This window comes from Uloborus diversus, chromosome 8, assembly GCF_026930045.1.
Source record: "Uloborus diversus isolate 005 chromosome 8, Udiv.v.3.1, whole genome shotgun sequence".
Classification (NCBI taxonomy): Eukaryota; Metazoa; Arthropoda; class Arachnida; order Araneae; family Uloboridae; genus Uloborus; species Uloborus diversus.
Genome location: NC_072738.1, coordinates 22814802 through 23103159, shown reverse-complemented (window position 1 = coordinate 23103159; position 288358 = coordinate 22814802). Strand labels below are relative to the sequence as shown.

At 34.4% G+C, this 288358-nt stretch overlaps 2 protein-coding genes across 2 annotated transcripts in view; both read right to left on the bottom strand.

The window, feature by feature from the left end:
- Positions 1-80242, bottom strand: part of LOC129227966 (delta and Notch-like epidermal growth factor-related receptor) — a 96584-nt gene extending 16342 nt beyond the window's left edge. Inside the window, exons 1-5 of the mRNA XM_054862591.1 lie at positions 80106-80242; positions 70240-70353; positions 37301-37414; positions 2409-2522; positions 1866-1979 (exon numbers count right to left, since the gene is read on the bottom strand). Of these exons, the coding sequence (XP_054718566.1) occupies positions 1866-1979; positions 2409-2522; positions 37301-37414; positions 70240-70353; positions 80106-80175 (526 nt within the window). The 5' untranslated portion in view covers positions 80176-80242. The remainder of the gene's footprint in view (positions 1-1865; positions 1980-2408; positions 2523-37300; positions 37415-70239; positions 70354-80105) is intronic.
- A 13478-nt stretch (positions 80243-93720) lies between these two features.
- Positions 93721-223475, bottom strand: LOC129227965 (dynamin-1-like). Its single transcript, XM_054862590.1, has 17 exons — positions 223403-223475; positions 219963-220116; positions 217634-217710; positions 215149-215295; positions 211384-211587; positions 207774-207872; positions 207472-207580; positions 199486-199680; positions 191852-191987; positions 187089-187147; positions 186837-186975; positions 182363-182517; positions 177463-177658; positions 175392-175529; positions 169586-169642; positions 145368-145455; positions 93721-93758 (listed from the first exon to the last, which is right to left on the bottom strand). Exons 1-17 carry the CDS (start codon positions 223473-223475, stop codon positions 93721-93723), a joined length of 2064 nt encoding a protein of 687 aa, XP_054718565.1.
- Positions 223476-288358: the final 64883 nt, after the last annotated feature.

Sequence of the window (288358 nt, the reverse complement as noted above, 5' to 3'; positions counted from 1 at the left end):
TTTTTATGTTTCCACAGTCACTTAAGGGCTCGTAGCATTAGAATTAATCAAAATTGTTCACTGAAATTCTGGCAACATATTCTTGAATAGTTTTGCTAACATTTCATGACGTAATAAAAGGGGATTTTTTGATTCGTCTAAACTAGTTTCTCCCGTTTAAGGCCACATTAAGGCAACTTAGTTGAATCAACTTCCGAACGGGCGGCTATCGGAATGTGTAACCAGGTAAAAAAGTGAAGGAATCGTCCGGCATCCTCAGAAATACTCCTTTAACATAATGGGTTACTGATTTGACCAATTTCCGCCAATAACATATCCTGCTTTTTTCCCGCTACATGTCAGTAACTTTTCTCAAATTATCCATGAAACTTCTTTTTTCTTTAACTCCCCCCTCCCCAGGGGGTAACCAGGTAAAAAAGTGAAGGAATCGCCCGGCATCCTCAGAAATGCTGCTGGAACATAATGGGTTGCTGATGTGACCAATTTCCGCCAGTAACATATCCTGCTTTTTTCCGCTGCATGTCAGTAACTTTTCTCAAATTATCCTTGAAATTTCTTTTTTCTTTCACACCACTCCCCAGTGGGTAACCAGGTAAAAAAGTGAAGGAATCGCCCGGCATCCTCAGAAATGCTGCTGGAACATAATGGGTTGCTGATGTGACCAATTTCCGCCAGTAACATATCCTGCTTTTTTCCGCTGCATGTCAGTAACTTTTCTCAAATTATCCTTGAAACTTCTTTTTTCTTTCTCTCCGCCCCCCCCCTTCAGTAAACGCCAGACATGTCTCGAAAATTTACCAGAAAATTAATGCAGGATTAATGTACTTGATTAAAATCTTCCTGATTTCTCTACAAAGCACCAGAGGCACTAATGCAACCACGGCAAAAGCTAAGACATAATTGCAAGTACGACCTAATCATCTCCCTTGCCGACAATTCTTGCCTTGCACAGCTATCTAGTGACTTATTCACTCTCATTGGTAACCGAGTCAATCTGGAATGGGACCGTAGTCACAACAGCTTAGTAAATATTTAAACTGATAGCTAAAAATATTTTTCACAACAATGAAAAATATGCATTTAGTGCAACTTATAGCAATTCAGGAAACTTTTTTCAAAGATACTTGGATTTACAGGAAATGGATGAAAACCTGTGACATCATGAAACCTTGCACTGAAACAATCAGCAAAGTTTTAAATTTGTTTTGAAGTGTATCTTTCTATTTCCGATCAGTTGAACCAACTTTTTACTTGATTAAGCCCATCGGGATATTACCAAGCGTTTGCTCTACTCATGAGTAAACTAGTTGAGTCAACTGGTTTAGTTTTTAATAGCATTGTGGAACAGCAGCTCGTGTTAATTCGGCTTATTAGAAGAATCGTCAACGATGGTTTTGGTTTTTGATGTAAGGGTACAGGGAGATATAGGCAATCTCTTCGGCGTCTAAAAATAAGGTATGTATGTGTGAGTGCGAAAAGTTGAATACTTACTTTTTTGTAAAGAAAAATATTTTTAATCAACGATTTTTAGTAGAAAATACAGTGAAAATTGTTAGACAAGTGATGCATAAAAATACAGTAAATGCTTATACTTAAAGAGACGTTTAATACAAAAATTAAACTGAACATATTTCAGGAGAAGTAAATCTCTCGGAAAAACAGTACTGGAACAATATTTTGAGATTTTGTTACTACCATTTAGTAATTTTATAAAAATAAAGGATAATTGCATGTCAGTTGAAGATTAGACGTATTAACCAAATTCATATATTAAGAGGTGCAGTTTTAAAATCCAAAATTAGCGCTTGTATTTCATTAGAACACTTCTACTCCCTGATTGACAGTAACTGAGTAAAGAACGTTACCGAATTGACATTTTGTGCCTGTCCATCCGTCTTTGCATGTGCATTTAGCAAATCCTGTCGTAGAATTCCAAGCGCATTCACCATATTTTCCGCAGTCTAGATGAGTACAAGGATCTGCAATGAAAATATAATTACTGGATGATCTTATTTATTTATTTAATTATTAATTCATTAATTAATTTATTTATTTATACATTTATTTATTTTGATTTATTTATTAGTTACGATTCGAGTTTGTTTAACAGGTATTATCTTCTTAGGAACCGCCTGATTCTCGGCCAGCTTGAATTAGCTTCGCTATCGTTTATCAAATTCGGTCACGTGACGAATTTGATAAGTGGTTGGTGAGTCGGATGTTGTTTTATCCACCTGAGTGGTTAAAAACGACAGGGGAAGAAGTTTGACTGGTAAACGAGCATGGGATATGTGTGTATTAAATCATATTTAAACTGATATGATTAACTGTGTAGTGTTTACTAATTACCATATGTAATAATTAATATATTTATATGTTAATAATTAATATATGTATGGGTACTCTACCCAGTTCGCAATTTTCTCCTGACCATCCATCTTGGCAAATGCAGATTGATGAATTAGTTTTTTCTTTCCATGCGCATTTTCCATGGGCACCGCAATCCGTATCAGTGCAAGGATCTGGAATATGAAAAAAATTCAAAACAATAAAGTTGTCTTGGCATTTATTGTATTGCTCACAAATTTAAATCAGGCAGAATGGGCCTAAGGGAAAACCATGTCGCGGAATGTGGGGAAAAGTGTTAAAGTTAAGATAACTTGCCTTTCTCAAAATCAAAAAATTAGGAAACATTAATAGGAAACAATGTGTCTTATAACAGAAGACTTGCATTGAAAATATTTGTTCCGTTTGGCAGTAAATTTCTTTCTTAAAAATGAAGCGGAAAAATCCTTTTTTTTTGTGTGGGGTAAAGTGCAAAATTAAATATTATTTTATTGATTTTTTTTAACGTGAGAAAAAAATATTTTATCAAATGAAAAAATAAATGAACGAGATTAGTCGTTTATTTTTTCATTATTTATTCATTCGTTCGTTTACTTTTTCATATGATAAAATAAATGAGCGAATTTAGTCGTTTACTGTTTCATTGTTTATTCATTCGTTCATTTATTTTTTCATATGATAAAGTAAATGAACGAATGAATAAACAATGAAACAATAAACGAGTAAATTTATTACTTTCAGAAAATGTATGACAAACATTAAATGAGTGAATAAAATAAAGAATGAATGAAAAAGCAAGTCAATGAATGATAAATGAGTGAATTAACAAGTACAGAAATGCAAATGAATTAATTACTAATGATTAAGTAAACTAAATGAACTATTTCTTCTTGCCCCATTCAGTTTACTCCGGATGCACTCGACAAATTGTATTGAACATTTTAAATCAAAACATGGCTAATAATCACTAAATAAGTACAGTAATGGATATCAGTAGATCTCCATAAATATTTTAAATGTTAATTACAGAAAATTTATCATTTTATAAAAAGTTAAACTATTTTTGGAAAACCACAAAATATTACAATACATGTATAAAATTTTGAAAATGACTTGTATCCTTATTTTCTTTAATCTTTGAAAATACTTAACTCTTACCCGAAATCAACTATACAGGCTGTAAATGAAATGCTTCAACAAACTTCAAGGCTAACAAAAGTGCATTGAAACATGGGGTAGCAAAAGACGTTGAAAAGGGGAAATTCCTCCTCGCAATACACTGTAAAAAAAACTCCGAAACATTACTGGTTATTTGCGTGGAACGTCTCGGGATTTCACACGTTTCCACCTATTTCCCCGTAGAAACAAGTATCTTTACAAAAAAGTTTCCTGAATCGACTTTTCACTGTTGTGGAAAATATTTTTAGCAACCAGTTTAAAGATTGAATGAGCGTGTTTAATAAGTGTATCGGCCAAAGGTTGCTTTCGGGCTGTCCATATAAACTAAGCTCCCAATGAGAGCGAAAAAAGTCAATGGATAGCTTCAGCTTTGCAAGCCAGGAATTGCAGGCAAGAGATATGCTTGGTTCCTTCTTGAGAGATATGCTTGGTTCCTTCTTGCATAGCTTTGGCCGTGGTCGCTCTATTTTTTTGTGGAGTCTTCTTGGTAAATCAGGAAGGTTCTAAGCTATTACACTAAACCTACTTAATTTACTTTGTAGGTTCTAGAGACATGACTGGCTTTAACAGGGGAGATTTCGCACTTCTTCAGAAAGTTCCAAGGTTATTTTCAGAAAGGTTACTGACTTTCAGCGGAAAACGTTCCTGGCTTTTCCAAGATATGTTACTGGAAGAAATTGGGCATATCAGCTGCCTATTATTTTCCAGGAACGTTTCTGAATCGTTTTTACAGTGTAGACTAACGGAGACAAGAAAGAAAGACTGCAGAAAGCTATTTATTGCTCAGAATAGGTAGAACACAGCTCCTGATATCCATAGAAAGAAATATTTCTCAGCAATTGCTCGAAGTGCGACCATGGACATTATTACAAAGAGTACATCGACGGAGGATCAACGTCATGGGACGGACTGTTCAACGACGGGCGGACATGCTTGAAGATTCCGGGAATTTCCTGGATTTCTGCTGCAGCGGTCACAAACAGTGCTACTAGTAACAATGAAATTTGTAATGTTATAATGTTCATAGTCACTTTTCCCTTTTCACTCCAGAGTCCCTCGTACCTACCACTATTTGTGGTTTAAACAGTTGGATGGGACCCTAGAGACAGCTCTGAGTTTTTGATCTAGATCAGAAACCGAGCAGTCCCTAGACCAGCACCCCCTGAGGTATCGTTTCACTTGGAGGACTTTGTGACCACGAACATATTTAACGAGATCATTTTCTCTTCGACTTCGAAACCCTACTTAGAACTAGAGTCCCTTGAAATGGACAAGCTGACTTATCCGACATTTTGGTTCCAAGACAGAATTGGATCCAACCTGTTTCTAGTATTTCTAAATACGTTATAATATTCGTTGGTCGCTATGTCGTAAAATCTATCTATACTAATATTATAAAGATAGAGGGCGGATTTTTGTGTGTTTATATGTTCGAGGTAATCTCCGGAACCACTGCACCTATTTGAAAAATTCCTTCACTATATGAAAGGTTCTTTCTTACTGAGTAACATAGGATATAATTCGAAAAAAATCCGATAAATAGTTCTTTTTTTATTCCAATTTAGGCCAAAATTTCACGTAAATTGCCTATTATTGGCCATTTTAAGGCTGAAAAACTACTTGCTCATATTATATATCGTTGAAAAGGGTAGAATTTTCCGCGTTCTAAACAATTTGTTTCAGTGCTCTAACTCAATTACGGCGGGAGTAACTTGCGTTTTTAGCTAGAACTTTTTTAGGCTTAGCTGAAATTTAGGCACTACTTTCTTCACTAAATCTATCAATAAAAAATGAAGGAATTGTCCCACAGTTTTCTTTTTGACACCATTGGAAAAAGCGACATATTTTACTCCAGATCTCTCTCGACCTATGGTCGAAAAAATTACCTTCAATCTTCAAACAAAAAAAAAAACTACAAGCGTTTTTAAATCAATTTCGAAGTATGTCATTTTGTTTTAAGTTGACAACCATTTTATTTTCGCGTATTTATAAATACGTTATAATATTCGTTGGTTGCTATGTCGTAAAACAATTGATGATAAGTTAAGTAAAATGTCACTTAAGGTTAAGTTAGAAAGATAACGCATTTCACAAATTCAATAAAATATATCGGGAAATGTTTACTGTAATAAACATCATTTTCACGCCTTTTTGTTCTCAATTTGTATTAATTAAATCGTCTTCATCTACAGAATACAATAATCAAACATCAATCAGGCAACAACATCAAAAGCTTCTTCACCAGTTTTCTTCAGTGAGGCTTTTCTACAAATAATATTTTTTTTCGCCCGACAATTTCGGAACCAAAATGTCAGATATGGTACCTCTCCTTATGCAGGAGCCTTACTTGGAACAAGCGCATAAAAATTTTAGAAACCAAAAGACTACAGAATTCCATCGATAGTTTTAAATAATTTTTCAAACACAAGCGCGAGACTTTTTTTTCACGCGTTTACTAATACGTGAAATGTTAAGCCGCATATATTGAGGCACTGAAAAGTCCTTTTGTATAAAATGAATGTGAGTGAAAACAGGTACAGTCATAGAAAAAAAAAACGAAACACTCGATCGTATTCAAAGACTATTGACACTAGAGACACGTGTAAGGTGTTATTGTTTCAGGAATAAAAAGTTCTACATAATTATGCTAAAAAATTGTTGTTAAGGGGTCGTCTTCATATTAAAACGAGCATCAACTTCAAATTTTTCAATGAGAACCTCCTTTTTTTATCAAATATTTGTGATCAGCATCCTTTTTTAACTTTGTATACAAAGTTTTGTTTAATTCGATCCAGCCGTTACTTCAGAATCGTGTTTTGAAAAATTCCTCTCGTAATGTTAAAACGTATTTTGATATTTTTACTCATAACACAAAAACTAGATTAGGCAATGCAAAGATAGTTTTTTTATATCAAAATATGAATCGACCCAATAATAAAAACATCATTTACAACACCCAAAATGTAATTTTAGCTTTTTTATGAATTATTTTAATATTTTTTGAAAAAAATATGATCTGAAACCACATTAAATTTTTACAGAAAAACAATCTAGAAGAGCTTTTTTGTGGGAATCCAAAATTTGAGCTCAAAATATTCAGTAGTTTTTGCGCTATGCTTAAAAATTCATTTTTTCCTACTTTAAGGGACCGTATACGTTTTTAAAACAGAAATTATGAAAGTTGGTTTCTTCGTAAAAAAAGAAAAAAAATTGTTCAATAAAATAAGCAAACCAATTATAACTGGGTTTTTCTGCATTAGAGTTACGTCTATGAATTTTTTAAATGCATAAATTAATTCGCTGTTTCTGCAGAAGAACATCACAATATTGCAACAGTCAGTTTTTTGTAGATATCGCTCAAACGTCAATGTCTAAATAATGCGGAACACTACTTCATTGTCTAATAAAAGAATATTTTATAGAACTTTCAAAATTAAAAACTTCACTTAAAATACTTCTGTTTTTATTTCTTTTTCTGCGTTTAGCCATTGCCTTTTGTAAAACAATAACTCAGAAAAAAAATTAACATGCATAACTTTTTCACAGAAACATACGATAAAACCTCATTGTGTTGCTAGTCATGTTGCAATAGACAGTGTAGAATTAATGGCTCTTCCCAATGATAATTTGCTAAAAGGAAAAATTATTGCCTTGTCTAAATCGGAAAAAGCACTCGAAAAATAGCGGACAGTGTGAAGTTTCGCCTTTAACAGTATACAGATGGGTCAATCTTTTTCTAATAATAAAGCTGATAGTCTCTCTGTCCGGAGGATGTTTGTAGGATGTCTGGATCTCTGTGACACGCATGACGCCTAGACCGTTCGGCCAATTTTCATGAAATTTCTCACAAAGTTAGTTTGTAGCAAGGGGATGTGCACCTCGAAGCGATTTTTCGAAAATTCGATGTGGTTCTTTTTCTATTCCAATTTTAAGAACAAGAATATTATAAGATGGACGAGTAAATTGCGAAATTATCATAACGTGGAACCGTAACATGGGTAAAAGCCAGTTGGCGAAAAAATTCATCTTACATTATTTGTAAATATACAGGCGAACCAAAAGGCCTTTTAATTTTTCCATAACGGGCAAAGCCGTGCGGGTACCACTAGTAGGTAATATTTGCTCTTAGATATGTTTACTGTTTTTTAGGAGCTAATTTTTTTTTTGCAAAGTGTTTGAATAATTTTCAATATGTTAAGATCTAGGAGAGGAAATGTCAGTCGCAATAGTGGGTCGCGTGCTTTGAGCCGTATTCTGTACGAAAGTAGTTGTTGTGGCTAATTGTGATCTTTTTTTTTTTTTTTCGACTTTGTCAAAGATTTAACAAAACAATAATTTGATTGTTAGATTAAGTTGAGTTTATGTCTATTCTTAATTATAATTTAAATACTTATTTTTCTATTTACTTTCTCGGTCCTTGTCCGTGCATTTCACATTAAAATCATTCTCGCAAAACAAAGATAAAATTTCAATTTTTTTTTTTTTTTTGAATAACACGAAAAAATATCGACAAAAAAAAAGAGTTATAATAAATTATTGTTATCAGCTACTAGATGCCTATCTTATATATATTAAATGCATGTTCTTCAGAATCCAATATCGGAATATTCGACTCCACCTTTACGACATTGGCACTCTAATTCTACTTTCTGACCTTACTCTATATCTAAACAAAGGGCTACATGGACCAACTTCAAGGGCTGAATGTGACCCGCGCCTTCACGGCGATGCAATTGCGGCTTGGTTACCCCATTCGATGGCTACTGTGGGGCCTATTAATGAGCACAACAGCCCTGAACTAGGCTTAAGCGAACAATGAAGCAGGTGTCATGTCATTGTCGCTGAAAGTGCCTAAAAACTGGTGGATGTAGAAATTTATCTTACCAGTGAGATGCCGTAAACAAACATCCAGCAGAAAAAATTTACTTTATCTACCAGTTTATTCGCACTCTCAGCTTCAATGAGGTGACTTCTGCATGCCGCACGTTTAGTTCCGATTCCAGTCTGCGAAATCCGCAGCGAAGACGAAATCGTAGCCTCTGGGTATGCTGCGTCTAGTATTGTTATAGGTGCGGCAAACTGATGCTATAGAAAATGTTCGTTTGCAGGTATATAGTATGCGAAACAGAATCAAATAATGTTAAGCTTTGGTTGCAAGTGCAAAGTTACAAAATCAGAGAAAGGACAAGAAGTCTGATTGCAGTTCACCTTAGTTTAAGCTAAAATAACTTTTCTCTTTTTAAATTACGGGTTGGACCATCTCGAATCTCCTTGCTAGAAACAGCATTGGGAAATAACTTTCCTAAATTGCTTTTAAGAGCCATTACATGTTTAACTAAAACCGCCAATTGTGTTATGCTTTTTTTAATACTACGCATTATGATCTTCCGCATCAAATTTGGATTTTAAACAAATCCTCTTTTTTTAATTACAGAAAAGTCGCTAGATCAATTACTGTGTTTGTCCACTGTGTTAATTTAAAAGTGAGTATGAACGGTTTGCTCATTAACGGGTATTTATATTCTCCTGTTTCTGTTTTATTTTTTAGATTGATACTTCGTTCATTTTATGTATTTAGAGCAAATTTTCACGGAATAAATGGACCTTGCTTCGCTCGTGTCTCCAATCTATTTAATGCGTTGTGCGGTATATCTTTATATTTTTTTCCGATGGCCCAAATTTCTGCCGATGTTATGCGAAATTAAAAACGCGCAATTCCATTTTACATCAAAAGACTTTCTATTCATTCCAAAACAAACCTGTAACATATATGCAACACATTTATCAAACATATTCACATCATGATTCTAGGTATAAGGTTGGATATTTACATTTCTATGAGGCTAATTTGCTGAAGGATTATATAAGCAATAAAATAAGTTCATATTAGAAAAGGCAAAAAGTTCCATTACTTTTAATTTGTCCTTATTCGATTTACTAAACAACGATCTATACGATGGACCAGCTAAACCCCATCCGTCTTTCTTAGGTTAATCCAGATAGACAAAAATCAGTAAATATTTTAACTTTTTTTTCAAAAAAAGAAATTTTCGACCGTAAATCGCTTTTTGGCACAAATTTATCGGCCAAAAAGTATCGAATTACGGAAAAAAAAGGTGAACTTAAAAAAATCATGAATTAAGCTGGATAATCTCGATCTTTTCTTTGTTTACATTCTTTTACTTGATAAGCCGCGACCTTGAAACAAGCGTTTTCAATGTGGTGACGGTCCCTAAAACGTTTTTCGTTCATAACTCCTGTTCTACTGCTCGGAATGCATTGAAATTTCGTACCCTGGCTGTATTTTGCGGTCTAAACATAATTATGTAGCAAAAAATAGGGGTTCCTATTTAAAAATCAAGAGTTGGTGCTCATTTTGCTTTATATATGGTCCCTTAGCAAAATTTTACCTACGTAATTTTAAAGAAGACTTTAAACCAAGTCGGATGGCACCTTTGTTTCCTTTCTAGCATGTATAATGGCCGAATAATTGAAAGTGTTTCGTTTTTTTTTTCTATGACTGTACATGCTAATGATTCAGTCGAATTTAGAATCGAATTTATTTGAAAATTAGATTTTTAGGCCTGATAACTGCTTTTAAGGTATCCGACTACGTTGAAAAGGCGATTTTCGACCAAAATTCACTTTTTCTCAAAATAGTTTTATTCAACAGCCCCATTCTTTAAGATTATGAAACATTTTGGTTTTATAATCTAAGCGAATTAGAACTCACGTTATAAGCATTTGAATACTAAGTGTCTGCAGTATAACGCGTGTTAAATCTAATCTTTACTTACGTTTTATGAAGAATGCAATTATTTCTCGATACTGGCTACGGAAAACATGATTTTGCAAATTCTAATCAGTATTCAAGCATGAAATTTGGCATGCCTGTCTTGTAAGTACTTGTGAGTGGAATAGACCACATAGTATGTAAATGATGAAATTTTTTTTTATTTATAGCTTTTTTACCGAAAAAAAGTGACAATTTTTTGAGAAATTTCTGGATAAAGTCACGTAATTTGTCATAAACCTTAAAATTCTTAAAATATTTCTTAACCTGCGGTCTGTTTCATGTGTAATATTTATACATGTGAAAAAATCTAAGCAATTGTTTGTGCTAGTTAATTTTTATTAATACAGTGTTTCTCCTAACTGGTAATTTTCAGTCATTTTTGCCAAAAAATCACCCATTTTAAAAAAGTTATTGATATTATGGTTTATTTTTAAACAAAATACATGTTTTAAGATCATTCTGCTTCTAGAAAAACATTAATTTTATTTCATAATAGTGTTTAAAAAAAAAACTGCTCCGAACCTAGTCGGATTTAATAACTGAATTTAAATGATAATGAATACGAGAAACGAAAACGTAATGAAAACCAAAGTACAAAATTGATAGAAACTAAAATGATAATTGCAGAAAATGAACACAAAAATACAAAAATGATTCAACAAACCGCTGATTCTTTGTCAAGTTTACATTAGTTATTAAAAAATAGCCTAATGGTTTGTTTGTGGAACGATGCAATCCATTTTCACGATCTGACTGGTTCAGTCTTACATTAGATTGCAATAGTTCTAATTATGTTTAACGTTCAGGTACGTGTGTAACGAAAAAATATTACCCTAATTTTGCATGAAATACACCACCAGCTCATTCATTACAGTCGATTACTGATGTTCCGGGCTTATTAGCACTCATCAGCCCATCTTAGGAAGTGACTGAGCTGGAGGCAGAAAACATCAGTTGAACCGAACCATTGCCTCGGTCAGAGTTGGGCAAATTTTAATTGCATTGACAATTAAAGATTAACAATTGATTAATTGGTAAACGTAACCACAACAACTAACAATTGATCAGTTTTAATTGTGGAAAATTACAATTAACAATTAATTAATTGTTAATTGTAGTTTACCACAGTTAACAATTAATTAATTGTCAGTTGTAGTTTACCACAGTTAACAATTAATTAATTGTTAATTGTAGTTTACTACAATTAACAATTGTCGATTGTTCTGTGAATGTTAATTAAAACTAACTCAAAAAAGATTACTGGTTTTGTACAATATATTCTACAGATGACAGGTCTACCTGGGACGCGAATGCTAAAGGGGTACCATATTAGTATCGAACTATTTAAATACACATGTTAGCAACAAATAAAATATCAGTAACGTTCAGTAAATTACCGCCCAAATAACCAGGGCTAAAGCAGAAATATATGAAATACTCGAGTTGAACCGAACCATTGCTTCGGTCACTCGTTTGTTCTGCGCTAATTCTATATTAGCTACCAGTTTGTTGAACACTCTTGGCTTCCTTAACACGTTTTCCATCTCCAGTTCCGTCACTTTTCTATGCCATACCGGGCTTATGCTTGCTAATAAGCACGAAACTGCAGTCCTCGGCTGGAAATGACTGAGCTTGGCGGTGTATTTCATGTATCAGTAACTTTATTACGCGCAATAAATTCTTTACTGCAACATATGACTCTTTTCAAAAAATCTTACGGCTCCAGCAAAATATCCCCAAAAAAGGTATATTTCAATAAAAAATTTCCGGACTAGTAAAAGTCCGAAGAACATCTGAGGGAAATTACAGAAATGCATCTCAATTACACGATTTAAAAAAAAAAAATTAAACAGAGCGGTCTCTGAGATCTTACGTCCCCTGTTATGGCCTTCTTTCTGATTTCTCCTGTTACAGATTAAACTATAAAACAAAGATTTGCACAATTTTAAAACACTTAATTAAAACACAAACATTTACGTGTGAAAAAAACTTGCCAAAACGAGAATAGTTCACGCGGCGAGCGAGCAATCAACATTGAACGAAAATACGAATTCGAATAATACTTTGAACTCTGTACGCTGCGCTCTACCTATTGATACCTTAAGTTAATTGTTAGTTTTAATTGTTTCATAAAACAATTTAAAAAATTAATTACAATTATTTTAATTGTGAAAAGCGATTAACGCACATTAATCAAATTAAATTAATTGCAAAGTACAATTAATAGTTTAATTGCAATTACTTTTTTAATCAATTAACAAGGCAATTGAAAAAATATTTGATTAATGTCCAACACTGGCCTCGGTCATTCGTCTGGTCTGTGCTAATTCTATATTAACTACCAGTTTGTTTGGCACTCTTGGCTCCCTTAAGATGTTTTCCGCCGGCAGCTCAATCATTTTGCTTCGCCAGGCTGTTAAGTGCTACTAAGCCCGAAACCGCAGTCCTCGGCTGGAATGTTTGAGCTGGCGGTGTATTTCTGCCTCAGCCCGGGCTATCATAATTTTGTTAGAGGTAGCGGTGCAATTGATATTGCTTTCAATGAGAAAACCCTAATTATGTATTCGTGAGACTGACAGCGAATTCAATTTAGTCCCCTCTGCTTAGTTGCTAGAGATCCATTAACAACGGTTTCCAAACTTTTTCGGCCACAGAACCCTTAGTAATTTGCTTTCATTTCAAGGAACCCCATTTTTGTTTATGACTAAAAAACAAAATGTTAATGGTCTAGGAGTCAACTGATAAAGATGAAAAATGATCAGCATTCGATTACTTTCTTCTGCATAGAAGAAACTATTGATTACTTGAGAATTTGAGTATTTTGACACATTAACACGTTTTAAGGTATCCGCAAAATACTATTTAACTCTGTACTGAAAACAACCATTCAAAAACTGATAAACAAAAAATAACATTCAATTTGAAATAAGACCTATCTATGAAAACATAATTTTCACATGAAATTGTAGCAACAGTTTCTTAACTGTCCTTGGAACAAATTACGTTAAAATGAATAATGAAATTAATTGATTGTGAAACGGATGGCTATAAACTTTTGCTTTGTGTCGGAATGTTGAGTATGTACAGCAGGAGAAGATTTAAAGAATTAAATTTGTGTTTTGGGTACGCATTGGCTGGAAAGCTTATTTTGCATTGATAAGTTGTTACGTGTGAAAGAAATTTTAAGATACAGGTTTGTTACCCGATAATGGTATTCATTTTCAACATCAAACCGAAATTTATTGAGTGAAACTGAATCAAAAAATTAGTCTACAGTAGATGAACTCTGAATTGCAATTGTGATTCATTCTAAGGCATGGACAATGTCATATGATTCTCAAACGAACAATAACGGTTTTAAATATCGCGAAATACAATCAACTCTTGATAACTCGAAGTCCCAAAGGACCGGTTAAAATCTTTGAGTAATCTGTAATTTGAGTTATCGGAAGTTTCTTTCCCAGTCTTCTAAAGAATTATTCTTATTTTCTTTTTTAGGAAAAGTGCATAATGGAGAAAACACTCATAGTTTTCATAAAATTAATTATTAGTACTACACAAAAATATCTTTACAGACAATAAATTTTATTATGACACTTCGAAAAAAGAATGTACTTTTGACTGCTTCAATTTTTTATCGCATCTTTAAACGTCATTAAGTTTATATGAGGTGGGCCCAATTTCTTTTCTCTTGATTGCTTTTCGACGTGTTTTTGTTTTAAAAGCAGATTATTAAGTTACTTTTGACTGCTTGCATTTTTTATTGCATCTTAAAACGTCATTAAGTTTATATGCAGAAGGACCAATTTATTTTATCTTGATTTTAGTTCATATTGCTTTTAAACTACTTTTTATCCTAAAAGAAGAGTATTTGAGTCATCCAGAAAATAAAGACAACTTGTTTCATTTTTTTCCAAAATTTTAAGTCTCTCAAAGATTAGCCAGCAATAAAACTTTAAGTCGTCAGCCACGAAAAAAAGTAGCCCAATCGGCTACTTTTCCCGTAATCTCGCAACATTGTGTGCATGAAAGAGCATTCTGGTAAATACGTTATTCTCCTCACATAAGCTGATAAGCAAAGCAATGTGTTAACGGAGAAAACAAAACTTTTTTTTTCTTATTTTTACTGCATTTTTATGCATAAAATGGAAACTAAATCCTCGCAAAACTTCGATTTAAAACTTAGTAAATTCGAGATACAGAGACAACTTTGTATAGAAAACAGAAAAGTATTTTGGGTCCACATAAAAACTTCTAGATAAAGAAATCTTGAAGTCGTAAGGTTTCGAGTTATCAAGAGCCGACTGTAGTTGCACTGCATTTTCTTCATAGAGATTGCTTCTGACGCAAATTCCCTTAAAGATTGCAGAACATTCTACGTTACTCTTTTTTGGACGGAAACACAAAAATTAAGCTTTTTTTTAACGCTGTTGTTTTGTCTATTACAATAATAACTGTTCCCTTTGAGCGAATATAGTCACTTCGTTCATGTCACCGAAAATGCCGACAAAATATTTATCAGGTTTCGTTTCTCATATAAAACATTGAAAACAGCTGAAAATATTGTTACAAATCCTGTAAATAGTAAATATTGTAGGAACGTAACCTGTAAATAGTTTCCCGTAATGAATATACAACCCCTTTTTCATTCGGCTAAAGTATACGACCCCTATTTTCTTTCTTTTCATTGATAACGGTCAACGCATTTCGAGAAGCGTGTGGAATATTTGAGAAAATTCTTTTCGGTGTATTTAAGCCGTTAGCGATGGATAAACAGTTAGTTTGGATTGATATTTCGAGCTGAGGGCATTTTGCTCTGTTTATAGCGAGGCATTTCGCTGTGTTGTTTTCGTATTTGGAAGTAAATACGTGTGTAAACGTTGAGTTTACGGTGTTGTGTGATAATTGATTTATTGCTGATGAATAATTTAGCAGTTGTTGGCGATCTTTCCTGTACATAGTGTAAATAAATTTCCTGTGTTTTTATCAAGAACTGTGTTTTCATTTCAAGAAAGTGGAAGTCGCACCGAATCCGTTACAATTTGGCGACCAACGTGGGGCTACTTCAGGACTTTCTTGCAGTAAGTGTGACTTTGGACATTTTTTCATAAAGACTTTTTAAATTTGGACTTTATTTTTATGGTGATTACTCGCGCAATGGATGAACAATTAAAACAACTGCTTGATGCAATCAACTCTGTGAAGAGTGATATGGCGGCTAATCAAGAACAATTAAAAAGTGATTTGACTGCAAGTTTTACTGCAAATCAAGAACAATTAAAAAATGATATGGCGGCTAATCAAGAACAATTAAAAAGTGATCTGACTGCAAGTATGTTGGCAAATCAAGACCAGTTAAAAAGCGATTTAACGGTGCTGAAAAAGGACTTAACGGTGCTGAAAAAGGACTTAACGTCTAACCAAGAAGAAATTAAAAATGACCTTATTTCGGTAAAGACTGTGATGGAAAATAAATTTAATGACATAGAGCATCGAGTTGATGCAATTGAAGAAAAATTTGATACCGTTGAAAGCCGATTCAATGCTGTAGAAAATAAATTTGAAGATGAAGATAGAAGATTTCATCTACTTAAAGAAGAGATCTTTAAGGACGTGGAAAGGAGATTGGCGACCGCGAAAAGCAGCTCTGTACAGTTTGGCGCTCCCACATCGGTTGCTCGACCGTCCATTAAACTTGCCACATTTGATGGGAAAACTTCGTGGCAGGTTTACAAAACTCAATTCATGATAGTGGCGGAAGCGAACGGATGGGACTCTGCTACCAAGGGATGTCATCTTGCAGCATCCCTGAGAGGTGACGCAGCGGACATTCTCCAGACCCTTCCGGACAGCCAGCGCCTGGATTTCGCCGCCCTCACATCTGCGTTGGAGCTTCGCTTCGGTGAGAAGTGCCAGAAAGATTTCAGCCGACTCCAGTTGAAATCCCGTTTCCAGAAAACCGGGGAAACCCTGCAAGAGCTAGCGGCGGACGTCGAGAGATTGTCTCATCTTGCTTTTTGTGACTGTCCTGCGGATGTTCGAGACAACCTGGCACTCAACTACTACATCGACGGGGTTCGAGATCCGGAAATCCAGAAAGCTTTACGGATGGCGGATGTCAAAGACCTGAATTCTGCTGTTGTGTATGCGATGAGATACGAGGCCGCCCAAGAAGCAACCCGTGTGGATCGCCATCTAATCCGGACTCAGGAAGCTGTTGAGTCTGATTCCAGGTCGTCCCACCTCGCTGAACTTGAGAGACAACTCGGTGACTTGACAAGACATCTGAGCAGCATAACAGCCCAAAAGAAACAAGAGCAGAAGTGCTGGAAATGCGGTAGTGAAGGACACCTGCGAAGGAGTTGTCCGGCTCGCCAAGCTACGCGAGGGAAGGAAATCACCACCACTAGAGCTCTGCAGATTTCCTCTTCTAGTAGTGGCAGTGATGGACTTTTCATTTACGCACATGTAAATGGGAACCCCTGCAGACTGATTGTCGACACTGGAGCCAATGTGACAATCATTAGGACAGATGTGGCTCGTGAAATTGGATTGAAACTGCTGTGGACATCGCCACGCGTAAGTCTCCAGACTGTGACAGGTGACAAAATTGAGATTGACGGTAAAGTGGACTTGGAAATAGTGTTTGGGAATGCCACTTACCATCATACGGCATTCGTCGCTAATATCACGGACCCCTTCATTCTCGGATTGGACTTTTTGAAGAAATATGACTTCACTCTCGACTTCAAGACTAATGAGCTGCACTCGATGAGTGAAGACATAGCCGTTTTCCCTGCAGAAAGTGATGTAAAATCCGCTCATCAAATAATAGCCCAAACAGATTTATCGATTCCCTCAAGGTCAGAATCATTAATACCTGGCTCCATTGAAGAAACCAATAGTTTTCGATTTGGACTCATTGAATACCCTAACCTAAGCAATAGCCTAAAAGGAGTGCTGGTAGCATCTACGCTTGTGGACCTTTCTAAGGATGTAATTCCTGTGAGAGTCGCCAACGTGAGTGAAAGGCCAAGGAATATCCGAAAAGGTGAAGTGTTAGCAACTTGTACTCCAGTAAACTGCATCATTAGAAGAATCAATTCCCCCGAGACTGTGTCTTCTGAGTCCTTGACATCGAAGTTAATTGGGAGTGCACCATTAACGAAAGACCAAAGAACTGCTGCGGAACAATTGGTGGATGACTTCAAGCATCTGTTTTCATCTACATCGGAGGATGTTGGCCGTACGAATTTAACGCAGCATAGGATCTACACTGGAGAACACCCCCCTATTAAACAGCATCCAAGACGACTACCGTTCGCCAAGAAGGAAGAGGTTGAGACCCTCCTGAAAGAGATGAAGGAGAATGATGTAATCGAACCGTCATCCAGTCCTTGGGCCTCTCCCATCGTCTTGGTCCGAAAGAAAGATGGCTCCACCAGATTTTGTGTCGATTACCGACGACTGAATGAAATCACCAAGAAAGACAGTTACCCTCTTCCACGGATAGACGACACCTTAGACACTCTTTCCGGACACAAGTGGTTTTCGACCCTGGACTTGAAGAGCGGCTACTGGCAGGTTGAGATACACCCTGATGACCGAGAGAAGACAGCGTTTACAACTGGACAAGGCTTATGGCAGTTTAAAGTGATGCCCTTCGGCCTCTGCAATGCACCAGCTACGTTCGAACGTCTTATGGAGACAGTGTTAAGAGGACTTTCCTACGAATCCTGTCTGGTCTACTTAGACGATATCATCATCGTGGGACGCAGCTTCGAAGAACATCTGGCAAATCTTAGGAAGGTGCTGCAAAAGCTTAAGGAAGCCAATCTGAAGTTAAGCCCGTCCAAATGTAATTTGTTCCGCCGGGAAGTGAACTACCTTGGTCACATCATCTCTTCTGAGGGTGTACAAACCGATCCAGAGAAGGTATCTGCGGTCAGGAGTTGGAGTCGTCCCGAAAACATCCATCAGCTGCGAAGTTTCCTGGGGCTCTGCACCTACTACAGGAAGTTTGTAAAGGGTTTTTCCAACATTGCACGACCTTTGCATAAGCTGACGGAGAGCAAGCAAAAGTTCGAATGGTCCAAAGAATGCGAAGATGCATTTCTACGACTGAAGGAGGCTTTAACATCAACGCCTATCCTCGCCTATCCTCAGCCTGAAAAATCCTTCATCCTGGACACTGATGCGAGCAACGAGGGCATCGGAGCTGTTTTATCCCAAGAAATTGACGGAAATGAACATGTCATCGCTTACTGGAGCAAATGCTTATCAAAGTCGGAGCGAAATTACTGCGTCACCAGAAAGGAGTTACTGGCCATAGTGAAAGCTGTAGAACACTTCCATCATTACCTCTACGGCCGAAAATTTCTGCTTCGGACAGATCATGCCTCATTAACTTGGCTTTTGAACTTCAAAAATCCGGAAGGCCAGATAGCCAGATGGATACAGCGGCTCCAGGAATATGACATGGAGATCAAGCATCGAAAAGGGTTATCTCACGGTAATGCTGACGCTTTATCAAGGAGACCCTGTCCTGAGAACTGCAATTATTGTTCCCGAATCGAGAAACAGTATGGAACGACTAGCCCTACCGCCTATCAGGTGACAGTGACTCCAATATCATCAGAACCTGATCCATGGAGTGACGACCAAGTTCGAAAAGATCAGCTTGAAGACCCCGACATAAAACCAATTTTGGAGTTCATGGAAAGTGACAGTCGGCGACCTAGCTGGCAGGACGTTTCCATCTTCAGTCCTGCAACAAAAAGATACTGGGCTTTATGGAACTCGCTCCATTTACGGAACGGCGTACTGTACCGGAAATGGGAATCTGACGACGGCAAAACATCTAGGTGGCAGTTACTACTTCCCCGATCAAGGATTTCAGATGTTCTGAAAGAAATACATAGTAGTGCGACTGGAGGACATTTTGGTGTCTTGAAAACCCTCAATAAAGTTCGGGAGCGCTTCTTCTGGAGCAAGGCGAAGGATGACGTGGAGAAGTGGTGCCATTCTTGTGACGCCTGTGCTGCTCGTAAAGGACCGAAGAAGAGAAGCAGAGGGAAGCTACATCTGTACAACGTTGGAGCTCCTTTCGAACGAATTGGGATTGACATCCTGGGTCCTCTACCAAGAACTGCTGATGGGAACAAATACATTCTTGTTTCCATCGACTACTTCACCAAATGGCCGGAAGCATATCCCATTCCAGATCAAGAGGCTACCACCGTAGCAGAGACTCTAGTCCAACATTGGATCTCGAGATACGGAACACCTTTGCAGATTCATTCCGATCAAGGGAGGAATTTCATCTCTGCTGTGTTTAAGGGCCTATGTCAAATTTTCGGAATTGAGAAAACTAGGACAACACCACTACACCCACAATCGGACGGCATGGTGGAGAGATTTAACCGCACAATCCTGAATAATCTCTCACTTATGGTATCCAGAAATCAACAGGATTGGGACAAGAAGCTACCTTTGTTCCTGCTGGCCTACCGCAGTGCTGTCCACGAGACTACCGGATATGCCCCATCTCAGATGCTCTTCGGACGAGAGCTTCGGCTACCTTGTGATCTCGTCTTCGGTCGTCCTCCGGATGCGCCTTCATCGCCTGAGGAGTACATCCAGGATCTCCAGGCCCGGTTGGAAGATGTTCATAACTTCGCACGAGAGCGAATCAACATCGCGGCGGAGAAGATGAAGACCCGATACGACACAAGGTCTACTGGACATGAATTCAACGAAGGCGACAAGGTTTGGTTATGGAATCCCATCCGACGGAAAGGTCGGATGGTCGGACGGAAAGGTCGGAAAGGTCGGAACCCAAATTGCAGTCGCATTGGGATGGACCCTACAAAGTCGTTAACCGACTGAATGACGTCGTAGTGAGGATCCAAAAATCACCTAATGCAAAACCTAGGGTTGTACATTATGATCGGTTAGCCCCATACTATGGCCATAGTTCATGAGTATTACGTAAACAACCATGGTTGATAACATAAAAGTTGTAGATAATTTTTGCTTTTAATGTTTAGTAATATTTCTTGTTATTATTGTGTTTTCTGGATCTGTTAGTTATTAATTAATGTGTATATTTGTAAACTTGTGATAGAAGTTTGGCACCCTTTCTGGGGATTGTACTGCCCGGGACGTGCAGTCCTTAGGAAGGGGGCAATGTTACAAATCCTGTAAATAGTAAATATTGTAGGAACGTAACCTGTAAATAGTTTCCCGTAATGAATATACAACCCCTTTTTCATTCGGCTAAAGTATACGACCCCTATTTTCTTTCTTTTCATTGATAACGGTCAACGCATTTCGAGAAGCGTGTGGAATATTTGAGAAAATTCTTTTCGGTGTATTTAAGCCGTTAGCGATGGATAAACAGTTAGTTTGGATTGATATTTCGAGCTGAGGGCATTTTGCTCTGTTTATAGCGAGGCATTTCGCTGTGTTGTTTTCGTATTTGGAAGTAAATACGTGTGTAAACGTTCAGTTTACGGTGTTGTGTGATAATTGATTTATTGCTGATGAATAATTTAGCAGTTGTTGGCGATCTTTCCTGTACATAGTGTAAATAAATTTCCTGTGTTTTTATCAAGAACTGTGTTTTCATTTCAAGAAAGTGGAAGTCGCACCGAATCCGTTACAATATTAATGCCTTTTGCTCCAGTTGAAAAGCCCTCATTTCATCTGGAAGTTCATACAACCCTTTAATGACTTTTTTTTTTTTTTTTTTTGATAGCCATAATATTTCATATGGAAAAGTAGTGATTTGTGCTGCCCATGTCTTCATTAACCTTGCTAAATAGTCTTGACGGGAGAAAACGAGATTTGAGAAAATAAACTGTTTTTGAATCTTTATCAAGAACTTTCTTCAAGTCACATGGTATTTATTTAATTATGTTGACATGGCGATGCCAAACACTGTGACGACTACTACTTCAATCTGGAGCGGCATTTCAAATGCTTGATATTGATTATTTGATTTTTCTTGTAACCAGTGTGTAATAAATTTATGAACGCTAACTCGCGGCGAAACCCTCCTTATACTTCGACGGAACCCAACGGTTTCGCGGAACACACTTTGGGAGACACTGCGTTAATGAAGGGAAAAAACAAAACAAAATGCAACCAACTCTCAATAACTCGAAGTCCCTAGGGGTACGCTAAAATCTTCAAGTAATCGGTAGTTCATGTTATCAGAAATTCCTTTCCCATATCCTTTTGAAGAATAATTTTTAATTTCCTTTTTCAGAATTAGTCAAAATGGATAGACTACAACACTAAAAATTTGAATAAAATTAATCATTAGTACTACGCAAAGATATCTTTACAGATAATAAATTTTATTAAGATAATTGGAAAAAAATTTACTTTTGATAATTTCAATTTTTTATCGCATCCTTGGATGTCGTTAAGTTTGAATGACACAGGTCCAATTTATTTTCTTTTGATTGTTTTTCGACGTCTTTTTGTTTTAAAAGCAGATTATTTGAGTCATCGAGAAAATAAAGGCTATTTTTTTCAATCTTCGCCAAAATTTTAAGTCTCAAACATTTGCCAGCAATAAAATTTTAGGTCGCCTGACACGGCAAAAAGTAGCCCAATCGGCTACTTCTCATTCTTGCAACACTGAGTGCATTTAGGAGCACTATTGTAAATAAAGTATTCCCCTCACACAAGCTAATAAGCAATGCAATGTACTTTAGGCGGAAAAAAACATTTTTCTTCTTACTCTAGCTGCATTTTTATGCATGAAACAGAAACGAAACCTTTGTAAAAAACGTCGAATTTTTAAAAGGAGTACATTCGAGATATAGAGACAAACTATGTATGAAAAATACTAAATTATTTTTGAACCGAATGAAAACTTCAAGATAAAGGAATATACGAGTAATAAGGCTTCGAGTTATCGATAGTTTATAATTTCGTCAGTTATACGCCTAAGGAAATAAAGTTGTCATCCGACATGGCTACGTCTTCTTTAAAACTGTAAATGAAATTCACACGGTAATTGATTGACGTCTTTTCATTTTACTTCGTTTAATTATATCATACAAGACATTTCTCGCCAAAAAAGCGACAAATAACATCGTCACTGTATTCAAGTTTTGAAGTGCAACGAAACGTTACATGTCAACTCAATAAACTATATTTGATGTTGGTGGTTAAAGTATCTCTACATAGTATAAAATGAAGTCCCCCAAAAAGCGTCTGTATGTTTGAACTCGCAAAACTCGAGAACTACCCTGCCGATTACGCTGAAATTTTTCCCAATTTGTTCCTTTAAGTCCTGAAAAGGTTTGCAGACCAGTTCGAATAAAATTCGATGAATAGTTCTTTTTTTATTCCAATTTACGTCCAATTTTCACATAAATTCTTAAATATGGGGGTGAAAAATTACTTGCACATATTAATATTACATATCGTTAGAAAGGGTAGAATTTTCCGCGTTCTACGCAATTAGTTTCAGTGAAGAAATTGTCCCCACAGCTTTCTTTCTGACGCCATTGGAAAAAGCGACCTTTTTTACTCCAGATCTAACTCGACCTATGGTCGAAAAAATAAGCTTTTATCTCAAGAGGAAAAAAGTTACAAACCTTTTTTAATCAAGTTTCAGAAATCTCGATTCCATTCAAATTGTGAACCATTTTCTTTCGCATTTTAATTCCTTAAACTTATTTTATTTTTGTGTTTCCATAGTTACGCATTTTAAATCTCCTCTTTCTGGATTTAATTTCTTAAAAGTATTTTGACATCTGTCGTCATTGTTTGGCAGGGAAATCGAGATGTTTTTTTATTTATTTTTTGCCTGATTGTTGAATGTACGTCACTTGACGCAATTTTTATTTTCAAGGTAGACCGGGCAAAGCCGGTCAACGCAGCTAGTCATCACTAAACTTTCACAACTGAGTCTCTGCTATAAAGGGCAGATACACACTCGAAGTGAAAACAGTTGTCTCCCAACGAACTGTACTTTGAAAAAGTCACGAAGTGAACTTTTTCTGAGACAGTACAGCCCTATGACTCTTTTCCCCTTATACTTCCTTAAGTTTACATGACAAAGAAACAGCAACGTAATTGCTATTGCATTCGTGTCTGAGTGCACGCACTTAGAACCAGAGCTGCGGAGTCGGAGTCATGGTTAGGCTGATTTTGGAGTGAATGATTTAGAGTCGAAATTAGAAAGTTTTAAAATTCCAAGTGTCAGAATCGTATGTGTAAAGGGTATGAAAGGTGATTCGGTAATTTTTTTCCGTGCCACAATTCTATCATGTATCCATAATCAGAAATGCAATCGTAAAATTCCTGGAGTCAGAGCTGATATAGACCACTGTCTCTCCCACTCCGCACCGCAGCTAAGAACAACGGTCGCTTAACAACTTTGAAAACCAATGGACTACAGTTTCCATCGTCAGTACCCAACAAAGTTTTCAAACGCATGTGGGGATCTATTATCCACGCTTGCGTGTTCAAGAGCCGATTATGACTTGCTACCAATTGACAACTAGCTACAGCTCTTTAGTTAAATATAAAAGTATTGCAAGTAAAAAAACTGGTAGATGCTATTTATTTTGTTTCAATTCATTTAAAAATTAGAGGTTTTTTATTTCTGGTCTGATGTCTGCTTTTAATAACTAAACTAAAATGATTATAAAAACGAAGACATAATTAAAAACTTAGCGCACTTGTTAATTCAAATTAAAATGATAACTTTTCGGTCTGCTCCAAGTTCAGGGTTCAGCACGCCTGAGCCGAACGCATACTGGATTACCTCAATTACAATGCATTTTGGGCTTTATTAATGAAAAAGAGAAGGAGTGATTACCAATCCGTAAACATTGCATAGGATGTGTGAAAAGGGGAAAAAATACATTGAAAAAAGTTTCTGGGTGAAACTTTCGACAGTGAAATGTGCCATAAATAGATACAGCGGAATTAAACGATGAAACACAATTTGCGCTTTATGTAAAAGGGTTTCCCGTGAAAATTGCGGAGAAAGTTTCTCTTGTTATAATTGAACATAAAAAGCTACCTAAAACATTTTAAAAATTATCAAAACCGTTTTACTTTCTAGGGATTTTTTAACCAATCTTTTCACTTTTTTTTTGGCATAAAACCAGATTAGAAGACACTGTTCGAAAAAAGTTTCACATTGTTATAAAAATAAATAAAAAATATTGGAGGCATCAGTGGCGTAGCAACAGTGTTTGCCGCCTAGGGCGGTTCCTCAATTTCCCGCCCTTTCGTTGTAAAATATCTAATACATTATACTGTCAAGGGTGCTTAATTAAAACTAGAAATTTAATTCCAGAAAAAAGGGACGTAATTAATTTCTATATGCTCGCAAAAGAAAAAAAAGAAGAGGGGGGGGGGAGAAGGGCCTTAAAAAAAACACTTGGAGAAAATTGGTAAATTTATGTTAAAAAAGGCATTTTTAGGCAATTTTTAGTAAAATAAGGGAAAAAGGCGGGATGGGTTTGCTCCCAATTTTTTTTTTAAACTCTTTTAGTGCTTCTTTGTTAACGTTAGGGGATCGGTGGGCACTGCAAGGGAGTTTTCCGAAATCTAAGTTTAAAATGCAGCTTAAGCTACTTTAGAAAGGTCAAGAAAATCGGAAATGGTCGGATACAAAATTCGAAAATTTTAAGCTCTGAACCATGATATTTAGCCGATCTTTGGCAACGCAATTGCATGTGTTATTTTAAACGCATTTGTAGGCGTTAGTGGGAGAGAGGGGCTCTGAGGTTTCTTACTGAAATATTTTAAAAATTGAAATCAATTTTAAGGGTATCTTTGGTGCTTTGGTGGATGAGGTAAAGTTCGGTTTCTTTCTTTGAAAATTGTTCGGTACCAAAGTCTCAGTAACGCAATTCTACCTGTAGGCTAGCTTCGGTGACGTTAAAGGGTTCCCTAACACCTAACGGCACCAAAAATGTTGTGAAGCGATGCGATTCTCTTATAGAAAATTTCCGTAATTGACGTCCGACTTTAGGTTTTATTTGATAATCTTAGGAGCTAGAGAGGGTAGAGTGAGGTTTCGCTCCCAAAAAAGCTGAAGTTCATTTTGGGTTATCTTTGAGAAGGAGGGATTAGCGTGGATGGGAGAACCCATGCTAATTTCTAAGAACAAAATTGTGGGCTATCTTTGTGGACGTTAGGAAAAGAGAAGAGTTCTTCGGAAAATTTTCAAAATTGAAGTTATCAAAACGTAGTTTCAATCTTTGGAGACGTTCTATGAGGGAGAGGGGGTTATTAAGGGATTTCTCCCGGAAAAATTCCGAAACTGAAGGATTAAAAATGTGACAATCTTTGATCACGTTTGGAGATCAAGGATAGTCAAGGTTCAAATGCTGTTTTCCGAAATAGATAGGGAAGTATCGAAGTTTTAAAAATCTAATTTTAGGCTATGCTACGCTGAGATTTCAAAAGAGCGGGTAGGAGTTTTAGTATTCAGGAAAGTATTCAGAAATTACAGGCCTAAATATGTACCTTTTGGTTCTATTTTCTACGTTAGAGGAAAAGACAGAGTTCGGGGCTCTGCCCAAAAAAATTTCATCATTGAGGTCTAAAACCGTATTTCTAAGCTATCTTTGATATCAGGAAAAGGGATGAAAGATTCCAGAGCTCTTCCTCCTAATAAACATTTTGAAGCTATACTTTCACGCTGTTAGACTACAGAGTGGAGGTGGGAGAGGTTTCCCAACCGGAATTATTTCCACCTGAATACGCTAAAAAGCAATTTCAGAATCCTGATATAGATTTAGAATCCAGCAATAGAAATCGAGTGTTAACTCTTTCAAAAAAGAAAATTGGAAAACTTCATTGTTTTCTTCCTCCTGGAGTTAACTTCTTCTTCAAGAATTAGGCATATAGCCTGTTCCGGCTTCTTGGTCGCCCCACCGCTTCCTGGGCCTACCACGGTCTCGTTTGATCCTTGGTCTGTAATAAAAGGCAGCTCTTGGAAGTCTCCCTCGTGCCATACGTCGAACATGGTTTTTTCCAATCGTTACGATATTCCGTAATTTTTTCATTGAGGCTGAATATCTGTAATTCCCTTCAAATAGATTTATTCTTTATTTTGACTAGGATAGTGCAGTTCTTCAGTGATCGCAAATACTTCATCTCTGCTGCTTGAATTCTACTAGTTTCTTGACTGTTTAAAGTTCATGCTTCAGAGTCGTATAGTAAGGTTGGCACCGCCATAACCTCATAGAACTTCAGTTGTGTTTCCTTTCTCGTTTTTCCCTTTAGGGTTCTTGTAAGGTTCCACATAAGTGTTGAAACCTATGTAGTTTGTTTTGGACATCATTGTCGTGGTCAAAGGTGATGTCACATTCCAGGTAGTTGAAGTGCTTCACCTGTTCAATAATTCTATTATCAATAACAATTTTACTTCTAATTGGCTCTTTACCCCTAAATGCCATTGTTTTAGTTTTCGGGATTGAGATCTTTATATAAATGAGTTTTTCCTTTGAAGCTTACGAGTGATTAACTTATTTGCATGAGTAGGTTACCGGCCTACTGCAAAAACCCCCAACCTGGAGGACTAGTTAACTTCTACAATAAAAAAAATTAAATAAATAAATAAATAAATAAACATTGTCCCCCCCCCCTAGAAAAAAAAAGGAATTGTACTGATATGCTATCAAGAAAACACTTTTGAAGGTTTTTTGAAAGAAAGAAGAAATTTTGTATCAAAGTGATTTTAATCTGGTAGGGATAAAAAATCTTACATATCGGACATTTTTCTTTTTACTGCAGTAACAGATTAAAACCATACTTTCCTTATTTGAAAAATACGTTTTTTTTTACACATCAAAAAAGTTAATTTGCGCGCCCTCAAAAAGTACCGCCCGGGGTGGACCCTCCCCCCCTCCCCACCCTAGCTTCGCCACTGGAAGCATCGTATTTTGCGTAGTCAAATAGCATCACAGTTCTTCAGAAAAGAACGTTTCCGTATTATTCAACTTACATTCACAGATATAATTCAAATTAAAATGAATTCAACATATCCTAGGCATTTAATGTTTATTAATGTTTTTGGGGATTCATAGCCTCCATTGTTTTTCACCATATCAAGAAGTGATAAAACGATGGAGCCGATGCATCATGTACATTAATGCTACTTAATAAGCATACCTAAGTTTATTTTTAATCATAATCTTATCTGGGAACTAAAACAATCAGATAGTTGAGCCAATCTTGAACGTTTTTGTTCAGCAACTGCCCCATTAGGAGTTTTTTCAATGTTGATTGAACCTCAGAAAATTATCACTGGGTTTGTCTGTGAATTCGTTTCTATATTTTGCAATTATTATGTTTGCTCTTGTTATGAACTTCTCTTTCAAACTAAAAGAATCTTCCTATATTTTATTGGGTGTGGCGGGGGGGGGGGGGAGCTTGTAACTTAATGCATAAGGGCTTCGCCAACTTTGATCAGAATTTTTTAAGGGGTTCGCAAGGGAAAAAAAGGTTGGGAACAGCAGCACTAAGGGATCTCAGTAGTGCTGACATTTAGTTAGTAATGCATCAACTAACTCCAAATGGTTAACTATCGTAGTGCTGACATCTAGGTTACATTGTGCCAACTAACTCCAAGCGTTCTTTTAAAGTAGTGCTGACATCTAGTTTGAAATGCTCCAACTAAATCCAAATGGATGACATAGAGTAGCGCTGCTATCAAAAATAGGGCACTAGAAGAAAGGGATCATACAAATTAGTTTTACGCTCACTATATTGAAAATTTCACAGCGGAAATATTAATGGTAGGAAAAATAGAGGACCCAGTGAGTTTAACAGTGTCAAGCGGGTTGGGCATAAAAGTGGAGTTTTTACAATAGACTTACTGCTTATTAATTACTGTACTATAATTATGTTTTTTCTTTAGTATGTCATTGATTAAGTTAGGGGATATCCACAACTGAATCCGATTTTGTTAAAAGGGAGAAGTAAACTTATCAAAAGTTTTTCTTATGCATTTATTTTGTATCATTTTCCTCGTCTCGGTTTGCTAACTCGGTTACATGAATTAAACCTTCATTTTGGACATTATCCACTATGGTAATAGTATTTGGTTTGATTAACAGCATTGCATATTACAAAAAAAAAACTGGTTACGAAAATATTCTATATGGATTAATTTAGGGAAATGACAGGACTCATTTGTGGAAATGATTCCCCGGATTAAGTTCAAACAAGATACAAATTATTAAGTTTTTTTTTTTTCTTTAAAACTTGTTTCAAACTGAAAAATTCTTTCTGAAAAAATTTGTCACTTTGCTGAAAAACGCAATGTAGGAACAAATTAATCAATGAACGTCATTTTCAGCGGGGAAACAATACTGATAATCGATTTCAATTTGAATGCTGAATTTTGTATGTGCAGTATCATAAGGGGCCATTCATTAATTACGTAAAGATGGTTTTCGCAATTATTACCCCCCCCCCCTCCCAAGCGCAAGAGTAAGTAAGATTTTTCAAAACCCTTCCCCTTTTTTACGGAAGATTCCATTTCATTTTTCAAAATAATTAAATAACGAATCTTACATCGCTGGAATCGTTATTAAATTCACTATTATTATTATTTTTTAAAAAAATTTTTGTGAAAACTAAACAGTTTGAATCTAGACTGAATGTTTATCGACATTTTTTTTTATATGATGCGATACTAATTTAAAATAAAGCATGCCATACATAGTGCAATTCTTTTGTTATATTTAAAACTATTCATTCTTTGTAAAACAAATAAAAAATAGCTCATCTTAATACGTTTTTTTACCTTCCAGATAAAATGAAATATGATTCCTGGGAAATCATTTTTGAATCTGGGAAATCATTCATGATTTCTAAAGTAAAATATCGACTTGGAAAATATTACGCAAGAATCGTTTCCCCCCCCCCCCACCCACTTCCTCCAAAAAAAGAAAGAAAGGGTATGTAGAGATTTTCCCAACCTCCCATCCCTTACACACTGTAAAAACGATTCAAAAACGTTTCTGGAAAAAAATGGGCAGCTGATGCAAAATATTACGATTTCTGCGAGTAACATATCTTGCAAAAACCAGGAACATTATTTGCTAAAAATCAGTAACCTTCCCGAAATTGGTCTTGAATCTCTCTGAAGAATTTGGAGATCTCACCGGTTGAAGCCAGTCTAGAGCCTTCAACGGAAATTCGGTAGTTATGATGCAGTTGATTAGAATATTCAAGACTTACTAAATTAGCTCAAGAAGCAATACTTTAACCATATCCAGAGCGCTAAACCTGCATTTCTTGTTTTGCAAACACTGTAGCTATCCAGAGATTTATTCACTCTCATTGAGAGCTTTATCATGCTGGACGGCCCGCAACCGAACTGAAGACGATACATTTATTAAATGCACTCAGTTAATCTTCAAACTGGTTGTTAAAAATATTTTTTACACCAGTAAGTAATCGGCATTCGTACAACTTGAAGCAATTCAGGAAGCTCTTTTGCAAAGATACTTAATTTTACGGAGAAATAGATGAAAACCCGTGAAATCATGCAACGTTTCATGGATATAATCAGTATCGTTTCGAAACTTTTTTTGCTGTGCATAATTTATGAATGGCCTCTTATCATCCGTTTCTGTATAATCAAAGGAAATAAATGTTAAAGGTGCTGCGAATTCAGCTTGAATGACACGGACATAGTTCTGTCAAGTGGCAAACAGTAATCTTTGCTTGTAGTACACATATTAAATAAATTTATCTGTAACTTGCTTTATTTCCAAAGTTGCTTCCTAATGGGACTTAAAATGAGTGGTAATCTCCTGTTAAATTTTCGCTACGTGAAATTGTAAATTGGGTAAATGTCACGCGATGTGATAGGGCCTTACTCAAGACATTTATAAATGTCATGAGATTGGTTACATTTTAGATTTTTACATCTAGTCAACATCAGAATTATTCACTGCATAAATTTTAATTTTAAGACAAATCTAATTTTAGGAAATGCGCATAATATTTATGGGTCATTCTTCAAAAAGTGAAACTTTTCTGTCACACACCTTTTACAGAAAAAACTTTAGGGAACAATTCATTTATCAATGCTTTTTAATTTTATCAAAAATATATCTATTTAAACCTGCCAACAATTTTGTAATAATAATTTTTATCTATATATATAAAAATCTCGTGTCACGATGTTTGTTCGGGGTAAACTCCGAAACTGCTGAACCGATTTTTATCAAATTTCATACGTATCTGTAATTTGGTCCAACTTAAAAGATAGGATAGTTTTTATAATTTTTTATTGCAAATTTCATATTAATTATGCAATAATAGTGTGAATTAATTGTTTAGTTCTAAAAATTCTTAATAGATGGCGGTGTAAGTTAATTAATCGATATAACTCTAACATCGTATGACTTACTGCTAAAAACACCATGATAAAAAAACTCAGAAATGTCGCTTAGAATTTCCATATAACGTTTCGGGATATTACAGGTTATTATTCACTTCCTGAGAAAATCAACAATATTTTTCAAAACGTTTCCTTGAATTGCTACAAATTGCAGATTTCACACCGTTGTGAAAAATATTTTTCTCCACCAGTATCAAGATTAACTAAACGTATAAAATAGGTGTATCGGTTTCGAAGCGACTACGGTTCGTCCAGATTGACTCAACGCCCAATGTGTGCGAAAAGACATCTGGATCACGAAGCTTTGCAAGAGTTGCATTCGAGATACTTGCTTGAGATCTGTCTTCGCGTTAGCAATGTGTTCATTAATGCTTTAAGAGCTTTCTTAGAAAAGCAGGAAGGTTCCAGGTTATTATATTAAATCTGCGTTAGACTTCTCTGAAGGTGATAGAATCATAACTTCCTTTAACTAAGAAGACTACTAAATTCTTCAAAAATATTCCAGGTTACTTTCAGGAAGTTTAATGAATTTAAGCGGAAAACAATTATTTTCTTTATTTTATTCCCCAAGAAACTTTTAATATCATTAATTCGTGCAAAGATACGTTCGCAACAGAAAATTGCAGTGACAATTGCATCGTCAGGCATTGCTGCAACTTTTTTTAGATGGTAGACGAACAGCACATTCAGCTTTAAAGTTTCCTATTAGATATTCATAACAAACAAAACGCAATGTGTAACATTTAAGAAAAAAAAAACGTGGAATGGCTGTAGTGTTGCAAGAGAGGAGTGAAATTAAAATTTCGTATAAGTGTACTATGGCTCATGAGTAAAAGCATTCATTCGAAGCACATCATAAGATTGTGCAAGATTTGAACGGCAACGATAAACTTTTAGGCGAAATTGTCTGAATACTGTCTGGGGACTTCCGGCAGACATTACCAGTTATTCCGATGAAATCAACGCATGTTTAAAACAATCGTTTTTATAGCGTAATGTCGAGATAATGCGATTGGCCATGAACATGCGAGTATAAACGCAAAATAATCTAATCCCTGAAGTATTTTCTAAGCAATTGCTGGGTATTGGAAACGGTGAAATTGAACTGTATCAAAATATACAGTACAACAAATAGACAGACATTTTCTACACTGCCGTTGAGACGAAAAGTGAACTAATTGAGAGTCTATTTCCAGATAAATTTAATTTTTTTAAAAACATAATTGCCTCTGTAATCGCGCTGGTTTTGTAGCAGTTTTGGTTTCGGTAAACATTTTCGAACAGACAGGAGTATTTGTGGATCGTCAATTGTAGACTGTCAAATACATATCCCTATGCATGTCACAAATTGTATTTATTGGTCGCACAAAGTCATTGGGAGTTGACACTTTCTAATGCAGGTTTGACGTAAGGAGAAACAGTATTCGTCAACTGTTTAAAACAGATTTGACGACATTCTATCCAACACAATCATCATTTTTTAAAGAGAAACTATATAACTTTCACGTTTGAAGACGTATTTCATAAAGTTTACCAAGCACACAAATATTAAAATCCAGATTTTACACCAGAGATAAATATGAAGTTTTAGTTTTAACTGAAGGTTTTTGCGTTTCAATTTCAAATTTGCCACTTAGTTATTATGATATGCCGTCACCTGACAGTTGGGCCACCGACTTAGTTAACACTGATTTTCAACGTATAACAACAGAGCAATGACGCTGTCTTAGCTACAATTATTGCGAATAATGAGCCATTACTGACGGCAGGAAAAAAAAGCTCCCCATTGATGCTGATTAAGTCTATAGAGTTGTCGATGAAAACAAAGCAGTAAACATTCCAACTGAATTTTTAAATTCCCTGGATACACCAGGAATGCGACTACACGATTTCCGGTTGAAAATTGGCTCAACAATTTATTCTTTTTCGCAATTTACCCCACCTAAATTTTGCAACGGTACACGTTTCTTCATCAAAATTCAACAATTTTGACGATAAAGTTTAAAGGAGAAATGTTTGTGTTGCCACGTAATCCATTAATAGCGCCATAATTTTCAAACACATTTGAAAGGCTTCAATTTTTAATTCGTTTAGCTTTTGCAAAGACCATAAATAGATCTCAAGAACAAACAATGTCTTCTTTCGGTTTGGACTTGAAACATAAATATTTCTCTCATGGGCAACCATATATCACCTACTCGCAAGTGGAAAGTTATCATACTTTTCGTATTAGCAAAAGACTGGTTAAGCAAGAACATTGTGCACAACTTAGTGCTTAGACAGTTTTCAGTTTCCAAATAATAGAAACAATAGTTCGAAGTCAATGTTATCTACTTTATTGAAAAAATTTAACTATTATGTTTTTAATTTAGTTAGTGTATTTTGTAAAGAAGTTATTGATTACAAACTATAGAGAAAGCAGACGTGAATAAAATGTTGTGTAGAATCTAAAAGCGTATGGTGGTTTACGCTTAGTTTCTACATTCGGTTATTTTACAATCAGTTTCGATATTTACTATCACTTTCAAGTTATTTTTGCTTTTTTTTTTTTTTTTTGGCCAAAGTCATATTTACAAATTTTACTAAGCGTAAGTATAGTGCTTTTTCCATAGAAAATTTAGTTAGTATTTACTGAATTCAATAAGTACTTTCTTCAGCCTGCACTGTAAAAAAAAAAAAAAATCCGAAACGTTACTGAGTAAAAATTTTCTATACTTGCTTGCAGTTCTGGCTAAGCTTTGGCTATGTTTGCATTACTGCTTATAGAAGTTCCTTAATAAATCAGAAAGGTGCTAAGCTTTTTTTTTATTCCTTCCTAAGTTTACACTAAAGTTCCAGAAACACGACTAACTTCAAACGGGAAGATCTTCGAATTTTTAAAGAGGTTTCCGAGATAATTTCAGGAAGGTTATTAACTTTTATCGGAAAACTTTCCGGGTTTTGGCATGACATGTTCCTGGCAAACATTGGCCAAATCAGCTGCCCATAATTTTATAGGAACATTTATGAATCGTTTGTACATTGAATCACGCCCATTATCAATCTCATATGTTTTAAAATCGGCTGTACTATTTTAAACTCTATTAAAAATATTTATTTGATTCTATCAAAATAATGAGTAAAATTTTATTTTAATCCAACTTCTTTGCCACAGCAATGCGTGGCTGGGTCAGCTAGTCTATATATATAAAAATCTCGTGTCACGATGTTTGTTCGGGGTAAACTCTGAAACTACTAAACCGATTTTTATCAAATTTCATACGTATCTGTAAATTGGTCCAACTTAAATAATATATATACTTTTTATAATTTTTTATTGCAAATAAAATGTTTATAATACGTTAATAATGTGCATTGATTGTTTGGTTTTGTATATTCTTACTAGATGGCTCTGTAAGTTAATTCATCCCCAAATATTTTATTCATATGTTGACTAAAATTTACAAATGATACTATGTTACGGATATTGATGGTAATTAACAATATCGTCGTAGAAATGAGGATCATAGAGGCCACACTTTTTAACCTAAATGTCAAACTCTACAAATCAAATTGAAATTGATAAGCAGCGGGTAATCCATACTCACCACTGCTTTTAAAAACGTATGAGGCTCATATAAATGTCGAGTGTTGCAGTTCCAAGAAACGCACTAAATGCTTAGTCAGAAGACTAAATGCAGAAAAACTTCAGGATAATTTTAGGAAGGTATCTGACTTTTACTGGGATACGTTCCTATCTTTTTACAAAATATGTTACTGGCAGAAATTTGGCGTATTCGCTGCCCATTATTTTTCAGAACGTTTCGTAATTGTTTTTACAGTGTTGAATAAATAAAAAAAAATCACGGAAGCCCCGCAAACAAAAAACACAACATTCATCAATCTCGAGCATAATTAAGACATAAAGCCAAGACATTGGGACCAAAACTCCATCCAAAACAAAACTGTGCATCCAAAACAAAGTGAATGTTGCTTTTGCATTTGTTTTCCTTTAACATTCCTGAACAGACGGGAATATTTGCAGACCGTTAATTGTCGAGTGTTTAATACATATATCACGATGCATTTCGCGAATTGTAAATATTGGTAGCACACAATAATTGGGAGTTGCATATTCTAAAGCTGGTTTTGCATAACGAGAAACAGTATTCGTCAACTGTTTAAGATAATTTTCACGACATAATATCCAGCACAATCATCATTTCTGTGGGGAAACTATATAAATTTTATGCTTGAAGATGTACTTCCATAGAGTTAAACAAACACACCGATGTCCAAATCTAGATTTTACACCAAACATGTATAATAAAGCTTTATTGTTGATTGAAGATTTATGCATTTCAATTTCTAATTTGGTTTTTAGTCATTATGGTGTGATAGCACCGGATCAGTTGATCACCTAAGTTGACGCTGATTTGCAACGAGAAAAAACCGTGAAATGACGGTTTCATAGCTACGATTATTGTAAATAATGAGCTATTACTGACAGCTGAAAAAAAAATCATCAGATTGTGCTGACCGTTTATGCTGAACAAGGCTATACAGTTGTTGATGAAAACAAAGCCGTGAACATTCCAACTGAATTTTTAAATTCTCTGGTAATACCAGGAATGCCACTAGACGATTTCCGATTGAAAATAGGTCCACCAATTATTCTTTTTCACAGGTTAAACCAACTAGATTATGCAACGGTACACGCTTCTTCATCAAAATTTCAACAATTTTGACGGAAAAGTTTAAAGGAAAAAATTTTGTGTTGCCACGTAAGCCATTAATAGCGTCAAAAATTTCAAACACATTTGGAAGGCTTCAATTTCCGATTTGTTTAGCTTTTGAAAAGACTATAAATAAATCTCAAGACCAAACAATGTCTACTTTTGGTTTGGACTTGAAACATGCATGTTTCTCTCATAGGGTAACTATCTATCGCTTACTCGCAAGTGGGAAAGTTATACCTATTCGTGTTAGCAAAATACAGATTAAGCAAAAACATTGTGCACAACTCAGTGCTTAGATAATTTTTAGTTTTCAAATAATAGAAACAATAGATCAAAGTCAATGTTACCTACCTCATTTATGAAATTTAGTTTTTATATGTTTTTAATTTAGTTAATGTATTTTGCAAAGAAGTTATTGATTACAAACTATAGAGAAATCTGAGGTAAATTAAACGTAAGAAACATTCTAAAAGGGTATGTTGGTTTATGCTTAATTTCTACGTTTCGATATTTTACAATCAGTTTCGATATTTACTATCACTTTCAACTTATTTTGCTTTTATTTTTGGCCGAAGTTATGCTTGCAAAATTTACTAAGGGTAAGTATAGTGCTTTTACCGTTGCAAATTTAGTAACTACTTACTCAATTCAATAAGTACTTAATTCAGTCGAACACGCCCATTATCAATCTCATATGTTTTAAAATTGGCTAGACTATTTTAAGCTTTACTAAAACTATTAATTAGATTCTATCAAAATATTAATTAAAAGAATATTTTAATCCAACTACGTTGCCACAGCAACGCGTGGCTGGGTCAGCTAGTTTTAGTATATTTTTGGTATACAACATGTGAATTCTCACTTCAGTGGCATGTCACGCACCTGGTGTGACTGTTTTTCTTGCTTAATAACTTATTTAATTAAAAGTATATATATACTAGCTGACCCAGCCACGCGTTGCTGTGGCAACGTAGTTGGATTAAAATATTCTTTTAATTAATATTTTGATAGACGTGTTAAATATCTCCCTTCTCTCTAAGTTACCTCATTTTTCTTAGAATTTTTTTTCATTTGTTTAAGTCTTTAAGCACATTTTTCGTTTTGATTTATAAATTTTTTCGTTATTTCTTCATTGGAAAAATTTTTGTTTATTATGTAATGATATTAATATCTTTTATTGCATGAATAAGTTTAACAAAAAAAAGCAAGTTATTTTAAATTTTTGTGCTTTTAGACGCATTGAATGGTGGTCTACGGCGCCCTATATCGAAGTGGTCCACTGCGCCTAATGTAAAAGCAAAGCAAATAAGGATTCTAAAATTATGTATAGACTATAAATTATGCGACTTATTTTTAGGAATTTAAAAACCGCAGTATTTTACATTTTAAAAACGACTATTCATTACTTACAATCAGTAGTTTAATCTTGATAAAATTAAAAAATACTGCAAGATTACTTTCAGAAGTTCAAATTATGAAATCCTCAGAAAATAATTACCTCAATTTTTCCTATGTGGTTTTGTTTATTAGTATTACTTGCTATTGTTATTACTTATTCATTTATTTTAATGCATACAATAAGAACGATGCTGTTATATTTGAGTGTCCATATGAGAAAAAAAAAGGTTTCTATAAGACGTAAATGGGGGTGGTCCATTGTGCCCCTATATTCCGAAGTAAAATGATGAAATGAAGCTTCAATGTATTGACGCTCAGTGAATTCATGTTAATAATCTGATTAAAAATCTGAAAAACTAAAAGTGTTTATTCGTAAATTTCGTTAGCTAAATTTCAAATATGCTAAATATCTATTGAAAATATTTACTTTTGAATGAAATAAAATCGTTAATTTACCGATTTCGCAGAACGATCCACTGTAGCCGAAATCACACACACATTCCACTTGTTTTATTCTTTCATTCCATCTACACACTCCATGCGAATGGCACTCCGTCTGATCACAAACATCTATAAAAGAGAATGGTATGTTTAAAATTACGCTGACAGATTTTTTTTCCAGCTGAAAAGACTAAAAAAATTTGAATTAAATAACGTTAAGAGAAATAAAATGGAACACGAATGGATTAAACATATACAAAACTCGAAATTACCTTTTACATCTGAATCCTATTTTTACTTATCAAAGCATTATTAGCAAAGCAAGTTTTTTTTTTCGTGATTCAAACATTTTAGAGGAATTAAAACTTTGCGTAAAATATCAGGATTTGTTTTTACATTAAAATTATTGGCTTAGTAAAATCTTTCGGTATTTCATCATGTATACACTCCATGCGAATGACACTACATCTGATCGCACACATCTAAAAGAGAATCGCTTTCTTAAATGCCGCTGACATATACGTTTTTTTCAGCTCAAAAGACTTAAAAGTTATGAATTAAATGTCATTGCAAGAAGTAAAATGCAACACGATTGGGTTAAACATATACAAAAGAATAAACTACATTTTACATCTGCATCATACATCTGTTTATGATAAGATTTACTAGCAAAGCAAGTTCGTTTTCAGTAATTTAAACATTTAAGAAGAACTAAATAAAACTCTTCATAAAACGAGAAGATTTGATTTGTATGTGAAAATATTGTCTTAGTAAAAACATAATGCAATGGTGAAAACAAAATTGTTATATGCTCCTAGCAAATGATGCGGTGGAAGACAAATTCCTAAAGAACTCCGAAACGTTACTAATTATTTCCGTGCAATGTTTCAGGTTTAACAGGTTTTTTATCCACAGACTGGGAAGTCAAGTATATCTGTCAAAAAGTTTCTGAATTGCTGCAGATTTCACACTGTTGTGGAAAATAGTCTTAGCTCTCAGTTTAAAGATTGACTGAGAGTATTTATTAAGTACAAGGGCTTCACTTTGATAACGGCCGTCCACACTGTAAAAACGATTCAGAAACGTTCCTGGAAAATAATAGACAGCTGATGTGCCCAATTTCTGCCAGTAACATATCTTGCAAAGTCCAGGAACGTTTTCCGCTAAAATTCAGTAACTTTCCTGATATTATTCTGGAATCTTCCTGAAAAATTCAGAAATCGTCAAGTTAATAGTCAGTCGCGTCTTTGGAAAATTACAGCAATCTTAGGAAAGTATAATATAATAGCTTGGCATCTCCCCGATTTATCATGGAAGTTCCAAGAGCATTACCGCAAACATAGCCGAAGCTAAGCCAGAACTGCAAATAAGTTGCGGGTATTTTACTCACCTGCAATTCTTGCGCAGCTACGTAGTCCATACTTATTTGTTCCCTTTCGGAACCTATTTAGCACTGACGGACCGTAGTTGAAATAAAGGCGACTCACATTATAGATACAATCAGTTAATATTTAAACTGGGAACTAAAAATATTTTTCACAACAGTGAAAAGTCTGCATTCGTGCAACTTGTAGCAATTCAAGAAACTTTTTGACAATGATACTTGATTTTTCCAGGAAGTGGATAAAAACCATTAAAATCCCGAAATGTAACACGGATATAATCAGTAACGTTTCTGATTTTCTTTACAGTGCAGAGTGATTAAGCTTCCAATTGGAGTAAATAAGTCACTGGATTCCATAGCCTTGACATGTGTTGCAGGCAAGACAGAGTCTTAATACCTACCTATATATCTATCTTAGCTTTGGCTATGTTTGCAACAATGTTTTTGGAGCTTTCTTGGTAGATCGGGAGGCGAACAAGCTGTTCTTTAAACCTACCTAAGTCTTCTCTGAAGATTCCAGAGACACGAATGGCTTTCACCGAAGAGATTTCTCAACTCTTCAGAGAAGGTTCCGGGATAATTTCAGTAGGGTTACTAAGTTTCAGTGTAAAGTATTGCTGCATTTTTCAAGACATGTTACGCACAGGAATTGAGGACATCAGCTGCCCATTGCTTCATAGGAACGTTTCTGAATTGTTTTTACAGTGTATGTTTAGGAAAGATGGTGAGAAAAATTTTGTTGAAGAATTTCTTCACAAGACGTGTTGAAGAAGGTAAAAAAATATTTCACGTCTTTTGTAGAATCACACGAGTCTGTGAAGACGGTTCACTTGCTTCTTTGTCGAGAAGGTACACACAAAACCCTACATAAAAATTTTCGGCATTCATGACACAGCTTCACTAACCGTTATCGAAACCGCGAAACTAAACTAATGACTCATGAGGGACTCTCCCACGAAATTTTGCGTAGTTAAAAGCCTCTATATAAAAACGTCTCAGAAACGTTCTTTGAAAAAAATGGGCTACTAACGTGCCCAATTTCTGCCAGTAACATATCTTACAAAATACAGGAACGTTTTCTGCTAAAATTCAGTAACCTTCCTGAAATTATCCTGGAAGTTTCCTGAAAAAATCAGAAATCTTTCCGTTTGAATCCAGTCATGTCTCTGGACCCTTCAGAATATAACTTCTTAGGTAGGTGTAATATAATAGCTTGTCACCTTCCTTATTATTCAAGAAATCCAAGAACAGTATTGCCAACACGGCCAAAGCTATGACAGAATTGCAATTAAGCATCGAGAACGCAACCCACCCGTAGTTCTTGCAAAGCTACGGAATCCAGAGACTTATTCGCTGTCTTTGGGAGCTTAATTAGTTTGGACAGACCGTAAAAATCGAATTTAACCTTATTTTTGAAGGTAACAAATATATCAAAATACTAAGCAATTCAAATTACTAAGCAGTGCAAAAAAAAAGCATATAAATACACGATTTCTTTAAATCATTGCTACTCAATGATTTTCTGAAAATATACTTTCGTCTAGAAATATTTTATACTTGATTCGCTGAACTTAATAATTAAATGTGTGAAAAAATAGATTTTTTTTTTCCTTTTGGCACAAAATTCTTGTTTACAAATGATTTCACCGTTGTCAGTCAGAAGCGTACTGGATCCATGGAAAAAGTGGAAAAATCCTCATGGGTCGCACATTAGTTGGCCCGTTTTCTAAACATGTAAGGAAAAAACCTTTTTTTTTTTTTTTTGATTTATGAATTTTCAAAAACACCATTGATAGATGAAGGGAACTTAATACCTGGATGTAATGTAGACAGGTTTATAAGGTTTTATCTAGGTCCGTTGCCAAAGCGATAGCATCCTTCTTCAGTCTTTCAGAAAGGAAATCGATTGTTTCATTTTAGTAAAAAAAAGTCGCCTGCCTTGTCTATTGGTCAGAGAAGGTCCGGGTTCGAATTCCATGCTAGCGCATGGACGTACTTTCTCTCTAATGTCCTCGTTCTTTCTTTGTGTGAATGTGTTGTTATGCTGTGAATAGTTGCCTACCCTATAAACGGGTCTTTATGGTATGCGTGTACTGTAGAAGTTGAACTTTGCACCAAATTACGGTACAGTTGGAAAAGTAAAGCAGCGCACCCCACATTGCCAGCTTAGCTTGCATTAGAGAACAACAACAACAACAAAAGGAAAGCCGAAATGTTAAGAGAAAAAAGGGAATGAGTAAATAAATGAAAATGACAAAACTAATTTGATAACTGAGAAACTGGCGATCGCAATTCATTGGCGTAAGATTTTTGGTGCCAATGCCTGAGGGTCATTCCATGTCAAATCATCCAGGGGTGAACACCCGAGGTTGTCACATCTTCATGAAACATTGTGAGGTTTTACTGTATGTGGATATCAGAATAAAGGGCAAATTTTATCTTAAAATGTCAACTACTTTTTGATTGGCGGCACTTCAAAGTTTTTCCAAAAACTTGTCGTTAAGCGAAAATCGCACATGCAGTAACCGTACGTACGTTTAGTTTTCAGTATATCAGATTTATTTATCGAGTCGTGCCGTAGCTTTTCTTTGATAATTTGTTTCACGTTGCAAGTTATAGTTTGGAATTTCTTACCCAGTGAACGAGTAACTGTTTTAGTGTTCTGAATAATCGAAGACCGAGCTCTTGAATGCAAGTGTTTTATTTATTTAATAAACTTAAATTGCAAATCACACTGGTTGCATATGACGAAAAACTTCTGATTTTGTTGTTAGCCAATATTTTGTTCCTGTCCCTCCAGCGCACGGAGGAAAATAAAATCTGTTTCATTTCATTTTTAATTTGTCTCCGATTGTCTGGTTGCGGTAAGGTACTTCGGAAAAATTTAAACCATAAATTTCATTCTAGCCGCATGCATTTACCTCATTTAAATTAATTCACTAAATGCAATACTATTTTTTTGAGGTAGATGGTGTTCAAATGTTAAGATTTACGTAACTTGTGATCTGGATATAGCCTGAATCGGAAGGGAAGGTGGGTAGCCTCCTTTTATTCGCTTGCGCGTTCAAAATGGCAGTTCGTGACGGTGTTCTGCGTAGAATTTTAGAAAAGCCTACAGTCCGCACTGTGTTGCAATACTAGAACGTTACTTAAAGTTCTTGCCGCTGATTTTCTGGACCCTGGGTACTAGAACCCCTTTAGGGGACAGGCCGACCTATCCGACATTTTGGTTCCTACCAGCTTTGGATTCAGCCTTGCTTCAAGTATTTGGAAATACGTTATTACTGTTGCTGGTTGCAATGGCGTAAAATAATTGATGATACGTAGAGTAAAACGTCACTGTAGGTAAATTTAGAAGGAACATTTTTTTTTCTAAAATTAAATGACAAGTTATCAGAAGATGCATTGGATTCCATTTTTAAACCTCCTTGTTTTTAAATGTTAATTAAAATATCTTCTCCATATTAAGACAATAAAATTGTCAAAAAGTTTTTTATAATTACATGTATAGGTTAGCAACCAGTTGTCTTCGGTGTGTTTTCTGTACACATAACAATGTTTTCACACGTAGGAACTTCGATCCAGAATGTCGGATAAGTCAGCTTACCTTGGTCCTAAGGCTCCTATATAAGGGGAGCTGACTTATCCGACATTTTGGTTCCAAAATTATCGGGGGAAAAAATAAACATTTGTACAAAAGCCTCATTGCAGAAAACTGGTGTCCAAACTTTAGGTGTGTTGCCCGATTGATGTTTGATTATTTTATTCTGTGGATGAATACAATTTAATTAATACAAATTAAAAACAAATAAGGTATGAAAATGAGGTTTATTACCGTAAACATTTCCCGATACATTTTAGCTGAATTTGTAAACGAAGTTATCTTTCAAAATTTACCTAAAGTGACATTTTACTCAACTTATCATGAATTATTTTACGACTTAGCAACCAGCGAGTATTATGACGTATTTATAAATACTAGAAACGAGGTTGGATCCAATTCTGTCTTGGAACCAAAATGTCGGATAAGTCAGCCTGTCTTTTTCAAGGGGCTCTACTTGGTCCAAAAGCAATATTTATTACTTTAAAAGGAGTTTGAATCCGAGTAATTTAAAGCCCATTGAAGGAGACAGACTGACGTATCCGAAAATTTGGTTCCATGTCAGAATTGGATCCAACTTCGTTTCTAGTATTTATAAATACGTCATAATATTCGCTGGTTGCTATGTCGTAAAATAATTGATGATAAGTTGAGTAAAATGTCCCTTAAGGTGAATCTAGAAAGATAACTTAGTTCTCAAATTCAACAGAAATGTAACGGGAAATATTTACTGTAATAAACCTCCTTTTCACACCTTGTTTCTAATTTCTATTAATTAAATCGTCTTCTTCTGCAGAATGAAATTATCAATCAATCAGGCAACACATGTAAAGTTTGGACACTAGTTTTCTGCAATGAGGGTTTTGTTCAAATATTATTTTTTCCTACCGACAACTTTGGAACTAAAATATCGGATAAGGGATAATCCCCTTATATAGGAGCCTTCGTAGAATTAGGATATATCACTTAGAGCTGACTCATTCGGCAGTTAGGTTCCGAAGTTCTCAGAAGCAAAATTAGTATTTGTACAAAAACCTCGTTGCAGAAAACTGGTGACCAAGCTTTAGATATGTTGCCTGATTGATGTTTGATTATTTTATTCTGTAAACAAAGAAGGTTTAATTAAACCAAATAAGGTGTGAAAATGAGGTTCATTACAGTAAACATATCCCAATACACTTTTGTTGAATTCGTAAGCTAACTTTCTAGATTTACCTTAAAAGTGACATTTTACTCAACTTATCATCAATTTTTTTTAAGACATAGTAACCGAATGTAATGTATTTAAAAATACTGGAGACAAGGTTGGATCCAAAGCTGTCTTGGAATCAAAATGTAGGATGAGTCGGCCTATCTTTTTATAATGATGACATGAATACCGGCATGGGAAATTTATAAATGTTTCTTTCCGTTCATATTTCTGTATTTAAGGATTCAATTTGTAATCACGAATGCTTACAAGTTTTATATCTGTAACAATAAACTCTAATTTTGTAGAGTGTCCGCATTTTTCACTACTCTCAAATCAATATAAGTTTTTCATCGATTTCACACAGAAGCTTTATCCATTTCTCGTTAACTATTTTATGCTAACAGTATACTTCATCACTCAATAGTGCCGTACTAACAATCAGAATCAAATAAGTAAAATTGACGATTTTGTGAGAGAAAGAAAGTTTCATGACTCCGAAATAAATATTTTCTTCATTTTTATTTCATTTTCTATCTTTGTATTTGTAAAACTAATCAACTGAATTTTACTTCGTTATTCAAGAGAAGTACTTTAAATACTTTGGTTCTGAGAAAATAATCATAGTGCATCTTGATTGACCACTATTTTGGTTTCTCTTAAACCACGTGGTGATTGTAATTTGGGAGGGCCAAACATATTGTTACTTAGGTCATGTTCCAAGGTGCAACATATGCATGGTTCTTAAAAGTTATGTTTAGGAATATTGAACAATGTTCTAATCTTAAGTAGTCTTTTAAACACATTAAATGCTAGATAATAATTCATTACTTCATTATTTATTAATTATAATTTAATTCATTTCTATGTTTTTTTTTTTTTTTTTTTTTTTTTTGTGCAAAATTGGTTCAAGTTTATGTCTGTTTCCTGAATCGTGAAGACTTTTCCATAGTACAACAAGATGTGTCTCAAGGTACAATAGGATGTTGTATCTTGGGACAGCTTGGAACTTTTACTTTGACTGGCTGGCAATATTTTACAGTAGTGTGAAAATTATTAGAAAAACTATGATTTTTTCCGTTTTTCTTGAAAAATTTTAAATATACTTGCAATAATTCATGAAGGAAAATTTGTTTTGTTATTCCAATCATTTTTTTACTCCTTTAGAGTAGCTTTAGGGACATTACTTTGATAAATGTTGGCATTTATAAAGTAGAAAAACATACGATGTAAAGTAATGAAATGTTCGCATTGCATAAAGAATGTGTTTGATTAACTATTGAATTTAAAACAAAATTTAAAAAATGACTGCATGCTGTGCTAGTATATTATATTCTTTTCTTGGGTTGACATCCGTATTATTTTATTCTTAAAGCAGTTCTTTTAGCAGCTTTAACTAGTTTATAATTGGCAGCTTTGTTTTTCTTTTGTTAAAGAACTATTGCGTGATCATAAGCAGGGGCGGCAAATAGGGGGTTCGAGACGGGGCAGTCGCGCCCCCAAATGTTTTGAGAGGAATGATAAAAAATGAGCAAATTCAATTTACATAAACTGCAAATCAATGTTTAAGAAAAACAATCTTGCTGGTTCTCCGTAATGGTTGATGAAACTCGACTCATTTCCAGACATGAGCAAGTGTTTTCCATTTTTTAATTAGTTAGAAATTCATCAAACCTTTATTAGCCTTTGCAGAACAGAAAAAAAAATGATGAAGAATCATGATTAATTTTAAAAAAAGACGTAATTTCCTCATATAGGCTAAATATCTCGTTCTTGTGTGCTCTGTATAACGATGGTTATGAGAGGCCCGTGCAGTGGTGTAACTGCATGATTTTCACAAGAAAATGCCTTGGTATTTTTAATTTATTTTGTTTTAAAGTGTCTATTTATCACTTTCTTCAGCTACATACAAATTTCAGCTGCTCAATGCATAATATACTTTCATAGATACTCTTCAAAAATACATACTATTTTATAAAAAATATCTCACATAAATAAATATCCTTTCTGGGGGCTTTTTAACCATGCAATCTCCCCCCTATACCATGATTACTTGAATACTTGCCGATATGTGTTTTGTTCCATCCTGAGGTATTTCAAAACTCGACGCCCCAAATGAAATGCTGAAACGCCGCCCCTGATCATAAGAGAAGCAAGTGATATTTGTCTCATAGAAGAAAAACCCTATACACAACAAGAAATCGCTAAAAGACTAAAACTTTTGCAAGCATCTGTGTGCAGAATAAAAAGATCTTCGAGATTCAATTGTAAATATACAAATTCCAGAGTAGGGAAGCGCTGTAGGAAAGTAAGTTTATTGTAAAAACACAAAAAAAGTAAATTCATTCATATTGCCAAAATTAACAGAAAAAAACAACTGATCATGAACTAAAAATCTCTTTATAAGCGTATGGAATAAATGTACGTGATTCTTTCATTCGTAGAAAGCTCATCCCAATTGAACTCGGTGCTCGTAGTCCTCGTAAAGAGGGCTAAAATCCCATTTGCTGTGGCAAAATGACTTGCTTGGTCAAAAATTGTGCATTATTTTTAAACTGTCTGAATAAAAAAAATAGTGACTTTTAGAATTTAAATTTGGTTTAAATAACTGACGTTAAAAATTAAAATATGTAAAGTGTCCCAAGGTACAACGCTCTCCCCTAATTGATTAAACGCCTTATAGAAATTTTATGATGAGAAACAAATCACTAAAGGAAATTGTATAGATGAAATCAAATGATCTAGTTAATTAGTAACTACACAGATGGATACTGCTTTGAAAAGAAAAGGTAGTTTCTGTTCTGCCATAGTTGATTAATTAATGGCGGTTTGGTACCAACTAGATTATTTGCTATGGTTATAAGAACTCCCGCCTAGAACTAAACGATCCTACTTTTTTGTGTTTAACACCGATTTTCGAGCATATGGTCAACATTTTCTCAATTAGCAAAATAAAGAAAATTATGTCAAGCATACTTTTTTATCATTTAAAACTGATTTCTTCAATTAAAAAAATCTTCTCTTAAGTAAAAAGATTTTCTAAAAACCTATCAATAATGTAGAATTTATATCAAATTCAGTTTTTCAAGCTGTTAAGCTTCATTTTTCACTACATTTCAGTTTTACAGTTGTAATAGCTTTCGATCAGAAAAGTATTCAACCGGAAATGTTTCTGTAATGGCCACATAAAATACAGCTATTTTGCCTAATGTTTAAGCTTACAATACTACGAAAGACACATTCAAAAACGAAACTATAAAAAATATTTTTCAAGCACACTATTTCAGACAAGGGAGTACCCAGCTTGAAAGGGAAGAGAGGGCAGACCCATCAATTGGGAAATTGAGGGATTCAATTCCACACCGCCCTTCTATTTTGAAAACAATGTAATCATGTAATTTGTTGTTTTTCCCTATAAAATGCATCGAGTATATACCCTCTGCTCCTCTAGAGAATTATATTGACATAATTGTAAAAAAAAGGATACTTTTTGCTTGAAGTTTGCAGAAAAAATAAATGTTTTTGTCGCAGCATTATCTCGCGTTTTTTGCATACAGGGGTGGAAACAAGGTGAGGGTCATGGAGTCATGACCCCCTCCTGGCCCCAATACTATACGTTCATATTGTGTTCAAACATTTTGTGAAAAAAAAATGTAAACTATTTCTGTTAGCTTTTCAATTAATTATTTTTTTGTTTTAAAGTAGACATTTGAAATGCTACTTCTTTGCATTGCTCATAAAATTTTAGCAACGTTTAAGTACTATAAAGTGACTTATTCATGGTCGATTTGTTTTTTGTTTTTTTTCTTTTTTGACACCCAAACAGTTTTCCAAATTTTTCGTATCCAAAACCGTGCGTGCGCGCTTTTGGGGGAGGATGTAATTCTTCAGCATGCCTCCTCCCCCAAAATGGTATCATAGCGATATTGCTAAATTAACCCAACTAAATACTAATAACATTCCCATTTCATTGTTATTTCAATGAGAAATATACTCTTTCAAAATCTGTCAAAAGAGAAACTGGAGCCGAAAACTCATATATATATTTAGATTTTGAAGCAGTCGTCCATCAATTATCTGATCAGTTAAAGAATTTTAGAGTTAACGCCAATTCCTCGCTCAGAACTCGAAAATTTGTGGCAGAAAGCAGATCAACTCATCACTTCATCTTCTCACCTCTTCTTCTAAAGACTTTAATCGCCTGATGAACACCTTTCTTTTTTCCTAACATATATTAGGGCCACTTAAGGGGAGCTGACTCGTCCGACATTTTGGTTCCGAAATTGTCGGGGGACAAAATTAGTATAACTACAAAAGCTTCGTTGCAGAAAGCTGGTTCTCAAGCTTAAGATATGTTGCCTGATTATTGTTTGATTATTTTATTCTGCAAATGAAGGAGATTTAATTCATACAAATTAAAAACAAACGCAGTGTGAAAGTGAGGTTCATTACAGTAAACATTTTCCGATACATTTTTGCAGAATTTGCGAACTAAGTTTTCGTTTTATATTTACCTTAAGTGACAATTTACATAACTTATTAATTGTTTTACGACATAGTAACTAGGCAACTAGCGAATATTATAGCGTAATTATAAATAATAGAAACAAGGTTGAATCTAAAGCCCTTTTCGAACCAAAATGTCGGATAAGTCGGCCTGTCCTTTTCATGAGGTTCTAACCAAAACAATCGTCAAGGAGTGACGTGTTCAGGGGAAGGTGTATCGATGTGTATTTTCTCTTAGCTACGGAGCAGTGTTGGGCATTAATCAATTATTTTTTCAATTGTCTTGTTAATTGATTAAAAAAGTAATTGCAATTAAACTATAAATTGTACTTTGCAATTAATTTAATTAGATTAATGTACTTTATCGCTTTTCACAATTAAAATAATTGCAATAAATTTTTTTAATTGTTTTATGAAGCAATTAAAACTAACAATTAACTTAATGTATCAATAGGTACAGCGCAGCGTACAGAGTTCAAAGTATTACTCGAATTCGTATTTTCGTTCAGTGTTGATTGCTCGCTCGTCGCGTGAACTATTCTCTTCTTGGCAAGTTTTTCCCGCAAGTAAATGCTAGTGTTTTAATTAAGTGTTTTAAAATTGTGCAAATCATTGTTTTATAGTTTAACCTGTAACAGGGGAAATCAGAAAGAAGAACATAACAGGAGACCTAAGATCTCAGAGACCGCTCTGTTTATTTTTTTTTAATCGTGTGATTAATATGCATTTCTGTAATTTCCCTCAGATGTTCTTCGAACTCTTACTAGCACGGAAAAAAAATTTTAATTGAAATATACCTTTTTGAGGATATTTGCTGGAGCCACAAGATTTTTTAAGAAAAGTCATATACTGCAGTTAATAATTTCTTTCTCGTAATAAAGTTACTGGTACAGTCATAGAAAAAAAAACGAAACACTTTTAATATTTCGGCCATTATACATGCCAGAAAGAAAAAAAAGGTGTCATCTGACTTGGTTTAAACTCTACTTCAAAACTACTTAGGTCAAATCTTGATAAGGGACCATATATAAAGCAAAATTAGCACCAACTCTTGATTTTCAAATGGGAACCCCTACTTTTTGCTACATAATTATGTTTAGACAGCAAAATGCAGCCAGGATACGAAATTTCATTGCATTCTGAGCAGTAGAACAGGAGTTATTATCGAAAAACGTTTTAGGGACCGTCACCACATTGAAAATGCATCTTTCAAGGTCACGACTTATAAAGTAACGGAATATAGCTCAACTCATGTTTTTTTTTTTTTTAAGTTCTCCTTTTTCCGTAATTCGACACTTTTTGGACGATAATGTTGCGCCACAAAGCGATTTACGGTCGAAAACGTATTTTTTTTTAAATTTTTTTTAAAGGGTTAAAATATTTAATGATTTTTGTCTATCTGGATTAACTTAAGAAAGACGGATGGGGTTTGGCTGGTCCATCGTATAGATCGTTGTTTACTAAATCGAGTAATGACAAATTAAAAGTAATCGAACTTTTTGACTTTTCCTAATATGAACCTATTTTATTGCTTATATATTCATTCAAGACTCATAGAAATAGAAATATCCAACCTTATACCTACAGTCATGATGTGAATATGATAAATGTATTGCATGTATGTTATAGGTTTATTTTGGACTGAATAGAAAGTCTTTGATGTAAAATGGAATTGCACGTTTTTAATTTCTTAGAACATTGGCAGAAGTTTGGGCCATCGCATACAAGAATATAAAAAATGTACCTCACAACGTGGGAAGACGCAGCATTAAATAGATTGGAGACTCGAGCGAAGCAAGGTCCATTTATTCCGTAAAAATTTGATCTAAATACATAAAATGAACGAAGTAACAATCTAAAAAATAAAAAAGAAACAGGAGAATATAAATACCCGTTAATGAGCAAACCGTTCATACTCGAACTTTATTTGGGAAAATTTTATTTATTTGAATTAACACAGTGAACAAACACAGTAATTGTTCCAGCGGTTTTTTTGTAATCAAAAAACGAGAATTTGTTTCAAATCCAAATTCGATGCGGAAGATCATAATGCGTGGTATTATTAAAAAAGCATAACACAATTGGCGGTTTTAGTTAAACATGTAATATTTCTTAAAAGCAATTTAGGAAAGTAATTTCCCCAATTCTGTTTCTAGCAACGAGATTTGAGACGGTCAAACCCGTAATGTAAAAAGACAAAAGTTATTTTAGCTTAAACCAAAGTGAACCGAAATCAAACTTCTTGTCATTTTTCTGATTTTGTACTTGCAAGCAAAGCATTATTTAATTTTGTTTCACGCATCAGATACTTGCAAACGAACATTTTCTGTAGTATCAGGCATTAGGCTATCACACCTGTAGTAAGACAGCACGCAGCATACCCTACAGGCGAGTTACTCGATCCAGAGGATACAATTTTGTCCTTGCTGCGGATTTCGCAGACTGGAATCGGAATTAATCGTGCTTGATGCAAAAGTCACCTCATTGAAGCTGAGAGTGCGAACAAACTGGTAGGTAAAGTAAATTTATCTGCTGTATGGTTTACGGCCTCTCACTGGTGAGATAAATTTTCTTCATCCACCAGTTTGTAGGCACTCTCAGCTTCAATGACATGACATCAGCTTCGTTGTTCGATTAAACCTAGTTCAGGGCTGGTGGTCTTTTTTTTCGAACCACCACCAGCAGCCTGTGAATATGGTAACCAAACCGCATTTATATTGCAGTGAAGACGCGAGCCACATTCAGCCCACGAAGCTGGTCTGTGTGGAACGTTACGTGCTAAAAGTATGAGATCAAAAAGCAGAATTAGTTGCAGTGGCATAAGTTGGAGCCTAATATTCAGATATTGGATTCTGCAAAATATGCATTTAATGAGATATGCGTTCAGTAGTTGATAACAATAATTTATTATAACTTTCTTTTTCGATATTTTTCCATGTTATTCAAAAAAGAAGAAAATAATTTGAAATTTTATCTTTGTCTTGCGAGAATGATTTTAATGTGAAATGCACGGACAATGACAGAGAAAGTAAGTAGAAAAATAGTATTTAAATTATAATTAGGAATAGACAAAAACTCAACTTAATCTAACACCCAAATTAATGTTCTGTTAAATCTTTGACGGAGTCAAAAAAAAAAAAAAAGCCACAACTACTACTTTCGTGCAGAATACGGGCTCAAAGCACGCGAATCACCACTGCGACTGACATTCTTCTCCTAGATCTTAACACATTGAAAATTATTCAAACACTTTACAAAAAAAAAAAAAAAAAAGATTCCTAAAAACAAGCAAACTTATCTAAGAGCAAATATCACCTATTGACCCATCTGGATACTGTTAAAGAGGAAATTTCACACTGTCGGCTATTTTTCAAGAGCTTTTTCCCGATTTAGACCTTTCAATAATTTTTCCTTTTAGCAAATTATCACCGGGAAGAGCCATTAATTCTACTGTCTACACTGCCTATTGCAATATGACTAGCAAGACAAAGAGATTTTATTGTATGTTTCTATGAAAAAGTTGTGCATGTTAATTTTTTTCAGAGTTATTGTTTTGCAAAAGGCAATGGCTAAACGCAGGGAAAAAAAAGAAAAAAAAAGAAAAAAAAAAGACAGAAGTATTTTAAGTGTAGCTTTTAATTTTAAAAGTTCTATAAAATATTCTTTTATTAGACAATGAAGTAGTGTTTCGCATTATTTATACATTGAAGTTTGAACAATATCCACAAATAAACTGACGGTTGCAATATTGTGTTGTTCATCTGCAGAGACAGCGAATACATTTTTACATTTAAAATATTCATAGAAGTAACTCTAATGTGGAAAAATCACGTTATAATTGGTTTGCTTATTTTGTTGAACATTTTTTTTCTTTTTTTACAAAGAAACTAACTTTCGTAATTTCTGTTTTAAAAAAGTATACGGTCCCCTAAAGTGAGAAAAATGAATTTTTAAGCATCGCTCAAAAACTACTGATTATTTTGAGCTCAAATTTTGGATTCCCTCATAATAGGTGTTCTAGATTGTTTCTCCGTTAAAATTTAATATGGTTTCAGATCATATTTTTTTCAAATAATATTATAATAATTCATAAAAAAATTAAATTTACATTTTTGGTGTTGTAAATGATGTTTTTATTATTGGGTCGATTCATATTTTGTTATAAAAAAACAATCTTTGCGGTGCCTAATCTAGTTTTTGTGTTATCAGCAAAAATATCAAAATACGTTTTAACATTACGAGAAGTATTTTTCAAAACTCGATTCTGAAGAAACGGCTGAATCGAATTCATCAAAATTTTGTATATGAAGTTAAAAAAGGATGCTGATTACAAATATGTAATAAAAAAGGGGGTTTCTCATTGAAAATTTTGAAGTTGATGCTCGTTTTAATATGAAGACGATGCCTTAACAAAATTTTTTTAACATAATTATGTAGAAGTTGTTATTCCTGAAACAATAACACCTTACACGTGTCTCTAGTGTAAATAGTCTTCGAATACGATCGAGTGTTTCGTTTTTTTTTTCTATGACTGTACATGAAATACACCGCCAGCTCAGTCATTTCCAGGTGAGTACTGTAGTTTCGTGCTTATTAGCACTTATCAGCCCGGTATAGGAAAGTGACTGATCTGGAGATAAAATACCTCTTAAGGAAGCCATGAGTGCCAAACAAACTGGTAGCTAATATAGAATTGGCGCAGACCAGACGAGTGACCGAAGCAATAGTTCGGTTCAACTCGAGTATTTCATATATTTCTGCTTTAGCTCTGGCTGTTGGGAAGTAATTTACTGAAAGTACTGATATTTTTTTGAGATTTTCTTTGTTGCTAACATGTGTATTTAAATAGTTAGATAGTAATATGGTACCTGTTTAGCGTTCACGTTCCAGGTATACCTGTCGTCTGTAGAAATATATTGTACAAAACCAGTATTTTTTTATGAGTTAGTTTTAATTAAAATTCACAGAACAATCGGCAATTGTTAATTGTAACAATTGTTAATTGTAGTAAACTACAATTAACAATTAATTAATTGTTAAATGTAGTAAACTAAAACTAACAATTAATTAATTGTTAACCGCAGTAAACAACAATTAACAATTAATTAATTGTTAATTGTAATTTTCCACAATTGCAATTGATCAATTGTTAGTTGTTGAGGTTACGTTTACCAATTAATCAATTGTTAATCTTTAATTGCCAACGCGATTAAAATTTGCCCAAATCTGCTACGGAGATATGCGTGGGTCGCACCGTCTATCACCCTCCATAAAGCATATGAAATTTCCAATTAAAAAAAAAAAAAAAAGACGGCGGTTGATACAATGACGGCGTGTATATTTTTACAACCTTCTGCCGTTCTCCTACAATAGTTAGCACTGCGATACACTTACCACATACGCATAAACTATTGCTTACGAATTCCGTCCCTCCATCACGGAGGAACGTACGGGATTAGGCTTTCTTATATCAAGCTCTCTCAGTTATGGAAGGATTGTTTCAAAAGAAATCATAAGTTGACTCATAAAACTTACTGGTAGTCACAAAAGCAAATTGCACTATTAATAATTACAGGAAAAAAAAGTTGGATCCAAAGCTGTCTTGGTAAAAAAATATCGGATAAATCGGCCATTCCTTTTCAGGAGGTTCTTTTTCTACAACTGCACTGTAGTATCCGGAGACCGTCAATCGCCCTCTTTTGGCACTTAGTCAACCCGAACGACCCGCTTAGGCACTGAAACTGAAACATTTAATGAAAACGTTGATTATATTTTGAAACTTGTATTTAAAAGAATTTCTCATAGCAGTGAGAAATCTGCACTCATGCAGCTTGCAGCAGTTGAGAAAACTTCTTCAAAGAGATACTTGAACATCACAGGAAACTGATCAAAACCCTACCCGAGAAACAATCTGAGACGTTTCAGAATTTTCTTACAATGTACGTGTTCTTAAAAATAAACAAAAACCAGAAAAATAAGTTTTGCCCCCCAGCAAATAAAAATGCATTTATTTAATCCGTTTTGAAAATTTATAGATAGAAGTGCTAATTTTAAGACAAAGTATGAGTGATTGCTCATTAACTAATATTTAGACACGACGAAGAAACTAAACGAGTCTATTTTTTTAATGTTCCACCTTCTGAGTTACGTTCGCCATACGTCTCATTTTGAATAAATATTTGTTTCTGTTACATTATAAACAAAAATGAGTATTATTCTGCATGAAAAATTAAGTTTAAGAATTTTAAAAAAAGCAATACATCTTTTTTTTAACAATACCTACCTTAACTTTAGAGAGATTGAGCGCTGAATTCCATATAAATATTCTAAGGTGCAAATATGTTACATTCGCCACAGAATAGTAATTTAGTTTCAAAAACTTATTTATGTAATTTATACTGTGTTTTCTTGCTTGAAGTATTACACAGAAGTTTTATTCTTTCACTAAATTCAGCAGAACTACACATTAATGAATATATTAAACGCTTAAAACTCTTGTGTTGCAACTTAACAGAGTCTTTGAATGTTAACCTTCGTCACGATGGAATGACCCAAGTACATTTTTTTAAAAATCGTATGCTAACCCTTTTCCAGAACGCAAATTTCGACTTACGCGAGGGGTCTTAGAACGAATCCCTCGTGTAAGTCCAGACGAGGGGTGGATACCAGGGGAGGGTCGTGAGGTTGTGCCCCCCTCCCTCATAAACTGTTGACAATATTACGATATTATCCATCCCACATTGTATTCAAACACTTAATGAATAAAATGTAAACGCTTTCAGTAATCATTTCACTTCATTAATTATTTTTGAAAGTAAATATTTGAAATACTTTTTCCTTTCAACTGCTTATGTGATTAATTAGTAACGTTTATGTCCTGGGCCATTCCACCGTTACGTGCGGGACAAAAATATGCTTAAATTTCATTAACATTTCGTCATATCTCTAAATATTTTAATAAAACAGGGGTAAGCAATATTTTTAATCTTTACGTTTGATACATAGATACTCCTGACACAATTATATTTTTATTACACAATTTTTTTATTTAAAATGAAATTTATTTACATGCGTCACAAGCGGGACATCCAAAGTCAACTTCTTGGAACTTGCTTTTGAATAACCTAATATTTTTGCTCTATTAATACAGCAATGACGAAACAAATTGTACATTTTGAAGGCTATGATTCCAACGTAAAGGAAACATATCTGCATAGTTTCGAAATAATTATTATATATATATATATATATATATATATATATATATATATATATATATATATATATATATATATATATATATATATATATGCCCATTCCATCATTCCATTGAAAATGGTCATTTTGTACCGCACGTAACGGTTCCACTATTTCATAAAAAAGAAATAATTCTTAAAGAAAGCTTTAGCTACAGAAGTCACACATGCACTATTTCTTAAACAACAAAATGTTTTTCATCATCCTTTTAAATTATTATTTTTTATGAATGATATGAAGCGTCACGTGCGGACAAAATTACCGTTTTCCGTGAAATGCCCTCCTGTTATGTGCCTTATTCCTGGCCAATTTGATGCTTTTTATTGATACCGAAGCAGTTTCAGAAATTTTTCGCACCCAAAACCGTAGGTTCATTCACATGGAGGGAGGGGTGGGGTCATTTTATGCATGACCCTCAGGGTCGTTCAAATTTAGTTGAACCACCATGCAAAAAAAAAAAAAAAAGAAAAAAGAAAAGAAAAGAAAAGCTTTTATATAACAGGGCACCTCTCAGTATTTTTAGACTTGTGGATAGTAATATACTGGAAGAATTTTAGTTTCTTATTTCAACTGAAAGAGGGTGCTCAACCCCCTCCCCCAAACTTCACAAATATGGGGAGGGGGTCAAAAAATATCATTGATCTGAAAAAACAATAGTACATATTATAATATACACTAGTACATGCATGTTTATTGCAATAAAGTAATTATTTACGAAAAACAGCTGGGGAAATTAAATGCTTCTACAGGCCGTAGCCGGGATTTTATGTTAATGCCCTTGCTGCTTTTTCGGCTCACACTTGGGGGATCATTTTGGTGTCGAATAAAAATAATTTAGCCAAATTTTCAGCTCTTTGTCTCAACCGACCGTCGACTTTTTCAAAAAAAACCTGTTTCTTCGATTTTAATTTCTTTTCATAGTAAAATTAAAAATGAATAAATAAAAAAAATTTTCCTTATTCTTAGGAATAAAATACATGAAAAATTATTATAGTCATATTTTTTTAACGAAAAGCCGATTTTTGGCAACGGAAATAATATATAAATATATTTTTTCACTGCCATTCTGAAAAGTGTCACTCACCAAATGTTGTCAGAAAGTGTCTTTTATACTCCACTACACTCAGGATTTTTTTAGAATTTTTTAAAGTAGTGGAACAATACAAAAAAAATTAAAAAGTGATTTTTTTCATAATTTTTCGTTAAACAAATTTAAGTATTTTTGATTGCCAAAAAAAAAATCATTTGAACTAAGTCAGTAAAAAATCTTCAGCTAAGTGAAAAAAAAATTTAAAAAAAAATACTTCGAAAATACTATTTTACCAGAATAAAAAACACCATAAAAAACTAAGACACATGAAGTTATTAGAAATATAAGAAAAAAATGATTGAAGGGATTTAAAATAAATATTATCCAATTCTAAATTGTATATAGAGAATGCTAAATTGTACAGTCATAGAAAAAAAAACGAAACACTCGATCGTATTCAAAGACTGTTAACACTAGAGACACGTGTAAGGTGTTGTTGTTTCAGGAATAAAGAGTTCTACATAATTACGTTAAAAAATTGTTGTTAAGGGGTCGTCTTTATATTAAAACGAACATCAACTTCAAATTTTTCAACGAGAACCCCCTTTTTTTATAACAAGTTTGTGATCAGCATCCCTTTTTAACTTTGTATACAAAATTTTGTTGAATTCTATCCAGCCGTTACTTCAGAATCGAGTTTTGAAAAATTCCTCTCGTAATGTTAAAACGTAATTTGATATTTTTGCTCATAACACAAAGACTAGATTGGGCACGGCGAAGATTGTATTTTATATCAAAATATGAATCGACCCAATAATGAAAACATCCTTTTCAACAACAAAAATGAAAATTTATTTTTTTATGAATTATTATAATATTTTTTGAAAAAAATATGATCTGAAACCATATTAAATTTTAACAGAGAAACAATCTAGAAGAGCTCTTATGAGGAAATCCAAAATTTGAGCTCAAAATATGCAATAGTTTTCGCGCTATGCTTAAAAACTCATTTTTTCCCACTTTAGGGGACCGTATACATTTTTAAAACAGAAATTATGAAAGTTAGTTTCTTCGTAAAAAATGAAAAAAATTGTTCAACAAAATAAGCAAACCAATTATAACGTGGTTTTTCTGCATTAGAGTTACGTCTATGATTTTTTTAAATGTATAAATGTATTCGCTGTCTCTGCAGAAGAACAACACAATATTGCAACCTTCATTTTTTTGTGGCTATCGTTCAAACGTCAATGTGTAAATAATGCGAAACACTACTTCATTGTCCAATAAAATAATATTTTATAGAACTTTTAAAATTAAAAGCTACACTTAAATTTTGTCTTTTTTTTTTTCTTTCTGCGTTTAGCCATGGCCTTTTGTAAAACATTAACTCAAAAAACAAAAATTAACATGCACCAACTTTTTCATAGAAACATACAATAAAACCTCATTTTCTTGCTAGTCATGTTGCAATAGGCAGTGTGGAATTAATGGCTCTTACCGGTGATAATTTGCTAAAAGGAAAAACTATTACCTCGTCTAAATCGGGAAAAAGCACTCGAAAAATAGCCGACCGTGTGAAATTTCCTCTTTAACAGTATCCAGATGGGTCAATAGGTAATATTTTCTTTTAGATAAGTTCGCTGGTTTTTAGGATTTTTTTTTTTTTTTTTTTGTAAAGTGTTTGAATAATTTTCAATGTGTTAAGATCTAGGAGAGGATATGTCAGTCGCAGTAGTGGGCCGCGTGCATTGAGCCCGTATTCTGCCCGAAAGTAGTAGTTATGGCTAATTGTGAACTTTTTTTTTTAATTCGTCAAATATTTAACAAAACATTAATATGGGTGTCAGATTAAGTTGAGTTTTTTTCTTTTCTTAATTATAATTTAAATATTTTTTTTTCTACTTTCTTTCTCTGTCATTGTCCGTGCATTTCATATTAAAATCATTCTCGCAAGACAAAGATAAAATTTCAAATTATTTTCTTCTTTTTTGAATAACATGGAAAAATATGGAAAAGAAAGAAAGTTATAATAAATTATTGTTATCAACTACTAAATGCCTATCTTATTAAATGCATGTTTTTCAGAATTCAACATCTGAATATTCGCCTCCAACGTTATGACACTGGAACTAATTCTACCTTCTGCTCTTATTCTTACAGCAACCAACGAGCCACATACACCAGCTTCGCGGGCTGGAATATGGCCCGCGTCTTCACTGCGATATAATTGCAATTTGGTTATCCCATTCGATGACGGCTGTGAATCCTAATAATGAGCACAACAGCCCTGAACCAAGCTGAACTAAACAATGAAGCAGGTTTCAGGTCATTAAAGTTGAGAGTGCCTAAAAACTGGTGGATGAAGAAAATTTATCTCACCAGTGAAATGCCGTAATCATACAGCAGATAAATTTACTTTACCTACCAGTTTATTCGCACTCTCAGCTTCAATGAGGTGACTTTTGCATCCATCCCGATTGATTCGATTCCGATTTGCAAAATCCACAGCAAGATGGAACTTGTAGTCTTTGGTTCGCTTAAATCGACTGTCGGGTACGCTGCGTGTAGTTTTGCTACAGGTACGACAGTCTGAGGCCCGATACTATGGAAAATGTTTGTTTACAAGTATATGGTGCGCGATACAGAATTAAATAATGATAAGTTTTGTTTGCAAGCGCAAAGTTACGAAATTAGAGAAATGACAAGAAGTCTAATTTTGGTTCACCTTGGTTTAAGATAAAATAACTTTTGTCTTTTTAAATTACGGGTTGGACCATCTCGAATCTCGTTGCTAATTTTTCGAGTATGAACGGTTTGCTCATTAACGGGTATTTATATTCTCCTGTTTCTGTTTTATTTTTTAGATTGTTACTTCGTTCATTTTATGTATTTCGAGAAAATTTTCATGGAATAAATGGACCTTGCTTCGCTCGTGTCTCCAATCTATTTAATGCTGCGTCTTCCCACGTTGTGCGGTATATTTTTTTATATTTTTGTGTGCGATGGCCCAAATTTCTGCCGATGTTCTGCGAAACTAAAAGCGCGCAACTCCATTTTACATCAAAGACTTTCTATTTATTCCAAAATAAACCAGTAACATAGGTGAAATACATTTATCAAACATATTCACATCATGACTCTAGGTATAAGGTTGGATATTTACATTTCTATGAGGTTTGAATGATTATATAAGCAATCTAATAGGTTCATATTAGTAAAAGTCAAAAAGTTCCATTACTTTTAATTTGTCATTACTCGATTTATTAAACAACGATCTATACGATGGACCAGCCAATCCCCATCCGTCTTTCTTAGGTTAATCCAGATAGACAAAAATCTATAAATATTTTAACTTGGTTTTTTTTTTTCAAAAAAAAAAAGTTTTCGATCGTAAATTGCTTTTTGGAGCTCATTATCGGCCAAAAAGTATCGAATTACGGAAAAAAAGAGAACTCAAAAAAATCAGGCATTGAGCTGGATAATCTCGAACTTTTTTTTGTTTACACTCCGTCACTTGATAAGCCGTGACCTTGAAAGAAGCGTTTTCAATGTGGTGACGGTCCCTAAAACGTTTTTCGTTTATAACTCCTGTTCTACTGCACAGAATTCAATGAAATTTCGTACATTGGCTGCATTTTGCTGTCTAAACATAATTATGTAGCAAAAAATAGGGGTTCCTATTTGAAAATCAAAAGTTGGTGCTAATTTTGCTTTGTATATGGTCCCTTATCAAAATTTTACCTAAGTAGTTTTAAAGAAGACTTTAAACCAAGACGGATGACACCTTTCTTTCCTTTCTAGCATGTATAATGGCCGAACAATTAAAAGTGTTTCGTTTTTTTTTCTATGACTGTACATACATATCGTCGCCTCAGAGCAACAGTAGGATATCTTTGCGTTATTTCTGGGATTAGATGTCTTAGTGTTACGTATAATTTGTCTCCGCTATTTTGAACAATTTTTCCGTCTGGATCCAATAAAGACAAAAATTTCAAACATTAAACTAACTTTTTTACACCATTTAACATAATGTATTTAAATAACTGACGTTTAATATGATAATTTTCAACAATTTATTATGATTTTTTATGTAAGATTAGTCTTTGTCACTGTCTTTATTCACAACGACATTGACTTTTTTATCAATCAACAGGCAACTCAATATTTCAGCAGGCTTTACTATTTTTGCCAAATATCGAGCATGAGGCAGAAAATGTATGATCACAGAAATGTGTGAGCTACACTGTAAAAAAATTCGGAAACGCTACTGAGTATTTCCGTGTAACGTGTCAGGATTTCAATGGTTTTTATCCACTTCCTGGGAAAATCAAGCATCAAAAAGTTTGCTGAATTGCTACAAGTTGCACGAATGCCCGCGTCTCACTGGTTTGAAAAATATTTTTAGCTCCCAGTTTAGAGATTAACTTAGCGTATTTATAAAGTGAATCGGCTTTATTTCAAATACGGTCGTCCATGCTGATTAAGTCAACAGAGGGAGCGAATAAGTATGGACTATGCTGCTTTGCAGGCGAGCAAAATTAACCATACTTGCTGGCAATTCCGGCTTAGCTATGGCCATGTTTGTAATACTGCTTATGGAATTTCCTTAATAAATCAGGGAGGGACCAAGCTGCTATGTTATACCTATCAAAGGTTATTCTAAAGTTCTATTGACGCGACGGGCTTCAAACGATAAGATTTCTGAATTGTTAAGGAGGCTTCCAAGATAATGTGTCAGGAAGTTTACTGAATATTACGGAAAACGTTCCTGGTTCTTGCAAGGTATATTACTGGTAGAAATTGGGCACATCAGCTGCCCATTATTCTCCAGGAACGTTTCTGAATCGTTTTTACAGTGTATGACAGTGCGCCTACCATTAGCACAGTCACAACAATATCTTGGAATCCAAGTGATGTCATTCTTATCTGACTCATAGTCAAGAAAGCAACGATATGTTTTTGACTTAATATGTCGCGATCTCACTTCAAGTTTTTTAATATTAGGTGAGATTTTGACATAATGGGGGGAGCCATCATCTTCATTCATCATCTCAGCTAAGTATGATATAGCTACACTGTAAAAAAATTCCGAAACGTTACTGATTATTTTCGTGTAACGTTTCGGGATTTCAGTTGCTTTCACCCACTACTTGGAAAAATCAAGTAACTTTGTCAAAAAGTTTCCTGAATTGCTACAAGTTGTACGAATGCGGATTGCTCATTGTTGTGAAAAATATTTTTAGCTCCCAGTTTAAAGATTAACTGAGAGTATTTATAAAGTGTATCTGCTTCAGTTCGGTTACGGCACGTCCAGACTGATTAGGCTCCCAAAGGGAGCGAATAAGTTCGCGGACAGCGTAGCTTTGCAGGAGAGTGAAAATTTCGGTACTTTCTTGCAATTCTATCGTAGCTCGGCCATGTTTTCAATACGGTTTTTGGAACTTTCTTGACATATCAGAAAGGTGCCAAGCTGTTATATTATACCTAGCAAAGTTTACTCTAAAGTTACAAAGACCGGACTGGCTTTAAACGGGAAGGTTTCTGAATATTTCAGGAGGCTTCCAGGAACTTCAGGAAGGTTACTGAATTTTAGCAGAAAACATTCCTGGCTTTTTCAAGATATGCTACTGGTAGAAATTGGCACATCAGTTGCCTATTATTTTCCAGGAACGATTCTGAATCGTTTTTACAGTGTAGAGACATTTGATTTTGACATATATTTTCTGTCTCATGCTCGATATTTGGCAAAAATACGTAGTAAAGCCTGCCGATATATTAGGTCGTTTGGTTCTATGGTTCACTGATGAAAAGGTCGCCGTTGTTGTGAATGAAGACAGTGACAAAGACTAACCTTACTTAAAAAATCATCATAAATTGTAGAAAATTATTATATTTAATGCATCGTAGCCAACCTTGGAGAAATAGTTTGAGGAGCACCTGTGGTGATTTTGAGGAGCATATCGGCGATTTGCATTAATTCAATAAAAACGTTTTTAAACCACTAAAATTGTTTTTGAGCTTTGATAATCATTCTAATCACAAGCATAAAAATAAAAAAGAAACAGCTTTAAGCACTTTGTCATGCTTGAAAACGCACGGCCGAGGAATGCGGAGCAAAATAATTTTTTGGGAGCTACGGAGTTTTGCTATTTTCGTGAAGCAACTTCGCAAAATGCGGAGCAGTTGGCAACCCTAATAATGTCAGTTATAATGTCAGTTAAAAAAACTATGTAAAATAGTGTAAAAAAGTCATTTTACGTTTTTGTCTTTATTGGACATAGATTGAAAAATTATTCAAAATAGCGTGAACAAATTATATAATCGTCTTTATGAACAACTAGCGGCCCGTCCCGCCCTTGTTCGGGTTAAAAAAAAAACTATCTATCATGAATAAATATTATGCAGTAACTTTAGAGTTTAAAATTTAATAATAAGCAATATTTTTTATTTTGTTTTTATGAGATTTGAAACAAATTCATTTACCTCATTTCCTGATCAAGAGAGGCCAATGTATAATCCCCTGTAAATAATACAATCTTCTCTTATGTAACGTTGTACTACATATCGTATAGTTGTACATTTGAACTTCAGGTTTGATGATGGTGATGGCATAAGAAATTTTCATTGGAAATTGTGATCACTTAAATTGGAAAATTAATTATGCAGGGACCATGAGGATACAACCTAAAGGAGCCAACTGATATGCTGCTGATGATGTAAGAACACTAATCTCATATTATTCCGTAGTGATTTTAATGATGGTCCAATTCCATTGCATTGATTATGCAAATTAAAGTTGCGCAATAAAATTTATTTTGCTATCGCCTTTAGTTTTAATAGTATGAAGAAAAGCCCTGAGGAGTTAAGAGAGATAAGGATCAAATCGTTTAGAGAGAATTTCCCAACTCATCTATTTTGATTAGATGTCCTGTACCATGTGTTTTCCGGGTACTTTTTTGCAGTAAATGACTCTAGTAATGTTTACATTATCTCTTAAACGGTCTCTTATAGTTTTTCTTAAGATACAGATATTGTAAAGAACTCCGAAGAGAATGCGACTTTAATCAGGCATGAAGTATATCTAGACGCGTTTCTCTAGGGCACCAGATGAAGAGTTTGATGAAAGACACCGTCAAATTTAAATGTGACACCTCTCATAATTTTGTCTGAATCTTTTTGACCTTTTTGGGTTCTGTACGCCTTCTATAACCAAACGGTGGTTCATCGAACATTTGTCCTATATTTTGAGACATCCTCTTATTAATAAAGTACTCTTAACTGCCCGTTTTTTCTTGTGGAACATGCGGAGGCTTCCAGGAGGAGACATTCAAAGTAGTTTAAATGTGGAACGGTCTGTTTTTCCACTTCCAAGTCCCGGCTGTTCCATAAAAAAAACATCGTAAAAGCCTGCTGATCGATATTTGACTACTGTTGCTTTTACTGAGTTTTCCAATTCCACCTGGTAGGCCGAGAAAAAGTAATTTGCGTTCCTGGTTTTCATGTACCAATCTTATTTTTATAGAATTGTTTTCGTTGATACTCTAAGGCAATGGTGAACAAAAGTCCCCCATTCAGTTTCCGCTTCATTGACAAATTTGAAATTAGACTTTCGTTTATACACTGTGAAAACAATTTATAAACGTTCCTGGCAAATAATTTTCAGTTGATGTCCCCAAATTCTGCAAGGAATGTATCTTGCAAAAAACAAAAATGTTTTCAGCTAAAATTACCTTCCTGAAATTATCCTGGATTATTTCTGAAGAATTCCGCAACCTTCCTAGTTAAAGCCAGTCGTGTTATATGGACTCTTAAGTAGTTGTAATATAACAGCTTCGTCAGAAAAGCTCCAAAAGCTTTTTTACAATCACGGCTACAGTAATGACAAAATTGAAAGCGAGTACCATGCACCTAACTCACTTGCAGAGCTACGACATACAGAGCCTTATTCGATTTTATTAGGTGTCATTCTGGACTGGCCCTAATCAAATTAATGCCGATATACTTATTAAGTACGTTCAATTAACTTTTATACTAGTAGCTATTTTTTTTTCACAACAGTGAGAAATATGCATTCATACAACTTGTAGAAATTCAGGACGCTTTTTTACAAAGATACTTGATTTTTCTCAGGAAGAGAATAAACTCCATGTGAAATCTCGAAACGTTCCACGGAAATAATCGGTAACGCTTCGGTTTTTTTTTTTTTTTTACGGAGAGTCATTTATCACAGAAAAGATAATCATAGTATTTCTGCTGACGTTCTCCTTGCAAAATGTCGTCACCAAGATCTTTTTGAAATGTTTGCCATATAGCAATAGGATCTAAAAATTGACATAGTTATAAACAATGCTCTGAGTTTAGGATCGAAGTAAGAAAGTTACATGTATCAAATAAAGTTAGTTTCCGAAGTTTGTCGTCTTCTATGAGACCAAGTTCTATACTTGCCCGCTTGATAGGTCGGCAGGAACTTTAACTGTCAAAAGACCTTGGAAATATGTTGGACCAAGAAAATATTCTAAGTGAATTCTTACGTGACGAAATTTTGTTCGGTTAATGGGATGAATGTTGTAATTCGACTAAAAGTTGAGTCTTTCTCAATCCCGAGAGGCCTTTCAACCTCTTGTACACGTTTTCTTCAGAAAACTTTCTTTTTTCACTTGCCACTACTTTTACTTTTTTTTTCAGCAATTTTTTTCCTTTTTTTTATATATTTGTGAGCATTATTCTTTAACTAAATTGTTTTAAATGCCTAAATGCGATCATGAAAAATATTTCTAAAAATAATTTTAATTATTATTCGTCTAAAGTTTAATTATTATTCCTCTTTGTCAATTTCTTTCCTATCGAATGCTCTTTGTTCGTCCTTGTTTTAACTCTTGACTTTGAATGTAGGGTAATTATGTATAATTACTCTTTAAGTTTAGAATTTGCTAAAGTACATGAACAAATGTGGATTCATTAGCGAGTGTTTTTCATTTCGATTTTAGTATGAACATAAGACCTTGAAGGATAGCCCGAAATGCATGTCAAAATCAAACCTTTAGAGGCACGGATTAATATCGTCTATCTGAACAACTTGAATTCAAAAACTAACTGCTCGAAGCGAATCTCGGTTAATATTCGTTTGGATACATTTTGAGACATTAGCATTGTGTGACTCTAATTGGTTTGCATTGTTTAATGATAAGAGTATGCTGTATACATTATCCAGTGGTGTTCCCATAGGGTATACTCCATATACGCCGTAAACTCTCAAACGTTTTTTAGACAAATAGCATATACCCTCAAGCTTCAAAAAATGTTCATATGACATAATATTATGTATATGATCGCATACACATATTGTGCAAAGCGGATTACTGGGAGTATACCCTCAGAAAATTTGATAGGAACATCCCCTTATCCTCTGCAGCCTCAAATCATGGATGTAGGAATTGCACAGGGGGAATTACTAGAAGCGATAATCGTAACCAGCCGCCATCTTGCGTGTATCGGAAAACTGTGTCTGCAATGTTTAAGATAGTGAAATTGTCGATCTTTTCTATCGAATTTCAAACGGATTTCGACTTTATGGCGTCTTATTTAGCCTTCAACTGCACTAATAATGCACGTAGGAAAGAGATTCCTAGCAGCCCCAAATACACGTTAAAGTTTTGGCGGTTCTCCGCTGGGATCATGATATTAACTTCTTTCACGTGTTCCCAACCCCCAGCATTCAGATCGTACAGACCGAATAGCCATACTGTCACTACACTATTAAAACTTTTCCAGAAAACTTACGGTAATTGTTACTGGCATCCATGTTGCCAGTAACTATTACCGTAAAAATCAAATGTTACAGTAAAATTTTACGGTTTCCTCGGTAGGCCACAGCAACCAATTGGAGCTGGGATCGCTTATTTCTCCGGTATAAATTACCGTAGCAATCAGCGATGCTGTAAGTCCCCACTTTTAACGTAACAATTACTAGACAATCTTTCTGAATTTTTAACGGTGTGCGGGGCAGTTTTGGTTTGTTTTTACATTTATAAGAAAAAACAGTACAAAGCAAAAACTGGTAGCGAAGACAAACTATTGGTTTAAAAAAATAGTATGAATACAAATATGCATAATTTATAGCCTATGTCACTCAGTAAGAATGCACCTTTTATGTAGTGAAAGAATTTTTCAAATAGATGCAGTGATTCCGGAGATTACCTCGAACATATAAACACACAAAAAGTCGCTCTCTCACTTTATTATATTAGTATAGATATAGATAGGTATTAAGAATCTTACTAGCCTGCAATTGCTGGATAAGCTACCTAGTCGAAAGACTTATTCGCTCCTTATGGGAGCTAAATCAGACTAGACACCCGTAATCGAGCCGAAGCCGATACGCTAAATAAATATGCTCAGTTAATCGCAGTTTTTCACAACAGTGAGAAGTCTGTATTCGTGCAACTTGTAGCAATTCAGGAAACTTTTTGACAGTGATGCTTGATTTTTGCAGTAAGTTGGGGGGGGGGATTAAAACCATTGAAATGCCGAAACGTTACACGAAATTACTCAGTACAGATTCGGAATTTTTTTAGTGCTAAAATGAAAGTTCTTGGCTGTCCGAAATTATGTTGAAGGCATTGAGCTCCGGAAGTAGCATTTTGAATTCTGCGTTTCAGACGAACTTGAAACTTTTTAAAAGCGGGGAGGGGGACGCTTAGAGAAAGAGGGTAGGAATGTAATCTGCTGACCAATAATCTGCAGCTTTTTCGTATCATAATTTGTTTTTCTCAACAATGCGGCTGCATCTGCTGGGATTCGAACTGCCCATAGGCTCTTAAGAGAATCTGAAGAAATGACAGATTTACCAGATCGTTTCTGTTTACCTGTGTTTCATGCATTGCATAAAAAGGGAGAAAATACAGTCGGACCTCCATATATCGAAGTAGCAAATTGCCGGAAAAAAATTCGATATATAGAAATTTCGATACATAGAAACAATCTTATTTTATCATAAAAATATCCTAAAACATTGAAATTAAAACTAATTTTCGTGCATGAAACTCAACTGCTAATTTAAACGCGCATCGGATTAAATGAAAGTTAATAATTAAAAAAATAACAGAAATTACATTTTTGCTCCTTCATACACCTTCATTCTTCGGAAATTCAACTTGAACCGCCACAGTAGGGGATTATCGTTTTAACAATGTAATCGAGAGAAAAGTAAAAAATCAATCTACTTAACTTGAATGATTTTTACTGAAGCTAAAACACTAGGAATGATAATCAATAGACAAAAGAGATAACTTGAACAAAACTAAGATTTGAAATAAACTTGAGGGAATGTAAAAACTCTAGAACGGAATAACGACCCTATCTACACACCCCTGAACCCCATATTCCTTATGAGTTTCGTAGCAACCTTTAGTGATTATAGTTTTCTCCGCTAACCTTCATTTTTCATAAGACAAAGAGTCTAAAGTGGAAAAAAAAAAACCTACGAATGTCTCGAAAAAAATTTCGATATGTAGAGACTTTTTCGATATATAGAAACAATTTTTCTATGTAATGAACATAGAAATTTGCTGGGATTTCGATATATAGAAAATTTCGATATGTGGAAGTTCGATATATGGAGGTCCGACTGTAAATACTGAGTTTTAATCATAATCATTTCTTTTACGTCTTATCTCCCCACCTGTACTAAAAATTTAAGGAGCGACATTACCTTCAAAACATTTTTTTTTTTTACAAATTAAGTGAATTGCTTTATTCTTTGAAACCTTAATATGCATACTTATTTACCAATCAATAATTTACTTTCAAAAATTAATAATATTGTTCAATGTTTTTAAAATTCAAAAAAATTTGGAAAAAAAATCAATTTTTTTAAATTTTATTAGGTTTTTTTGCTTTTGCACTTATTTTTAAAATGGTTTTTTCCAAACGATTACAATAATCATCCCAAAAAATCTGCATTCATTTGCTTAAATACTTTTTCGAAAACTTTCTGTGATTAATTACGCAAAAAATCAAAAGCATTTCTTAGCAAATTTTGTTTTTAATGGTATAACATGCTATAAAAATTTTATTAATTTATTAGATGCTTATCCAATGCATGATTTTGTTAAATAAATTACCCTGACTGCAAAAAGTATTAGGGTTGGTAGGGGTAAGTGGGGCCCCTTTTTAAAATAGTTCGTTTTCGATACCTTATACAAAAGTTTTGAAATGAAAAAATTAAGCATATTATCTCATTTATCTTGTACATTATTAATAAACAAAAGTTCATCATTATTTTCTAAAATAATGCTTTGGAAATTCTTAAGGATTATAGTTTTTGAAAAATCAGATGGGCGTCACTATTCCCCCCCCCCTTTCTTTTAAATTTAAATCAAGCATATCTAAAACAGGGGTAAGGGGGTTTTACTAGATAAAGTATGTACAGTTTTAGTTTGATTTTTTTTTTTGTAAATGCACCCATTAATGAGATATTTACTGTCTTTTAAATCTTTATCACGGGAAATTTTAAAACAAATACAAAACAATTTCATCTATGAAATTTGTTGAAAGCCTATAGGTATATATTTTACTTTTACATATAAAAGTGTGTTGAATAAACGTAACACCATTGATTTAAGACCAACTCTTGTAAATTTGCCAAAATTGTAAGTTGAAAAAGAAATTGGAAACACTAAATAGCTGCGTCTGTGTAAAGTTGGCTAAGAGGAAAAACCATTATCGCTTCATCCTCAGTATTTATTCCATCATCATCTGCACTATGCCAACAAAAAAAGTCACTATTTCTATTCGTTCTTGCAAATTCAACAGTATCTTTTTAATTTTAATCGATAACTTCCAACATCAGACTATACACGAAAGTTTAACTATCATAAAAAATAATAAAAACTAATCTAGAAACACTTCTTTAAAAAATGTTGCATAAACTCAGAAAAAAATATTTTTTCAGATTTTTTTTTTTTTTTTTTTTTGGATTAAGTTTTTCAACGTAGAAAAAAAATCCATGAAACCCAAATTTTTGCAAATCCAATCACTGTGGTGAAATATGACATGATCATGTGACCTATCCATATTTAAGATTTAGGGGGTTGACCCACTTACCCCAAACAATCCTAATTTAAAGCTGTATCTTTAAAAGAAAAAAAAATCTTTGGGATTCCAATATTATGAAAACACGAAAAAAAAACGATAATCGTGAAAAAGCAATTTAAAATTTTTCTTCTGCATAAGAACACATTGCGAGCAAAATATAAAACAGCTCATAACTTAAAAAATATTTGCCCCAAAGCAATGAAAATTTTCCCTTCTGTTTGGAATTATTTTTAGTTTTGAAAAATCACAATAAAAACAGTTTTGATCGTTTGGTCATTTTTGAGCTAATGTAACCCCTTAAATTATGAATCCTGATCTTTAGTTAAAAGTGAACGCTCTTTGATAATATGAAACTGTTTTAAATGGGTTTTGCACACTCCATGTTAACTAAGAAAAAAAAAACACTTCTTGACAATTCGGCTAATATATGTGCTCAGAAATAAAGAAAGATGTCATCTCCGACATGGTTTTAAAGACTTCTTCAAAACTATGTTAATGATATTTTGATAGTTACCGTATACAAAGTAAAACTAGCACTAACTCTGAATTTTCCAACAATAACCCTTTTTTTTTCCATCATAAATATGTTTCTGAGAAAAAAAGCAGCTGGGGTACAAAATTTCACGTTTTTAGTGCCAATAGTCTTCGAATACGAGCGAGCGTTTCATTTTTTTTTCTATCACTGTACCACTGTATTTATGTACAGAACTAAGAATAATGTTTTACTACTGTTTGTAATTATTCCATTGAACTCTGTAGGGATGGTTCCCCAAATCTCAACTGCATAGTATCATTTTATAATTAAACTTCAGATTAAGTATTATTAATTGAAAAAAAGTTTCCTTGAATTAGTATTTACTCACTATAAATAGTACTACACTAAAAAACTTACTAATTTCACATTTCGTTCCAGTATACCCAAGATCACAAATGCAAACGGCGGAGTTTTCTCGTTCGTTCAATCTGCATACTCCATGGTCACTGCAAAACTTTTCATCACAAGGGCCTAAAAAATAAAAATTTATGTACGCAGGTATAATTTCGAACAACATCTATAAAAAATGAAAGCAGTAAGCCGACACACAGTAGGGCGGAAACGGCAAAATGCGCTTAAACATGTTTCTTAAACCTCTTTCGCTTGTTTGTTTACACAGGCAGGTAATTAGCGATTATTTTCGATTTGTTTGCGCTCAGGGTCCAAAGTTTGCTGGTTTATGCAGCTAATTCCCTCTCAGGATCTTTCTGCACACTATTTATGACTAAATAATATTATTTTCAGCCGGTACATAAGAGTGTTAAAAAAATAAAATGAAAAAAACGCTTGAGTTCTCTAGTTTTTGGTGCTGATCAAAACCGATTTTCGGATTGAATATTCGATTATTCATTCTTTTCGCCTTATTACCATCGTTGGATACGAGAAAAATTAAATATACCCACCTTTAATAAGAAAAAAAATATATATATATATACGGCGTAAAAGCAATTTTAACAAAGAGGTCGTAACTAAACTGAAGGAAGCCTAATTTATTTTTACACTGGTAGTTGAAAATGTTTTTCACCGCAGAATAAAGTCTGTATTCGTGGAACTTGTTGCGATTCAGGAAACTTACAAAAAAACTTGTTTTTTGTCTAGAAACTGGTGTAAACCCTTGAAATCTCAATACGTTACCCGAAAGTAATCAGTAACATTTCGAAACTTTTTTACAGTGCAGTTTCAGAATATAGCCATGTATATATCTTTTCTATCTGTAATATTAATTTTTTTCACAGCGAAATAAACTTTTTTTTTTTTAACTTTTTTTCTTTTTTGAAACACCTGTCTAAATCCCCCATCTGCCTGCTCTGAGCCTGGAAGCAAACGCAAAAGCAAAACAAAAAAGAGAAAAAAAGTAAAAGCATGTTCCGTCAAAGATAACTCCCATAAGATAAGAATTATCTATTTCGAAGATTGAAAATGCTCTACATTTTACTTCGAGTACATTTTAGGGCTTTAAGTACTTACGTCTGACAATGTCAAGTGATTGAAAGGTGAGAACGAATGCACTAATACGCTGTTTTCTCTTCTTTCTATTTGCAACTCAAAAGCTTAAATTACGGAATTAGATAAAACATTCGATACCACGTTTTTCCTCCGTGGCGTCAGACAGTTTTTTGTGTAATGTTTCAAAAAACCGGAAAAGAAAAAGCACGATGAACAACAGCAATTACTGTCATTTACTAATTTTAAAAACAGGTTACACGTAACGGCATTTATTTCAACACTCCCCCCCCCCCTCCAGTGGCGTAGCTAAGGTGGGGCGGAGGGGGCGGTCCGCCCCGGGCGGCACTTTTTGGGGGCGGCAATTTGACACTTTTTCTGTGAAAAAAATTTACAAAAAAGGTATCATACTTTTGATCTGCTCCTGGAGGTTTCAGAAAATCGTTTCTGTCCCTTTGCCAAGTTATTGACGTAGCATAATCATTGTTACTCTAAAATGTTCCTACTGTTGTAAAGCAAAGGAATATTATTTTAAGCAATTTGAAACTATTTCCGGAGGAATTCCGGCTACGATTCTCGCCTAACTTGGCCAAACATAGTCCAAAATGGCGTTTTTTTGGGAGTTCATCTTCAAAAAATTTCCCTTAGTGTACCTCCCTCTTTAATTGTATACATCACCAAAGATAACTTTAAAATTTCGTGCTTGGAGTCGCAAAGTCAAAATTTTTCAAGTTAGAGGCCTCAGTCCAAACCATCCTCTTATATTGTCTATAACTGAATTTTTAGGTCTTCAATTTTGAAACATTTCCCAGGTAGAGCATCCGAGAGCTTCAATCCCCTCGTCCCTTTCTAGTGTCCCAATATATAGCTTAAACCGTATTTTCAGGATTATAAATTGGAACATTCTCCGGAGGAGATCTGCCTATGACTCACCCTTAAGTTGACCAAATTTAGCCCAAAATGGCGTGTTTCGCTAGTTCAATTTTCAAAAAAATCCCGGTAGAGAACCTCCTTTATCTAACGACACCAAAGATAACTTTAACATTTCGTTTTTGTAGCATCAATGCCGAAAGTTATCCGGTAACAGGCTTCGAACATTTCCCTCTCCTAATGTTACCAAACATTGCCTATTTATGTATTTTAGGTCTTTTGTCCGTCTTATAATTTCTGAGGAAGAGCACCCATCCTCTTCTCCAACGTCTTAACATTTAGACTAACTGAAATTAAGGTTTTAAAGCTTCAAGCGTCAGCAAATTTGTCGCTCTCAAAAAACGCGCTCAAACCGCCAATTTTTCTCATTACATGAACAAGTAATATAAAATGTATTTTTAGGACTTCAATTTTGAAAAATTTCCTCGCCATGCTGTTAAGATGCTGTTAAGAAAACTTTCTCTCTAACGTCACTTCCAAAGAACACCTGAAATGGCGTCTTCAAAAGCTCAATTCCGAAAATTTCCAGGTGGAGATCCCTAAATCTTCCCATCTGACCATTTCCAAAGATGACTTAATATTGCTTTTTAAAACTTAAATACTATTTCGGGTAGAGAGTACTCCCCCGCCCCCTCCCCGAAACCTCTTTTCCTAACGAATCCCTTTTCCTAACGTCATCACAGAGACAACTTATTGCGTCTTTTTTAGAAATTTCGATAGAACAACCTCTTTTGTCACCCCCTAACGTCACCAAATACATTTAAAGCTATTTCTTAAAGAAAAGGTGGCAAACTGAGGGACCGCCCCGGGCGGCAGAAACTATAGCTACGCCACTGCCCCCCCCCCTCTCATTCAGTCACCATTTGCAAGTAGATTTGCAACTCCTCCTATAGTTTAATCAAATTGACTTGTTTCCGAAATTTTAAAAGTTTTTTTTTCCTTTTTTTCAGAAAGAGCAAGCTAAAAAACAGACAATTAGACAATTTGAAAATAATTTGACAAGTTTAATATTTTTTAACAATTATTTTAATCGGCATGCAGATTCAATTTCACTTTTTACGCTTCTGCACATGACTTCATAAGTGACGAAATGTCATTCACTGATGCCATTAGCGCAGAGCGCAATATTTAATTCGTTTCCTCACTTACGTGAACTGGCAACGATATGGTTGATAGCAAGCGTAGAGCGCAATATTTAATACGCTTCTTGATTATCATGATCTGGAAATGCGGTAGACAGCAAGCGTAAGCAATCAGCGGGCCAAACTTCATCACTTGTAACGTCATAAAGACCACGCTTCATTTTCAAAATCAGTCATTTAAAAAAATCAATAAAAGACTAAACGATGGAAAAATGAAAAAAATTTCATACTCTCCATTTTTTCCCCCCCTTTGCTTATTCTATCAATTTCCTTGACTCAAGGTTGTACTTTTGCCTGAAGGAAACAATCCGATTCCGAATTGCACATGAGCAGGCCTCGTAATTCTCTGTGTCAATTTGTGTTTCAACGAATGGTGAGTACTCAACACATATTTTATCTTTTAATTTCACTTACTGCTCGCATAGGATTTGAATTTATTAGCAAGCTTCAAACTACGGCAATTGTTTTGTCCCTTCTTTATTTCACTTGTACATGATTTTTTTTTATCCCAACACCCTTCGTAGTTATTGATTTAGAATTAAACTATTCGTTTTTTCATGCTTTTTTTTTAATTTTCCTTGATTTATCTTTTGTCTATAAGAAATTAAATTCTATTATTTCGTATTCTTATTTTTCCAAGGTCCTTTCTTTATTTATTTATCCCCGTTCATACTCTGTTTTTCGTAGTTGCATGTTTAGAATTTTATTAATTACTAGTGGTAACCGCACGTCTTTGCCCGTAGTTGAATATTGAAAGGTCATTCGGTTCACCTGTATATTTACAAATAAGAGATGACGAATTTCTCGCCAATTGGCTATGTTCATTCGCTCTCCCATTCCATGTCATGATAATTTCGTAATTTACTCGTCCATCTTATGATAATTTTGCTCCGGAAAATGTTCTTAAAATTGAAATAGAAGAAGAACAAAATCGAATTTTCGAAAAATCGCTTCAAGGTGCACACCCCCATGCTACAAACTAACTTTTGTGCCAAATTTCATGAAAATCGGCCGAACGGTCTCGGCGCTATGCGCGTCACAGAGATTCTGACAGACAGACAGAGATCCGGACAGAGAGAGATCCTGACAGACAGACAGACTTTCAGTTTTATTATTAGTAAAGAGTAAAGACTAAGTTTCAAATTTACCAGTTCTCTTATTTAACCCTTCATACTCCGCTTTAACTTGGAGTATAATGAATAATGTAATATGTGTCCACCATAAACGATGTTTCGCTTTAGGGGGGAGGAGGGGTGGGGGTCTTGAAATCAAACCTAATTTTGACGAGGGGAATGAAAGGGGTAGTAAGAAGTGCACTAAAAAATGTCGAAACGTCACCGATTTTTTCTGGTTCACATAATGGGATTTCTCGGATTGTAGGATTTCACGTTGAGGATTTCACCGGTTTCCTCTGTGAAACAAGTACAGGGTTAGCATAAAAGAATATGCCGGTTTTAAAAATTTATATTTCACGAACCAGTACACTTAGCACTATAAATGATACATAAAAATGAAGATTAACTGTCCAAGCTTTTTTGAATGAGCGAAACTACGTAAACTTGCATGTTTCGCACTAACACAGCCAGAAATGCCTTCTGAAGGGGGTTTCTTGGTCACAACCGTTCTTACACAAGTATTAACTACTGTATTAGGATTGGCATCAAAGTTGAAACCAAGATCTCGGGGGGGGGGGGGGCGTTAAGCCCAAAACCAAGGTCTCTGGGGGGGTTACCTCCAAATCTCCCCACTTCGCTGCGCGACAGACGTACCGCAACACTGGACAGGCCGACTAATCCGACATTTTGGTTCTAAAACGGCTTTGGATCCAACCCTGTTTCCAGTATTTATAAATAGGTAATAACATTTGCTGGTTGCTATGTCGTAATACAATTGAAGTTGCGTAAAATGTCACTTTAGGTCGATCCAGAAAGATAACTTAACTCTCAAATTCATAAAAAATGTTTCGGGAAATGTTTACTGTAATGAACGTCATTTCCCCACGTCATTTGTTTTTTAACTTGAAATAATTAAATCTTTTTCATTTACAGCACAAAATGATCAAACATCAATCAGGCAACTCAACTAAAGCTTGGGCACCAGTTTTCTGCAACGAGGCTTTTTTATAAAAACTAATTTTGTGCCCCCGCAATTTTGGAACCAAAATGTCGGATATAGTCAGCTCCCTTTTTATAATGTCCTTAGGCCGTGCTAAGGCCACTATATAAGGGGCGCTGACTTATCCGACATTTTGGTTCCAAAACGATCGGAGGGCAAAATTAGTCTTTGTACGAAAGCATCGTTGCAGAAAACTGGTGCCCAAGTTTTGCATGTGTTTCCCGATTGATGTTTGATTATTTTATTTCGTAAATAAAGAAGATTTAATTATTACAAATCGGGGGGGGGGACAAATAAGGTGTGAAAGATTTACCTTAAGTGACATTTTACTCAACTTATTATTTGTTTTACGGCATGGCAACCAACGAATATTATATAGTATTTATAAATACTGGAAATATGGTTCGACGACGACGATTTGGAACCAAAATGTCGGATAAGTCAACTCCCTTTTTATAATGTCCTTAGGCCGTGCTAAGGCCACTATATAAGGGGCGCTGACTTATACGACATTTTGGTTCCAAAACGATCGGAGGACAAAATTAGTCTTTGTACGAAAGCATCGTTGCAGAAAACTGGTGCCCAAGTTTTGCATGTGTTTCCCGATTGATGTTTGATTATTTTATTTCGTAAATAAAGAAGGTTTAATTATTACAAATCGGGGGGGGGGGAACAAAAAAGGTGTGAAAGATTTACCTTAAGTGACATTTTACTCAACTTATTATTTGTTTTACGGCATAGCAACCAACGAATATTATATAGTATTTATAAATACTGGAAATATGGTTCGACGACGACGATTTGGAACCAAAATGTCGGCCTGTCCCTTTTAAAGGGCTCTAGACCGTGCTAGAGCTTGAAAAAGGACAGGCAAACTTTCCCGACATTTTGGTTCCTAGATCAAATTTGATCCAACTTTATTTCTAGTATTTATAAATACGTTGTAATATTCGCTGGTTGCTATGTCGTGAAAACAATTGATGCTGATTTTAGTAAAATGTAACTTATAAGGTGAATCAGGAAAGATAGTTTAGTTCACAAATTCAACAAAAATGTGGTTCTCCAGGGAGACTAAAGAAGCTCTTAAGTATAAGCAAGCCACTTTTCGTAAGTTTAAAGAAACTGGTCAGAGTGCGGAAAGGCTCCAGTATGGTAAGGCAAGGCGAAATTTTAAGTATTTGGTACGGATTCAGAATAGGGAATTGGAGCAAAGGCTGGCAGATGACATTGATGGGAACCCTAAGAGGTTTTTTGCTTATGCTAATTCTGGGAAAGCTCGAAACAGTCAAATTGGGCCTTTGGTTGATGAGCATGGAAATTTAATCCAAAACGATAGGGATATTGCAAATGTTCTAAATAACTTTTTTTCCAGTGTGTTTAACGATAACTGTATCTCAACAGTTGACACTAACAAGACACAAGCTATTATACAGCTTGAGGATTTTGTATTTTCCAGGGAGGAGGTTTTATTTCATTTGAAAAAGATTAAAGCAACTAAAGCTCCGGGACCAGATAATATTTATCCAAAAATTTTAGTTGAATGTGCAGAGGAATTAGTGGATGTTATTTTGAATATTTTCAATGCTTCTTATAACTCGGGGACGGTGCCAGAGGACTGGAAGCTGGCTAACATAATGCCACTCTTCAAGAAGGGGTCTAAAGGTATTGCTGGGAATTATAGACCTGTAAGTTTGACTTCGGTGATTTGTAAGATTTTCGAAACTTTGATCAAAATTAAGATCATGATGTTCTTAGAGACTAATAGTCTGTTGACTAGTTTGCAGTATGGTTTCAGGAAAGGTAAATCCTGTACTACTAATTTATTGCATTTCTACGACAAGGTTACCTCAACTTTAGATAACAAAAAATGTGTGGATGTTGTTTATATTGATTTTCAAAAAGCTTTTGACAAGGTACCGCATGTTGCTCTTCTCAGCAAGTTAGCTGACATTGGAATAGGAGAAAAAACTTTACTTTGGGTTAGAAATTGGCTTACTGGTAGGAAGCAAAGAGTAGTTGTGAGAGGAAATCATTCTAATTGGAGTGATGTTTTAAGTGGGGTTCCTCAGGGATCAGTTTTAGGGCCTCTTTTGTTTATTATATTTATGAATGACATCAATGATAATATTTCTGGAAGCATGAATTGTTTTGCTGACGATGTAAAAGTTATGGGGATTGTCGAAAATGAAGAACAAGTAAAACAGCTGCAAGAGGATTTAGATCATATTACTAAGTGGGCAGATAAATGGGGTATGGCAGTTAATGTAGGGAAATGTCAAGTGCTACACTTAGGTCATGGAAATAAGCGTATGAGATATCGTTTACAGGGTTCAGTCATAAATCAGGCAGAAAATGTTATGGATCTGGGTGTCTTTATAAATCAGGACTTCAAGTTTAGTCAACAGTGCAGTATTGCTAGTAACAAAGCCAACAAAATGCTTGGGTTCATCAATAGATCTATTTCAAACAAATCTAAGAAAGTTCTTCTGTTTTTATATAGGAGTTTAGTAAGACCTCATTTGGAGTATGCTGTTCAGTTTTGGTCGCCTTATCTGAAGAAAGATATTTTTGTATTGGAAAGGGTTCAAAGAAGGGTAACTAAATTAGTAAGGGGACTCTCAGATTTAGATTATGATACCAGACTTAATAGGCTTAACATGTATAGCCTGGAGCAAAGGAGAGTCAGAGGGGACATGATTCAGTTATTTAAATTTATCAAAATGAAAGATGTAAATGGATTAAATTTTTGCGGGGAAAGCAGGACAAGGGGTCATTGTTTTAAGCTATTTAAATCTCAGGCTAACTTGGAAATCAGGAAAAACTACTACTTTAGCAGGGTCGTGGGCACTTGGAATAGCTTACCGGAAGAGGTGGTAATGAGCAAGGGAGTGGATAGCTTTAAGAGGGCCATTGATCTTCATTGGGGACTAATTAATTGACTAGGACCAGCCTAGCTGGGCCCAGTGCCTGTTGCTGGTCGTCACATTTGTATTTGTATTTGTATTTGTATCGGGAAATATTTATTTTAATAAACCTTATTTTCAGACCTTATTTGTTTTTAATTTGTATTAATTAAATCGGCTTCATCCACAGAATAAAATAATCAAACATCAATCAGGCAACACATCTAAAGCTTGGACACCACTTTTCTGCTATGAGACTTTCAAACAAACACTATTTTTTTCGCCCGACAATTTTGGAACCAAAATATCAGATAAGTCATCTCCCCTTATATAGGAGCCTTAGGCCGAGCAAGTGATGATGATTTACCCTTTATGCGTTGGCCAATCAGATCCCCAAACCTATCCCCTTGTGTGTGTGTGTGTGTGTGTTTGTGAGGTTTTGTCAAAGACAGAGTTTTATACACCACCATTGCCTACAACGTTGCAAGAAATGAAAGATCACATATGTATAGCATTACGAAAAATTGATAGTGAAACACTATGAGATGTATTATAGGTAGATGTGTGATGTGTTACGGAAGGTGCACACATCGAACATTTGAAAGTGAACAAAAACTTTCACAGTTTATCTTTATTTTTATGTATAGTTTTATAGTGTTAAGTGTAATAGTTTATAAAATATAAATTTTTTAAACCGGGATATTCTTTTCAGCTTAAGTTGTGTTTTTGCGATTTTTTTTCCTAAATCTCAAAATGTTCTCTATGCATGCCGATTTCACACTGTGATGGAAAACATTTTTAGAGCTACCAATGTAAAAATATATTCATCTTCATTATTTAGTGTTTCTCCTCCAAGGCAGTTGCGACCATTCCAGGTTAACTAAACCCTACGGAAGGGTGAAATTCCGTCTATAGCTTTGAAGGAATTGTTTGCAATTCTAGTGCTTTGGACATATTTGTTGTGAGAGCCATCTGGATACGTCAGGTTGGTTCCAAGCAATTACTATAAATTTTTACTGAATATTCTTGAGTCATCTCCAACCGACGACTGCAGCTTCGTGCTTATTAGCACTTATCAGCCTGACATAGGAAAGTATCTGAGCTAGAGATGGAAAATCACTTAAGAAAGCCAAGAATGCGACACAAACTGGTAGCTAATATAGAATTAGCAGACTAGACGAGTGACTGAAGCAATGGTTCGGTTCAACTCGAAGATTGAACGCGAGGCATGGTATATTCAGTAAATTACCGCCCATTAGCCAGGGCTAAAGCTTGAAATATAAATTTCTGCTTTAGCCTGGCTAATGGGAGGTAATTTACTGAAAATGACAGGTATTGATTGGAAAGAGTTTAGAATTCTTCAAAAGGATTCCTAGTAAATTTTTGAAAGGTTATTTATTTTAAGCGAGAAACCTTCCTAGTTTTTGCCTAATGTGAAACTAGCAGAAATTAGGCACATCAACTGCTTAATATTTTTCCAGGAACGATTTGGAATGTATTTTACGGTGTATGACACCTCAAATCTTTTTCATAAAAATATATTCATAAAAATAGCATGAATAGGGATAAGGAGGAAAGAGCAAGGTGAAGTGTTACACTTTGAGAAAAAGGGGGAGTTGGGTATGTTGAAAAAAAAAATGTGATATCATTTATGAACCACCCCTTATAAAAAAATATTTTTGTTACTTACCTTCCCTTTGAATAGAATCACCACTGCAAAAGAATATCCAAGAAAATAGGAAGCTCAGAAATAAATACATGTTTTCTTCAAAGCCGATATTCTATTGCAAACTAAGAGATATCTTCTTTGAGTCCCTTATGATCAAGTGCAATATTTTGATTACGTCACGCTTGCAAATAGCATAGATACGAAGTGTGTATCTTCACTAAACGTCTTAAGGTTTCATTCAAACACCGTCTTATCTTTTTTTTTTTTTTTTTTTTTTTTTTTTTTTTTAACTTCCAATACGTTTGATAATCTTAGAAATTATCTACGGTATTCCCTTGTGTTTCTAAACTTGAAGGAAAAAAACAATTTCTGCATCAAGACAACATTTAAAATGCTGAGTAGTAAAAATTATTAAATCTTTATGAAGAATGTACTGCCTTGGAAAGGTAAAGCGTTTTATCTGCAGAACGGAGTTTTTGAAACCAAGACTTTTTTCTATATATTTGTTAAAAAAGAAAGCAGGGGTGCTCACAGGGGAGGGGGGATTATGGCGAAAGTTGAGCATCAAAATTTTTTAAAGGGAATTTTTTAATTTACTTATTCAAATGCATTTATGGATTTATTTTCAATTTAAATTATTTTTTTCATTTTATGTTTTTTTTTTTTTTTTTCATTTTATATCTGTTTATATTTTATTTCATTAATTTATTTAGTTTGTGTGTGTGTACGTCATTGACGCAGCACAGAACTTTTCTAATAAAAAATTAGTAATAAGATGAAAAATGTTTTAAAAAATCAATAAAATAAATAAAAGAGCTAAAAAATAAAAAATGAAAAGAGGATTGAGAAAGTTTTTAGGGAGGATTCGCGCCATTGAACTATTGGGCACCCCTGAAGGAAAGTAAATATAATTACGCTTTAAAATATGAAACAGGTCTTTTTTTTTCAATTAATTTTCTGTAACAGTGCGAGACTTGATGAACACCCTTCATGGCCTACGAGTTCTAGCGTAATCATAAGCAAATGCATCTTTTTCATCGGTTCTGTCCCCCTCGCATACGAGAGAGACGTGCAAAAATGAAAAAAAAACAAACTAATATTGCAAACGGTCTCAGAGGTTTCTATAATGATATTGAAACTATAACTTAAATAAAACTGATGGTTAAGTAAATTTTAAAAACACTGATAGATTGAAATTTATTTACTACTAGTTGCATCCGCACGGCTTTGCCCGTAGTGGAAAATTAAAAGGTCTTTTGGGTCGCCTGTATATTTACAAATAATGTAAGATGAATTTCTCGCCAATTGGCTTGCACATGTTACGGTTCCACGTTATGATAACTTGGTAATTTACTCGTCCATCTTATGATAATTTTGCTCTGGAAAATGTTCTTTAAACTGGAAGAGAAAAAGAACAAAATCGAATTTTCGAAAAAACCGCTTCGAGGTGCACACCCCCATCCTACATACTAATTCTGTGCCAAATTTCATGAAAATCGGCTGATCGGTCGAGGCGCTTTGCGCGTCACAGAGATCCTGACAGACAGACAGAGATCCGGACAGAGAGACTCAGTTTTATTATTAGTAAAGAAGCGTCATAAAACTGAAGCTTTCTATTATGCTGTTAGATAATGTTTTTAGATTACTTTCTCTACATGAAAAGGAATATATTAACTGATGTTAGTGTTGCAGTTAGCAGATGATTAAAGCATCTTGCTAACTGATTTATTGATTACAAAAATAATCTCAAAACCAAAGAACGATGTTTTATTGCGGTATACAGCAATGTTTTTGGACGTTCATTCAATAAATTGAATATGTATCAGTTACAATAATGGAATAGAAACGGTAAATAAACCTTTGGCATAATATGGAAAAAAAATACTTGTACTGTATGTCTTTGTAGCTTTAGGTTGTCTGGTGGTTTGTAACTGCACGATATTATCTCTAATTCCCAACAATAAATCACCTTTTCTTTACTATTTTCACACTAAGGGGCCACTTTTAATCACAGCACTCACATCATGATTACTACCGTATATTTCAGCAACTATTACACCAAAAAAATAACTGCTTTCAGAATAAACTATAACATTTACACCGATTAAAGTAAGTTTACCCATTACTGTCCCAGCTGATTCAATTTAATCACTATTTAAAGCATCTCTGTCTTCTGTGTCCTTTTAAGGCATTCTTTTAATGGTTCTTTAACTCTGAATTGCTTTCGATTTCAAATTTTTTTCGTAAAATATTAAATTGATCAATCTCTATAGAGTTGATTTTTTTTTCTTTTTTGAGTTTAAACAATAAAGAAATCTGAATAAGTTCGATGCTCATTTGTAGATAAACCATGTTCAAACATTGTAATTACATTTTTTCACATTATTCGTGTAACAATAAATAATTCACTGGCATTTGTTAAATGCTTCCGAAAACGTGTATAAATGCATGCAATTATTTGTAGAACATTTCTACAAAATTTCCAAACACTACAAAAATGCTGTAAAATAACTTGTTTATCTTTTTAGAATTGAGACCCATAAAATAACCTTATTGATTTTCACTTAATGAATGGACTAAAATTTTTGAAAATATGTTGAACGAAAAAAAATTCAAAGCTCATTGAAGTAGCTTTTGCAAGGTTATTGGAAATTTACTACTCATATTGTAAAAATAGACCATATAAACTAATGAAACATTATAATTAACATTTTGGTTTATGTCATAGCAACCAGTATAAAGTCAGAGCCTGCAAAGTGTTAGATAAATACAAGATTTCGAAGATCGTCAATTCTCGCAAAAAACTCATTTCGAAAGAATGTATTTTTAGTGTAAACCTTCATACTCTTACAATATATTACACACAAACAAAGGTGTCATGTAAATAGAACGAGAACACTTTGAGTGTTTACTTTTGAAAGTGCGCATATGTATCTAAGAAAATCATTTCAAAAAAATGCATTTTGATTTTTAACGTTCATATTATTACAACATATTATGCTTAGACAAAAGTCAATTCCTCTGTTTCTAATAGAACGTAGGCAAAAATTAATCGGTTTAGTAAAGCTAAAACAAAATATTTATCTAATGAATTTATCAAAACAAAAATGTGTAATTGGTAAAAATTATCCGTTTTAACATGTTCAGACATTTAAACAAAAAAAATAAAATAATAATAATAATAATAATAATAATAAGCAAATCATAGATATAGATGTTCATTTCACTATTTCAATACAGTTAAACTTGGTTAAAGTGACAATTGTGCTACAACGTCAAAAAAATCCCTCCCCCCCCCCCCATTCGCCCATAAGCAGATATAATGATCATTAATAATGTAATTTGACTATATTTTTAACTTTTTACACTTGACATAAGTATTACTGTTCTTTGAAAACGTTGTTTTAGATTTTTCACTGCATACTTAAATTATTCCTTATGGCCACAACTGGAACAGCATGTAATCTAGTTGTGGCTATAACTATGGCCACAACTGGCAAAATATACGGATTCGTGATCCAGTTTTGGCCAGACTATTTTATGCAGCTTAGTTACAAAATGAAGAAAAGTAATTAACTTTCATTAAAACTTGATCTTAGCTTGATAAGAAAAACTTTACAATAGATAAAAATATGCAAAACTATTGCTGTTGTGAATAGATTAAGAAGAAACACTCTTATAACAATGAGCAGTAACAAATATACTGTTCCTCAGACAAGTTCATCCTACATCCAGACAAAGGCAAAGTTCTGAACCTCTCTCAGCGAAAGTTTTGAGAAATGATGCTCACATTATAAAACAAGTTTTAAGATTAGTTAGAGTGGTCAATATTCTTCGTATTTCTGGTTTGAATGTGAAACCGGCCACAACTGGTACAGTAGCCACAACTGGTGCACCTACCCTGCATTGAAGCTTTGACACATAGAGGCTTTGTTTTTCTAATGTAGAGTTTTGTGTATTATAGTTTATTCAAATGAGAATGTTTTGAGGCTGCTGTCCTTAATCTGATAGATATTTTTACTTGTATCGTTAACGTTACTAAAGAACTATTACTGAACGGTTTTTTTTAAGAGACTGCTGTTTCCACTTTAATGAAGCTTTCCAGGAAGTATATTCGATTGAGTATTTGTAGTCTGTTGACATTATTTTGGGGCTGTTGTCATTGCCATAGTTGCAGTTTTCGTTGGATTTTTGCTCATTTATTTATGAGGGACGTAAGCCACGTAATCTCCATTCCTTTCTCCGCCAAGCAGTGATGCAACAATTGAGATAATACGCGCAGTGCCAGTCACAATTTGACGGTTATCGTTAGTTTTAAGCGAAATACATTGAGGCAGTGAGAAGCAAAGGGATGTAAGTGGACATTTTCACGTTTTGAGTAAAACGTGCTTAAAGATAACATCTTGCAAGAGCGGCGCTTGCAGTTCTATATTACCGGTGGTCTTAACTGCAATAATGCTTCTGGAGCTTTCTTGGCAAAACAGGAAGGTGCCAAGCTATTATACTAAACACGCGTAAGTTTTCTCTTGACTGACTTTAACCGGGGACATTACTGAATTCTTCAGAAAGTTTCCAGAATAATTTCAGGAAGGTTACTGACATTTAGAGGAAAACATTTCTGTTTTTTGCAAGATATGTTACTGGCAGAAATTGGGCTCATCAGCTGCTTATTATTATCCAGGAACGTATCTGAATCGTTTTTACAGTGTGGGCTTGACCACAGTTCGCTAGCATACCAGTTTTTAAGATAAGACGCTAGCCAATTTTTTTTTTTTTTTTTCATTGAAACTTTTTGACTTCTTAAATTTCTGATTGCTCTAACATGGTTCATAAAATGTTTTTATTAATTTTAAAGTATTAATTTTGTGATTTTTTTTTTTTTTGAATATTATTCGACAGGTGTCTTCGCATTTAACAACTTATATTTGAGGTTCTAGTTAGATGAAATGAATTCATATTCTTTGCCAAAGCGGGTAGACCTTTGTTTAAAAGCTAAGGACTTTTTAATTCAGCTAGTTTTATAAATGGTCAGAGCGGGGTTAAAAGTTCCGCGGGTAAGTTGTTCCCTTTGAAATAACTTAATAAAGAAAAAGGATAAATGTATTTTGGAAATACCTGGTAAAATGGAATGTTGCACTGCACCGATGGCAGCCCTATTAGCCAGGCCAGTGGCGTCCGGTATATTAAAAGCTGAGCACGTGCATCACTGATCCACTTTTGTAAAAATTATCGTTTTTGAACTTTTTGGTATTTTTCACGAAATTTAAATGATAGAGTGTAGTTCTTCGGTGCTTTTATGCAAATATCTATTGTGCATTCTAAAATACTGCGCTGAAACGCTTTAAGTTTCGTTAACAAACCTATAATTTAATATTTCAAGGACTTGTGCTTGTGGGGCTAGTTGTTCCTTCTTTGTGGGGCAAGTTGTTCCGAGGAACAATTAGCTCCAAGGAACTCCTTGCCCCTATTTATCTATAGAAATTGCAGAATGTCGACTCTCACCGATGATTCATTGAAAATATTTGGTCGTTCTATTATAGACAGATAGAAGAATGAAATTTTTGAGGATCAAAATATGGATCAAAATATCTTTCACACTTTCAAATGAAAATGTGAAATTTACGAAATTTCTTGTTCTAGAGCTTGATTACGACACCTTGCAATGATTTAAGAAAGTAGCCAAAGAGGTAAAATAGTTCAAAGTTGCTCAGACAAGGCAGACGTCTCATTAAACAGATCATATCCTACGCAAGTGGATCAGTCTAGGATTTACCTGTCTGGCCGTCACGATAGCCAGAGACTGTAGCTGCTCCTTTGTGAGTTTAGACTAATCAAATTTGTGTAGGACTTTCACTATCGGAGCTGCAAATTAAAAACACAAGTAAGTGTAAAGCAGGAGAAATTTTTCTAGAAAAACTGGCTCGGTCACTCATTTACAGGCATATGCAGAACCCCTATAAGAGAACAGGCCGACTTATCCGACATTTTGGTTCCAAGACAGCTTTGGATCCAACCCTATTTCCAATATTTGTAAATACGTTATAACATTTATTGTTTGCTATGTCGTAAAACATTTGATGTTCAGTTGAGTAAAATGTCACTTAAGAGCAATCTAAAAAGAGGACTTAATTCACAAACTCAACAAAAATGATTCGTTAAATGATTACTGTAATTGACGTCATTTCCTCACCTAATTTGTTTTCTAACTTGTATTAATCAAATCTTTTTTGTTTACAGAATAAAATAATCAAACATCAATCAGGCATCTCAGCTAAAGCTTGGGCACCAGTTTTCTGCAACGAGACTTCTTTTTAATATAAAAATTAGTTTTGTGTCCCTGCAATTTTGGAACCAAAATGTCGGATAAGTCAGCTCCCCTTATATAGTGGCCTTAGGCATATGGAGTGAGATGAAAAAATCGGGTTTCAACTAGTCAGGTTTCAGTGACCGAGGAGAGTTTAATGATTTTGGGAAAAAAGGGGGAAGAAAGAAATCTTGCACATGATAAGTTAAAATGAGTATTTTCTATATTGAGAATTTTATAAACACAAAAATAAATGAATGAATAACTAAACAATAAATAAACACATCCGCAATAACAATATCTCCCTACGAGTAATAGGGAGTTCATTGTTATCATTTGCACTAACCTCCTTTATGGATCATCTGCAAAGTATCGTATTAGTTATGGTCAAAAACGGTTTTCTGTTATGATTGCAGACTGAACTAGTTATCATAGCTTATTAGCTACAAAAGTTGTTAAATATTTTATTTAATTTTTCTAAATTATTCTATTCTTACTATATTTTACTTTGTTAATATATTGTACTGTTACTATACTTATTAACTGTGCCTTAATATATGTGTTTGTACTTAAAAGGCAATCATTGAGTCCTTAAATACAAACTATCAATGCTAAAATGTGAAATAAGTTTAGTTTGTTTTAAGTTTTAAAAAAACAAAAGTCCTAATTATTCGGACAATATTGCTTATTCGCCTTGAAATAAACACTTCGTTTTTATCAAAATTTATTTTTTTTTAATCTCAAATTATACATTTAACAAATTACTTGTCTCGAAACGATATTCATCCGGAAATCATCATCGTTAAACATCGTCGTGTTAATATCGTAACAACTTGCCCCAAGAAGGGGCAAGTTGTTCCAAACAAACACAAAAATAAATGAATGAATAACTAAACAATAAATAAACACATCCGCAATAACAATATCTCCCTACGAGTAATAGGGAGTTCATTGTTATCATTTGCACTAACCTCCTTTATGGATCGTCTGCAAAGTATCGTATCAGTTATGGTCAAAAACGGTTTTCTGTTATGATTGCAGACTTGATGCATGATTGCAACTTGCCCCAAGAAGGGGCAAGTTGTTCCTTCTCGACTTTTGGTTCGATAAAATTAATTATAAATATCAATATACTTAAAAAATTAATTATAAACAAATCTTGCGAAATACTGCACAAAAAACAATTGTTACATCATATTAGAAGCATATATTACTCTATTTTAATCTCAGAATAATAATTCTAAAACTGCGTTTTCATAACAAACTTTGAGCTTGCTTGAAAAACGGAATTTCTAGCCCCGCTCTCCCCTACATACAAAAGAAAACGCCTTTGTCGTTGTAAAATTCCTATTACATATCACCAGGTCTAACTCACAGAAATGCTAATGAGAAACATTTATGCTAATAGTAACTGAGCCAAAGCAACTGCATGAAAACTGAACATTCTACAATGGTAATAATGCTCAGTGATTTGGATAACATTGTCTATCAAAGCTATCAGCAACATTGCCGTCCAATTTGGTTTAATTTGACTAATTCATTTAATTAACTTGTTGACTACCCGCTTTTTCCAAATTCCCTACCCGCTTTGGGCTTACCCACACTGTAAAAAAATTCCGAAATGTTACTGGGTATTTCCGTGTTACGTTTCGGGATTTTAATAGTTTTAATCCACTTCCCGGAAAAATCAAGTATCATCGTCAAAAAGTTTCCTGAATTGCTACAAGTCGTACGAATGCAGACTTTTCACTGCTGTAAAAAATATTTTTAGCTCCCAGTTTAAAGATTAACTGTCTGTATTTATAAAGCGCACCGGATTCAATTCAATTACGGCCCGTCCGTGCTAATTAAGCTCCCAAAGAAGCGAATAAGTATGAACTACGTTGCTTTGCGAGAATTACCGTCGAGTAAAATTCTCGTTACTTACCAGCAATTCTGGCTTAGCTTTGGCCATGTTTGCAATAATGCTCTTGGAACTTCCTTGATAAATCAGGAAGATGCCGAGCTATTATATTATACCTTCTTCATTTTACTCGATTTTTCCAGAGGCAGAACTGGCTTTTAACGGGAATATCTCTGAATTTTTCAGGAGGCTTCCAGGATAATGTCAGGGAGGTTACTGAATTTCAACGAAAAACGTTCCTGGATTTTGCAAGATATGTTACTGGCAGAAATTGGGCACATCAGCTGCCCATTATTTCCCAGGAACGTTCCTGAATCGCTTTTACAGTGCAACGGGAAGAACAGGTTTTCAAAAAAGTAAAATGTTTTGATGATTTTTATATGAAAAACACGTATTGTCATGAATTACTTCTTTTAAATATCAACAGTAATGACTGCAAAAAAATTGTGAACCAAAAAAGTGTTTGCTGTAAAACTTTTTCGCTATCAAACTTACACGGTGAAAACGATTCAGAAACGTTCCTGGAAAATAATGGGCAGTTGATACGACTAATTTCTGCCAGTAACTTATCTTGCAAAAACCAAGAACGTTTTCTGCTAAAACACAGTAACCTTCCTGAAAATATCCTAAAGCCTCCTGAAAAAATTCAGAAACCTTCCCTTTTAAAGCCAGTCGCGTTTCTGGAAAATTAGATTAAATTTAGGAAGGTATAAGAAATCAGCTTGGCACCTTCCTGATTTGATTTATCAAAGAAGTTCCGAAAGCAGTATTGCAAACGTGGCCAAAGCTAAGACAGAATTGCAAGTAAGTATCAAGCATCTTACTCGCCTGCAATTCTTGCAAAGCCACGTAATGCATGAACTTATTCGCTCCTTTTGGGTGCTTAATTAGTCTGGGACGGGCCGGTAATAGAGTTGAAGCCGTTACATTCAATAAATGCGCACAGCTGATCTTTAAACTGGGAGCTAAAAATATTTTTCACAACAGTGAAAAGTCTGCATTCGTGCAACTTGTAGAAATTCAGGAACCTTTTTGACGATTATACTTTATTTTCCCAGGCAGTTGATAAAAACCATGAAATCCTGAAACGTAACACGGAAATACTCAGGAACGTTTCTGAATTTTATTACAGTGTAGGGTAGCCGCTTTGATCGTACTTTCCCTGTTATACGAACGAATTGCCATGAGACACAAATACTAATTTGAATTTGCTGAAATAAAAATGATCTTCCAAAGACTTGCAGTGCGTCGCATTTCTTGTAAATTCGTCATAACAATAATAAAAAGTTAAAACTAAGTTTTCCTCCGTACCTTTACCTTGACTGAAACCGTCCCAATTTATCGACTTCAGTATCTCAGTCGGCAGAGTATGATTTCGAAGTTTGTAATCAGAAGGCTTGACTCCGACGTCGGAATCGGGAGAGTGGAAGCCATCCTTTTAGAATTTATTGGGTTAAATCTGTACTTTGTCCAATGATGTTCTTTTAAGAGGTTTCACTTTCATTGCCAGATTGCTACATTTTCTGCTGCTGGGGTTTCCTGGATAGTGTATAATTTTTCAAGATAAAAATATTACTTTAAGTCAGTGGTTCTTTAACCTATGGTTCGTGATTCCTACGCTGCCAAGATTCGTGTAACCCGTTGTTTAATCTGACAAATGGAATTTCTTTAAACGTTCTGAACAGCTGAAATTGTCCGAGACAGTTTAGCTTCAGCACCCGCCAAGACGTTCGTTACTTGCCGATGAACTTACATATTCCTGATATTGAGCCGCTCAGAAGCCAATGCGGTTAAGTCCAAATCACAAAATTTGAGAAAATTAATGTTTTTTGATACATTAGTTTTTAAAATTCTTGGTGTATTAATTTAAATGGAAAAGTGTATAAAATCTTTTTTCGAAATGAAAACTTTGCAAAAAAAACAAGATATGTTCAGGATGTGTAAATAAAAGCGTAAGTATTTATTGAAATAATGACAGCATCTTAAAAAATTTTAGGACTTATACCTTTTGGCAGATGAAAAATACAGTGGCTCCCAAAAGTGTTCGTACACTTTGAAATTTTTTAGTAAAAACAAAATAATTCGAAACTGAATTCGAATATGAAGTCCAATATTTTTTTACATCATTCCTAAGTCATTCTAAATACAACCCATTGGTTTTTTCAAAATATTGACGGAACTTCTTTTTGAAATAAAACTAAGGCCACTATATAAGAGGAGCTGACTCAATTGTCTTTTAGGCTCCAACAGTGTACGCAGACAAAAGTACTATTTGTACAAAAGCCTCGTTGCAAAAAACTGGTGACCAAGCTTCTGATGCGTTGTCTGATTGGTGTTTGATTATTTTATTCTGTAAATGAAGAACATTTAATTAATGCAAATATAAAACAAATAAAGTGGGGAAAGGAAGTTCGCTACAGCAAGCATGTCCCGATACAATTTGGTTGAATTTATGAACTGCATTATCTTTTAGATTTACCATAAGTTACATTTTACTCAATTTATCATTGTTTTTACGAAATAGCAGTTAACGAATATCATAATGTAATTATAAATACAAGAAAAAGGTTGGATTCAAAGCCCTTTTGGAACCAAAAATGTCGCATAAGTCGGCCTGTACTTTTCAAGAGGTTATAACCAAAACAATCGTAAAAAAGGTGTACCGTTTTTTTATTTTATCTTAGCTACGGAGATTTGCGCGGGTCGCACCGCCCATCAGCCTCCATAAAGCCTATGAAATTTGCAATTATAAAAAAAAAGACAACTCTTGATGCCATGACTACGCAGATTTTCTTACAACTTTCATTCCATCCCTCCATCGCAGAGGAACGTACGTGATTATTTCATATGTGGAGGAATTTTCCGACTTCTAGACGGATTGTTTCCAAAAAAATCATAAGTTGACTCATAAAGCATACTGGTAGTCACAAAAGCAAATTGCACTGTGCTGCGTAAAAATCGATTTCGGTGCTTTCCTGTCCATACCGGAATAATATGCCGGGCCACAGTATGGGCAGTTGTTGCCATTTTTACGAACACTTGATATGCACACATGTTCAGAGGAGCACATAGGACTAGTGTGTTTGAGGGGGGAGGGGGATTTCTGGCGACCTAGACCAGGGCCGCCGCCGCGACTTAAATGAAAAAGCAGCTACCCACCTTTCTTAATATATTCTTGAATACAAATGACATGGTTTTGTATCCCTAAAGGGTATAAAAAAGGAGCTGGATTACCTACTGCATCTGAAGTGTACATTTTAAGTTTTCATTTTAAAGTAGTATGTAATGGACTTGTAAATTTTCTACGTAGATGTTAATAAACCTGATTTTAATATTACTGCTGCATTTATTGAATGGAGAACATAATATGTTCTGTGAAACTTATTATGTTTCATGTTTTACCACTAACAAAAAGTTTGATAGAACTTAAATTTCTGTGCTACTTTGATTAATCAAAAATAAAAAAGCTCCAATATTAGCTTATCAACATACAAAAAAGATTTTGTGAGGCTATTCGTTTAATTCAAATTACACAATTGTACAGTCATAGAAAAAAAAACGAAACACTTTAAATTAATCGACCATTATACATGCTAGAAAGGAAAGAAAGGTGTCATCCGACTTGGTTTAAAGTCTTCCTTAAAAACTACGTAGGAAAAATTTTGATAAGGGACCATATACAAAGCAAAACGAGCAACAACTCTTGATTTTCAAATAGGAACCCCTATTTTTTTGCTACATAATTATGTTTAGACCGCAAAATACAGCCAGGGTACGAAATTTCACTGCATTCCGTGCAGTAGAACAGGAGTTATTAACGAAAAACGTTTTAGGGACCGTCACCACATTGAAAACGCTTCTTTCAAGGTCATGGCTTTTTAAGTAACGGAATGTAAATAAAGAAAAGATCGAGATTATCTAGTTCAATTCATGATTTTTTGAAATTCTCTCTTTTTTCCGTAATTCGATACTTTTTGGGCCGATAATGTTGCGCCAAAAAGCGTTTTACGGTCGAAAACTTTTTTTTTTTTGAAAAAAAAGTTAAAATATTTACAGATTTTTGTCTATCAGGATTAAGAATGACGGACCGGGTTTGATTGGTCCATCGTATAGATCGTTGTTTAGTAAATCGAATAAATACAAATTAAAATTAATGGAACTTTTTGCCTTTTCTAATATGAACCTATTGGATTGCTTATATAATCATTCAGCAAATTAGCCTCAAAGAAATGTAAATATCAAACCTTATACCCCTAGAATCATGATGTGAATATGTTTGATAAATGTATTGCACCTATGTTACAGGTTTATTTCGGAATGAATAGAAAGTCTTTTGATGTCAAATGGAATTGCGCGTTTTTAATTTCGCAGAACATCGGCAGAAGTTTGGGCCATTGCACGCAAAAATACAAAAAATATACCGCACAAAGTGGGAAGACGCAGCATTAAATAGATTGGAGACACGAGCGAAGCAAGTTTTATTTATTCCGTGAAAATTTGCTCTATATACATAAAATGAACGAAGCATCAATCTGAAAAATAAAACAGAAACAGGAGAATATAAATACCCATTAATGAGCAAACAGTTCATACTCGAACTTTATTTGGTAAAAATTTGGTTATATGAATTAACACAGTGGACAAACACGGTAATTGTTCTAGCGACTTTTTTGTAATCAAGAAAAAAAAAAGAGAATTTGTTTCAAATTCAAATTTGATGCGGAAGATCATAATGCGTGGTAATATTAAAAAAACATAACACAACTAGCGGTGTTAGTTAGACATGTGATGACTCTTAAAAGCAATTTTGGAAAGTAATTTCCCAATGCTATTTCTAGCAACGAGATTCGAGATGGTCCAACCCGTAATTTAAAAAGACAAAAGTTATTTTATCTTGAACCAAGGTGAACCGAAATCAGACTTCTTGTCATTTCTCCAATTTTGTAACTTAGCACATGCAAACAAAGCTTAGTAGTATTTGATTTTGTTTCGCGTACAATATACTTGCAAATGAACATTTCCTATAGTGTGAGGCTACAGGCTAGCGCACCTATAACAATACTACACGAAGCATACCCGACAGATGAGTTTTATCTATCCAGAGTCTCCAATTTCGTCCTTGCTACGAATTTCGTAGACTGGAATCGAAACTAATCGTGCAGGATGCAGAAGTCACCTCATTGAAGCTAAGAGTGCGAATAAACTGGTAGGTAAAGTAAATTTATTTGCTGTATGTTTACGGCATCTCACTAGTGAAATAAATTCTCTTCATCCACCAGTTTTTAGGCACTCTCGGCTTCAATGACATGACACCTGCTTCATTGTTCGGTTAAACCAGTTGTTCGGTGCACGGCTGCTGTGCTCATTATTAGGACCCACTGCAGCCATTGAATGGGTTAACCAAACAACAATGGAGACGCGGGCCACTTTCAGACCTTCGCAGCTGGTCCTTGTGGCCCATTGTTTGCTTAAAGAATGGGGACCAGAAAGTTAAATTAGAGTGCCAGTGTCAAAAAGGTGGAGTCGAATATTCAGATATTGGATTCTGAAAAACATGCATGTAATAAGATAGGCATCTAGTAGTTGATAACAATAATTTTTTACAATTTTTCTTTTTGTCTATATTTTTCCACGTTATTAAAAACAAAAATGGAATTTTATCTTTGTCTTGCGAGAATAGTTTTAATGTGCAATGCACGGACAATGACCGAGAAAATAAATAGAAAAAAAAATATTTAAATTATAATAAAGAATAGACAAAAACTCAACTTAATCTAACACGCAAATTAATGTTTTGTTAAATTTTTGACGAAGTCAAAAAAAAACTTCACAATTAGCTACAACTACCACTTTCGTGCAGAATGAGGCTCAAAGCACGCGGCCCTCTACTGCTACTAAAATGTCCTCTCCTACCACATTGAAAATTATTCAAACACTTTACAAAAAATAATAATAATAATTCCTAAAAACCAGTAAACTTATCTAAGAGCAAATATTACCTATTGACCCATCTGGATACTGTTAAAGGCGAAACTTCACACTGTCGGCTATTTTTCGAGTGCTTTTTCCCAAATTAAGACGAGGCAATAATTTTTCCTTTTAGCAAATTATTACCGGGTAAGAGCCATTAATTCTACACTGTCTATTGCAAAAAAAAAAAAAAAAAAAAAACAGAAGTATTTTAAGTGTAGCTTTTAATTAAACAAGTTCTATAAAATATTCTTTTATTAAACGATGAAGTAGTGTTTCGCATCATTTACACATTGACGTTTGAATGATATCCACAAAAAACTGACGGTTGCAATATTGTGTTGTTTTTCTGCAGAGACAGCGAATAAATTTATGCATTTAAAAAATTCATAGACGTAACTCTTATGTAGAAAAACTACGTTATAATTGGTTTGCTTATTTTGTTGAACATTTTTTTTTCTTTTTTTACGAAGAAACCAACTTTCATAATTTCTGTTTTAAAAAAGTATACGGTCCCCTAAAGTGAGAAAAAATGAAGTTTTAAGCATAGTGCAAAAACTACTGAATATTTTGAGCTCAAATTTTGGATTCCCGCATAAAACCTCTTCTAGATTGTTTTTCTGTTAAAATTTAATATGGTTTCAGATCATATTTTTTTCAAAAAATATTAAAATAATTCATAAAAAAAACTAAAATTACATTTTAGGTGTTGTAAAGGGCGTTTTTATTATTGGGTCGATTCATATTTTGATATAAAAAAACAATCTTTGCCGTGCCTAATCTAGTTTTTGTGTTATGATCAAAAATATCAAAATACGTTTTAACATTACGAGAGGAATTTTTCAAAACTCGATTCTGAAGTAACGGCTGGATCGAATTAAACAAAACTTTGCATACAAAGTTAAAAAAGGATGCTGATCACAAACATGTGATAAAAAAAAGGGGGTTCTCATTGAAAAAGTTGAAGTTGATGCTCGTTTTAATATGAAGACGACCCCTTAACAACAATTTTTTAACATAATTATGTAGAACCTTTTATTCCTGAAACAATGACACCTCACACGTGTCTCTAGTGTCAATAGTCTTTGAATACGATCGAGTGTTTCGTTTTTTTTTCTATGACTGTACAAGCTTTTATGTCGTCAATAGGCAAAGGATTTTGGATCCAAAGGAGTTAATGTCATCAATAAATTTGTGCTCTTAATTAATATAGTCAACCCTTGATGAATTTCTCTTTCAAATAGCATCTTCTTCCTGAGCGACCTATCGTTTCTTCTATCGCTTAGCATGACTCATCATTCCTCAGTACCGGACACGATAGAGCCCCTTGAAAAGGGCAGGTTGATTTATCCGACATTTTGGTTCCAAGACAAAATTCGGTCCAACCTCGTTTCTAGTATTTATAAATACGTTATAATATTCGTTGATTGCTATGTCGTAAAACAATTGATGATAAGTTAAGTAAAATGTCACTTAAGGTGAATCTAGAAAGATAACTTAGTTCACAAATTCGACAAAAATTTATCGGGAAATGTTGACTGTAATAAACCTCATTTTCACACCTTATTTGTTTTTAATTTGTATTAATTAAATCGCCTTCACCTACAGAATAAAATAATTTAACGTCTTTTAGGCATCACATCTAAAGCTTGGCCACCAGTTTTCTGCAATAAGGCTTTTGTACAATTTCTAATTTTTTTGCCTGTTAATCTGGAAACCCAGATAAGTCAGCTAGTTCCCCTTGTACAGAAGCCTTAGGATCCAAAAAAGCAGCAGAGCTGCTCTCTGTCTACTTTCGCTGCTGCCACACCTACACCCCTTCTACGTCTAGTAAGGCTATTGAATTAAATTTAAAAAAAATGTAAGAACACTAACATTTCCCATATTTTTTTTTTTTAAATTTTACAGGAATTACATATAAGGTGTTAGGTTTTCTTCAAGCTGGTAAACAGAGTCACGAAAGCGAAAAATTATCGGTAAGAATCTTCAGCTCATAAATCATTGTTAAATTTTACTTGAAATATTTTTTAAATATGTCTAACTCCAACGTCTAGTGGTTAATTGGTATGGGAGCTCTTGTGCTTTGATTAAATTTATGTGAATTTGTACACACTATTCAAATATTATTTGTATAAAAAAAAAAAACAAATAGTGAATGCTGTGTGTGTGTGTGAGGCCCTTCTACTAACCTTAATAAATATTGGATGAAATGCAAAAAACTTTACTTATTAACTTGGAATTAGCGCTAAATTAGTCGTCCTATTTATCGGAAGAATTCTGGTTTAAATGCAAATAAGAACATTTAACTGTTTAAATTGGATTAACTGTTGAACCTAGTAGTCTTAAAATATAATATTCAGACGTGGGAAAGTCCGGAGGTTCAGCCCCGGAGAAATTTTTTGAAATTTTTGTCATAAAATACGCTTTGCTATTGAAAAATTCGCGAGTTGTGAGGGGCGATCTGTGATACGATTTCTTGTTGACCAAAAGCCTATAGAAATTTATCGGCAAGTGTATGCAATGTATGGGAACAATGTAATGAATACAATATCCGTACGGCAATGGTAAGGGGAAAATGAAGAGTGGAATAAGAAAAAAAAATTTTTTGGAGATTGTTGCATCACATAAAATCATTCAGCAGAGCAGTATAAGCCTGAAGCTTCAGGCACTGAACTATATTTCAAAAATCCAACCATTGTATCAAATAGTACTCCAATCCTTTACAGTACGATTTCTTTTAAGCAATATGCGTTTGAGAATCTCACGGAAAAGTTTTCACTTAAAAAATTGGATATTAACACGTACCTTTCATGAGTATAGACAGTACAAAAACAGATTAAAATTAATCTTTTTTATCTGGAACTAGATGTATTTTAATATTTTATTGTTGAATGCTATGAAAAACTTTCTAAAGGTAAAAAAGGAAAAAAGAAATGCAAGAGTTGAGGTCCTATTGAAGTGAATAAGACATCGCACTAAACACCAATCCCAAAATCAGTACCTTTATTTAAGTAACTGGTATGGCTTACTTAGGAAAAGTACTGAACATAGGCTATTAACGCAATAAAATGCGTTTACATACATTTCTAGTCTCCCTATATAAAGAACACACAAAAAATCTGAACACTTTTTTTCGGTTCCATGGAGGCTTCAGATTTGAAAGTGTGCATATGAATTTGCACTGAAGATTTCTGATGTAGGCCAGAAACATGACTGGCTTTGATTAGAAAGGTTTCTGCTTGTTTCAGAAAGAATATTGGTTTACTTCAAGAAGGTTACTTACTTTTAGCGGGAAAATTTCCAAGGTTTTTCCAGATATGATACTGTCAGAAATTAGGCACATTAGCTACCCATGATTTTCCAGAAATGCTTCGATTGTTTTTTAGAGTGTAAATTCAATTAATTTGACGTAATTTTAGGATCTAAGTGAGGCTGGCCTTTTAGTCAGTTTCACATCATCAATAAGACGTTGACCACTGTTTGTTCTTCACAAGTTTTTGAATGTTAGATTGTAACTCGTGAAAAAGCGCACTTCAGGTCCCTTTTAATGTACTTGCTCGACTTGCTTTACACTGTAAAAACAATTCAGAAACGTTCCTGGAAAATGATGGGCAGCTAATGTGCCCAATTTCTGCAAATAGAATATCTTGCAAAAAAACAAAAATGTTTCTCACTTATGTCCTGAAAACTTCCTGAAATTATCCTGGAATCTGTCTCGAGAGTTCAGAATTGTGCCCGGTTAAAGCCAGATATGTTCAACAATCACGGGGCGCGGGAGCGTCCCGCCCCGCCAAGGAAACCAAACGTCAGCAGCCAGCAGAAGCAAATCCACCGCCAAAGACGAAAGAAAATAAAGCGACCAAGAACAAGATTACGCGACAGAACGAATTGGTGTTTTTTGGGTTTTTCACCCCTCTGTATCTTAGCCCCATGAAGACCCCCGGAGTTGATTTTTGGTACACTCAATTTCTAGTGGCCCCTGACGCCGTAAACCAAAATACAATCCCCTAGACCATCAGGGGGGAGGAGGTATTAAAGTTATAAAATCGCTGTTCCAAAACGTTTTCGCTTTCTTTGACAGGGCTACAGCCCAGACGAAAAAAAGAATCAAGCTGAAATTTCGCACACACATTCCTTGTGCCCTACTGATGTGCCTTTTGTGCCATTTGACCCCCTCCCCTTCCCCCCCTCGTTTTTACCCCCCAAATTGTACCTTTCCGGGGTTCTATCACAGCCCCCCGGGGGGCTACGGTAATGATTTTTTGTATACATATTCTTGGGGGGCCATTGAGTACATATACAAAAATTCAACCCCCAGGGACATCATTGACCGGAGTAATTAAAGTTTGAAAATCAATAATTTTCCCCTAAATTCTTACGTACTTACTCTCAGCTCATAGGGTTTGTTTATCTCGGACCGCAGTTGCAAGGTGTAGAACAGATCTAACAGTTATTCCAAAGTTGTCTTAGGAAATGAAATTCAATCAAGACGAAAACACATCCAACAGTTGCAACTAGACGTTAAATCGCGGATATCACAAATTTGCCACAGCGACTGCGCATGCGCGCAGACTTAGCTCATTCGGCTTTCTGTTTTCAGATTCTATGTTGTTTGTTTATACTTAAGCAGAGAAAAAAATTAATAAATGAGATTAGAATGCTGTCCTTCCCCCCCCCCCCCCCCCCCCCCAGTTTCGCCGATACAAAATTTCTTTTCTTCCTGTTTTTCAGTTCTGATATATTTATGGAGGGAAGAAATTTTAAATGTTGGCGCGAAACTGGGGTTAAACCATTACAATATTTTACGCGACAAATTATATGAAACTGTACACATATGAATACGGCACATATATCTTTTTAATTGAAAGCGAAAAATGGCACTTTTTTATTGGTTTGCTTATTTTCTAAATTAATGGATTTTTCACAAACAATACATAATGAATTAAAAATATATGAAACACGTATATGGATATCCGTGCTTTGCAGTAATTTGTTAGCTGAAAAATATTTTGCAATTAATTTAAGCAAGACTTTTAATGAGCTTAGTCCGCGCGCAACATGCGCATTCGCTATGGCAAATTTGGGATATCCGCGATTTGACATCGAGTAAAGTTGTATAGATCTTCTGACACATTCAAATTTAAAATATTTAATGGTTTAGTTTTTTTTTTTTTTTTTTTTTTTTTTTTTTTTTTTTTTTTTTTTTTTTTTTTTTTTTTTTTGCTTGGTGATAACATGCGTTATTTCGTTTTTTAAATGAACTTTTAAACAAAACTAGGTATTAAATAAGACAAAGACTTCTATCAAGAAAAAGATAAATCACCAAACAATTAAAATTATCCCATAAAACGTAAAATAATCCACAATTTAAGAAAAAATGTAATTAAACAAAAAGTGAAAAGCTAGATTAAAAAAGCCCTCAAGCTGTAAAACATTTAAAGAAACCTTCATGAAAATGTTGAATAATCTGTCAAATAAAAAAACTGTAATAGAATTTATTGCGAAGATGTAAAATACTCGAAAGCAATGTAATTTAAAATATAGTATTTTATTATCCAAGATATTTTCTTTGAAACAGAGAGAGGATACAAGAATTGTAATAAAATTTAAACCGCACAATTCTCACAAAATGAACATAGAATCTTAATAGTCAGAAAATAACTTGACGTAAAATTAGGATAGCCATTATTGTTCCTTAAAAACACAAAACAGCGTTGTTTCAATTGAAATTTCAAATTTCAGTTTTTTTTTGACTTGATGTTTTCAATTCTAAAAATACAGACAAAGTAATAATATCAATGCAAAAAGATGTGATATCTCATCAAAAACAACTCTGTTGTAAAAATTTTCCCGCCAAGAAAACCTTTAACTTTTCCGCACAAAAAAGAAAACCTGCATCCTCAACCCAAAAACCTGTTTATCTTGTCTGGCGGGAAGCTTTTCAAAGTGAAGTGTTTGCTTGGTGAGCAAAAAGCTTCCCGCCAATCAAGATAAACAATTTAAAAGATCTATATATATTTCTGAGGAGTTGAAGGTGGGAGGAGGTTCTAATGGAAGTAGCTGTGATGAAAAAGGAGAAGAGGGAGGATGATAGTTTGACAGATACTTGGCGGGCAAACTAGATATCATAACTTTTTATGGCTGAGGGTTTTTGGGTTTAAGATGCAGGTTTTCTTTTTTGTCAGGAAAAGTTAAAGATTTTCTTGGCGGGGAAATTTTTACAACGGGGTTGTTTTTGATGAGATAAGATATTACAATGCAGCTGTTTTTTGTATTGTACATTCTTATGCAAGGTACAATCATAGAAAAAAAAACGAAACACTCGTTCGCATTCAAAGACTATTGATACTAGAGACAAGTGTAAGGTTTTATTTTTTCAGGAAGAATGTGTTCTACATAACTATGTTGATAAATTGTTGTTAAGGGGTCGTCTTCACATTAAAACGAGCATAAACTTCAAATTTTTCAATGAGAACCCCCCTTTTTTATCACATATTTGTAATTAGCATCCTTTTTTAATTTTGTATACAAAATTTTGTTTAATTCGAGCCAGCCGTTACTTCAGAATCGAGTTTTGAAAAATCCCTCTCGTAATGTTAAAACGTATTTTGAAATTGTTACACATAACACATAAACTAGACTAGGGCAAAGATTGTTTTTTTATATCAAAATATGAATCGACCCAATAATAAAAACATAATTTAAAATACCTAAAATGTAATTTTAGTTTTTTTATGAATTATTTTAATATTTTTTAAAAAATATATGATCTGAAACCATATTAAAATTTAATAGAAAAACAATCTAGATGAGCTTTTATGTGGGAATCCAAAATTTGAGCTCAAAATATTCAGTAGTTTTTGCGCTGTGCTTAAAAGTTCATTTTTTGCCACTTTAGGAAGCCATATACCTTTTTGAAACAGAAATTATGAAAGTTAGTTTCTTCGTAGAAAAAGAACAAAATTGTTCAACAAAAAAAGCAAGCCAATTATAACGCGGTTTTCCTACATTAGAATTATGTCTATGAATTTTTTTATTGTATAAATTTATTCGCTGTCTCTGCAGAACAACAAAACATTGCAATCGTCAGTTTTTTGTGGATATCGTTTAAAAATAAAGTTTTTAAAAATAAGTTCGTCAAAATGTAAATAATGCGAAACACTATTTCATTGCTTTATAAAAGAATATTTTACAGAACATTTTAAATTAAAAGCTACACGTAAAACACTTTTTTTTTCCTGCGTTGACCAATGACTTTTGATAATTTTGAAAAAAAAGATTAACATACACAACTCTTTCACAGAAACTTACAATAAAACCTCATTGTCTTGTCATGTTGCAATAGGTAGTGTAGAATGGCTCGTCTCAATGATAATTTGCAAAAAGGAAAAATTATTGCAATGTCTAAACCGGGGAAAAGCACTCGAAAAAAAGTCGACAGCGTGAAATTTCTTCTTTAATGCTATCCATATGGGTCAGTAAATAATATTTGCTCTTAGATCAGTTTGCTGATTTCTACGGAGTATTATTATTATTATTATTATTATTATTATTATTGTAAAGTGTTTGAATTCTTTTCAATGTGTTAAGATCTAGGAGAGGACATGTCAGTGGCCAGAGTGGCAGTGGTGAGCCACATGCTTTGAGCCCAAATTCTGCACACAGAGTAGTTGTGGTTAATTGTGAACTTTTTTATTTTATTTATGTATTTTATTTTTTATTTATTTATTTATTTTTATTTATTTATTTATTTTTTGACTTCGTCAAAGATTTAACAAAACATTTATTTGGGCGTAAGATTAATAGAGTTTTTGTCTATTTTTAATTGTAATTTAAATACTATTTTTCTATTTACTTTCTCTGTCATTGTCCGTGCATTTCACATTAAAATCTTTCTCGCAAACCAAAGATAAATTTTCAAAATATTTTCTTCTTTTTTTTGATAGCATGGAGAACTACGGAAAATGAAAGATGATTGTTAACGGGCATGACTGCCCTGAATTGTGACTATCCGAGCAACTGGAACAGTTTGCTTTTCTCCTTCTCATGACTTCGTTCATGAAAATTTGTATAAACTTCATACTTATTCTCAACTTCATGTTATTATTTATCCTAGTTTTTCCTATTTATCCAGATTTTCATTATCCGAGTAAGGAAAGCAAATGTCATATCATTGCGGCTGAATGTTCCAACAAACTGGTGGATAAGAAAATTTAGCTCACCATCTAGAGCCATAATACAGGAAATAAATTTACTTTATCTACCAGTTTGTTCGCACTCTCAGCTTCAATGACATAACTTCTGCCTGGAACACGATCAGTTCCGAACCCAGACTCGCAAGTCCACAATAGGAATGAAAATGCAGCTTCTGGATCGACTAACGCGGTTGTCGGTGTGCTGCGCGTTGTTTTGCGGTAGGTGCGATAGCCCATTACCCTGAAACTATGGATAATAATAGCATACAAATGTATGGTATGCAAAACAAAATCTAAGAATGTTAAGTTTTCTTTGCAATTGCAAGGTTACAAAATCCGAGAAAAGACAAGAAGTCTGATTTCGGTTCACCTTGAGTTAAGTTAAAGTAGGGTAAGGTGGGGCAATTGTGATTTCGGGCAAATGTGACCAGGGTTTATTACTCCTGCGATATTATTATTTACTGTATGAAATTACCTCAGTCTTATACCTTAAAATGTCTTATATGACACTCAAAAGTATTTGAGATGCATTTACATTATACTTTTTAATGGATGGAGTTTTCCTATTACATTACTTTTGAACATGGATTTCAGGTTTGTTGATAATCTACAAACGTTTTTACTAAATTTTTACTTTTTGTTCTAAAAATATAATTTTTGTACTGCGCTATTTTAAATGAAGTTTTACATTATAAATTTACTAGCTGACCCAGCCTCGCGTTGCTGTGGCGAAGTAGTTGGATTAAAATATTCTTTTACTCAATATTTTGATAGAATCTAATTAATATTTTTTAGTAAAGCTTAAAATAGTCTAGCCAACTTTAAAACGAATGAGATTGATAACGGGCGTGTTAGGCGTAATTAAGTACTCATTGAACTTAGTAAGTACTGACTAAACTTTTAATGGTTAAAGCACTATACTTAGGCTTAGTAAATTTCAAAGAATGACTTCGGCCAAAAATGAAAGCAATACTTCTTGAAAGTGATAGTAAATATCGATACTGATTGTAATATATCAGAACGTAGAAATTAAACATAAACCAACATAAACTTTTAGAATGTGCACTAAATTTTATTCATCTCAATTTATCTATAGTTTGTAATCAATAACTTTTTTACAAAATACATTAACTAAATTAAAAACATATAAAAATTAAATTTTATAAATGAGATAGATAACATTGACTTCGATCTATTATTATTTCTATTATTTGAAAACTAAAAATTATCTAACCCCAAGTTGTGCACGATATTCTTGCTTAACCTGCTTTTGCTAACACAAATAGGTATGATAACTTTCCCACTCGTGGGTAGGCGATAGATACAAGGTGTCCTGAAAAAGACTGATTGTTTTCAAAAATTTATAACAGGAAAATTCTTAATGATAAAAAAAAATTTGCAGAAAATTCATGTGGTGGGCCGTAAGTTTCGTCCCCCCCCCCCAGAGCTCCAAAGTTCAGTTCAAAAGTTTTTCAATAGGTGGCGCTGCAGATAGGAAGCCTCTAAGTCAAAAAATAATTATTGGAATTTACCGATTTTTCCTCCAATTGCGACATGTGGTTCCAGCCCGTGACAGGCACTTTGAAAATATTGTTGCATAATTTTATTTATTAAAAACATTTTTCGAAAAACTATGATGTAATTTTCTGTCTTTCTTTGATTTACGGTCTTCTTACATCTGCTGCGCCATCTACTGGAAAATTCTTGAACTAAATTTTGGAACTTTGGGGGGCGAAACTTACGGCCCACCACATGAATTATCTGCAAAAATTATTTTTTTTATCACCATCCATTTTATTGTTATGAATTTTTGAAAACAGTCAGTCTTTTTCAGGATACCCTGTAATTGCCCATGAGAGAAACATGTATGTTTCAAGTCCAAACCGAAAGTAGACGTTGTTTGATCTTGAGATTTATTTATGGTCTTTTCAAAAGCTAAACAAATCGGAAATTGAAGCCTTCCAAATGTGTTTGTAAATTATGACGCTATTAATCGCTTACGTGGCAATACTAAAATTTCTCCTTCAAACTTTTCCGTCAAAATTGTGATGAAAGAACGTGTACCGTTGCATAATCTAGGTGAGTTTAAACTATGAAAAGAATAATTGGTGAACGAATTTTCTACCGAAAATCCTCTAGTGGCATTACTGGTATATCCGGAGAATTTAAAACATCAGTTGGAATGTTTACGGCTTTGTTTTCATAAACAACTGTATAGTCTTGTTCAGCATCAACGGTCAGCACAATCGGATTATGATTTTTTTTCAACTGTCAGTAATGGCTCATTATTCACAATATTCGCAGCTAAGACAGCGTCATTTCACTCTTTTTTCTCGTTGCAAATCAGTTTCAACTAAGTCGGTGACCAATCAATCAGGTGATATCACACCATAATGACTAAACAACAAATTTGAAATTGAAATGTATAAATCTTCAATCAACACTAAAGTTTCATTATATATCTTTGGTGTTTAATCTAGATTTGGATATCGGTGTATTTGTTTAACTTTGTGGAGTACATCCTCAAGCATAAAATTTATACAGTGAAAATGCTGATTGTGTTGGATATTATGTCGTAAAAATTATCCTAAACAAATGACGAATACTGTTTTTCGTTATGCAAAACCTGCATTAGAAAATTCAACTCCCACTGATTGCGTGTTTCAAATAATTACAATTTGCGAAATGCATCGTGATATGTATTAAACACTCGACAATTAACGGTCCGCAAATATTCCCGTCTTTTAGGGAATGTTTAACGAAAACTAATGCAAAAACAACATCCACTTTGTTTTGGATGCACAGTTTTGTTTTGGATGGAGTTTTAGTCCCAATGTCTTGGCTTTAATTTTTAATTATGCCCGAGATTGATGAATGTTGTGTTCTTTGTTTGCGTGGCTTCTATGATTTTTTTGATTTTATTCAACACAGTAAAAACAATTGAGAAACGTCCTGAAAAATAATGGACAGCGAATACGCCCAATTTCTGCCAGTAACATATCTTAGAAAAAAATAGGAGTATATCCCACTAAAAGTAAGAAACCTTCCTAAAATTATCCTGAAGTCTTTCTGAAGAATTCCGAAACCTCTCCGATTCGAGACAATCATTTCTCTGAAACCTTTGGAGAGAACCGAAATAAGATTAAAAATAATAGCTTGGACATTTTTTGACTCACCAAGAAAGTACCAAAAGCATTATCGCAACCATAGCCACTGCTAAGAAGGACTTTGAAGCACGCACAAAGAATTCTACTTGCTTGTTACTCCTGGAAAGTTACTGAATCCAGAGACTCCCTACCTCCCATTGGGAGTTATGTCAATCTGTACGGACCACGACGATGGTAATGACGTCAATTCATCACTAAAATTCATTAATCTTCCTGAAAATTATTTTGGAATATTTGAAGAATTCAGTACTATCCCAGGCTAAAAGCATGTCGTGTCGCTGGACCTTCAGAAAAAGATTAGGTAAGTTGAATAGAAAGCGTGACACCTCTCTACTTTTCCCAGAAAGCTCCAACACTAATGATGCAATCATAGCGAAAAGTAACAAAGACTTGCAAGCAAATATCATGGTCTAATTCGTCTGCGTATCCTGCAATGGTACGGAAGCTACACACAAAGGCTCATTCACTCTCATTGAGAGTTTAGTCAGTGAAGACTGAACATAATCGATCTGAAGCCGATACACTTAATAAATACGCTCAGTTAATCTGTAAACTGGAAATTAAAAATATTTTTCGCAACAGTGATAAGTCTGCATTCATGACGTTTGTAGCAATTCAGGAAACTTTTTGAAGCAGATACTTGATTTCCAAATAACCTGTTGTTGAAGACCTATGAAATCCAACATGTTCCACGGAAGTAATCAGTGGCATTTCGGATTTGTTTACAATGCATGTAAAATAGCGTGGAACATGGTAAAAATTTTTTTATCAGAGGATTGGGCCAAACACATTAGGTTTTTGACAATGTAAAAAAAAAAAAAAATCTGAGTCGTTTTTGGTGTTTCAAGTGCTATTCGTATATAATATCTTCGGTAAAATATATTGGTTGACCGTTTTCAAGATGCTGTACAGAAGGGTCTCTTTCAATATATGGGGAAGCCAGATAGCTTTGTTGCTGTTTTTATGTCCACTCACTGCGCTTTTCCATCAATTTTATCCATATCTCTTAATTCAAATGCAATTTAATAAGGACCCTTAATACTGTATTTGACGAAGTATCTAATGGATTTCACGGAGCTGTAAAACTCGTCATTTATATGAGTCTCATACGTTTTTAAAAGCAGTGGTGAGTATGGAACTACCGGTGTTTATCAATTTCAACTTGATTTGTAGAATTTGACATTTATATTGAAAAGTGTGGCCTCTATACTCCTCCTTTCTGCGGCGATACTGTTGATAACCATCAATATCCCTAACATAGTATCATTTGAATATTTTAATTAACGTAAGAATAAAATTTTTGAATATTAATCAACTTACAGCGCCATCTATTAAGAATTTACAGAACCAAACAATCAGTACACATTATTAATGTATAATAAACATTTTATTTGCAATTAAAAATTATAAAAACCATCCTATCTTTTAAGTTGGACCAAATTACAGATACGTATGAAATTTGATAAAAATCGGTTCAGTAGTTTCAGAGTTTACCCCGAACAAACATCGTGACACGAGTTTTTTATAAATATAGATATAAATTTTATAACACTTATAACAGCTATTTTAAGTTAAATCACTTATGCCCCTTTAAAAATGGGGTGGGGCAATAGTGATGACAAGTGTGGGGCAAAAGTTATTTCAATATTGCTACCAGTTGGTGTTCTTTTGAAGCATGTTTTTAAACATCACTTAGATCCTTGTTTAGTAAGTTTCAAATGTATTGCTGTTGTTGAAAAGTATGATCTTTCATTAATTAAATTCATAAGCCAAAGTGAACCAAGGTGCTCATTTGAAGATATATTACTTCAAACTGTTACCCAACAGCCTTGAGTAACAGCTACTAAACGTCGTCGAATAGATTTTTCAACAACATTAACAAGTAAATTTTATTTAGAACAACGAATAGCGGAAGAGGAAGAAAAGAAAGCATTATAGAAAAAAAAACTGGAGAAAAAGAAAGCAAAAGAATTGGAGAGGCTAGAGAAAAATAAAGCGAAAGAAAATGAAAGTATACAAAAAAAAAAAGAGAGAGAGGCTGTAAGACAAATTAAAAAGGAAGAACGTGAACTTATAGCTCTAAATCTATGTAAACAGAAAAAAAAAAGCTTTAAGTGTATCAAGTAGATTCTAATAGTGACGAAGTAGACGGAGATTTGGAAGAAGAACTTAACAGAGAGTTGAACAAGGACAGTGATGGTGATATATCTGTGAGTGACTTTATTATTGATAAACTAGAAGAATATGAAGAAATAGGGAAACTTGAAACTTACTCTGAGATAAAGAGTCAAAATGAAAATAGTTCTGTTGATAAAGATGATGGCAAAATTAATGGAACTCAACTAAATTTACTAGGTGATTTAAAAGAATGGACTTTAGATGAACTCAAACAACAATTGAATAAAGTTCAGTATCATGTCGAGTTAGAGAAATATTATGCTGTATATTTTGAAAAGTGTTATTATATTGGGAGAGTTTTGTCAAAGAATAAAACTGGAACTGGATATATGTTTTTCACAAGGCTGAAAACCAAACTTTCTAATGGCCAAGAAGAGATGATATCTCAGAAATTAATAAGCCATTTATATTTGCTAGTCCACTAAATATTATAGGAATTGGACCATTCACGTTGGACTCAAAAACATATGCTATGATTTCTTTAATGTACAAAAACCTTAACAAATTCAAAAATGACATTTTTGCACTGTTTCCTTTATAAATTGTAGGTTATAACATCTTTTTTCATGTATCATTTTTAATTTTGAAAAATGTTCTAATTTGTGGGTCAGAATAAAATTTAATTTCTCAAGAACCAATTGTCATATTAAAACTAACAATGTAGCTACTTGCAGTTCAGAATGAAAATTTTTCATCACAATTACCCTGTATGATAAAGCACTAAAATAAGTACATATAATTGGCAGTCATCACAAATGCCTCTCAAAAAATCATTAATGCCCCAGACCCGGGGCAAATGTGACTTTTTAGATCCTTTTTAGAAAAGTAACACATTTTTAACCATAATTCAAAAGTGCATCCACAAATAGCATATTATGTACATAAATATATAGTACATCACCTGACAGTTATTTAAATACTTTGCTGTAAATAGTTTTCCAGTTAAAAATAATCAAAGATCAACAATGGATTTTTCAGTCACAAATGCCCCACCTTACCCTAACTTCCGAATTTTAGTTACGCGTTAATCCATCTCGAAACTCGTTGCTAAAACATCATTGGGAAATTATTTACATAAATTGCTTTTAAGAGACATTGCATGTTTAACCAAAACCGCCGATTGTGTTATACTTTTTTAATAATACCACGCATTGTGATCTTTCGTATGAAATTTGGATTTAAAACAAATTGCCGTTTTTTGATTAAAATATAGCCGCTAGAACAACTACTGTGTTTGTCCACTGTGTTAATTCAAATAGTCAAACGTTCCCAAATAAAATTCGAGTATGAAATGTTCGCGCATTAACGGGTATTTATATTCTCCTGTTTCTGTTTTATTTTTTAGATTGACATTTGGTTCATTTTATGTTTTGAAAGCAACTTTTCACGGGCCTTGCTTCGCTCGAGTCACCAATCTATTTAAAGCTGCGTTTTCCCACGTTGGGCGGTATACTTTTTATAATTTTGTATGCGATGTACCAAACTTCTTTCGATGTTCTGCGAAATTAAAAACGCGAATTTCATTTTACATCAAAAGACTTTCTATTCATTCCAAAATAAACTTGTAACATAGGGGCAATACATTTATCAAACATATTCACATCATGATTCTAGGTATAAGGTTGGATATTTACATTTCTATGAGGCTAATTTGCTGAATGATTATATAAGCAATCCAATAGGTTCGTATTAGATAAGGCAAAAAGTTCCATTTCTTTTAATTTGTCAATATTCGATTTATTAAACAACGATCTATACGATGGACCAGTCAAACCCCATCCGTCTTTCTTAGGTTAATCTAGATAGACAAAAATTAATAAATATTTGAACTTTTTTTTTTTTCCAAAAAAAAAAAAAAAGTTTTCGACCGTAAATCGATTTTTGGTGCAACATTATCGGCCAAAAATTATCGGATTGCGGAAAAAAAGAGAACTTCAAAAAATCTTGAATTGAGCTACATAATCTCTGTCTTTTCTTTGTTTACATTCCGTTACTTGATAAGCCGTGACCTTGAAAGTAGCATTTTCAATATGGTGACGGTCCCTAAAATGTTTTTCGTTAATAACTCATGTTCTACTGCACGGAATGCAATGAAATTTCGTACCCTGCCTGTATTTTGCTGTCTAAACATAATTATTTAGCAAAAAATAGGGGTTCGTATTTGAAAATTAAGAGTTGGTGCTCATTTTGCTTTGTATATGGTCCCTCATCAAAATTTTACCTACGTAGTTTTAAAGAAGACTTCAAATCAAGTCGGATGACACATTTCTTTCCTTTCTAGCATGTATAATGGCCGAACAATTAAAAGTGTTTCGTTTTTTTTTTCTATGACTGTACGTGTTTTCTTCCAAGTGAAAATGTTTCCGGGTGATTCTCAGGCGCATTTTGCTTGAAGGTAATCATACTTTTAAAATCTTGAATACTACTTGATACAACGGTTGAGTTCTTGAAATATCGTTCCGTATCAGAAACTTCAGGCCGGTATTGCTCAGCTGAGTGATTTTATGTTGTGCACTAATTATCCAGGAAAGTAATTTTTCTTCCTTCCTCTCTCCATATTTCTTTTAATGCCTCTCAATCATTGTGATAAAGCTGTGAATGTATTTTAGACTTTCCAGTTTAATTTATAGAGATTCCCGAGTATCGATTGTGAACATGTTCAGTATAGAGAGGGATACTTATTAAAGAATGACAAAAAAAAAGGAAAAATTAATTTGAATTCTGAAATTTTGAATTCAAATTATACTTTACGCAATCACGAGTTGCGGCAGGACCCTACCCATTGGTTACTACCGTACTCACTTGTTTCTAGACACGACTCCTGTCCCTCCAAGTTTACCTCTCCTCTTGAACGGAGGCGTGTGTATTAGTTGTGTATGTGTAGGCTTTTTTGTGTGATTAGACCTGTGTGTATGCCCGTTGGCACGTCTGTATGTGTGTGAGTGGGTATGTGTATGAGCGTGTATGTGTGTCGGACGCTACCAACCAGGAGCGGCTACCGGGGGACGGAGTCGCACCTACAGGTGACGTGTGGGGGCTGAGAAAGGCACTGACACCAAAGACGGTCAAATGAGAACAATAAGCAATCGTGATTGCTCAAAAACACGTTCATATTACTGGGGTATTGATACTGTTAAGTGTTCACAGTACAGAGAGGTGAGCCTATGTTACGTCTATGGAGTCTCACCGGTACCATCAAAATGTGTTCAGAATATCGGGGTATTCACATTATAGGCAGTGTTCATATAGAGAGAGTCCTCTGTAAATGGACTCACCTATGATTTATTGCGGTATCGCAGGTGCGAAGTAAATGCTCTTACCTGCGAATTCGTGAATAAATCTAGAAGCAAAAGATAGCACTTCAATGTTACTAATTTGTAAATTTATGCAACTAATGTACACTTAAATAAAACTGGTAGCAATTACGTATTAAAACTGAAATATGTAAACTATAGGAGAGATTACAAGTTTTGTGTGAGTACGAGTGTGAAGGGCCTTTTATTTACATCTCACTTCAGCGAAGGTTCTTCTTTTCGTTACTCTAATCGCTCAAATGATTCAATGAGAAGAAATGAAGAAGATATGAGTTCTTATTTGGTACAATCACAGAAGAAAAAAACGAAACACTCGTTCGTATTCAAAGACTATTGACCCTAAAGACAGGTGTAAGGTATTATTTTTTTTAGTAATAATGTGCTCTACATAAACATGTTATTAAATTGTTGTTAAGGGGTCTTCTTCATATTAAAACGAGTATCAACCTGAAAATCTTCAATAAAAGCCGCTCTTTTTTATTACATACATGTGATTTGCATCATTTTTTAACATTGTGTACAAATTTTTGCTTTATTTGATCCAGCCGTTACTTCAAAATTAAGTTTTGAGAAATCCGTCTCGTAATGTTAAAACGTATTTTGATATTTTTGCATATAACACATTAATTACCTTAGGTGCGGCAAAGACTTGCTTTTTTATATCAAAATATGAATCAACCCAGCAATAAAAACATTATTTACAGCAGCGAAAATGTAAATGTACATTTTGTTTTATAAATTATGATAACATTTTTTTTTAATATGATCTAAAGTCATAATATATTTGAATTGAAAAACTATTTAGAAGAGCCTTAATACTAGAATCCAAAATTTGAGCTCAAAATATGAGGTGGTTTCTGCGCTATGCTTAAAAATTCATTTTTTCTCCGTTTAGGGAATCCTATATCTTTTTAAAACTGAAGCTATGAAAATTAGTTTCCTCACAAAAAAAGAATAAAATTGTTCAACAAAATAATCAAACCAATTATAACGTTGCCTTTCTGTATTAGAGTTACGCCGATGAATATTAAAATGTGCAAATTTATTCGCTGTCTATGTAGAAAAACAACACATAATTGCAATCATTAATTTTATTATGATATTGTTAAAACGCCAAAATGTAAATAATGTGAAACACTTTTTCACTGAATAATAAGAGAAATTTCAAATTAAAAGCCATACTTAGAATATTTCTGCTTATTTTCTGCAGTAGCCATTGCAGTAGTATACAATGGACTCTCTCCATTTGTAATGTAAACACTACAATATTCTGAACACATTTTGACGATCCCGGCAGAACTCCATGGATTTAACATAGGTTGTCCTTTGTGTGTTCTAAACACCTTATAATATGAACACCCCGGTATTATGAACACTATTTTTAAACCTGTTCAATTATTACCTCACTATGTACGGAACATGTTCACAATCGGTATTCGGGAGTTCCTATGAATCAGATTGGAATTTCCTGGTCTACATTCACAATTTTAACTCAATGACTGAAGTGCATTAAGGGAAGGTGTTGAGAAGAAATAGGAAAAAAAATTTCTTGGATATTACTGCATCACCTAGAATTATTCGGATGAGCGAAATGAGTCTGAAGTTTCTGCCACTGAACTATATTCAAGAATCCAACCGTTGTATCAAGTAGTATTCAAGACCTTCAAAGAACGATTACCTTCAAGCAAAATGCGGCTGAGAATCACTAGTCCAGTAAAATTAGCAGTTTTTCTGGAAAAAATTAAAACCCAAGGTTTTTCTTTGCAAACTGCTTTGTTATATCTTTATCAACGACATTTCAAAAGTGAAAGACTTTTCTCTGTGCGCTTCTCCCTTTCCGTTTTTTGGGATTGGGCGGTTGAAGAAGGGGGAAAATTTCAACTTTGCTATCTTGGAAAGTGGGGTATCGTTTCTAACGCATCGAAAAACACCATAACCAAATCGATACAACAAATATTTAAAGAGTTTTTAGCTTAAAACTAAATTTAAAAACAGATTAGGAAATACCCGCTTCATTGGAATTATATGTTGGTCTCTCTTAATCAGGAAATAAGGTTAATCGATTTGTTCCAAAACCTCATAAAAACGAAACAAAAAATGTTGTTTGCCATTAAATTTTAAAATTAAATATACCTGCACCATATTCATTAAAGAGAGATCATTTTTTAACCCAAGCAAGGTCGGCACGGGGCTACTAGTTTCATGTATCGGTCATTCCCTGCGAAATGAGCAAATGAGCTGTGGCTGACATGTCACAGATTTCAATGAACATTTTTATTTAGGTAAACCATGCATATCTATGCGGGAATGCAAAGTATGGAAGTTTAAAAACTGTTTGTTGCATTGTTGTTCAAATTAGAAGTTGATGCTTACACTGTAAAAAAAAATCCGAAACGTTACTGGTTTTTTCCGTGGAACGTTTCGGGATTTCAGAGGTTTTCACCTATTTCCCCGCAAAATCAAGTATCTTCGCAAAAAAGTTTTCTGCATTGCTGAAAGATACACGAATGCAGACTTTTCACTGGTGTGAAAAATATTTTTTACTACCAGTTTAAAGATTGACTGAGCGTGTTTATTATGTGTATCGGCTTCAGTTTGATTACGGCCCGTCCAGATTGACGTAAACCTCCAATGCGAGCAAATAAGTCACTGGATAGCTGCAGCTTTATATAGCGAGGCAGGAATTGCAGACAAGGAATATGCTTGATTCTTGCTTGCAATTTTCGCCTAGATTTGGCCATGGTTGCTTTAATGGTTCCGGAGATCCCGTGGGAAATTAGGAAGGTTATAATCAAATACATAAAACCTGTTTATATTTCTTAGAAGGTTGCCTAATATTTCAGAAAGGTTATTGACTTTTATCGAGAAGCGTTCCTGGTTTTTTCAAAATATATTACTGGTTGAAATTGGGCACACAACAGCTGCCTATTATTTTCCAGGAACGTTTCTGAATCGTTTTTACAGTGTACGCTAAGCCCAAATTTTCAGAGTTCATTGCAGCCAGTTTGATTGATAGATAGATAGATAAGATTTATTAACAAAACAAAATACACATGCATAACAGTAAGCAAAATAAAATAAAGTAAAGTTTAAAAACTTACAAATTATAAAACATGAATTAAAAACGTCATAATAAAACATTAAGAAAAAACTTGACTATAGTTCAATATGAGTTAGTAGTAAATTCAACACTAAAGAGCGCCAAAGGCACTGTCCGCAGTGTTTTTTAATTGGTTTAGTATAGAGTACAAACACAAATATGTATTAACAGTAATATTTACAAATTAATTTTACACAAGTAGTAAAAATTTTACACAGAACAATTATTGGACTGTTTGACTCCAGAAAAAAAAAAAACACAATAAATCGCATTGAAACATTCAATAGTATAAAAAATACAATACAAAATCCCCCCCCCCTCCGGTTGGCAAGTCAGTATATTTTATCAGCTAAAAGTTAATTATTGATAGAATGTCGTTATTTTGTATATATTCATTGACCCCTTGTTTATATTTTTTGAAGATCTTCTCATTCCTAACATCTTCCGTTAGTGCATTAAACAGCCGCGGTGTCAAGTAAAAGAATTGCTTTTTAATAATCGTTTTATTTGGTTTTATAAATTTATATTGTTTACTTGAAATTCGAGTATTATATTGTTTTTCATTAATTTCAAACCAGTTATTGTTGTTATGCAAAAAATACAATATTCTCTGTGCATATATTTCTCTGATATTATAGATTTTCTCTGACTTTTGTAAAATAGTATCGTTTTTATTAAGTTCTTGTTTAGATCCATAAATTATTTTCAAAATTTTTGCATAAATTCTATTTAAATTGGTAATTTTTTCACAAGTTTATCAGTATGGCATTTCCATTTTAAATTTTCACTAAAAGTTATACCTAAATAATTTATATTTTCGACTCTTTCTATGTAGGGCAGTTACAGTTATTTGTGCAGTTACATGTTGGTTCGTGATATTTTATGCCTAAATCAATTTTATTAATTCCATTCTTTTTTAAATCAAACTTTATGTATTTTGTTTTATTTATATTAAGAGATAACATATTGTCAGTTAACCATTTATTTATAGCAGTTAAATCAAGTTCTATTTGTTTTTTTTATATCATTAATGCTCCTTGCAGAATATGATAATGCTGTATCATCTGCGTATAGAGTAATTGTACCGTATAATTTAATGTATGACATGTCATTAATATATATTCAAAAAAGTAAAGGACCTAAAATTGATCCCTGAGGGACTCCCGTTTTTGTTGTTTTATATTTGCTTATACAGTTATTTAGTTTTGTTGCTTGTTTTCTGTCCGTGAGATAGGATAATATCCATTTGTAAGGTATTCCTCTTATTCCAACATCGTATAACTTTTTTATCAAAATCTTTATGCTTACACTGTCAAATGCTTTGCGTAAATCCAAGAATACTGCTGAAGTTTCATAGTTTTCGTTAATGTTCGCATAAATTTCACCTGCTAATTTTAATACAGCTTTTTCAGTATTTCTGTTTTGCCTAAATCCGTATTGTGCGTTATGGAAAAAATCATATTTTTCTAAGAAATTCATCAACTGAGAGCTATAACATTTTTCCAATAATTTTGAGAATATTGGTAGAACTGAGATAGGTCTGAAATTATTACAGTCATCTTTAGCACCTGATTTGTGTATCGGTGTAATTATTGCTTTTTTTAGATCTTCTATGAACTCACATCTTTGTAGACTAATATTGATGATTTTTGTCACAATTTCTATATGATAATTAGCAATTATCTTAAGTGCATTACTTGTAATTCCGTCATGTCCCGGTGTTTTGTCATTCTGCATATTATCAATAATATTTTTAACCTTACTTATTTCCATTGGGTAAATATACATAGAATTTGTTTGGTGTGTTATGTTATTATCATAGTTTGATGCTTTATCGCCGTTTATTTCCACACAACAATTTATAAAAAAGTCATTAAATTTTTCAACTAGTTCATTGCTATTATCTACATTGATGGAATTCTTATTCTTAACCCCTGTAATATCTTTAATAATATTCCATTGTTTTCTTCCATCTTTTCCAGCATGGACAAATTTTTCATGAAAAAAATCCTCTTTTTCTTTTTTAATCAACTTTTTTAATTGTTTATTGTATTCTTTATGATTATTTTTATATTCCTTATTATAAGGAAATTGTTTTGTTTTTTTATATAATTTTTCTTTTTTATTGATCTTATTTACTAACTCTTGTGTAATCCATTGTTTTTTAAATTTATTAGCTTTTTTATCTTCTTGTTTTTTTTCCATGAATTCCTTAATTTTACTGATAAAAGTGTTATAATCTCATTTATCTCCATGTTTTCATCTATTAAGCTAGAGAAATTAATTTCCTTAATATCCTGTTCGAAAGTTCTATAATTGATGCATGTTTTAGTTATTTGCTCGCTACTCCGATTACATTTCAAATGTTTTTCTAATAATTTTTTGTTATCAATTTTTAATAGTAATGCATAGTGATCGGTTATTGTTGTTTTATGTACTGAAGCTGTTACTCCTCTATCTATTCTGTAATTACATTTATAAAAGACATGATCAATACAGGATGAGCTTAGGTCATTACACCTAGTTGGTATATCAACATATTGCTTGAAACCCATAGTGTACATAGTATTAATATAATCATTTGTTGTCGTGTTATTCTGTAAAGTATCAATGTTTATGTCACCAATATACAAAATATTTTTACATACAATTCCTTTTACCTTTTGTTCAAGTTCTAATATATAATCATTTATACTACATTCAATAGCCCTGTAAATAAAAACTATGAAAAAATCAAGTTCCTTATTATACAAGTATAATGCCTCAGCAGTATTCATTAAAATACTGTGATCAGAAAAGTAGTATTTCTCTTTAATATAAGCTATGACTCCCACTGATCTATTTCTTTCTCTTGTATTATAAAGTATAGTTTGTGATTCAATAACTCCATAAGTTATAAACGTACACTTAAAAAATAAATATTTCCACATTCTATAAACAAGTATCTATTTGGAAAGAGCAAAGTAAAATTTATTCGAGTCTTTTTTTTTTTTTTTTTGAATCTGAGATATTAACAAAGATTGAAAGTTTGCCAATTTACTTCAGATTTCAAATCACTCTTCTACTCTTTTAATGAAAAAAATAACAATAAAAATTATTCAGATTGAAAAACTATCTATTACTAACTATCTGCTCGAATTCAGTAATTGTTTATGAATTTCTTGATGACGAAATCGTACTCAAAAATTTCCGAAAATTTCATTTTTTCTCTATTTTAGATGTTTTTTTGAATAAAAGGGGAATGCTCTAAATTTACTCATTTTTTTTACGTAACATATTGAAGTGTCTTTTAGGTGCTACAAAATTTTAATCATTGGAATTAGCGTGTTTTGTTACTAGAGTAACTTGAACTAAGGTAAAAGAACGTACTGAGTTTAAAGATATGGGCAGAAGACCATCTTGTCTAATTCGCAATAGCATTTTGAGATTGGACTATGAGTTTGAGGAAATTTGTTTTATCCATAAATAAGCATATTTGACAAAATACACACATTTACACTGGTGTGCAAAAATTAAGGACGAAGTCGAAAAATTAGCATATCAGCTGAACGAAGAGGCAGAGCGGACAGAAAGACCAATCAGGAGATTAAGTAAGGTGATGTACGGTAGCACATGCGCAGATATGCAGGCAGACGTAATGGGGGAGTGTCTGAGTAGTATAAAGCATGTTGTCGGTGTAAGATCAGTATATCTGGCAAAGAGATTGCACGCCGTATAGCAGTTAAAATCACATCGAGTTGCTGCCTCAGCGAGAAATGGCGAATAATCAATCTGTTAGACGACATCTGGATGCCCTGCAGCGACGTTCGTTGAAACAAAAGGATTTCTTTGGTAGCGAAACTCGTCTAACTCGTCGGAAACTTTTCCTTCCAAGTAAAAATTGTCAGTTAAATAACATTTGCCACAATGAATCTAATTTTCAATGGAAAGCAACTGAGTCTTCTGTCTGCTATCATTGGCAAAAGTGCTTATTATGGCATACGATAAAACTGTCAAATTATTATCTGTCAGAACAAGTACCCATACGACATACAATAACCCCCTTATAACTGCAAGATATTTTCTTCTTCTACCTGCTACAATAACAAATAGTTTTTTTTTTTTTTTTTTTTTTGTCTCAACAGTAAAACTTATCAATCTTGAAAGTAAGGTTCAATAACAATTTATTGAAGTACCCATAGCTGTCTTGGACATATGAAATTATCGTCGTTTCATCTCAATAACAATTGAACACCTAAACTCCTTGTCTCACATTTATTTCAGTCATCAGTGAAATTCGCATATGTTTGAAGAAAGATAGTTTAGAGATCCGGCCTAAATCCAACATCAATAATTTAATTTCTTTGTTACATATGTATAGCAACTATTTGTGACTAGGTAATGTTTTTCTACTCATTGATTTTATGCATCGATATTTCTTCAGATAAGTGATATCGATATTTTTTCAGATAAGGGATTTTCTTAAGTTACTGAATCCACATGGATCGTCACTGTCGTACACATGACCGATTAAAGATGATATTTGTCTGAAACTACTAGAAATATATTAATAAACGTACTATTAATGTCTTCAACTGGATATTTCTACAAAAAATGAGCCACAATGTTTTAGCCAGATTGAAAGATTTTTCGTAGAGAGCAAAAAAAGAAAGTAAAAAAGGCAACATTTCTTTTGATGCATTCGTTAAAGTTATAATTATCATTATTATTACTTGATATATAATTTTTGTCCGCGAATTATTTTTCATAAAATTCACATATACCAATACATTTTTTCAAAAATTGAAATAAATGTTAGGTACACTTGCTTTTGTTAATTTAATCGTTTATCTATTTCTTTGAATTCTCGTAATTTCGCATAAAACACAAAGAAAATTCTATTTTTCTGAATTTTATTTTACGTTTGGAAATCGAAAACCAATTTCGAGTTTCTTCAAGCAAGTAGTAGAAACACAGCTCTATATTCTTGCAATATTTGAAAGTTGTCTGAATTTCCCCTCATTTGAATTTTTGTGTCTATGTGAAGGGGAAAATCAATCGTTTTACAAATGTCACTAAGTTTAAAACTTATTTTGAATACAAAGGAGTTAAAATACAGCTTCAAAAGTAAGGTATTTCTATTATGATACTTAGCACATTGTTGGGTACTAATTTCAGCAAAGTTAATGAATTCCTTAAAGGTTGAGATTAAAAAATTAAATGCTAAACTATGAGAAAACTGAAATATTTTCAGTTTTTGAAACTCGGTTAAAAGTTAACTATAATAACCATGAAAATTTTACTGATATCAGATGAATTACAGTACTCCATAGATTGCAACAACATATACTTTTATGTTCTTATTAAATATAGTTAATAAGATACAAGCCTTCAAAAATGCAACATTTAGCATTTATGAGAATGCTGTTGAATTTGATCAATTTTCAATCGCACGTAACTATTGAAACAAAAAATATTAAGCAAAAATATTTTAGATATTTTTATATAGGCATAAAAGAAACCTGTATACCGAATTTCATAAAAATCTGTTACTATGGCTGCCAACACTTTTTGTGAATTTTGTGAATTTCGTATGGAATGACCCATAAGACGATGTAAGTCTGATGCGTTAATGGACCTTTGAATTGCATGTATCATATTTTCTCCCCCGGTCGGGTACCCCCCCCCCCAATCAGGAAGAACGTGTGACTTAAAAATTTAAAAATAACTGGTCTGCAGTAGTGCAGCATTATAAGTCATTACACTCCTGTGTTGACCAATTTTCCTCCCTCTTTGCTTTGAAATTAACTTCCACTGTGTTTCAGCTCACAAAATTATGTGGACAAAAAATTCTGCCCGAATGACATAGATCTACAATTGTTGTTAGGAACATAACATAAATAGTTGCCTCTGTGCTAAAAACTGAGCCAACTGATCACTGAAACAGATCTGTCAGGGAGAAAAAAAACAATACTGTTTTTTTTTTTTTTAACCACTTGTTATGTCATTTAGCTTTTGTTTTCACTTACATTGAGGAGCTAATCTACACTGCCGTGCTAAGCACAGATGTGGTATCTGCAGCAGAGCTCAAAATGAGAAATCGACGATTAAAGTTTTACAACTCATTTCTTTGATTTATGACTTAATTAAATGCTCAACTTGCGGTAATTGTTTCGTAAATAACTTATCTAAAAACCGTAAGAGAGTTTTTTTGCTAAAATCTTAATTTAAAATTAATAAATGTAGTTACGACAAATTTTCTTTTCAAAACCTTTTCATATACTAAGCTATTTTCACCGTAAGTGACAATTACTAAGCATTTTTAGGGGTATCTGCGCAGATACGACAAAAATAGCTTAGTAAAACGTGATCAAGGTATCATTAAATAATACTGAAAACATCTGCTTTTTTTGGACTTGGCTGTTTCACTTTATTTGTTAATACAAATCTAACAGAATCTACCTTCTGAAATATACCATTTTCAAAACTCCGGACGGTTAAAACTGTAATCCATAACAATTTTCTGTTTTATATATTAAAAGAATGTGTTTTTTATAATGTTTTATTTTCTAGATTCATTTTTACCGAGCATGAAGATAATTTTGACAGCAGACGATACTTAAATGAAAATATTACTGGCCGTAGAATGAAATGAGGTTTTTTTTTGTTTTTTTTTTGCATGAAAGAATTAGATATGAATATTTTACATGCATTTCATTTTTAGATTTTACATTTTAAATAAACATTTGAATAGAAAAAGCTGAATATTTACTTTAACAATTATGCAAAGTTGTATTAGTTTTTATTATCGACCTGTATAAACTATTCAACGGTAAATTAATTTTTATTTCCGTGTTACAATAAACTGCTACATTATTAAATATGCTGCTTTACTAAGGTATAAAAGTCGTATCTACAAAAAATACAAAGGAAAAAAGTGGTAACTGCGCAGATACTACTTTAAAGGCTTAGTATTTGTCACTTACGTTCAAATTGCCTTAGCAAACTCCGCAAACTGTGCAGTTACGACTTTTTTCTTAAAGCTTTTTTTAATATTTCGCGTTTACAAATCGCCAAAAAACTTGAGATTTAGGTAAATGAAATTACTAACGACCACCTGGTGACAATAACTCAATTTTGATAAAATGTGCAGATACCACATCTGTGCTTAGCACGGCAGTACAGCAGCAGAAATCTTAAATATGATGTTTAATGAATGCATAATCCAGATAGTCCCTCCCTCCCCCTCCCCCTACCGTGTCAGACTTTCCGAAAGAAAAAAAAGCTGCAAACGAGTGGTTCTATTTGTCTGTTAAAGTTTATCTGACTTTTAGTTTTTATGAACTCCCCCCCCCCCCTTTATAAGCCTTAGTCACTACTGATGTTTAGCAGCGTGCGTCCCAGTTTATTACGTGCCAGCTCTTTTTCTTTCTTTTTTTTTTTTTTTTTTTTGAACACAGTTTTGAAATTTAAAAAAAAAAGATAAAAAGTGGTTGTATGGGGGGGGGGGGGTACCAATCTAAAAATTCTTGTCAGCTCATTTCAAGCATAGTCATGATCAATTATTACTTACTACACCATCCCCAGTAAGAAAACCCCATATTTAACTAGTTAGAATCTGAAAAATGTCATTATTTCATAAGTCAAATTTTATTTAAAAATTCATAAAAATATCATCCCATTGAGATCCCAACTTGAAACTTTGCACAAAAAAAGATAAAATGCACACAAATTTTTGAGAATTTTTTTTAAAATCTATAAACGTTTTCTGAGAAATTTAAATTTTTTTTTAAATAAAATTTTTCTGAAATTAGTCATGTTGCATATCTTATTAAACATCAACTAATGTACGTTAATGTTTTAAATTTTAAATTTTAATTTTTTTTAAATGATTTTCTTTTCAAATTAGTTATGTTTTCTATCATATTAAACAGCAACTAATGTGCTTTAAAATGCTTTTTGTCAAATCTTTCTATCTATATTTGGTCCTGAGTTATCGTCCATTTTATGTTCAAGCATCCATGAAAAAAAGATGGTTTTTCGAAAAATCAAAGTCTCATAAATAAAAAAAGATAAAAATCTAAAAATTTAGTTTTTTGATTAATTCGAAGGGTACAATTGATGAGCCAAATTTCAAAGAAATACAAAAAGGTGAGGGAAAAAATTTGGATCACTTTGACATGGAATGACCCAACTATATTTTTAAGGTCAAGGTACTCGTCAGATGTTTTAACATTATGGTAAGGCTTACTTTGCATGAAAGCTCAAGGGAGCTGAGATTCTGAACTTGTTTTTAGCTTGCGTCAATTTTTACATAATGGACGGAATTCAAGATATTTACGCATAAAAATATGTTTTGACACCTTACGGCTCCTGTACCTCTCTCTGGAAATTAAACCCGGTAGAACGATATTTTTTAATTTAATTATCTGAAATAATCTGAAATTTAGTTAACTGAACCACGAGAGCTAACACTATTTTTTTTACCACAGCGTTGAGGATGACACGAGCGCTGAGCTTTCAAGACTCCGCCCACCTGCCATCAACGAAGGCAGTGGTTCAAGATGTTGCCGAAAAGGAAAGAGTTAAGCAGTCCTTTCTTTTTTTTGAAAATATATATATATATTTTTTAATGTTGCGTTTGCAATACTTCCAAAGCAAATTCCTAGGTGATCCGAAATTTTCAAAAGACGGAATTCCGTCCCCCAGACGGAAGTGTGGCAGCCATGTACAAAAGCCTCGTTGCAGAAAACTTGAAACCAAGCTTCTGATGTGTTGTCTGATCATTTTATTCTGTAAATGAAGAACATTACAAATATAAAACAAATAAGGTGTGAAAAGGAAGTTCACTACAGCAAGCATGTCCCGATACAATTTGGTTGAATTTGTGAACTGCATTATGTTTTAGATTTACCATAAGTGACATTTTACTCAATTTATCATTAATTGTTTTACGAAATAGCAACTAACGAATATCATAGTGTAATTATAAATACAAGAAAAAAGGTTGGATTCAAAGCCCTTTTGGAACCAAAATGTCGCATAAGTCGGCCTGTACTTTTCAAGAGGTTATAACAAAAACAATCGTCAAAAAGGTGTACCGTTTTTTTATCTTATCTTAGCTACGGAGATATGCGCGGGTCTCACCGCCCATCAGCCTCCATAAAGCCTATGAAATTTGCAATCATAAAAAAAAAAGACAACGCTCGATGCAATGACGGCGCAGATTTCCTTACAACTTTCATTCCATCTCTCCATCGTAGAGGAACGTACGTGATTATTTCAGAAGTAGAAGATTTTTCCAACTTCTGGACGAATTATTTCCAAAAAAATCATAAGTTGACTCATAAAACTTACTGGTAGTCACAAAAGCAAACTGTACTGTGCTGCGCAAAAATCGATTCCGTTGCTTTCCTGTCCATACCGGAATAATATGCCGGGCTACAGTATGGGCCGTTGTTGCCATTTTTACGAACATTTGATATGCACACATGTTCAGAGGAGCACATAGGACTAGTGTGTTTGAGGGGGAGGGGGATTTCTGGCGACCTACACCAGGGCATGACTTAAATGAAAAGCAGCTACCCACCTTTCTTAATATATTCTTGAATACAAATGACATGGTTTTGTATCCCTAAAGGGTATAAAAAAGGAGCTGGATTACCTACTGCATCTGAAGTGTATATTTTAAGTTTTCATTTTAAAGTAGTATGTAATGGACTTGTAAATTTTCTACGTAGATGTTAATAAACCTGATTTTAATATTACTGCTGTATTTATTGACTAGAGAACATAATATGTCCCGTGAAACTTATTGTGTTTCATGTTTTACCACTAACAAAAAGTTTGATAAAACCTAAATTACTAGCTACTTTGATTAATCAAAAATAAAAAAGGTTCAACATTAGCTTATTAACATACAAAAAAGAAGATTTTGTGAGGCTGTTCGTTTAATTCAAATTACACACTTGTACAAGCTTTTATTTCGTCGATAGGCAAAGGATTTTGGATCCAAAGGAGTTAATGTCATCAATAAATTTGTGCTCTTAATTAATATGGTCAACCCTTGATGAATTTCTCTTTCAAATAGCATCTTCTTCCTGAGCGACCTATCGTTTCTTCTATCGCTTAGCATGACTCATCATTCCTCACTATCGGACCCGATAGAGCCCCTTGAAAAGGACAGGCTGACTTATCCGACATTTTGGTTCCAAGACAAAATTCGGTCCAACCTCGTTTCTAGTATTTATAAATACGTTATAATATTCGTTGGTTGATATGTCGTAAAACAATTGATGATGAGTTGAGTGAAATGTCACTTAAGGTAAATCTAGAAAGATAACTTAGTTCACAAATTCGACAAAAATGTATCGGGAAATATTTACTGTAATAAACCTCATTTTCACACCTTATTTGTTTTTTAATTTGTATTAATCAAATCGCCTTCATGTGCAGGATAAAATAATTAAACATCAATCAGGCATCACATCTAAAGCTTGGTCACCAGTTTTCTGCAATGAGGCTTTTGTACAAATGCATTTTTTTTTCGCCCGGCAATATGGAAACTAAAATGTCAAATAAGTAAGCTAGGTTCCCTTATATAATATCCTTAGGACCCGAAAAAGCAGCAGAGCTGCTCTGTGTCTACTTTCGCAACTGCTACACCTACACCCCTTCTACGTCTAGAAGGCTATGGAATTAAAATTAAAAAAAAACGTGAGAACACAAACATTTCCCAGATTTTTTTTTTATTTCATTTTTTTTATTTTACAGGAATTATATATAAGGTATTAGGTTATCTTCAGACTGAAAAACAAAGTCACGAAAGCGAAAAAACATCGATAAGAATCTTCAGCTCATAAATCATTATTAAGTTTTACTTGAAATATTTTTTGAATATGTCTCATTCGAAACGTCCAGTGGTTAATTTGTATGAGGGCTCTTGTGCTTTGTTTAAATTTATGTGAATTTGTACACACTATTCAAATATTATTTGTATATAAAAAGAACAAATAGTGAATGCTGTGTGTGTGTGAGAGAGAGAGAGAGAGGCCCTTCTATTAACCTCAATAAATATTGGATGAAATGCAAAAAACTTTTCTTATTAACTTAGAATTAGCGCTAAATTAGTCGGCCTATTTATCAGAAGAATTCTGGTTTAAATGCAAATAAGAAGAAGAGTTAACTCTTTAAATTGGATTAACTGTTGAACCTAGTAATTCAGATGTGGGAGGGTCCGGAGGTTCAGCCCCGGTGAAATTTTTTGAAATTTTTGTCATAAAATACGCTCTGCTATTGAAAAACTCGCGAGTTGTGAGGGGCGGTCTGTGATACGATTTCTTGTTGACCAAAAACCTGTAAAAATTTATCGGCAAGCGTATGCAATGTATGGGAACAATGTAATGAATACAATATCCGTACGGCAATGGTAAGGGGAAAATGAAGAGTGGAATAAGAAGAAAAAAAATTTTTGGAGATTGCTGCATCACATAAAATCATTCAGCAGAGCAATATAAGACTGAAGTTTCAGCCACTGAACTATATTTCAAAAATCCAACCATTGTATCAAATAGTACTCCAATCCTTTACAGTACGATTTCTTTTAAGCAATATGCGTTTGAGAATCACACGGAAAAGTTTTCACTTAAACAATTGGATATTAACAGGCACCTTTCATGAGTATACACAGTACAGATTAAAATTACTCTTTTTTTTTTCTGGAACAAGATATATTTTAATATTTTATTGTTGAATGTTCTGCAAAACTTTCTAAAGTTAAAAAAGGAAAAAAGAAATGCAAGAGTTGAGGTCCTACTGAGGTGAATAAGACATCACACTAGCCACCAATCCAAAAATCAGTACCTCTATCTCAGTAACTGGTATGGCGTACTTAGGAAAAGTACTGAACATAGTCTATTAACACAATAGAATGTATTTACATATATTTCTAGTCTCCCTCTATAAAGAACACACAAAAAATCTGAACACTTTTATTCGGTTCCATGAGGCTTCAGATTTGAGTGTGTGCATATGAGTTTGCACTGAAGATTCCTCGTGTAAGTCAGAAACATGACTGGCTTTGATTAGAAAGGTTTCTGCTTGTTTCAGAAAGAATCTTAGTTTACTTCAAGAAGGTTACTTACTTTTAGCGGGAAAATTTCCAAGGTTTTACCAGATATGATATTGTCAGAAATTAGGCACATTAGCTACCCATGATTTTCCAGAAATGCTTCGATTGTTTTTTACAGTGTAAATTCAATTAATTTGACGTAATTTTAGGATCTAAGTGAGGTTGGCCTTTTTAGTCAGTTTCACATCATCAATAAGACGTTGACCACTGTTTGCTCTTCACAAGTTTTTGAATGTTAGATTGTAACTCGTGAAAAAGCGCACTTCAGGTCCCTTTTAATGTACTTGCTCGACTTGCTTTACACTGTAAAAACAATTCAGAAACGTTCCTGGAAAATGCTGTGCTCAATTTCTGCAAGTAGAATATCTTGCAAAAAACAAAAATGTTTTTCACTTATGTCCAGAAAACTTCCTGAAATTATCCTGGAATCTGTCTCGAGAGTTCAGAATTCTGCCCGGTAAAAGCCAGATGTGTTTAACAATAAAATATTACAATGCAGCTGTTTTTTGCATAGTACATTCTTATGCAAGGTACGTGTTTTCTTCCAAGTGAAAATGTTTCCGGGTGATTCTCAGCCGCATTTTGCTTGAAGGTAATCATACTTTTAAAACCTTGAATACTACTTGATACAACGGTTGTCTTCTTGAAATATCGTTCCGTGGCAGAAAATTCAGGCCCATATTGCTCAGCTGAGTCGTTTTATATTGTGGAAAGTAATTTTTCTTCCTTCCTCTCTCCATATTTCTTTTAATGCCTCTCAATCATTGTGATAAAACTGAATGTATTTTAGGCTTTTCAATTTAATTTATAGAGATTCTCGAGTATCGATTTTGAGCAAGTTCAGTATAGAGAGGGATACTTATTGAAGAATAAATAAAAAAAAACCTTCATATTACTAGGATATTGATACTGTTGGGTGTTCAGAGTACAGAGAGGTGAGTCTATGTTACGTCTGTGGAGTCTTACCGGGACCATCAAAATGTGTTCTGAATATCGGGGTGTTCACACTATCGGCAGTGTTCATATAGAGTCCTCTGTAAATAGACCCACTATGATTTATAGCGGTATCGCAGGGGCGAATTAAATGCTATTACCTGCGAATTCGTGAATGAATCTAGAAGAAAATGAGGGTAGTAATATGAATCTAATTTGTAAACTTATGTAACTAATGTACACTTAAATAAAACTGGTAGCAATTACGTATTAAAACTGAAATATGTAAACTATAGGAAAAATTATAAGTTTTGTGTGAGTACGAGTGTGAAGGGCCTTTTATTTACTCTGCTCATTTCAGCGAAGGTTCTTCTTTTCGTTACTCTAATCGCGCAAATGGTTCAATGAGAAGAAATGAAGAAGGTATGAATTCTTATTTGGTACAATCACAGAAGAAAAAAACGAAACACTCGTTCGTATTCGAAGACTATTGACACTAAGACAAGTGTAAGGTGTTATTTTTTTTTAGTAATAATGTGCTCTACATAAACATGTTATTAAATAGTTGTTAAGAGGTCGTCTTCATATTAAAACGAGTATCAACTTCAAAATGTTCAATAAAGAGCCTTTCTTTTTTATTACATATATGTGATTTGCATCATTTGTTAACATTGTGTACAAATTTTTGCTTTATTTGATGTAGCCGTTACTTCAAAATTAAGTTTTGAGAAATCCCTCTCGTTATGTTATAACGTATTTTGATATTTTTGCATATAACACATTAATTACCTTAGATGCGGCAAAGATTGTTTTTTTATATCAAAATATGAATCAACCCAGCAATAAAAACATTATTTACAACAGCGAAAATGTAAATGTAGATTTTTTTATAAATTATGATAACATTTTTTTTAAATATGATCTAAAATCATAATATATTTGAATTGAAAAACAATGTAGAAGAGCTTTAATACTAGAATCCAAAATTTGAACTAAAAATATTCAGTGGTTTCTGCGATATGCTTAAAAATTCATTTTTTCCCCGTTTATTGGACCGTATACCTTTTTAAAACTGAATTTATGAAAACTCGTTTTGTTGAACAAAATTGTTCAACAAAATAATCAAACCAATTATAACATTGTTTGTCTGCAATAGAGTTACGTCGATGAATATTAAAATGCGTAAATTTATTCGCTGTTTATGCAGAAGAACAACACATAATTGCAATCGTAAATTTTATTTAGATATCGTTAAAACGCCAAAATGTAAATAATGCGAAACTTTTTCATTGAATAATAAAAGAATATTTCAAATTAAAAGCCAAACAAAATATTTCTGTTTATTTTCTGCAGTAGCCTTTGTAGTATACAGTGGACTCTCTCCATCTAAACACAGTAATGTAAACACTACAATATTCTGAACTTATTTTGATGGTTCCGGCGGAACTCCATAGATTTAACATAGGTTATTCTTTCTGTATTCCAAACACCCTATAATATAAACATCCCGGTATTATGAAGGATATTTTTAAACCTGTTCAATTATTACCTCAGTATATAGGGAACGCTTTACGCTGAGTCGAAAAACACCATAACTAAATCGATACAACAAATATTTAAAGAGTTTTTGGCATAAAAACCAAATTCAAAAACAGAATAGGAAATACATGCTTCATTGGAGTTATATGTTGGTCTCTCTTAATCAGGAAATAAGGTAAATCGATTTGTTCCAAAACCTCATAAAAACGAAACAAAAAGTTGTTTGCTATTAAATTTTAAAATTAAAAGTACCTGCACCATATTTATTAAAGAAAGATCGTTTTTTAACCCGAACAAGGTCGGGACGAGCTACTAGTTTCACATATGCGATGTAAGTCTGATGCGTTAATGGACCTTTGAATTGCATGTATCATATTTTCTCCCCCGGTCGGGTACCCCCCCCCCCAATCAGAAAGAACGGGTGATTTAAAAATTAAAAAAAAACTGATCTGGAGTAGTGCATTATTATAAGTGATTACACTTCTGCGTTGACCAATTTTCCTCTTTCTTTACATTGAAATTAACTTCCACTGTGTTTTATATATATATATAGTTCCCAATATTATATCGACCCTCGAGCGAAAGAGAAATTGATATTTTTGCATTTCATACATTTAAGTATTTTAAGCTCAAATTTTGGATATCCGTGTAAAATCTCCGATAAATTATCTTTCCATCAAAAAAATATCTGGCCCCATATTACTATTTTTTTAAATATTAATTTAATAATTCATTTTAAAAAATCAGAATTTAATTTTTGATACAGTAAATGACATTTTTATTGTAGGGTTGGTTTACACTTTGATAAAAATAGGAAAAAAACTTTGCCGTATCCAAGGACGTTTCGGTATCATAAGGAAAAGTAGGAAAAATCTTTGTAATATTACAAGATGTTTTTCTTAATTTAATTGTAAAGAAACGGCTGAAGCAAAAAAAAAAAAAAATATATATATATATATATATATATAGTACATAAAGTTAAATGGTGATGCTACTCATACATTTATTAAAACATGGGAGTTCTCATAGAATGTTTTAAAGTTCATGCGCATCTTACTGTAAAGACGGCCCCTTAACAACAATAAGGTAATGGAATTATACAGAGCACATTATTTTTGAAAAAATAGTCTTTGAATTCGAACGAGAGCTAGCAACATCAGGCATGGAATGTCTTTCAGAGAAAATTAAAAAGTGTTTAAGTCTAAGCGACAAATTTTGCTGAATAAGATACTATATTTTTAAAATTATGCAAATTTAAAAGCGTTAAAGAATGATGCGCATTATACGAAGCTTATAAATCACTTTATTCTTTGGAGTTTTTTTTTCCTCTTTCTTTTTGAAAACGGCTAAAATGAAATTTTTGTTGCTTGGGAATATTGCGATGTCAAATTAAATATATTTTGATTTAAGTTAAAGGCCTTTGTGAAAAATTGTATGAAAACTGCGTTTTTTTTTTTTTTTTGGTTCACTTCGTGTTTTTATTTATTTGTTTCGTAATTCCTCTATACATATATCGGGGCAATAGAAATTGTTGAAGCAGTTTATTGGTTTTTTTAATTTCAAGTTTTGTTTGTTTTTAAAAATATATTTGTGGTATATAATTTTTTTCTTATTCTCATCTTCAGGAAAATAGGCTGGAAATAAATGAGAGCAAGAAAGTACACCTAATCTTCAGTAAAAATATCGTTCATTACCAAAAGTCAAAACAGATAAATAGTCATTACATAATTTTCATCAAATTAAAGCAACAAAATAGCGTTATCTTAATACTTTATTTTCAAACATAAGTATCGTTGAATGTTCCATCTGTAAAAATACACGAACCTTTAAAAGAAGAGAAAAAATGATTTTAGATAGCACAGACACTAAAAGTAAAATTTGAATATTGACTCTTGCTTCAAAATATCAATATTATCGCCCGTTTTTCTCATGGCGGCAACAACCTTACCCAGTTTTCTCATAGAACCATTACCTTCATTTATTTCTTTTATCAAATGCAATACCTTCAGTCCAGCTACGAGAAACTGAATCATTGCCCACTCATTATCTTGGGCAGCACTTTTTCTTATGAAGTCATAAAGTTTGGCCAAGGATTCAGCAATGGCAAAGCTCTCTAAAACTTGCAGTGTCCTGTCGCCTTTATTTCTGGAGCAGCAGTGATTGATAACAGCTACGTACCTCTGGACTGATCTCAAAAAAAGTCTATTTTCTCTGCTGTACAAGGAAAATTTTAAGTACAGTTCGCACATGTTATCCAGATGTCGAATGGCTTTCGCCAAAGGACGAAAGTTACCACAAGCGTCTTCCAGGACCTTCTTTATTGCACATACCTCTTCAGTTATTTCGTCAGATATGAAATATTTTTCCAAAACGATTAAAAGAGAAAGAAACAATATTAAAACGCCGCTATAAGGAGCATTGACAAGTAACACTGTATTAATAAATAAAAAATACACGAGAAAAGTACTCATTTTCTTCGTGTTTATGACGAATCGTGACCTACGGATATAGCTATCAACTGCTGACACAACTCTTCTCATCTTTTCTGCTTTCTGCATCTTTTCTGCTCATCAGGTCGTCCAGCTCCACGAATTTTTGCCGAAATTCAATTGCAAACGCGGTTGCTTCGGTGTATGACAGCTGAGGGTTTTCCTTAAGCACAAGTTCTGTCAATTTTCTCTCCTGCAAAAAATTAACAATTTTAATTTATTGAAATTATCATGCCAAAGACACACTAACACATACACTGTCAAAACAATTTAGAAACGTTCTTAGGAAATAATAGGCAGTTGATGTGACCAACTTTCTGCAAGTAACATATCTTGCAAAACACAGAAATATTTTCCGCTAAAATTCAGTAACCTTCCTGAAATTATCCTGGAATCTTTCTGAAGAATTCAGTAATCTTCCCAACTAAAGAAAGCTAGAGAACCCTTACAAATAAACTAGGCAGGTTTAGTATAGCAGCTTGGCACCTTCCTAATTTGACAAGAAAGCTATAAAACCATTATAGCAATCACGCCCAAAGCCAATGTGGAATTGCAGACAAGATCCACGAGTAAAGTCGCATGCAATTGTTGCAAAGCTATGGAGTCAAGAGACTTTTCGCTTTGATTGGAAGGTTAAATCAATCTGGAAGGGCTTTTATCAAGCTCAAGCCTATACACCTCAGGGCTGTTCGATTTTAGCCGGGCTAAAAAAGGCCGGTCGACTTTTTTGGTTTAAACCGCTTAGAAAAAGCTGGCCGAAAAAAATGTTGGCTTTTTTAAGAAAAATGAATTTTTGGGGTATTTTTATTGTAATTCAATCAAAATGAAATTTATTTGTGTCTTTAATGCAATTACTAGGTACTGTATTTAATCAAATTTCATTTAAATGAATATTAAAAAACTTTAGTTAAATTCAAAAAATCACACGACACTGTTGTTATCATACCAGTCATTTGGTTGAGACTTTAATAACAATGCACTTAAATACCTTTTCTTTTAATCACCAAAAACTGTTTCTTATTTTTTGCAGAAAGGTAAAAAAATATTTTTAGAAAAAAATAGTTTACTGCATAAGGATAAATATATGAAAACCAACAAGATCATATTGAAGAATGAATTTAAATTCTGCCCGAATGACATAGATCTACAATTGTTCTTAGGAACATAACATAAATAGTTGCCTCTGTGCTAAAAACTGAGCCAACTGATTACTGAAACAGATCTGTCATGGAGAAAAAAAACAATACTGATTTTTTTTTTTTTTAACCACTTTTTATGTCATTCAGCTTTTGTTTTCACATACATTGAGGTGCTAATCTACAGCAGCAGAAATCTTAAATATGATGTTTAATGAATGCATAATCCAGATAGCCCCTCCCTCCCCCTCCCCCTACCGTGTCAGACTTTCCGAAAGAAAAAAAAGCTGCAAACGAGTGGTTCTATTTGTCTGTTAAAGTTTATCTGACTTTTAGTTTTTATGATCCCCCCCCCCCCCCTTTATAAGCCTTAGTCACTACTGATGTTTAGCAGCGTGCGTCCCAGTTTATTACGTGCCAGCTCTTTTTGTTTCTTTTTTTTTTTTTTTTGAACGCAGTTTTGAAATTTAAAAAAAAAGATAAAAAGTGGTTGTATGGCGGAGGGGGGGGGGGTACCAATCTAAAAATTCTTGTCAGCTCATTTCAAGCATAGTCATGATCAATTACTACTTACTACACCATCCCCAGTAAGAAAACCCCATATTTAACTAGTTAGAATCTGAAAAATGTCATTATTTCATAAGTCAAATTTTATTTAAAAATTCATAAAAATATGATACCATTGAGATCCCAACTTGAAACTTTGCACAAATGAAGATGAAATGCACACAAATTTTTGAGAATTTTTTTTTTTAAATCTTTATACGTTTTCTGAGAAATTTAAATTTTATTTTTTAAAAATAAAATTTTTCTGAAATGAGTCATGTTGCATATCCTATTAAACATCAACTAATGTACGTTAATGTTTTAAATTTTAAATTTTAATTTTTTTTTAATGATTTTCTTTTCAAATTAGTTAGGTTTTCTATCATATTAAACAGCACAACTAATGTGCTTTAAAATGCTTTTTGTCAAATCTTTCTATCTATATTTGGTCCTGAGTTATCGTCCATTTTATGTTCAAGCATCCATGAAAAAAAGATGGTTTTTCGAAAAATCAAAGTCTCATAAATAAAAAAATAAAAAAGATAAAAATCTAAAAAATTAGTTTTTTATTAATTCGAAGGGTACAATTGATGAGCCAAATTTCAAAGAAATACAAAAAGGTGAGGGAAAAAATTTGGATCACTTTGACATGGAATGACCCAACTATATTTTTAAGGTCAAGGTACTCGTCAGATGTTTTAACATTATGGTAGGGCTTACTTTGCATGAAAGCTCAAGGGAGCTGAGATTCTGAACTTGTTTTTAGCTTGCGTCAATTTTTACATAATGGACGGAATTCAAGATGTTTACGCATAAAAATATGTTTTGACACCTTACGGCTCCTGTACCTCTCTGGAAATTAAACCCGGTAGAACGATATTTTTTAATTTAGTTATCTGAAATAAATTACAAATTAAATCACTAAATTGATATAACATTAGTAAAAGTTACTTAGAAATCTTTTAAAAGGTTTAAAATAAAAAAAAAAAAGAAGAAGAAACCTGCTGTGAAATTTTAGACTAGATAATTTCTTGGTATTTGTCTGAAATTTGTCTGAAAATGAACTGTTAAAGTGGAATTTTCTGAAATTCGAGCTAAAATTTGTTTTTTGCAAAACTATTTAGTAGGCATGGTGTTTTAGGACCATGATAAGATTGAAGTTGAATAAGATGTTAAACTAATTATTACACAAAAAGTGTCGTAGAAACTCAATGCAGCCTTCAAGAAATGTCAAACAAAGATCAAGTTTTTACAAATTTTACCATTTTTAAATACAATAGAACGTCGAAAGTGTGACTATAGGTAGTTCGGATTTTCGAAAAGAACCAAGAAAATACCGTTTAGGAAAATAGTAAGTCACTTAGTCAAATAAAATTTTTGTATATGTATATAACACCACATACAACACAGCACATAAGATTGCAATATGTACAGTAGGACCTCGCTCATCCGGTCCTCGTTTATCCGGGTCAAATTCGTTTTTTTTTTTTTTTTTTTTTTAATTATGTTCATGTAGATAATTTTAAATTATGGTATCAATAACGAAGCGATACAAATACCGATCATTCGCGATTTATTTTGTTTAAAAGCACAGATTGAACAACAAATTTTGGTAATAAGAAAAACACCACTGCAACTGAACAATTATGATACAGGGTTAGATTGTTCGTGCTTTATTCGATTGATATGAGTGTTTAAACCAGAAAACAATGGACTCATTCATAGTTAAGAAATTGTGTGATTTTTAAAGATATTTCTCTTTTAAACAATTCTGTGTATTTTTTCTACGATATATATTCTCTTGTTGTAATGAACGGTAACTCTGCTTCGTTAAGAATTTGTTTTGCTTATTACCCGGACTACCCGGATTTTCGGGAGTGCGTTTTGTCCCAGCCAGTCCAGATAAGCGCGGTTCTACTTCAAAAACATTTTCTAAAAAAATTCAATCTCCTAACAGACATTAAGAAAGGTATATTGCAGTTTCATGGACATGCGTTAGGATTTTTGACGTTCCGGATTTTTGCGCTCCGGTTTTTGATGCTCAGATTCTTGACGTTCTGATTTTTAAGAAACTGAGAGAAGTGCCAAAGATGCGATAACAGATTCTTGTTGTAGGACAATTATATTACCTTCTGGCATGTATAAGAAAAATTTGGGAATTTTGAGGTTGACTTTGAAAAAAATATACATGAAAACTTAATTTTTATTGACATTTCTGGAAAACTGCTCATCCAATATGTCCTGAAAAAGACTGACTGTTTTCAAAAATGTATAACAGGAAAACGGTAATTGATGAAAATCAAATCCCCCCCCCCCTTTCAGAAAATTAATGCTGCGGGCCGTAATTTTTTTCCTGCCAAAGTTGCATATTTTAGTTTAAAAATTTTCCAATAGATGGCGCTGCAGACAATAAGCGCGTAAATCAAAGAAAGATAGAATTTGATTTTTATCATTAACCGTTTTCCTGTTATGCATTTTTGAAAACAGTCAGTCTTTTTCAGGACACCCTGTAGTTTCCATTACTATTTTTGTGTAGTAACATTCTTAACATAATCCTCAACAAATTAGCCTGTAAAATGTTTGGAACTTGTCTGAAGTTTCGCAAATTTTTGCTTGAGCTTTAAAAAATTGCTCACGAAATCCTCATTCAGGGGTTCATTTTCTGGCAATTTTGGAAGGATGAGAAGAACTTTGTAGTAGCATTGTAAAAGCCAAGAATGAAAAAAAAAATGATTTTTTGGCATCTTGAATTCAAATTATGTTTTTCGCAATCACGAGCGTGTGTGTGTATGAATGCGCGTGTGTGTTTGTGTAGGCGCATGTGTGTGGGTGCGTGTGTGTGTATGTATGCATGTGTGTGCGTGTTGTGTATGCAGTGCTGTGCGTGTACGCGCGTTTGTGTAGGCGTTCGTGTGTGTGTGTGTGTGAGTATGTAGGCATATGTATTTGTGTATGTGTGCAGGCATGAGTGTGTATGTGTGTGTGTCTGGACTGTGTGTTTGTGTCTGTGCGCAGGCATGAGTGTGTGTGTGTGTGTGTTTTGCGTGTAAGTGTAGGATATGGACGCAACCTGGAGAGGGTTTTCGCAAGAGGAGCAGCATCGTGAGGCCGGTCGACGCGACGGTGGTGCTGGCAGAGGGAGGTGGTGGGAAAATAAAAGCAGCGTAACGCCAAGGACAGTCAAGTGAGAACAATCAGCAATCGTCACTGTTGAGGAAAATATTCTTAGCTACCAATTTAAAAATTAACTAAACGCATTTTTTTCATCACCTCAGAGCAACAGTAGGATGTCTTACTGTTGCTCTTAGGCAACGATTTAGTGTATCGGCTTCAGAGTGATTACAGCCTATCCAGATTGACTAAGCTCGCAATAAGAGCGAATGAAGTATTATCCGTTTCTCACGAGAAGGCACTTCGCCACGCCTTCTCAAACACAGAGTTTTATTTTACGCGGGTGTGATCGGTAAACATATCCACGCACTTCTAAATGAGACAACCAGACAGCCTTAACTTGGCCGTGCATTTTAATGTGCAAAAATGTCTTATCACTTGCTTCACTTGTTCGTTGCCAGTTTAGTTATTCCTACATTTTAAAAACTGCTGCTCTTACAACATAATGCTATAATCTGAATTTTCCTTCTGCCTAAACCAGCGGAATAGAATCATAGGATACCACGTGACGAAGGATCTTCCAAGTGTCTTCTCGTGGAAAACGGACTCCGCAGCTTTGCCAGGAATTGCATATAGAAGTCAGATGCTTGGTACTTGCGCAATTCTGTTTCAGCGTTGACCCTAGTTGCAAAAATGATTTTGGAGCATTATTTGGTAACCAGAAATGCGTCAAGCTACTACTTAAAACTTTTAAAGTTTTCTCTGAAGGCTCCAGAAACAAACTGGCTTCAAACTGAGATATTTCTGTAATACTTACAAAGATTTAAAGATGATTTTAGGAAGGTTATTGATTTTTATCGGAAAACTTTCCCGGGTTTTGCAAGATGTGTTGCTGGCAGAAATTGAGCACGTCAGCTGCCGATTATTTTCCAGGAACGTTTCAGAATCGTAAAAATAGTTGTTCGTTACTCCAAAGTCTAAAGCGCCCTCTATCGGCATTTTTTAAACTACATCTTCAAAACTTATCTTCAAGACAATATTGAAATAAAAGAATAATTTTAGCGAATACCGCAAACGTATCGACACCTTTTTCAGTTTTTTTATGATCATTTGAAATTTTGGACCCAAAACTTTAATGACGCCTCTCTCCTTCGGAAGACGTTTGGGACCCTAATTTTTGCCATTAAATTTTTTGTCCTGATACGTACTATCACCCCTTAAAGATTTTCCCAAGAGTTCAGAAACATCCTTTAAACTGCTGTATTAGGACAGACAATAATGTAAAAACTAAGATCTCGGAGGGACGGGTACCCCCAGTGACTGATTTACGGCGAGGCATTCGGGGCCTGGCCCGGGGCACCAAAGGAAAGGGGGCACCAAATTTCTGTCTTTTTTTTTTTTTTTTTTTTTTGTGCAAAAAGACAGAAACAAAAACTCCAAAACAGTTTTATGATGGACAATGTGAAGAAGTCATGTTAGATTCTAAGCAAAGTTTCAAGGTTTCCTGTTTTTATGTAATCTGTTATAATTTGATTACAAAACTAAAATTCAGAATGTCAGCCTATGATGGCATATTAAGGACATTTTCTTGCTTGTTTGAATGCGACAAGCAAAATATTCGAGAAAGTGCGAAAGATCTTCAAGAATCTTATTCCTGTGATTTGGAGGAATCTTTTCCTGATGAATTTATTCATATTAGTTCAATCATCGGAAAATAAAGTTCAGTCACCGAAAAGTTAATAAAAATCCATAAACTTGGTAAATGGATACTTTTGCCAACGTAGATACAGCCCTGAAATTGTTTTTGACTTTGCCAACCTCCAGTTGTAGTGGAGAACGATCATTTTCGCTATTGAAGAGATCTAAGTGTCCTTTGCGTACTCTCATTTCTGATAGTAAATTATCTTCATTAGCTCTATTATCAATAGACGGAAGTTTGGATGCAAAACTTGGTTATAAGTACATTATAGATGAATTTACTACAAGAAAACAAAGGAGAAAACAAAGGAACCCCGAAAGCACATTATGATTTACCTTAACCATCATAGTTTCTCCATCTGCGACCGTAAAAAATTTTCTTACATGAAAATCAGGAATTTATTTTTGAGTTTTCTTCCTATCAAAATAATATCCAAAATATACCTTTATATTTTTTTTTGGGGGGGGCACCATATTTGTCAGTGCCCCGGGTACCCCCAGAACAAAGCGAGGGGTGTAACAAGAAGCGTAATATCAAGTCTTTTTCATAAGAATATGTTTAGGAAAAATAGCGTGACAAAGGCGGGGCCTGATTATCCGAAAGGTTCGAGAAGTTCGAACTTCCCCTCAGAATTGTTAGGGAGGGGTAGGTGATAAAATGTTGCCACAAGCTAGATTTTCAAATGTGGGGTTTTTATTGAACTCTGTTAAAATGTTTTTTTATGATGTTTACTTTCCTCTGTGAAGTTTCAAATATGATTCAACATGATACTACCCTTATTTCCTGGGCGGATCCAGACTATGGATTTGGGAGGGGAACTTTTTCAGCAGTTTATGTATATGGGGGAGGGGGGGGGGTATATGAAATGACTTATTAAAAAAAACCCGTAAAAATTGAGTTTTACAACTTTATCCTCTGCATCTTAACACTTCTTATAAAAAAAATTTTGCTTTACAAATTTTGCAAGTATAATTTTCAGAAAATAATTTTAAAAACCGTTATTTTCATTGTTATATTTATATTTTGATCCTAAAATATTTCGTCAAGTGGTAAGGGGGATCTGGGGGCTCTCCCCCGGAAATTTTTTTGAAATTATAGCCCTAAGAACGCAGTTTTAGACGACCTCTGATGTTACGGGGAATAAAGGTTCGAGGGGCTTTCTGTGGAAATTTTTAGAAATTGAAGTTTTAAAAACGCTATCATAGGCGATAAATGTTGACGATAAGGTAAGAGACGGGACTTTTGGGGGCTGCCTCAGATTGATTTTTTTTTTTTTTTTTTGTAGAATAGATCTAAATCGATCACCCCTCCGCCCAATCTTTCAAAATTGAAGTTCCTAAAACGCAGGTACAGACTAGCTTTGATAATGTTACGAGCAGTGGGGTTCTGGCGCTCTTACCAAAAAATGTTTCGAAACTGAAGTCCTAGGAAACGAAGTTTTTAAGCGATATTCAGTGACGAAGAATTTAAATGCTCTCCCCCCTTAAAATTTTTCGAAATTGTAATTTTTTTTCGTTTTTAGATTTCCTACGAGAGCATTCGAAAATTTGTCTGGAAAGTTTTCGTAATTGACGTCTTAAAAACGTGACTCTAGAACATATTTGGTAACGTTAGGGTTTTGGCAATTTTTGAAGTTTAAAGCTCCAAAAAAGCAATGTTAAACGATTCTCGATGTTTTTAGAATGCGAGGTGTTAAGTAGTTCTCCCCTGGAATTTTTTCAAAATTCAAACCCTGAAAACAAGATTTGAGACACTCTTTAAACGTTTCGGCGGGGAAAAGGGGGCTTCCGACTTCCGAATTATGAAGACTTTCTCATTTTTAGACCGACTAGGGAAAAAAATTAACTGATCAATAAACCGCCACAATTGAAAACTTTTATTTCAAGGTTATTTTCAAAAGAAATTTAGATTTTTTCGCGACATTCTTTTTTTTTTTAACTTATTAAAATAACTTCGTTTTTCCAAGGTCCATTCTATTATTCTCTTTCATTGTAAGAAATGTTTTTAAGAAACATTCTAATCAGCATTCTGGGGTGTTCCCGCATCCCCTCTGGTTCCGCCACTGAATTGTATAGAAGCTTTAAATTTTTTGATCAACTCTACACCAAATTAATGCAAAGGACAATTTAAACAGGTATGTGTTCAAAAAGACTTATTTTGAAAAATTACTGGAAAACAGATGCAAAAAGCAAGTACTAAAATTTGAGAGACTGGAAATGGCCCGAAAGTGGATAAATTGAACTACTGGGAAGCTGTATATTGTGCCATACCGATGAGCCTTTAGTACGATGAAAAATATTTACTCAGTCCCCGAACTCGAATTTTTATGTAAACTTCTCATAGTCTTAAAACCTGTGACGGAAGTATTTAATTTTTATAGTTTTCTATAACAGTCCTTACATTCTTGCATAGCCTGATCTTCGATTTTTCAGAACATGAGCAAAACCTAAATCCTGCCACCCTTTACCCACCTTCATTGAAATTTTATATCGAGGTTCAACGAAAAAACAACAGAAATAGTGTAAATTTGCCTCCTTCTAGAAGTTGCTACCCGCCAACTACGGGGGGGGGGAGGGGGGCAAGGGTATCGACTATGTACAAAAGGTAAGCCAAGGATATTGGCTTGCTGCTGCCTAGATCCGGCAGTGCGATTCCTATATTCACACAAGTAGGCACGAATTCATTTATTAAGCAATTCCTCTTTTTCTGTAGCATGTATCAACTACTGAAAACAAAGTGTGTCAACAATTAGATGTTCTTTTTTTAGTTTAGTGTCAACTCCAACCAAATGTCTTTTTTTATTAAAAAAAATATGTGCATTCGTTTTATTAATCTGATTCAGTTGCATTATAATAGGGGACTAGTTGGTACAGTTATCACGTATTAAAAGTTTTTCCTAGGATGCATTCCCTACAAGCTATATTAACAAGTAGAAAAAAATAATTTTTAAAGTGTCAACTACTGGTGGTTTTAGCACCCTGTTTTCTGAACTTCCCTTCTTTGGATCCGCTTTTGCAATTCTCTCCTCGCTTTTCACCGCGCCTTTCTCCAAGTTCAATTTCTATAAAACAGAATTTTCCTGCAATCTGTTCTAAAAGTTCTTAGGCACACATGAGAGGGGAACATTTTTGGGAGAGGGGAACATTCCTCCAGTTCCCCTCCGTGGATTTGCTTCTGCTATTGTCCAATTGCTTTTCTTGCAGCCTTTCGTCAAATTCTAAAAAAAGTAAACAAAAATCCTGTATGTTGTTTTCTGAAGTTTTAGGATCACTTGGGATTTTTTTTTTTTTTTTTTTTTTGAGGAGAGAGGAGAACATTTCCCAGTTTCCCTCTTTGGATCCGCTTTTACAATTCTCTCTTCGCTTTTCCTTGCGCCTTTCTTCAAGTTCAAGTTCTCTAAAACAGAATTTTCCTGCTCTCTGTTCTAAAACTTTTTAGAAAGGTTACGCATGACATTTGGGGGGAGGGGAAAATTTCTCCAGTTCCCCTCCGTGGATTCGCTTCCGCTATTGTCCATTCGCGTTTCCTGGAGCCTTTCGTCAAGCTCTAAAAACAGAAAAAAAAATCCTATACTTTGTTTTCTGAACAGTTTTAGGATTACTGGGATTTTTTTTGAGGGGAGAGGAAAACATATCCCAGTTCCCCTCCTTGGATCCGCTTTTGCAATTCTCTCTTCGCTTTTCCTTGCGTTTTGCTTCAAATTCAAGTTCTATAAAACAGAAGAATTTTTCTGTAATCTTTTATGAAATATTTAGGTACACGTGAGATTTTAGGGGGGGGGGACATTCCCCCACGAATCCACCATCCGCCTCTGCTATTGTCTGGTCGTTTTTCCTAGAACCTATTTTCAAGTACAAGTTCTATAAAACAATATTTTTCTGCTTTCTGTTCTAAAACCTTTTAGGTGCACATGATACGTTGAGGGGAGGGGAACATTCCTCCAGTTCCCCTCCGTGGATCCGCTTCTTCTATTTTCAAATTTTTTCTGGAGCTTTTCTTCAAGTTCAAGTTCTATAAAATAAAAGAATTTTCCTACACTCTGTTGTGAAATTTTTTAGGTATATATGAGATTTGGGGCGGAGGGGGGGACATATTCCCACCTTTCTCTTATTTGAATCTGCTTTAGCAATCCTCTCCTCGCTTTTCCTGGTGCCTTTCTTGAAGTTCAAGTTTTAAAAAACGAAAGAATTGTGCTGTATTCTGTTCTGAAAATTTTTAGGTACACTTGGGATTTTGGAGGGGGAACGTTCCCCCAGTTCCCCTCCCGTGGATCCGCGCCTGATTTCCTGGGAATTCAAACGCAGTTTCCCCAAGCAAAAAGTGGAAGACCTCAAAATGAGACCAAGTTTACCCTCATTTCAGAGATTAATCGGGCCCTGGAAAATGGGAGAGGGGGGGGGGGGTTGGTGAAATGTGACAAAACAAGGAGGGATAAAAATGGGGGGGGGCATGGTACATCAACTATGGGCAGCACCCCCAAAGCAGAATACTACTAAATTTGCGACGTACGTCGCAGAACATATGCCTGAGAAGCAGAACAATTCTGTTCAAATGTGGAAGGAAAATTGATAAATTTTCTGCAGAAATTCTGCAAATTTCATTGAAAATCTGCAGAAACCGCGGTGCCAAAGATCTGCAGAAACCGCGGTGCCGAAAATCTGCAGAAACCGCGGTGCCGAAAATCTGCAAAAATTGCGGTGCAGAGAATCTGTAGAAACTGAACTTCTTAAAATTAAAAAAAAATCTAAAACTATCTCAAATTACGATAATTTGGCGAAGAGCTCGCTATGTTGAATTTAATTAATCCTTTGAGGACTTTCCCAATCGATCTTCACCATTACAATTTCCGCCATACACGTATGTTTTGGAAACATGCCAACATTGAAACACGTCCGCCGCCGGAAATTGCGTGTCTTGTTTGAGATTTCAATCCTTTTGCATCCAAAAATATTTCAATTGTTTTGAAGTGTTTTATTATATGCAACCCAACCTCGACTCATTCTATTTATTATTTCAGTAATTTCTTTATTTAGTAACATTATTTTAATTGCTCCTTCATGCATGTAAAATTAACCAAAAAAAAAAGTGGTTTGGCACCTAGGTTCGGATTTTTATAAAATTTTGTATCTTTGCTCTTTCTATGCATTTTGGAAAGCATATAAACTATTTTTGGAAAATCTCAATCGGTTTAGGTTTGACACCTTGTTAAAGTTTTTTTGATTTTATAGTTTTTCATGATCAACTAATTTTCCAAATTGTGTGCTCTTTAATTAGTCATTTGGTTGAAAGCTGTGATGTTTCCGAAAATATTTCATTTCCACAGAAATAAATAACAACAGTCCAGTTTAAAAAAAAAAAATAATAAACAACTCCTATATGAAACGATTTTGATTTTTTGCCACCCAATTTGTTGAAAATGTCACGTTTTTTCGCGTACAATACTTGAAATATTTGCAGAACAATTTTGGTCAAATGATTTTACGTTGCAGAACATCGTAAAGTATTCTGCTTTAGGGGGCAGCACATTAGTGAATTTTCTTGTTCCGAAATTGAAGGCCTCGAAATAAGAGGGTAGCAGTTCCACTTATAAAAAAATTTCAGGATTAAAAAATGCGTTCAAAATTCATTTACATAATCTATGATATGTTTGCTCTAATTTTCTTCTAAAAAATTAATTTTAATGATGTTTAAATAAAATATAGTGTAATATGTTTCCGCGAAAACGCTTGAAATAAAAAATCGATTAGCAAGAAATGGAATAGCGATCCAGACAGTAGGATGAGCGATGTAACATTTTTAACAAAAGAATTGTTTCATGAAAATAATTATCTGTATATTCCAGTACCCTCAGTTTCGTATTAAACGTTTTTCACGGTTTATTGATACCTATGTGTAATTAAGAGTTATATATTGGAACTATTCCGTTCTTACACATAATACTCTAAAAGAAATTTGGATTTTGATAATTAATCACGGGTCCTAATGAGAACACAATGCGTGCCGTGTGATGAAAAACACTTTAATTTTTAAGTCTGCAACAATAATTGATGCAAAACAATTTGATGTGAACGCCACATAAAACTTTCTTTTACGTAGTAGGTGTTCTTTTAAGATGTTACACGCGTCAGAAATAATAATTCTCAAATGAATAGCTTTTCTACACACATAATAGTATGGTATATATTTTTGGGAGCGGGGAAATTTTTCCGAATAAAACTTTGAATGTTACTGAATGATAAAATACGAGCATACATGCGTACGTTCGTGCATCTTATGAGAGAAGATACATTAAAAATCAGTATAAAAAAATTATAAATAAATAAATAAATAAATAATGGCAAGTTTACAATTCTGTCTCCAAATTTGCCGAACTGTCAGACGAAATTCACCGTAAAAGATTTTTTTTTCTTTTTTGGAGATCACAGTGACCTACTGTGACCTCTCGTTGTGGCGCCCTTATGTAAAACACAAAACTGGTATAAAGCAGAGACCCCTTTTTGCACTGAGGTCTTTTTTTTTTTTTTTTCTTTCAGCAGTAAAGCAGACAAGAAATTTTTAAAGTCTTTATAAGTGACATTCCATTAGCAAAACCGGTGGCGTAGCTAGGGAGGGGCGAAGGGGGCGGCGATTTCACACTTTTAATGTGAAAAAATTTAACTCGTTTTCCCAATAAGAAAATCATGCTTTTGATCTATTACTGAAAGAAAAAGAAAAAAACGTCTTTGAATTGTAAGGTTTTAGTACAACTATAATAATACAATTACTCTTATACAAAACATGTGTTTTTCTTGTGGACATCTCAGCACTATTGTTTGTTTTTTCTCTTCTAACTAGGAGCTAACCGATGGAAAACTGCAAATTATGATAAGAAGATACCACTTGGTAGGAATGTTGTTTATGACTAGAAAATGAAAATAAAACCCAGAGGCAATTTAAAAAACCGTTTAAATCCAAGATGGCGGCGTTTTTCAAAATGGCTATCCATCTTAGAGTTTTTTTTAATATATGTCGTACAAAAGAGGTTTTGTATCGAATTATAGGTTTTTCATATCACAGATTTCATTTTTTTATGTTGAAAATAAGCTAAATCTTCATTTTGGTTCTTTTTTTTAAGTGTAATTTTATTACTTACAAAAGAGATTATATGCTTTTCAAAGTACCAATATAAAAATAGGAATAATAAAAAGGCAAATATGTACCAAAATATTAGTACTATGTTGTTAGTCAAGCACTGCTTCATTCTTCGCATTAATTTTTGCATAGTAGTGTGCAGGACAGACCAGCACTTCTGCAGCTACACTTGTTTTTGCAGATTTTGCAGGTGCAATTAATGAACTCAGTGCACGAATCAGAAATTTCCAGTAACTCTGACCATTTCAGCTGCCATCCAACCCTATTCACTTGGAGATGGTTAACTATAATATGTTTGTGAGCTTGTCCCCAAATGTGTTCAGCCTGGAAAGCACTACGCAATACTTTATTGGTGGCAAACTTTCAAGTGGCCGATTTTTTGTCATAAACAACTCTTTCCTTGCTTCATTTACAATTACGCTATTACTAGTGGAACAGTACAGTAGTACTACTACGTACCTTTCAGGTTGCGAAATAAATAAACACAGTTGCTTCTTTGAATATCATCCATGCCTCCCAAGTTGACTTTTTGAACTTCCCAGTGAAGCTAGGAATGCTGTCACAAAACTTATGAAGGCATGAAATCCTGGTAAAGCCTTTCTTTTCCTTTTCTTTTCCAATAGCTTCATATATGGCATGAACTGTAATGCATTTGCTGTTGTTTCCAGCTACAAAAGCAATTCAAAGTTTATCCAGACTTAATGTTGACAAGGAAAAAAGTAAGATATTGCAAAAACTAACACATCTGCATCAACAATGCACATCACAATGTTCCTGAAACGGTTTTCTACCATGTCTTGAAGAGGCACTATCATTCTTGAGCTTGTTTCTTCTAGGTCAAGGCAAGTAACATCAATGAGGGAAGTTTTTGCAGTACTATTTCTTTTAATGTCTTCATCGAAAGTCGTTAGAACCTGCACATTTGTTATGGTACTTACAGCAAACGTACCTAACAGCAGTAGTGACGGTTGAGGCTTATAAGTGGAGTAGGGGGGGGGGGGGCAAAAAAAAAAAAAAACACTAAAAGCCATGGGATTTTCAGCGACAGCAAAAGATTAAAAATAAAATGTACATAAAAAGGAATTGACATCACTGTGCACAATAATCCTGCTATCGATTACGATAAGGTTCTGGTCATTTTCGAAAAATGGATTTCCAAGTTCTTTCAAAGTGCTATAAAGAGCTCGAACCTTAGTAAAATACAGTTGACTCTCTGTTTAACGACCTTCAAGGGACCACAAAAAATCGTCCTTAAGTAGAAAAAGTCTTTAAATAGAATGCTCTTAACACTACAGTGGGCCGTTTGGGACCGTGAAAAGCCGTCGTTAAATAGAGAAAGCCGTTAAATAAAGCGTCGTTAAACAGAGAGCCAACTGTATTTAACTTGAAATGAGTGGAGCTGCTCAAGATGGAGTCGACTATTTTCTTCACGTTTTAGTTTAATATCACACTTAAACTCTTCTATTATTAATCGGCTTATTTGTGGTCTAGGAACCATATAACGCCTAAGTGCTGATGGATCCTGTGTCAATTCTATTGCACCGACATCTCTTTTAACTATTGCATTATTTTGTTGGTGTGCTTGGTCTCAGCAATCAATACTGATTGCTGAGAATAATCTATTAGATGATATTACTTTAAACTGTCCCGAAATAAATGATCGATGTAGCTCTGGTAGTTCAATCTCTGCATCATAAAGATCTTTTTAGATGGATTGAAAACGGACGTTCGTAATATAAAACAACAAACCTCTAAAACATTTATTGATTACTATGAAAACATATTTAAACTTTACGTTTGTAAAGATATTGAGACTTTCCAATGCCAGAGAATTGATTTTATTTGGGGCATATATTTTACACCAACGATTTTGACCAAAGGTCAAACTAGAGAGAAGTGGGGAGCAGGAATAAGAAAACAAGTGCTTTCACACGGTACTTTACCTAAAAATTGGCCAGGATTTTTAAAAAATTCAAATAACAAAGGATTCCTTGCTCTGTTTGGTACATTTAGCTGTAAGTACCATAACAAATGTGCAGGTTCTAACGACTATAGGTGACGACATTACAGGAAATAGTACTGAAAAAATTTCCCTCATTGATGTTACTTGCCCTGGCCCAGAGGAAACAGGCTCAAGAATGATACTGCATTTTCAAAACATGGTAGAAAACGGTTTCAGGAAGATTGTCATGTGCATTGTTGATACAGATGTCTTAGTCTTAGCAATATCTGACTTTTTTTCCTAGTCAACATTAAGTCTAGATAAACTTTGGATTGCTTTTGGAACAGGAATCAACAGCAAACCCACTACAGTGCTCGCCACGTATGAAGCTATTAAAAAAGAAAAGGAAAAGAAAGGCTTTACCAGGATTTTATGCCTTCATAGGTTTTGTGACAGCATTCCTAGATCATCTTGGGAAGTCCATAAAATCCACTTGGGAGGCAAGGGTGATATTTAAAGAAGAAATTGTGGCATTTTTTATTTATTTCACAACCTCAAAGATCTATACCGAACGAAATTTTTGAAAGGTAAATTGTAGTACTACTGTACTGTACTACACTAATAATAGCGACACTGTAAACAATGAAACTAAAAAATTGTTTATGACAAAAAAAAAAACAGGCCACTTGAAAGTTTGCCAGCAACAAGTATTGCGAAGTGCTTTCCAGACTGGACACATTTGGGGACAAGCTCACAAACATATCATATGTACACCATATCCAAGTGAATAATGTTGGATGGCAGCTGAAATGGTCTGAGTTACCGGATATTTCTCATTCATGTACTAAGCTCAAAAAGTGCACCTGCAAAATCTGCAAGAACAAGTGTAGCTGCAGAAGTGTTGGTCTGTCCTGCACACTATTATGCAAAAATTAATGCGAAAAATGAAGCATTGTTTGACTAACGACGTAGTACTAATACTTTTTGTACATGCATTTAATATTTTTCCTATTTTTATATTGGTTCTTTGAAAAGCACGTAATCTCTTTTGTAAGTAATAAAATTATATTTAAAAAAAAGCACCAAAATGAACATTTAGCTTATTTTCAACATGCAAAATGAAATCTATGACCTGAAAAACCTATAATTCAATATAAAAACCTCTTTTGTACGACATATATTAAAAAAACTCTAATATGGGTAGCCATTTTGAAAAATGCCGCCATCTTGGTTTTAAGCGGTTTTTGAAAGTGCCTCTGGGTCTTAATTTCATTTTATAGTCATAAACAACATTCCTATCAAGTGGCATCTTCTTATCATAATTTGCAGTTTTTCATTGATTTTTGTCGTTTAGCTAAGTGACAACAAGAGTAAAAGGAGAGAGGTCTGAAATGGTGGGCGATTTCTTGCTCGATAATGCTGTCTTGCTTTCAAAACAGCATTATCTGTTTGAACAATTGCTTTGATTGGTCATTGACTACAAAAGTTTCACTAAGACAGAGTGAATTTTAGGTTCATTTTATTTGTTCATCACAACTCGAATAATAATTGCTTGTACTACCGCACTATATCGACTAATTCCTTTATACAATGAGTTTCACATTTAGTTATTCATTTTAAGGAAAGGTTTTTAATTAGTAAAATGATCTCTGCGCATAGCCTTTCACATTCCAACCTCTATTAGTGAAAAAGAATCATCCCAAATTTGATCTCGAAACATTTCCAAGGGATAACGCCCCACTCCATCCCTTCACATATCATTTTCTAGCCTAATACTGATTATTGAGTTTTTCTAACTTCAATACCAACAAATTCCTGAAGGCGGTCAAGCCCTGACCCTTCCTGTATAAGCATATTCCAGACAGCTCCTGAACGTTCCCTATTCTCTTTAACGTCTTCAACGATAAGACTAAAATTGATTTTGAAGTTTGAAAATATTTCGGGAGGAGAATCCAGTCTTTGTTGGAGTTAGGGGAGACCCTTACACGACAAAATACAGCCTACTTTTTTGTGTTTTTCAATTTTGTTAAAATACTTTCCGGACAGCGCCCCAGAACTTTCCCCAATATCTTCACGAATCCAAAGATAGCCTAAAATTCCTTTTTTAACACTTCGGTTTCGGAAAATTTCCTTGAAGGCCCAACCCCCCAACGTCACCAAAGTATGCATAAAACGAATTTTAATTTTGGAAAGAAAAAAAATAATAACGGGAGCTCCAAATATCTTTTCTATGAGTGTTTCTAAAAATTGCTTAAATTTCCGAATTTTGACTTAACATTTGGAATGTTTCGTTGAGGCTCTGAATTTCTTTTTTTTCCTCTTCCAGAAAAATAAGGAGGGAAAAAAGTTTATTCTCTTGTTTATTAAAATACTTTTGACTCTTTGATGTGTCAACAATTTTCCATCAAATAGGGCAGCAAATTGAGGAAACGCCCCAGGCGGCAGAAAGTGTAGCTACGCCACTGAGCGAAACCAGAATTTTTCCTTAAAGGCGGGAGGGGGGGAGACGGAAGTGGGGAGAGAGTGAGCTTAGTAAAACAGTGCTTACACATTTTTTGATCACCATGCTATGATAGGCAATATGATTTCACACTAAGGAGTTAAGTGTTATTTTAACCTCCAACTAACCACTCGTTGTGCACTTTTGTGGATGTTTCCTTCTAGTCGGTACACGCAGTATGAAACTCAAGATTTGAAAGTCAAATAGGAAAAACATGCGTAAATCTTTAGAGTACTTACTTTCTGATACATGGTAACCACTTTCAATTACAAAGGAATATAATACAAGAGACTATGATAGTCAACAGACTAAATTTAACACAACTTTTAAAATTGATTTAAACTAAATCGTTAAGAACAATTTAAAGAGAACGTCGATTTCACGAGTACGTCTACTTCCGTGACCGTCGCTAGGGGCTTCACATTTCGAAGGTTATAACCCCCTCTTTCTCTAACTAAGCAACTGTCTTCTTTTCTACACTCATCAAACCCTTTATTCAAGGGACCAATAGCGAGGGCGCGGAGAAGAGATAATCGCCCTCCCTTTTCCTTCCCCCAGGTGGACAAATGCAAATCCATGACACCCTTTCGTCTCTCAACTTTTTCCAACCCCGGAAACAACAGAGTGCACGTGAACCTGTTTACAGCACAAAGGGGATTTCGACGAATTCTACCCTATCCCTACTTAAAACTTTCTGATATCTTCTGATGCAGTAGGAGGCCTAAGGTCGGAACAGGTGTCTGTGATTCACAGGCAAAAGAAAGAAAAGAAAAATGTCAGAGGACCCGTTGAACGTTGACCATAAAATATTGATGACTTCTTCAAACATTTTTTTTTCCTCATATCCATTGCCATAGCCATAATAACAACGAAAATAACAGAAGTTAATATGCATGTATTAAAAACCATATTGTAAAACAAGTTGTTAACAAGATTACAACCAAAACGGCACATATACTAACGTCGCGAAACACTTGTTCACTTCGAATGTTTGCTCTATCCATTTGGCATTTTTACGCATAATTTTGCACTTTATTTCCCGAATTTAAAACGTTGGATTTTAATTTCTATTGTATTTGAGCATAAGGCTTCATTAAGAAACAAAAATTGTTGCATACACTTTCTGAAAAACTTTCCTATTTTAAAAAATAATGATTTGCACTTGTTGCGGAGCACGTAAAAATAATTATTTTTCCAGTACAACATTTTTTTTTTAGAACTCAAATTCAATTTTTATTCCTCTTCCTTTCTTAAGTTTTAGTGTAAGCTTTCAGCTGATATCCCTTTCTTGAATTACAACAAGTAGGCAATATTTTCAGATAAAGGTGAAGGAGAAAATAGTTTTCGTAATGGGATCGTTTCCAAAATTTTAAATGTATTTTTTTCTGAAAGATCATGTTTAAAAACATAGGCTCTTGCCATTGTTTAAATAATTTGTTTAAGTTTAATATTTAAAAAAAAATACTTTAATCGGTGCGCATTCATAGTTAACGCTTTTGCCGATGCCATCACAAATGATAAAATGCCATTCAGTGTTGCCATTCACAGAGTAAATTATTTAATTTGCATCTTTACTCACGCGTATTGGCAACGATATGGTTGATAGCAAGCGTAGAGCGCAATTTTAATTCGCTTCTTGATTATCATAACGTGGAAACGCAGTAGAAGGATGCGCCAAAGAGCATCATTTGTGACGTCATCAAGACCACGCCTCGTTGAAAAATCGAACATTTTCAAAAAATTAATTAAAAAATAACTGTTGGGAAAACGAAAATATTTTCTGGGTCCGTGTGTGTGTGTGTTTTTTTTTTTTTTTTTTTTTTTTGTTATTCTGTTCAGTGACAAAAATTACTACTTTTGACTGAAGGAAGCAACCCCATTGTTGTGTTGCTCACGCTATTTAATGTATCATCAATATAGGGTCGTTTCCGAAATTTTAAGAGTTTTTTTTTCTGAAAGAGCATGCTTAAAAATATAGGATTTGACGGTTTTTAAAATAATTTGACAAAGTTTAGCATTTTCTAACAACTATTTTAATCGGAGCGCAGATTCAACTTCATTTTTTACGCTTCTGCACATGACATTACAAGTGAAGAAATGCCATTCACTGATGCCGTTGGCGCAGAGCCCAATATTTAATTCGCTTCTTTACTTACATGTACTGGCAACGATATGGTTGATAACAAGCGTAGAACGCAATGTTTAATTTGCTTCTGAATTATAATAACCTGGAAACCTGGTTGACAGCATGCGTAAGCATTCAGCGCGCCAGTGGAATAAAACACCAAAGTTGATCACGTGGGATGTCAACCACGCCTTGTTTGAAAAATCGGACATTTTAAAAAATTAATTAAAAATTAAAAGTTTTGAAAATAAAACAAAAAATTCTCGCTCCATGTTAGTTTCATTTCATTATCTATCAATTTCTGTGACTAAAAGTAATACTTTTGACTGATGGAAACAACCCCATTGCTACTTTTAAAGGTATGTATTCAATTTTTACGCAAAAAATTCTCCTATATATTGTGGGGTAAAATTTATATGAAATTTAATTCTCTAATTTGGATTTTAAATCTTCTTTTAAGGGACAAAATTCAAAAAAAGGGAGTCGGAGCACTGTTTAAAAATATGAAATTATATCTATTTTAAAAAAAAAACATGAATCAGTTCAAAAATTTGACAGATGAGAGAAGTTCAACTTGAAATGTCATACATTTCAGCAAGATAAAATAAATAAACAATTATTATTAAATCCAATTTTTATTTTAGAATTAGAGTATTCAACGCAGTGTGTAAATAAATAAATGAACAGCTGGTTTTGAAAGTTGGAAAAAAAAAGAACAAGAAAAAGATAGAGGTAGATAGTTCAAAAACAAAGGAGGAAGTCCAATTCGATTTTTTGCCCATTTGAAAGGCTTGCAAAAAATTAATTAATAAATGTATAATGAATGAGGTACTATAAACTAATAATTAATTAGTTTAATATGAAACTAAGCACTTTGAAAAGCGTTTTGTGAAAGGTCATTGAAATTAAGCACCTTAAAGCACACTGATAAAGTTCTGCAATTAATCTACTTATAAAAAACGTCTTTCGAAATTGAAATTTTTTTTATTAATATAAAATTTGTTAAAAACTTTATTTATTTATTTTTTTTTTAAACTTTTACAAAGCAATAAATGCCTCGATCTCCTAGCATGTGCATGCTGGATTAAAATAAATAAATAAATAAATGAATGGTGAAATTAATTAAACATCAATTCCAAAATAGAATACTTTTTTTTTTATTTACTTAAGAACTTCTACAAAAAGGGCAGTGCATTAATGCCTCGACCACATTACATACAAGAACAAAAATCACTAAAAATAAATACAAAACAGAGCACATTTTCATTTACTGACTTTTAGAAACTTGTACAAAAGGTACAAAACATTAATTGGAGATCGCAAAAACTCGTTCTGGTTTTTCATAAAAACAAAGCATATGATAATTTGAATCCTCTGAAACCTTTTCCAATTATTTGAGCTGCATTCAACTGGTTCTTATTGCTAAAAGGATTGTATGGCTTCAAGAGCTAGTTCAAGATAAGCACAAGTCGACTCCACGCGTTCTTTCCTCTGAAAATCTTCATCACAATCTTCAGTTAAGGAGGCCTGTTCAAAGAAAAAGAGTATTTCAAAATAATTTATAAAATAATCAGAGGCTAACTTATTACCATGCCGCAATTGCTAGGAGACCCTGCAATATTGGGGCTGTAATGAGCATTCTAAAAGGCATATAAAATAATTTTTCGTCGTTCTAAGAACCCCCCAAATTCGCATTTGAAAATAATAAAAAACACTAATGTATTTTTGACAACATAAGATTTTCACTAAATTCTATAAAGGACCACAATAGGTGCCGCTTAATGTGGTCACGGTTAATGTTATCATTCGCTTAATGTTATATATCAGAATCAAGAGGTCCCGGAATATTGCTGTTAAACAAAGTCTGATATTGTAATTAGTGCCTTCCTTTATTTTTATCAATTTTTCATAAACTTTCATTTGTTTCTCTTTTTTCACTCCTCAATCAAAAGAAGTGGAGCAGCCAACTCTGACAAGTAGTTTCCTGGAAAAGAAGTGCCTTTATTATCAGTAAGGCAGAATTTTTCTCCCTACTCATATACTAAATACTTCACTCTAAACGGTCAAACATTTTTGCCATGGAGAAAACACGCAATGATTTAACTGTCAAGGTAAAATATGACATTTTAAAATGATTTGACAATTGAACCGTAATGAGTCAAAGAAATGCTGTAGACCAACTAAGCATTTCTCAGTCATTGCTTTGTAACTTACTAAAAAATATTAACGAAATTGAAAACAAAGTAAAGCTAAATGAAAACTTAGACAAGTGAAACCGTGCTGGAAAAGATGGTGAAGCAGAATATGCTTTCAAACTGGTTTATGCATATCGTTGAGCTCTTGCTTTTAAAATGGACTGAAGACTTTGTAGCATCAGATGGATGGTTTTATCGATGAAAAAAAAAAGCTGTTCCATTCTGTTAATTCATAATTTAAAACTGCGCTTAGTTGAGTCATGAGAAATTTTAGTTTGAAGTTGTAAAACAAATGCATCTTAATTCAAAAAATCATCATTTTGTGTGTCCTGGATTCTTTTCGGTTGCTGTTATCAAACTGTATTTGTCCCAAAGTGATCACATTAAGCGGCGCCTACTGTATTTTGTGTTTGAAAGTTAAACTTTTGAATACATTTCTGTCTAATTTTTCAAGCTTTTCATTCATTCTATATATGAAGTGAAAAGAACACTGATGTTGATACACGTAATACTGTTTTAAAAATTATATCATAAAACATGAAGTAGCCATTAAAAAGTAGTTATATATGCATTAGAAATACACGTAATTGGAAAATTTAAAATGAAATATGCTGTTAAATCTGTAATATTAAAATATAAATTAATAAAAACCTATTTATTTTGATAGACCAAAAATTAAAAAGAACCCTCTCTCTCTCCTTTAATGCTTCAGGAGAGGGAAATTGTCCTCATTGTCTCTTCTCGTATTCGTACCTGAATAGTGACCTAAAAGTTAGTAATAGCTATACTTAACAGTGACAGATATTAACAGTCATTTTTTCAACAAAAATTTGATTTTCGCATTTCAATTTCGAAAATGTCTTGCATAATACGAAAGTTCAACGTTTTGCCTGCGATATTAGGTTAGGACATACCACATCTGTGAGATTTTCGTTTTCGGATTTAATTTCTGAAAGATTCTTTCCCGGCATTTTTTAACATCGAGCTATAGGTGGAACTCCTATTTTACGTTGTCTGTTTCATACGTTATCCCGCTTCCGACGTTGTTTTCTGCTGGTCCGTGAAAAAAGGCTGTACTGATAATGTTAAAATATTCCGGATTTTGCATTCGTTTTTTCAGAAAATTAGCTCAATACGTTTTTCTACAAACAAAAAAAAATATTTTTTAGAAGACTCACACGAAGTTTTTTTTTTTTTTTCTTTTTTTTTCAGATTTTTTTTTTTTTCAAGATAAATTTATTTATAGCTGTTCGAAGCTCCTTTCTTTTTGTTCAATCTTGATGTCTTTTGTCTGTGAGAGGGGTTTCCTCAAATCGTCCAATCATCCGTCACGAAAATCGAGGATCAGAGCTGCGGACACTCTTCTTCTTGAAAATCTTTCAGAAGTCGATGACAAATGTATCGTCTCATCACATCACGACTTCCTTCCGTTTCCGATTTAATAACCGCTTCCAATTATTGTGATGAAGACGATGAGGATGAAAGAAAATAATGGAGGATTTTCCCACAGTTGATCCATAGTAATTCAAAACATAAAAACTCTAAAACAATTTTTATTTGCAAATACCAACCCGGAGCAAATTTGCAAAAAATGTAGTATAGAAAGTGCTATAAATGAAATTGTTTTTGAAAATAAAAACTTTTAATGACATTCTGAAATCTTATATCTGCTGGTGGAACACAATTTCCAACTGGTAAATTTTCAATGATGAAGAATGGCAATGTATACATTCGTAGCTTTAAGATATTATTCATGAAAATGCAGGGGATGAGTTATTGTTTATAAAAGAATAGTATCATAACTTAAGATGCTAACAGAAAAATGCACTTACAAAAGAAATATCAAGTTTTAGGATGAATCTGTTGAGAAAAGATCGGTGAAGTGCTTTCCAGTGTTGACTGATTTTACAAAGCAAAATAATATGGCGCCTATTTAGAGCTCGTTGCTCGATAGTTGATAAAATATGTAAACGCCTGCGAAGCATGGACTTGTCTTTTGCATACTTGTTTTGCAAGCTTTCACAATTAAACTAAAGTACAATAGAAGACAAAATGCAGAAAGTGAAATGAAAAATTCGGAGATACTGCCATATATCTTTTTATGGCAGTGTAAACTACCTACCTGGTGTCTTTTAAATAGTAATGTTTCCACCAAATTAGTAATGTTTAATTTAATTTAGTTAATTTAACTAGTATCTACTCACTCGAATGAAAGGGGTCCACACTGAATATTAGTCTAAGAAAGAGGTCCGCTGGTTAAAAAGTTTGGAAAGCCCTGCACCAGTGGTTGGAAAAACTACATTTTTTTGGTAGAGAACTACAACTACAGCTACTTTCTTACAAATGTAGTTAACTACAACTACAACTACTTTTTTTAAAAAGTAACAACTACAAACTACTTTTGAAATGTAGTCGCTACTTCGCTACTTTTCAAAAAATAAGTAAATAAACAAAAATAAAAAAAAAATGAAATAAAATAAAATAAGTTGGTTTAGTGTGTCCCACAAAAAATGAGTCGATTTTTCAAGTCATACCCTCTTATATTTTTCCAGTTATGTCAAAACAATTTGAAAAAAATGTTTCATATAATTTGTTGAATAACGGCAACCGTGCCGACTTGCGTCTGAAAGTGTAAACCAGCATTTGTATGCTAGCTCACCCCCCCCCCCTCCAAAAAAAAAACTTTTTAAAAATTCGAAATTCCTGTTGATAAAACGTTGCCCCTAATTCCTACTCCCCACATGTACCACAAAAAATATTTATTCAAATTAAAAATCATTTGGATACCCCACACTTGGCCTAAAAATTATAATTTTCTTCAAATAATTATTTTTTTTCCTATTTATATATATCTTTTAAAAATTTTCACATGAATTTAAATAAAAAATCAAGTTCAAAAATTATTAGCGAGCTCATTTTCAGATCAACATTTTCAAAAGAGTAACAAAAAAAATAATACATTTGAAATGAAAAATTCAACTTAACCTTGAAAAAATCCATATCTTTGAGTAATTTTAACGCTAATTACCTACTTTACTGTTGATATTTTTCAGCTTGGTAATTTCGTAAAATTTACCATAAATTTTAAAAAATATGTTTCGAAAAAAAAAAATTTTTTTTTGAAGAAAGTTATAATTTTAGGTCAAGTGTAGGGGATACCTTAATGTTTTCTAATTTGAATAAATGTTTTTGTGGTGCATGCGGGGTATAGGGGGGTAACGTTTTATCAACAGAAATTTCGAGTTTCTATTTTTTTTTTTTTTTAAATTTGACACTGGTTGCAGTTGTTCAAATTATATGAAACTTTTTTACAGTTGTTTTGATGTAAGCGGGAAAATATAAAAGGGTGTGCGACTTGAAAAATCAATTTTCGATTTTTGGCGGACACCCTAATGCAAACACACACGGTAAGAGGATTGAACAAAAAAAGGTTTAGATTGACAAATTAAATCATTTGAACATGGAATATTACTAAGAATTATCTATTATTTATTTTTCGCCCCAAAATGTCCGTTATTCTTCTCTTACATAACACTGTAATTCTCGTATTCATTGTAAGCCGGCAAGGGAAATTCAATATCATCCTCATCTATAACATTTACAGTAGCTTGAAAATTTAAGCTTCACGAAATATATATGTTATATATATATATATATATATATATATATATATATATATATATATATATATATATATATATATATCTATATATATAAAAATCTCGTGTCACGATGTTTGTTCGGGGTAAACTCCGAAACTACTGAACCGATTTTTATCAAATTTCATACGTATCTGTAATTTGGTCCAACTTAAAAGATAGGATGGTTTTTATAATTTTTAATTGCAAATAAAATGTTTTTGATACATTAATATTGTGTATTGGTTGTTTGGTTTGGTAAATTCTTAATAGATGGCGCTGTTTGTTTATTCATCCTCAAAAGTTTTATTCTTAAGTTAATTAAAATTTACAAATGACACCATGTTACGGATATTGATGGTTATCAGCAATATCGCCGTAGAAAGGAGGAGTACTGAGGCCACACTTTTCAATGTAAATGTCAAATTCTACAAATCAAGTTGAAATTGACAAGCAGCGGGTAGTTCCATACTCACCACTGTTTTTAAAAAACGTATGAGGCTCATATAAATGTCAAATTTTCCAGCTCCTTACAATCCGCTAAATACGTTATTTCTTATCCTTATTAGGTCGCATTGGAGGTACGAGATATGGACGGAATAATGCGTTGGGTGGATAAATGAGCAGCAATGAAGCTATCTGGCATAATTTAGTTTCTCCATATGCGAAAGAGACCCTTCTGTACAGCATCTTGCAGTACATCTTGAAAACGGTCAACGAGTACATTTTACGGAAGATATTTTCTACGAAGAGCACTTGAACCATCAAATACAACCCTGATTTTTTTTTACATTGTCTAAAACATATGTGTTTGACCCGATTCTCAGAGATCAAATTATTTACCAATGTTCCACGCTATTTTACATGCATTGTAAACAAATCCGAAATGTCACTGATTATTTCCGTGAAATATGTTGGGATTTCACAGGTCATTAACAATTTTATTTGGAAATCAACTATCTGCTTCCAAAAGGTTCCTGAATTGCTACAAACGTCATGAATGCTCACTTCTCACTGTTGCGAAAAATATTTTAGCTCCCAGTTTAAAGATTAACTGAGCGTATTTATTAAGTATATCGGCTTAGGTCAATTACGTTCCGTTCGAACTGCCTAAAAGCTCCCAGAGAGAGTGAAAGACCCTTTCGATAATGTAGTTTTGTAGGAATCTAGGCGAGTTAGACTTACGGCACTTGCTTGCAAGTCGGTCTTACCTTTCGCCATGCTTGCGGCATTATTGTTGGAGCTTTAGGAAAAGTAGCGTAGTGTGAAGCTTTGTGTTCAACTTACGTAAGTTTTTCCTGACTGTCCAGTGATACCACTGGCTTGAAGCCTAGGATAATACTGAATTCATTGAAAAAGATTCCAGGATAATTTCAGGAAGGTTAATAAATTTTATAGAACTGACTTCACTACCGTCGTCGTGGTCCATTCAGATTGACGTAACTCCCAATGGGTGAAAGTGAGTCTCTGGATTCCGTAACTTTCCAAGAGTAACAAGCAAAAGGAATACTTTGCGCATGCTTGCAAGTTCATCTTAGCAGTGGCTATGGTAGGAATAACGCATTTGGTACTTTCTTGGTGAGTCAAAAAATGTGACAAGCTATTACTTTTAATCTTCCTTCGATTCTCTCTAAAGATTTCAGAGAAATGATTGTCTCGAATCGAAGAGGTTTCGGAATTCTTTAGAAAGACTTCAGGATATTTTAGGAAGGTTTCTCACTTTTAGTGAGATACGTTCCTATATTTTTGCAAGATACGTTACTGGCAAAAATTGGGCGTATTCGCTGCCCATTATTTTTCAGGACAATTCTTATTTTTTTTTACAGTGTTGAATAAAATCAAAAAATCATGGAAGCGACGCAAACAAAGAACACAACATTCACCAATCTCGGCCTTATATAAAAATTAAAGCCAATACGTTAGGACCAAAACTCCATCCAAAACAAAACTGTGCATCCAGAACAAAGTGAATGTTGTTTTTGCATTTGTTTTCGGTTAAACTTTCCCGGACAGACGGGAATATTAGCGGACCGTTAATTGTCGAGTGCATAATACATATCACGATGCATTGTGCGAATTGTAATTATTGGTAGCACACAATCATTGAGAGTTGCATTTTCTAATGCGGGTTTTGCATAATGAGAAACAGTATTCGTCAACTGTTTAAGATAATTTTGACGACGTAATATCTAACTTACTCATCATTTCAGTGGGGAAATAATATAAATTTTATGCTTGAAGATGTACTCCATAGAGTTAATTAAACACACCGACATCCAAATCTAGATTTTACACCAAAGATGTATAATGACGCTTTAGTGTTGATTGAAGATTAATGCATTTCAATTTCAAATTTGTTGTTTATTCATTATGGTGTAATATCACCTAATGGATTGGTCATCGACTTAGTTAACACTGGTTTACAACGAATAAAACAGTGCAGTGACGCTGTCTTAGCTACAATGATTGTAAATAATGAGTCATTACTGACAGCTGAAAAAAAAAATCAAAATTAGATTGTGCTGACCGTTGACGCTGAACGAGACTATACAGTTGTCGATGAAAACAAAGCCGTAAACATTCCAACTGAATTTCTAAATTTCTTAGATGTACCAGGAATGCCACTATACGATTTCCGGTTGAAAATTGGTTTACCAATTATTCTTCTTCACAGTTTAAACCCACCTAGATTATGCAACGGTACACGTTTCGTTCAAAATTTCAACAATTTTGGCGGAAAGGTTCAAAGGAGAAATTTTTGTGTTGCCATGTAATCCATTAATAGCGTCATAATTTTCAAACACATTTGGAAGGCTTCAATTTCCGATTTGTTTAGCTTTTGAACAGACCATAAATTGACCTCAAGAACAAACAATGTCTACTTTCGGTTTGGACTTGAAACATACATGTTTCTCTCATGGGAAACGATCTATCGCCTACTCACGAGTGGGAAAGTTATCATACCTATTGGGTTAGCAAAAGACAGGTTGAGCAAGAATATTGCGCACAACTTAGTGAGTAGATAATTTTCAGTTTTCAAATAATAGAAACAATAGATCGAAGTCAATGTTAACTACCGCATTTATAAAATTTAATTTTTATATGTTTCTTATTTAGTTAATGTATTTTGTAAAGAAGTTATTGATTAGAAACTATAGAGAAATCTGAGATGAATAAAATGTAGTGTACATTTTAAAAGCATATGTTAGTTTATGCTTAATTTATACGTTCCGATATTTTACTATCAGTTTCGATATTTACTATCACTTTCAAGTATTTTTGCTTTTATTTTTGATTGAAGTCATACTTGCAAAATTTACTAAGCGTAGGTATAGTGCTTTTGCCATTGAAAATTTAGTTAGTACTTACTAAAATCAATAAGTACTTAATTCAGCCTAACACTCCCATTATCAATCTCATATGTTTTAAAATTGGCTATAATATTTCTGTACCTCAGAGCCAGAAGGACGTAAGTCACATTATGATAATTTTACAGGAAAGGGGAAAAAAAATTTTCTGGCTCATCAAAGGATGTTACAAGCGCTCTTTTAACCCTGATAAAAAAATTAAAAATTGTTAAAGAAATACGTTCACATGGCTCGATGCGGAATAGACTTCTACATACAATGCACTAATTAACAGAAAATCCCAATTTTTGGACTTACTACACTTTGGCACTGAGGTACAGATTTTAAGCGTTACTAAAAATATCAAATAGATTCTATCAAAATATTGAGCAAAAGAATATTTTAATCCAACTACTTCGCCACAGCAACGCGTGGCTGGGTCAGCTAGTATCTATATATATAAAAATCTCGTGTCACGATGTTTGTTCGGGGTAAACTCCGAAACTACTGAACCGATTTTTATCAAATTTCATACGTATCTGTAATTTGGTCCAACTTAAAAGATAGGATGGTTTTTATAATTTTTAATTGCAAATAAAATGTTTTTGATACATTAATATTGTGTATTGGTTGTTTGGTTTGGTAAATTCTTAATAGATGGCGCTGTTTGTTTATTCATCCTCAAAAGTTTTATTCTTAAGTTAATTAAAATTTACAAATGACACCATGTTACGGATATTGATGGTTATCAGCAATATCGCCGTAGAAAGGAGGAGTACTGAGGCCACACTTTTCAATGTAAATGTCAAATTCTACAAATCAAGTTGAAATTGACAAGCAGCGGGTAGTTCCATACTCACCACTGTTTTTAAAAAACGTATGAGGCTCATATAAATGTCAAATTTTCCAGCTCCTTACAATCCGCTAAATACGTTATTTCTTATCCTTATTAGGTCGCATTGGAGGTACGAGATATGGACGGAATAATGCGTTGGGTGGATAAATGAGCAGCAATGAAGCTATCTGGCATAATTTAGTTTCTCCATATGCGAAAGAGACCCTTCTGTACAGCATCTTGCAGTACATCTTGAAAACGGTCAACGAGTACATTTTACGGAAGATATTTTCTACGAAGAGCACTTGAACCATCAAATACAACCCTGATTTTTTTTTACATTGTCTAAAACATATGTGTTTGACCCGATTCTCAGAGATCAAATTATTTACCAATGTTCCACGCTATTTTACATGCATTGTAAACAAATCCGAAATGTCACTGATTATTTCCGTGAAATATGTTGGGATTTCACAGGTCATTAACAATTTTATTTGGAAATCAACTATCTGCTTCCAAAAGGTTCCTGAATTGCTACAAACGTCATGAATGCTCACTTCTCACTGTTGCGAAAAATATTTTAGCTCCCAGTTTAAAGATTAACTGAGCGTATTTATTAAGTATATCGGCTTAGGTCAATTACGTTCCGTTCGAACTGCCTAAAAGCTCCCAGAGAGAGTGAAAGACCCTTTCGATAATGTAGTTTTGTAGGAATCTAGGCGAGTTAGACTTACGGCACTTGCTTGCAAGTCGGTCTTACCTTTCGCCATGCTTGCGGCATTATTGTTGGAGCTTTAGGAAAAGTAGCGTAGTGTGAAGCTTTGTGTTCAACTTACGTAAGTTTTTCCTGACTGTCCAGTGATACCACTGGCTTGAAGCCTAGGATAATACTGAATTCATTGAAAAAGATTCCAGGATAATTTCAGGAAGGTTAATAAATTTTATAGAACTGACTTCACTACCGTCGTCGTGGTCCATTCAGATTGACGTAACTCCCAATGGGTGAAAGTGAGTCTCTGGATTCCGTAACTTTCCAAGAGTAACAAGCAAAAGGAATACTTTGCGCATGCTTGCAAGTTCATCTTAGCAGTGGCTATGGTAGGAATAACGCATTTGGTACTTTCTTGGTGAGTCAAAAAATGTGACAAGCTATTACTTTTAATCTTCCTTCGATTCTCTCTAAAGATTTCAGAGAAATGATTGTCTCGAATCGAAGAGGTTTCGGAATTCTTTAGAAAGACTTCAGGATATTTTAGGAAGGTTTCTCACTTTTAGTGAGATACGTTCCTATATTTTTGCAAGATACGTTACTGGCAAAAATTGGGCGTATTCGCTGCCCATTATTTTTCAGGACAATTCTTATTTTTTTTTACAGTGTTGAATAAAATCAAAAAATCATGGAAGCGACGCAAACAAAGAACACAACATTCACCAATCTCGGCCTTATATAAAAATTAAAGCCAATACGTTAGGACCAAAACTCCATCCAAAACAAAACTGTGCATCCAGAACAAAGTGAATGTTGTTTTTGCATTTGTTTTCGGTTAAACTTTCCCGGACAGACGGGAATATTAGCGGACCGTTAATTGTCGAGTGCATAATACATATCACGATGCATTGTGCGAATTGTAATTATTGGTAGCACACAATCATTGAGAGTTGCATTTTCTAATGCGGGTTTTGCATAATGAGAAACAGTATTCGTCAACTGTTTAAGATAATTTTGACGACGTAATATCTAACTTACTCATCATTTCAGTGGGGAAATAATATAAATTTTATGCTTGAAGATGTACTCCATAGAGTTAATTAAACACACCGACATCCAAATCTAGATTTTACACCAAAGATGTATAATGACGCTTTAGTGTTGATTGAAGATTAATGCATTTCAATTTCAAATTTGTTGTTTATTCATTATGGTGTAATATCACCTAATGGATTGGTCATCGACTTAGTTAACACTGGTTTACAACGAATAAAACAGTGCAGTGACGCTGTCTTAGCTACAATGATTGTAAATAATGAGTCATTACTGACAGCTGAAAAAAAAAATCAAAATTAGATTGTGCTGACCGTTGACGCTGAACGAGACTATACAGTTGTCGATGAAAACAAAGCCGTAAACATTCCAACTGAATTTCTAAATTTCTTAGATGTACCAGGAATGCCACTATACGATTTCCGGTTGAAAATTGGTTTACCAATTATTCTTCTTCACAGTTTAAACCCACCTAGATTATGCAACGGTACACGTTTCGTTCAAAATTTCAACAATTTTGGCGGAAAGGTTCAAAGGAGAAATTTTTGTGTTGCCATGTAATCCATTAATAGCGTCATAATTTTCAAACACATTTGGAAGGCTTCAATTTCCGATTTGTTTAGCTTTTGAACAGACCATAAATTGACCTCAAGAACAAACAATGTCTACTTTCGGTTTGGACTTGAAACATACATGTTTCTCTCATGGGAAACGATCTATCGCCTACTCACGAGTGGGAAAGTTATCATACCTATTGGGTTAGCAAAAGACAGGTTGAGCAAGAATATTGCGCACAACTTAGTGAGTAGATAATTTTCAGTTTTCAAATAATAGAAACAATAGATCGAAGTCAATGTTAACTACCGCATTTATAAAATTTAATTTTTATATGTTTCTTATTTAGTTAATGTATTTTGTAAAGAAGTTATTGATTAGAAACTATAGAGAAATCTGAGATGAATAAAATGTAGTGTACATTTTAAAAGCATATGTTAGTTTATGCTTAATTTATACGTTCCGATATTTTACTATCAGTTTCGATATTTACTATCACTTTCAAGTATTTTTGCCTTTATTTTTGATTGAAGTCATACTTGCAAAATTTACTAAGCGTAGGTATAGTGCTTTTGCCATTGAAAATTTAGTTAGTACTTACTAAAATCAATAAGTACTTAATTCAGCCTAACACTCCCATTATCAATCTCATATGTTTTAAAATTGGCTATAATATTTCTGTACCTCAGAGCCAGAAGGACGTAAGTCACATTATGATAATTTTACAGGAAAGGGGAAAAAAAAATTTTCTGGCTCATCAAAGGATGTTACAAGCGCTCTTTTAACCCTGATAAAAAAATTAAAAATTGTTAAAGAAATACGTTCACATGGCTCGATGCGGAATAGACTTCTACATACAATGCACTAATTAACAGAAAATCCCAATTTTTGGACTTACTACACTTTGGCACTGAGGTACAGATTTTAAGCGTTACTAAAAATATCAAATAGATTCTATCAAAATATTGAGCAAAAGAATATTTTAATCCAACTACTTCGCCACAGCAACGCGTGGCTGGGTCAGCTAGTATCTATATATATAAAAATCTCGTGTCACGATGTTTGTTCGGGGTAAACTCCGAAACTACTGAACCGATTTTTATCAAATTTCATACGTATCTGTAATTTGGTCCAACTTAAAAGATAGGATGGTTTTTATAATTTTTAATTGCAAATAAAATGTTTTTGATACATTAATATTGTGTATTGGTTGTTTGGTTTGGTAAATTCTTAATAGATGGCGCTGTTTGTTTATTCATCCTCAAAAGTTTTATTCTTAAGTTAATTAAAATTTACAAATGACACCATGTTACGGATATTGATGGTTATCAGCAATATCGCCGTAGAAAGGAGGAGTACTGAGGCCACACTTTTCAATGTAAATGTCAAATTCTACAAATCAAGTTGAAATTGACAAGCAGCGGGTAGTTCCATACTCACCACTGTTTTTAAAAAACGTATGAGGCTCATATAAATGTCAAATTTTCCAGCTCCTTACAATCCGCTAAATACGTTATTTCTTATCCTTATTAGGTCGCATTGGAGGTACGAGATATGGACGGAATAATGCGTTGGGTGGATAAATGAGCAGCAATGAAGCTATCTGGCATAATTTAGTTTCTCCATATGCGAAAGAGACCCTTCTGTACAGCATCTTGCAGTACATCTTGAAAACGGTCAACGAGTACATTTTACGGAAGATATTTTCTACGAAGAGCACTTGAACCATCAAATACAACCCTGATTTTTTTTTACATTGTCTAAAACATATGTGTTTGACCCGATTCTCAGAGATCAAATTATTTACCAATGTTCCACGCTATTTTACATGCATTGTAAACAAATCCGAAATGTCACTGATTATTTCCGTGAAATATGTTGGGATTTCACAGGTCATTAACAATTTTATTTGGAAATCAACTATCTGCTTCCAAAAGGTTCCTGAATTGCTACAAACGTCATGAATGCTCACTTCTCACTGTTGCGAAAAATATTTTAGCTCCCAGTTTAAAGATTAACTGAGCGTATTTATTAAGTATATCGGCTTAGGTCAATTACGTTCCGTTCGAACTGCCTAAAAGCTCCCAGAGAGAGTGAAAGACCCTTTCGATAATGTAGTTTTGTAGGAATCTAGGCGAGTTAGACTTACGGCACTTGCTTGCAAGTCGGTCTTACCTTTCGCCATGCTTGCGGCATTATTGTTGGAGCTTTAGGAAAAGTAGCGTAGTGTGAAGCTTTGTGTTCAACTTACGTAAGTTTTTCCTGACTGTCCAGTGATACCACTGGCTTGAAGCCTAGGATAATACTGAATTCATTGAAAAAGATTCCAGGATAATTTCAGGAAGGTTAATAAATTTTATAGAACTGACTTCACTACCGTCGTCGTGGTCCATTCAGATTGACGTAACTCCCAATGGGTGAAAGTGAGTCTCTGGATTCCGTAACTTTCCAAGAGTAACAAGCAAAAGGAATACTTTGCGCATGCTTGCAAGTTCATCTTAGCAGTGGCTATGGTAGGAATAACGCATTTGGTACTTTCTTGGTGAGTCAAAAAATGTGACAAGCTATTACTTTTAATCTTCCTTCGATTCTCTCTAAAGATTTCAGAGAAATGATTGTCTCGAATCGAAGAGGTTTCGGAATTCTTTAGAAAGACTTCAGGATATTTTAGGAAGGTTTCTCACTTTTAGTGAGATACGTTCCTATATTTTTGCAAGATACGTTACTGGCAAAAATTGGGCGTATTCGCTGCCCATTATTTTTCAGGACAATTCTTATTTTTTTTTACAGTGTTGAATAAAATCAAAAAATCATGGAAGCGACGCAAACAAAGAACACAACATTCACCAATCTCGGCCTTATATAAAAATTAAAGCCAATACGTTAGGACCAAAACTCCATCCAAAACAAAACTGTGCATCCAGAACAAAGTGAATGTTGTTTTTGCATTTGTTTTCGGTTAAACTTTCCCGGACAGACGGGAATATTAGCGGACCGTTAATTGTCGAGTGCATAATACATATCACGATGCATTGTGCGAATTGTAATTATTGGTAGCACACAATCATTGAGAGTTGCATTTTCTAATGCGGGTTTTGCATAATGAGAAACAGTATTCGTCAACTGTTTAAGATAATTTTGACGACGTAATATCTAACTTACTCATCATTTCAGTGGGGAAATAATATAAATTTTATGCTTGAAGATGTACTCCATAGAGTTAATTAAACACACCGACATCCAAATCTAGATTTTACACCAAAGATGTATAATGACGCTTTAGTGTTGATTGAAGATTAATGCATTTCAATTTCAAATTTGTTGTTTATTCATTATGGTGTAATATCACCTAATGGATTGGTCATCGACTTAGTTAACACTGGTTTACAACGAATAAAACAGTGCAGTGACGCTGTCTTAGCTACAATGATTGTAAATAATGAGTCATTACTGACAGCTGAAAAAAAAAAATCAAAATTAGATTGTGCTGACCGTTGACGCTGAACGAGACTATACAGTTGTCGATGAAAACAAAGCCGTAAACATTCCAACTGAATTTCTAAATTTCTTAGATGTACCAGGAATGCCACTATACGATTTCCGGTTGAAAATTGGTTTACCAATTATTCTTCTTCACAGTTTAAACCCACCTAGATTATGCAACGGTACACGTTTCGTTCAAAATTTCAACAATTTTGGCGGAAAGGTTCAAAGGAGAAATTTTTGTGTTGCCATGTAATCCATTAATAGCGTCATAATTTTCAAACACATTTGGAAGGCTTCAATTTCCGATTTGTTTAGCTTTTGAACAGACCATAAATTGACCTCAAGAACAAACAATGTCTACTTTCGGTTTGGACTTGAAACATACATGTTTCTCTCATGGGAAACGATCTATCGCCTACTCACGAGTGGGAAAGTTATCATACCTATTGGGTTAGCAAAAGACAGGTTGAGCAAGAATATTGCGCACAACTTAGTGAGTAGATAATTTTCAGTTTTCAAATAATAGAAACAATAGATCGAAGTCAATGTTAACTACCGCATTTATAAAATTTAATTTTTATATGTTTCTTATTTAGTTAATGTATTTTGTAAAGAAGTTATTGATTAGAAACTATAGAGAAATCTGAGATGAATAAAATGTAGTGTACATTTTAAAAGCATATGTTAGTTTATGCTTAATTTATACGTTCCGATATTTTACTATCAGTTTCGATATTTACTATCACTTTCAAGTATTTTTGCTTTTATTTTTGATTGAAGTCATACTTGCAAAATTTACTAAGCGTAGGTATAGTGCTTTTGCCATTGAAAATTTAGTTAGTACTTACTAAAATCAATAAGTACTTAATTCAGCCTAACACTCCCATTATCAATCTCATATGTTTTAAAATTGGCTATAATATTTCTGTACCTCAGAGCCAGAAGGACGTAAGTCACATTATGATAATTTTACAGGAAAGGGGAAAAAAAAATTTTCTGGCTCATCAAAGGATGTTACAAGCGCTCTTTTAACCCTGATAAAAAATTAAAAATTGTTAAAGAAATACGTTCACATGGCTCGATGCGGAATAGACTTCTACATACAATGCACTAATTAACAGAAAATCCCAATTTTTGGACTTACTACACTTTGGCACTGAGGTACAGATTTTAAGCGTTACTAAAAATATCAAATAGATTCTATCAAAATATTGAGCAAAAGAATATTTTAATCCAACTACTTCGCCACAGCAACGCGTGGCTGGGTCAGCTAGTATATATATATATATATATATATATATATATATATATATATATATATATATATATATATATATATATATATATATATATATATATATATATATATATATATATATATATATATATATATATATATATATATATATATATATATTCAAATTTAGGTTTGTTCATACAAAATTAACGAAATTTTCAATTCGCAAAATCATCGATATCTTCATTTTCGCGAAAATAAATGTTTACAGCGTTGGATCTCTTTGAAGTTTAAAACGTTCATCCACGGGACATTCCCGAGTCAGAAAAAACAAAGGGGTTACTAAATTGGCGGTTATCGCTAATTCATATATACTTTTCTTTTTAAGTCAAGCTCTATTCAATACAAATTTTGGCGAAATATAAAAATTACAATTGCAAACGAACTAATGGCGTCAAACAGATAGAACGTATGGCGTCAAAATGATATGCCAGAGGTCATCTCGTATTTTTATAAGTCTTATTTCTCATTGCATCCGTTGATGCACTCGCGTAAGATTTGCTCGAGTCAAATTCGTTTAAACCGAATTGTTTCTTTAAAAAAAAATCTTTATTAAAAAGTAGTTTTCAGAAATCGCTACAAACTACTATTTTTTTGTATCGAACTAACTACTCACTACACTACTCTTTTTTAAAAGTAGTGCACTACACTACAAACTACTGAAAAATGTAGCTACTACAGTAGCGTCGCTACTTGTAGCGCGCTACTTCCAACCACTGCCCTGCACTATAGTATTTCATTTTTTTTAAATACATTCTAAAGGTCAATGCAATGGGTAATACACATGACTAAAATATTTTGGCGATAAATTTGTTGTCTAGGCTCTGTGTATGTTGTTTTCATGAAATTCATGGATATACAATTGCTATTTTGTAGCGATGCTGAAGTGAACCAACGTTGTTACAAACAAACTCCATAGTTTCGTAAGTACACAATAACTAAAAATTCATCAGAAAAAAAGATGTTTTTAAGAATCAGACAACTTGACAACTTACAATGTTAGCAGATTCAACAAGTGTTGGAATAAGATCTTTTCTCGTGAACTCCATCACCTGAAAGGAAAATATTGTAAGTTATTAAGTTTCATTCTTGAAATTTTTTTAAAGTATATCCAAAAAAAAGAAAAATTTCTCATGTTTCTAAATGTTTCATTTGAAACATTTAGAAACATGAGCTAATTACAGTAAGCAAAAAGGCATAGAGCTTCTGGAGTCTTCAGAACGAAACGAGAGTTCGCAGCAATGTAATAGAATTCGCAGCTATGTAAGCAAGTGTTGCAAAATATTAGTTTCACTCACGGATTTAACATTAAACCCGAAACGTCTGCAAGGGAGGCAGGCGCGGATCCAGGATTCAACTCAGGAGGGGGCACTTTTTTTTCAATTTTTTGGCGCCCCCCCCCCCTCCCCACCAAATGAATTCACAGAGAGGAAAAATCACATTTTTGTTTGTTATCCACATCTTCTTTACTTTTGAACATTCAGTTATTCTCCCGCTTGGGAAAAAAAATATTAAGTAAAAATACATTGCTACTGGATGCGAAAAATAATTTAAATAAACTAATGTAGGATTTTAGGTAATTAATTAGGATTAATGTAGGATAAACTAATAGGATTTTATAGTGGAGTTATCAGAACGGGTGACACCTAGGACGTTAATTTGTGGTGACCCCCCCCCCTCACTCGCCCTATCAAGAAAAAAATACAACAAGGTATTGTGATTTATTGTTGCAATAAAAGTAATTGATTCGCATAACATTTTCAGTGTAAACAATTGTTTTAGTATAGTCTTAAATAACAAAATGCAAAAATGTAAGCGCGGATGCAAGGGAGAGGCGATGGAGGTGATAATTTGAGGGACTGTGCACCTGCCATAAACGCAATTTCAGTCGATCTTAGATGAATTTAGCGGAAGGAGGATGGGGGTTCTTCAAAAATGTTTCAAAATTGTAGTCTTAAAAACGCCATTGCATTCCATCTGAAGTTAAAAGAAGAGCAGGTGCACAACTTGAAAATAGTTTTTTTTTTTCGTTTGAAAAGGTGGGGAGGGAGGGGGAGCACTTAAAAAAATTCCCTCAGACATATGGTATATATGTAGTATATAATACATATACAAAAACTAACAAGACCGTTGGGAGGTAAAAACTGGGAGATGATCTTTGGTAATATTAAAGAAAGCAAATGTTCGGGGCCCTCCTCAGAATTTTTTTGAAATTTATGTCTTAAAAACGTGATTATAGATTGCATTTGTGTATGTTAAAGAAGGATCTGGGGTTTAGGAGGTGTCATCGATGAAAATAGGCTATTATCAAACGGTAAAAAAGCCCTAGAATGCCAATAATTATTGAACTACTAGAATACTGATTTTTTGAGTCGATTTATCACCCAAAGCCAATGTTTCAAAATTGAAGCTCCAAAAGCGAAATTTTTGACAATCTGAAGATATTGAGGAAAGGGGAGTTCCAGGGGAAACTCTCCTCCGGAAATTTTTCGAAATTGAAGTCCTTAAAACAAAGGTTTTTAGACTTTCTTCATTGATGTTAGAGGGAAAAATTCAGTGGTTCATCCTCTTAAAACTAACAAAATTGTTGCTTTAAAAACACAATTTCCGTCATTCTTTCTTGATATTAGAGGGACGAATTTCAAAGGCCCCTCCCAAGGAATTTTTCGAAATTGAACTCTTAAAAATGCGGTTGTAGGCTACATTTGATAAGGTTAAGGGCCTGGTAATTTTTCGAAAATGAAGATTCAAAATCGCTACTTAAACGATCTTCGGTGTTGTTAGATGGCTGGGTGTTCGGGGGCTCTTCCTCCTGAATAATCTCTACAAAATTAAAGACCAGGAAACAAAATTTGAGACTATCTTAAATAATTTTCGATGGGGGGGGGGGGGGGGGGGGGTGAGCTTCGCGCACAGCATTCTTATTTTCAGAAGGGAGGTAGAACAAATTAGCTGACCAAGAATCTGCAACTGTTAAAAGTTTTTAATTTAAAGATTTCTTTTAAAAATAATTAAGGTTTTTTTCCTAAAATTTTTTCCCTTGTTAAAATAACTTTTCTATCCCTAAGGCATGTTCCTTTCTTCCTCTCAGTAAGAAAGAATACTTCTGAAGAAAAAACATCAACTCAGCATTCAGGGGTAGGTACGGGTCTTGTGGACCCCTCCTCTGGTTGCGCCACATAAGAAGAATGTAATTACAGACTGCACTAGCGCAGCCAGAAATACCTTCCAGAGGAGGTTTTTCGATGCAAAATACTATCTGGAGGGACTATTTTTTAATTAAAAATATCCTCGGGAGAAGGTTTTTTGATGAAGTGGATTTTTTTTTAAATCAAAAATACCTTTTGAAGGTGGTTTTTTGCTCAAACTACTGTACTAGAATTGACATTTATGTTAAAACCAATGGCTCTAAGGGGTGTTTTCACCTCCAAACCCCCTACTTCCAGATAGTTTTCAAAACTTAAGTCATAAAAACGCTATTGTAAACTATCTTTCGTAATGTTGAAGGGAGGAATGAGGTTTATGTGTATTTTTTTTTTTTTTTTAAAGTTTCATGAACGCAATTTCAGACGATCTTCGATGATGCTTCACAAAGAGAGGTTAGGAGTCTCTTTCTTGGAAATTTTGTCGAAAATAAAATTCTAAAGACGTAATTGTAGTATTTCTTTGATGACGTTAGGCGTTAGTGGAAGGGTTTGGATTTGGAACTTTCCCGCGAACATTTTTCGAAATCGAAGCTTCAAAAACGCAATTTTTGGCGATCTTCGGTGATGGCAGAGAGGGGAGAGGTTCGCTCCTTCCCTCAGATATTTTTGAAAACTAAAATCATAAATAAAAAACACAATCGCAAGCCAGCTTTAACGATAAACGAAGAAATGGAATTCTGAAACTCTCTTCCGGAAATTTTTAGAAATTGAAGTCAATAATGGAATTTTTGACGCTCTTCGATGATGTTAGGAAGATTAGAGTCCCTATATAGAAGCTAGCTTCTATATAGGGACTCTAAGGAGGATAAAGGAGGGCCGCTCCCTCTAGGAGGGCCTCCCCCACAGTTTTTTTCATTGCTGAATGTTGAAAAACGCAATTTTAGATGATCTTCGATAATAGCAGGGAAAAGGGGTGGGGGATCAGAGTTCTCAAGCGGAAATGTTTCACAATTGAAGACCTAAACCTGTGTTATTAACATGTGTAACCAGGATACGCAGGGCTCGACTATAAAAGTGAGGCCCAAGGCCCACAATAATTTGGAGGTCTCCCTGAAGGCTATTATTTTAAAAATGTGTGTATTTTTCGTATGGTTGTAATGCCATGCATAATTCTTTAAGTAATTTGGGACCCCTTTTGAAGAGGGGCCTAGTAGTCCAGGCCTAGTAGGCCTGTGCGTTAATCAGGGCCTGAGGATACGTAGTAAAGGTTGAATGATTAAAATCAATCTAAGCAGACGCAGACGCGCCCCACTCCTCACTGGTTGAGGAACGGTTAATGACGTAAAAAATTTTTTTTAATGTCTTTCTTTTGCACCCAGTTCCAAAACTTCCCCTAAATTTTGAGGGATACTCATAAAATGCAGATATTGCGCCCCCTAGGGAGCGCGGGCGCCTCACAGATATAGAATTGGTAAGTGAACCAAATAAATTTTTCAAATGTCTCTCTTTCTTTTGTACCCAATTCCAAAACTTTCCCAGTTGATGTATAGAGAAACTCAAAAGTTGCAGATATTGCGCCACCCAGGGGGCGCTGAGAACCGGTGAAAGAACCAAATAAATTTTTTAAATGTCTTTCTTTCTTTTGTACCAAATTGCAAAACTCCCCCCTCCCTTAAATTTAGAGTGAAAATTTATAAGTTGCGAATAGTGCGCCCCCTAGAGGAGCGCGGAAGCGGCTCGCTTCCCACAGGTTGAGAACCGGTGAATGAAACAAATAAATTTTCCAAGTATCTTTCTTTCTTTTGTACCTAATTCCAAAACTTCCTCTCTAAATTTCAAAGGAAAACTCATTAGTTACGGATATTGCGCCCCCTAGGGGAACGCGCTCCACTCCCCACAGATTGAGAACTGGTGAATGAACCAAATAACTTTTCTGAATGTCTTTCTTCTATACCCAATTTTAAAACTTTTCCCCTAAATTTGGAGGGAAATTTCTTAAGTTGCGAAAATTGCGCCCCTAAGAGGGGCGTAGAAGCGCACTACTTGATATTGGTTTAGAATCGTAAATGAGACAAATAAATTTTCCAAGTATATTTCTTTCTTTTGTCCCTAATTCCAAAACTCCCCCCCCCCCCCACTATATTTAGAAGGAAAATTCATTAGTTGCGAATATTGCACCCCTAAGGGACGTGCCCTACTCTCCACACATTGAGAAGTGGTCAATGAACCAAATAAATTTTCCCAAATGTCTTTCTTTTGTACCCAATTCCAAAATTTTCCTACCAAATTCAGAAAGAAAGCTCAGAACTTGCAGATATTGCGCCACCTAGAGGGGCACGGAAGCGCCCCACTTCACACAGGCTGAGAACTGGTGAATGAGACAAATAAATTTTCCGACTATCTTTCGTTCTTTCTTTTTGGTATTTAAATATTCGTCTAGGGACGCTTTCGGCGCCCCATTCCTACTGGCGCCCCTGATTTTCCCAGGGAGGGGCAATTGCCTCCATTGCCCCCCCCCCCCTTTGGATCCGCGCCTGAAGGGAGGACGATGTTCTCATACCATTAGAAGTTGGATTTACCCAAAGTGTGTGTTTTTATCTTGTCGAAAAAAAAAACCAGTAATGACTAATCATATTCACTAAGTGCTCGGCAAATTATTAAACAAATTTCAGTACAGAGAGCAAAGCATCTCATAGCAATTATAAGCCCTTGGAAAAGGATTTAGTTCAGAAAAAGTTAAGTGATACTGAGTAGAACACAATTTAAAGAAGTTTCAATCAAAACAGTCCACAGATAGAGAGCATGTTCCTCGAAAAGTAATATTCATGACCTTCTATGTTGTCCTCACCGAAAGGATAGACTAAAAGTAAACAAACATATTGTCAGAAGGTTTGTCAGGGGGGGAGGGATTTTCTCTGGAATTTAAAAAAAAGTAAGCCAGTGCTATTCGCATACAGTCTGACCACCAATGAGATGGAAAAGCAAAAATTTGGTTTACATGTGGAAGTGGACGCATGGAATGCCAGCGTCCAGTTTTCAGGTATGCCAGCTTTTGCAGATGTATGATTCAAACTAAGCAGAGTCGCTCTGAAATTAACGGAGCACGCGCATCAAATTTTGACTTGCCCCCTCCTTCAGGCAGACCTTCGGGAAGAGATAAAATGGAGGGAGTGAAGACTTTCATTCGTGAAACAAAGAGACCAAGTCACGTGATTGATTTTAAAACGAAGCATTGGAAGAAATCAGGTTTCTTTCGTTAGTTTCACGCAAAACGTGTCAACTATTCGTCGTCGTTCAGTCACGTGACTTGAGATCTTTGCAAAAACTTTTGTGAAGCGAGTGATAGGACTTGCTCCCTCCATTTATAATTCCTGCGCTAGGAGATAGACTCATCTAAAGTAAACGTTTACTAATTCCATATTATCTGTATGCAGACTGTACGCCGTCATCTTGGCACCAATTATTTTTTGTCCAAGCTAAACACAGGATTCACGTCTCCAATAAAATGAGGTATTTCTTTGTTTACATCTAGTCTATCTTTTTTCATAAGCGCAGTATAGAGATCATAAGAGAAACGCTGTTTGCCCGCCTTTCTCGATGACGTAATATGATGCTGTATAATTATAAGAACATTCACGAAGGAAATTATACTTACTTTGTGAATGAGAAAATAAGCAATATACTTGATTGTAGTATCTCCCACTTGCTTGTGGATTATTTTAAGATATTTCATTACCAGACCTTTCACGTAGGCAACATCGTGTTGGAATCGAGGACTTGCCTTCAGGTTTCTCTGATTGAAGAAAAAAAACAAAAGCCATGTTAAAAGTATCATTTTACGTGAAAAACGATTGTGTAAAATTGAAATTTTAATTGTTTATATCACATGATGTAGTACATAAAAAGTATTGGGATAATTACTTCTTTTTTTTCAGTTCAGAAAAAAGGTCTTTTTTTAAGGGCTGATGATCCATAAATGCTGATGAGTGTTCACCAATGTTTTGACCTCCTCCTCCCCTTTTGTCTCTAAGTATCAGTTTTTCACCTTACACCCTCCCCATCCTCTTGTCACGTGTCAAGCTATTCTCATAAACATATTCTTCTAAAATATGCGTAGTGTCATACCTATTAATACCCCTCCACCCCTTGTTACAAACTGTCACAATATCACGAAATTCACCTCCCGATCAAACCGTGACAGTCATTTGTGGGCAACCCCTTTATTTCTTCGGACTTTGAAGAGAACCGTTAAGTCAGTTCATTTCTACTATATACTTATGAAAAGTTTCATTCCCCCGTCATCTTAAAAAATAAGATGTTAAACAAAATAGGGAGAAATGTTCATTTCTGAGGACGTGACAGCTGAACCATCATCACGAACAAGTACTGTCTGATCTCGAAAGCCGCGACTAGCACCGTTGAACGGTTCTATTTTAAAAAGGGGTGACAGTTTGTTGAAGAGAATGCACCATGGAAGCATTTCTGCTAAAAAAAAAAAAGCCACAACTCGAGCCAACATTTCTAATAAACGAATCCAACGGAAAAAAAAAAAAATCCCCCTCACATTCGTTATTTTTCTTATCAATATCTCCCCTATTTTGATAAAATCAGAAGCGACCTGACGCATGCGCAAATTTGAGGAAGGTTGCGGTTTAAAATGTCAAACAGTAATAGTCTGGCTCTGGGAAATGATATTCAGACTTGGAAGCGTTCATTTTTGTTTTCTATTTTCCTATTCAGAGTCACAACTGACTACAACTGTATTTATGTCGAGGACTGCATACTAAGTGCCTTGCCTCCATTATTTTTTATACCGATAGATGGCAGCACCATCACCGGATCGAACAGTTAATGAGAATTTAGAACTAGTCCAAGAGCTAATAGCTACCTGGTGCTAGCACCCCCAGAGGTATCGTTTCACTTGGAGGACATTGAGACCACGAGCATATTTAACGTCGCCCAGTCCCCTTTAATGACGACGGTGGGTCTTCGACCAGCGAGAATCGAACCCGAGACCCTCCGGCCCCGAGTCCAATGCCTTACCGATCAGGCTACCACGGCCTTTCATTTTTGTTTCCGTGGAAAAAGGAGAAATTCTTTAATTGCCACTCCCGGTAACAAAAACAGCGTGACGTCCACCTGACAACATTCTTCAGGCGGTCTGCAAACTATTTTTGAATTGAAAAGTTTTTTCTTCTTTATTTCTTGGCTTTCTGCTCCAAACTGCCGAATTTAAATAATGAAATACAGAACAGAATGAAACAAAATGAAAAATTAGGAAAAAAAATGCCCAAATCTATGCAGGAGTCTTCAGTGGCTAAGAGGTCAAACGCACTTGTTGCGGCAACTGGATGCGCTTCGATTTTTCATTTTATTCTTAAGCGTCGTAGGCTACGCTTTCTGGTAATTATTTAACCAAGCATTTTCTTTAGAGTATAACTTGGAGACGGCTTACAGCAGTTGTTATAACTAATCAAATGCCAGCTTACATTGCACACTATTTTTCTGTTTTTAATCTTCATCGTAAACTACTGAAAAAAATTCTACTACTGGTTTTGGCATAGCACCAGTAATCATCATCGACAACATAAAGTCGTAGCTTGGAAAAAATAGCATTTTTCCTCACCCCTATTTTAACAAATATGATCGTAAAAGCTTTAGCCCATCGGAAAACAACTCATCAAAGTCAGACTACACTTTAGAACATTAATTTAAGAAATAATTACCAGTAACTGCACAATATCGTCTTTGTTTGAATCGCTAGCTTCAGAAGCACCTTCTTCAGTTGTACTCTTCGGTGGAATCTCGACGTCATCAGCTTTGACCTCACCCTGTTTCGCGTCATAAAACGCAGTGTCATCCACAGTATCTTCTGAGTTCCAAACTTTCATGAGTCCCACAGAAGGGACAGTAGTATCATAGCTATACAAAAGAATTGCATGGTTGTTAATACTCAAGTGTCAAACTCTTATGAATAACTAGAAAATTGTCCGTCAAGATATGACGAGTGAAAATTGCTTCTACATTTGAACGAAGCAATTGCCTGCTTGGTGATATTTTGATGGTTTAAATTTTAACCCTAACTTCAGTGGATGAACCCTAAACTCCAGTAGATAGCGTTCATTGTTGACCATTTTTTCGCTTCTTAATTCCCCTAAAATGAGTCTTACCAGTAAAACAGTTAAGTTACCAGATAGAGTTCAGCCTTGTCAAAAAAAAAAAGGCTTTCCCTGCACGTTAAAAATTCCTGAAACACATTATCAAATTATCATGCCGGGGAGCGAGTTTCATTGTTGAAGCCCCAGGAGCGTTAGTCGATCTGGCTGTAATATACTATACGAGGATTATTTTTCTGATTTTTTTAAATTTTAAACATATCAAGTTTCAACATTAAGCAATGTTTTTTTTTTCCCCTAAGCTACCTTTCTTTTTCTTTCTAGCCAGGTTTTTTTTTTTTTTTTTTTTAATTGAATAAGAACGTGACATAAAGTCTATCCCATAAAAATATCTATAATAAGAAGAAATGTGTCCTGAAGACAATGAAATTGCAAGAGTTTTATGCGGTACGAAAAATATCTGCATGTCCCTTTATGTGCTTTGAAATAATTATCTTATTCAAAGGATCTTTTCAAGGATAGATATTCGCCGCAGCGCCTCATTATCATATTTTTTCCTCTTTTGATTTGAACAACTTTTCATTCACTTTTGAGCAGAAATGAAAGAAACTTAGAGAAATTAAACATAATAATCTGAAAGGGAGGAGGGGGAATTGTATTAACCCTGTGTAAATTCAATATTCCTATAAATCAACGAAGTCAACCACGTGTAAAAAGTGGATTGATTTTAATGTAAATAACTTTGAATATAAAACTTATGCAAACATTTTAATTTTATATTTTAATGCTATTTTCCAGCATAATATAAAGTGTTAAACGTTAGTATCTTTGGAAGAAATTTAAATTGTTTTTTTTTTCTTATAAACTAATAACACCTTTAGGGAAAATGCACCGAAAAATTCAAATCTTGCAAAGGTCCCGGATATACGTTCAATTTATTGTTTTATGGATAAAAAACAAAAAATATATGTACATATATATGTTTGGCATTTAACTTCAAAGAAGTTTATTTACTGGCTGAGTAGTCTGATTCAACGAACAAAATCTCAAAATTTAAAATGCATTATCTTCCTCGTGAAAAAGAGCTGCAACGATTTTATGCTGGATGGAAATGATTATAAAAATATTAATCTTTAATTATTTTTTTATAATTTTCAATATTAGCACTTTTTTTCCAGTGATCTGTTTTCGATTCGAATATAGCTTTCTTAAAATTTTGAGCCTTTGTAAGTTAATTAATAAAATGATTTCTAATCTTGACATGTGTGCTTTCATGTTAAGTTTCAGAGTTTCATACAGTGAGTTAAAGAGTAAAATTCTTGTAATACATCCCTGCATCATGTTTATTCTCCGTTTGCTTGTGTATATCATGAAAATATGTGATTAATTTAAAATGTTTTTACTTCCTTTTACAAAAAAGGAAGTATTGTATTCGCGAAAAAATTTTCACTCAAAAATCGCCCTTAATTTCCATTTTGCTCACCCCCAAATGAATGTTGAGTTTTTTTTTCGATTCGACCACATGCGGAAAAGTGCCTAAGAATGTATAGACACGCGAAATATCCATTTTGACCATCAGGTAATTACAACGATTTTTCTCGTGACGTCTGTATGTATGTGCGTATGTGTGTATGTGCGTATGTGCGTATGTGCGTATGTATCTCGCATAACTCAAAAATGGTATGTCCTAGAAAGTTGAAATTTGGTACATAGACTCGTAGTGGGGTCTAGTTGTGCACCTCCCCTTTTGGTTGCTTTCGGATGTTCCTAAGGGGGTCTTTTGCACCTTTTTGGGGGGAAATCATTGTTAATTTCGATGTAAACTCAAGTGGCGTTATAATTTGTCGGACACTTGGCGATATATCGCCAGTCTTTTGGTCGCCAAGTTTTGTCGCCAACTTGGCGACAAATTTGGCGGAGTTTTTTTTTTTGGTTTCAATTTGGCCATTGTTGGTGATATTTAGAGAATAAATATTGAATCACATTAAAATAGCGAATAATGGGGAAATGACATTAAATTGGAGTAAAAGGAAGTCATGTGATGCACACATCAGCTCGTTTATATTTTGAAATAGCTGCAACACCTATGATTATGAAAAAAAAATGATTTTTTTTTTAAACATTATCTTCACTTAATATAATTCATATTATCCGTAGAAACCGTTTCAAGCGCAATGATCACAAAAAGAGACACCTAAAAAAAAAAAAAAAAAAAAAAAAAAATCCAAAAAAATGTATTCTCTTTAACAAGAAAAATTACTCCAGCGATAGCATTTTGTTCTTTTTAACGCTCATCAATGGCAGCATTACAAAAGTGACTTTCAAAGGTGCCTTATTTTTTTAAAAAAATCACCTCAACTTTTGAACCCAAAATGGAAATTTTTGCAAAATTGTAATTAGTTTTTTTTTTTTGCTTTGAAACAGTCGGCCATTTTTCTTCATTTTCCCAGAGGTGTTCAAGTACATTATTGTAAAAGATTTAAATTCTTCCTGTTTTATGTTGGCGGTGTCGACAATTGGGTCGACATTTGGAGATACCACCCTCTGAAAAAAAATTGCAAAAAAATTTGTGTGTGTGTGTGTAAGTGTGTGGTTAGTGTGTGTGTGTGTAAGTGTGTGGTGTGTGTGTAAGTGTGTGTGTGTAAGTGTGTGTGTAAGTGTGTGTGTAAGTGTGTGGTGTGTGTGTGAGTGTGTGTGTGTGTGTGAAATCTATGCTTAGATGATCAATCACACCCATTCAGTGGCGCACACAGGAATTTTTCAAGGGGTGGGTCCAAGGTTGAAAGCCTTACTATTATATCATTCCCCAATACGTCGTCAAATATATCGACTAGGTTTTATCTATTCCCGAGAATGAAAAACAGTAATAAAAAAAAAATTAGATGAATGAATAATTAGCATTATTTAAGGAAATACACTTGAATAAAATAATTGAAAGCAAAATAATATACGCTTTTAATTTTCTTATAATGAAAAAAATGGATTCAAGTTCTCAGAATCTCATTTTACTCTGTAGTTACAAAGCTAAAAACATGATAATTACAGCGTACTCATTTATAATCACCATTCTGCTTCTTATTAGGAAAAATTTGAAATATTTTTAAAAATCTTTTAATACGAGGATTTTATTTTTTCACTTTTTGAACTGAAATTGTTTGAAATTATTTGACGTACAAAATGCATAGATAGTATTCAATCAGGGAAAAATGCAAGACCTATGGGAGGGGTCCGGACCCCCTGGACCCCTCCTTTTTGTGCTTTTGTGCGCCACTGCACCCACTCATAGTGTTTTTTTTCCTATGTTTTATAAAGATGTATTTGAATTTTTAAAAATATATTTTTACCTAAGCCGAAAGAGAAAGAGGGAGAGAGTGGAAATGTTACAAAACCAATTTTAGCATTTAAGAAAGTAAGCTCTGTGTTTCTGAATGATCATGCAAAAAAAAAAAAAAAAAGAATTAGCAATCAGAAGCAATTTTTTGTTTTGCGATTGAGTGTTTTATTAATTACAGAAATAATGTTTAAATTCCTCAAAATTTCGTGTTCAATTGTGCCACTTAGTATTAGAACGATTATTCCTCAATATTTATATGTTCTCTCGTTAGAACCAAACCGAAACGGTACTCAAATTTATCCTATGTCCACAAACGATGCACACATTGAATTCTAGTAATTAAAGGTGGTGCTTTCTGTTGAATAAAATGATTAAATGCCTCACGTTACGTTGGTTTTTCTGACTGTAACGATACAGCTGTAAATGTAAATACTTACAATTACCCTTTTATCTTTTTCCCCTTTTTTTTTACGATGTAATAAAATGTTATTGAGCCTCTAAAGTACAGTGGTGCGAACTGCATATTCCTATAACAATTTGGTTTGTTTGTTGATGTTTTTTAAAAATATGTTGAAGACTTTACGGACACCCTGTAAATAAACGAAAGGTTAAGTCATGACACTTTCATTACTAGAATATTTGTGTGGTTCCCTGGTAAGTAATAGCTCGGCATTTATAGGAAAGTTACTGAAGAGAGCTTTATGATGGCCACAAAACAAACTAGTTCAGTAAGTTGCGAACATTGAAACTGGCAAGCCAAGAATACATATCAGTGCCTCAGAGCCAGAAGCACGTAAGTCACATTATGTAATTTTACAGCAGAGAGGAAAAACTTTTCTCTGGTGCATGCCAAGGATGGGACTCGCATTTTTTCAACTCTGGTAAAAAATTAAAAGCATTTCTTTTTAAAGAATTACTTTCACATGGCTCGATGCGGAATAGGCTTCAACTTACAACGCACTATTGAACGGAAAAACGCAACTCTTCGACTTACATCAGTTAGCTCCGAAGTACAGATATTTCCATAGGCATTGGCAAAATTGGCATTCTTCTTAAAAAGATTGGCCACCCCTACCATTCTTAGAAAAAATGAAAAATTATGCTGCATTCCAGTACAAGGTACATGAAAAGAAAAAAAAAACAACGAAAAAAAAAACAAAGAAAAAAACGACTTACTCTTCGGACTTGAAGTCTGGATGAGCAATGTTTGAATAGAACATTTCAGCATCAATATGCTCTTTTAGTCGATTTTGGGTTTTCTCTGTTTCTTGCTTAATAAAGGAGTGGATTCTGAACAAGACTTCATTTTTCAAAGTGGGGTAAGAATTGAGCTGCAATAAATATTTTTTAGTGTTATTACGATAAAATAAAAACTATTGTGAGAAAATCATCACAGAATTCGCAAAAGACCAAGATATGATGAGGTATACGGTATATTAGGTGAATTCTCAGATTGAAAATTAAATTGAAACTGCTTTTGTAACACAAAGCAGATTATTACCAAAGTAGGCTATTAATCACAAAGCAGATTGTTACCAAAGTAGGCTATTAATCACAAAGCAGATTGTTACCAAAGTAGGCTATTAATCACAAAGCAGATTGTTACCAAAGTAGGCTATTAATCGCAAAGCAGATTGCTACCAAATAGGATTAATTATCAAAAAACAGATTGTTGCCAAAGAAGATTATTAATCACAAAGTAGATTGTTACATATGAACAAGTATTATCATTGCAAGATGATTAACGGTGGAAGAAGTTAGTTAATTAATACGACAACAATTCCACTCATTTTACGTCGTATGAAACATTGAGAAGAGATAAAGTGGAGGGAGTGAAGATTATCATTCATGAGACCAAGACACTAAGTCACGTGATAGATTTTAAAGCAAAGCATTGGAAGAAACCAGGTTTATTTCGCTTGTTTCATGCAAAGCGTGCCAACCATTCGTCGTTGTTGAGTCACGTGACTTGGAGTCTTTGGGTCAGCTTTTGCTGAGTCAATGATTGGACTTGTACAATGAACACTCGGTCGCCAGCAAAGAAAGATGAATTCGCACAGTTAGTAAGAATTCTCACAGTCAGAATTTACCTCCGGAGAGGAGGGTGCCACAAGTATTCTTACATTTTTATAAAATACCATATATTAGAATTCGCAATATGTGTTAAACCATGAGTTCTGGATATGGGTACAGCCTTGCTACAGGCTAAAATGACATTTTGAATAGGAATTGGCCAAATGAATCAATGTGGGTTGTTGAGGGTCACGACAATCCTATATATAAATATGTATTTAAAAGGGGAAAAAACTTTTTAGTCAACTTACACATATGACACACGACATCCAACATGCAGCAGGGTTGCCACAGAAGTTAAAGAATGAAATTCCCTCACATTTCCAGGTTTTCCAGTCGGTTTTAGGAAAAATTCCAGGATAATGTATGACAACTTACGTTATTTAATATAAATACAATATAATTTTTACTGTAAATAAACCTAAAAATTCATTAACAAAAAAAATGCTTTAAAACATTATTGATAATTGTTATCATTATCTGGGTTAAGTTAAGACAAACTTGAAATTTAACTACAAATGCTTTGAAAGGCCAGATAATTCCAATTAATGCTTTCAATTTAAATCTCTTCAATTATGTTCTGCAAAAGTTTGTTTCCCTTTCAATGCAATTTTTATTACTCAAAACTTTTTTTCAGCACTTTCTTTTTTTACTCTTTTTCTTACTTTGCAACTTTTTCCTATTGCATAATGATATGTACTAGGGACCATTCCAGCCTAACTGAGCATATTATAAAAAATCTCATTTGATTTAAGTCTCCCTCCCTCATTACAGCATGAATAACAGTATTCCGTCAGTCCATAATGCTGCAAGACTTCTCTTTCAAATTTTTGACCAACATGCCCTTGCTGATACTACACTCTCTACAAGTGGTGTGACATATTTTTAAACAACATTGATGTTTTAAAAAAAATGTTCAAAATTAAAGCATTAATGTTTTAACAAAAACCACGATGGATGTTTCCAAAACATCGACAGTGCCACTATTCTCAACTGTAACATAAACATGGGAAAAAATTATCCTCATTGTGATAAAATCGGAACATCTTTCTTCGCCAAGAAGGATCTATAAAAATCATAGTTCATTCTGTTTCAAAAATAACAATATATGCTATAAATATTCTCTGCAATGATAATTCAATTTAAAATTCATATTCTTAATACAAAAGAATATAGAAAATTATTACACTATTCTTCTAAAATGGACTTTCAATTTTGCTTTCAAAAGATTTTTTACAAATCCTTTAGCTTTAAAAGCAAATGAAGAACTAAAAAATTTAAATGCTCAATTTTTAACAATTCAGTATTTTTACAAAAAAAATATGTAATTGCTAATTAACTCAATAACACATGAAATACACCGCCAGCTCAGTCAATTTCAGCCGAGGACTGCAGTTTCGTGCTTATTAGCACTCATCAGCCCGGCATAGGAGTGATTGAGCTGGAAGTGGAAAACCTCTTAAGGAAGCCAAGAGTGCCAAACTCAATAATAGTTAAAGTTTGCAAAAATAAATATATAAAGTCATTCTAATCCAGAATTAATTAAAATAACTTCCAACCGTTGAAATGATGGGAAAACTTCAAGAATGCATATGGACTGAAATCTCAAACACACTAAGCAATTTTCGGCAAAGTCACTTTCAAAAAAAAAAAATGTTCGCATCTTTCTAAAAAAAAAACAAGTTTTAACCTATAAAAGCTAAAATTTTAAGGCTTTAAATTTTTATGATCATTCATTTCATGAAAAAGAAAGAAAAAAAAGTAGAATGAAGGCTATTAAAATGCTAGTACGAATACACGTACTTTGCGAAAAATACTAGTAATGCGTGGCTTGATTTTTTTCCCAAAACAAGCAAAATAAAATGTAATGCTATAAATCAGAGCTTCATAATTTATGCATGGATTGTTCTAAAAATTTATTTATTTATTTATTTTACTTATTACATTTAGTACTTAAAAATGAGCTTGGATTTTCTTCTTCTTAACTATCAGGAAAATTTGCTTATCTGGAATGCAATATTTAACGCACTTCCACATTTTTAAGCAACAGTTTCACCCATCAGATGCAAAAATTGAGAGAGATTCCCTAACATTTTCAGAAATTTCAATAATTTGTGACTTTCCCTGACAATTCCCTGACCATTTTAGGTGTTTCATTTTCCCTGACAATTCCAGGTTTTCCATATTTTCCAGGTGCGTGGCAACCCTGTCCAGTCCCTGGCATTCATTTAAATTTTGACATCTTGAAATCAAATTACTCTCAATCACGAACTGCAATAGGACCCTACTCGTTGGGCTTCTTGTTTCTACAAAAGGCTCTTATCGCAATTATGGTCGCGGAAAACGTAATTTAATTCAAGGTGTCAAAATTTAATTGAATGCCAAGAACTGGATGCTGGATGTTGTGCTCTGGAGGCTGTTTTTTTTTTTTTCCAAAAGAGGATTGTGTTAAGTCGAGAGGGTCGAGTACAGTCGGACCCCGATCAAAGGACCATTACCAAAATCAAAGAAACATTAACTACGACCAACTCAGAGAAATTAACAATTCGCAATTGCTCAAAAATCATACTTTTAAAGATCTAAACACTATTTTAGCTTGAAGATAGTGTTAGCTCTTAATTAAATTACGATAAATTAGCCGTCACAAATAAAATATCAGGACGCGTTTGATTGCCCGAATAGAAAAGATTTCTAGTCAGTTCTCGATACATAGTTGCATGTATCGTTACATTTGTTTGAAGCTAACTTTTGTCTTCCTTTGGAGTTATAACACCTTCACAGTTTTCTAAGTAATGTTCAAATAACAATGATACAAAGTACTCAACATGTGGAAAACTATTGCTATTTTCTCCTTATTGATTTTCATGCATAAGAAGTTACCACTTTTATTTAGGCGTAATCTAAGCACATTTTCAATCGTTTTAAATGTTCACACACATCAAAACTACTGGAAAATAAAGCTAAATGATCACTAATGTGCAAATATAGTATCAATTTTCTCCATTAGATTTAAGTAGCGCACAATCAGCAGAAACTAATCGCAACAAACTTATTTTCGTGGAGCACCTTCTACTTTATGAGGGTAAACTACCAACTCACATCATTTGGAGAATCAGATAACTCCACTGCTTCTGACAAACTAATCAGTGATGTTCCCATAGGGTATACTCCACATACGCCGTATACTCTCAAACATTTTTTAGAATTATAGCGTATACCCTCAAGCTTCAAAAATTTAAAATTTTCATTTATAGCTCACATTCCATCATCGCATTTTTAAATTCTCCTAAAGCAAAAAAATTATTTTTATGTTAACCACATTTTCCCACAAGTAACCGTATTTCTGTATATTTCTTAACAAACCAACTCCTTTTAAACGCCTTATAATCGCATGCACATATTGTGCATAATGGATTACTGGGAGTATACCCTCAGAAAAATTGATGAGAACATCACTGAAACTAATTATCAAAACAAGTTATTGCTCTAAACTCAACAAATGAGCTACATTTTAATTCCTGATCCACAGTTATTCAGAGTACTCCAATAAAAATTTCGATTTTTATTGACCACTCACCAATTTTGCTGATTCTTCGACAGCAGTGATTAAAACATCCATCACGCAATTAACAGATTCTTCAAGAGGCTCTTTGTAAAATTCAAGTAATTTTCCATTCATAGCATCCAGAGCAAGTGATGGCACTGATATAGAGTTTCTGTAAACGACCAAATATAAATATATTTATATATCAAAATTAATAAATTCAACTCCTTAAATCCCCCCTTTTTTTCCATTTTATCCTTATTGTATTTAATTGAAAACTCTTACCTGACACCGCATAAGTTGGCAACAAGAATGGTTAGCTCTTCCTCGTCTGGTATCAAAGACTATTGAAAAGAAGCAATAAGTTTTATACTTTATCAAGGCATTATTTTTTCAGTATCATGTAATTTACTACACAATTTAGCTAATACTTCAAAGCAGTGGTTGGAAAAACTACATTTTTTTGGTAGAGAACTACAACTACAGCTACTTTCTTACAAATGTAGTTAACTACAACTACAACTACTTTTTTTAAAAAGTAGCAACTACAAACTACTTTTGAAATGTTGTCGCTACTTTTCAAAAAATAAGTAAATAAACAAAAATAAAAAAAATTAAATAAAATAAAATAAGTTGGTTTAGTGTGTCCCACAAAAAATGAGTTGATTTTTCAAGTCATACCCTCTTATATTTTTCCAGTTAGGTCAAAACAATTTGAAAAAAATGTTTCATATAATTTGTTGAATAACGGCAACCCGTGCCGACTTGCGTCTGAAAGTGTAAACCAGCATTTGTATGCTAGCTCACCCCCCCCCCCCTCCAAAAAAAAAAAACTTTTTAAAAATTCGAAATTCCTGTTGATAAAACGTTGCCCCTAATTCCTACTCCCCACATGTACCACAAAAAATATTTATTCAAATTAAAAAGCATTTGGATACCCCACACTTGGCCTAAAAATTATAATTTTCTTCAAATAATTAATTTTTTTTCCTATTTATATATATCTTTTAAAAATTTTCACATGAATTTAAATAAAAAATCAAGTTCAAAAATTATTAGCGAGCTCATTTTCAGATCAACATTTTCAAAAGAGTAACAAAAAAAATAATACATTTGAAATGAAAAATTCAACTTAACCTTGAAAAAATCCATATCTTTGAGTAATTTTAACGCTAATTACCTACTTTACTGTTGATATTTTTCAGCTTGGTAATTTCGTAAAATTTACCATAAATTTTAAAAAATATGTTTCAAAAAAAAAAAAATTTTTTTTTGAAGAAAGTTATAATTTTAGGTCAAGTGTAGGGGATACCTTAATGTTTTCTAATTTGAATAAATGTTTTTGTGGTGCATGCGGGGTATAGGGGGGCAACGTTTTATCAACAGAAATTTCGAGTTTCTAATTTTTTTTTTTTTTTCTTTTTAAATTTGGAACTGGTTGCAGTTGTTCAAATTATATGAAACTTTTTTACAATTGTTTTGATGTAAGCGGGAAAATATAAAAGGGTGTGCGACTTGAAAAATCAATTTTCGATTTTTGGCGGACACCCTAATGCAAACACACACGGTAAGAGGATTGAACAAAAAAAGGTTTAGATTGACAAATTAAATCATTTGAACATGGAATATTACTAAAAATTACCTATTATTTATTTTTCGCCCCAAAATGTCCGTTATTCTTCTCTTACATAACACTGTAATTCTCGTATTCATTGTAAGCCGGCAAGGGAAATTCAACATTATCCTCATCTATAACATTTACAGTAGCTTGAAAATTTAAGCTTCACGAAATATATATGTTATATATATATATATTTTTTTTTTTTCAAATTTAGGTTTGTTCATACAAAATTAACGAAATTTTCAATTCGCAAAATCATCGATATCTTCATTTTCGCGAAAATAAATGTTTTTACAGTGTTGGATCTCTTTGAAGTTTAAAACGTTCATCCACGGGACATTCCCGAGTCAGAAAAAACAAAGGGGTTACTAAATTGGCGGTTATCGCTAATTCATATATACTTTTCTTTTTAAGTCAAGCTCTATTCAATACAAATTTTGGCGAAATATGAAAATTACAATTGCAAACGAACTAATGGCGTCAAACAGATAGAACGTATGGCGTCAAAATGATATGCCAGAGGTCATCTCGTATTTTTATAAGTCTTATTTCTTATTGCATCCATTGATGTACCCGCGTAAGATTTGCTCGAGTCAAATTCGTTTAAACCGAATTGTTTCTTTAAAAAAAAAAAAAAAAAATCTTTATTAAAAAGTAGTTTTTAGAAATCGCTACAAACTACTATTTTTTTGTATCGAACTAACTACTCACTACACTACTCTTTTTTAAAAGTAGTGCACTACACTACAAACTACTGAAAAATGTAGCTACTACAGTAGCGTCGCTACTTGTAGCGCGCTACTTCCAACCACTGCTTCAAAGCAGTGGCGTAGCCAAAGGGGGGGGATGAAAACACCTCCCAGAGGCATTGGTTTTAACAGAAATGCAAATTCCAAGTATCATACAGTAGTTTCTGCATATAAAAGGGCTGTTTTGATTTCTTAAAAACAAAACCATGCAAAAAGTATTTTTGATCAAAAAAATCCCCCTCAGAAAGTATTTTCGATCAAAACATCCTCTCCAGAAGGTATTTTTGATCAAAAAACCCTTTCCAGAAGGTATTTTTGATCAAAAAATCCCCTTTCAGAAGGTTTTTTTTTTTTTTTTTGCTGCTCTAAAAACTCGCTCCAGAAGGTATTCTTAATCAAAAAAATCCCCTCCAGTAGGTATTTTTGATCAAAAAAAAAAAAAAAAACCCTCCAGAAGGTATTTCTGGCCGCGCTAGTGCTTCAAAGTAACATTTACGCATACTTGAAACGAAAAGCCATGTTTAAAAATAATAAAAAAACCAAAATGTTGCTGTAGCCGCTCCTCGGTCAACCGCGGAGAGATAGCTGATGAACTGGAAACGGAAACAGAACATTTCATTTTGTAATAGGTAGGATCAGCGAGAACGCGCAAGCAGTAAGAACTTAACTACGTGGTGCGTCCGTGCTTATTCTGAATGAAGTGATTCGCTTCTGTCTACAGTCCATCCGCCATCTCACAGGAAGAAACAACATTATAAACCGCCCTCCAGTTGAATTGCAGTTAACAATAAGAAAAAATAAAACGCTTCAATACTAAAAAGTTTGTGAGGGCACCCTGGATGCATAATTAATTTCTATGTAAGCACTGTTCTATTCTCCATTTTTTCTATTTACCTTGTCAGAAATTTCTTGAGCTAACCGTTCTGCAAAATAAAAGGTACGTAAAAACGAATAACATTCATTTTAAACCCAGCTTAGTTACTGAGACAGTCATTAGATTATCAAGTTCAACAAGAAATTCAGCACATCCCTTACGAAGATACATACGTAAAATGAGGTTGTGAGAAAGAAAAAAAGGGATGTTAGTGGACATTTTCAAGTTTTGAGTGAAACGCGTTTAAAGATGAGGTTCTAGGTAGGCTTTCATTGAAATTATTCTCTAAATCATGCAGTATAGCATTACCTACCAGGGCTACTAGTACTATCTCTAGCCCCAAGACAGAGGAGGAGTTTACCTATAATTTCTACTGGTTATTTCCAAATTTATTATTTTGCCACTTATGGGCCATTCATTAACTACGTAAAGGTCCCGAGGGGGAGGGGGTTGAAGAAATCTTTACATACCCTTACTTGGGGGGGGGGGGTCCACGTAATATTTTTCAAGTCGATATTTTACATTAGAAATCGCGCGGTCAAGTTGTTTTGCAGAGATCGTATTTTATTTGTGTCTGAAAGATAAAAAACTTAGGCTGAGCTGTATTTTATTTGTTTTGTAAAGAATGAATGGTGTAAAATAAAATTTAAAAAAATCGCACTAGGTATGGCATGTTTTATTTTTAATTAGTATCGCATCATATACAAAAAAAAAAAAATGTCGAAAAAACATTTAGTCTAGATTCCAACTTTTTAGTAAATATTTCTTGATACAATAAGGTTTAATTTAATAATAGTGAATTTAATAACGATTCCTGTGATACAAGATTCGTGGATTCGTTATTTTATTATTTTGGAAAACGAAATGGAATCTTACGTAAGAATAGCACAGGAAGGGGGAGGGGTGAAAAATCTTATGTATCCTTACATGGGGGGGGGGGGGCAAAAATTGCCAACACCTTCCTTACGTAATTAATGAATGGCCCCTTACATCCCTTTGCTTCTCACTGCCTCAAATGATGTTAGTAGTTTCTTTTAATAATGTTTTGGTTCATTTTGCTTTATCGGCTAATATTGGTTTAGTAAAGCCACTTTCAGGACAACCGACTTAACCAACATTTTGGTTCCAATAATGGCTCAGAACCCGCTATGCTTGACGTATTAAAAATAACTATAGCCATAGAATGTGACTATGATAATTTGAAGCATGACCTTGACAATGGTTACTTCTTTTTAAGGAGTTCAGGGAAAAGGGAACGTGTTACTTGCATTGGCGCTGATTTGAGTTGAAACGTTTTCGCAAAACTACCACTACGGAAATAAATCATCTCAACTTAACGCAATAACATTTACACCCCTAAAAAGTAAACATTGTCAACATCAAGTTTCAATCTATTATTGCCACAATATAGTCTTCGCCTTCCATGTTGCAAACAAAAGTTACGAAGATCAACAAAAGCTAGTTTTGTGCAAACCTAACAAAAACTCAGTTTCCCGTTCCAAGAAGTATTTAAAATTTTTACTTCTTTATTTCTTTAATTTTATTAATTTACCTTTTGTGTTATCTTGTCTATTATTTATTTACTTGTTTTTCATTTTTCTCAGTTATTTTAAAACATGATTTATAAAAATATTTTGCTTTTATAGACTAAAATAATTGAACACCAATCATGCAACAAGGTCTGAAAAATGATTTTTTTTTTCACTGAAATATTTTTGGCCTTCTAGTCAAGTAGTTCCACGCGGTACCTGTAACAAAACGTAAAATAAGTCACCGCCCTTTTGATAGTAGTTTTAGAACTTACCAATTCCAGTTTTTCCTGCACTCTCGTGTAGAGTATAAAATGAATTTGAGCTCCGGCAGTAAGCACGCGCATGTTAATACCTTCAGAATAACCCATCATTTTAACGTTCAAATCATCAATAAAGTTTTGAATTAATCTGAAAAAAAAAAGTGTTTCATTAAAAGTCACTGAAAACTTGAAGAAAAAGAAACGTTGAATTTCAGTTAGTCAAAAGTGAAATACAGCTGAAAAAGGGTTTTGAGATTTTAAAAGAAGATACTAAAATTTTTAATGTCATTTCCTGGCAGTTCAAGATACTTGAAAACTTGAAATGAGAAATAATTTATTTAAAAAAAAAATGAAATGCAAAACTGTCTAGTAAACCAGAGTTTCCCAAACTGTGGTCCGCGGACCCCTGGGGGTCCGCGAGTACATGCCAGCACTGTAAAAAAAACTGAAACGTTACTTATTATTTCCATGGAACGTTGCGGGATTTCACGGGTTTTCATCTATTTCCCTGTAAAATCAAGTATTGTTTCAAAAACGTTTCCCGAACTGAATCAAGTTGCACCCCTCATTGATGCGAAAAATATTTTTAGCCACCAGTTTAAAGATTTATTGAGTGTGTTTATTCGGTGCATCGTCTTTACTTTTCATTACGGGCCGTGCAGGTTGACAAAGCACCTACTGAGGGCAAATAAGTCTCTGGATAGCTGCAGTCAATGGAGCTGCTTGGTTCTAACTTTCAATTCTGCCACAGCGCTCTTAGTAAATTCCAATCAATTGTACTAAATCTACCGAAATCCCTTTGAAAACTCTAGACTGGCTTTAACCGGTGAGATCTCTATATCCTTCAGACAGATTTCGATTCCGAGTCACAACTGACTACAACTGTATTTATGTCGAGGACCACATACTAAGTGCCTGGCCTCCATTATTTTTTATACCGATAGATGGCAGCACCATCACCGGATCGAACAGTTAATGAGAATTTAGAACTAGACCAGGAACTAATAGCTACCTGGTGCTAGCACCCCCCAGAGGTATCGCTTCACTTGGAGGACATTGGGACCACGAGCATATTTAACGTCGCCCAGTCCCCTTTAATGACGACGGTGGATCTTCGACCATCGAGGTTCGAACTCAGGACCCTCCGGCCCCGAATCCGACACTCTACCGATCGGGCTACCACGGCCTTCAAGGTTAATTTCAGGAAGGTGCCTGATTTTTAGCGGAAAAAGGTGCTAGTCTTTTCAAGATATGTTACTGGTAGAAATTGGGCACATCAGCTGCCCACTACTTTCCAGTAACGTTTCTGAATGGTTTTTACAGTGAGGGAGTCCGCGGTGCTATCCAGCTAAAAAGTTAAATATTATTGAGATTGAAGGACTAGTAACGATACTTTAATTCAAAGAGAAAGCACATTTATCAGGAATAAAAATTGCTTCTTACGTACATGCAGGACGCGGCAACCCCTCCCCCCCCCAGAACTCTCGGAAGTAAACACACTACACATTAATTAATTTTGTGTACATGACGAAGTTCATATTGTTACAAAACTATATTAAGTAAAATGCAAATATTGGGGCACATTTTTACAGCTGGGATATTATACTTCAAATAAAACTTTGCTCCAAAATTTTCAAGACTAAATTTAATAGTCAACATTCACATCTTCAAGCAAGGGCTGAAATAGTTCAAATGCTATAGTTTGCAGTCGCTTTTAATAATTATGGAGTACCCCTGCGAAAGGGGTACCTTCAAAATAATAATGTAAGAAATGGAAACCAGACATGAGATCTTAAAAATAGACAGAACAAATGAATAACTAAATTTAAAGGAAAAATATATTCCGCTCGCCCGAGCGGGGGAGGGGGGGGGGGCTCCGCGAAGTTTGTAGTTTTTCTCGTTGGGGTCCGCGGAGGTCTGAAGTTTGGGAACCTCTGTAGTAAACAATCGGTGCTCACTTACGCTTGTTTTACAATTCCCTGAAAAGAAGCCAACCGGCTTTGCAGACAGCCAATGAGAGCGCTCCCCTGATTCATTGCATTCTCCCAATCAGAGAACTTGAATTTTGTACTAAATGAGATGCATCATAATTCGAAATTATTTAAATTTTAAATTTAAATACTAAATTATCCCAAATAATTAAAATCTAATAACAAATAAAACTTTTCTGAAGCAGTTCACTAGATGGCGCAAGCTTAACTTGCGACCGTGAAGATACAGTTTAAAAGTTTCTCAACTTTAAATTGACTTAACTGTAATTGTTTAAAAATGAGACAGGATAAAAGGACCAGAAATCCTATAATCTATCCCCCTTTCGACGAATATATGCCACCAATTACTTCTTTAGAAATCTCTCACTCATTCGCAAGGAAAGAAAGCTTCTTTTGGATGGTTAGTTGCTAAAGTTGGCATTTATGATTGGCATCTATTGCTTATTTAAGAGTATTATTTTATATATTCCCGATTTCCCACTATAGAATGACTTGAAAAGGACAGACCGGCTTATCCGACATTTTCGTTCCATGACGATCGAAATGAGCAGAATGGGCGCCGAGCACATTGGGCCCCAATGTTCCCGGCGCCCAATCTTCCTGGACCGCATGACGATTGGGGAACCAACCTTGTTTCTAGTATTTATAAATATGTTTTAATATTCGCTGGTTGCAATTTCGTAAAACAACTGATGATAAGTTGAGAAAAATGTCACTAGAACAATAACATAGTTCACAAATTTAACGAAAATGTATCGGGAAATGTTTACTGGAATGAATCTCATTTTAACACCTTATTTTTTTTTAAATACAGGTATGTATTTTAAGTAAAAAGAATATTTTTGTCCTGACAACGGCTATACGCCAGAGGGCGCTCCGATCGGTTGGAGTCGGTAGTGGGGCCTTCGACCTTGATACCGCTCCGCTCGGCAGTCGCCTGCTGGCTGGCTTTGGTTGAGGCAGGATCAGGCGTGGCGTAAACCTCTTCAAAAAAGTGTGTGCAAGTTCAAAATGCAACAAAGCATTGAACAGCGTTACCGCATTCGCCTTGGAAAATTGACTGCATCAACACTGGAAATGATTCAGCAAGTGTACAGAAGGGAAAGCTTATCGCAAACTCAAGTTTTTAGAGGCCGGGAGAGTGGAGGAAGAGCCTTGTGCAGATCGCTTATCAACCGCGGAAAACGAGCAACGTGTGCGACAGTTGCTGAACACGTACCAACGTTTAAGTGTTTGCATGATTGCAGAACAGCTAGGGAATGGATAAAATTGTTGTGCACAAAATCATCATTGAGGATCTTGGGATGAGAAAGATTTGCGCCAAACTCGTGCTTTGTGGTTGCCGAGAACTTGACAAAAATGGCATCGTAACAGTTCCACAGCGTCCCTACAGCCCTGACCTTGCCCCAGCAGACTTTTTCCTCTTCGCCAAAGTGAAAACCGCCCTCAAAGCCTCAAAGGGCGCCATCAGGGGACCCTTGATGATGTTAAAAGGGCGTGCACGCATGCTCAGAAGGATGTTTTGGTTGGTGACTTCCAGGGAGCGCCTGAAACGTAGCCTACAGAGTTGTGTTGATGCTCAAGGAGCATATTTTGAAGACTACCAAAAATATGTAGCAGTATCTCTAATAAATTCTTTTTTGTGGACTTATTCTCATTACTTAAAATACACACCCTATATGTATTAGAAAAATCTTCACTTACCAAAAAAATAAGCAAACATCAAACAGGCAACACATCTAAAGCTTGGACACCAGTTTTCTGCAACAAGGCTTTTGTAAAATTACTAATTTTTGTCAACCGACAATTTTAGAAAAAAAATGTCGGACGAGGCTGCTCCCCTTATATAGTGGCCTTAAGTCAATCTGAACGCCCAGTAATCGCCGATACACTTATCAAATACGCTCAGTTTATCTTTAAACTGGTAGCTAAAAATATTTTCACACCCGCAAATGAAGTCTGCATTCGTACAACTTGTAGTAATTTAGGAAACTTTTTGACAAAAATACTTGATTTTCACAGGAAATTGATGAAAACCCGCTAAATCCGGAAAAGTTTCATGGAAATAATCAGTGACATTTCGGAATTTTTTTATGTTGTAAAACTACGCTGGTTACCAGGACCTTTGCCATTTTACAAGTCAAGTACATGTAATCGACCTAGCTGCATTATTTTAAGACCTTGTTCCCGAGAAAGCAGAAGAACTCTGGAGGTAGAAATGTTTGAATTCAGAGCATCAGAGGCCGGAAATTCACTGTAATGCGTGAGAATTTCTAAAAAAAAATTGAGAAAAACAAATTTTTTCCTTCCCCAAAAAATCAGCGTATAGAATAAAATCGTTTTAAATTTTGAAACATTTAAAACGATTTAAATTTTGAAGCGCTAAATATATATTTTTAGAACTGCTTACATATACCTGACTTGTTATGTGCCCTGGCCTCAAAAAATTAAGGTACAACAGTTTTTTTTTTTTTTTTTTTTTTGCGTCTAATTTGCAAATGAATGAATGTAGGAACAAAATATTTGGAGGATAGGTGCATTAAATAGCTTTTTATTGAATGCGTCATAAAAATTTGTATAAGTGTATTGCAAAAACGATTTATAACAAAAAAAAAGCAATCTTTGCTGAAAAGTCCATTCTTGAAAAAAAAACAGAAGATCACAGTGTTATATAGTAAAATGACATAGAAACAATACAAAAATAGGTTCTAATAAGGAATGTGTCCCCACTAACTTGAATGCATTTGCGGTACCGGTTTTCCATGCTGTTTATTAAGTTGTCGGACACCAGAATTGGAAGCGAAAACCAGACACGGAGTAAGCCTTGTTCCAGCTCATACAACGACCTTGAAGGAGGATTTAAAGCAGCAACAGATCTGTCAAGATAGTCCCAAAGATGTTCTATCGGATTCAGGTCTGGAAATCGAGCTATTCATTCCATTCGTTCCAAACCGTGGTCCTCAAGATACTCCTCAACAATCCGACCTCGGTGAGGTCGTGCATTACAATCCATCAGAATGAAGTCATTACTAATAGCACCAGAATATATGCGGACATATGGGTCAAGGATCTCATCCCGATATCTCAGACCAGTCAGAGTTCCTCCATGGAACACATGCAGGTCAGTATGACCACCGAGCGAGATCACTGCCCAAACCATGATTCCACCATCTCTATAACTGTGCCTTTCAACAGTGTTAGATTGATTGTATCTAGTCCACTGTCGGGGCCGGAGGGTCCTGAGTTCGAACCTCGATGGTCGAAGACCCACCGTCGTCATTAAAGGGGACTGGGCGACGTTAAATATGCTCGTGGTCTCAATGTTTTCCAAGTGAAACGATACCTCTGGGGGTGCTAGCACCATGTAGCTATTAGCTCCTGGACTAGTTCTAAATTCTCATTAACTGTTCGATCCGGTGATGGTGCTGCCATCTATCGGTATATAAAATAATGGAGGCAAGGCACTTAGTATGCAGTCCTCGACATAAATACAGTTGTAGTCAGTTGTGATTCTGAGTAGGAATAGAATCTAGTGCACTGTTCCCTCCAGATCAGTAGACCCCCTGAATCACTCTCCAATGTAAATCTGGACTCGTCTGTGAACAGCACAGAAGCCCATTGCTGCTGGGTCCAGGAAACATGTTCTCATGCCCAGCATAAGCGGATCCTTCGCTGTGGATCCCTGAGCGGAACGCACGCAACTGGCCGTCTTACATAGAAACCTGCATTGTGAAGACGATTTTGCCCCGTAGTAGCAGAGATTTTTCTTCCTGATGTTACAAAGTGGTCTGCAACGAACTGTGGTACAGTAGTGGTTCTTCTCCTTCGGGACAAAAGAACTAGAAAACGATCATCTACAGGTGTTGTAGCTCGTGGTCGGCCTGGAGCAGGTCTTCTGGGTACAGAATTTTCTGATTGGTATTGATCCCAAAGTCGCTGAACAGCTCTACGAGACACATTGAGACGTCTAGCACCTTCAGCCTGAGACAATCCCATTTCCATCCATTCTCCTGCCCACCACCTTAACGAATCGAGCAAACGACGTCTCTGAGACATTTTCTAAACTCTATTGACTATTGTCACCGAAACTGCCAACAACAGTTGAAAATAAACACAACTTACACACAAAAATACGCAAGCTTGATATTTGCTTTTTTTTTTCTCTCTCATAAAGATATGTTCTTTCCTTTAAAATAAAAGTGGCAGCTATGGTTTTTTATAAATGGTTTTAAAGTTTGTTATTATCATTCATGCAAACTATCAATTTTATTGTTACTGCCATTTTTTTAATAGCGAGCTTCGAAAAACATGTTGTACCTTAATTTTTTGAGGCCAATGTATTATTAACTATGTTTAACTATTGATAACACGCTTGAAGAAAATAATTGTGCCCGCCGTCCGACCAATATTCTAGAATGTGCTCTTAGGTACAGAAAGGTTGGGGAACCCTGCTTTGTTATATGGATTGCATTAATGTTTCTTTAATATTTGGACTCAGATTTTACTTATACAGTTAAAATTTTGTATAGGCCAGAATTGGAACATAAGGCGGCCGCAGCTAGCTCGTAGGTAGCCACAACTAATCAAAACTACACTGCACTGTAAAAAAAATCCGAAACGTTCCTGAGTGTTTCCGCGTAACGTTTCGGCATTTCAACGGTTTTTATCCACTTCCTGGAAATGTCAAGTATCGTTGTCAAAAAGTTTCCTGAATTTCTACACGTTACAGGAATGCAAACTTCTCTCTGTAGTAAAAAATATTTTTAGCTCCCAGTTTAAAGATTAACTAAGAGTATTTATAAGGTGCATCGGCTTCCATTCAATTACGGCTCGTCCATGCTGATTAAATCCCAAAGGGAGCGAATAAGTATGGACTACGTAGCGTTGCAAGAATTGCATTCAAGCAAGATGCTTAATGCTTGCAATTTAGGCTTAGCTTTGGCCATTTTCGCAATACTGCTTTTGCAACTATTTTGACTAATCAGGAAGGTGCCAAGCTGTTATATTATCACTAACCTAAGATTACTCTGAAGTTCCGGAGACACGACTGGCTTTAAATGGGAAGATTACTGAAATTTAGAGGAAAACGTTCCTGGATTTTGCAAGATATGTTGCTGGCAGAAATTGGGCACATCAGCTGCCTATTTTTTTCCAGGAACGTTTCTGAATCGTTTTTACAGTGTGTGTCAGTTGAATTGATTTTTCTTTCTATTAATTTTAATTACTTGCAAGATTTTGGTTATGTTACAGAGGTTTAATTCTGAGCGAAATGACATACATTTTATTGTTATAGTGAGCTTACAAGTAGATTTTAGTTTCTTAGAACTTTATTTTCGCCTTAAACTGGTCCCAATCGGTAACCAACCGTAGCTAAATGTATATCCTCTCGGTGGCGTTCGGATTAATGAATGTTCGGATTACGGTGATTCGGATCAAAAAGAAATTGTATTAAGATCGAACATAGGTTTTATAGTCCTTAGGGTTCCGCACAACAGATAGGGAACCCTAAGGGTACCATTCAAGTGCACGAGGGACCCGAAAGTGACATGAACATACAGACACCACCAATTTAACAAACTTAATATAAAGTAACACTTATTTTTTCATAATAAATAAAATATCACTGCATATTTTAAAAGATCTAAATTTGCTTACTTGATTAAATAAAACTGCTTTCCATTTGGGACGTTTCCCAAGACTTTCTCAAACTCCTTAAGCTCCTTCTTGTAGGCACTCAGTTTCTGCGATATATCGGTGCGAACATTCGGCAAGCAAACTTTGATATGAGACCTGAGCATCTTTTGAAGCAAAATTTGGAGATTTAGCGTTCCCATTCGATGGGCAATGTGTCTGAAATCAATTGAAGCAAAACGAAGTTGCAACACATTTGTTTCTAAATAACTACTATAGTGTTCGCGTTAATTGGGACAAAGATATTTTTTCGGGGACTTTCAACTTGCTTCCCAGCTAGTTCCAGTATACATGAAATACACCGCCAACTCAATCATTCCAGCCGAGGACTGCAGTTTCGTGCTTATTAGCACTCATCAGCCGGTGCAATAAGCACGCATCCTCCCTCAGGAAGTGACTGAGCTAGAGGTGAAAAACCTCTTAAAGGAGCCAAAAGTGCCAAACAAGCAGGTAGCTAATATAGAATTAGCACTGACCAGACGAGTGACCGAAGCAATGGTTTGGTTCAACTCGAAGATTGAAGGCAAGACAAGGTATTTTCAGTAAGTTACCGCCCTACAGCCAGGGCTAAGTCAGAAATACACGAAATACACCGACAGCTCAGTCATTCCAGCCGAGGACTGCAGTTTCGCGCTTATTAACACTCACCAGCCCGGCATACGAAGTGACTGAGCTGGAGGTGGAAAACCTCTTAAGGGAGCCAAGAGTGCCAAACGGCTCATATAGGGCGGTAACTTTCTGAAAATACCTTGCCTTGCCTTTAATCTTCGAGTTGAACCGAACCATTGCTTCGGTCACTCGTCTGGTCAGTGCTAATTCTCAGGGGCGCCGACTTGCAAAAATTATTGAGGGGGCTAGACTGCACCGGTGATCCAGGGGTTATGTAATCCCATGGCGTCCCCCCGCCCCACTTTTCAAAAAAATAAGTTAAGATTTTTTGAACCTTGAAAATGCCAATTTACATATTTTCTGGTGTATATGATTTATACAAACAAACAATATGTGACATGGCGTTTTCAAAGTCAATCTAAGATTTTGTATACAAATTTTCTGGTTCAATTAGATCATGTCACTTGTCTTCAATGTGGGATATTTTTACAGTTCTATTTTGGGGGAAGTTGTGCAGTTCCGTGGCTAGGCATTGATATAAGGTAGGGCTTGACTTGCATGGAAGAGTACTCCCAGTGCGCTTAAATACAAAAAATATTGGGAGGGTGGGGGATATACCGCGGATTTAACCCCTGGAAATTTTCTAAATTGGAGATGGAAAAAGTAAGTTTTACAGTTTTTTAAGCATTTTAGAGTAATTTGTTATCAACATTAGAACCCCGAAAACTCTACTCTCGCTAACTCGACACATGTTTTGACTTTAAAACACACACACACACAAAAAACCCCCCTCATGTATAGTATTTTCGTAAAAAGTTAATTTAATTTATAGTATAATAATTTTGTTTTTATACTATTACAGAATAGTGAATACATATATATAAAAAGATTGAAATTATACTTAAATAAATCTTAAATTATCATTAAAAAATAAAGCATAAGATATTGCTGTCGCACTTTGAATAATGAGTGAAATAGCTAATTTAAACTTGCTTTTAATAAGGCTCAGAGTTCATTAAATAAAAATAATATCCCACAGTTAATTTGTTTAAGAAAGTTAATATAGTATGTAAATAGCTGGTTTTTATAGGGTCTTATCATAACCAAAAAATATTGAAGTATTTGAAAATAACTAATGCAGTACTATAGTAATACGGTAATAAAATAGTACTAATATTTTGAAATTTTAAATCCAACATTCTGTATGTAGTTAATTCTCTATTTTACAGAGATTTTTAAAATTGCTTGAAATACCAATATTAGAGCTGTCAATAGAAAGGTGCAAATGTCGACCGCCTGACTAGATTACCGAATTTGAAGTCGTCGACGACTGGTCGAATATCCAATTCATCCAAATTATATCGCCGGTTAAGAACAGCCAAGTTGTTCAATCACTTCTTCCCCATTGTTAATCGGACAGACTATCCGCAGGTTCGCACACTGGGACAAATTCTAAGTGCTCGCAGTACCGTAACACTATCATTATTCACACCACTCGTTTTCAGTTGACATACTTTTTATCGTAAAAATTATTTGTTGTAACTCATTACTGAATGTATTTCACAAGGTAACTATCTTCAACCAAGGAAAATAAAAAATACTGGAACAAATTTGTGAGTTTAGAAAGTATTAAATAACTAATAATTTTCTTAAATTATTGGGGGGGCTCTGCCCCCTCAAAAAACTTTTTGAGGGGGCTCGGGCCCCCTCAAGCCCCATGGAGTCGGCGCCACTGCTAATTCTACATTACCTACTTGTTTGTTTCTTGGCTCCCTTAAGAGGTTTTCCACCTCCAGCTCAGTCACTTCCTATGCCGGCTGATGAGTGCTAATAAGCACGAAACTGCAGTCCTCCGCTGGAATGAGTGAGCTGGCGGTGTATTTCATGTATTTCTGCCTTGGCCCTGGCTATAGGGCGGCAACTTACTGAAAATAGTTTCAGTGTGTTCCCTAAGCAATTCTGTCTGACTTAATATCATCTGGATGTCAGTTTTGACTACTTAAAACTAGTCTAGATGAGAAATTGGGAACATTGAAAAATACTTCAGTTTTTTTCTGTGAGAGGAGAAAGTAACATTTTCCATTCCTTCATTATTGTGTACGAAATAGGGATACAACGGCTATAGAGTTAGAAGGGAACAACGCCAAAGATAATTGGACTAAACAGACACAAGACTATGGGGGGGGGGGATTGGAAATTAGAACTTTTGACAACTTCTCTTCTGACCAAAAGTGAGAGGTATCCGCTGCAATCTCAAGCAATGAATATCAATATCAATAGGCAATAAAATACCTCATAAGCTATTGGCTAGTTCTTGTAGGTCTAATAATGCTATTTCAGAGTACGAACTGTTTTTTTTTTTTTTTTTTTTTTGAGTTTTTTTTTTTTTTTTTCTCCTTCACATTTGCCTGTTCTTCGAGGAGAAAATGGTTCAGTTGCATTGCATTTCTTCAGACACCCGGAGAAACCCGATTTTCTAATACCAATCATAAATGTAGTATGTTTTACTGCCATAGACATGCGTCCGTTAAGTACGATTACCTTTGCGAACTTTCTTACTTTCTATATTTCTTTTTAGCGTACTAATATAAACGAATGCAAAATGTAACTTCCTCTTCTCACAGAAAGAATCTGAAGGCTAGATTAATTTTTCATCTAAACCAGTTCTGAACAATCAAAATTGACATCCAGATCGCATTAAGACAGATATAGCAGCTTATTCGGACCTGCTGGAGCTAGCTGGCAATCAACTTGAAAATCCGCAAAATAACAGCTTTGTCCCAATTAATTCAAACACTATCCTTATATATTACTTCTGTAGCCTGTTTTTCGTTCCTACGCGAGAACTTCCTCAATTCTTCATCGATTTTTTTGATTTACCCCTTATTTTAAAGATTATCGTGCAGGCTAATGACGAAAAATAGACCAACGGTCTAAAAATTATTTTTTTTCTGTCAAAAAAAAAACCTGTTTTAAAGCACCAGATTGAGGTTTTTGGTTAAATTTAACACTTTTACTTGTACTCTGACCGACAGAGCTGAATAGCTCGAACGGCAGAGCGTTCGACTGGAAACCAGAAGAACCAGTGTTCGGGCCCATGTCCGGACAATTTGCATCAAAAAGTTAGAGAGATATCGTGCATTACATGAACACTTCATAACAATGAATAACAAATATGAGGTAATAGAATAAAGGAGATGGAAACGATCCTTGCTGTTATGAAAACTTGATGCCATATGGAGCTAAATTGATTCTTACTAGTAAGGTTTTTTTTTTTAAGTTTTGGCTCCGGTCAGAAAATTAAAGCATAATGTGAGCGAAAATATAAGTGTCAGATTTAAGATTTCAGACTACAATGGAATTGTTTTTTGTTCAGAAAAAAATAAATAAATCGAATGTTGATACAGATTCTTCTAATTAGTTTTTGACCCTTTTCACAGTTAAACAATTTTTTACCTCAAACTGAAATTACACTTTTCATTTAAAACTAATAATATTTTTTTAGAATACGAAGTAAAACATTAAAATTACTAACAACTAGACGGGTAAAATATAATTTTTTTTCTTCTTTCGGCAAAAAACAAATAGCCTATCACATTTTTACTACATTCGAAAAGCTACGCTTAAAAAAGAACTTAGTTCAAATTATTTTGTTTTTTAACCGTTTGGTTAAATGATGAAAACGTGCTGCCATCTAAGCCATAACGGTTCAAGCAAGCAGCCTGCGATAACAAATTGTAAAAATTTTAAAAAATAAAAACACTTCTCTTCAATGTCTTCTCTTATATATTATTTCTATGGATTATTTTTCTGTCAGTATGCGAGATCTTTCTTATCTCTTGAAGAAATTCCCCCCTAATTTTAAAACTTATCAGGCCGGTTAATGACGAAAAATAGACTTACGGTCTTAAAATCAAGTTTTCGGAAACGCCCCTTGCTGTTGCAAACCTTGATGCATCCTGTAGTTCTAATGCAGATTTTTTTTTTTTTTTCAAAGCAAAGTTCTAATACAATTTTCCAATTTTTTGCGTCGCTTTCGGCAAGAAAAAAAAAATTTAATTAACCTGTTTTTTTTTTAAATAAAGCTTAAAATCACTAGATTTCGGCACTTGCTCGATTAAATTGAGAAGTTTTTTTCGGTAGAGCGTTCGGCTATAAACTATCTGAACTTCGGGCAAGCCCGAACTGTCCGACACAATAGCAAATTTAGATTAATATTATGCATTACATGTACTCATAACATACAACAGATAACACACGTAAGACAATAAAAAAAATGCGATGGGAATGCTACTTGGTGTTTCGACTCCTTCATGCAGGCTACAGTTATCATTCAGATAAGTTGACTGTTAATCGAAGGGTGTTCTTCCTTTTTTTTTTTTTTTTTTTAAAAAAAAAAGCTTTGACTCCGTCCAGACCACTAAGCATAATGTAAGCACAAAAAAAGTATTAGATTTACCTCAAGGGAATCCTTTTTGTGCAGAAAAACATTTTCATTGTATGCTGAAATGTAGATTTTTCTAATAGCAGTGTTCGATCTTTTGTACAAATGAAAAAATACTACGCCAAATTGAAATTACGAGTTTCGCCCAGTAAACCTTTAATTATTAATTCGAATACGATATGAAACATTAAAATTATTATCAACTTCATTAGTAAGAAATCATTTTCTACTCCTCTGCTTTCGGCTGAAAAAGTATATATATATATATATATATATATATATATATATATATATATATATATATATATATATATATATATATATATATATATATATATATATATATATATATATATATATATATATATATATATATATATTGTCTACGTTCGAAAAATTACACGTAAAAACGGACTCAGTTCAACTGGTTTTGGTTTTGAATTTTAAGTGTTCGATTAAAAGAAAAACGTGTGTGGGGATTTAAGTTATTATAACAGTTAAAGCAGCCTTCTATGGGAAATTGTTCAATTTTCAAAAATAAAAACACTTATTTTCAATCTAATTTATTATTTCTCTAATATGTTTGTTTCAATCGCTACGCGAAATCTTCCTCATTCTTTTATCAAATTCCATTTCTTACGAATAATTTTAAATCGTATCATGCTGTCTAATGACAAAACATTGAGACGCATGATCTTATTATTATTATCATTTTATTTTTGACAAAAAGCTTTTTAGCTGTTTTTTATTACTCATTCCTTCAATGAATAACATTCGAAAAGGAAGGCGCAATTGCTAGGTTTGTTGGAGTGTTGTGCTGTTAATCAGAATGGCGCCAGTTCGAATCCGTGCCATTAAATATCTTCAATGTTTCTTATTTTCCGTCAGATGCTCACATGGGCAGGACTGTATTTGCCACAGCCCGTTTTTTCACATGCAGAATTACTGCTTTTTCACGAGTCATTCAGCCACACTTTTAATGATATTTATGTTTGCATTGAAAATACGTACAACCAAAAGGTTAGCGATGATCAAATTATCACAACGTTGTATTTAACGAGGTTTTGTTACTGATGTCTTCAAAATACACGTCTTCTCTTCTGCGCTTACTTTTTTTCCTTTACTTTTTTCGGTTCTTCTTCATAACGTTCTTTCTTTGAAATTTTTAAAGAGCGAAATGCTTCATGAAACGATTCGAAGCACAGTGCGGAGTTTCGCACGGGTCGACTAGTGGTAATTGTTTTCTTCAATAATATTTTAAGCAGTGTCAAAAGGCAAGTCAAGTAATTCTTTCGTTAAGCATTTATGCAGTTCTTTGTCCAGATTGTTGTTTATAGCAGTGGCGTAGCTAAGGAGGAAGGAGCGGCTTCAAGTAGCGGTCATAACCTCCATGAACGTAAGATAGATGAATGTTACGCATAGCGTTCAAATACTTTTTGGAAAAAAATATAGTGCTCGCAGTCATCTTCTTAATTTATTGATTATTTGTTCTTGTAAATGTTTGAATTAATACTTCTCTTCACTCCTTCTGAAATTATCTAGCAAAGTTTATGCTCTACTTGAATAAAGCTCTAGCTAAGCGGTCGCCAGTCGCCAACGGGAGACTATTTAATTGAAAATGGCTTCCAAAACATCAAGTATGAGTTACCAAAAGTGGCGAGCACGTGTTTCTTTTTTGTTAAAAATAATATCAAGCTATTACAACAGGCCTTCAATCTTATTTGAGCCTTTCTCTTGAGTCTCCAGTAAGCATTATCTAGATTTTTTAATAGTTAATCATTTCAGGCCTAATATTTTTATTTTATCTTAGTAACAAAATAAACGATTCCCGACCTTTTTAAAACTACTCACATTTTACAATAATCCTCTTTCTTTTCTTCTTTTTTTGAGCAATCACATTGCTTATTGTTCTCACTTGACAGTTTTGAATTCCTATGATTTTATTCCCCCCCCCCCCGCCTCCCTCTGCAGCACCACCGTCGGCCGTCCTCGCGATGCTGCTCCTCTAGCAAAAACCGTCTCCGGGTTGCGTCCATATCCTACACACACACGCATACATACACACATCTACACACACACTCCTACATTCACACACATACACACACTCATGCCTGCACACAGACACAAACACACACGCCTACATACAAACACACTCGTGATTGCGAAAAACATAATTTGAATTCCAGATGTCAAAATTAAAATTAATTTTTAGTTTTTAATTTTTTTTTTTTTTTTTTTTTGCTAAGAAGTTTCTTTTTGCGATTACGACCTTTCACAATTCTAACTCCACAAAAAACAACCGTTTTAGGCAAAACGAAAGACTAATACATAAACCAAAACCTGTATGAGGTCTCACATTTGCTTTCATTTAGTTATAATTGCCAACATTTGAATTATTTAAAAGTTTGTAAAATATTTCCTTTTGTTGTATGCTGATATTTTTATATTAAAAAATATATCCCATGAGATTACGTTTATTATTTTTGTAGAGCATCCTAATCTTTTTAAGTTGTTGTTGATATTACTAAAAGAGTTAATAGTTTTTTTTTTTTTTTTTTTTTTTTTTTTTTTTTTTTTGCGCTGCTTGCATACTTAAGAAAAAATGGCTACCAAAAGTACAACAGTGGCTGCCATTTTTTTTTTCGTGATTTTAGTAGCCATTGGTTGTATCTGGAATTCCCATTCAGAATTCCAAGTCCGGAGCTTTAATAGTATGGGGAAGTTATTTTGAGCTATAGGAAGAAATGATAGCACTCTCCCTCTCTCTTGGCTTTATTTATTTATTTATTTATTTATTTATTTATATTTATTTGCTTATTTATTTATTTATTTTTATTTATTTATTTATTTTTTTTTTTTTTTTGAATTCAGGACAAAGAAATATGTATATTACTTACCTATAACAGTCTCTTGAGGTAAAGAATTCTTTCTCCTTTCTTAAGATATACTGTATATCTCGTCCTGCATCAATGTCCTTTTGACTTCTGTTCAAAACACCAACATATCCTGAAACAATTCTTTTTTAAATGTTTTGTATAAATTACGTGAAAAATATTAAAAGTTACAATCATAAGTTGGGTATATTTTTCCGGATTCAGAAGCAAATTAAATCAAAATTTCAGGTAGATATTATACAATATCTGCGTGGTTTTTGTATTGTAGAAAGTTAATGAAGTTAGCATATAATAGAAATAAAAACCTCTTTTCAACGGAATTTTTTTGTTCTCAAGCACTTCTCTCGCATTCGTCCCTTCATCCATCAAATCTAATTTTGTCAATACACCAATAGTCCTTTCTCCTAAAAGTAAATTTCATTAGAAAAAGAAACAGTTTAGAAGTCTTTATTCATCAGTACTTCCAACAAATAACAAAACCTAAAGGTGCCGAAATTTTTTTCATTATAATTGTTTTACTAGACAGGCAAGAAAGGTTGAATTGATCATCGCACGTAGGCAGCCACAGACAAATCGTTACTTATACAGGTTGTCCCAAAACGACCGCATAAACTTTGACAGCTAGATCAATCGTTGGGAGTTACATAAAAACTGCCCAAAGAAGCGTTCCTGTACGATCCATAGTTTACGAGAAAAATACGAAAAACAAAGTATGACGTCGCTGCCGGTGCAAGAAAAAACACTTTATTGGACATATCAACAGCAGTTTACGTACATTACGTATAACAACAAATACGTGAAATGACGTTTTAAACATTGTCGTCTGGAAAGATATGCAAAGACTGTTGTTGATACGTTCAATAAAGTGTTTTTTCCTTGCACCGACAGTGATGTCATACTCTGTTTTTCGTATTTTTCTGGTAAACTATATATCGTACAGGAACGCTTCTATGGGCAGTTTATATGTACTCCCAACGAGGAATGTAGCTGTGCAGAGTTTATGCGGTCGTTGAGGGACACCCTGTATGTAAACGAAAGATATGCAGATGCTGGATAATTTGACGGAAAATTAGCATGAGTACTGCTGCTAAGATTATTCAACATAATGCAATATTTAAAAAAAAATATTAAATAAAAACAAAAAAAACCGACTGTGTAAAAACCAAAAAAACTAAAAAGGAAAATGTATAAGCCCAGTAGTTTAGAATGTGTTAAGTGCTACTGAATAACTACACCGTTGAAATAGTTTTATAACCGTACACAGATAAGACAATTCATAAATTCAAAAGCAGAATAGAAGGATCAACAGTCGGGGCTCATTCCTTTCTAATTCAAGGAACCCCGTAAAATTTGAATGGGCTCTGACTGTTGATCCTTCTATTCTGCTTTTGAATTTATGATTTGTCTTATCTGTGTACGGTTATAAAACTATTTCAACGGTGTAGTTATTCAGTAGTACTTAATACATTCTAAACTACTGGACTTATACATTTTTCTTTTTAGTTTTTTTGGTTTTTACGCAGTCGGGTTTTTTGTTTTTAATTAATAATTTTTTATTTTACACTTTTTAGTTAACTTTCACTGACTTAGTTATTATGATTATAAGACGGTACATTTCGCAACCTTGTCATTTCATTGAGAGAGTTTGCTTGTATCGTGAGGTTTATTAAGTAACTTGCAGTGGTCTAAACTACTGATAATGAGTCCCTCTAGGGATCTAACTCGGCTTAAAGCTACATGTGCTTGACCATCGGCAAAAATGCGCGAACTTAAGTCAACCACAGCACAGCTATATAAACAGCCTGTATAACTCATGATGACGCGACATCGGAAACGTCCCCGTCCCCCCATCAGTCAAATCTTTCTCGCAAAACTAAAAAAGCCTGTCAAGAAAGTACACGTCGCGAAACTCAGTCCCTTGAATCAAAGCAAAAACAATTGCAACATGTTAGAGATGAAAATCGAATTAGTAGACTTTCTTTCTTTTGGTGCTTATTGCACTGGTTTATTCTGATGAGGACTATAATCTGAGTGTCTTGCCTTCGTTACGCATGATATATTTTTTATTACAGTACAGAATACATATAAAGAACACAAGAAAGAATTAACATCAGAAAGAGGGGAAAGTACATCCAGAGCGAGGGTGTCTTGACCCACCGCCTCAAGTGGAAGAAGCAATCGTTAGACCACTCGGCCATTGAGACCCTAGTAGACTTAGTAAACAAAAAAATTCAGGCAGCGAAAATTACCTGCATTTGTCACACGCAGGTAGCGTGCGACACAGTGTGCAACACCCAACGTGCGCTAATCCCGAACTGACAAAATGGCAACCGGTTTTTGAAATGGTACTTTTGATTACTGTCATGTGTTTAGTGACACTCCCAAGGTTAAGACAAATCGATTGACGTAAGAATTACCAAAATTTGCCAAGGCGTTTAGCCTGTAGAACGCTACATAGAAACGGACATACATACATAGACTAATAAACACATTACTCTCCTTTGCGTCGCGCACGCGCAGTCGGGTAAAAAGGCTACATTTTTGGAAGAACAGAAGTTTTAGTATGTATATGTTTCAGCTCAAATACAGATCCCTCCACTTTAGATTTAGAGGGAAATCTTAAACATTTACAGTGTACAAGTATAATCAACACAATATGTGATTCTAAGTACTTAATTTATTAACCTATAGAAAATGGCAACAGATTGTTTTTAAAGCATTGAGCTTTCTCTCATCATTCGCCAACATTAAAATCGTTACCAATCGTGTGAATGAAAGCTTAGAGTTGTCTTAAAATTTGCAAAAAATGCTTAATATTAAAGTTTTATTCAACTCGTAAATCTATACAAATTTCATCATACGCAGAAAAAATTAGTTATTTAGATTTGTATCAATACTTTTAATATGTAACATTTCATTAACTACATTACCAAAGATGCAAACTTTCACGATTTTTTGTTAATATCTCTGGTGATTAAAGTCTCAGCAAGACCAGCTAAGAACACTCTCGATAGTATTACCTTTCGAACAAAAACAAAAAGAAGAATTTACAAAATCGGTTCATACGTTTAGGAGCTGCGATGGCACAGACAGACCTCCAGATACACACGTCAAACTTGAAATCCCTTTATTTTTTGTCAGGTGTTAAAAAAAAAAAAAAAAAAAAAAATGCACACACAAAAATTAAGTGCAGTCTGTTGATTTAGTATTGTTTTGGTGAAGAAGTTTTGTGCAGGAATCTGCATACTTTGATCAAGAGCGGCCACACTGATAATAAAAGAAAAGAGATTTTGATGGGCCATAGTGAAAGATCAATTTCTTTTAAATAAATAAATAGCTTTACAAATGTCCCTGTTTAGTAAATATTTATTTATTCCACATAAAAAATGGTGGAAATCACATCATTTCACAAAATACCAACTAAATTTTAAAAATCAAGCAACACTTTTATTCTCAAGTTATAAATGCTAAATTGTAAATACAAAGGTAGTAAAACAAAAATTTCGCAAAGTTGCATACACGTGCTACAAGGATTATCTTTTTCAATGCAATAGAAGTATATGAATTAACAAACCTTACATTTCATTAATGTACTGCACTCGTTTCATGAAAAGAGAATCAGGTCATTTACTTTTAATTCCAGTTTTTCAGATAATATAGTTTTAAATGCAATGAAATTTCGTCGCAACAAATACCAATACAACGAAACATCCATTTCAACGAAATAAATATTCAGTCCCGAATTAATTGCCCTTATATTGCTTGAACTCGTCTACAACAAAATTCCAGTTACAGCGGATAAAATTCGAGGGTCTTTGAAGTTTGTTGTAACGGAGTTTCACTACATAATTATACTTTAAAAAAATGAAAAGAGAAGAAGTAATAATTTAACATAACTTAAGAGAATTTACTTACTGTCAGGATCAGCAATTCTCGCAATGTTAAGAGCATCAGAATTGGCTATATCTTGATTGGCAGGTGACACTGCCAGAATAAGAGTTTGAGGTTGCCTGATGTAGCTCAGTACCATTTCTCGAACTATTTGCATGCTGTCTTCTGGCTGACCTGTCACAGCATTTCTAATCAGACCAGGTAAATCAACCACAGTCAATTTCAATACTGTAACAAAAGAAGTCTATATATTTTTGTTTAAATGGTTACAATAAGCAAAATATGCTACAAAAATTCTGTTTGAAAATATGATGAAATGCAACTTTATTGTTGAGTCTTTAGCGTGTAATGGCACATTCTTCAGGTCATGCCATCATGATGAAATGTTTGAAAGTGTTGGCCCTAAATTAGCGGTCAAAGTTTCGTTGCTCATTTTTGGTGGTACTGTAGTAGAAATTCAGCAATCTACACTCCAGTATCACACGTCGGGGTCGCTCCGGGTTTTTATTTTTGGATCTGAACTTAGAGAAGAATACAAAAGAAAAAAATCCTTTTGTGAAAAATAAAACGTTTTTATGAAGTTTATCTTTTTCTCTCCGCTTTTTCTTTCTTTTTTGTCTCCCTTTATTTTTAATTATTCAGCTTAAATCTAATGAACGAAACAATGTTACCGAAGAATTTTATGATTAATTCTGGAAGGAAAGCTTTTGAGCTACGAATATTTTGTGAAAAAATCGCTTTTACGACCGAAAGTTTTGTAAAGGGGCTTTAAAGGATATGTCATAAGAGACCTCCGTTACTGAGCCAAAACATGTAATTCAAATATTGTTTACGGAAATTATCAAAATTAATTGCATTATATGGAAGTATTGTTCATGTTCTACAGAGGCAATGCAGCAAGGATCTATCATATTTGGAGTCTTTGCAAGTGTTTTGTGCAACAATTGACGACTACATTGTAAAAACAATCCGAAATGTTACTCATTCGTTCTGGATAACGTTCGAAAAAGTTTCCTGAGTAGCAGTAAGTTTCATGAATGCCGATTTTACACTGTGGTGCGAAACAGTTTTTAGCTAACAGTGTAAAACAAGGACGGATCCAGAAAGTTTCCAAGGAGGAGGCGGTTGATTTTTGAACTAACGTCGTATTGCGTATCTGATTTATAAATGCTTGCGGGGAGGGGCGAGTTACCACATGATTTTCACCTAAAACAACTTAATTTTAAAGATATAGTCAATGATGTTCAACATCCCCCCCCCCTCTCCGACATCATTAAAGGTCGTCAAACATTGTCCTTTTTTGAAACTTCGGTTTCGAAAAATTATCAGAGGATAGTCACTGAACCCGTTCTTTCCCCTGACATTACACGAGGTGTCTGAAATCGCGTATTTATGACTTACATTTTGTAAAATAATCGAGGATAGGCAGCCAAACTTCTTCTCCTAACATCGCCAAAGATCGTCTAAAATTGCCTTTATGAAATTTAAATTCCGAAAAGTTTCTAGAGGGGGAGATTCGAACCCTATTCTATTTCTTTACATCATCAACAAGGGCCGACACCATTTTAGGACTTGAATTCAGAAAAATTGCCGGTGCAGATTCCCTCAAGGGAGGGGATCTCCTCCATCGCCCTTCCCTTGTATCCGCCCTTGGTGTAAAAATATACTAGACTTCTTTATTGAGCAATCACGATTGCTTATTGTTCTCATTTGACTGTTTTGATGTCCTTTGATTTTATTTTCCCACCGCCACCCTCCGCACCATCACCGTCGACCGGGTCCTCACGATGCTGCTCCTATAGCGAAAGCCGTCTCCAGGTTGCATCCATGTCCTACACACACGCGCATACATACACAACTACACGCATATATACACAGCAACATACACAACTACACACTACAACTACACTACTACAACTATACGTACGCACACACGCGCGCGCACACACACACACACAAACACATACACACATACACCTACACACACATACACAAACACACAACTACCCACACATTCATACCTGCACACAGACATAAACACATATGCCTACACACACATACACATACCCCCCCACACACACACATTCATATACACAACTACCCACACACTTATGCCAGCACACAGACACAAACACACATGCCTACACACATACACATACCCCCTGCACGCACACACACAAACACACACACACACTAACACATGCACACACAAACACATGCACACACATACACCTACACACACATACACAAACACATACACACAACTACCCACACATTCATGCATGCACACAGACACAGACACATATGCCTACACACACATACACATAACTCCCCCCCATACACACACGCACATTCATATACACAACTACCCACACACTTATGCCAGCACACAGACACAAACACACATACACATACCCTCTACACACAAACACACATACCTCCACACACAAACACACACGCCTACATACACACACTCGTGATTGCGAAAAACATAATTTGAATTCAAAATGTCAGCATACAAATTATTTTTTTTAAAGTGTTTTGCTTTCAGTCACTTTGTCTAAGCTCAAACCGGAGGCGTAAATGCAGTCACCGAATGTTGTAGCTTTGAAGAAAGTGCTTACCATAGGGAAGTTTTCCATTTTTCAATTTTTTTTTTTTTTTTTTTTTTATATGATAAAGTAACATGTATGAACATCATAGGTGAAAAAATTTTTGCCATACGATAAGCAGTTTTTTTTTTTTTTAATTAATTTTTAAAGTTCAAGGAATTGTGACGTCAAATGGCACAGGAAGTGACGTCATGTGCTCTTCCGCCGCGGGAGAAGCCGAAGGACGTTCAGTTGACTTCGAAGACGAAACGTAAGGCTTACCTCTTCGCATTTAACTCCTCGCGTTTCTGGGACATTAAACCTCTCATCCTCTTGAAAATTTTCGAATACCATCATTGATGTTACTTGAGGAAGATTATTAGATTGTGCTTTTTAACGAATCCGGCCTCCATAGCGTGTTCAAAAAGATTATTGAATTTTTAAAAAAATAAAAATATCAGCGCGCTCAAAATGTCCGTAGCGAAAACAAGGGATCTTCGGCGGAAGGCTGCCCATTAGTGCCCTGTGACGTAAGCTCATGATGTTTCAGAAGAGCGCACTTTTGCGCGTGGATTTTTAAAAATTTATTAAAAATCAATCATGGTGTTTTAAAATTCGGCGATGGTGAATTTTTTAGTTTTGAGGGTAATTAACAATATCCAATAGTCAAAATATGAACATTTAATAGGTTACAACTTCCCTATTCCGTCTTGGCTTCGGCTATTTTTGCTTTAGGAGCGCTCCAAGCTATTACATTTAACGTATATAAGTATTCAATAGAGGTTCCTGAGTTATAACAGAAACATGACTGGTTTTGATTAGGTAGGTTTCTTACTTTTTCAAAAAGATTGCAGGTTAATTTCAGTAAAAGTTAGTAACTTTTCGCAGACACCTTCTCCTGGTTTTCGGCAGATGTGTTCCTGGAAGAAATTAGGAACATTAACTGCCCATTTGTTTTCCAGGATCGTTTCGGATTTTTTTTAGAAGAATGGACTTGACCAACCGGAAACAGTATACAAGTTGGAACAATTAGAATGATTTTCTATCACAGATAAGCAAATAAAAAATGTTTAGCTGATAATTTTGTCCACTACATTTCCCAGCACTGAAAAGCAGATTCAATGTTACTTGAAATTCAGAAGTTAATTTTTAAAGTAACTACTCACAATATCAATGCAAAATAAAAATTTTAACTCACCCTTGGGAGAAAATATCTTGAGAGATATTGGATCGGGAGAAAATCCAATTGGTCCGGGTTTGCGATTTGTTTCATCTAAAATCTCCTTTTTAATTTTTGCAAAATCTGTAAACTTTTCCTTTTCTTTGTGCAAAAATATGCCATACTCTAAAAAAATCAGAAACATGTTGAGTTTTGACAATGAAATAGGAAAACCCCCCTTAGAATAAATAGTAACACAATAATATAGCCTGTAGCGTCACAACGGAGGGGGAAAGGAGGTTGGAAGACCGTTATCCCCAGGACACACCTATCCTAGAAGTGATGCCCAAAGTGGACTTAGTAGTAAATAAAAAGTATAAAAACTTAAATTCTGAATACTTTTCACAAATGGGATACTCCCCTTAAATTACATTATTTGAATCTATCAAATTTCAACGAAAATATAGCACAATATTGAGGGGAAACGGTTACATATGAGTCTGGGGAAAGTTTCGTCAAAACACAAAAATAAAAACAGAGCCGAAAAAAAATTACAAAAATACAAAACATATTTTTAGTTTGCGTGTGAGGGCGGGGGACACCATAAATTAAAATGTCTCTGAAAATAGCTATATAGTAGCTTCTTTTGCTATTCTGAAGAAAAAATTCATTCCGGAACTAAACGAGCCTACTACTCACTAAATTAGCTAAGACTGCAAATTTTTGTCAAAGATGCCTTTTTATCATTTTTAGCTGATTTCTAGAAACAAAATATTCTTCGCTTGTCTGAAAAAATCGATACGTTTAAAAAAAAATAAACGAACAAATAAAGTAGCAGCATTTTTTAAACTATGCAATTAATATATTCTTCGATTGCTTTCTAATAATAATAATAATAATAATAATAATAATAATAATAATATTTAATAATAATAATAACAATAATAATAATAATGACGCTGCTGATGATGATGATGATAATGATGATAATAATAATGATAATGATAATAATAATAATAATACTGATAATGATAATAATAATGATAGTAATGATAATTATAATAATAATGATGATAAGGATAATAATGATAATAATAATAATAACAATAACAACAATAGACAAGGGTCCAGTAACACAGTCGTAAGTTTGGATTTCAATAATAAGAATTTTTGGCGGGTAAAACTGGTGCTGCAGTGGACCATGAATACGGTGCAACCATCTAGTGTTATCAGAGTGAATTTTATGAGCCTGTTGGTATTTATATATACAAGGCAGTAGTTGAAGGTTATGCACAGCCACCACGAGGTCAGCTGGTGTTTCATGTTCATTTGAATTTAATAAGGCTTTAGTTCTAAATATAAATAACTTTTGCACGTTTTAAAGAGAAAAGGGAAATTTTGTCCATTACTCATATTTTCCTCATCCTATCTGTTACTGGGTATCATCAGATTTTTCGGTGTCTGTTACTGGCGTCGGATCTCTGTTCGAAATTGAGCAAATAAAAATAGAAGAACTCATTCAGAGGATCCATAAACAGCCAAACGTTAGATGAGATGGTGTTGCATGAGAGAAAAATAGTTTAAAAAGTCTAAAATACTCAGAAAATTGAGATAACATGAGAACGATGTCTTCAGCATGTCTGTTACTGGTGCCGTTACCGTACATCAAAAAAAAAAAAAAAAAAAAAAAAAAGAAAGAAAGAAAGAAAGAAAAGAAAAAATCGTTTGTTAAGCTCTTCCTTTCTGGTAAAAAGATAAAATCCCCCGATTTTTCACTATTGCTAAAAAGTAATGATAAAAAAAAAACGAAAAATAATAAAATGTCCACTGCAATAAATAAGTTTCATCATCAAAAAAAGAATAAAAAATCGTCTGCACAGCTCTTTCTGTTAAAACATAATAGACTCTGAATTTCCTTTTGTGTGAAGACATTAAAACTTTAGAAAGAAAAGACAAGCAAATCATTGCACCGAACATTGTTTCAAAGTAAAAACCAGGACTGCAGAGTAGAAGTCGTAGTTAGACTTGTTTTGGGGATAAGGGGTCGGAGTCGGAGTTGAGAGTTGGTTATTTTCCCTACTACTCCGTCGTCTTAATAATAACATTTGCCCCTTGAATTAATTTCCTTTAATTCACCTATTTTTATTTCTGACTTGCGTATGGTATTTCGATTTTTATAAAAAAAAGTTTTTTCTAATTCTTGAAACTAAAAATTCAGAACATATTCAGAATCTGCACTTTTTTCCGTGCCTTTTTTGTGTGTGTGCGCGTGTGTGTGTTATCTTTAAGATTAAAACATTTTGAACGGTTCAAAAAATACCTTAAATAGTAAAAAAAAAATTCGCTCTTTGTGGCACGATTAATCAAAATTTACGCCATAGGAAACTGCGGTGAATATGCTGCAAGTCGTGAAAAAGCCATCAACAATATATATTCTTTTTAAATTTTTTAATTAATTTAATTATTTTTAATTTTAAATTTTTTTAATGCATTAAAGAAAAAAAAAAGAAAAGAAAAGTCTTACCTTCTCCGGTTGATGGGTGAAGTTGTACAACTGTTGGTCTTCTTGTCACTACGTCACTCCCACGTGGGAGGAATTCTCTGAAAAATTATCAATTATTTATCAAGAGTCAGGCAATTCGATGCACATCTTCAAAAAAAAAAAAAAAAAAAAACTACATTTGTACGCTAATTTTCATGCATTTTGGCCTTAGCGATTTTTTTGTACTCGAGCCACACTCACACAAGCACGCAAATTCACAAATAAGTTTTATTTTCAACATTTTTAGATTTGTTGCTCATATTCAGAAATAAAAAATCGCGAATAAGTTTTTGTAAAAGTCATTTAGCAGCAGAAGCAGCTTAGCCCTGGCGGTAACTTAATTGAATATACATGCCTTGCCTTCAATATTCGAGTTGAACCGAACCATTGCTTCGGTCACTCGTCTGGTCAGTGTAAATTCTATATTAGCTACCAGTTTGTTTGGCAATCTTGGCTTCCCTAAGATGTTTTCCACCTCCATTTCAGACCAGTTTCCCTGCAACAGCTCACTGCCCCAGACTCCAGCCAGGTCCTCTCCCAGCTCCAAGCCCAACAGCAACAAATAGATACCCTCATAAGCGGCCTCGCAGCCCTAGCGAGGCCATAAGCTTACTCCTCCCCCCCCCCTTTTTCTTTTCTTATAGGTGTGCTTCGGCGCTTTCTCCTGCTCCATTTTCTCCATGACTCCAGGTAAATGGGGGGTTCCCTCCAGGCCTGTTAGCTATTGCATGGCTTGGCTTCAGTCACTCCTATGCCGGGCTGATGAGTGTGATAAGGACGAAACTGCAGTCCTTGGCTGGAAATGACTGAGCTAACGGTGAATGAATGAATTTATATTTCAGTTTAAGCAGCTTTGGTGAGAGAAATCATTTTTTCAACTTCATCCCTCTTGCACCTCGCATATACGTACTCTTCTTAACAAAACCATAATGCAAGGAAGTAGGGAAAGTGTGAAAAAGACTCCTCTTAAGAAGCAGCGGTTACACGTTTAGTGCGTAAACTCACGTAAGCGAGGTTCGTCAGTTGAGGAATGAAATTTCAAATGCAAAGTAAGTTAAGATAATAGAAATGCTTTTTAAAATTCTTATAAAACTTTATATTCTTAAGTGCACATCACAACTAATTGATGAAGGATTCAAATCTGGGAAACCATCAAAAAAGGGCTATGCTTTTGTCAAGTGAAATATGTCACAGATGTGTCACAGAGAGTCGTCTCAACCCTGTCACTATGTGACTGCGGCCGTTGTGATTCGTGGGGACAGTGATATCCTTGCAATGTTTGTGTTACGTATCGTAACATAAGGACGGAGTTCGTTATCAAAGAAAAACGAAAATCAAGCAGGTGAAAGCGAAACTACACTAAATAAGCTTCCTTCAGCCCGAGGAATTTTTCCAAGGTCCTTTTTCTTTTGAGAATTTAAGTTATATTTCAGAAAGTGACTTTATTAATTCTTTGAGGTATCCTTTTTTTTTTTTTTTTTTTCAAAAAAGAAGACGTTTTAACGTAAGACGTATATTTGTCTAAAAAATTTTTTTCTTAAAGATTTTATTGAGTTCAGCATACAAGTCATTCTCAAATGAAAATACATAGATCTCAACTCTGATATTTTTTCTCTTTTTTCTTTACAACAAATTCGAAATTTTGCTTTTATTTTTTTATTTTATACGTACGTATTAAGTTTATTTTTCATATTAGTAGCAAAAAAAATGAAGCTTTTTATAATAAATAAAAAATTGTAACTACAATAAAAAAATAATTTCAAAAATATTGGTAGTATTTTCAGTTTTATGAAATTTTTTCAGGAAAAGCGCTTTAAAATTACCTTAAAAAATTGCGAATACTTTTTTTTATGTATAAATTTAAGAAAAGTGCTATTTATTTAGGAAAAGCAGCAAATAAGAAAAAAATAACAACCTAACTCACCAATGATATGAAGCGGTGCAGGGGTGCAGTTTAGGGGGAGGAGAGGTGGAACGCAAGAAAAAACCGTTCCTGAAAATAGTTGCTTTTTCTTTTTTCTTTTCTTTTTTTTTTTTTTTTAATTATTACTATTATTGTAAAGATGCAAATGTATAGTAAATTGGTTTTGTTTGGGTGCGTTCTCCCAAACTTTTTTTTTTCAATTACTTCACCGATTATATGAATTTCGAAGAAATATCAATTTTGTTGCAATTCTTGTAATAAAAATTAATTAGAGAAGATTTCGAAATGTTCTTCAGAAAATTAAAGAATATTTCTATTTTGCATTGAACAGGTGAAAAAATCACAGTGTAAATTAAAGTCAAGAAAGGTAAAAATAAAATATAATACCTTCCAACGAAGCTCTCTAAAACGCTGCTTTTTCCTGCACTCTGACAGCCAACAACAACAATTTGCGGGAGTGCTATATCCAAGGTATGGCCACCTAAAGCTAGTTTGTTTTGTAAATCATTGACCACGTCTATTAGATCAAGCGGCTGCTTGCCTAAAATTTCAAAGAATTACATAACTTGTGTAAAATTTCTCGACACATTGATAAAAAGAGAAGATCTGGGCTGGATGGGGATATCATTCAAATTCATAAATAGCATAACAAACGTCTATCTTCATTCATTGTTTACTTATCGCGTATTTAGAAGGAAATAACTAACATTATTTCACAAAATAGCAACTAAGTTACGAAATAGAAACATAATATTTGTGATGAAAACTAAATGATAAAAACAACGTCAATGGTAAACAAAACAATAATTTTCTCTTAATTAGGCTTGCCAGACGTCCCGGTTTGATCGGGACAGTACCGGTTTTCAAACAAAATCCCGGTGTCCCGGCCGGTTTACTTCACGTCCCGGAAAATGACAAATTTGATTACAAATGACCAAAAAGGTCTAAAAATCATTAATTGTGAAGGATTATTTAGGATAATTACTTTATCATTTACAACATTGACTTGTAAAATTAATACCAGATTAGCTTGTGAGATTTTTACAACAAGATTGGAACCAAAAAAGACTGTCTAAAAACGTCCTATAAAATAAAAAGTATATCTAAATGTTTGCAATTTTTTACTCCGCATTCAACGTGTTTTTTCTAACTGAAATAAATCGCAAATATTTACATCTCAAATAAACTGCCATATAAAAAATTCCCAAAATCAGGCAGGGGCATGTACCCCTTTGAATATTAGCAACACTGGGGAGAAGGGGTGGGGGACATTCTTCCGGTGTCCCGGTTGAGCATTTCAAAAATCTGGCAAGCCTACTCTTAATGCCTTAATTATCGCGTATAAAAAATTAAATAACAAGCATCATTTCATAAAATAGCAACCGAATTAAGCAATAAAACAATGCATTCTTTGTCGAAACTTGTAAATGTTATACACGAAATTAATAGTAAACATAACAAATAACTCTCTTTATTAATGACTTAATTATCACGCTCTAAAAATGAAATTAGTAACATCATTTGATAAAATAACAACCGAATTAAGAAATAAAACAATATATTTTTATCGAAACTTGTAAATGCTAAACACAAAATTAATGGTAAACATAACATATTTCACTCTTTAAAAATGACTTACTTATCGCGTATTAAAAATGAAATAAATAACGTCATTTCATAAAATAGCAGCCGAGTTCAGAAACAAAACAATACATTTTTATTGAAACTTACAAATGATAAATACAAAATAAATGATAAACATAACAAATGACTCTCTTTATTACTGGCTTAATCATCGCGCATCAAAAAAATGAATAAAGAACATTATTTTTCAAAATAGAAACTAAATTAAGAAATAAAAACACCACCTTTGTGCTAAAGCAAAAAATGGTAAACAAAGTTTAATGAAGAAGAAAATTTAAAAAAAAAATCCGACACGTGTTGCTGAGTTACAAGGAACCTCTTTTTCGTTGCATAAAAAGTGAGTCTACGGATAAAGAAAAGCAAAAAGGCTTATCTCAACCCAAAACACATGTCTGCAATTTTTTGGAAGTTCAGTTTCATAAAGTAAGTAAAATAAGGATTAATAAAAGCGAGCTGTTCAGTTATCTCAACTGGCATTTCGAATCAAGTACTTGCGTAAAATATAATATTTTACTAACTTTATTACAAGACTGAAATGAGACACATTTGCTAAATAAAAAGAAATCAAAGCATTGTTTTATTTTTATTGAACATTTTTCCCTTTTCTAGTCAGCGGACCAGATAAACATTCAATGTGGGCCGTATGCAGCCTGAGGGCCTTTGGTTGTCGACCTTTGGCATAAAAATGAACGATTCGGCACAATTACATTACCAGAAATTGGTAATTGTTTTCATTTACTTCTGGTTTTACTTCATTTCTCCTCACTGTTTTAAGTTTGTGTACCTACATTCTTTCTTCTATTCTCCTTCATTTTGTTTTCTTTTCTGAAATTGGATAGAATGGTGCGAAAATTACTGTTGCTATTACCGACACAAAAAAACTTCTGAAATCATATTTCAAAAAAAAAAATTAAAAAAAAAATGCTATGATTTAATTTCCACTCGGCATTTCCTCACGCTACACTCACAGCCTTGCGGCGGAGCAAATGAGCTTCTGCTGCCAATTTATGATTATTTTCAATTAATCAATATCAAGCAGCGGACAAAGCGTAACTTTTGAAATAAAACTATGTTTTAAATAAAAAGTAAACAATGCATCATACTTATTAATCAATATCAAACAGAAAACAATACAACTGAATACAAGTTATGAAATGAACAAAACAACAGAATACAAAAACACGTGTATGAATAAATTTCATTTTTCTAAAAGTCGAGAGGAGGCAATATCCGCCATCCTGATCAAAAAAAATGACGGCTCTCTAGCGGTATTCACTGTTAGCTAGTTTTTTTTTTGTCATTGATGAACCGACAGGACTTTCAAATTCCATGAAAAAAATTGCTGAATGAAAAATAAATTCGCTGAAATAAGGAGTTTAAATCCAAATTTTTAATTCAACGCAGAAAAGAAAAAAGGAGAAAAAAGAAAAAGAGAAGAGAAAAGAAGAAAATAATAAAGAAAAACTAAAAGAAAAACAACGAGAGTGTTTCTCATGCGTGCAGTAAAGCAACAAATGAAGTTTCTCTTTTATTTTTTTCCTAAATTTAAAAAAAAAAAAATCTGGTTCATAAAGCTCTAACAGCGGTTCTGAATCGCTTTTGACCCGCTGATCGGTAGGTTAGATGAATTGTTAAAAATGACTTTACCCTATCTTATTTTAGATAAAAATGAAATATATTTCATTATGAACAAGGTTAATACCACACTTTAAGCTAACTTCCGTGACTTAAGCTTGGGAAAGTAAAATCAAATTTAAAACGATTCGCACCGAGAAAAATAAAATTTTGAAAACTAGGTTGTATGCTATCTTTTTTTTTTTAACTATGTAATCAAAACGGGTACAAAAATTAGTTATAAGAGTTTCATCAGGATAAACTTTTAGTAATAAAATTAAATGTAAAGATGAGTGATTAGCGTAATCATTATGCAGAAGCGAATAAACCTTCGAGATAAATCACAAAAGATAGTTATAAAATTTAATCATAAAATTATCGTAAAATATATCATGCAAAAGGTAAGTATTATCAATATTTGAACAATTAAAATTTGGTAAAGGACAGGTACTTTTCCAGCGGTTTAGAATTCCTGGATTCTACGCGAAGATGAAGAAGATAAATCGTCACACACACACAAAATTGAAAGGTACATTATTTCACAATTAGAATGAAATGAAAAGATTTACCTGCTATTTGCAAGCTCTCACGTTTTCCGTTGTCTGGAGGACTGGAACTGTCCATTTTAGGGGAGTTATCCATTTTCGATGTGTTTTCCAGAGTGATGGACCAGGAGTCAGATTTCTTTTTTCTTCACCTACAGGATAAATCTTCCTTTTGTCTTGACTTTAGGAATGCTATGATATTATCGCCAGAAACGTCAGGATTATCAGCTGTTACTCAATTCTGACTTTTTAGATCGACCGCATCTTCAATATGATTTCACTTCTCGCTGGGGGAGTACGATTAAACAAATACGAACGCGGTAACGTTCTCCAATCAGGCTCCTGATTGGCTCCTACCTACACCCCCACCTACCACTAGATACTTCGAGTAGCCACTTCGTTGAGGAGGGGGAGGGGAGAGAGAAGTGCAACTTTGTTGTATTTAAAAAAGAGCAAAAGCAGAGCGGTGATCTTCTGATCGTGGTTTCTCCAGCCAGATCTGGGTTTTTCATACTTATCTTGATTTATAGGGGGTTTTCCCACTCAATAATATTATTTTCTCGGGTTTTCAGATAATTTTTCATTTTACGGTCAAATTAATTTATATTTCTTACGCATGAAGTCCTTTATTTAATGTTATGAAAGTCAAATAAAACCATTAATTGCATGTTAGTCATCTGGTCCGTCATTTATCGGGGGTCAGAATGGAGCAAAAAAAAAAATACTACGTGAAACGCGGATCAAAGCGCTCAGCGCAAGGGGCTCAACAATGAGGATTGGGAGTTTTCCATCCAAAGTTTTAATTCACCTTAGCATACTGTTCATACTGTTGCTTACTTTGCATACTGTTGCTTGATATTGCATACTGTTCCGCTTCGGGTTTTTCATTTTAGGCGATCCATTGATGAATTATAAGGGGTATCGCAATGAAACTTTCTCTTTTTTTTACTTCATTTTACAAAAAAAGGAAGTATTGTATTCGCGAAAAAACTTTCACTCAAAATTCGGCTTTAATTTCCATTTTGCTCACCCCCGAATTAATGTTGAGATTTTTTTTTTCAACCTGACCACACGCGGATAAGTTCCTAAGAACGTATAAACACCCGAAATATCCATTTTGACATTCCCCGAGTTAATTAAAACGACGTCCGTATGTACGCATGTATGTATGTGCGGATGTGCGTATGTGCGCATGTATGTCGCATAACTCAAGAACGGTACGTCCTAGAAAGTTGAAATTTGGTACATAGACTCCTAGTGGGGTCTAGTTGAGCACCTCCTCTTTTGGTTGCATTTGGGTGTTTTTAAAGGGATCTTTTGCCCCTTTTGGGGGGAAATCATTGATAATTTCGATGTAAATTCAAGTGGTGTTATAATTTGGCACTTGGCAATATATCGCCAGTCTTTTGGTCACCAAGTTTTGTCGCCAACTTGGCGATAAATTTGGCAATTTTTTTTTTTTTAAATCTTGTTCCAATTAGGCCACTGGTGGTGATATTTAGAGAGTAAACGATTGAATCACATTAAAATTGACAATAATGGGAAAATAACATTAAAATTGGAGTAAAAGGAAGTCATGTGATGCACACATCAGCTCGTTTTTCAGACATCTGTGGAGTTTCGTTCTCAATAGCGCATTTCTTCATTAAAAAGTAATGAAAATTTCAGGGAATTTTCTACAAACCTTATTTGGTAGTAATTATTTTAGAAATAAATATTCATTAACTGTGTCTTCAAAGAAAAGGAAAGAAAATATGATTTTTTTTGCGTCGAATCCACATTTCCGCTGAAGGTGGTGCTGAAGTGCGTGTCGCGTACACCAATCCGCCGCAAGCGGTTTTGCATTAGCGGCCGTAGGCGACTAGAAGTCTTAACTATCGTAAATTAAACCAGTTATACTTTTTATAATGCAAATACAGTGAACTTCCTGTTATTTGCGGGAAGTTAATCCGAGAGGCGGATTATCCGCGACGCTTAGAAAAAATCGGTGATGATTAATTGATATTAGATAAACACCTACATTTTAATCTAATAAATGCAAAAAATCTACTTTTAGACATTTATTTCATTTACATTTATTTATTTATTTCATTTCACTATCTTCCAATGATATCAATGACCTTCCAATGACCTTCCATGGTCAAAAAAATCAGAGAAATTAAAACCTGATTATTAAATCTACACTACTTACTACTTTAGTTCTACAATACGTAACTGATTTTTAGATCTACTTTACTTACGCGCGTTAATGAGTGACCGCACCATCAGTTTCGTTCGAAAAATTCCCCTCCTCTCCCCGATGCGTTTTTGGTGCAACTAGAGTGCCTCTAGGAGCAACCTAACTTGATCTGTTTTTATTGATCTCTACTATTTGCTCGAGAATGTATGAAATTCATTTGCAATAAAGAGCAATCCGTTTTTTGCTTTTACATACATTTTTTCATTCAGTGTTATCGCTTCAACTATAGTTTAAATTTCTGCAAGGATTATTAATCTTCTTAAGCTATTGCATACACTACTAGTATCGTTCTTACCTATTTTCCAGATTATCTGCGAATTCGCTTATCCGCGGTTACCGTGCCGCCCTATACCGCGGATAATCGGGAGTTTACTGTATATTGTAATCTCAGGTTCATGACAGAGTTATCAGAATATTTCATACTAGTGGTACCCGCAAGGCTTTGTCCGTAATAGAAATATTAAAAGGTCTTTTAGTTCGCCTGTATATTTACAAATAATGTATGGTGAATTTTCTCGCCAATTGGCTTGTACCCATGCTACGGTTCCACGTTATGATAATTTCGTATCTCGCCAACTGGATTGTGCCCATGTTACAGTTCCACGTTATGATAATTTCGTAATTTACTCGTCCATCTTTATGATAATTTTGTTCTTAAAATTGGAATAGAAAATGAACCACATCAAATTTTCGAAAAATCGCTTTGAGGTGCACACCTCCATGCTAGAAACTAACTTTGTGCCAAATTGCATGAAAATCGGCCCGAACGGTCTAGGCGCTATGCGCGTCACAGAGATCCAGACATCCTACAGACATCCAGACATCCTCCGGACATCCAGACAGAGAGACTTTCAGCTTTATTATTAGTAAAGATGATCCGCATCAAAATATTTTATTGCTTCACAGCCTAGAATGAGCAAGTGTGGAGGGGGGTAGAGTAGGGGACGACACACCAAATAAATTTCGTACCTACTGTTTCAGAAATCATAGTCAGGCCTTGAATCCATGTGCCCACATACAGAGGAGCAAGAGGGGGCTCCAGCCCCCCTTAGAAATTAGAACTTTCTTGATTTTAGTACTTTTTTTCTTTTCAAAAATGTAAAAACATTTCTTCTCCAGCCATTAATGAATAAATTATTAAAAATGTCAAATTTTTATACCCTATACTATAATGAAATCGGTTTCTACGGGAAAAATATCCTGCTAAACTACGGGGAAAATTTCTGAGCCTCCTTAAAGTGTTGCATACGGGATCCCATACCTGCATCTACCGATCAGAAAGTGAATCTTCTCTAACATTTTTCTCAAAAACGACACTGGAGGGGGGGAGGGGTATAACAGTACTCATCACACTTTGCTAGGTGAATTAAAAACGAATGGACTAACCAGCCAGTCCGGTTATCACATGCTGAGACATCAGTTTCGTTCTTATTAGAACTCCTCAGTCAGGAATAGGGAATAACTTTGCTGGAGGTGCACTGTTAAAAAAAACCTGAAAGTTCAGGTAGTTTTCTGACTGATTTTAACAGAATATTTCCGTAATGCTTCAAAACGTATTTTTTCCTTCCAAAAACAGAAATATCACGAAAGGAAGTAACGAAAACAGAATTTTTCCATTTCTAGGGTTGCCGCTGTGCTGTACTTTGTTAGTATCCTGATTAGCCTTCAAGTTATGATAAACATCGCTTTTTGATAGTGCTTATTAAATCGCACTGTTATATTTTTTAATTAAAAGCTTATTTAGAATAACAACTCAGATGTCGAAGACAAAATAGATAGCTTGCTATTTCATGCCTGGAAAGTAATATACTCGTATGTCGAAATTGTTTTTACGCCTTTGGACTTTGTAAGTTTGGAAAAATGTTTGCGCCATTTTCAGACAGGCAGCTGTGTTTTGATCGCCCTGGTGATTTGATGTGAGTTTTACTGAGTCAGTATTAGAATATTATTGCGGTGTATTATTTTGCTCAATACTTCGAACAATTCTGTTCGTTAGTCATATTGTGTGCTCTAGCGGTGAGAATAGTTTTAGAATCTCGTGTTATCCATTTAAAATAAAGGCTATTGGATTACTTGTGTACAGACGCAATGGAGACACTTAAACTTAGCACCGCTGGTCACATGTAAGTATTGTAGAATATCTTTGAACATGTTAATATACAAATGTATTTTTCTTGTTAATATGCATTTGATAGAATTCCGATGGTAGCTGATTTAGAATTTATAGAACTATTATAAAGTTACTGTTTTTGCTCTAACGCGGAAATCACCGGGGGGGGGGGGGGTAATACATCATCTGAGCAAAAAATTCTTCACGTGTATGTCAATGATTCTGTTTTTAAACACAGTAAATTGGTATGCGGTACCCTCCATCAGGTATATTATTCCAAGATAAAGTCAACCGGTTTTTAATGGTATTTTAGTTGACTCATTCTGCAAAAAAAATATTCTATTTTTCATGTATGCTTTTCCATGCCATGCCAGAATATGTACGAGGAGATGTGGAAGAAAATATCGAGCAGTATCAGCATCAAAAATTGGTGTTATATTCAAATCCACTAATTTCCTTGCTGGTACTTTTCGATTATTTTTATTCATCTGAAGGTGCAAATTTCAAGATAGATGCTTGAAAGGTAAGTTATCAAGCAAAAATTTCACTTAAAATATATTTAAGTAATAAATACAAATTAAAAAATAATAGTTTTTGAATGGTTAACTATTTTTATAATATATATTATTTTAAACATAGGATAGAAAAACGAGAGTGAAATTTCAGTAAAATATGTAAAAATGAGAAACGAAAAAATAGCGCAACGAAAAATCAGGAACCGAAAGTTCTGTAAAGATACAGAAAATTTAAAAACGGAAAAATAGATGAACGAAAAATTTAAAAACGGAAAAATAGATCAACGGGAAGAAGAGAAATGGAATTTTCGTTAAATCACGGAAAATTTATAAATGGAAGAACAGAACTAAACGGAGAAATGAGAAATGGAACTTCTGTTAATTCACGGAAAATAATTTAACGGAAACGTAATATTTACGGCAACTTTGCTGCCGGTACTTTATCCGTTATTTTCAGGAAAATTTTTTAACAGTGTGGACGTCATCTCATTGAAGCTGAGAGTGCCAACAAGCTGTTAGATAAAGTTAATTTATCTCACCAGCGAGTGTCCGCAGCATGGTGAGGTTCGACTCGTGAATTGAAGCGTAAACTTGGATACTTAGCAGTAAATTACCGCTTTCTAATAAGAACGAAACTGCAGTCTCAGGATGTGATAACTAGGCTGTCAGGTACATTGCATTTAGTTCTGCCTTAGACCTGGCTTAGGGGCGGTAACATACTGCTAAAATCTAACTATTAGTTGATAAGTTTTTGCTGGTAACGGCATCAGGATTGTTTTCTGCGATAGATTTTTCATTTTTTTTTTATCGCACTTAGAAGTCAAACTACCCAATTTTTTCATCAAAAAATTGAAAATTTTGCTCTTTAAAAGTTACGTTAAAATGTAAAATCCAAAATGAATCGATTTTTTAATCTAAAACAATTTATTAACTTAAAAAAAAAAAATTCAGATGAATCTGTGATTAGTTATGAGGAGCTCTGCAATGCAACGATATTATTGTTATTATTATTATTATTATTATTGTTGTTGTTGTTGTTTTGAAACAGCCGCGGATAGTCAAGATCAATGGTTCATTTTTTCTTATTAACTAATAAGAATTTCACTGAGTGTCCTTCAAATGTCACTTCTTTTGAAATATTTATGGATTTTCACTTGCTATACCCGCACGGCTGTGCTCGTGCTATATGTTTTAAAATGTCCTTTGAACTTATCTATATTTGCCCTCCACACCATGAAGTAAAAACCCGAAATGACTAAAACTACTTTAAAACTCCCTCCTCCAAGAAAAAAAATCATTTAATTTAACCACGCTTTAAAATCATTTAGGCCACCGCATCGGAGTGAAACAGTTAAAGTTAAATGATAAAATGATAACGTTAAAATATTCAATCCGTAAGAAAATCTCAGAAAAAAGCAATAAGTAAAGTGGTCCCGAAATACAGATTTATCGTCTGAAAATAACAACATTGCGCGACAAAAAAAAAAAAATCTCGAAATGTTTCTGACACCAGTCTTGCTGAGTCTTGTGTAAAGCGACTCCCTGAATCCAAATATAACAACCGATTTTCCTTATCACACCCCTTTTTAGAAATAGCCCCCCCCCCCCTTTAAAAGTGCTTGACAGTTTCGTAACCATTATTTTTACTTTGAGGGGAAGGGAGGAGTGTTTAAACCGTTAACGTTCTTCTGCGGGGCTAGAGAGGTCAAAAGTTCAAAACAATGAGCGTTTGTAGCAAGGAGGGTGACTCATGGGTGTTCTCCTCTTAAATATTTTTAAAATCATCAAAAACATTCTTATTCTTATAAATAACCCTATTTGCAATGTTTTCGTTTGTTTTTCGGTGTAAAACCAGTATATGTGCATTACTCCCATGAGCTCCATGTCCGAAAAAAATTTCAGGGTGTAAAAACTGAAAAAAAAAAAAAAAAAATTAAATCTTGGGATCATTACATGATGCAAATAGAAGTACCCGCAGATCTTCCATAATGAACCTTCCCGTAGAATTTATATTTGCTTAATTTGCATCCTCAGACATAACCGACTAAAAAGCTAAAGCTGAAAATTGCCTTAAAAAGTAGAATTCAGAAATAATATTATTTTTTGAACATCATCAATACTTTCAGAAATCAGTTATAAATGTTAGAAAAGTATGTTTGATAAATTTGAAATCTTAGCTACTACACGGTAAAAACGATTCAGAAACGTTCTTGGAAAATAATGGGCAGCTGATACGCCCAATTTCTGTCAGTAACTTATCTTGCAAAAACCAGGAACGTTTTCTGCTAAAACACAGTAACCTTCCTAAAAATATCCTAAAGCCTTCTGAAAAATTCAGAAATCTTCCCTTTTAAAGCCAGTCATTAAATTTAGGAAGGTATAAGATAACAGCTTGGCACCTTCCTGATTTATCAAGGAAGTTCCAAAAGCAGTATTGAAAACGTGGCCAAAGCTAAGACAGAATTGCAAGCAAGTATCAAGCATCTTACTCGCAAGCAATTCTTGCAAAGCCACGTAATGCATGGACTTATTCGCTCTCTTGGACTGCTTAATCAATATGGACGGATCGTAATCGAGTTGAAGCCGATACATTCAATAAATACGCTCAGCTGATCTTTAAACTGGGAACTAAAAATATTTTTCACAACAGTGAAAAGTCTGCATTCGTGCAACTTGTAGAAATTTAGGAAATTTTTTGACGATTATACTTTATTTTTCCAGGAAGTAGATAAAAACCATTTGAATCCTGAAACATAACACGGAAATACTCTGTAACGTTTCGGAATTTCATTACAGTGTAAAGTATGAAGAGAATATTTAACATGTGCTATATATATATAGAAAACCGATGTGGGTCTAAGATTAAGTAGGCTCGTTCAGTTCTGGATAGAACTTCTTGTTTCAAATAGAGATGTGGATTCCTTTTCTTTGTCAGTTGTACAATCCAGCTTTTCTTAAATTGTGTTCCGCGGAACCCCAGGGTTCTACGAGAATTACTCAAGAGTACCGCAAAGCTTGAATTCTTCCTTTTAACTCTGAAGTCACTTAAAAACGGAGAAAACAAGGTTTGTGCGAAGCTTGTAATGACTATTTTCATGAAGAGCATCAGAGAGAAAGTATCAAAATGAGTTACGGATTAAAAACTAATTATTGTCGATCTACAACCTTTGACCTGCGCAGGACAAAAATACAAAAAAAAAAATTAACGGCATTTTTTATTAATTTTTACAACAGAAATTTAGATTTATACCTGTGTTTTTTGTTCAAAACGATTTCGGAAATTTGGGGTTAATTATTGATGTTAATATTTGGAGACGATAAATATTGTTTGAATAATTTTCTTTTTTGTTACAAGAAACATTTTCAGAATATTACAATCAAACTATAATGCTGAAGAAATACCATGGGGTCCGTGAAAAAAGTGGACATTAAAAAAGGTTCCACTTATCAATCAAATTAAGATACACTGTATAACCTAAAAAATCTTCTTTGACTATCTCCTAATTAATTTTCAAGCCATGATGAATGTGTGATCCCATCCTAATAATTTACATCCGAAACTGGGAAAGTTTCGGTTGAGCAATACTTTTTGACATTGCTTTTCATTAGCTTTCTTGCATTTCTGAAGCCTTCCCAAGATTTATTGCTGGTCTTCCTCCCTACTACTTACATTCTTAACCGCAGCTGTTCCCAACGGGTTAATGTGAGAAGGTGGAATAGATAGTGCGAAAGTTGTTTTGAGATCATTCTGCGTCAAATCGTCTAAACTCTAAAATAAATAGTCGACCGTGCCGTCTTGCCTCAGATTTTGTCCATTATTTTTTAAGAATGATATCTATGAGATATGCTCTTTTTTTATGCTCTTTTTTTTTTTTTTTTTGAATGAAAATCAAGCATTGAAGTTTTGTTTCTATAATTTGATATTTGATCACTTTTTCAAGTCACCGTTCTGGTATGGATTCAGAGAAATCTCTCTAATTTCTTTATTTTTCAACCAATTAGGCTGAATTAATTATCAATTTCAAGCTAAAACTTTTTCTTTCTGTATAAACGACAGAAAGTACTCTGAATCACAATGGTGCCACACCTCATCTAAAGTTCTAAAGTCAGCTTTTATGCTTTTTTCAATTGAGAAATCTAGTTAGTCATATCGCCGGAGTACCAACTAATATCTACATCGTTTTTTTTTTTTTTTTAGGTAGTATAAATAAATCATTATCTTGCTGTGGGAAAAAAAATAGAAGAGAGTTTTTTGTTGCTTTGAAATTCAAAAAAAAAAATGTTTTGCAGAAAATTTACTTCAAATACTAGTTTTCTATAACTTGAAAGAGCTTTTGAGCTTAAAAAAGTCCAAGCATTTTTCAAACCAAAAAATACTGGAATGTCAAAGAGTAAAAACCGATATGTATCAATCGTAAATAGTTAATAATTTGTTCAATTTGGAATGCGTTATACAAAATCCTCCTTTTAGACTTGACAAAAAAGGGGGCTTTTTGATCGAAAATATAGTAAATATTAAGAATAGTAATAATAATAAGAAGAAAAAACATTTCTAATGGCCTTATTTTGCGTTTTTTTCGACATTAAAAGACAAAGTACTCATAAGAAATCAATCTTCTTAACTTATGTTTTTACAATGTTGCCAATTGCTGTTTATCATTTACATCTGTAAGCCTCATGATATACTGTGTGGAGCATGAGGAGTTTTTTTTTTTTTCTTTTCTTTTCTTTCTTTCTTTTTTTTTTTTTTTTTTTTTGAGCAATCACGATTGTTTATTGTTCTCACTTGACTGTTTTGATGTCCCTTGATTTTATTTTCCCACCGCCACCCTCTGCACCATCACCGTCGACAGGCTCCTCACGATGCTGCTCCTATAGCCAAAAGCCGTCTCCAGTGCATCCATGTCCTACACAAACGCGCATACATACACAACTACACACACACGCACACACATATACACACAAACACATACACACATATACCTACATGCACATACACCTACACACACATACACAAACACATACACACACATACAAACAACTACCCACACATTCATGCCTACACACAGACACAAACACATATGCCTACACACTCATACACATACCCCCCCCCACATACACACATATTCATACGTACAACTACTCACACATTTATGCCTGCACACAGACACAAACACACATGCCTACACACATACACATATCCCTACACACAACACACATACCCCCCACGCATAAGCACACACGCCTACATACACGCACTCGTGTATGTAGACTCGTGATTGCGAAAAACATAATTTGAATTCAAAGTGTCAAAATTCAAATTATTATTATTTTTTTTTTTTTTTTTTTTGTGAATCTTTTAAATAAAAAAAAATAAAATTTAAACTTGGCAACGGGGCAAGTTTACGCGTTGACGTCGGAGAACATTTACGCAAGTTCATACGGTGTCTTACTTCTAAACATGCCCTGTTGTTTTTTTCGCTCCGAACTGTCTCAAACCATTATAGTATTTTCAGGCTGTTTAGTTTTGAAAACCACCATTTATTTTTCAATTGAGTTACAATTTCATATCTTATAAGTTACAATCATATAGTGCTGTCTTCACTCCCGTTCAGCATTTACTTTATACACTATTCAGTCCGTAATAAATTTGCTTAATTTCAACTAGGGTAAGATGAGCCCCGTGTCCGGGGCAAGTTGCGCAACCGATTTGGATTCAAAAATAATTTTTTTAACGGTTAAAAACACAAACTAAGCATTAACTGAATATACCAATTTTGACTACATTATCTGCTTCATTAAATTGCAATGTCTGAAATTTCCTTACTTAAAACATAAAAATTAGAAAATTCATTGAAAAAAATCCACGTAAAAGTGCCCTGGTCTACCCTATTATCTTTACAATTAAATTTATACTGTTAGACTAAGGTCAAGTAACATTACTATCCCTGCTAAACCAGACAGAGGCGTAGGAACTTTGTAGAAGTAGGGGGAGCTGGGGCACATTATGAGAAGTGTCTGGTATGTAAGGGGCAGAAGCAGTGGCCCCTTAAAATAATTGGTGGGGGGGGACTTTATTTTTTTTTTCTACATATGAAATTAGCTTCGAAGCTTCCATCTCTTTTTTATCTTGTAGCAATTATTTGTGGAGAGAATGAGGTGATAAAACTTCTGGTTTTGAAAGAAGGTCAGTCAGTACTCGATGATGAGCACGTAGAAATAGAGGAGTTTCGGGGATCCTCCCCCGGAAAATTTTCAGAATTCTTGTTCTAAAAACGAATTTTTAGGCGATCTTTGGCAATGTTAAGGGGAGAAAAGTTTTGAATACCTTCCCTGAAAATTTTTCGAAATTAATGTCTTAAAAACGCGATTGTATACCATATTTGTTGACTTTAGTGAAAATATGATTCGAAGGATTGTCTTCGATCGATTTTTCGAATCGATTTACATCTCCCGCCCTATATTTCGATTTTGAAGTCTTAAACGTAATTGTAGACAACCTTCAATGATGTCAGAGGAAAATACTGTACTAGGGCTCTACTTTGGAAACTTTTAAACTTGAAGTCCTACTAGAGAGCGTTTTTCAATGGTGTTATCAGAAAAGGTTCAGAGGTTCCTTCTCGTTAATTTTTTCGAAATTGTAATCGCTAAAACACGCGACTGTGGATCATATTTGTTGGCGTTAGGGGCCCAGCAATTTTTTTTTTAATTGAAGTCCCAAAAACGGAACATTACATAATCTCCCATGTTGTTGGATGACAAGATATCCAGGGACTCTCTTCCGGTAATTTTCAGGGAATCGGAGCCTTGAAAACAAAATTTGAGGTGCTCTGTAATAATTTTGGAGGAAATGGGAGGCTTCGACAGCGTAGCATTTAGAAGAATTTCTTATTTTATGAGAACTAGAAATAGGCGAATAGATGAAACAGGAGGGCGGAGAAACAGAATGTTGGAAATGTGTTAAAATGAAGTGTTCGTTATATATTATATTGTTCAGATAAGTTTTTGTAAAAGTCTTTGATAGAAACTATGAAATATTAATATAATAATAATGTTGGGGGGGGTTTTCTGCAATGGTAGATGAAAAGTAACAATTTTGTTATGAAAATATATCTGTAAGTGACGAAAAAATCGTAATTTAGAAAGCAAAAAAACAAGAATAATTGTAACTTCGTAAAGTATAATCTGAGGGGTCAAATAACTTAAAATAAGATAAGTTTTTGGAAAGTTGAAATTATTTGAACAAATACAAACAACCTTAGCAATCGTTTTTAGTTATGTCTGGAGCACCCATGCTATTCATATTTAAATGCCAAACTGACTCATCACCCCCAGCTTTCTAGACACTTAATCTTTTGTTCCAGAATTATAAAGAAATTTTCCCAAAAATCAAAAATAGGATGTTTTTTCTAATTTGTGTGGTCTTAAAAATGTATTCTAGATGATCTTTGTTAATGCTAGGGTGGAAAAGTGGCCTAGGAGCGTTTTCCTCGGCATTTTTCGAAATTGAAACTTGAAAATTTTTATATTTTTTCTCTAATTACGTTAAGGAGGTTGGTATTTTAGGGTTCTTCCTGGAAATTTTTCAAAATTGTTGTTCTGAAAACGCAGTTTTAGACATTATTCGGAGATGTTAATTAGAGGAGAAATCCGGGGCCCCCCTCCCAGAAATTTGTCGAAAATGAACAATCTAAGAAACGTAGCTGTGTGCCATCTTTGATATCGGTATGAAGACTGGAAATTTTTCCAAATTGGAGCTCCAAAAACAATTTTATTTGACTTTTAATGATGTTAGGGGTGAGTTTTCGGGTGCTTTACCCCAGTAATTATTTGAAAGGTAAGACCTTAAACGAAATTTAAGATTATTTTAAATTATATTGGCGGTGGTGGAGGGGCTGAAGCTCATTAATAAAATTTTCGAAGTTAGTTGTCAAAACGCAGTTTTAGATGATAGTTGGCTATGTTACTGGGAGGAGAGGTTCGGGATCCGTCTTCAGCAATTTTCCGATAGTGAAATTCCAGAAACGCAATTGTATATGACTAGTTGACCCACGCGAAGCATTCGAGTTCAAAGGAAGAATTTTCTGATTTCAATGCAACCTCGAGATGCTATAGACCAAAGCAATGCGTAGTAAAGCAGCAAAATCAATTGAAATTTATCCTTCTGCAAAGTCAAACTTCGATTTACCCTCTAAAAATCAATGTTTTGTTTCCTGATTTTAACAACAACAGATATACAGCTTAGAATTTTGCATATTAGTGGAAACTTGGATTAAAATTCTGCTGAAAAACAAAAACCCATTAAAACGCTATTTTTCGGCCCAGATTTGAACTCCCACCCTTTCCCTCATTAGCACGCTGCTTTATCCAACCAAGCCAATGTGTCTTCGCTCTCAGGTGCTATTCATTTCCAAAATTATTTGAGTGGTTTGGTTCTTCCATAATGAAATTTTCAATTTCTAGCCTTATATTTTTATTTGTTTGAAATACAAGCGTTTGCGGCCCCTGTCAACGTATTCATTTTTTACTTGACTGACGCTTGTCATAGATTTGTACTAAACACTGAATACTTTCTTTTCGTTAAAAAATGTTCGAAACGTTCGTTTCAGCGCTCCTCAGAGGTAAATCATAATGCATAACCTTGCTTGGATGTTCCTAAATAATATTCAGAGATTGCATTTGCTTTCAAATTTTGCAGAAAAAACTCTTTTCGATACTTTTATTCTATTTGTTCACTTATCATTTCTATTACATGTTCTTAAAAGCGTAAAGGTTTCCTTTCTGCTTTTTTTTTCATTACTAATATGAAATTAGTGACGCCATTTCTGAAAAACTGGGCGGGGGAGGGTAGCAAAACCCTTCTTGGTGATGGCTCTGGTGCCCCCCCCCCCAAAAAAAAAATGTTTGGTTATGCTACGCCTCTGACTGGTACTGATTTTCCCGCATTTCGGCAATCAAGAGTGTTTAAACAGTGTTAAAAAAGGTGAAGGTGAATTCAAGTGCACTGACCACTCCGTCTGCACACTGCTTTTGTTGCTCATTGGGTAGAAATTCCGAAATTCCCAAAAAAGGCAGATCACATTTTTGAAATCAGGTTTGAGGTAAACAATGTACGGCAAAAAGCAGCGGTGCAAGAATTTTCCGGTGGAGCTAAGCCGGTCTGGAATATTCCAGGGGAAGCTCAAGCTCCCTCAGCTCCCCCCGTTCCGACGCCTATGAAACCAGAAGCTAAATTTCTCTCTCTCTCTCTCTCTCTCTGCATATTGGAACGGTTTGGGGTCAAAATGTCGCCACCGAAATGTCGCGGGACAAAATGTCGCGGCCAAAATGTCGCCGATCCAAAATGTCGCCGGCCCAAAGTGTCGCCGGTCCAAAATGTCGCCGGTCCACAATGTCGCCGGCCCAAAATGTCGCCAGTCCAAAATGTCGCCGGTCCAAAATATCGCCGGGTCAAAATGTCGCCGGGCCAAAATGTCGCCGGGCCAAAATGTCGCCTGTCCAAAATGTCGTAGATCCAAAATTCGCTCATTCAGTTGGTAAGAAAAATGCAAATGTACAAAAATGCTGTTTAACACAAAATTTGCAGAATAAATGATTACTGCCTTTAATGAATGTCTCCGTTAAAAATGGGACTGGACTGAGTTTCTTGATAAATTCTAAAAAGATTATTCCGTTTTGATTCGCAACTCTCGGCTGTTTTTCAGCAAACAAATAGAATACAAGCGTTACGTTATCTTATTTCTTAATACAAGCGTTACGTTATCTTATTTCTTAATACAAGCGTTACGTTATCTTATTACTTGTGACTCGCTATCTACCAACTGTAAAATGTTCTGACGGCGTTCAGTTCTGACGTTCGCTAAATTATTTTAAACTTTTCTTCAAGAATATTGTGCGTTTGTATGTGACCGATTTTTTGGGGCCATTCTACGTCAAAACCTGTAGTAAGAATTCGAACGATACCTGCAAGTATCCATATATGATTTAGGGCTGCGTGGTTTTTTGCGTCAATTCGTTCAAGATAGTGGAGTAACTGAACGTTTTCATCGATATGCGTGACTGTCATTGCTCAAAAAATGATGAACGGAATCAAATAAAATGTTAGGAAGTAGCAGGGGGACAGATTTTGGGGCCAATAACACCAGAGGGTGGAGCAATCGAATGTTGTTTTTTTTTTTCCTTTCTTTTTTATTATCTGTGATTGATATATCTCAAAAAGTAATACAGCAGACCCTCGTTTTAAGCGGGTTTATTTTACGCGGTTTCGATTATACGCAGTTGAAGATTTGACACCTTTATTTTAATTTACGCAGATGAGTTTCCGTTTTACGCAGATGCGGTAATGCAAACGGGTAACATTTTCCTCTCTTTCAAAACCCAAGCTCCTAAAGATTACACGTAACTAATTGCATTTTGGCGTGCTAATAATCAAACTTGGGTCCTTGGAGACATTTTATGCGATTGGTTCCAGAGCTTTTTCCATCAAAAGTAAAGTGATTAAACTCACACAGTTCAGAATTCACTGGAAGAAGAGCTTTTAGGAGTGACAAAGGAGGTCAAAACCAACGAGGATACCGACTCCGACAACCAAAAACGCTCACATTGAAAATTTTGAACCATTCGTAGACAATAGACATGATCTTTCTGATTTGTTAGTGAAGGAAGATTCTATCAAGGAAATGACGCAAGTGATCATGGATGCGTTAATGCTCCGCAAAGAATTAGAGAAAAATTCTTAATCACTACCAAAAGACTATCATAGCCAGCTCTTCTTCATAAACAGAACACGAAATTAGTTTGTTTTCTTTATGCATATTATGCATAAAAATCGATATAAGTACACATTAAACTTATTTTAGTCATCACTAGAATGAAGTATTTTTTTTATCTACGGAACCTAATCCCTATTTTGACACTAATAGTAGGTCTCAATTTACGCGGTTTCGATTTACGCAGCATTTCCGTGGGACATAACCCCCGCGTAAAATGAGGGTCAACTGTACAAGGGTTAAGACAAAATTTGGTCTACAGGTATATCTTAAAGGGCGAGTTGCTCATCTATTTTTGGCTTCAGTCATCCCAAAAAGATGGATCACCGAATAATTTTTATCGTTTTATGTGACTGCTATATCTCAAGAAGTAATGCGAGGATTCATACAAAAATGTAGCATACAAGTGAAATTAAACGAAAAGAAGCCTTATTTTCGTTCTAAGTTGAGTTTCGTAATCGTTTACGTGAGTCAGTGTAATTAAATAAACAATGAAAAATATACTGAATTTAAACATGAGAAGTTGAGCAAGATATCAATAAAATCTAAATTAGTCGTGTATTCCTCTCATTTTTGTAGCACTTTAACTAGCGTGGGTGTTAAATAAAAACTGAGTTTGCATTCTTATACAATTTGCGTAGTAAAAATTCACTAATTACAACAGCAATGTTTTCTGAGAGAGAAAAACTTATTTGTTTATTATTATTATTATCAATATTCTTTTCTTTCTGAATTACCAAGCCATATTGAACTGGAACTATTACTTTTTGAAACTCATTTTAAAAATAAGTCTAGGTCAAAATTGATCTGAATAATCTCATTGATATCAGTTATTTCACCATACATTATGAAATTCTTCCTTTTCTATTTAAAATTGGAAAATGTGATTCAGCTGACTAGCGCTACTTCCCAAGCATGAAAGGATCCTCTTGAAAACCTTCAATAAAATAGCTGTTCAGAAATTGTGTTTGACGTTCTATCGAATATATAAATTTCATGAATGTTGAGAATTGAAAATATTTGTCATCGCGTAGAGTCGTTTTTAAAAAATGTGAGTGAAAGACACCTGTTTTAGCAGTTATGGGTTTCATTGATTTCAAAAGATTTGACGGTGAACATTTCGACGTAATTTCAGAATTTTACTCATATGAGATGGGAGTTCCCACGGCAATAATCTGTCATCTCTGTTAAACATTTGTTTTGCTGTCCCTAAATCCCGGTCGCAAAGGACATACAAATGTCCTCTCAGAGGAAGGTCTCGAGCAGTCTTGTTAAACTTCTTCAGTTTCATTTCCAGAAAAAGTCTCAGAACAGTTTTGATCTTACTTTAACCAACGTATATCTTACTGAAAACGTACAGCTGTTTTTTTTTTTTTTTTTACAGTTCTTAGGGTGATGTTAATAAATCTATGAGAAAATTAAATTTCATTAAGATACTTTTCTACTTTATTTCCACCCTGGCCCGTGATTTCGAATTTTTCCAGTGAAAGGGGAGAGGGAGGATAACGGACGTATAACCAATGCAAATTTCATAGGATTGCTATAAAAAGCACTTCCACTTGTATATAAAAAAAAAAAAATTTCAAAGTCGGGGGCCATTCCGCCTGATCCCCTAAATGGCTGACCTGTCCCTACCGTAATAATATGCTAGAGTGAAGGAGTTATTTGTTTTTACTTCATTACGCCAAAAAATACAAACCGCCTATTCTCTTGCCATATTCAGATTGCGCCTCACTATTCTTTCATTCGCGTTTAGAACAGTTTAGTTTTACTTCCATACCAATTTTTTGTCTGAATCCTCGCGTTACATCTTGATCCTTTGCGTTACATCTTGAGTATTATTATTAATCAGATTAAACGAGAAAGAGAATTCCGTTGCAGCAGCCTTTCGCATGTTTACATTTGTAATAGTATACAGAAAAACGTATGTTTTTCTGAAAACTATTAATTTTCTGGAATTAATCTGATGTTTACGAATTAAGACAGGAGAAAACGTTTGGAATTTTTGCAGGAATTTACTTTGAAAGGCAATTAATATTCTTTCGCAACTTTTATGCTGAAAAGCATCGAAGTACATTTAAATTTTTCGTACCAATTGAACTAGCGAATTTTGGGCCGGCGACATTTTGGACCGGCGACATTTTGGGCCGGCGACATTTTGGACCGGCGACATTTTGGACTGGCGACATTTTGGGTCAGCGACATTGTGGACCGACAACATTTTGGACTGGCGACATTTTGGGCCGGCGACATTTTGGACCGGCGACATTTTGGGACGGCGACATTTTGGACCGGCGACATTTTGGCCGCGACATATTTGCCCGCGACATTTTGGCCGCGACATTTTGGGCGTATACCTATTGGAACATGCGTTTGAATCAATTGAGGGGGCCGCCAAATGCGTTACCCCCCCCCCCTGTTTTTTGACCTAGCGACGGCCCTGGCCACGACCTGAAATATCAATTAGTGAAAAGGTGACCGAGTTTTTTTTTTTTTCTTAAGTTATCTAATTCTTACAAGCCAGAATGTATTACAGAAGTACAAAACTATTATAAAATGAATTTGATGACGAAAAGGGTGTAAGTTATTTAATTACCAATGCAGGGGAGCCACCTTAGATTAATCGCGAACCTTCTCCCCCCTGAATTTCACAAAGCAATCAAAAAACGAATTTATCTTCTGTTGCATAAATTTCTTCTTCCCTTATGTTAAAAGATCTGTTTTATTCTAATTTCAGACTCATTTTTCAACTGTTTGTTGATTTCTGTGAGCGCTTGCTGATTATTTCTGCTATAGTTTTTTTTTTTCTTTTTAAAATTCAAGCTTTGAACAATTTTTCTCTAATTTTGTTTCATTTTTACATTTTTGTTACAGGAAACTCCGCTAATAGTTTAATTAGCGTACAGAATCCTCGTCAAAGTTGAACAGCTTTCGTACTTAGAAACAAACTTGCATTTCTTTAGCTTTATCGAAATAGTGTTAAATATTCAATTTAGGATCATAAAGACGTGTGTATCTTTGCCTGTTTTCTGTAGTATTTCTTTGACATCTACGCTCTGTTCCGTGGTAAGATATCTTATTTCAAAACTAAGGAAACTAAGGTAAATTCAACAATTGACGTTCAATAAAATAAGCTCCCAGTGCCGAGTATGACGGCGAAATTATAATTTCCAAGAGGGACGGTGGGCGATATCATTTCGTATTATTTTTCGGTGTTTATTCTCGTTTATCTTCCCTTTATCTTCCCCGCCAGAGCTAGAGGAGGATAGAAGCAACGGAGCAATGTATATCCGTATTGTCTTACATGTGTGAAGGCGTGAATGCTTTGCATTTAGCTAAATTCTAGACGCACTGACTGGGCTATTATTTATAGGCAAGATAAAATATTGCATCGATATTTTAAATATCGATCTATAAAAAGAAAAAAAAATACGCGTAAGACACTACTGGTGGACCTACCCAATAATTTGGACGATCAAAAGGGGAAGGGAGGTGTCGATTCACCCCTCCTGGATTTTAGAAACATAATAAAGTTATGTATTTTTGCGAATTGTGTCAGGGTTTAAAGGGGGTGGGATTCGCGAAATTGTGTCAGGGATGTGTATTATCATACATTTTATTTGATAAATGCATGCTTATAAAAAACAAAAACAGCGTGACGTGTTGCAAAGAAAAATAATGGGCATAGAGATGGAAAAGAACATTCTTCACTTCGGAGAACTATAATTCCTTTCGATCATGTGGTTTGATGAACTAGAAACAAGAGCGATTTCTTCCAATCTAACTTTGCAGCGCCATCTAGCGAGAGAATATTTTACTATTCATTAACGTCCTCTTTATTCAAACACCTTTTTTTTTCGTCATCTTTTTTAAAATTAAATTCTATCATCAAAAAAAAAAATAAAGAAAGAAAGAAAAAATTAATTTGAATTTTGTCATCAAAATTCAAATTATGTTTTTCGCAATCACGAGTGTGTGTGTATGTAGGTGTGTGTGTTTGTGTGGGAGGAGTATGTGTTTGTGTGTAGGGGGTATGTGTATGTGTGTAGGCATGTGTGTTTGTGTCTGTGTGCAGGTATGAGTGTGTGGGTAGTTGTGTGTAGGTATGTATGTGTAGGTATGTGTGTATGTGTAGGTGTCTGTATGTATGCGTGCGTGTGTATGTGTTTGAGTGTGTGTATGTTTGTGCGTGTGTGTGTAGGCGTGTATGTATGCGTGTAAGTTTAGGATATGGACGCAACCTGGAGACGGCTTTCGCTGGAGGAGCAGCAACGTGAGGCGGCCGGTCGACGGTGGTGCTGGCAGAGGGTGCTGGTGGGAAAATAAAATGATAGCACGTCAAAACAGTAAAATGAGAACAATAAGCAATCGTGATTGCTCAAAAAACAAAACAAATTAGTGCTCTAAAAGTCTCAAGCACTGTAACACACCATTGAAAAGGGTTTTCTGCACGCAATTCCTTTGGGGATGAATATTACACTTTACATAGCGTGATTCTTATGGCTTTTTTTACGATCCGAAAAAATACGTAACAGCTAAACTTTATCTTTTTTTGTCTTCTTCTGTTTTAAGCTCTTCTGCTTACTATTAAAAAAAAATTCAGAAATGAACAAACTGGTTTCTTCTTTTTTCAATTAGAATCTCCGTCATTTGGTGCTGAATAGATATTTTTAGCAGTATCTACATGACTTTATTTTTTTTCCTTTTTTTTTTTTTTTTTGTAAATTTCGCTCGTTTTGTAGCCGATATAGCTTCATGCTATTTCTTCCCTTTTGTACTTTTCAAACTACTAAAGGGGCCATTGTGCAGCAAATAGGGCAAATACTTCATATTTAGTACTTTCGAGCAATAACACACGGTGATACATCCCAAACATAGTTACATGCAACAATGCCTTCGAAAAATTGTTAAAATTAATATTTCAGAGTAATGCTCATATTTCGGTTCACAATTGCTTTCAAGAGCAATTTTATTTTCCCAATATGTAATGGATATTTTATTTTCTGTTAATTAACTTTTTCCTTTACATCCAGCAGATGGCGCTGGATCACTCTTTAAAATTTTCCTCCACGTTATTTTAATACTATAGGATTGGCAGTATGGCAAAAAAACTAAGGGTTATATGAGTCTAACCCTCCCCCCCCCCCGCCCCGCCGAAGAGTGCGGCGGGGGGGGGGGGGGGGTACGGTCGAAGTGGGCAAAAGTTGTTCTTGACGGGATTTTTATATATATTATTAAAGCATAGTTAAAGTGAGTTTCCTCTATATTTCCCTTTATAACTTCTCGACAAAGTGTTCGTATGAAGTTTTTCAGATATTTTTCAGCATTTTACATTTTTTTTTAAAAATTGTGATAGGAAAATGTTAGGTTTTTGGAGAATTACCCAGAATTGTTCAAAGCAGTTTAAAGCAGGAAATAATACTTACTACCAAACGGCACGAACTTGAGGGTCACGGATTTAGATAAAATTCTAGATATAGGTCAAATCCCACTAGATATGAACCCCGGTAAAGCGGTTTGGCTGCATAGGCCCTAGTTTGGCTCCAACGGGGGTCCAAAGTTGCTAATTTTAACCCAGAAATGCAATGGAGTTTCTTTTAGAATTACCATTTTGACTTCTTTTTCTGCTATTTTACTGCAGTATGAGCCATTTGCATGCACTTACTTTTGAATTAAATACGTGGAATACAAATTTTTAATAAGTAGTTCTCAAATTTAAATTGGGTTGTTCTTTTAAACTCAATAACTTGAATGCCAAAATGTTTCAATTCGTAATTTCATGACAAAAAAAAATCAGTTAATCTTATAATTTGAAATAAAGTGTTATTTAAAAACATTCATACCAAAAACATCTTAAATTGTGGAGAAAAAGGCAGTATACACAAAGGTGAAAAAAGTTTTCCAATTATACGAAGAGGGTGAAAAAGGTGGTAAGCCACCAAATTACGATAGGAAAATTTGGAAAAGACGTCGGAAGATGAAATATTTAACAGAATAAAATCAATTTTAATACTTTGGAGTTAAAGTAAATTACAAAATGTATCAAGCTACAGTAAAATTTCACCGGATATAATTTTTACAAGTGGAAAAATGAAAAGTTTCATCATTAAAATAATGATTAAAGCAAGCCAAACTCTTACACCAGCTACAGCGGCTAAAAAAACATCTAGGCAGTTCAAGGTGTCACAGTTCAAGAATTCCTTCAGTTCAACGCAAAACTGTTGCGGGTGTATCCACTCTGACGGAGCATCAATGCACAAATCTAGGCGAGGAAAACTGATTATATACTAAAGAGTGTATCAACATTATGCTTTCACGATGATGCAGCTTGCTTTTAAAATCTTCATTGCGAAGTGAGTAATCCGACAGGTACTTGACCATGCCTTTGTATGTTCTAAAAAACTGGCGATCGAGTGGCTGCCGGTCATAGGTGGTCTTCGGTGGAATATTCGCTATAGTGACCGTCTTCCTAGAACCACTTGGTGCGACAAAGTTGCTTCCATTTTTAAAAGGTGCCCAGCTATCAATGTTCAATAAATTATCCTCATTATCGGAAGCGTATGGCTAAAAGCAAGTGTTGAGAAAGTGACGAAGTTCCTTCGTCCCCATTTTTCCGGAGGTTGTGCACGCGACGACAATGTTACCGAGAGCAACGACCATTTCGTTTATTTTTGCTACTAGTGTTGGTGGAAATTGGCCTTTACTCTCCTGAAGTATTATGTACAACTTTGGTGCCAACTGACCGGATAGGTTGAGGAGCGGGAGGATAGTATATGAGTGGGTCATTGCATTGATATTATGTGTTTTATCAATTATTTTCTTCATACCAATTACTTCCATTGTGATATGGCGATGGGTTTCACGAGAGAAGCTAGACTGATCGCAGTTAAACACGTATTCCGGCTTGTACATGGGAAGCATGGAATTAACTTTTTTGATATAATCTTTTCCACTATCTTCAATCTCATTTAGGGAAACCAGCTGTCGATGAGTGTAAAAATGTGTCACTCGTCGCTTCTTAATTCTTCTTCGCTTTTTAAACTTTGTGACCCATCGAGAGGACGCACAGAATTTGTTCGGTGGAATATCGAGCTTCCGAGCAATGTCAAGTGCCATTTGTCGAAGATCGTGATCACGAATCAGAGCACCCAAGTTACGAATGTCACAGAAACGTGCAAACAGTTTCTCGTCTAAAATACGATATTTCGCCAAAAGAGATGAACTTTCCGCTAGTTGCTTCTTGTATCTGGACACTGTAGCTGGAGACACACATAGGCGGTTAGATATCCACTCATTACTGGAATTTGGATATCCTTTGATTGTATTGAAGATTTTCTGGACTTTATCTTTAGTGAATAATTCGACTTTTTGTTTTTTGTTTACTGGAAGAGCATAAGATGGATCCTGCTCTCCTTCAGCATGATCATCATGAATTTCTTCTATCATGGGGCGATCAAAGTAATAAAAAAATGCCTGTTCTTCGTCTTCGTCCACCTCATCGTCGTAGTGATCTTGATCTTCAAGATCTACATCCAAACCATCAATTTCGTCATTGTCGAAGACATGGTTCATAAAAATCAGAATTCAATCCAAGGCATCTTTTTCGCTAGACAACAAGTGACCTTGAACATTTATGTCAAAATTGTCTTGCATTATTGCAACCAAATCGCGTATAACTCTGCTTATTGATGTGCTGCATGATAATTACTAGTTCATGTCAAAAATGTTTTAAAAATATAACAGAAGAAAAAGAGAATGGGTAAACTAAAATGTTTACAAAATGATTTAAATACGAAAAACATTTTATATTTACATTTTTACAAACTAAGGAGGAGTGCTGGGAAAAGTACAAATCAGAGCCATTACTTATGAATTCTATTTAATCCAAAGGAAAATATTCTTGCTGCCTACATTCAAAGAATCTTTTTACGATAAAATATTAAATATTCGATGATAAAACCAAGCGATATTTAAAAATGAAAGTTTTTTCTTACATTAACATAGTTGCAGGGTATTTATCGTTTGCAAAATAAAATTAATTATTTTCATTTTATATTGATCGTCTGCTATAAAAAATATTTACCGTTTGTTGATAAAACATTTACTTTAACTGGATGTTTATTGTCTGCTATCAGAGATATTACACAATGATAAGCAAAAAAATCAAAGAGGTAAAAAAAAAAAAAAAAACACTGATTTATTGCACATGACATATAAAAAAAGAACAAAATACAAGACCGTTTAGACTTTTCAAATAACTTAAAAAAGGCCTATAAATAAATAGGCTTTCTCCCTTTCACTCGTTGTACTAAAAAAAGACGTTCCAAGTGTGTTGGAAAACGAACATTGTGCCCAAATTTCAATAGAAATATCAATGCATTTAAGGGTCAAAATTAGCAACTTTGGACCCCCGTTGCAGCCAAACTAGGGCCTATGCAGTCAAACCGCTTTACCGGGGTTCATATCTAGTGGGATTTGACCTATATCTAGAATTTTATCCAAATCCGTGACCCTCAAGTTCGTGCCGTTTGGTCGTTAGAGAGGATCTTTAATATCACTTTGTGATGTGCGCCATCTGTTGGAAGTAAAGGAAGAATGTGTCCCTCAGAAAATTAAAACATACCTTTTGCATATGGGAAAGAGAAAAAAACGAGTCCTGAAAGTAATTGCGAAGCCAAATATGCTCACCACTTGAAACGTCAAGTAGTGCAGAGGTGACCGACCATTTTTTTTTCTACCCAAGGCCCGTACGTTATGTTAAATGATCCAACACACAGGACAAAACGCATATAAAACTTTTCAAAATATATGAACATTTTCTAAACAAGGGAAAATATGAGAAGGCAAGAAACTAAGACTAAGAGTTGCTGTTATCATTACTGGATAGTCATATTATTAATATCATCTGCTTTCCAGAAATAAATTTCTGAACGTTTAGCTCCAAATTTGTGATTGCGAAAGTACTCAATTTGTACCATTCACCAAAACGGGCTACATGGATCAACTTTGCGTGCCCCATGTTTCATGGACCGTTGCACAGTGGAGTATTTGCATGAAAATCCTGGCCAAAAGACCAAAATTAAAAAATCACCCGATTTTTATGAAAATTTATTCTATGATAGTTAACTAACTGGTGCATCCATCGACACTTGTTTTGGAAACTTGAGTTACGTACAACTGCTCATATCCTCGGTAAAAGATGAGATTTCTATAAGAATTTTCGCTTTTTTGTTACGTTTCAGCTTAGTTATTACGTTTCAATGTAGATTTTTTTGTGACTTTATAAATGAATGGAATTGAATCAAGTCAATTTTGTGGGATGAAGAAATGTCAGAGCGTTGTGTTAATTATAAATCAAAGTAAATATTTTTATTTTCTTTTTGTGAAAAAAAAAATTGGTACGCGAGATTTTTAAAGACTAGTTTTTCAGAACTAGAAAAAGCTTTTTAAAAGGGTGTCGCACTCAGTCGGGCTGTTTTGAAAGTTGCATCGTATTTGGCAAAGTCTCTAGTGCTAATTTCCAGAAAAAAATATCTTCCGCCTACAACTGTCTTTTTTTAATGAATTCTTTTTTTTAAAAAAGTGCATAATCCGATCGTTTTGTGACAAGTCGTGATTTTAAACTGAATTTATCTACAAAGATTTGATAAATTTGTAAAAACTTATCAAAAGTACTACTTAATGAAAAAAGCAACATATTTAAGAGCACAAACAACAATAAAATTTCAGACGAGTTTCAGGTTTACGAGAAACCGCTTCATCAATGTATAAAGATGTTAGCTATGGAATGAGAATCATCCAATTAATTTTGAAACGCTTACCTTTATGCAACGCTATAAAGGGATTCATTGCACTCTTAAAACATGTGTTTGCGTTTAATTATGTTAATTTTCTCATGTACGTTAATGAGGTAATAAATTAATTATTTTGTGATTTCGCTAAGAAAATTTGCTCTTCCTTAAAATTGAGACAGATTTTAAATAAAACTAGTCGACCTTTGCGGAACTCCGCACTGTGCTTCGAATCGTTTCATGTGGCTTTTCACTCTTTAAAAATTTCAAAGAAAGAACATTATGAAGAAGAATTTAAAAAAGTAAACGAATTAAAGTAAACGGAAAAATGTAAACGCACAAAAGGAGGCATGTAATTTGAAGACATACGCAGCAAAACCTCGTTATGTACAGTCATAGAAAAAAAAACGAAACACTTTTAATTATTCAGCCATTATACATGGTAGGAAGGAAAGAAAGGTGTCATCCGACTTGGTTTAAAGTCTTCTTTAAAACTTCGTAGGTAAAATTTTGATAAGGGACCATATACAAAGCAAAATGAGTACCAACTCTTGATTTTCGAATGGGAACCCCTAATTTTTGCTACATAATTATGTTTAGACCGCAAAATACAGCCAGGGTACGAAATTTCACTGCATTCCGTGCAGTAGAACAGGAGTTATTAACGAAAAACATTTTAGGGACCGTCACCACATTGAAAACGCTTCTTTCAAGGTCACGGCTTAAACGGAATGTAAGCACTTAAAAAATCGAGATTATACAGCTCAATTCATGATTTTTTGAAGTTCTCTTTTTTTTCCGTAATTCGATACTTTTTAGCCGATTATGTAGCGGCAAAAAGCGATTTACAGTCGAAAACTTTTTTTTTTTTTGAAAAAAAAAGTTAAAATATTTAAATATTTATTGCTTTTTGTCTACCTGGATTAATCTATGAAAGATGGATGGGGTTTGGCGGGTCCATCGTATAGATCGTTGTTTAGTAAATCGAATAATGACAAATTAAAAGTAACGGAACTTCTTGCCTTTTTTAATATGAACCTATTGGATTGCTTATGTAATCATTCAGCAAATTAGCCTCATAGAAATGTAAATATGCAACCTTATAACTAGAAATATGATGTGAATATGTTTGAAAAATGTATTGCACCTATGTTGCAGGTTTATTTTGGAATGAACAGAAAGTCTTTTGATGTAAAATGGAATTGCGCGTTTTTAATTTCGCAGAACATCGGCAGAAGTTTGGGTCATCGAACACAAAAATATAAAAAATGTACCGCACTACGTGGTAAGACGCAGCATTAAATAGATTGGAGACTCGAGCGAAGCAAGGTCAATTTATTCCGTGAAAATTTGCTGTAAATACATACAATGAACGAAGTATCAATCTAAAAAATAAAACAGAAACAGAATACAGTAAAACCTCGCTATAACGATATTTTGGGGACCAAAGAAATATATTGTTGTAGAGGGATATATTGTTATATCGAGGGCCTATATATTTTGATAATACAATAGGTTCTTTTTATTTAAATGTTATAGTATATGCATTACCTAGGTGTAAATGTTTTTATATATAGTATATTTGTAATACATTTATTGGCAAGGTGTTAATTATGATTAAATATTACTATCAATTGAAACAAATTCCGAGAATAAGCTCGTAAACATATCTCAAATCCGTTTTTATCGAAAAACATCCAATATTTTTGTTTGTTTGGCCGCTTTTTTGACTGTTAAGTCAACCAACAAGGTATACATTTGAGTCCAAAGCACGAAAATGATCCTCGTTTGTGGATGGAAGACTTGAAAAAAATGTCCGCAGAGATTCCATTTATTGGGATATTTGTTGCCCTCATCTCTTGAAACCACTTCAGGACGGCAGCATCAATGTTTTCATTAGTCGCGACTTTTAGTCGTTTTCGCTTGGGATTAACTGAATTTGATCTCACAGCATCTTCACTATGTTTCCTCTTCTTGAGGAACGTTGCAACTGTAGATTGAGATAATCCATATTTCTTAACTGCATCAACCTGCTTCATTCCTTCATCAATATCGCTGATGACGTTGAGTTTATCTTGAAATGAAATTTGTTTTCTCCCTGCCATCTTAGGGAAAAATACACTAGTGAATAAAATCAAATCTTTCGTTTTCGTCGATCATGTGACAGTGATGACGCAATCAGACGGGAATGTTACACCTTTTCGGATCATCTTCATTTGCCACTCACTCAAAAAAAAAAAAAAAAAATTGAACATTTTCTGTTTTTTTACTTGGCAAGCATTTTTAGATGTTTAGTTTCCCTCTTTATGTGCATGTTTTCTTTTCCCAAAAAAGAAAAAAAAAAACACTGTGGTTTAAACAAAATAAAAGAAGAATTTCGGGGGGGGGGGGACAGTTTCAGCTCTTTACTCCTTTGGTCTAGACGCCTTTTGATACAAGGGCGCCTTTTCTTTTTATTCATATGTGTTGCAAAAGAAATTTATACGATTGTACTGCTGTTTTATTTATTCTGGAAGGTGCATTTTTGTTTTGACTTGTGAAAATGAACTATCTCCAGCGTGACGCCATTTTGGAAACGCATTGTTTAAAATGTAGCGCGAAACTTGGAGCTAACCATTTTTAAAGAAAAAATAAAGTTTTAAGTTTTTTTTTTTTGAAAATAGGAGGGGTTACTTTCATGATTTTACTGTACTTGAAAACCAAATTATCGTAATAAAGAGGAGTTGAAAACTTAAAAAAACATCGCTTTACAGAGGTTTATTGCTGTAGAGAATATCGCAATATTGAGAGGAGGATAACATTAATTCCTATGCGAGTTCACCGGGACCACGAAATATTATCGTTGTAGAGGGATTTATCGTTGTATCGGATAGCGTTGTAGCGAGGTTTTACTGTATAATTACCCGTTAATAAGCAAACCGTTCATACTCGAACTTTATTTGGGAAAAATTTGGTTATTTGAATTAACACAGTGGACAATCACAGTAATAGTTCTAGCGGCTTTTTTGTAATAAAAAAAAAGAGACTTTGTTTCAAATCCAAATTTGATGATAAAGATCATAATGCGTGGTATTATTTAAAAAGCATAACACAATCGGCGGTTTTAGTTAAACATGTAATGTCTCTTAAAAGCAATTTAGGAAAGTAATTTCCCAATGCTGTTTCTAGCAACGAGATTCGAGATGGTCCAATCCGTAATTTAAAAAGACAAAAGTTATTTTAGCTTAAACCAAGGTGAACCGAAATCTGACTTCTTGTCATTTCTCCGATTTTACAACATTACAAACAAAACTTAGCATTATTTGATTTTGTTTCGCGCACTATATACCTGCGAAACACATTTTTTGTAATATCAGGAATCAGGCTGGCGCACGTATAGCAATACTATACGCAGCATACCCGACAGGTGGATTGATCTATCCAGCCGAGACTACAATTTCGTCCTCGCTGTAGATTTTTCAGACTGGAATCGAAACTAATCGTACAGATACAGATCGGGAGGTTGCGTCGCGCCAGAACAATTGTTCTTTTACGCGGGATGATGGATTTGCATGTTGAAGGAGTTGGCATGAAGAATGGTGTGACCTGAAAAGAGAGAAAGCAGGGGAAAGGGAGAGAAGGGGGGGCAGCCGAAAGAGCCGACGCAAGGGAGCGGGGCTAGTGGCTGGGTGACTCAGCAGGAACATGGCTGCGAGGAAAGTTGCAGACACCTCTGATGTTGAACGGCGGGCAGGGTTTGAGCGAAAGGCTGATGTGGGTGGTGGGAGCTTCATCGTTGCTGGGGGGTTTTCTCCGGCAGGTAGACTGGGAGAGGTTGCTGTTTAGGAGGCTGACAGGCAGAAGTCATCTTATTGAAGCTGAGAGTTCGAATAAACTGGTAGGTAAAGTAAATTTATCTGCTGTATGTTTAAGGCATCTCACTGGTGAGATAAATTTTCTTCATCCACCAGTTTGTAGGCACTCTCAGCTTCAATGACATGACACCTGCTTCAGTGTTTGGTTATAGCTAGTTCAGGGCAGTTGTGCTCATTATTAAGACGCACAGCAGCCATCGAATGGGGTAATTATATCGCAGTGAAGACGCGGGCCATATGCAGCCTTTGAAGTTGGTGCGTGTGGCCCGATGTTTGCTTTAAGATTAAGATCAGAAAGTAGGATTAATTCCAGTGTCATAAAGTTGGAGCCGAATATTTAGATATTGGATTCTGAAAAACATGCATTTAATAAGATAGGCATATAGTAGTTGATAACAATAATTTATTATAACTCTTTTTTCGTCGATATTTTTCCATGTTAATCAAAAATGAAAATAATTTGAAATTTTATCTTTTTCTTGCGAGGATGATTTTAATGGAAATACACGGACAAAATGACCGAGAAAGTAAATAGAAAAATAAGTATTTTAATTACAGTTAAGAATAGACAAAAACTCAACTTAATCTAACACGCAAATTAATGTTTTGTTAAATCTTTGATGAAGTCAAAAAAAAAAAAAAAGTTCACAATTAGCCACAACTACTACTTTTGTGCAGAATACAGCTCAAAGCACGCGGTCCACTAATGCGACTGACATTTCCCTTCTTACATCTTAACACATTGAAAATTATTCAAACACTATACAAAAAATAATAATAATAATAATAATTTCTAAAAACCAGTAAATTTATCTAAGAGCAAATATTTTTCACCCATCTGAATACTGAAACTTCACACTGTTGGCTATTTTTCGAGTGCTTTTTCCCGATTTTGGCAAGGCAATAATTTTTCCTTTTAGTAAATTATCACCGGAAAGAGCCATTAATTCTACACTGTCTATTGCAACATGACTAGCAAGACAATGAGGTTTTGTTGTATGTTTCTGTGAAAAAGTTGTGCATGTTAATTTTTTTAATCAATCACGATTGCTTATTGCTTTCATTTCACCGTCCTTGATGTTGTGGTTCCTTTTTCAGCTTGACCAGCACCACCGCCCACCGGCCTCTGCAGGCGCGGCTCCGAGCACTGCCTCCTGGAATCCGTTTCTCTTGGTCGATGGCGTCCATGTCCTACACACACGCGCGCTCATACACATACACACACACGACTTCACACTCATACACTCACACACGCCTACGTGCATACACACAGGTCTATGCACGTACACAAGCCTACTTCACTTACACACACAACTATGCACACGTAACCGTCCAGGATAAAATAAAAAATTTAAATTAATTTGAATTCTGAAATTTTGAATTCAAATTATGTTTTTCGCAATCATGAACTGGGACCCTACTCATTGGAGTTATTGTTTCTGGAAACAGCTCCTGTCCCCCCCCCCCCCCAAGCCTGCCTCTCCTCCTGGGCGGTTACGTGTGCATAGTTGTGTGTGTAAGAGTGTAGGCTTGTGTGTGTGCGTAGACCTGTGTGTATGCACGTAGGCGTGTGTGAGTGTGTGTGTGTGTGTGTAGGACATGGACGCCTCCGACCAGGAGAAGCGGATAGCTCAAGACCGGAGCAGCCGCGCCGCTCCGCCTGCAGAGGACGGTGGTCGGTGGTGCTGCAGAGGCTTCTGGTCCAAGCTAAAAAAGGCACGGAACATCAAAAACAGTCAAATGAGAACAAAAAGCAATCGTGATTGCTCAAAAAAAAAAAAAAAAAAGAAAAGAAAAAAAAACAGAAGTATTTTAAGTGAAGCTTTTAATTTAAAAATTTCTATAAAATATTCTTTTATTAGACAATGAAGTAGTGTTTCGCATTATTTAAACATTGACGTCTGAACGATATCCACAAAAAACTGACGGTTGCAATACTGTGTTGTTCTTCTGCAGAGACAGCGAAAAAATTTATACATTTAAAGAATTCATAGACGGCAACCTCTAATATAGAAAAATCACGTTATAATTGGTTTGCTTATTTTGTTGAACAATTTTTTTCTTTTTTCATGAAGAAACCAACTTTCATATTTTCTGTTTTAAAAAAGTATACGGTCCCCTAAAGTAGGAAAAAATGAATTTTTAAGCATAGCGCAAAAACTACTGAATATTTTGAGCTCAAATTTTGGATTCCTACATAAAAGCTCCTCTAGATTGTTTCTCTGTTAAAATTTAATATAGTTTCAGATCATATTTTTTTCAAAAAATATTAAAATAATTCATAAAAAAAACTAAAATTACATTTTAGGTGTTGTAAATTATATATTTATTATTGGGTTGATTCATATTTTGATATAAAAAAACAATCTTTGCCGTGCCTAATCTAGTTTTTGTGTTATGAGTAAAAATATCAAAATACGTTTTAACATTACGAAAGGAATTTTTCAAAATTCGATTCTGAAGTAACGGCTGGATCGAATCAAACAAAACTTTGCATACAAAGTTAAAAAAGGATGCTGATTACAAGTATGTGATAAAAAAAGAGGGTTCTCATTGAAAAATTTGAAGTTGATGCTCGTTTTAATGTGAAGACGACCCCTTAACAACAATTTTTACCATAATTATGTAGAACTTTTTATTTCTGAAACAATGACACCTTACACGTGTCTCTAGTGTTAATAGTCTTTGAATACGATCGAGTGCTTCGTTTTTTTTTCTATGACTGTACAATGTTGTGACAATGTGATCATTACTCACTTTTTGGTTGCACGTATTTTCAAAAAAAATATCATTGACTGAGGAACTCGTGAAAACGCAGTAGTTGTGCATGTGAAAAAAAGGGTTGTGGCCAATACAATCTTGCCTATGTGAGCCTCTGACGAAAAAAAAAGAAGCATTACAGATATATTTATTGGCACGATTCGAACTGGCGCCATTCTGATTAACCACACCACAAAGATATTAACTGGTTACACATAAGTAGCGCTTATAATTTTATCTGCCAGTTATTTTAATGTCAGAGTAGAGTACAACATAGAAGACCTCTACGTACCGATTAACCTTAAAATGCAAAGCTAAAGTTTCACGATCTGCGAGATGGAGCAGTAGGCTCATTCTAGCAACGGTTGGTTGGGTTAGTGCCTCTGCTTGGCTAGTAGAGCTCAGGGTGGGTTAATTCTTAATATACGAATTTTAAACGAGATCAAGGATGAGTTTAATTGCCATCTAGTCCGGTTAAATTAGTATTTTCTAACGCAAAAAGCACGAAATAATTGTTTTTCATTACAAAATGCTTGGTCATGTTTTCCTGATTGTCATCTAAAAGATATCCAGCTTTTTGCTGTACGCTTCTTCATTTCTGCGGAGCACTGAGGGGGATACTTTAACTTCAATATCTGGAATAGTTGGGTAATGTATTTTTTACGCTAAGCGAAATAAACTATAACCAAATCCGCTGGAGAAATATTTAAAGAGCTTTTGCATAAAAAAAACTATTTTAAAAACAAATAAAGAAACACTCGTTCCATTGTAACTTCAGAGTTTTACTTTAAAAAAATTAATATACAATGTTTTTCTTAAAAAATAGTTCTGTTTTTTTTATTTTATGTATATATATTTTTTTTTACAACTTTAAAATCCTCTCATTGTTGTTGCACGCATCCAACTTTTCCTTTTAGGGGGTGAGGCTTGAATTTTAACTTAGTATAGAAGCAAGTGGCGTATTGTTTCATGTACATTTCTTTTGTTTAATCGAAAAAAACTATAAACAAATCCATGTTTACTATATTAATCTTTGAAATTAATCTTAAATAATTAAGAATTTCCAAGAATGTTAAGAACGAACCACCTTCTTCAATTCAAGGGTCAAGTATAGCAGAAAATAAGTACTGTACTAAAGTAATACAATTTGAAAGAATCATTATGACCTAAACTAAACAGCATAGCACTACAAAATTATTCAAAGTCTATTTTATAGATTTTTGAAATTTAATTTTAGGAGAGAAAAAACACCAACTTTCTATAACGCATATACAGGGTGTATCAGTACAGCGTTTACAGACTTTCAGCGCAAATAGAGTACACCTGTACACCTAGACGATGGGAAATCACACAGCAATGCATGGTCGGAAACGCTTTCCTGACGCGAAAATGATGACACAAAGCACAAGAAAAACAGGACAGAAAACAGAAGATTAAGAGGAGAAAACATGTTTATTATTTTTGAATACAACAAAAATACTGGTTTTGTCTGGTGTACACAATAGATGTTGTTACGTATACCGAAGCATCAGATAACGGTGCATGTAAGGTGCATGCGCACACGCGGATGCTCGGTCCGGACGTTACAGCGGGATGTCCGGAACACGCCCGGTATTTACGCTAACGTTCGATATTCAATGCGCCGCACAGTGGTTCAAAACGACAAAAAAGCGGAAAAAATTCAATAACTTTGAATATTCTCAAAAAATGCTTTGGAAAATTTTTAAAATTATTTCATGGTAATATTTATCTTCATGCTTGCTGATCGTGTTCACTGCGTAACCCCGATTTTACGTTCCTCGAATCTACGTTTTCCCCACATTTTAAGTTTTTTATCATCAGGTCCCAGTTTTTCCGTACACTAATAATATTAATTTAACCCGGATGGAAAGTTTGTTATTTATGAATTTCCCGCATTTTACATTTTCCCTTGGCAGTTTAAAAAAAAAACAGAGAAAATGTTTTAAAATTAAGAAAAGTGTTTCCCTCTGTGCATTTTTAAACATAATCCACTCTGTTGAAAGTTAATCCATGAAAACAGAAACGCTTCTGTTCCATCCGTAGCTGACCTTATGTACTTTTCAGCCGCCAATGAAGATGAACAAGAAGAAGAGGAAACACAACTTGTCTCTTCTTTCAATACTGCATTTAAGAGCTTAATAATAGTGAAAAACTATTTTCTTTATCATAAAGACCAGGAATAAACTTTGCAAAGTGTTCCAATCCTGGAAGATGCTGTATTTACTTTGGATTCAATAACTCATTATTTCTGACTATTTTCAACCTAAACGCCCAAATTCGTTACTTAATGTGTTAGAATGATCTAAACTGGTGTGTGCAATAATGTTCTTTTCGTAAAATATCGCATTTTTACATTTTATAAGCGTCATCATAGCAACCTTTATTATTATTTTTGTTTTCTTATCTGATTTTTGCTTTTTATACATTTCTCGTATTTTACGTTTTCCCATATTTTATGTTTTTGGATTTGAATTGACGTTTTCCAATATTTTATGTATTTTATGTTTGATTCAGGCCTCTGAGAAACGTGAAATCGGGGTTTCTCTGCAGTTCAAATTCATTTCTGTTTTTAGTAAAAAATTTAAATTAAATCAGTCGTATGACACACGCAAGGTTTATTTATTGCAATTGATACCCTCGAACAATATTTTCTGGCAATGTTGGCAAATTGAGAACAGCTTTATACAAGAATGATTTCGAAAAGGAAATCAGAAATTTCAAACGTTTAATGATTTTCTAATTTCATTGTTTTATGAACAAAATGGTTATTTAACTTTTTATATAGAATTCTGTATGAGTTTTAAAAATTTCTTCCTCATATGTATCTTCTTTAAAGCCAAACGGGTCAGAAAATAGTTATTTTCAGGTTACTACTGCATTGCATGTAGAATAATGCTCCGCATTAAGCCATAACAATGTAAATCTGTTTTTAAAAAATCCTTTATATTTATTGATGAATGTTTCAAAAGCACCAACTTTCGGAAACAGTAAACAAACGTTTTTAGGCTCTCCTGCAAAGTAGTGAAACTGTGACATACGTTAGTCTGGAGCATGTCAAATTTGATGACCAATTTCTTTGATAAAAAAGCAATTTACCCCCGTCATACCGTTACGAGTTATTTTCTAACTTACTATATTGGTATTCGTAAATAGGGAAGATCAAACAAAAACATCTGCCACGACTGCAGTCGCAGGTGGTCGCAGCTAAAATGTTGTTGTTTATTTACAGGAAGGAATAAACTATTGATATATGTAAATTTTAGCCCACCGGAAGCCGCCGATAAAAGTATATTCCACAATACTTTTCATTATATTTTTAAGAAAATATTTTTTTTTTATTTCAGGTAGTTTTCAATTTTGATGAATTTTTAATTTTTAATTACGATGTAATATGCATCCTATAAGTGTGAAAAACCAATCAGAAATGACTTTTATTAAATTTCAGTCCTCTTTATTGAACGAATGAATTAAAACTGAAGTATAAGGCGTACGTCAGAAAAAAGTAAAAACATAATTGTTCAACAATCCCGGCTTATTTTTGTAAAAACGATTTTTTTTTTTCCAAAAAACTCTTATGAAGTAAGTTACTACAACTCAAGGGATAAGTAATTGCGGCATGAAATTATTTTTATCTTAAAACTTAAAAATGAACCACTGTGCGCCGGAGATAGAGGCACGCATCACGGCCCGGGCTGGTCGTAATTTCGAACGCATACTTTGATGACGATCGTTGGCTCCTTAATGTTCTTTTTTTTTTTTTTTTTTTTTCTAGTTCTTTGCTGTACTAAGGATAGTAAACATGTTTTCTCCTCTTATTCGTATCTTGTCTTTTTGGTGATTTGTATCGTCACTACTGCGCCAGGAAAGCGTTTCCGACCATGCATTACTATGTGATTTCCCCCATTGTCTTGGTGTACTTTATCTCCCCTGAAAGTCTGTTAGTAAATTCCCCCGCCTCCCTCTGCAGCGCCACCGTCGACCGGCCGCCTCACGATGCTTCTCCTCTAACGAAAACCGTCTCCAGGTTGCGTCACTTACTTGCCTACACACACACAAACACCTACACGCATACATACAGACCCCTACACATACGCAAACACATACACACAACTACACACATACACACAACTACACACATACACACAACTACACACATACACACAACTACCCACACACACACACACACATTCCTACACAAACAAACAAACATAAGCCTCCCCCCACACACAAACACACACACCTACATAAACACACACACTCGTGATTGCGAAAAACATAATTTGAATTCAAGACGTCAAAATTCAAATTAATTTTACTTTCCTCTTTTTTTTTTTTTTTTCTTTTTTTTTTTTTCTCTTTTTTTTTTTTTTTTTTTTTGCCATCTATACACTCTGTCTCCGTGGTAAGATATCTTATTTTAAAACTAAGGGAACGGTAAGTTTAACACTAGAATTTCAGCGATCTTCGTATATCTAGAATTACGGAGGGGGTCATTTTGACCCCTAAGAAGATCTCTGAACAGTTCTCTACATAATGTTATGTAATTGTAAAAAGTAGTTAAAAATAAATATATTTAGAATAAATGCAGTTTATTTAAAGGATGCAGAGATTTTCAGGATGTATATTGAGGCATTTAAAAAAACTTTAAAAACCCTTAAAATAACCAACGCTATTTCATTTGCATTTCAGAAACTAGGACTGATACTTTTATGCTGCAATAGCGACTAATGGTTTTATGCACAAAAACACTATAAATGCTTCAAGTTCTTGCAATGCTATATTCTAAGAGGCGTTTTTTAGGTTCTGCTATGTTTCAGCATGAGTATATGTATTTGCATTTCTTTTTTTTTTTTTTTTTCCTCAAGGGTTAAATGGCGCACGGCCACACTTTGAGGTGTAACTCTTTATTTTGGGTTAAAAAAAATACTCTCGACAGCTTTTTGTTTTTCAACGGCCCGATTATTTAGGAAAATACGGAGGAAGCAGTATGCTTGGGGTACCCCTCCTGTAATACTATTGTTAACTATTGATGTTTTAAGCCTTAAGCTTCCAGTACCAAGTAGTTGTGCAATGATATAATAGCGAAGAAATAGATCTTCCGACGTTATAACTGCGAAAACATAGTCTTGCTTACCTTCCTCTCTAGAGCTTGAGGAAGATTGATGCCATTATGAGAAGAGTGTTCCTGCATTGTAAAAATTGGGCGTGGGCTTGCGCGATCGCTATACAGCTATGATTTACGACTAGGGTGAAATATCATATCGTTCACAGCCTTCTATATATCAGGCCTACGCGCTGTATTGCGCAATCGATGTCACGTGACCTCAAGCGGGCGTTGAGCGGGAAAATCCCTTTAGTTCAAACGGTGTTGTGGACTGTAGTAGCTGCTCGTTGCGGATGCAATATTGTATTTCATCTCACAACTTTAGTATCAAATAGCAAAGTAATATTTATTCCAAATGTGTGAATACGTTATCAACTGTCTTTATGGAGACTTGAAATGATGTTTTCTTTTTTGTTCTTTGTATTTGACTGTGTTAAATCGTTACGTTTCGTCAAGTTTACATTATAAGCCGTTGGGATGCTTTGGTGGTGAAAATTTAACGTATCAAATGTTTAACACCTCCAAATATGTTTGAAGCTACTATTGTTGGATTAAAAAATGTTAAGAAGGTAAGTGTGGTTACCAATGGTTATTTTTAAGCAGAATTGATAATAAAAATAAATACAGTAAAATCCCTCTAACGGATACCCCTCCTATGTGGACAGTATTTAATTCCTCGATTCTAAGGTAAAATTAAAAGGTATTAAACCTCTGTCATGCGGACACCCCTCTATTGAGAATAAAAATTTTTGTCTTGTTAGTGTCCGTACTAGAGGAGTTTTACTGTACTTGTTAAATAATATTTTAAGGATTTTTTACTTGTAAGGGACGAATTTTTATGTATGTTTTTTCATGCTACATATTTTTATCACTTTGGATTTTAATGCCGAAACTCTTTTGCCCTCAATTTGTGTTATGATTTTTTTTGTAACTATTGTTTCAAGGAACTTTTTTAACATGAATTGGCTGAAGAGTGCTGTTTAATATATACATTAGATCGCGGTTCATTAAAAAGAGCAACTGTTTTAACTTTTAAAGCAGTTTCTATTTCTGTAAGGTACTGTATTCTATCATTGAAAGGTACACATTTTTATTTATGTTTTTTTTTCATGTAATACACGTTTATTACTTTCGATTTTAATGACGAAGCTTTTTGCCCTCACTTTGTTAAATGATTATTTTTTGTAACTATAATTCCAAGGAGCTTTTTAATATGAATTCTCTGAAGAGTGCAGTTTAATAGATACATGAAATCGTGACTTTTGAAAAACACCAACTTTTTCTTTTAAACCCAGCTTCTTTTTGTATAGATGTATTTTAAAATGTTGTGGATTTTTTTTTTTTTTTTGGAGGAATTTATAGCAAATGAAAATAAATTAAAGCTTTTAACAACTATTAGCGAGCCATGCATTAGAAATGTGGTACATGACCATTACAAGCTTAGCTCTCACACCATTTTCTTGATTTTGAGAAATATTATGCAAACGATTTAAAACATACTGTTGAATAACTTCTCCAAGAAAAAGAAAAAAAAAAAAACTCACAGATAACTCATGATAAATCTAATTATATTTTTTACTCTGAAATATATGCATCAGTATTGTCCTTTTATACCAATTGTTTAGTTTGTTTCAATTGTTCAGATGTTTTGTAATTATTATTGGGTATTGGAGTGATTTTTTCTCAAAAATGTATGTTGTTTCTTTTGTTTGTAACAGTTAGAAATATGGCTAAATACTGGTTTATTTTATTCCATCTTATTTTTTTTCATTTGTCTATTTTTATCAAAGGAAATCAATACTACTGTAAATCATTCGTGTGAAAAATGCAAAATATTTATTAGTTTATGAATAAGAAATATGCACTTCCTGTTTATCTTCCCCGTCTGTCTTAATCATTTTACAATTTACAGTAAGCAAAATTTATTTCGTACTTTCTTTTGCATTATGAGTTGAAGTTGAAGTGCATTTTCTTTTTACCCATTAAAATTTTCATTTTTATTCATTATCTATATATTTATTGCGAATATAATATTTAATTGTGTCATGCATGAATTTTAATTTAATTTATTATTTAAGAACTATTTGTGTCGATATTAAAACTCGAACGATATAAATTTTTAATTTAGAGATGTATCGGAGTATTTCATGTAAAAATTAACTGTTTTTTTTAATGGATTATAAAAAAATCTAAATTTTTATTCACGGTAGAGCTATTATGAGATGTAAACAATCCGCCTTCACGGGCGGCCATGTTGAATGAGCGCGCAGGCCTTGTGTTAAGATGGCTGTGTATCGTTTCAAAGATAGTAGCGGCAGAGGGGGGTTATTTTATCGCCCGTGGATTTTAGAAAAATAATGAAATTAAGCAATTTTTGCGAATTATGTCAGGTTGTAAGCGGGGTGGGATTCGCGAAATTGTGTCAGAGGATAACAAGAAATGTGATCACATTTTCCTCGATAAATGTATGCTTATGGAAAGCAAAACCAACGTGACCTGTGGCAAAAATAAAGGATGTGCGAAGAGATGGAAAGTATCCTTATTCGTTGATCAAAAATTCTTTCGGTCATTTGGTTTGTTCGAACAAGATCAAATCTAGGGCGCCCATATGCAAAATTGTACGAGGGGGCTCAGATATTTTCATCATGGTTTAGCAGGATATTTCTCCATGGAAACTGATTTTAGTGCGGATTAGATTTATTAAATTTGACGTTTTTAATAACTTATTCATTAACGGCTAGAGAAGAAATGTTTTTACATTTTGACGAAGAAAACAGTGCTAAAAGCATGGGAAAACGAATTTCTAAGGGAGGGGGCTTGAGCCCCTACTCCCCCCCCCCCTTCCCATATGGGCGGCGTTGGCGCAAATTCCTTCAAAACTAAATTAGAATTTTGCTTCTTAGCGCCATCTAGTAGGAGTAAATTTTACTATTCATAAGAGTTCTCCTTATTGAAAACAGTAAATTGCTTCTTTTTTTCCCTCCCTTCATCACTTGTATATTGAATCCTTTCAAAAAAAAAAAAAATCATTGCTCTCAATGTCTCAACACCAGGTTTTAAACACCATGAAAAGGGTCTTGTGCTAACAAAAACTTAGGATGCGAGTATTATACTCTGCATAGCATGAATATTACGGCTTTACAATCCGAAAAGATAACAATTAAACTTCATCTTCTTTTCTTGTTTTAAACTCTTCTGCTTAGTAAAAAAATACTAAATTCAGAAATGAACTAACTGTTTTCTTCTTTCTTTTTTCAATTAGAATCTCCATAATTTGGTGCTGAGATTGGTGTATTTTTTTTAGCGGCATCTACATGACTTTGCATTTGCTCGTAATTTTCGATAGCTGATATCGCTTTATGCTATTTCTTCCTTTTTGTACTTTTCAGATTACTTCAGTGGTCATTGCTTAAAAAATATGATAGATATTTCGTATTTAGTACTTTCGAGTAATAACATGCGGCGATACAGCACATGCATAGTTATTTGAAACGATGTCGAAGTATAATTGTTAAAATTAATATTTCAGAGTAATGCATCTGCATATATTTGGTTTCGCAGCTGCTATCAAAAGTTGTTTTCTTCCCCCAATGTGTAATGCATGTTTTATTTTTCTGTATAATAAGTTCTTCCTTTGCTTCCAACAGATGAAGATGCAAAACAACTGAAGATTTTGCATCAAATTCTTTGGTTTACAGATTAAAAACTAATATTGCGGACTTCTGATTCTGAGCAAGGGTGTATGTACATAAAGGGAGGGGCCAAGGTGTTCCCCCCCCCCCCCTTCTGAAAATCTGAAAAAAGGTAAAAATGAAGGTAGTTTTAATTTGGTTTTAGTTTTAAAAAATTTTAAACGTTTAGCTACAAAAAAAAAAGAGAACTGAATAAATAATGAATGATAATTATAATTACATATAATACGTCAGATTAGGGATTTCTGAGCTGGGTGCCGCAGGAAGAGCTGAGGGGTGTTGCGAAGTGTCATGGTGATAATAATATGAATATAAAACTAGATTACCAGGATGCAGCGTGAAAATTCTACTTCTGCAAAGGGTACCGAAAATCGTTAAAGTTTGGGAACTCTTTAGGAGGCTAGTTAGAGGGCACAAGACAATGGTGTTCAGAAGAGGTCAGGGGATCAGTGCCCCTTACTCAAGAAAAGAACGTGTCTTGGGAAAAAGTAGTTATTTCCACAAAAAGAAAAGCAAATAATGTTTTGAAAAAAACTCCATTCTGCCAAAAACAAATCTTTAAATCGAAAATTTTTAACAGATGCAGATTATTGCTGAACAAATTAGGTTCCCCTCTATTTCTTTCACCCCCCTCCCCTTGTTTTTTCTACTCAATCTGAAAAGAAGGATCTTTAAAATGTTTCTCTCTTTAACTCTCTACCCATGCAAGAAATTTAAAATGAGTTTTAAATGTTTGGTTGGAATGGAAAATTGCTGTCCTAAAAACGCATTTATTTAGGGGATCCTGATAGACGCACTAATTAAAAAAAAGTTTCACTAGCATTTTTTCTACTTTTTATTTATTTATTTAACTTAATTTATTTAGTATTATTTGTTTTTTGATTTTCTTTTAACCGTTTTTGAAAAAAGTTTGCTAATGCCCTGCTCGATTTTTATAATTCAAACACCGAAAAGGAATTTATTAAAATAGGAAAACCGTAATAACTAGAATCAAATAATATCAACATAATATAAATATTTGCTGTTTAAAAAAAAAAAAAAATCGCCCCTAAATCGCTTAATAGCGTAGCATTATTGACCAAAAAGTATTGAATTACGAGGGAAAAAAAATTGGCACTTTAGTAATAAGTATGTTCTGTCCAGGGATAAGACAGGGAAATAAATTTTGATATCTTTTTATTCAAGTTTTCAGTCAAGAGAGTGAATTTGCTTCGATTTTTCATTTAAGCTTGAAGTTTTTATTATTTCATACCAAATACGTGCGGGTAGACGTCCGGGGGGGGGGGGGGGAGTGATTGTCTATTTTATTTTCTGCATTTAATTTCATTCGCATTAGAATTACTTTTCATTTTAATTTTAAATGAACGTGGGCGTTGTTCAAATTCAGAATATTTATTTATTTTTTTTCACAGTCAAAATTCAGCAATTAAGCATTTAAAATTGGATGGGTGGTGCTCCAAAGGAGGGGGAGATGTAAAATACTTGCTTTTGATTTTGTTGACCACATTATTTTTTACTATTTAACATTTAAGAAGGGGGGGGGGTGAAATTCGGGGAAAGGAAAATATCTTCTAAATTTTAATTTTTAGCTCATAATATACATTATTCATCTTCAGAAAAAATACTTGACAGTCAAATAAGTTTTTATTTTTCAAGCACATATAAGTTTGATTTCCAATCAATCATTTTAAAGTTCAGTGAAATGTTCCTAGCGGGTTATTTCCATGCATCTTTTTCATGCAATCTTAATCTTGGCATTATTTTACAATAAAGACAAGCGGAGGAGGGGGATTTTTTTCTTAATTTGATTTACACTTAAAATTTAGTTACGCTTTTACGTTAAATTTAAGATATCTTCAGTTAAATATTTTTTTTTTACTTTTCTGCTGATAAACCGGCTTCAAATTCCCTGTAATCTGTAAGTAGCAATTGCTTTTGAGAAAATAAGACAGTATAATTTTTATGACCATTATGTATTTCGTTAAATTTATTTCATCAGTATGTAACACTATTTTTTCGAAAAACTAAAATAAAACATCCGTTCTGAACAGTTACTGTTCGATATTTTAACGCGAAACCTTACTCGAATTTGCGCATGCGTCAGGTCTCTTCTGATTTTATCGAAACAGGGGTGATAGCAAGAAGGAAGTAACGAGCGAACAAAAACTGAATGCATCGGAAAGTGCACTTCCTTAAACCATCACCCCTTTTTCAGTTGGAACCGTTCGCAGCTGCTAGTCGCGGAGTTCGAGAACAGACAGTAAACTTTTCATCTTTATCAAAAGGGGAGGAGTGGTGTCGCTTCATCCCACCTGGATTTAGAAAAATAATGAAATTATCTAATTTTGCGAATTGTGTCAGGGTTCAAAGGGGTGGGATTCGCGAAATTGTGTCAGGGAATAATATGATGTGTAACGTCGCTCATTTTCCTTGATAAATGTATGCTTAAGAAAAACAAAAACAGCGTGACGTGCGGCAAAGATAAAGGATGGGCGTAGAGATGCAAAGTATACTTCACTTTGGAGAACATAATTCCTTTCCATCATACGGTTCGCTGAATTAGAAACAAGAGCTAAGAGCTAATTCTTTTAATCTTGCCTTGCAGCGCCATCTAAGGAGGAAAACGTTTACTGTTCATTAACGTCCTCTTTATTCAATATTATCTTCTTTTTTTTTCCATTACCTTTTTGAAAAATTCAATCCTTTCAAAAAAAAAAAGCTCCTAAAGTCTCAAGCACTATTGCACATTTTGAAAAGGGTCTTCTGATCGCAATTCCTTTGGGTATGAATTTTATACTCTGCATAACGTGATTATTACGGCTTTTACGTTCCGAAAAAATACGTACTCACAGCTAAACTTTACCTTTTTTTGTCTTCTGTCTTAAGTTCTACTGCTAATTTAAAAAATACTAAATTCAGAAATGAAATAACTGGTTTCTTCTTTCTTGTTTTCAATTAGAACATCTTTCATTTGATGCTAAGATTGGTGAATTTTAGCAGTATTTACATGACTTCGTATTTGTTTGTAATTTTCGCTTATTTTGTAGCCAATATCGATTCATGCTATTTCTTCCTTTTTGTACTTTTCAAGGTACTCCAGGTGCCATTGCGCAAGGAATAGGGCAGATATTTAATTTTTAGTGCTTTCGAGTAATAGCACACGGCGATACAACCCATATATAATTGCATGAAACAAGGTCTTGGTAAAATTGTTGAAATTAATATTTCAGAGAGCTATTTTATTTTCCCAATATATAATGGATATTTTATTTTCTGTCAATTAACTTCTTTCTTTACTTTCAGCAGATGGCACTGCATCACTTTTTAGAATTTTCCACCACATTCTTTGGTTTAAAGATTTAAAACTAATATTCCTGACTTCTAAGTAACGTATATGAAAAAACACATGTTTTCAATTGCTTTTAAAGTTTTTTTTTTCTTTTTACCCAATATATGTTGCATGATAATTTTTTTTCTTTCTGTTGCATTCTTAATTTACTGGTGCAATGGGGTTGTTGCCTTCAGTCAAAAGTACTACTTTTAGTCACTGAAATTGATGGACTAAGAAAAAAAAAATAACATGAGGCGAGAAAAAACTTTTATTTTCCCAGTACTTAATTCTTACTTAATTTTTTTAAATGTCCGATTTAGAAAATGAGGCGTGGTATCTATGACGTCACAAATCATGTACTTTACCGCTTCTGTCAATCACGTTTCCACGTTATGATAATCAAGAAGCGAATTAAATAGTTCGTTTAATGCGCTCTACGCTTGCTATCAACCATTTCGTTGGCAATACACGTGAGTGAAAATGTGAATTAAATATTTTGCTCTGTGAATGGCAACGGGGAAGGGCATTTCATCATTTGTGATGTTATCGGCGGAAGCGTAAACAATAAAAACGGACCGATTAAAATATTTTAATCAAATTATGTATAAAATGCTCAGATCCTATGTCTTTACGCATGCTCTTTGAGAAAAAAAAAATACTTTTAAAATTTTTGGAAACGACCCCATTATCAAGACAATTGTTTCTGAGGAATGCATGTATGTTATACATCATCTTATTTGCTATGCTAGTCTTTTAAGAGAAGCTCCGTAGAATTGGGGGGGGGGCATTACTGTTCAGAATGCATATTTATTTTAATGCTACTAGGATTGGCAGTATTGCAAAAAACTGAGGATTTTAGGAGTTCATCTAAACACACACCCCGCCGCACAGTGCAGCGCTCTTACGGTCGAAGTAGGCAAAAGACGTTCTTGACGGGGTTTTTTAATTTATATTATTTTCTCATAGTTAAAGTGAGTTTCCACATATTTCCCTTGGTAACTTCCAAACAAAGAGTTTGTCCAATTTTTTTCAGATATTTTTCAGCATTTTTATTTAAAAAAAATTGTGACTGGAAAATGTTAGGTTTTTGGAGAATCACCCAGAATTATTCACAGCAGTTTAAAGCAGGAAGCACACTTGTAGATATATCTCTCCATAGTTAGAATCTCTAATATCAGTTTGTGATGTGCGCCATCTGTTGGAAGTAAAGGAAGAATGCGTCCGTTAGGAAATTAAAACATACATTTTGCATATTGGGAGGAGAAAAAAAAAGAGTCTTGAAAGTAATTGCGAAGCCAAATATGCTCACCAAAAATGTCAAATAGTTCAGAGGTAACCGACCATTTTTTTTCTACCCAAGGCCCGTACTTTATATATTAAATGATTCTCACGCTTGCCAGAACGAATATAATTTTTTTCAAAATACATGGAAATTTCCTAAACAAGGGGAAATAAGAAAAGGCAAGAAACTAAGACTAAGAGTTGTTGTTATCATAACGAGATTATTAATTGCATCCGCTTTCCAGGAACCAATTTCTGAACGTTTCGCTCAAAATTTGTGATTGCGATATTAGCTCTCAATTTGTATTCTTCACCAAAACGAGCTACACGGATCAACTTTGCAGGTCCCTTACTTCACGGAGCGTCGGTAGAAAATTATTGAATGCTGCACCGAGTTTGTATGTGGACTTTCATAGCGTTTAGTGGCACACCTTCGTTTATCGCTGAGGGCATGAATCATATGCTCATACTCGAACGATCAAGATCCCAAGAAACACCAGAACTCAATTACATGGCTTAAGTTTATCCACTTCGACTTGAAATCTCACTTCTCTTATTCAGAGTTGCCAGGTGAAAGTTCAGGAAGATGGTCTAAACTTAGTCAAAAACATACAACCTGCTAGGAAACCGCTCTCCCATCTGTATTCAAATTCAACCGTACTAAAATACTTAAAAGACATTTCCTGTTTTCTTATATGCTATATTTATTGACTCTATATTCAGATGCTTTAAAATACTTCTAAGAATATTGTTCAGATAATTGTTTTAATTTCTTTTCAAATTCTCCTCCTCAATAAATTTACGATAAATATTGAGCAAAATGTAGATCGGTTTGGTTATCCTTTTGAATTTTTTTCCAGCCAAGTGTGATCAAAAGTAGCCGAAACTGTTAATTTCAGCTAAACCTGAAAACCCAGCTTTCCTTTTCCAAAAGAATTCGTTTCTAGTACGAAGAATTGAGCTGAGCTTGGTTTCGTTTGCATACCGCTACCGGTCGGTTGTTCATATGACAGCTAATGACGTCAGCGGTTATTCAACTGTTGTTCATTAACCGATGCTTAATCGAACGGTTTCGTTTGACCGCCGGTTACTTGCGCTAGACGAATAACGCACAGGTGAAAAATACTTATCATTGGTCAAAAGTATCACGAGGTGCAATCAACCAGCTTAAATTGCGTGGACCGGTGGATCTACCGGTGCGGCTGTTGGAACGATATCGGCAACAACCAGTTAAAGCTCTATTCAGTAAAATTACCGCCCATTAGCCAGGGCTAAAGCAGAAATACGTGATATACACCGCAAGCTCAGTCATTTCCAGCGGAGGACTGCAGTTTCGTGCTTATTAGCACTCATCAGCCCGGCATAGGAAAGTGACTGAGCTGGAGATGGAAAACCTCTTAAGGAAGCCAAGAGTGCGAACCTTGCCTCGCGTTCAATCTTCGAGTTGAACCGAACCATTGCTTCGGTCACTCGTCTGGTATGCTAATTCTATATTAGCTACCAGTGTGCTTCGCACTCTTGACTTCTTTAAGATATTTTCCATCTCCAGCTCAGTCACTCTCGAGATTGATTCAGATTCCTCCTCCGACCGGCATAGCAGCAGGACGTGTTTTGCGCTCCCCCCTCCGAAGGAAGATCCTCTCTTTTTCTCCTGCCTGGCCACCCGCTGATGCTTCGCTCTCCGTCCACGACGGATTAGGGTCCCCCTTCCCGCGAGTAGCCCGTTAGTTTGCCGTGGCCTATTGAGATAGGTCCGGTACATCCTTCCGGCAAAACCGGGTCGATTCCCGCTCGGTCCTTTTAAGGGCCTTTATTGAGCACCTCCTCTTAGGAGTTCCCTTGATTTCAAGACTGATGATGGCTACAACTGATGATACATCCAAGGACTGGAAATATGAGGTAAGTCATGTTGGAGTTGATTACCCCCTCCCCACCCTTCACATTACCTCTATTGAGGACCTTATCTCCAAAATCAATCTGTATTCTCTCGAAACACAGGATCTAGGTACTCTTGGTCAATGTGACCACAACCTACACATTATCTGTGATACTTCGACAAGAAGATTCAGACCACTGACGATTCGGATTTGAAATTTGCTTTACTAAGCAATAAACACAGAGCAATGAACTCTCGGGTTTCCCTTGCACACTACATCAATGGTATTCAGCATGATAATGCTAGTCACAGAGAAGAGCAATTGTTAAGTCGTATACGTAACTTGGAAAAGAAATTTGAAACGATTAAAGGCTCTTCCTCTTCCAAGACTATTCACCACACAGATTCTATCCATTTATCTAATCAGTTTGGTGCTCTTGCTTCCACCGATAATGAAAGTGTTACTTCTAATGTTAAGAAAACAAAAAAACAGAAGAAAAAAATCAAAACATCAAAGACTAAACCTTGTATTGTCAGCAACGAACTGGCAAATATCAATTTGGCCGCTGACCGCGGTATAACTGACACCGTTGAAAACCAGGAACAGCCTACAGTGAGTGGCAATGCACACATTAACACTGCATTGGCTAATGAAGTTGACGACACTGAGAATGAAACTATTGCAGATTTCTCTCACCCTCAGCCTGTTACGGATGTCAATAATGAATTTAAAACTCAAACGCAGTAACAGAGTTCCACCAATAATCATAGACAATTTAGTCAACCCTGTCAAATTTGCTGATTCCATCAATGACATAACTGACACAAAAATCACTATTAAGTACACTGGTACTAAATATATTATAAATCCTCCCACTGATGAGGCATACAGGATAATAGTCAGACACCTCAACGACTCAGATATCCCATTCCACACTTACACCCTCAGCGGGGAAAAATGTCTTAAAGTGGTCATTAGAGGTCTCCCTGGAGACACGGACCCATCATTCATAAAGGATAAGTTGGCAGAAATAGGCCTTCACCCCGACAAAATCACCCAAATGCATGGTCGTGATAGAATGCCTCTCCCACTCTTCCTTATCAATTTATCTCGTACTGAGGACAACAATAGGATCTACCACGTAAATTTCCTTGGATTCTTCCACATCAAAGTGGAATCCTTGCGACTCAAGTCCTCCCCCACTCAATGTTATAGATGCCAGGAATTTGGTCACTCCAGCATTAACTGTAACAAGCAATTCAAATGCCTAAAATGTGCACAATCGCACCCTACTAAGGAATGCACTAAACCCAAGGATACCCCGGCCAAATGCGCCAATTGCAGTGGCGATCACACTGCCAACTACAAGGGCTGCCCTAATCGACCACCTAATAGGGATCACCCTACCAATCCCACTCATAATCCACTCAATGCTGTCAATAACCAAAACTTAACTACAAGCTACTCAGAAATGCTAAAAAATTCCACCACTACTCATAACCCTCACAAATATACTGAAAATAAACCTAATGATATTCATGACGTTCTTAAACTACTGAAACACTATCAAGATATTCCCTCCCTCATCAACAACATTCTTAAAGGAATGGAAATTCTAATGAGGGATTTGTCTACTCTCAGCGCTACTTTTGCCCATGGCTAGTGCTCCCCATTTTTCTATTTGTTCTTGGAATGCAAACGGCCTCTTCTCTAAAAGAGAGGAGGTCGCGGATTTCCTCATTGCTCACTCTCCTGATATTTTTTGTGTCCAGGAGACCCACCTAAATGGTTCTCAAAGGGTCTTCTTCCCCAATTATGTTTGTCATCGTGTCGACCGCACCACTAATCGTGGTGGCGGTACTGCTATTTTTGTTAAGCTGGGTATTAAACATTATGTTCGCCCAGCCCACTCCTCCAGCTTCGAGAATACCACGATTATTTGTTAACTTGACAACTCCAATATCACCATATCATCTATTTACTTCCCTCCTAACAGGCCTTTCATTGATTCGGATTTTGACAGTATATTCATGCTCAGTCCATCCACCATTTTGATTGGTGATTTTAACTGCAAGCACCAGGTCTGGTCTGATGGCCTTCCCAACTCCAACGGCGAAAAACTGCTTACCTATACTGTAAATCATAGTGTTGACATTTTTGCTCCTGACACTCCCACTCACTTTGGGAATTCTTTCAACACTACTATTGATTTTGCACTGCTTAAGAATATTCCGATTGCTGCCCATATCACTGCGGTTACGGAGCTCAGCTCCGACCATTGCCCCATTCTTTTGGATTTTGGACTGCTACATCGCCCTTCCACTGACTCTATTACAATTCGTACTACAAATTGGAACTCCTATACTACCATCCTTCATGACAAGATACAAGGTAACCCTTCCATCCATAATACCAATGACATTGAAACTGGTATCAAGACCTTCACTGAGAACATCCAATTTGCATTGGATAGGTCCACCACCACAAAAATTATCCACAAAAATCACACTAGGCTCCCTGTTGATATCATCTCCATAATTAAACATAAAAATCGAATCAAAAAACACTGGCAGAACTCCAAAGACCCTGCTCTTAAAACTGTACTTAACAATCTCCAAAAAGAAATCAAAACACTGACTGAAAAATACAAGACTAAAACCTTCAATGACTACCTTGACTCACTTGAAAACAATACCAAGGCCTTCTTTACTCTTGTTCGTAAATTTACTACTAAGAAGCAAGTTATTCCTGCCCTTCATATCTCTGATAACGAGCTTGCCTATACATACCCCGATAAAACCAATTTAATTGCCAGCACATTAGAAAAAAATTTTTACCCCAACCCCCAAGATGATACTGAGAATAACAATACTCTGATCAGTAATACTATCAAGGAATTCCTTGAGAATCCCCTTCCTCCCACTGATACCATTCCAATTATTACCCCTCTAGAAATTATGGTCACTATTAAGGACCTCCCCACCAGGAAGGCTGGTGGAGAGGATAATATTAAAAATATCCACCTGCAACATCTCCCACTTAATGCCATTACGCATCTCACCAAAATCATATATAAGATCTTTGGGCTGGGTTATTTCCCGAACTATTGGAAGAATGCAATTGTCATTCCTATCCCCAAGCCCAACACTGATCACTCTTACCCACAAAATTACAGGCCAATAAGTCTACTTTCCTCCATCTCCAAATTAGTGGAGAAAGTCCTTCTCAAAAAAATTAAAGATTTTATTATCACTAACAACATCATCCCCAACTTTCAGTTTGGGTTTAAGGAAAAACACTCCACCACTCATCAACTTATCCGTATGGTCAATTATATCCAAAATAATAATAACAACAACAAATTTACGGTGGGAGTCTTCTTTGACATCAGCAAGGCTTTTGACAGAGTCTGACATGATGGACTCTTATTCAAACTTATTAATCTAAATTTCCCAAACTACATTATACATATCCTGAACCATTATCTCCAAAATCGTACCTTCCAAGTGAAAATTCTTGACAGTTTTTCTGACAAACACACTATCAGGGCTGGAGTACCCCAAGGTAGTGCCCTGGGTCCCACCCTCTACAATATTTATATACATGACTTCCCCTCTAACGAGGACCATCTCACTTGCCTCTTCGCCGACGATACCAGCATTATGACAACTGACTACTGTAAAAGCTTCGCTAGGCATCGGCTCCAAAAATATGTAAATATCATTACACAATACCTAAACAAATGGCGTATAGCCATCAACACTGATAAAACACAAGCAATTTGCTTCTCACCCAACAACATTAAAAATTATCCCAAGAAAATCATGGTGGGAAAAGATACTATCCCTTACTCTATGAATGTTAAGTACTTGGGCGTCTATCTTGACAGACGGCTCAGGTTCAATAGTCACATTGATCATGTTATCAAAAAGGCTAATGTCAAAGTGGGATATTTATACACTCTATTTAACAAAAACAACTCTCTGAACACAAAAAGCAGACTGCTTCTTTACACCTCGATCATTCGCCCTGCTCTCACATACAGCATCCCCTGCTGGGGATATGCAGCTGCTAGCAATATCAAAAAAATTCAAACTCTCCAAAACAAAATTCTGAGAAAAATATTTAGAGCACCATGATTTGTCTCCAACAAAACCCTGCACAAGGACTCAGGGATTTCTTATATCAATAACTACATCATTGACACCACCACCAACTTTTTCACCAAACTTGGTCATCATGACAACCCACTGATTTATGAGCAAATCTTCCACACTTTTAATTCCGGCGGCAAAAATATGCCGTCAGATGCCATGTTCATCTACTAATGGCTCTCGTTCTTAGGTTTTGCCTAAGCTTCTCTCCTTTCCAACACTGATAGGACTAAGCCTATCAGCTTTCTTTCCAATTGTACATACCATGTAAATACTTGTATATACTCTTATCATATTCCAGATCATTCATTTAACTGTCATTTTAACTATGTAAACCCTGTAAATATGTATATAGTGTGGCCCTGAAAAGATTCCTTTTTTTTTTGTTTTTTCCATCCTCCCCCCCCCTCACACCATTCCAAATCAACTCCTTCATGACTTTCCCTCATACAGGGTAAAAGAGCTCCGCTCTGGCCCATTTAATTTCCTATCTGTATCTGTATCTCAGTCACTCTCCTATGCCGGGCTGATGAGTGCTAATAACCACGAAACTGCAGTCCTCGGCTGGAAATGACTGAGCTTGCGGTGTGCTTGTGCAGTTAAAGCTCTATTAAGAACTCAACAGTTAGTCACCGGTAGCGTTATGCGATCGTTACCCTTTGCTTTTATGTGCAGCGATCAGGGCAGTCGCATACTCAGAAGGTCTCTGGATATGTTCCAGAAACACAATTAACTTTGGGAACGTTTCTGACTTTTTACCAAAAAAATCCTGGTTAATTTCCGAATGTTCAGACTTTTAGTGAAAAACATTGCCGTAATTTTCCAGATCTTATTCCCTGGAAAAAATTAGTCACGTTAGCTTCCTATTATTTTCTAGGAACGTTTCATTTTTTTTTTTACAGAGTAGCTGAGGTTCGTTAAAGACAGTGAATAGATTTTTGATTAAAAATTCATTTTAATATTTTCCCTGCACTTAATTCTGAAAATGCTGACGAAAGGTTTCTCTCAAATTAATTCATAGATCATTTGACATACCTATGTAAATTTCATGGAAAAGTGTCAATTTGAGCCCGTGAGTAAACACCGTCGAACAAAAGCGCTGCTCTAGAACTTTAATTCGGGTTAACCGGATATTCGTATGAACGAAATTCTACCCTATTGAAGAACAGTCGCAGCGATTTCTCCCTGATGTCTACCTCGTCTTTTACGAGGCAAATTTTTGAGCCTATATTCTTATTTGATTTCGATTGAAGAAAAATACTTTTGAAACTTATAGTTACTTTGTCATACTCAGCACTGGGAGTTTAGGTGTTTCTACGTAAATTTTTAAATGTTCCGTATTTTTCCAGTTTTCGGATCTCAAGACGAACTTTGGAAATGAATAATTAAAAAACGAATTGTGATGAAGAATGCGGTTTACAGATGAAAAAAAAAAACGGAATTTTTGTGGCAACTGAAAGACAATAGTTTTGTTGACGAACAACTGACAACGAAGTCGGATTTCTGATTCAGGAACATGCAAAGAAACAAAGGCTGTATACGGACCAACGGCAGCAGGTAATGTCTAGTCAAAGCTTCTATGCATCGAAATGCTGTCCATAGTTGAGCCTACTGTATTATAAGTGCGGAGAAATAAAAAGCTATAGCGTCTTCTGTTGTTCGATAACATAACTATTTTTATTTCGTTGCCCGTTTTTTTTTTTTTTTTTTTTTTTTTTTTTGTATTCCTGCAATGAAAGCTCCATCTTATCATCTCTATTCGTTTTCGATTTAGTCATTTTTAAAGTTCGTGCTGACTTTTGGATCACCCTGTATATCTTATTACGGGGACAGAGCGTAAATGTCAAAGCTCAAATGCAGAAAATGTGCACATTAATGTGCTTAATTTAAACTTACTTTTGACATTATTTAGGACTAGCAAAAATACCCAGCCTTGCCTAGGTCAGTAATAATTATGAGAAACAATCGCGACTTTTATTCGTTTTCTGTTTTAATTGAAAGAACTCAAAACACACCGCGTTGACGTGATTAAAAATCGAACTTCTTCTTTACTCATAAAAAGTAAAATTGCAATAAGTATAAAGAACAAAATAGTATCTATTAAAAAAGAAAGAACATCATTTAAGCATATACAAATGTGAAGATTTTTTTTTTTTTTTTTTTTTTTTTTTTGAACTTAGTCTTAAATCTTCTCCAAATGTATATTCAAGTACAAACTTTTTTAAAAAAAATGTAGCCCGCCCATATGCATAAGTATATGGGCTAGTAAGGGCCATATACTTGTTTTAGTTAATTTGGAAAATTTATTATTACTTCATTATTGTGGGTTCATGGTGCGATTTAAACTGTAACCAAATTTGCTGTTAGTTTCGGAATTCCCTGGACTTTTGGTGACAATAGAATTATGCTAAACATTTACTTATGTGATGTTTCCTAAACAAGTAGTACAATTGGGCGATTGTTTGAAATTGCACAAAAACAAATTAATGGCAGTTTGTGTGCTGCTCATGGATTTGTCTTGCTAATTTAGTTGGCGGGTTATTTTACATATTAACAAAAAGTTAACAGTAAAAAGGAAAGAAAACAGCTAGAAAATTGCTTTGGTTGAGAATTTAAGCATTTTGCTGTCTAGCATTATTAGGAAAGAATGGTGCATGTGGAGTAATCATCCAAATGCAGATTGATCATTTGAGCAGGAACGGAATTCAAGTGTTATGTACCTGTGTAAGTTGTTCACTTGCGGTGCACTACTTTAGTGGTCAACTTAAACACGTGGTCGACTTATAGAGGTTGAACTATATGATATAATTCTAATTCTGTGCTTGAAAATAGCGGTCAACTTAGCCAGGTAGTCAACTTTACGGGTTTTACTGTATTATGTATGAGATTTATAAAAAGATTCAGTAGCAGAACATAAGCCCTATTTCACACGACGCAGCTTAATTGAATCAACTTTCGAGAGCGCGTGGAGGGTATTAGGAAGCGTAATCAATTAGAAAGAAGAAAACATCTTTGCATCTGCGCAAGACAGTCAACTGTGCTTGGTGTGCCCGGCACATCACACATGTCGTTACTGTTCTCATCAAAAAGTTGATTAGTGAATGTTCCTGGTACGCCGGCACATTCATTCACTTTTCTACCTGGTTATAGTTGATATTAACCGTTCAGACATTTCGAAAGTTTATTCATTTAAGGAGGGAAACCAGTTGAAGAGGCAGAAAGTTTAGTGTTTTTTGTGATTTTTTTAACAGGGAAGGAATAATCATAATTCGTTCAAACTTGAAGGACATTTTATTCATCTTCTGAAGTACACTACGTAATTTTTTCATGTCACTTCTGCCAGAAGTAGAAGAGTTAGAAGCTGATGTCCATGGATGGTCGCCATCAGAGCTAGTTGCCTGTGTGTATTCCTGAAATCACAATTTTTATTTGTAATCATTATATTATTTTTTATCGTTAACAACATATTTCCTCAGAATACGAACCTAATTATGGTTTAAAAAAATATAACATTTCATGCTTTTGAGGTGTTTGATCACAAAGTTCACGTTTTTCAACCAAATTTTTGTTCAATTTTTGGTCAAAAATTTGACCAAATTTTTGTTTACCTTTTTCGCATACATTTTTTTTTCTTTAAAATAATATCATCCCAGAATAAGGTTTATGTAGGTTATGTAGGTTATGTAAGGTTATGTCTTTGGATAAAGAATGGTCACACAAAATTTCTAGTTTTATGTTAGAATGCACACCAGTTGGAAAAAAAGTCGTTTTGAGAAAAACGCGATTGAAAAAAACTGCTGTAAATATTTTCGAATCTCCACAGTTTTTTAAGTGCTCATAGCATCGGAACTAATCGAAATTTTGAACTGAAATTTTGGCAAACTATTCTTGAATAGTTCTACTAATATTTTATGAGATTAAAAACATTTAAAAAAAAAGGACTTTTTGACCCGTCTGAACTGGTTTCCCCCTTAAGTTGCCTCGTGTGAAAGAGACCGAAGGGATTTTAAATAGTAGTTGAGAAAAAAATGCAAAGAACGTCAGTAAAGTAATTGAAAAAAAAAAAAAACATTTGCGAAGTTGGAACCATCAGATTTTTAGTGGTTTCGACTCCTTTGACCCAAAAGCAGTCTGACTCCATCTCCGACATCACAGTCGTAGTCCTATGACCTATTCCGAGCCCTATCTGACTTAAAATGGAATAAGTCACGTATTTGTTACTGAGAAAAACATAAATGAACTCACGTTTCCAAGTCTTTGTGCGCACCAGAAATATATTTAATGATTACACACAGAAGACTCATAAAAATTTTTTTTTTACCAGTTTTTTGATGTCAAGGTAGAGTACAACTTAGAAAAAGCTCTTCTTGTCAGTTACTGTAAAAAATGAAGTGCAAATTTTCTTGCTAAGCAGGGTCGAGCATTAGGCTTCTTCCTGCTACGATACAAGAGAATTCAGTATTGAAAAAATGCCTCATCTTGGCTAGCGCAGCTCGGGGTGGGCTAATTCGTAATCTCATTTCCAAACGAGATCAAGGATCCGCTTAATTGTCATCTAGTCCGGTTAAATTAGTATTTTCTAAGGCGAAAAGCTAGAAGTGATTGTTTTTCACTACAAAATGCTTTGTAATGTTTCCCTGATTGTTATCTAAAAGATCTCCGGCTTTTTCTGCACGCTTCTTCATTTTTGGGGACAAAAAGGGGGGGGGGGGCATTTTATCTTCAATATCTGGGGCGGTTGGGTAATGTATGTTTTACGCCAAAGCGAAAAAAACCATAACTAAATCCAGAAGTGAAATATTTAAAGAGTTAGTGCATAAAAAAACTATTTTAAAAACAAATAAGAAACCATTCATTCCACTGTAACTGCAGAAATTCCTTTAAAAAATTAAGACCCAATGTTTTTCTACACAAATAGTTTTGTTATATATATTTTTTTTTTACAACTTTGAAATCCTCTCATTTTTGCTTCCAACTTTACATAAAAGGGGGAGAGGGGATTTTACCTTATTACACAGGCAAGTGGCATACTGTTTTATGTGCATTTCTTTTGGTTTGATCGAAAAATGTTGTAACGAAATCCATGTTTACAAATAATTAAGAGTTTTAAGAATGTTTTGTTTAAAAAGACCAATTTTCAAATTAGATCACGAACCACCTTCTTCGATTCAAGGGTCAAGTATAAACAAGTATTGTACAAAAATATTCCAATTTGAAAGAATCATCATGACCTAAACTAAGCAGCATTACACTACAAACTTATTCGAAATCTATTTTGTAGATTTTCGAAATCTCATTTAAAAATTTTAAAAAAATCATATTTCTAAAATGTACATATGATGAAACTAGAAATTAATTTTTATTTTATTTATTTATTTATTTATCTATTTATTTTTTTGAATTATCTTGGTACTTAAGGAAATTACAAAGAAAGAAGTGATTTAAAGTATAATCATTGATATTTAGAGATTTAAAAGTTTTAGTTTACGTTTTAGTTGAAGTTACATGGTACTACTCTTTCAATGTCGACAAAATTTGGTGATTTTGTTATGATTACAATTACACAGATTTTTAATGCTTAGATTACGATAATAATTACGTTAATGCGTAATCGATGAAATTCTGTTATATAATATCTTTTACGGTAAACATGCGATGAATTTTTATTGCAAAAAATGAAAAACTGGACATTGAAATATGAAATACTGTGATGTGGAAAAAAAAAAGCTAAAAATGTAACATTTTGGTTAATCTTGTGGAACTTTAAAACCTATGTGCGAAACAAAGCCTGTTTAAAAATTTAAAAGTGAGGACCAACATTAAAATCAATAATTTGAAAACGAATAAAGATAAAAAGAGGCAATTTGCACTTAACGGATGGATAAGAAGTCGGGTATTGTCTGGCAACGAATCAAAATAGTTCTGTTGGTGACCAACAGACGGCGCAGTCAGATTTTTTTTTAATCTAGGATCATGCAAAGCCACAAAGGATATTAAATGAGCAAGGCCAGCAGGTAATGGTAGTCAAAGCTAATATGCATCGAAATACTGTCCATAGTTGAGAACGCCCGTTTAGTTTAACTGTATGTTAGAATTAGATTGAAAAAAATGCTCTAGTGACATCTGTTGGTCGAAAACAGAACTATTTATGATTCGTTGTTACACAATCCCGGCTTCTTTTTAATTCGTTCAGTGCAAACCGCATCTTTTTAACTTCATTCCCTTTCAAATTATTCATTTTGAAATTTGGTCTGACGTTTGGATCACCCTGTACTCTAAAGCAAATGTTCGAATGGTATTAGAACAAAGATTTAAATTATTTGCATTTTCATGACAGATTTTAAACGTTACCCTCATTACCATTTTTCCAAACTCTGAGCTCATGTGCATCGTTTATTTTTCAACGTATTCTGTTTACCTTTAGAATGTCAATAGACTTTTTTTTAAAAAAATATATATTACAAGTCGATCATTGAAAATTTAAACCCGCCCTACTGAGACTTTTGTGAACCGTGGTGATTGATGCTGAATGAATCAAAAATACCATGACGTCGCAAAAGAAAATGCACCACAGAATATAGCAAGAAATAACAACAATCAGAATCTAACAAAATTCGTCGTTTTTATTCAATCAACAAACGTACCAACATTACTGTTTTTGTCTAGTTACAATGTAAAACATGCTCAGGTAAACATTTCCTCTCTTATTAACTACACATTTTCTCTGACTTGCATTTCGTCATTCATCATCAAGATTACGAATTTTCAAATATTAATTTTTTTTTCTTCAAATTTTAAGTGTCAGTGTATTTAGTTCAATGAGATTGAAACTTCAAGAATAAATTTATTTCATTAAAAAATGCTTTTCTGTTTTCAAACAGTACGCCAGTGGTTTTAGTTAAGTATTTTCCCTTATGTACCTTTCAGTTCATTTTGTAAAATAAAAAAAAATGTAAAAAGAAAAAAATAAAGAAACTTTTCTACAATATCGATGTTCACCAGCCCCGACTATTGGTTTTTGTAAGAAAGAAAAATGGAGAGGGTGTAGGAATTATTTTCTATTTTTGGTTGTCAGTGCCACTAGAGGCGGGCGGTTCGTTCAAAAAGGTTGGGAACCACTTTCATAGACTTGTAGTATATTAAATCATAAAATAGATAGCAATAATAGAAAAAAATAGTATCACTGTTATATTTCAAAATGATAGTGGACATACATATGAAATTTAAATCATCAAAATTAATTCATAACAAAAAATGAAATACAGAAAAGTTTGTTTCAGACTAAAAACTCCATCCATAACAAGACATCAAGTCATGTGTCAAAACGTCTGCAGACTGTGGAATACAGAAAATCGGGAGAAATTCGTTGAGTGGTTTTTTTCTCAACAGTCAAACAACACATCTCTAGGGGTACCATGAAGTGGGACAGCTGGTTTCTACTCTCACACAATGCCCAGTTTCTTGAAAGTAGGTGGACATTTTATTCGCTAGATGGCATAGTAATGAAGAATTTTGCTTAAATTAATTTGCATCCCATAGTACGTCAGTTTATCAAACAACCTATGTGAAACAACTCATTTTATAATTTTTGCACAATACCGTCCATTTATGAACTGCTCCTTAGCGAGAAAAAGTATTTTAAACTGTGAATTTGTTTTTAAAAAAAATCAACATTTGCATGGTAGCGTCACCTGTTGCACGTCAATGAAAAACAATCTAATTGGTTGAAAACATGTAGATCTTTTTTTTTTTTTTTTTTGACAGCCTTTCCTTGAAAACTGTGCTGTGTTTCCATTAAATGCGAGTATGTTTTTTTTTTTTTTTTTTGGCCATCTATACACTCTGTTTCCGTAGTAAAATATCTTATTCCAAAACTAAGGAAATGGCGGAATTTCGCGATCTTCGTATATCTAGAATTACGGAGAAGGTCATTTTGACCCATAAGAAGATATCTGAACAGTTCCCTACATAATGTTATATAATTGTAAAAAGTAGTTAAAAATAAATATAACAAGAATAAATGTAGTTTATTTAAAGGATACAGAGATTTTAAGGATGTAAATTGAGGCATTTAAAAAACCTTTAAAAAACCCTTAAACTAACCAACGCTATTTCAATTGCATTTCAGAAACTAGAGACTAATACTTTTATGCTGCAATAGCGACTAATGATTTTATGCACAATTACATTATAAATGCGCGTTTTTTAGGTTCTGCTATGTTTCAGCATCAGTATATGTATTTGCATTTCTTTTTTTTTTTCTCTAAGGGTCAAAGTGGCGCACGCCCACACTTTGAGGTGTAACTCTTTCGCTTGGGTAAAAAAAAATATTCTTGACAGCTTTTTGTTTTTCAACGGCCCGATTATTTAGGAAAATACAGAGGAGCAGTATGCTTGGGGTTCCCCTCCCATAATACTAGTGTTAACTATTGATGTTTTAAGACTTAAGCTACCAGTACCAAGTAGTTGTGCAATGATATAATCCCGAAGCGATGAATGTTCCGTCGTTCTCATTGCAAAAACATAGTCTTGCTCATCTTCCTCTCTAGATTTTGAGGAAGATTGATGCCATTATGAGAAGCGTGTTCCCGCTTTGCAAAAATTGGGTGTGGGCTTGATTACATCGCGATCGCTATACAGCTATGATTTACGACTAGGGTGAAATATCATGTCGTTTCAAAGATAGTAGCGTCAGAGGGGGGTCATTTCATCGCCCGTGGATTTTAGAAAAATAATGAAATTTAGCAATTTTTGCGAATTATGTCAGGTTGTAAGCGGGGTGGGATTCGCGAAATTGTGTCAGAGGATAACAAGAAATGTGATCACATTTTCCTTGATAAATGTATGCTTATGGAAAACAAAAACAACGTGACCTGTGGCAAAGATAAAGGATGAGCGAAGAGATGGAAAGTATCCTAACTTCGTTAATCGAAAATTCTTTCGGTCATTTTGCTTGCTGGAGCAAGAGCAAATTCCTTCATAACAAGAAATAAAAATTTTGCTTTGTAGCGCCATCTAGTGAGGGTAAATTTTAATTTTCGTAAGCGTCCTCTTTATTCAAAACAATAAATTGTTCTTTTTCCCCTTTATCACTTGTATATTGAATCCTTTCAAAAAAAAAAAAAAAAAAAAAAAAATGCTCTCAATGTCTCAAGCACTGTTAAACACCATCAAAAGGGTCTTGTGCTCGCAATACCTTTTTGTGCGGGTATTATAATCTGCAATGCATAGCATGATTATTACGGCTTGTCGATCCGAAAATATAACAGCTAAACTTCAACTTTTTTTTTTTTCTGTTTTTTAAACTCTTCTGCTTTAATAAAAAAAAATCCAATTCAGAAATGAACTAAACTGTTTTCTTCTTTCCTTTTTTCAATTAGAATCTCCATAATTTGGTGCGAGATTGATGTTTTTTTTAGCAGTAGCTACATGTCTTTGCATTTCTTCGTAATTTTCGGTAGCCGATATCGTTTCATGCTATTTCTTCCTTTTTTTACTTTTCAAATTACTCCTGTGGCCATTGCTTAGTGAATAGGACAGATATTTCTTATTTAGTACTTTCGAGTAATAACATGATACAGCACATGCATAGTAATATGAAACAATGTCTTAGTATAATAGTTAAAATCAATATTTCAGAGCAATGCAACTGCATATATTTGGCTTCGCAGCTGCTTTCAAGAGTTGTTTTCTTCCCCCAATGTGTTTTTATATTTTATTTTTCTGTTTCGTAAGTTCTTCCTTTACAGATGGCGCTGCAAAACGATTGAAGCTTTTGCATCAGATCTTTGGTTTAAATACTAATATTGCTGATGTTCTGATTCTGAGCAAGGGTGTACATAAATAAAGGGAGGGGCCAAGGGGTTTCGTCTCCCCTCCCCCCTTATTAAAATCTGGACAAAAGTAAAATGAAGGTAGTTTTAATTTGGTTTTAATTCACAAAAATTTTACAAACTTTTAGCTACAAAAAAATAGCTGAATAAATCATTGATAGTGATAATAATTGTTATAATACGTTAGATTAAGGATTTCCGAGCAAGGTGCCGCAGGAAGAGGTGAGGGGTGCCTCGAAGTGTCCATGGCAATACAGTAGACCTTCGTTTCACGCGGGGGTTACGTTCCACGGAAATGCCGCGTAAATTGAGACCTAATACTAATGTTAAAATAGTGGTTTGGTTCCGTAGATAACAAAATACTTCATTCTAGTGATGACTAATTGCATAATAAGTTTAATTATATCGATTTTTATGCACAACATGCATAAAGAAAACATAAATTAATTTCTTGTTCTGTTTATAAAGAGGAGATGGCTATGATAGTCTTTTGGCAATCATTAAAAAATTTTCTCTGTAATTTTTGCAGAGCATTAACGCATCCATGATCACTTGCGCCATTTCCATGACAGAATCTTCCTTCACTAACAAATCAGAAAGATCATGTCTTTTATCTGGGAATGGCTCAAAATTCTCAATGTGAACGTTTTTGGCTGTGCGTCTCCGACGTCTGTATTCTCGTTGGTTTTGGCCTCCTTTGTCACTCCTGAAAGCTCTTTTTCCAGTGAGTTTTGAGCTGAGTGAATTTAATAACTTTACTTCTGGAAAGAGCTCTGGAACCAATTGTATTGTAACGGATTCGGTGCGACTTCCACTTTCTTGAAATGAAAACACAGTTCTTGATAAAAACACAGGAAATTTATTTACACTATGTACAGGAAAGATCTTCAACAACTGCTAAATTATTCATCAGCAATTAAGCAATTATCACACAACACCGTAAACTCAACGTTTACACACGTATTTACTTCCAAATACGAAAACAACACAGCGAAATGCCTCGCTATAAACAGAGCAAAATGCTCTCAGTTCGAAATATCAATCGAAACTAACTGTTTATCCATCGCTAACGGCTTAAATACACCGAAAAGAAATTTCTCAAATATTCCACACGCTTCTGTAAAGTAGTAGACCGTTATCAATGAAAAGAAAGAAAATAGGGATCGTATACTTTAGCCGAATGAAAAAAAAGGGGTTGTATATTCATTACGGGAAACTATTTACAGGTTATGTTACTACAATAATTACTATTTACAGAATTCGTAACATTGCCCCCTTCCTAAGGACTGCACGTCCCGGGCAGTACAATCCCCAGAAAGGGTGCAAACTTCTATCACAAGTTTACAAATATACACATTAATTAATAACTAACAGATACAGAAAACACAATAATAACAAGAAATATTACTAAACATTAAAAGCAAAAATTATCTACAACTTTTATGTTATCAATCATGGGTGTTTACGTAATACTCATGAACTATGGCCATAGTATGGGGCTAACCGATCATAATGTACAACCCTAGGTTTTGCATTAGGTGATTTTTGGATCCTCACTACGACGTCATTTAGTCGGTTAAGGACTTTGTAGGGTCCATCCCAATGCGACTGCAATTTGGGTGACAGACCTTTCCGTCGGATATGATTCCATAACCAAACCTTGTCGCCTTCGTTGAATTCATGTCCAGTAGACCTTGTGTCGTATCGGGTCTTCATCTTCTCCGCCGCGATGTTGATTCGCTCTCGTGCGAAGTTATGAACGTCTTCCAACCGGGCCTGGAGATCCTGGATGTACTCCTCAGGCGATGAAGGCGCATCCGGAGGACGACCGAAGACGAGATCACAAGGTAGCCGAAGCTCTCGTCCGAAGAGCATCTGAGATGGGGCATATCCGGTAGTCTCGTGGACAGCACTGCGGTAGGCCAGCAGGAACAAAGGTAGCTTCTTGTCCCAATCCTGTTGATTTCTGGATACCGTAAGTGAGAGATTATTCAGGATTGTGCGGTAAAATCTCTCCACCATGCCGTCCGATTGTGGGTGTAGTGGTGTTGTCCTAGTTTTCTCAATTCCGAGAATTTGACATAGGCCCTTAAACACAGCAGAGATGAAATTCCTCCCTTGATCGGAATGAATCTGCAAAGATGTTCCATATCTCGAGATCCAATGTTGGACTAGAGTCTCTGCTACGGTGGTAGCCTCTTGATCTGGAATGGGATATGCTTCCGGCCATTTGGTGAAGTAGTCGATGGAAACAAGAATGTATTTGTTCCCATCAGCAGTTCTTGGTAGAGGACCCAGGATGTCGATCCCAATTCGTTCGAAAGGAGCTCCAACGTTGTACAGATGTAGCTTCCCTCTGCTTCTCTTCTTCGGTCCTTTACGAGCAGCACAGGCGTCACAAGAATGGCACCACTTCTCCACGTCATCCTTCGCCTTCCTCCAGAAGAAGCGCTCCCGAACTTTATTGAGGGTTTTCAAGACACCAAAATGTCCTCCAGTCGCACTACTATGTATTTCTTTCAGAACATCTGAAATCCTTGATCGGGGAAGTAGTAACTGCCACCTAGATGTTTTGCCGTCGTCAGATTCCCATTTCCGGTGTAGCACGCCGTTCCGTAAATGGAGCGAGTTCCATAAAGCCCAGTATCTTTTTGTTGCAGGACTGAAGATGGAAACGTCCTGCCAGCTAGGTCGCCGACTGTCCCTTTCCATGAATTCCAAAATTGGTTTTATGTCGGGGTCTTCAAGTTGATCTTTTCGAACTTGGTCATCACTCCATGGATCAGGTTCTGATGATGTTGGAGTCACTGTCACCTGATAGGCGGTAGGGCTAGTCGTTCCATACTGTTTCTCGATTCGGGAACAATAGTGGCAGTTCTCAGGACAGGGTCTCCTTGATAAAGCGTCTGCATTACCGTGAGACAACCCTTTTCGGTGCTTGATCTCCATGTCATATTCCTGGAGCCGCTGTATCCACCTGGCTATCTGGCCTTCTGGATTCCTGAAGTTCAAAAGCCAAGTTAACGAGGCATGATCTGTCCGTAACAGAAATTTTCGGCCGTAGAGGTAATGATGGAAGTGTTCTACAGCTTTCACTATGGCCAGTAACTCCTTTCTGGTGACGCAGTAATTTCGCTCCGACTTTGATAAGCATTTGTTCCAGTAAGCGATGACATGTTCATTTCCGTCAATTTCTTAGGATAAAACAGCTCCAATTCCCTCGCTGCTCGCATCAGTGTCCAGGATGAAAGATTTTTCAGGCTGAGGATAGGCGAGGATAGGCGTTGATGTTAAAGCCTCCTTCAGTCGTAGAAATGCATCTTCGCATTCTTTGGACCATTCAAACTTTTGCTTGCTCTCCGTCAGCTTATGCAAAGGTCGTGCAATGTTGGAAAAACCCTTTACAAACTTCCTGTAGTAGGTGCAGAGCCCCAGGAAACTTCGCAGCTGATGGATGTTTTCGGGACGACTCCAACTCTTGACAGCAGATACCTTCTCTGGATCGGTTTGTACACCCTCAGAAGAGATGATGTGACCAAGGTAGTTCACTTCCCGGCGGAACAAATTACATTTGGACGGGCTTAACTTCAGATTGGCTTCCTTAAGCTTTTGCAGCACTTTCCTAAGATTTGCCAGATGTTCTTCGAAA

Excerpts from the sequence above, each read along its gene's own strand:
- LOC129227965 (XM_054862590.1), bottom strand. The coding sequence starts at position 223,475 with ATGGATAACTCCCCTAAAATGGACAGTTCCAGTCCTCCAGACAACGGA. Across the intron at positions 211,588-215,148 it reads CAAGATATTTTCTCCCAAGG|TATTGAAATTGACTGTGGTT; the intron begins GTGAGTTAAAAT and ends CTTTTGTTACAG. Across the intron at positions 169,643-175,391 it reads CTTATTTTCTCATTCACAAA|GTGATGGAGTTCACGAGAAA; the intron begins GTAAGTATAATT and ends TTTTCCTTTCAG.